The sequence below is a fragment of the Netta rufina genome, assembly GCF_964035555.1.
Source record: "Netta rufina genome assembly, chromosome: 5".
In the NCBI taxonomy this organism is placed as follows: domain Eukaryota; kingdom Metazoa; phylum Chordata; class Aves; order Anseriformes; family Anatidae; genus Netta; species Netta rufina.
The window spans coordinates 41,605,529-41,839,758 of NC_140128.1; the positions used below are offsets into that span (position 1 = coordinate 41,605,529).

At 40.2% G+C, this 234,230-nt stretch overlaps 4 protein-coding genes across 10 annotated transcripts; 2 read left to right on the forward strand and 2 right to left on the reverse strand.

Annotated features, from left to right (window-relative positions):
* Nucleotides 1-15,516: 15,516 nt before the first annotated feature.
* BRMS1L (BRMS1 like transcriptional repressor) lies at nt 15,517-36,011 on the reverse strand. Its single transcript, XM_084287320.1, has 10 exons — nt 35,819-36,011; nt 29,687-29,777; nt 27,273-27,400; nt 25,645-25,724; nt 23,002-23,098; nt 22,559-22,642; nt 21,261-21,325; nt 19,857-19,896; nt 18,919-19,045; nt 15,517-17,317 (listed from the first exon to the last, which is right to left on the reverse strand). Exons 1-10 carry the CDS (start codon nt 35,952-35,954, stop codon nt 17,194-17,196), a joined length of 972 nt encoding a protein of 323 aa, XP_084143446.1. The 5' UTR covers nt 35,955-36,011; the 3' UTR covers nt 15,517-17,193.
* Nucleotides 36,012-42,460: 6,449 nt separating this feature from the next.
* RALGAPA1 (Ral GTPase activating protein catalytic subunit alpha 1) lies at nt 42,461-171,562 on the forward strand. Of its 7 annotated transcripts, XM_084287523.1 has the most exons (43): nt 42,461-42,791; nt 53,685-53,795; nt 54,276-54,325; nt 55,798-55,855; nt 56,400-56,443; nt 57,369-57,546; nt 59,132-59,247; nt 62,041-62,179; nt 67,049-67,257; nt 67,590-67,829; nt 69,863-70,054; nt 70,542-70,679; nt 73,607-73,755; nt 75,002-75,131; nt 75,560-75,797; nt 77,802-77,963; nt 82,319-82,459; nt 86,471-88,039; nt 89,954-90,078; nt 92,453-92,673; nt 93,530-93,726; nt 93,799-93,975; nt 97,162-97,314; nt 98,838-99,031; nt 99,157-99,255; nt 99,359-99,514; nt 101,090-101,218; nt 102,264-102,389; nt 103,119-103,177; nt 106,739-106,847; nt 115,106-115,216; nt 116,178-116,246; nt 117,991-118,125; nt 118,596-118,779; nt 125,615-126,479; nt 128,021-128,092; nt 129,392-129,515; nt 130,193-130,348; nt 138,756-138,914; nt 140,146-140,273; nt 161,231-161,355; nt 168,450-168,564; nt 170,150-171,562. In XM_084287523.1, the coding sequence occupies exons 1-43, from the start codon at nt 42,686-42,688 to the stop codon at nt 170,244-170,246; spliced, it is 8,055 nt and encodes a 2,684-aa protein (XP_084143649.1). In that variant the 5' UTR covers nt 42,461-42,685; the 3' UTR covers nt 170,247-171,562. The 7 variants fall into 7 exon arrangements, with proteins under 7 accessions (XP_084143649.1, XP_084143643.1, XP_084143647.1 ...); XM_084287517.1 differs by lacking the exons at nt 93,530-93,726; nt 168,450-168,564 and having other exon boundaries at nt 92,453-92,669; nt 170,116-171,562; XM_084287521.1 differs by lacking the exons at nt 93,530-93,726; nt 168,450-168,564 and having other exon boundaries at nt 86,471-86,638; nt 92,453-92,669; nt 170,116-171,562.
* A 1,621-nt stretch (nt 171,563-173,183) lies between these two features.
* On the reverse strand, nt 173,184-174,677 carry INSM2 (INSM transcriptional repressor 2; the record flags this gene model as incomplete). Its single annotated transcript, XM_084287721.1, has 1 exon — nt 173,184-174,677. The coding sequence occupies one exon, from the start codon at nt 174,675-174,677 to the stop codon at nt 173,184-173,186; it is 1,494 nt and encodes a 497-aa protein (XP_084143847.1).
* A 35,535-nt stretch (nt 174,678-210,212) lies between these two features.
* NFKBIA (NFKB inhibitor alpha) lies at nt 210,213-214,065 on the forward strand. The gene is made up of 6 exons (XM_084287203.1): nt 210,213-210,665; nt 211,004-211,112; nt 211,595-211,805; nt 212,332-212,420; nt 212,541-212,801; nt 213,302-214,065. The coding sequence occupies exons 1-6, from the start codon at nt 210,427-210,429 to the stop codon at nt 213,347-213,349; spliced, it is 957 nt and encodes a 318-aa protein (XP_084143329.1). The 5' UTR covers nt 210,213-210,426; the 3' UTR covers nt 213,350-214,065.
* The last annotated feature ends 20,165 nt before the right edge of the window (nt 214,066-234,230 follow it).

Sequence of the window (234,230 nt, forward strand, 5' to 3'; positions counted from 1 at the left end):
CCCTTCTCGTTTCTTATAATCCACCAAGTGTTCGCATAAAACCAGAGAGTGTGAGAACCTCACGAGGATCAAAATTTGGAACAGCATCCGATAGCAGAGATCCTCAGCTATACTTGCAGAGGAGCCCTCCCTACCTCCTCTCTCCCGCTCCCATGCAGGGACTATAAAAATATCCATCACAGGGCAGGCAGAAAGAGAGATAGTATAGGAAAGGGAACACTGTGGCTGTGACCTCTGCTTTTTGAAGTATGATTCTCTTTCTTCTTGTCCCCCTTTATCCCAGTGCATTTTGCAACTTCTGTGCTACCTTCTGCCCCCCGCAGTGTGTAAGATTTCCTTAATCATCTCTTCCTGCCGTGCTCAGGAGGGCTGAGAGAGCTGTGAGGACCTCCTTTTCTGTCTTCCACCCACCCCACGCACAAACACACTCCCACCTTCTCCTCATGGAGTGCAGCAGCAGCCTGTGCTTTTAAAAAGCAAGAACTTGAACCAACCCCCCCCCCCCCCCCCCCCTTTTTTTCTTTTTATTTTTGCCCTAATCACTTAACAACACAGAGCAGAGAAAGGAAGAACAGGAGCTTGAATATGTGCCAAAATACTGAGATATTGCTGTGAAATCATAAAAATGCAGGGCTGAAATAGACTTCAAGAGGTCATCTAACGCAGCAGGGTGCATTAAAGGAGAAACCTCTCTGCTCACAATACTAATGTTAATACTACCAGTCCACCTCAGCGACTTCTTATCAGAGTATTTGGCTGCTACTCGCTCTTTTTTTTTTGAATCATGCATAATTTCTCTCTGTCATTCAGCCAAGTATCGCACCAGCTTACATCTCAGGATACAGCACTAGCGCCAGATAACCCTCTCCTCCTGGGTTGTGTTCTGACATGGCTTGCAGACACTGTTGTTCAAGGAACTTCTTTCTGTAAGTTCCTTTCAGAAAAGGACAGACACATTAAAGAGTAGTTACTCTTACTAAACCCATTGAAATTGCATTTGTGACATCAAAATGGATTTTTTTTTTTCAGGCCATGAACTGGATTGGTAGGAAAACAGTTTTTCAACAACAAACGAGAGTGAAAATTAATTGGAGACTAAGGCAAAAGAAAGACCACTGGTTTTGTTCACCCAGCTCACACTGCTTGGATTTGGAAGAGCATACTTTGATCTCCCCCAGACCATTACTGCTTTCTGTTTGACTGCTTAGGACATTAGTCATCCTCATAGAAATACAAAGGGAAAAAAACAAAGTTCTGCAGAGAAAAAAAGTGTATGTGTTTTGCACCTGTTATAGCTGAAGGATTATGTGATATTTATGTGATATTTATGTGATACTATGTGATAATCCTGTCCTATGAATATATGAAATTGCCACAGACTGCTGTGCTAAGCTATAAACTACCAATGTAATTACCAATACACAAACATGAATTTGCACAATGATTCATTAGCCCACTGCACCTAGCACTGGGAAGGGCAGTTAGCAGAACATGTGGCCCTCTCTGTAACAGATGATGTACAAATTTCAGGCATGCAATAGTAAGGCAGCAAAGAGAAGGAAAGAAATGGGATGAGAACAGGTGCGGTAAGGGATAAAGCTATGAATTCAGACAGAGGCAAATGTGGCAGGACGATCTAAGGTCAAAGGCTCTACTGAGTCTGTTTCCAATTCACTCAGACTCTCTTTGGGATGTTGGATAAAAATACTTCCTTGAAATTCTGCAGCTGGTCCTGTGCAAAGCTGGGGTAGGTGTGTGAAGAGGAGTGTGTGTCTTCATTTTCTCCCTCAGGGATCTCAGTGGGACCAGTTCTAGAGCACCTCAAGACTTAAATCAATTTTTGCTTCACCTGCCTAGGATACAGGGAGAATAATATTTCCCTTTCACCACCTTTCTTCCTTTAATCTAGGAATGTATGCGCACTTCCAAATTCTAGTAAGACGTAGTATACACGCATTGAACAGTGCATACTAACTGCTTATGGCCTTCTGTTCTCTGCATCAAATAATGAAATAAAGCAGATTGCAAAAAGGCTCTCCAAAGCCGTGCATTGACTTCAGTGTCAAGACAGCAACAGCTGGGATGGGTCATCTGTGCCTATGTTTGCTCCACCTCTCCAGTCTCAGAATCCATCAACATTAACACTTTCAAGATTCTAAAATATCCAAAGAGTAATTAGAAGATCAGTTAAAAGATGTGTTGTTCAATCCTAAATGCTGTGTGTCAACATAGGGATTTTGTACTTCTCCGAGTAATTTCTCTCCTCTATCAGAGTCTCCACTTTGCTGATATACAAAACCAAACCAGATTACTACTAGCAAGATAAAAAGTTCCTCCAAACAAGCTGTTTTTCATTAAGATAATGTCTTTTTTATTTTTTATTTTTTGTGGAGGGAGAGGCCAATAGGATGGAAATAGCAATATAAAGTCAAACAAGACAGAGTATTTTGCAAGTTATATGGCATTCCTGCATTTTTATAGCCCTGTAAAAAGGAATACAGATTTTTTACATCAAAGGTATATATTGAGCTTGTATAGGAAGGAAAATCAAGGGAGGGAGTATTGGCCATGTTAAACTGCCTTGACATAAGGTGAATAAAAAAAGAAATAAGGTCAACACGATACACCTAAACATCTCTTACTAAGTTATCTTGAAGCGTATTGTTTCATATGTGTTAGAAACGGGCCCATTCATAGCATGAGCCTTTGCCTGTAGTTCTGGAGCTAGCTAAGGATTGCTACAACTGTGTTTGCCTTGAGTTACCAGTTTCACCCAGATCCAGGATTTATAAGCAAGGTGTTTACTGTATTATGAGCAGCCCACCACGACAGCACGTTTAGCAGGGATGTCGCTGAGCACCATGTGCTAGCAGCAGGTTCCTGTATGTTTACCACTGGCACCAGCCAGGCACTGCATTGTTCCACATCCATCCCAACGTGCCGAGGTGATCAGAAACACCCCACTGCCAGGGTAACGTGCTCAGGTAATACACTCACACAGCCAGCAAAACAGTCTGAGGGACAATGTGCCAACTTCTGCTACAGGGTAACCACGAAACATCCAAACTTACCTTCCTACAGATGAACACATCCTGCACTAAGTAACTCGGCTTACAAAATAGGTTTGATAATAGTATATTAAGCTATTGGGTAATTCCTGACAAAGTACTTCATTTCTTGAAATAAGACGTAGTTTAGGGCTTCAGCATATTGTATATTACTTAGATGCACTGGATGTATCACAGTAGGTCTGCAGCCTCCCTTTGCAGAGACTGGTGTGTATTTCTATATACATACATGTTTTTGTATGTAAACATACACAAATATATATGCAGAAGTGAACTGTAAGCTTAGTGTAAACTATGCTGGCGTGTTAGACTTATGTTTCCCTTAATATATCCTTGCCATCACATTATTTTTGGCCACTCTTCAGCAGGAAAACATGAATCTGAGTTTAGGAAGTATTTGGAAGCAGAAAATGCCTGCTTAACTAAAATCACTTGAGGCATTTTATTTTTGTAGTAGTTAGGTATAGCAGATTATCCTTATTCTACATTAGGCCCACAGCTTTCCTGACAAACACAAAGAACTCCCTCTGTCCTGCAAAGAGTCATACTGCAGTATTTTTATTTTTTATTTTTGCCAGCTTGAGTGCAAAACTCAAACTTTCCACAGTCTGAGTGGAAAAGAATCTTTGGAAACAGAACCTGGGTTTTCATGTAGTGATTGAAGCTGTTTCCCATAAAACTGTCTTAACAACCATGTAAAATATTTCCAAATTCTTTTATGTGGTATATAGCCCATTACATAAACTAGAAGATTTTGGCTAAGTCTAAATGGTTAATGCCCACACTTGTACAATTTAATCCTTATTATATCAGTGAGACTTGTTTTATATTGCAAATCTAATTAGAAGGAAGCCATTCATAAATAACAGTGTACATAAAACAGAATGGAATAATAAGGATGCTCAATACTTGTGTACTTTTTCTATAAGGTTTCTGGAACCTTTTCTTCTCACAATAATAGAAAACCTTGAATTTAATAGTTAACATAATTGGCATATATTCATTTTCTGTGCAAATTGGATGAAAAAACTAGAAGCAAACATGACCCTGAAAACACAGAAATAAATTCTCTGAGTATGTCTTATAAAGGGACTTATGCTATAACAGGTTCTTCATTTTATCTCACCTTTCTAGCAACTCAAAAATTTAAAAACAAAACCACCAAAAAACAAAACAAACTAAAAAACTCTTTCTAGTCAGATCCCTTGTTCCATTCTCAGAGGAAAAAAGACACACCCATAAACAGAAGAAACCACAATTTTAGGTCTTTCCAGAAATCTCATAAAAAGGAACACAGTATGTTCTACCTGTTTAAAAATACCACATTTTTATCCTCTGAAGACTTGTTTTGGACATGTGTTTTAATTAAACATCACAAGGCTATCACACGACTATTAAAGGTACAAATAATCATTGCTGAACGTGCCCAGTACTTGTGATTACAGAGCAAACCCATCCATTTCCATACTTTTAGATGTTCAGAAGATTTCAGCAGAGAATAAGTGATGACATTACTAGTACAACGATGACATTAAAGTACAACGATGCACTAATAGAAAATAGAAACAGAGCTGGGTTTTAAATGGATATCTTCTGTGTGATTCCCTCCAAGAAATTAATGAGTAACAGAGCAAGCACTTTGTCCTTAGTATGCACCAGTAGTTCTATGAAAACGAGAATCTGTTTCCTGCTGTCCTTTGAAGCAAATAGTGTATTAAGCAATTCAGTTATTTACTGGCAAAACCCTCCCTTCTTACAAGAAAATAAAAAAAAAAAAAAAAGAAGTTATGAAAGTGCAATGGTAACAAAAATAAAATAAAATAAAATAAAATAAAATAAAATAAAATAAAATAAAATAAAATAAAATAAAATAAAATAAAATAAAATAAAATAAAATAAAATAAAATAAAATAAAATAAAATAAAGTAAAATAAAATACTACAACAAAAAAGCCAATTCACAATATGGGAATCCCACCTTTAGGATTTCTGGTGTTTAAATTTTTCTGGTCTGAAAAAGACCAAGTTGCTAATTGGTGTTTGTATGCTCTGACCTTGCAACGATGTAGCGCAGGAATAACTGAGTTCCATGAGCATTATTATGAAAAACAGGCGGAATATTTTATCCAAACCACCCTGGGATCACAACGTGCTCAGTGCATTTCTAACAGAAAAAAAACTGAAACAGACTTAAATTTACATTCCTGAGATGGGTTTCTGGGTTTTGTGCAAATCAGGTAAGAATTGTTGTGATGATCCATCCAATTAGTTTTTTCACCTAAACAATACCATTTTTACATTTTCATTCTTTGTATATCTAAGACTATATTTTCTTAGCCAAGTAACCAAGTGCTCATATGCCCTCAAAATTTGATAAGTTTTTACACACTTTTATTCCAAAACTCACAGATTGTTTTTTCTGGATTACAGGATATCAGTGTTCGCAATTAAATGGCAGATAAATGCTTCTAAATGTGAGTAGTCACCACACATAAAGGTTGAAAAATAATGTAAGCTGTTTTAAAAGGAAAATAATACAAGTGCTAGTGCAACAACTGCACTCATATTTTCTCTTTTAATTCAATAATTTTGTTTATTTTAGAGAAGTTGCCGTGAAGCCTCCAGCATTCAGCAAAATGAAGGACCTTGCAGAGAAATTCAACTCCATTTACTAAACAACTCTTAAAAGAAAGTCCTTGTTATTTCCTCCAAAATCTTTACCCAAGATCTGCCAGACTCGAATGCCTCAGGTTATCACCCAAAGTGCATTTCAGCAAGCACCAAGCACTGATGAGTACATTTCTCATTTCTCCCAGACATTTATCTGCCAGCGCCAGTGCTTGCAAGACCCAGCAGCAAGCTGTGAAGAGGATTTGATTGAGGTGAATAACCATGGAAGGAAACATCTGAGGAACCCTGCCAACCCCCGGATGCTGTGTACCTGACCCTGAACCCACAGAGAAGCCAACTTTGCCCACACTTCACAACAAGGGACAGGGTTCCCATTTTCTGTTTCTGTGTGTAAAAAATACTTGTGGCTTAAATCACAGACCACTACGAAAAATATTTCTACAGGTTTCTTAAAGTGATCTTATGCAGAACATTAACAGACAAATTCTATATTATGCAATGTCAACAGCAATTTCTACTGCGGCTGGCGCTCACATCTGTACCTACCAGCTTGGAAGGAACATCATCAGTAGCACAGACAGTGACATGGTAGCCTTAGGAGTACAGAAGTTTTAAACATAGAAGCTGATAGAAGGTAGGTAATTCTCCCTTCTCACTGAAAGCCAAAAGCCTGATCCTTCAATAGTTGCGCACCTTCACAAGCAGATATGATACCTCTGCAACCCTCCTTCAGGTCAGTAAGGCCCTCCAGGAATGCAAATGTTTATCCAGGTTTCTCAGGTACAGGAGTGGCCTGCCTGTTCTGACAGCACCTGTTATGCACAGAGCTAAACCAACATTAACAGGCATCTAAACTACACAAAACAAAAGGCAAACAACTGGAATTGAATAGCAGGTCCTCAGAGTGGCTGGAATAGCACTCATCTTTTCTTTGTACACCTACAGTCGTTTAGGTCTTTCAAGCTCTTATGGAATTTTCTCTAAAGAAAGCAATTATGCTCATTTCTACTGTCAGCCACAAAGGATGTTCACAGGAGAAGGTGCTGCGTTTTGGACAAGGACAAGGCCCTGCAGCTTGCTGATATGGTGATGGCGATGGCCAGCTCCTCAGCACCCTGGCTGGAATCGCTGCTGCCATGAGCATGCTGCTGGTGCTCCTGGTGCACGTGGCAATCCCCTGTTAGTTGAACAAGCTGCAAAGCCCTAGATCCTCTTTATTTTTCTGTTTTCCTCAAGGATTCCTCAAGGATTCCTCACAGCATTTAAAAAGGAAAATCCATTACACATATTTAAACTTGATGTGCCAACTATAAAAATTAAATTCCCAAACATGATAATATACATAGAAAACTCTGAAATGTCCGTAATACTCTTCTCATGATTGTTTCTGATAACTTCCTAGCAGTTTAGAAAAGAAACTGTGTTCTGTGATAACTTTCAGGCTACAAATTACCAAGAACAAAAAAATATGGACAGCAGGCAACAGTATGAACATTTGGGATTTCATTTACAATTAAGACATAAAGCACTATAAAACAAAGATATAAAGGAAATAAAACCCTATTCCTTATTGTGTTTTGCTTGCTCACTGCTTTGATATGAAATACACATAGGATGGGCAGAGCTGCTTCCCCTGGTGACAGCAAGGGCCAGCTGAGAGCTGTTTGTGCAGCACCCAGAGGTGTGAACGTGTCTGCCTACCCACGCTGTAATTGCTCCTGCCAAGGGAAGGATGCCAAATTCCCCAAAGCTGGCAAAGCTGAAGGCATCTCTAAATGGATATCACTGAACACAGGTGCTAACAACAGTCTGGCTAGGTATGTTTCTAAAGTCAAAACCAGGGATAATGTCATTAGTCTGGCCTAAGGTATCAGGGATAACCACTATGGCAATGGACTCCTTCACAAAATAAAATATGAACGTGTTAGGGTGAGTCTTCTGGAAGAGAAAAAGAAAAAAAAAAATAGAAAAAAGAAAAAAAAAATTCTTTTATAAAATACAATAATAAAGCAAACCACATCGTGAGTCCTACATAGCCAGGAAAAACATTTTTATGCTATGCTATTCCAAACAATACCAGGCTATTTATATCCCATAAAAGCAGAAAAAGAAAAAAAGAAAACAAAACAGAGTGAGCATTACTTAAAATGAGAAACAGCTTTTTGTGAGTTGAGCATGAAATTTTTATGATAGAGCCCAATTCACATGAAGCCTGATTAAAAATGCTTCATTTGCAGGCATGTTGGAATTGGCTCACTACTGCCTAATCATCAGGAATATTTATATGCATCTCAAACTATTTAAAAGGGAAACAATGGAAGAAAGACTTCAAAAATAAATAAATAAAAAACAATGTAAGCTTTTCCTTACTTTCTATTTAGTGATTTAAGGAATACTGCAGTTACACAAGTAGCAAGACCACGCAATAAGAGAATGAAGGAAAAGAACCTGAACAAACATGAGAATTCAGCAGCTGTGTTTTGTAATTAATACATTTTATCACAGTATCTCATAAGTTTTTCCACAGGTGCCAAGTTTCAGGCTGTTCAGCACAGTACTGCGCTATTGCCGTCTGCAGCACCTGCAAGCAGACTCAGCTGTGTACCCGTTCCTCTGGATCTTGCCCACAAGAGACTTAGAATAATTGGTGGTAGAATGGTACCTTGAACGCTTCCTCAGAAGTTTGGGGAATGTATTCTGGCACTTTATCAACTCTCACATTTACCCATCATTTCACTTTGGTTAATGCTTCGTGTCATATTTCACGATATAACTCCTCTGTGCACCGTGATGGAGCCAGAGAGAGGATTCTAGCTTATTTCACTTAAAGAAGTGTGAAGCACTAAAACATTCTATGGTCTTCCTTAGTATTTAAGAATATATGTAAGATACTATATATCTCCCTGTAAAAGATTAAGTTGATCTGATACTTTTATAATTTTGTCACATCTACTTTTTTGATGAAATCTGAAAACACAACTTTTCAGCCCCCACTCTTCTTAAAGAGCATCCATTATTTTTTTCTCCAAATGGTGATTAAGAAAAGATTTTCTTCTTTTTATAACAAATGCATTTGAAGGTTGCATTTGAATGTGTTTGAAAGCCCTACCAGTTGTAATGCAGCTTCATATCCACCATAGTAGTGCGCCAACTGCTTTGGCATCATATGTTTGCTGCTGAATAAATACCCTGGACTGAAATACTTTAGCTGTCTCCTCACACCAAGGCAATCAAGAGCTGAGTGGCAAACACTGAAGGAGAACAATTTTTACAAGCATCTTGCCAAGATAAGAAAGCTTAAAAATTATTTGTTTGGTAAAAAAAAAAAAAAAAGTGAAAAATCGTCACAGCCTTTAGAAAGGTGCAGATGGCTTAAGGGTCAAGTAGTGTCTGGTGTAGTGCTAACCACAGAAAATCAGGAATTTGGTATTTTACAGATGCTAAACACACTCAGAGCATAACACGGGGCATGTTGTTAATCATTTAATAGGATAAGTAAATGGTGACAATTTTGCATTGTAGTGAGGTAAAACAAGATTTCCAGCACAATAACATTGGATACAACACTTGTGGTGATTTCCCCTTACCTGTGAGGTGTATTATAAGGCTCTGTGGTCTCATAGAAGAGAGAGAAGCCAGCAGCCACCAGATGATTCAGCACATGCAGCTGAAACAACTTGGGTGAAAGGGGGGGATACTGCCAACAAGTCTGGATGCCAGTGCATCCAGACAAGAAGGCAGAGCAACCAACCCATAACTAGCGAGAACATAGCAGCTCTGAGGACTCAAACATCCAATAAGATATTTTTTTTCCTTGGTGTTTTAGTGCAATTCACAATTATTCTAGCTCTTTCTAAACTCTTTTATTTACTTTGCTTGTTTGAAATAACACTGCAGATAGCACCTACTGCTTCCATTTGACATGAGAGACATTAGGGCAATTTTTCATTAGGATCAAATGCCTCCATTAGGGAAGGCTTAGGAGATGGGAGGGAAAAAAAAAAAAAAAAAAAAAGAGTCCCTAAGCAATTTTTTTCACAAAGCTAAGACACAATTCTCTTGTGAAAAAATTTGGAAAAAAAAGTAATAATCAGAGAAATTCAAGCTCAAAATGCAAATCAACATGTCAAGAACAAACAAAACCACTTATCAATAAGAGACGTTAACAGCCAATTACTAGACATCCAAAAGCAGTTATTCTCTGGACAGATTGTACCCAAATGTTTTCTTCAATTAAATTTTGAAAGTTTGGGGATAATATTCAGTGTGGGTAGTGTTTATATCTCTTAGTTCTAGAGAAGTATCACTGATCTACTCCTTTTGTTTTGCTGTTAGATACAGTTGTGCATAACAAAATATAATCCAAAGCGTTGGAATTTTTACAAACAGGCAGATATTTCATACCAGCACAGACAGGACTTAAGTACCAGATTCACATGTTAAAATGTTTTTTTTGACAGGATTGAAAAAATAGCATCTGATCCATTACAGCATTTTGTATCGCAAAAGATTTTTTAAACTATTGATAAAAGTGAAGAATCACAGTGAAGAATTTTAAATGGAAACAATTTAGTAGCTTAAGGCAAGACTCTAGACAAACGTTTATTAACTTTAAACACATACAAGTAAATAATATCAGTGAATTGAGTCTCACTTCAGTGTCTTCAAAAAAGTATAAAGACGAAGACACTTTCATAATATTCCAAAATAAACCTGTTCCTTAATAATTAAGCAGTGGTTTACTAAAACACAATTATACCTTCCCACATGGGTTTTTGAGGGTCAACTCTAACACATCTTTGGCATTGCCCTCCCCTCATTTTTAAACATTTTTTGCAATTTTTGTTTTGGGGTGGCAGTGATGTTACATTCTAAATTGCAGCATTTTGCTTGTAGAATATGTTTATTTATTTATTTATCCTATAAACACTCCAAAAACATTTAAAACCAACACATTTTCCCCACCATACACAACCAATTTCTTTGTTAGATTAGTCTACTTTGTAACTATGAAGAACTCCAGGTAACTTTGCCTGATTTTAAAAAAAAAAAAAGGCAAAAAAAGCAAGTCTTTGCCTTCTGAAATCTTAGCAGTGGCAGGTAGGCTAAAGCATGGAGGATGAATAGGTTTCAGCACACAACCCAAAAGAAGAAAAACAAAGGGAAAAAGTCAAAATATTTTTCTATTTTTGCTTGTTTACTTGAAGATGTGTGTATGATAGCATTGGTTGCCTGGACTAATGGATGAGATGCTTTAGAAATCAGTTTAAATATAGGGCATCACAACAGGGCACACGTACCTGAGGATGAAACAACTGGTTGTTGAAGGAATAAAAGGTAGGCAGGCAGGCAGACCTGAAATGAATTCCTGTCTCAGATAATTCCAGGATTTTCTTTTGTCCTCTTTTTTCCCCCTCTATTTCCCTTTTGGTCTCGAGTGAGCGGGTAGAGACGGGACAAACTTTGCTCTTGTAGCAGTGCTTGCTGTCTGTGTCCCCTTCTGAAATGTCCTACGATTTGTTGAGACCTGGAGGTGCCAAGGACTACAACTAGGTATTGTAAAATAAAGGAAGGATCATAAGAAGTGATAAAATAATTTCATGTAGAAGCCTTGCAAGCAGGTGGAGGCATACCGCATGAAGTGCTTCCAAGGTAAACAGTGCCTGAATTGGGTAGATTCTGTCATTTTAGCCACATTTTGTAGTAAGTACCTGAACATGAAAACAAACATTGATCTGAATACAGGGTTTCTTTAAATCTTCCTTCATTTGCTTCACCCTGACAAATCGTATATTGGCACATTCTACGTCTCTCCTTTTTCTTTTCTGTAGAACTGAAAGGCAACCAATTTTAGTGCTCCTCCTATGGCCACACTTTGAACCATGTGCTAAATAAAAGATCTTTCCACAGAAGCGTGCATCCTTAATTTACTGTTAGCAAATGTGGTCAACTTCAGAATTAAGCTAACAAAGAGCAGTAACAGTCACTTCTACCTTTCTGAAATTTAAACCATTAAATTTTATGATTAAAAAAAAAAAAAAAGGTGCAACTTTCAAAGTATTTCATAAGAGACCTCAAAGCGCCCTCTTCTGGCAGCTGGTACTAACTGCTCGCTGACTCGAAATGCATGCTAACCTCACAGTACTTGCTGATTTGATGGAAGATCTTTTGACATATTATCTGATACAAAATCATACTTAAAGTTTGCATCATTTCACAGTATCATCAGTATCACATAATATCAATGTTACTAATTTGCAGCAGTACTGATGAGAGGCATCAACGTAGTGCTTACTGATTAACACTCCCTTTTATAACTTCACCCTAGGAAACAAAATATTTTTGCTTTGGGTTAGCTGAGTGCCAAATATGCAGTAGACAAAAATCGTATTAGAAAAATAATCCCAAATCCTGTTTATTTCTTGATGTTGCAATATAAAATACTCATTGTCCAACCTTTCCTGAGTACTTTTCATCAGTGTAAGAGTTGAAATATATTTCGTTTTGTTTAATTACATATTTTGTTTCTATAGCAACTAGAAAACATCTAATCCGTTTCTATTGCTTCCTAAGCCTTTACAAAGCAATTTTCCTTCACGATACAGTAGCAAAAGATAATCCTTCTTTAGAGCTCTGTGTACTATCTGTTCTTTTTAAATATCCCTTAATTAGTATGCATTAGGATTAAAACCAATTGTAATAGTGCTACAACTAAGAGAAACAGAGTAGAAAAAAAAAAATTGACAGGATCTTGACAGAAAATTCAAAACCTACCAGTAACTTGGGCATAAATTTACTGCCACCTGCAGGCTTTCAGCAAGAGCACAGGAGCAAGGATACCCCCACATCCCAGATCATAATGAAATTTCTGCCAACTGTTTCAGACTTATTTTGCTCACAGGAAAAAGAGGGTCTACTCGTGCCCCCCATTCAAGGGAATAATGCAGATTATTTTTCCTTTGCATTGCCCTATTCCAGTTTGTTTCTATTCATGGAGATTGGTGCTTTCTATAGTTCAAATAAATTATTATTTTCAAAAATATAACCCAGATTTTAAAAATATCTAGCAAATCAGATCTTATAATACAAAAATTGTCAGTAATAAAAACACCTGAAAACAGTTTCTAGCAGAATTTGGAGATTACAGCCTTAAGGTCTGGAGTCCTTTATGTTTCTATTTCTTCCTACACATAAGCCATTCTCAAAAAACATTCGCACTTCCAAAGGTCAGAAATGCCAAATACAGCTTGCCTGCTAAGCCATGTTTGAACTCATTGCCTTGTGGGACACTTCTTAATTAAAAAAGCTTTTCTTCCTATCAGGAGTTGTCTGTCTGTGACCAGGATAACTAGGACTAAGTTACTCATTGCACCATTTTTTCAAGCAGCAATTTTTGTCACACACTTCATTTTTTCCATTTATCCATTCAATCTTTATTCTGCAATTGAAATTTCTTCCTTTCAACGTTTCCTTCAGCACCACAACTTTGGGTCCTCTGCCAGCTGGTCAGTCTCTCAGCTCACTTCCAGCATTAAAAGATTACAGACAAATATTACAGACTTTGTACAAGTACAAATATTACAGACTTTGTACAAGTCTGTAATATTTGTGGTAGGTGGACAGTTGGACTGGATGATTTTAGAGGTATTTTCCAACCTTAATAACTATGAACATGCCTGGGAAAGTCAAATTTCTAGAAATGAGGTCTCTGAGAGTCAGTACACTGAAACAGCCTCCAGCTCATCACCTTCTCGAACTGCCTGACTGCAAAGGTGAACTGTCTGGACGCCTACCTGGGCAGCCTGCTCTGAGGAACCTGCTTTGGCAGGGGGGTTGGATCCTATGATCTTTCAAGGTCCCTTCAAACCCCTACAGTTCTGTGATTCTGCGAACCCAGAAAGAAATCTTAAAGGTTCAAAGTCACGTTTCACCAAGACCACGCAGAGAAATAAAAGCATACACAAGTGTCATAAGGCTGACATTTCCAGGAAATATCAGGCTTAAGGAATACATGCTGTGTTTTTGATTAAATCGTAGACTGTAAATCCCACGCTGATTTCCTGCAGCTGTGTCACGCAGCTGAGCTACACGCATGCTACAGAACCACCAAAGGATTTCCAGGCATCAGGCAGTTACCAGCAGTACCACCAGGAAGTACACAGCACCCAGAGCATCCTGGCTGCAAGTCCCCGAGGTAAAACATTGGCTACTTGGTCTTAATGCCAATGGCTGCTGTGCCCCTGACCTAGAAGGGCCTTGTTTCTGAAGAACTTCCTTAGGAAGAATTAAGTACCCTAAAAAAATAGCTCAATCAACCATTTTAAAGGGGTTTTTGGACAGAATTGTTATAGGTTAAATGTAGAAAACAGGCCTCGTTTAGCTAACACTGACAGTGAGAAGTGCAAACCCACCTGATACAGGTAAAAGCACAGAAGATTTTGGCTACTTAAATGCGCTATGTACTGACCACATTTTCTCTGTATCACTTCTCCTTGCCCTCAAAAAACAGACAGAAAACACACCTCTTCCCACATTATTAGTTGAAAGGGAAGGAAAAAAAAAAAAAAAAGGAAAGTAAAACAAAAATCGTAATGAATTGAACCTGTCAGTGGAAGACAGCATAGATTTTGAAACAGTGAAAATTTTAGTACTTCCTCATCCCTTACCACTTGATGGGGTTGGTGAGCTGGCTACGCAGGCCTTGGCTTAGAAATTTCTAACAAAATGTTCCATGAACTACATGTATAAATAGCTGATTTTTAGTCTTAAAACACACACAGTGAGATGTGCCAACAACTGAGTGTTTTTAGAAAGTTTAAGAGCTTGTTGTTACAAGATACCTAAGCTAAGTTCCACAATATTCATGCATTAAATGTTTTCAGATTGCATCAATTGCATTTCAACTGAATATACTGGATATTTTGTTATGAGAAAGATGAACAGATCATCTTGCTCCATGTGATCGTCAAAAACAAACAGCATCTCCTCTGAAGCACAGCCTCATATATATGTGTGTGTGTGTGTGTGTGTGTGTGTGTGTATATATATCTTTGTCTATACATATACAGAAAGATATTTTTGTCACAAAATGATCTATTTCCCTTTCACATAGTGTATGTAAAGAAATAGTATGCCCAACATCTTTTTCCTTTTGGTGGTCTACTGATTTTAATCCTATTTGTAGTTTAAAACAATGCTACTGAGGCTTGAAATGTTTTTCTGTAGCAGTGCAAAAGATAGAAAAGATGAACAAGAAGTTGACAATGTCTGTACTTGAGAAGATTTTAGTCTTTTGAAGCCCCCTTATACTTCATGACAGAGTGAGCAAACCATTACCTGTCAAAATATAACAAAGATATATAGCATGTATCAAATATGGTTTGCATAAAAATAGAACAGTAAGTCATGTTATAAAGAACAAAAGCAATTATAAAATCCCTTCTCACTCCTCTCCTATCACATGCACAGAAGTGACCACATGTAAGAAGGAAAGCCATAGCTTGGAATTGTAGTAATGAAATAGAGAGATTCCAGCTGTTTGATCACTAAGACATACTGCTATTCTTATTACCTGCCATGTTAATACAAATAACGTTTATTCTAAATAAAGAAACCACACTCACCATGTGTCAATCCAAGCTGCAAAGTTTGTACAAATCAAAGCTCTGCACCACAAGAGATCAGATTAGAAACAGCTTTAGAAATAATTGATTGCAACTAGTGTGGTGCATAATACAGGGGAGAAAAGAGGAAAGAAGTGAACCACAGCCCCAGTACACCCTAAATGCAAATGGATTTAAGCTCTTTGGGAACCAAAACATTTTTGACAGTGTTTAATTTTGATTTTATAAACAGTGCAGATTATTGCTTGCATAAAATATTACAGAAAAAAAGTTTAGATACACATCTATACATAGTCTCAAATTTTGAGAGAAAATGCGAGTCAAAAGCCTTTAAAAAGATTTACACTTTCTGAAAACAACTTTTGATTTAGGATTTGTTACATGAGCAACTCCAACAGGACTAGAAAACCAAAAAGCAAAACAAAATACAAGATGTCCACTACCACCAATGATTTATTTATATACTAAGTTAAAAAATACGAATATTTTATTACAAAAAGTTTATCAAACAACTGTATACATACAGTTCATATTGTTAAAAGCCAACGTCAATTAATACTTTATATACATTTGATTACTAATGTCATACACTTGTAGAAAAGCATCACTCAGCAGAAACCGATTTGGCATTTGGAAAGTAGTTACTACCCTGCAGTAAAAGAGACAACTAATATAGGAATAAACCATTTTTATGTTACAATAAAAATACTTATTTGCTGTGATCCTTTAAACCAAATGGATGCTTTCTTTCTCCAAAGAGAGTCATCATAAGTGGAGATTAAAGTGCATATAACCAACATATTAAAAATTCTTCAACAATCCCATCTAACATTTTAGATGTTCCAAGCACATCACAGTAACATTAAGGATTTAGGACCTTTCTCCGTGGCTTAAACAATAAGATTCAAGGGAAATTCAGCTTTAAAAACTGCATTAAATAATTCTGGTGTACGATAAGACAAAATAGGTTACAGAAATTTGGAAAATTGTGTTTGGTGAAAAAGTTGGTGTAAATTTGCCCACTTAAATGATTTCTGGGGAGATGTTTTCCTTTTGAAAAAAAGAATTCATAGTATTCCATACAACATGGACCAAATAAGCAGAGCATGCAATAATATTTACATAATTGTCACAGCAGCCATCCTCTGTAGGCTGCATATAACAGGTTGGAGCAACACTGTCTACTTTATGCATAAATTTTGCTGGTAATCTGGGGGAGAAGAAAAAATCACCAATAATTTGTTTACTACAGACTAGGGTCCTAAGCTAGAAAAATGCTCCTGAAAAACTGTAACTCAAAATATTGGCTTTGTCTCATTATAAGCAAGATAGTAAACCTTACAAAATACAACACAGTTAGAACTAGCAGAGCTGTTGAGGGCAGATTTTAATAAATCAATCCACTTTGGATAAAAGAATGCTTATGCATGTTACAATCTATTCAAAAGCAACAGCTGAACAGGCTAAATTTACATCCACAAGAGAAGCATGACAATGTTCACTGAAAACAAAGTGAGTTGCTGGTAACTGTGGTTATCATTTTTATCACACAAACTGGTCAACAATGAATTTTTTTTTTTAATTTCATTTTTACAAATATGACTATTAATGAGAAGTTCTGAGCCATTACATTTGAAGAGCGTACTTCATACCTTAGGCACTGGACCCAATTTAGAGGTAAAACTGTCAACATGATTTAACATCCTCAGGTTTCTGAAGGCCATCCATATGAAGTTTACATACAGCACTACAAATACACATCAGATACTGCTGTAAATTTATAAGGAATACAAAACACTATTAAATACAACTTTCATCCCATGGCACATCAAGCATGGCAATACCACTTGTTTCATTTCTGGTTAGCAATAGTCAGTTGTGGTTATGCTTTATTGAATATTTTCCTTTCTGTAGCTGAGAAATATATAGCTTGGACTTGCTTCCATCCGGTCTTTTGAACCAAACTTCATCATGGTTAATTGTTGTAATTATGGCACTACAGAAAATGAGGAAAGAAGGGTCAGGGAGAGAAAAATAGGAAATATTTAGACATCTTAGAAGTAATTAAATAACCTCAAAACTGCAGCTGTATTTCTGTACTGTAAATGAAAGTATGCAGTAGGTATAAACGCAAGCAGAATTCTTTAGTAACTGCATGTCTTCAGTAAAGGCAGTTGATTTTCCAGCTGTTTTCTTCTCCTGCTATAACAAAACCCTCACAGTATCTACAAATATTTTAACTGTTTAAATGAATAGTCACCCACAGTAAACAGATTACCCATAATAAAAAACAGATCTGCTGGAAAACATATCCAGAAAAAAGTTAAACAGTCTGAAACTCAAGACAGACAGGAGGAAAAGAAAAAAAAGCCCAACTGAATTTAATTGAATCATTCTTACATGAACTTTGCTTTTATCTTTTTTTGTGGTAAACCTTAAGACAAATACTGAAAAAAATAACTTTTCCAAATATAATTGATGACAAAAATGGCTCAAAAACAGAGAGTAAAACAGTTAATGGAAGAAATATCCATCACATACAGCGTGTAACAAAACTCCCTGCGGGAAACTCTTTGGCATTAACAGTTGCTGAAATCTTGAAAGGCTGGGGAAATTCCACTGTATGCTAAATGACAGAGCTTTTAGCCACTGTCAGACACGGGGCACTAGGAAGATTTTTTTTTGATTTAGTACAACTGTTATGCTGTGCATAACAGCACAACTTCGGAATTCTTTAAATTTCAGAAATAATATATAATTTACTAAAACACCTTTGTTTCAGCACTGAAAAAAAAAATAAATAAATCTGCTCTCCCTCACCAGGGAATGAAAGGAACTGACTGTTTTACAGTAAACTACTGCTATATAAAATTAAAGTTTCCCAATTCATGCTTATTTTCCTTAAGGAACAATATCTGTCTTACCTGGGTAGCAATGCTTATTTAATCAACACTCTGCTCTTAGACTGATTTATCCCATTCAGTAGAATTTAACATATACTTTTAACTATTTTTTTAAAATATACTTACACTACGGAATTGACAAATATGATCCATATAGAAAAAATACATTTAGATATCGTAAACATTCAACCAAATTTGCATAATCATATTTAGACCAGGGAGAAACTTAATTATGAGAAGGAACACTGTTTAAAAAAAAAAGTTCTATTTGGTTTATTTCAGAGCATCAATCAATCACCAGAAAAACAAAGCTTATCTTTAATAGCAGAAAATATTTTCCATAATTAAGTATTTTTCAGCTGGCCAACAGACCAAATCCTCAAAGGAACAAAATCCCCTCTAAAAAAAAAAAAAAAAAAAAAAACAATCCCAGGGTATTCAGAAATGAGCAAGAACTGAAGTCTTCTAGTGAGATACCACCCTGACAAAACATCACATCGGTGAAATTCAACCTTCACTCCTATCTCAGAAGCCAAGGGCTCAAACTTCTTTGATAATGGCTGCCTTCCAATGTAAACTAGTAAATGTTAGTAAGCTGGCACTACCTCCAAACAAGCTTTATTCTTCAATGCCATCATGCTATCTTTTGCTTTAACAGGACTGTACAGAGCTGTATAAAATTAATAAACTTTACCTTGTAGGACATTCATCTTTCTTATCGATGCATATCGTCTGTCCACGTCCATACCACTCTCCATCGTAATAGAGCCTTCCTTCTTCAGATCTAGCACTATGTAGATGTTTCTCTAATTTGACAGGTGCTGAAATGATCAATAAAAAGGGATTTAACATCAACTGGCAGAAGTCAGTAAAATTTATAAACACACTCAGTAAGTTATTTACACACAACACAGTTTTTCCATTGCCAAAAGTAGCCATTTTCTAGATAATTAACTCCAAATGGATGAAAATTAGAAGATAACTTTTTATTTCCAGTCAGATAGAAGTTACATTTCCATTTTTAGATAGAAGTTTTCTTCTCTCCGTGTATGAATTTTCACAAATGGGGTAATGCAATGTAGACAAGACTGCAAATGGAAGACTCTGAAGCCTCTTTATCGATGCATTATCATAAAACGCCGGTAAGTAATGCATCGCTGAAGAAATACACCACCTGCTTGTTTTCTCTCCCTTTTCCTCATTACTAACCACCTCCACATACTTGATTTTACCTAGGCTTAATGTGCTTCTCACCTCAGGCCAAATTATCCTTTACCACTCCTTTATCAGACCTCTATTTTTTCCAGAATTGTAGCTTGCAGTGAACGTGAGCTGCTTTTAAAAAGCTTCCATAAGGTTTCTCAGTTTTCTGCTTCATGTTTTGTAAACATTAGCATAGCTTACCAATATTTACTGGTATAACCCACTTTTAGAACTCTAAATTTTTTAGTAGTCAAGCCACAATTATCAGCACTTGAGAGCAGGGAAAGGCAAAAAGCCACATCTGCCAGTTACCTCACCCCACCCTCCATCAGTATACCATGGCTAAGATAAATATGACCTGCCTAGATGCAGCTTGCATCACTGCACACAGCAAGTTCTGTCTTGTGAAACCAGACAATGTTTACTTACGTTCCGGCTTTACTCTGTGTGGCCCCAGCGTAGCCATTGCCTTGAAACACACACACAAAAAAAGTTCGTCAGCAAACAGTCTTTTTTCTTAGCTGTCAGCTTTAATTGGGTTGTGCGGTGTAGCTCAAGATACTTGCTTTTGCATGCAAAAGACAATCAGAACAAATCTGAAAAGTGTGTTCAACAGTGACTCAGTAACTGAAACAGGGCTTGGGAGGGAGTGGAGAACCATTTTTTTTTAAATCAATCTTGATTTTATGTAACTTAAGTTTTCTAAATTAAATCTTCAGAACTAGCGTTACGTAATTCTATCAAAAATGCAATATTGAATTAACTCTGATTCTGAAAAAAGTGCCATCTGAAGAAGTTACTCTTTAGATTCATATGCTATACTCACAAGCATTCTTCCATGTGAATTGCAGATCTCACACAGTAGTAACGTAGGTGTAAAAAACAACTTTTTTTTTTTTTAATGATTTCAATAAAAGGCAAAATCCCCATCAGATTCTAGCTTTAAATCATGTTACGCTATAACAAAGAAACTGAGGGAAAGCTATCTCGTGTCTATGCCTCTGGTTGATAGGTAGAGAAAACACTCAGACAGGCTTTCACATAGGAACCACATTTTGGTTCTTTAGGAAATATTTACAAGTATGGATGGAAATAGACTCAAAGTCATCTCCCAGCAAGCTTTGAATTCTCAAAGTTGTTTCCTACCCCATAAACCGGAAAGCACCGATTTTTGCTGGATTACTATGGGATATTTTCCAACTGCAGATGCAAGGCAAGGATAGCATTTGGTTACAGCAAGTTATATTAACAATATGGTAAAGATCCTACATGATACTCTGTACCCAAAAGTTGGATTTATTTTTTTTCCAAATATATTAACTTGTCAAAGAAATTTATCTTCCTGTAAACCCTGGTCCTCTTATAATCTGGGAAAAAAATAGTTATAGTTTATAAAAAAAAAGTTGTAATCAAAGGCTGAAGAAGTCTTCATAAAATAAACAATTTACTATCAGAAAACATACTAAATGGCATGTATTCTTTTTTTTTTTTTTAATTAAAACAAAATCCTATCAAATTATCATAGTCTGACATAGTTGAGTAGAAATTTTGAGAAATCTCATCTCTATCACAGAAATTGTGGTCTACACATTTTACAGATAAGCTCTTCCTCTTCCTTACCAGATTCCTCTGCATGATTTGGGTAGAATCAAAAAAAGCAGCAATAACATAGCTTGAACAGAAAGCATTAGCTGACCAACGAAGAAATGAAAATCTGCTTTAAGTCTCGATTGTATTTAAAACACATTTAAGTATTTTTAAGAGGCAAAAGGAACAGTCAAGAATCAACACAAAACCCAAAGGAAGCTACTAGCATTCAACTTTTCATCTTACCTTCCTTATTGTCGTCCAATCTTCAAGAATATCAAGGTCTTGTAACATATAAACTATATAAGGGCGTGGAAAAGTTAAGGAAAACTCAGAGATAATACAGTGATAATAAGAACACTCTAAAGATTGTAGAAAGATATTAACACTTGTTCTGCCAATCTCTCACACAAAATACCTACGTGAAAGTAATAATAAATGCATCTTTGAATTATGCAACCCAGAACCATAGAATAGCTTGGGTTGTAGGAAACCCTAAAAGCCATGCCTGAAATTGCTGGGCTTTTAGACCTATTACTATGTTAATATTTTCTGTTAAATGGCAAGGTATTTCACGGTCCACAGAAGCAAATGCTGTTTGTCTTGACCTTCTAAAGACAACGATGACTGAGAGCTAAAGGAATGCACTTTCACACAACCTGGCACTGAAATTTCCAAAAGCAGTTAAGAAACTAAAGAAGGCATTTGTAATCTGTATTGATTAACAGCATTCAGCTTTTAAGCACTAGTTAAAAAACATCCCCACTAAACTGGATATATGATGCAATCTAAAGGAAGATCAGTTGTTATTAGTACAAGTCATCCATTTGGGACTGTTCTGATAAATCAATTAGGACAGGTACAGAAAAAGAGAAAAGATAATACAAATAATATAAATACAGAAACAAAATAAACATTTTAAAATAGAAAATGACCATTCTGTCAAAAACTTCTTTCCTCACACTTTATCCTCCCAGTTTGTCAGAAAACCTTGTAAAAGTAACAGGATTTTTTTCAGCACCTTAGCAATAAAAATTGCATGTATGCCACACAAGAAAAAAGTCCTTTCCTAACTTGTAATAACTATTTAAGCCTTTCTGCTCTAAGCCCCTTCTCCCAACTTCCTTGCTTTCCAGAAGAACAGCTGGACCAAGCATGCTTCAAGATACATTCTTCATTATGTACAGGGCATTCCTTAATATGCACAGTGCCTAATTCAGAACTCTGACGTCCTTCCTTTCCAACCAACCACATTGGAAAAATGATGGCAAATACTCACCAAATACCCAAAACATGAGACAAATTACTTCTATTTTCTTAAGTCAAAATATGTCAAAAAGTCAAATATGAAACTAGTAGTTAAGAGATTCTTCATTTCAATTTTCAACTATGTTTCTGTAATCTGAATTAGAACATTTGTCATTCCAAAATCAAATTTGAGAATGCATCACCACTTCAACTTGTCAACAATGACATATGTAGTAAAAGCACCTATAAAGCAGTGAATGCTATCAAGAAGAACAGCAACTTCAGTAAAAGGATATCTGATACAACAACAGGTTTCTTTTTATCTGGACTAAACGGATCCTTCCTTTTCTTCCGGGACTGTAGCTCATCATTCCATAATTCTGAAAATACATAGTAAGAATATGTTATGAATCAGAAATATGCACATCTAGCTCTTCTTACAGTAAGAAACACTGTCCAGAAGTGAGAAATACCGGATTTTCTGGCGAGATGCTGTGTCTGAACAGAATGAATGATTATACGGTCACAGATTAATATTCTCAAAACACACAATGGATGCTGACAATTACTCGACTGAAGTTTGATTAAAACTTAAATTCAAACCCACCTCCCAAAGCCTACACTGTAGTTCTGAACAGAATACTACTGGATAACCTGAAATATTATGAGTACTGTCAACTGACTAATCAGTAGGTACAACAATATTAAAACAAAACAAAAACTTCTAATTTCCATTCACCTGAGGTAATATCAATGCTATGCCTGTCTTCTTCAAGTCTTCTAATCTTCTCTTCTAATTCACTTTGTACAGTATCATACAACAGAAGCTTTTCACTCTAAAAGAAAAAAAATTAGGCATTTATACATGACTAAGTTCTATCATCTAAACATACATAAGAACTATTCAAAGGCTCAGCGGAAGGAAAGAACTGATTTGAGATTAAAAAAAAAATAATAATTCAGAAGCAGTAAAGCATACAACATATCCCCATATCCATTTCCTTAGCACAAGATCCTGGTTTCTCAAAGACAGCACATTCATTGGCATAAGCATAAATACAGTCATCAAATATCAGAACCAAGAATAACTTAGTATATAAAGCACACAACTAGATCTCCAGAATAGCCACTTGTATTTTGACACAAATACAGTATTTTCCTTTTGGGTAGCAAAGATTTATTCATGATGAGTTACTGTAAAGTGTTAAGCTCTCCTCCACCTTTCTTTAAAGATCAAATAAGCTGATGCTTTCATGGAAAGTCCTTTATTAACTTACCTCCAATATTAACAAGACTGTAGTCATTGATAGAGAAGTGTCATCTACTACTACAGAATTTATAATTGCCTATTTTCAGAGAACTGAAAAATACCTACTCACAACAGAAATAATTATGCACACAAACTAAAGGTCTAGAAAATTGTGAAAGCAAAACTGTGTATGTTAAAGCTGAGAGAAACATTTTAAAACTGCTTTAGAAAAGTATGCTAGTTCATCCTTTCAAAATATAATTTCTGATCCAAATAGATTAACACAAACCTTCATTCTTTTTATATACAAAGTGCTAAAAACACACCTAAGATAAATGGTAACACTTCGGTGTGAACTTTGTACGGAACATGTTAGTCTACCCTCTCTTCCGTCTCTAAGCATTTGTCAATGAGAAAATCAACTTTGTAGTACAACTGCTCTCAATTATAATTCACCATATAGGACTGGTGCCAAAGTTACACAGTACCTATATAGATGAGTTACCCTTTTAACAGCAGCTTCTGAACACACTAAATACAATAAAACAGTAACTTCAATTTAAGCTAAGTTCCAAGCTTCAAGACAATAAATTTACTGCATAAAATTTGCACACTTCCTAAAACACAAGTAGGAAACACAGCCAACTGTTAACTATTATTATTACTTTAAAGTTCATTTTCACTGAGCAGCATCTCCAACTACTCTGGAAAACAGAGACTTGGACTTACGGGGGGGGGGGGGGGGGGGGGGGGAAAGAGGCCGCTTAAGCAGCCCACGTATCTAGCTATTAGGTACCACATTGCAACCAAAGATTGCAGTCCCTAGAGCCAAGTCAGTGTATGTCTGCACCTCAACTGCTCCTGCCCACAGAACAGCATACCAAAAGAACCTTACTTTTACCAGCGTTCAAGTTGAACTAGTGTGAAGCAAAAAGAGGTATAAAGAAAACAAGGACTCCTATTGCAATAGATGGCTGTCATGTTTAACATTCCCTTCAAGTCACAAAGTACTTACACTCCAGAGACCTCCTTTCATATATTTTTCAACCTCCTGTTACTAAAAATAAAAATATTCCCCAATGAAATTGAAAAGACAAAAGCTTTCTTATATATACCTGAAAGGTCAGATGAGTGTTATTTGTTCTGAGACGGTTTTAACATTAAATTATGTTTGTGTTTAGACCCCTGTTTTGCTGCAAGCACTTGGCGACAAATACAGTGTGAAAAGCTGTGATAGGCAACAGAGGCTGAATGGCTGTGCTCTAGTGTAACAATGATTTTACAGGCAGTTCTACTGACTTTGAAGCGCTTTCCCCCTGAGAGACCCTTATTGGATGGTGCATGTTTGAATTCTGAAGGTTTCACAGAAGCATAGCAGCAAAAGAAGCAAGAAGAACCACCTGAAAGAGGAATACATAGCCAAAGCAAATCATTCATTTGTGGATGGGAAACCCTGCCAGTCTTATAGCATTCTGTCCAGCCACAGGAGAATTCACAGGAATGAAGAAAGTCAGTAGTGAGTAGTCCTACATTAGACCTTGAAGTAAACAAGAAAACAAGCAAAGAAGAAAACGCTGTAATGGGGGAGCTGAGAAGGACTATGATGCAAACCTCAGCATCTAAGTAGCTAGGATAGAGGATCAGACATACATGTACTTTAATTTTTGCACAACAGTATGCAGTATTTAGATACTTAAACAGAAATAGAAACGTTTATGCTCAAGGAGAGAAATGTATTTTTCTCGTAACTGCTTTTGAAATGACAACTCTTACCACCAGCGGACCAAGATACTTTAAAAAGACTTTGTAAGACTATTATTATTACAAAAGTGTAGGGTACCTTTTGCTAAAATTATGGTAGATAATTTAGCTCCTGTTCTTGGTAATCATTTCTTTAAAAAGCATAAAAAAAATAATTAAGAACCTGCTAATGAAAAATAAGAACTTAATTTATATTCAAATCTAAATCTATAAAGGCAATTTTGATATGCTTTGAACAAGCTTCAACGTGGGCTTAAATATCACAAAACAAATGCATTAAATTAACAACTGCAGTAGGAAAAGTATGCACTGAACATGACACACAGTAAAGACAGATGAAATTAGCTATCAATATAGAATAGCTAGCACAACCTCACAGTGCTGCCGAGAGGCTTGAATTTCACATTCATATTTGTTCTTCACAGATTCCAGACAAAGCTCTCTATAGATACCTGTAATCAAGCAAATAACAACAGTATTAATTTATTTAGCTGACATCTGATTTCAAAATTCTCTTTTAGAACTTCCTGCACATCCCAAAATAAGTACAAAAGGGAAAACACAGATATCTTAATTTAGGCAATTACAGTGGCTAGCTCCTTTACAAAGTAAAAACAAGTAATCTCTTAAATCTAAAGATCTGATGGAAAAAAAAAAAAAAAATGCTATTTTCACTTTTTCCCCTATCAGTCAACAGATTATACCAGTTGTCATGCTAGCCTTACAAAACAGGTCTACTTCCTATTTCTGATCAAATTATCCTGGATATCCTTACTTTTCAAATATGAGAAGTACTTGATGGCCTCTTCTATTTTCTAATTAGTATTTTAAATAACAGGGGGAAGGGTGTTAAACAGGTAGAAAACAGATTTTACAGATATTTGGAATGAGAGTTGCTTTACACAGCACACTAACAAATCACATCAATTAACAAGACGGTTCCATTCTTAGAACCAGCCTTCTTGCAATGCAAGGAGCACTGCTTCTGAGCATTAGGAGTATTTCTTACACCTACCAATTCATAATCAATGCTTATTTGCCTGAAATCAGCAGTATGAGCATAAATGCTTCTAGAAGAAAGAGATGTTTTATTGACTTACTGAAATAATCAAGATTCATGTTTTGTGTGAAGTGCTCACTGCCTTAGAGAGCAGAGTAAAACAAGTTTCTTTTCTATTACATCCATAGTTTAACTTTTTTTTTTTCCCCTTCTTCCCCTCTGTAAGGAACAAGTGGGTCCCTTGGACCTGCTGGAGCTCAAGTTCTGCTACAACCACTTCTGTCAAGGCTGTGAAACAGCAAGGGCAAATAGACCCGTTCTGCAGTTTCCGGTGTCCTCTGGAACAACTCTGTGAATCTCAAGTTGAGGACAGAAGGAAAAAAAGAAATCTGATTTCTAGTCTCAACTTCAAGGAAACTTGTAGACTTCTCCCTCGGCTTTTTACATTGGAACATGCATCTTCAGTGCTGCTGAAGACTCGAATCAGGAAAATCTTTAATATTCTCCCTATCCACACCCACCTACATGGTTTAACAGAAAGTCACATTTAAAACCGAAAACCAACAGCTTGGATTAAGGTTGTTTTCATGTCAAACCTTCGGGGAAGTTCATTTGGGAATCTACATGTAACACAAGAGGGCTGCTTAGTACTACTCAAGTAAATTTGCAGTAAAAATCTTAAAACCCAGAAATTCCAGGTCACCATCTGAGGGAAAGCATTATGGAGATGACCAGGAGGAAGGAAAAATGAGCCATATTTTTAATGCAATGTTATCAGGCAATTTGTGGAAAGTAGTAAGAAACTCGAAACTTTGACTTGAAAATTACTTTAAGTTTAAAACTATGCATGCCATGGTGTTTCTAGCTTTAAAACGCATCACTTTAATAATTCTAAAGTTAAAAAAAAAAAAAAAAAAAAAAAAAAAAAAAAAAAGATTTCCCTTAAAATTCATAGCAACATGATACTGTTGAAGCAGAAATATTTACTTTTTATGCCTACCTGCCACTTTGGTTCGGATTTGCATATTTTCTTGCAATGCTGCCAATGGTTCTAAATATTCAGGTGCTTTTCCAGCTATGACCTCTTGTAGTTTTGCGTCCACTTGGCTTAATCTTTCTTTGTAAAGTCTTTAAAAAAATAAATAAATAAATAAATAAATAAATTGAAGCAAACAAATCAGAAGAATTTTTTCTAAAAGACCTAATCTACCTCTCTTTGTTAACATTATGGCACATCCACTGAAGCAAATTTAAGACTTGTTACCATTTGAATTTTCCGTGCTTATATCATGGAAGAGAGGGAAGGAGAGACCTTTTGTGGACAGAAAATCCCATCCACTTTGTTGTTCACTTATCTGCTCTCACCCTACCACAGACCAAGGCAAAAGATAAGTAGGCTCTTACTGAAGCATCCCCTGTGAAAATCCACATTTAAAATACTATCAAAATGTCATGGGATATTTTGTAACTGACATCTTCCATTCCCACCAAAAGGAAATATTACAATATTTTTACTTCACCTGAAATTCCTTCTAAAAACTGGTATTTACTAGCAGCCTGAAGAAATCCACTTCCATTTTAAAGAATTTAGTGTAGTATCTATTACAAGCCTTTCAATCACATAACCAGTAAATACAATGTTAAAAGACAGAATCATCAATATAAACAGCTCCTCCTGTTCTTATGCTTTTTTTACTTTGCACTCCACAATCAAAAGTGGTAACATTGAGGCAAACGCATACAAACTTCCTTGTAAGTGCTGAGAACACATCAAACATTATCTTTTTACACAGTCTCCTCTTCAGGACAGCAATGCTACCTTTTTATTTGTTTACAGTATATTGCTTAAGTAATGAATTAAACAGAAAACAGTTCACACATACCAAAAAATCAAGACCTGCTTGAGAACTACTTCCTGTTCACTTGAAGCAACACCAGCCTGATTTTCACTTTACCTTGATGACAACTTAATAGTTCAAGCATATGTACCTAGCCCAGCTATAGTTAAACAGTGACCACTTCTCTTCTTACCTGCAAACTGTTAATAGACAGACTCAATCTGACCTGCAGCTAAGTGACATAGCCTGCAGTTGATTAAAGACCAGTTTGGCATGCAGTTGTTAACATCTAGCTACAGCAGTTTTATCCAACAACAACATAAGCAGAGGTGCACAGTGCACATGCCTGGCTGCATCACTAACATCAGATTACACAGCACCAACTTCCAGCTAAATCAGGCCTGGGTGCTGCAAGCACTTGGTGTCACATAGCAGCTGATGAACTAAAACTGCTTATCCACTGATTTCCAACAGTGATCTGCCTAAAACGGGTACCTGCTGTCTACCAGCGTAAACCCCATTTGTATGATCAAAATTTAGTTTCCCTACAAAACAATCACTTTATCATCTCTGCTGCTGGCTGAGATTAAACACCCTGTTGTTCAAGCATCTTTCTCTTCTTTCCCTATTTTATAAAGTTTGCTAGTACCTATCTCAGTTCACCAGTAGAAAGAGCTATCACACAATATGAACACTTATCTGGAATGCAATGACAACTGACTCATTTTCAATTACAATACGTATGCCTAAGAATAGACAAGGTTTCCTGCATGTTTCTTTTGCAGGTACCTGATTAAGTTAATTGCCAAATTCCCATCAATTTAAATCAGAACAGATACATCTAGCTTACCTGGGCACATCTGAAAATAAATTTTAAATACATACAGAAGACTGGGCCTAACTCAAACAAGATTCACTTTTGAATAACTGTGGCTATTCAGTTCTTCTATTTATTCTGAGTGATTTAGATATTATGGTAAACTACTAACAGAGCTAACACTGGTTTCATTTCCAGTGTTGGTTTCTGGTTTGCAGTAACCACAGGAAATTTTCATTAGTACTGGCTATAAAAACTGCTACTATACATTAAAAAATAATAATAACAATAATAATTTCTAGCGTAACAAAGACAGTGCTTGGATCTGTTTATGCAATTCACACATATATAAAATGAGGACAAGGATCTTGATACATGTCTCCAAAGATCACAATTCCTTGGTTTTGCTAAGCATCTAGATGCAATAGACCCACATCAGCCCTATGTAGCAACACTTTAAAACCATTCTTACAGCAAAGAAGAAATAAAATAAGTATTTGTATATACACACACACATACAATAAATATTCTGTATATGTATATATAGAATATATGAAAACAAATATATTCTCTCATATAAGAGCTTGCAGAAAATAAAATAATCTGGAACAACAGTTTGCAAATCATTTCAGAACTTCCAATACTTATTCTTCTCAAAAATAGTATCTGCTTATTTGAAAAACAAGAAACGCCAGCTGCACACAGCATTCTCATAGAACAAAGCCTCAAATGACACACTTAAAATATTAAAATACTTACTGATCTTTGAGGTCTGTAAATTGCTTTTCAAGATTGGACATTTCATCTAAACACTCCATTCTTCTTCTTTCACAGTCCTCATCATCCATTTCTAAGAATAAGAAAAAGGTAACATATTTTGAACAACATAAACAAATAAACTGGATCTTTTTTCTAGCCAATTTTAAACACATCTGAATTTTAGCCAAAAACAGATCAGCCTCTATTATTTTACAGCAGGTTATAAGAAATCATTTGTCACATAAACCGCAAAGTTAATAAACTTAGGTCTAATTCTAGAAGAAACCCCATGAATTGCAGTTTTTCTTCCCCAAACAAGACAACACCATTGTAAGTCTTCAAAAGGTCAAATTTTGTAACTGATAATGCGAAGTACACCTGAACAAAGTAAGAAACAGAACAATTAAACATTGTATAGCACATCAGATGGAAGGCAGCATTACCCATGAAGATTTATTTACCATAACTGAAACTTGAAATTTTATGTTTAAGTTTAAACTTCAAGTACAAACATAACTTCAAGTGCATCCTTGTGTTAGTACGAGCAAAAGCAATCCACAGAAAGCATGCACAGTCCAAATATTACATTTGTCATACATAATTCACAGTTTAGTTTTAATAATATCAGTTAAAAAGAAAAATGTAACACTTTGTTTTGAAAACAGGTTTCAACCTTTACAGTTTGGACAGTTGTTTGGGTCTCAATTACTCATGTAGAAATATCTGCAGCTCATCATAATGACCATTTAAAAACCCTGTATATGTAATGAAACAGTTCTAGATTTTGCAGGTTTTGCTGTTAAGAATTTTGAAGAAATTTGATTTCAGATGCTTTTATGGAGTAAGAGTTATTAACATGGAATTCTTTCCAGAGCTTTTGAAGTGCTTTGAAAAGTGGAACTAAAAGTTTTACTTTAGTTTCCTTTTGTTGAAGAAAGCATTATCTATCTTTTTCCTTGTTTTTATGATGAATTAAATAAACTAAAAGTTGAGAAGGCTTTCCTCAAAACAGTATTTTTTGCTTCATTTCTCTTCACACAGGATCTTACCCTCCACTCTTTCAGATTTACCAATGCACTACTCAAGAGGATAAAAGGTATGGTATCTCAAAAGACGTATGTAACAAGTAGTAAAGCACACAATGGAAAACTGCTGAATTTTAGTGACATGCAACCTTCTGCTGTACTTCAGCAAATATAAGGTAGAAAAAGGCAAGTTCCAAATCCTAATTCTGTCAAAGAGGCACATTTCCAAGGCATTAATGAAAGCGGTGCTTCATTAACCATAGTTCTCCATAATAAAAAAATAAATATTTAGGCTCAAAGCTACAAAATTCTTCACTGCTTCCTGCCCTTCCTCCACCAGCCCTGTCCATCTGAGTGTTTTAAAAAGAAGAGTGAAAAAAGGGTTCTGCTAAGCCACATTCAGAAGACAAAGATGTGCTGAAGCAGCTTTACAGCAGCAGCATCTCAAGGAAATAGCTCTCCAGTTCCCGTACAAGTGACTGATGATGAATGAGCGCAGGAAGAATGGAGAGCCACAGCATTAGGAGCTGGGGCTGGACTGGTGCAAGCATGCCACAGTGTGAGAGCTGTCCTGAGGGGGCTATGCCCAGCTGAGCAGTTACTCAAGAAAACTCCCAGTTGCTGATAGAGAAGCGAAGCAGGATCAGGAGCCGAGTGGAGATGCTCAGCATCCATTCTTTTAGAGCCCTTGATTTGCTTTATGCTGCCTCCTACACCAGCTTAAAAAAAAAAAAAAAAAAAAAAAAAAAGCAGCATTCCTCCTTATTGTTTTGCAAAAGAGCATGGCAAATTGCAAAGGTGATGGGATGAAAGGAGTACCTTCGGGCATGCACATCACCTCCCTGACTCAGAGGAGTCAGTAGCTCAGATCTTCCACTTAAACCTCTTGAAGTACGAAGTTCAGTCCACGTACCTTTATACTGATACCATCACAAGCTTTTCAGACTGAAAACCACACTAGCCCTTTCTGCCTGGATATGAAAACCAATAGGCAGTGGAGCAGTACATGAGTCCAAATCAAAGCCTTACTGCAGTTCCTCACACCGCAGCAAGTACGAGCAATAGAAGGCAACCTTTACAAAATTATAAAACGTGGGGTAGCCTGAAGAGAGACAAAATCTGAAGTCAGATCTTCAGAAATTGCTTGGCACATTGAGAAGGGCGTGGGAAGAGAATGAGGCTGCTAAAAGACACTTTCATTTTAAACTATCATTCTCATAAAAAAGACAGATCCCAGAACTCAGAATAAGATCGAAAGTCAGATTGAAGAGCAAAGTTTTCGTTGGCTGTCCAACATAGCACTTAAGCCAAAATTGACTGAGCAACTTTCATCTTGGCCAGATTTAAGGAATGTGCCAGTCACATTACTTGAAGTCTTGTCTGAAGTATTTATGTGCTATAAAAATAAATTTGCATTAAAAATTGACGGAACCTCCCTGTGAATCCAGGCAGGAACAAGCCCTGGGAACCAGATGGCTTCCCACTTGCTTCTCAAGTTCACATACACGTTTCAGACGTTTCCAGGTATGGTTTTGTTTCCAAGTATGTTTTGGTAAATAATTCATTCAGAAGTTTTCCTTACATTAACTTGGATTTTATTGCTTGTGCACGCTTAAGGACTGCAAATAAAAAAATAATACTAGAACTGTGGCTGTTTCTGAGGATCAATGCAGCCTGAAAGCAACTGCATCTTACATTTTTATCTTCTGCTGCAAGAAAAGAGGAATGCATTGGGATGTGAGGGCACAGCTGACTCTCCTGCAGATGCTGAAATAAAACACAGCACTCTCCTCAGCCAGGTCCACACTCAAAAATGTGGGAATTCCTGCCACAGGAACTACGTTCTCCCTATAATACTGAATGGCAACTGACATGCTAATTCGCTCTTCTGTCGTTTCTTTATTCTGCCAATTAAACTTTTTCAGGCTTTCAGAGTCTTGAAATATCTTAATTTCCCCAATTACAGAACTTCTTCCCCATGGCCTTAAACAATGTACAGATTGGGAAACATTCGTTACTGAAAAAGTAAGTTTTGAGATTAAATCCCATGGCTTTTCTGTCGAAAATTTGTATTGCTTGAGACAGAATATTTCTCATTTTATATTAAAATACTTGCTACCAGGCCAAAATTGTCTCAACACTTCAGATTTCCCATAAAGTTCCCCCATAAAGTTCTGTATTGCACAAAGCATTTGGGGCATTTTTTAACACTGTCGAAATCACAGTCATTTGTTTCCTATTGCATTGGAGTAGTCCAACTCCCTAACTAGCGCAGCCCAGTTTTAAGACACACACACACACAAAAAAAGTACTTAAAATGTAACAGCACCTAAAATAGTCCTTTTTAATAAGCTATGGCCTACTTAAAGTGCTCCATAAAAATGTTCAAATTCTCATCTGGGATGGCAAGCATAACTTGTGGCTTTTTTATTCATCCCTGATATGCTATTCTATACCATGGTCAATAATTAAAAAAAAAAATTCAATATGTATCATCAAAAGGAAAAGGATTGAAACAGTGCCAGCTCTCAAGGGCATGTTATGCTGTTTCTAACCACACCTCCTGTATTCTCAGTCATATAGTGGGGGGGGGGAAACACCAATGAATGCAACTAAAGTAAAGGACAAATTTAACAAAAACAATCTCTTCCTTCTAAACCTTCGTTTTTTCCCCCTACTAATTTTAATTAAGACTTATTTCTTGCAGTGCTAATCATCTTGTATCTGTAGAAGCAATATGCTTCCATGGAGTACATCCATATTTGTCAAGACACCGAGACAAGCATGTAATTTCCTGTAATCATCACTTTTTAAGTGCTCTCTTAAAAGCATTTCTCTGTGGAATGCTACAGAAATTATCTGGAGGGTTTCTTGTAAAGAAACACTTTCACACTACATTCACTTAAAACATAGCTCCTCCTTCTTCCTCCCAATCCCCAAAGAATCCAAGACCGGGAAAAGATAATAGAATTATTTGCCCTTGACAAAATAAAATTAAGTTTTAAAAAATAAAATAAAAATTAAAGAAATCGACCAAAGTATCTTTGTGGACATGTAACCACCAGTTTGGTTTTAAATTGTCAGCTGGTAAAAACTTCATACAGGAGTACGAGCAGGTTTTGAAAGAGAGCAAACTTCAAAGTCAGTGGCTGGAACTAAGAGAGCCATTTTTCCTTTCACCAGAGCCAGGGAACTGGGGGAAAGAAAGAGATAAGTTTACATCTGTTATACCAAGCTCCTTTCTCACACAGAAAATTAGATTATTTTTTTTCGACATACAGATTGGCTAGAATAATAGATGAAGAAAAGGCACCCCCAGATATAATTGTAATCTAATTGTAATCTACATAAACTACATAATCTATTGCAACACAAACTGGAAGACAGAGACTTCCAGTAGGCTAAGTAGGGGTTATTGTTGCAGTGATGCTCCTGGGCCTCAACAAGGAGTCCTTCACAGCCCTGTGTCTCACTCTCATAATGCCCAATAAAATCGTGTGTTCCTCCTCTACACTATTTTATATTTTCCCCTGAAAGATTGTTAAACTTCATTCAGCTGTGTATGTGAGAACTTTTTTGAAAAATAGTCACGTTTAGGAGGGAATAGCCATGCACCTGAATTTTTTTTCCAAAATACAGAATTCACTTTCTAGTCCGTGTACAATAGTGATAATGAAAGAATTGAAACACACCTTCCTAAATCACGTCTGAAAGGAGCAGAGCAGGCTGCTGTGCAAACAGGGACATAACTAGACACCTTTCCAACTTAAAACTTGATTACCTCCAACTGCTTGTCCTTATATCCGCACTCAAGTTTGCCCTTCTTCCAGCATAATCACCAGCGCATAGGGATGCTGCACAGCTTCGGTTTCATCAAACCAACCCATGACAATTAAAGCACATTTTTCTGGCCCTGTTTTTCAATTCAGCCACTTAATGTGGTTAAGGAAAGACCAATCAGTCTTCTTCAGCAGCAGATCTGTAGCTGGATCAATAAACTCTCCACCTGTATCTGGAGCCCAACTGTTTATAAAAGTTGTGTGCACGTTCATGTGTAAGTACAGGAGAGCTTTCAAGTGAGTCCTATGACTGTGTGAGCTAACCACCCACTGGGTCAATTTGCAGCCATTTTAGAGAACACAAGCCAGATTATGTTCCTATCAATTTAAACCCAAAGCTTCATTCCAGGTTCTTGTCAAATGTGCTCCAATGTCTACAGAGAACACAAGGGCTTGAAGCAATGACTTGTTCTTCAAGCAGCTTCCAACCAAATGTGTTCAGTTGAGGATACATGATGTGAAACAAACCTCTAACTGCTTTAGAGATGTATGAGCCTCAGCACCATCTACTCTGGACCACCTATCTCTACTCTTGGTTTGCCAGATCAGTTGTTAATGTAGGCACAAATAAAATCGCTGTGTTTATGATCATTTTGCTGGCAGGGCAGTGGCAGCCAACAGTTTGATCCAAGCAGGCAGCCACAGACCAGCAGGCTAGAGCTGTAAAATGGGCTTCTGTCAGCGATACCTGCCATCTCAGAGGCACAGGGGAGTAAGGGAGGAGGAAGGGGAAAAAAAAAGACACGCGGGAAGCTCTACATAAACCCTGGGCAGATTACCTGGACTTGGGGATTAGCCAAGGCCTCTACTGGGGGATCACCTCTGGTGATCACTGGTCCAGTGAGTATTAACTCAGATCAAGGGCCAAGGGCACGACTCTGCTGTCTCCCAGCACAGCGGCCACACTTTCCCAGCCCTGGCAGAGCCTTTGCTCTACTTCTGGGGAGCCAGCGTGGCCGACCCTGTCCCCACCGTGCCCCTGCGGGCTCCAGCAGCTTGGCAGCCTACACACAGCCCAGCAACGCGCTGAGGGGGCTCAGTTACAGCGCAGCGCCCCTCCCCAGCTGCCTGACAGCAGCCCCCGGGCAGCCCCAGCGCTGCCCGCCCCCACCCCCTTCGCCGGGCCGGGGCGTGGCGGAAAGGCCGCGGGGCGGGGTCCCGGCGGGGCGGGCACCGGCGGCGCTGTGGGGCCGGGGGGGGGCCGCGGGCCGGCCCCGGGGCGAGGGGCGCAGGGGGGGGAGGTTTGTGAGGGGAGGCGGTGTCGGTACCTGAGCTGTCGCCCTCCTCGGACACGGAGGAGCTCTCGGTCTCCTCCTCCTCCGAGCTGCTCCCCTCGTTCTCCCCGTAGTCCACCTCCATCTCATCGTGGTTGTTCTCCTTCTTCTCCCGGGAGTGCACCGGCATCGCTACGGCACCGCCACCGCCGGGCCCCGGCACGGCCCCGGCCCCCGGCCCCCGGCACGGCCCCTTCCCGCCGCCGCCGCTACCGCCGGCCCCGCCCCGCCCCGCCGCCGCAGCCTACCCCGCCCGGCGCCCGCCGCGCCCTCCCATTGGCTGAGCCCCGCCAGCGGCCGGGCCAGCAGGGTAGGTGAGCCCGCGCGCGGGGCGTGCTGGGAGTTGTAGTCCTCCACGAGCGGCGCGGCGGGGGTGGGACTCCGGGACGGGGCCTCCCCGCCGCTGCCTCCCCGCCCGGCCTCTCCCCCGGGGCCGTTGCAGCCTCCTCACGGGGCGGTGTCACGGCCTCTGCTCGTTTGCCCACTGCCTTTAATAACGCTGTGCTGGCTGAGCTGCCCTCTTGACGAGGGAGGTGCTCAGCCTCACCTCACAGCACGCATCAACAGCCCCGAATCCCTGCTGGGTCGTGGCCCACAGGCAAGCGGGGAGAAGCTGGGTTGTGGCCATGGGTAGGTGGCCCAGCTTAGCTTTGTTACGGGTCTGGTTATTTGAAATAAAACAGGAGCAACAAGTGGTGGTGTCCCCGGGTTCTCCTTGTTTAAAAGCAGCTGCTGAGACCCCCAAACGTGGCCAAGTGCTGGTTCATAAAGTTCAAAAACTTAAAGGAAATTACCAAAGGAATTGTAAATTGGTGTTCCTTCAAGCTAACGTGCCAGAAGTGCTTCAGTAGTAGTGTGAGATATCCAGAGAGCTGGAACGAATTAGGAAAAGACCTGAAGTGAGCTGGAGATGTCCCCAAATGAAAATGGATTTATTCCACAAACTGGGATCCATAGGGATCTGCCAAAAAAAAGAAGGGGAAAAAAAAAAAGGGAAAAAAAAAAATCTAAGAATTGCAGATTTGCAGATTCAAGGTTTGCATTTTAGTCTACTAAAATACAGCTAGAAATTAAAAGTTACAGACAAAAAGAAAAGAAAAAAAATAAAAATAAAACCAGCGGCAGGGAAAGGAAAGGCAGGAAATCTGAAAACCTTTGGCCTCCTGATTGTAATTTCCTATCCAAACAGTTGAAACTAGGTCCAAGGGAGCTAAAAATAAGTCCCAGAAGGAAAACAAAGTTCCCATGCTACAGTGGAAATCAACAACTAGGATGGGGAATTGGGCCAGTTTTTTTTTTTCTTTTTTTTAAGCTCATTATATGTTTTTACATGCTTCTTCTATTCATTTTTTATCCTTTGAAGGCAGGGAGGAGCTACCCAGCTAAAGCAATACAACGTTTACAATACTATATTTAGTGTCTAGAGGAAGAAAAAATGTACCAGTTGAAGTCAACCTCGCTGCCCAAATGGAATGCTAGAAAAGCTAAGAGAACAGGCTAATTCCACAAGCTATGTATGGTGGCACAGCAGTGTTGGCACATTATAACTTGTTTCCAGAAATATAGGTTTGTCTGGATAATGAACTTTATAAGCCCATAACATATAAAATGGCAACACCTGTCTGAATCAGCTATCTAAGGCCCAGATTTGTGCTAGGTGGACGAGGAATGATGCAATTCTGGCTGGCTTAATAGAGGACATTCAAAGATTTGTATTCTTGCCATGTGAAGATACCATCTAGGAATCCACATACAGCTACCAGAAGACCAGTCTATAGATTGGCCATCTTATCAAGGTAAATGAAGGGAAGCATTAGATGTCTGCAAAGCTATGTTTCTGGATTCAGTTATACCTACAACCAGTAGAAAAATAAAATAAAATAAAATAAAATAAAATAAAATAAAATAAAATAAAATAAAATAAAATAAAATAAAATAAAATAAAATAAAATAATAACAGCCATTAAGAAGAAAATGATCCTCATCATCTTCAATAGCACAGCTCTGCATTTAATGGGGAAGTGGCATTTAACATCTGGTATGTGGTATTTTTGAACAACTAGAAAAATGGTCCATTAGCAGGCATAGTTGGCAATAACATAAGTTTCAAAACTGGCAATTCTGTTAAAAGCTGTTAGTGAAAAAATTTGGACACAAGAATAGTTGTAAATGAAACATTGGCCTGCACAGCCCTTGACAGATGGTGAAATTTCTTCCCAGTATGGGAAATAGGGGGATGATCAGGAATCATCATAGATGATCAGGATGATCATAGATGATCAGGAATCATCATCATAGGGGGATGATCAGAAATAGGGGGAGGATCAGGAATGTGCTCTCTGTCTGTCTCTCTCTCCCTCTCTCACACACACACATGCACACACACAAAAAGCTTGAAAATGCAGGCATCAGCTTCATAGGACTTAATCTGCGCCAATTTTAAACCATTGATAGGAACTGGCTATTGAATAACCTCTGAAACACACAGAAAAGTGGAATCTCACACAGACATGGTGGCTGTTAGACCTGGTATTTTCAGAAAAAGGCTGGGAAGCTGAGCTGTAATTTTGCACCTCATTTGTTGAGTGGAGACAGTGACTGGAAATGTGTGTCACTTTAGAATCTGATAGCAGTTACTGATCATAGCTTTCTGATCGTCAAACTGATTGCCAAATTTCATTGCAAAGTAAATGGATTATAATCCTACACATTTCTACATGCATTACAAATCCTCTTTAGAGAAGTGGCTTGTTGAATGCAAAAAGAAAAACGGTTGTATGTGTCAGTTTTGCCTTCTCTCTGCCCCCTAGAGACTGTAACCACAATAGCTATACCTCAGAAGAAAGGCCAGAGTGTTTGAAACCTGCTTGAGACTAGCTTTTCAAGTATTTTTTGCATCTGAAACTGGTAAAAATCCCAGTTAGTTCACTGAACGTTTCTGACAAGAAGATTGTAAAGAGAGAAGCCAAAGATGTACAGTTAGTAGTGATGCAAGTATAGATGAAATACTCAAGGAGAAGCAGGGACAGAAAAGTTCTTTTGTGTGCGATCCAATACATCACATCTAAATGAGTTTGAAATACCTTGGTAGGAGTTGTTCACCCAGTTCAGAGATGTAATTTGTCTTGTACTGACCATAAGATAGATTGGGGGGCACAAGAACACAGAAAAAACTATTTTCCATGCACGACAAGGTCAGCAGCAAGTCAAAGTAGCAGTCTTCACAGTGCTACTATCTGCATTGGAAAGCTATTGGAGCATGTTCCTCCCTCAGCTCATGTGTTATCTAGGCAAGATATTCTGGTATATGCTGCGAATGGTCTAAAGTAAACTTGAAACTACTAATGAAAATAAACCCAAGGAGATAAGATTTATTTCTAAAAGACCTTGCTTACTCCTACAGGTGAGATATGAGGAGAGATTAGGGACAAAATATTTTATTTGATAAAAAGGGAACAATCGGTGCAAAACTGGCTCTCCCCTAGAGGCTGGAAGACATGCAGAGCTTCTGCAGGGCTTTTCTCTTCTAGAAGTACTTTCTGTGGGTTTGTCAGTATTGCAATACTATTTCATAAGTTGGGAAAGGAAAAGAGAACATCTTAGTTGTTGAGAGGGAGAGTTTGAGCTTTTGCAGTTTAAAAAAGGTTTCATAACTGTTGCTATCAGTATATTCATATTTCAAAACCTCTGTCATATCAGATATGGGTGCCGGTGCTTACATAAGAACTCAAACACTGTAAGCTGGAGGTGACTTACTGCAGCAAAATCTAAACTCTCTGGAACCATTGGAGGGGAATTAGTAATGGTTACACTTGTTAAAAATAACTTTCATGTGTATGAGTTTCTGGTCATGACAGGCCATGTATCCTTTCTGTTCTTTAAGCATGGCTGATGTCTTTATTTAAGCTTTGTTTTTGTAATTTGTTAGGACTTTATTTTTTTTCCTCAGTTGGACATAATCTTTGCTACTCTTTAAAGTGTTGTCTAATTTAGATTGAATTTTACATGAAAGCAGAAGCATTGAAAACACAGTTTCTGAGTGTTTTGCAAAACCGTATCTGAAACAAAAAGCCCCCATTAATGTCTCACAGAGGACACTGTGAGATTTCATTTTTACCTTTCCAAGAGTCAGCAGTGAGCTCACCAACCTGTATACACGTAGTTAAGTCTTACCTGCAGTTGGGCCTCTTGCCTGTCTCAAATAGGTGGGGAAGGACTAAGCAAAGGAACATTTATGGCTGTAGATGGAGGTGACTCATGGCATTCAGTGGCTAGGGTAGAAATTCAGATGAAATCTGGCTTCATTAATCCTGTAGCTCATGGAAAAAACATTCAAGCTTGGGCTTTTTAGTGGATGAAAAGACTACAGTGTACAGACTTCGTACCAGATGCCCACACAAAAGTGTTAATGCTGATATAGTACTTAGCAAGTAAAGTAATAAAGCAATAATTGGTTGCTCGGAACATATGCTCACAAAGAGCTCTTTTACTCAATTACAGAAGAATATAGCTTCCAGATTTTTATCTGTGAGATAAGGGGTTGTGTGAATGGGAAGCTGTGCTTTTTTTTTGCAGACGGACAGGATTTTGTTGTTGGCATAGCTAGCTGTACCATTATTCTCATGCTAGAAATATCTTACAGGATCTTGATATTTGACTGCCTCAGTCAAAGTGGCCAACACCTCCAGTATCAGTATGTTACACTAGAGTAAAGAATTGTACAGAGGCCTGGTTTTGACTAGTCAAACCTGTGTTATTTAGATTTGGGGGTCTTTTTCTCAAATTAAAGTTGCCAGTCAAGTTAACTAAAAATTTGTTACGCAGGATGGTTATGCAGGATGGTTCACACAGGCAAAAGCCATATACTCTGAGGATTACAACACACCACCCTAAAGCACAGTGTGCAACTTCAGTTAAACTTAATCATGGAGGCGCCCTCATGGCTGGATGAAAATATTTGAAAAGTTCTTTCTTTAGAGTAGAAATGCAAAGGATTGGGTACAGTACTAACAACCTAGAATGTAGTACAACCTAACCCCTCCCTAAATAATCCTGGTCTTTTCTAACTTTGTCCTCTATGCATTATCAAAGTCATTGAAGTCACACGCTTCAAAGTCAGGCTTTTGCAAGACCATGGCCTTCTGTAGAACATGCCCTTCCTGCCTGGTGTGCTTTCAATGAGGACGTCCTCTACAGAAGCCATCATTAACTTGGTTAACACCACTCCCTCCCTCCTTTCATTTACTATTTTGTTGATGTCTTACTCTGTTCGTTTATTATTTTTTAACCTCTGTCTTGAGTTGAAGTCCCAAAAATAATCAGAAAAGCAAGTAAGTTCTTCAAAGTGTTTTTTAAAGGTTGTCAAAATACAAAAATATGCTTAGAATTTGTAAGATTTAGAAAACAAAGCACTTTATAGCGGTCAAGTCTTACAGAGGTAAAATGTACTGTTATGGAAAAATAAATAGTTGTAATAATAGTTACTACATAACATTACTGACCCTCAGATCTTATTTAGAAAAGTGATAGAACCGTGAAATGATTTGTGGCAGACCACATGGGCAGATGACACCGACTCCCTAAAGCTAACTAAACCCACTGCCCCACTGCTCATAATATTAACTACGATTGGCCATGCATTTAAAGATTTGGGTTATGTTATTTATTTATCATGGATATTGTTCAAACTCTTTGCAACTCCTATGATTTTATAACGTCTGAAGTAGTGAGGTATTCCCTATAGTAAAAACGCTGGCTGTTGTAATCACTTACGGCTGAGGGAACTGGATTTCCTTGATAGAAATCCAGGTACCAAGGACTATTAAAAATAATAATAATTCAAGCAGAGCCACTAGAAATCGCAAGTCTTAATCATTAGCAGAATTTTATCAAAAAGTCCAAGAATTCTCAATACATTTCATGATTGTAAAATACCATCAGGATTTTAGGAGAAACTCGGGGTTTTTTTGGCAGTACTAACAGAGGCCTCAGCAGCAAAGTTCCTGTAGCAGACAGCACGTGTTTTTGACTGCTGCCACAGACCTCACTGGTGACTTGGACAAATTTGGCTTCTTGAGCCTGTTCCTTGCGTTTCTCCCATTCTTGAGGAGCCATTTCGCCATTTATTGAGGACCGGCAAGGGCGTGAGTGGCCTAAGTAGCGCAGCACAGAGGCAAGGCCAGCACCGCAGAGTGTCATGCTGCTTCGACCACCCGTGCCACTTCACTCTCGATGTCACCAGAGGCGAGGTGACGGCGGGCAGGAGCTGCCGTGAGGAGCTGCAGCAACTCGAGGGCTGGCATGGCAAGAGGGGCTGTGAGGCAGATCCTGCTACTGCTCAGCTGGGGCTTGACTGAAAGAAGGCTTGGAGCCACTGCCTTGGCAACTGCATTCTTGGCCTGCATTTTCTGTCCATGTTCCCTACGAGAATTCACAGAACCACACAGAACTGTAGGGGTCGGAAGGGACAGGGACACGACGAGACCCGGCGGGGCGCAGCTCCCCCCACACACACCCCTCCCCGCCCAGCCACCGGCCTCCGCCCGCCGCGCCTCCGGGACGGTGACGTCACGGCGCGGTTGCCATAGGGACGGCCGGGGTCGCACCTGACGGCTGTCGTGAAGCAGCGGGAGGAGAGCGAGGGAAGGAGGAAGGAAGGGGGAGCCCAGGCCCGGCCCGGCCCCCGCCGGGCCCCTCCAGCCCCGCCGCCCCGGAGGAGGAGGAGGAGGAGGCGGCCGGAGGAAGAGGAGGCGGCGCTGCTGCTGCTGTCGCTGCCGGCGGCTATGTAGGGGCCCCGGTGCGGGCGGATCCGGAGGCCGCTGCCCGCCTCTGGAGCGCGGCGCCGGGGCCGGGCCCGGCGGGATGTTCTCCAAGAAGCCGCACGGGGACGTGCGGAAATCCACGCAGAAGGTGCTGGACACCCGCAAGGACCCGCTCACCCGCCTCAAGCACCTGCGCGTCCTCATCGGTGGGTGAGGCGGGGGGGGAGGTGGCGAGCGGGGTCCGGCCCTCGGCGCTGTGCGGCCGCCGCCCCCCGGCCCCGGTGCAGGAGGGAGCCGGAGGCCGGGGGCACCGGCGGCAGGGGGGCGGGGGGCCCGCAGGGACACCCCGACCCTAAGCCTCGGGGCCGGGCCGGGGAGCCCCAGGAGCTCAGCTCCCCGCTGCTGTGCCCAGGCAGCAGCAACCCCACTTTGTCTGGGGGAGGAATTCATGGGGCAGCGGGGGACAGAAGCGAAAAACCGATGGATTTCCCCACCGAAACGCTGTTGTGAAGTCAGTTAGTTTGAATAGAAGTGGTGAGCAAGCAGTAGTGGTGCCCCTGGCTCCCTAATCCATTTTCCTAAAGTAACAACTGTGTGCTCTCGAGTTGGAGCTGCCAGGGTGAGTGCTCACCGGGACCCCAGTAGGTGAGCATCCATACGGCTATCCTAAAGACACCTCTGCCTTGCAAATTGGTTAGGAGGGAGCATAAGCACTTAAATGGCACCGTAGTGCAGTGCGGACAGCTGTTTAACCTGACCAGCAAATTATAATGTGTGATTATATGCAGTAACATGCCTAATGGAAAAGGCAGAGTTAACCATTTCAAAATATCTGCTAGCTGGAGGTGTTTGTAGAGATCTAGGTCCTTGTCATCAAGCTGTCCTTGGAAAATGCAGCTTCCTCTAGAGCATGTTTTGGGTCCTGGAGTTCAGTAACCGTATGGGTTGTTTCTGACAGTTTATTAACGTGTGAGCGGAGCGGGGTCAAGGGCAACTGCGTTCTGTATTTAGAACAGAGTGTTGAATGGATTATTTTGGTTTCTGCCCACAGTCTGGGGGTATTTAAGTACATTGTCCTCAGCCCGCAAAGCTGAATTCTTTCCTTTCAAAGGAAAACGGTTCTTGCTCCCTTTTTTCTTTTGTATTAGTGTTTGAAGGAACAGCTGTTCCCACATGGCAGCAACTGCTGCTGCATGACTTATTTCTGCAATGTAATTATGTCTTTTGAAATGGAGAACAGTTTTGTAGCGAGCTATCCCAGACACTTCAGTAGTCAGATATAGCCTCTTGCCTCACTCAGAATCTTAGAACTCGTCCTAGCTAGCTGCACCAAGCCAGTTGTGGCTTGTTTTATGTTGATTTATGTTTATTTTTAGCTCCTTAATCAGTTGAAGAAATTTAAGAGGAAAGATCATTATAAAGAAACTAAATACAGCTCTGAATTTAGTTTTCGTGGCTGTTGTGGGTTAACCCCAGTAGGCAGTACACTGGGTAAAGTATGCTGAGCATTTCCAGTTTGCTGTAGTCTTCAAAACATCGTATTTGTCCAATTCTGATCTGTTCTATTTTGGATTTGGCATTTCTGTAACTTGTCTTTTATTTACAAGATTTTTTCCTTCAGGTTTGTTAACAGTCAGCAGTCAGGTACATTTAGTAAGATGCAAGCTGCGAGCTCTGTGTCAAGCAAACATTCTTATCTAATCTAGGGTTTCTGCTTACTGGCTTTAGGACAGAATAAATCTGCTGGGACATGTTTTCGTGTGATGGCCATTCCCCTTTCTCCACCCCAAATGCGTATTTCTTGGCTGTTGAAGCACAGTTCCTACATGCTTTGTCCAAGTTTTGGAGAATACAGTTCAGTGTATGACTGTATGTAGGGAAAGGTGTGACACTGCTCTTCAGTTTGTCTGTCTTGTATCCATCTACAAACTTTTATTGTTATTCAGGTGTATCCTAGATCCAGGAGGTACAAAACCAAGTTTTTTTATGGGGGGGCAGAGGGATACTTCTCTTATTCATACATGAGTGCAAGAGAAGTACGGTACAGATTATTTGAAATCCATTTTCTTCTGTGATCACATCTTTGCTTTATTCCTGAAAATTCTCTCCTCCCTAAACAGGCCTTCAAAGCATAAACTCTATGCCCTTTCTTCCCCATTTGTTTCTTTGACTAGTCAGCAGGACCAGATTAAAGAAGAGAAATGTGCCCACATGGGACAGACTGCTGCCCAAGATGGCTTTGGATTCAGACACCAGCCTGTAGCTTGAACAGTGTAGTGCTGCATTTTCCTGTTTATCATTTTTCTTCAGTGACAACTTCCCCCCCGCCACGCACACACCCCAGCATAATAATCAGCATGCTTCCATGTGCTTCAGGGGAGCCAAGGAGCTAGTGCCAGCAGGCTGTCTGGGGGAGAGGCACTCGTGGAATCTCTGTTCAGTATATTCATTAATGAAAAATGGTTTGTCTTGTTCATTGCTCTTAGCCTCTGTGTATTGGAGACTAAAAGACCATCAAGAAGAGAATTATCTGACGTTTCACATGCAGAGAATGGGGAGAAGTGTTTCTTGTTCATAAATGGCAAAGTGCATTGGACCAGAATTATTTTTTTGCCATGTGTTTTAGCATTTGGTTCAGCGGCAATAAACTGAAACATGGCCTTAAATTCATGGAGAAGACTTGCAAGGAAGAAAGGAGTGCTACTTCATCTTCCTTGTATTTTAGCAAGGCATCAAAAGCACTCATTTTCCATTAAGACATTACTAAGATAATGAAATAGTTATGAAAAGAGGCAGAGTGGTCAGTAATTCTAGACTGATTGTTATCTGTTAGCCAAAGAAGATACATACAAACCATTTTGTTAAGGTGAAAGATGAACAGTTGAATCCCACAAAGCAGTGGTACAAGTCAGACATCATCTAAAAATATTTAAGCTAGGATCATATGGTTGTTAGGCAAGACCAGAAGAGAATGAACAGTTTCAGAGAACATAATATGAAGTAAAGTGACCGGATAGCACAAAGGCAGGCAATGTTTATTTTTAATAAATTAAAAATAGTGCACACTAGATGGAATTACATAAATGCCTTTTACAAGACAACTTAGAATCCCATGAGTTGTATCATTTTGAGAAAAAAATCCTGTTGTTGACAGCTAAGTGCAAATTAGTCTGCCTGAAGTATACAGAAAACTTTGTCTTCATAAAACAGTAGTGTACCGTTATCTGAAAATATCACTGCAACATTACTAGTCTTGTTGCTGTAGCCAGTATAGAGAGGATTTAGAGATGGGAATGACCCATATAAGAATAAAAGTTTAATGTAAAAAGAAATCTTTGGAATCCCTTTTTGGAGGGGCAGAGAGTGAAAAATGTGGAAACATACATGAAAAAGACAAGGAAATAAAACCTGTTAAGAGCTACCAAATTTGAAGTTACAGTAGAAGATTTTTGGCTTGAGGAAGCTCCTGAGCACTACCAGCGTGTCTACCACGTACGGGTAAAGTGGGGGTAAATGTATTTGTTCCCCCCTCAACTCTTATCTAGGATCTGCTCTTTGCCACTTCAGACCAGTATCCTGGTTCTCTGCTCTAGCTCAGTATGTTTTTTTTCATGGGATATCTATTCACTCTGTTTTATAATTAAGTATCCAAAGAAAATTCAGAAATTTAGGCGACCAATTCATAATTGATTAGTTGTTAAAGTAAATATGTTAAATGACCAATTTACGCATGTCACAGACATTAGGTTTCCTTATAGAGGTCAAAGCCTGGAGGAAACCTCAAAGTAGTAGTAAATGCTGTTAATGCTAAGAACTGCCATGAAAAATTGGAAAGAGATTGAAGTCATCCTGGGACTTATCAGTCTGTGAGCAAAAGTAATCTGCCTTTGTGTGTTGCCGCTGCAGTATCTTTCTTGAAACAGCTGGAACTATCTTTTGAGAGACCTGATGCTTTTAAGTTGGGTTAGTTTCTTCCTGTAGAGAACTGATCATCCTCTTTAATTAGTTCTGGGATGTGCCTTTGAAGACTACGGGCTGCTAGCACTATCTCTGTCAGCATGTGACTTTTTTTTTTTTTTTTAATCAAACTCTTTTCTCCGGTTCATGTACACCGGGAAGGCTGTGGCAGTTGTGCTTACCCAGAGCTGCTTTGGTGGTAAGAGCACAGGAACCCGAGAAGGAGCGTGGCGTGGGATTCTGCTGCCAACAGCATGGAAGTGCCTTGTCAGCTAATGGCCATTTGGGGGATTGTTAAGAGGAAATAGCATGGAAATAATACTGCCTTTTTCTTATCATCAGTGTTGCACTGCTTAATTGGACCTCAGCATCAAAGAGGTCCTTTTGCTGTGCATATGCACATAAACAGTAGTAACAACGTAATTAAGATTCTCTGGTTTTAAAGTGATAGCTCTTAGAAGTTCATTCTAGTAATCCTTCAAGCAGCAAATCATGCTTGATTTGTCATGTTGTTAAGGCTGTGCTTTGGGAACTCCGTAAATAATTAAGGCAGCTAGGTATGTGACCCTTTCATAACGTCATACCTTAATAATACTGACTTCTTGTTTTTTCTCTGGCTTTGGTACGAAACATGTTGCTGCTATGGCTGAATATGTGGTTTCAGTCAGAATTTTAAATACATGTATATAAAGAAAGCTAAAACCCCGATATCTTTAATGATTTCTGCATAGTCTTACTATGTGAAAGCAAGACAAATGAATGTACTCAGTTTAGAATTTACTTTTACATCTGAATTCTTAAGGGAAATCCTTTGTTTTTCTGCTTTTTGTTAGGGGAGGAGTTACAGGCCTGTAATCTGTCAATCCAGGGTATAAAGCAAAAAAGGAGTATTTTGTTTCTTAAATAATTTTATTTGCATCTGATACCTTTAAAATACACTGTATCTCTGGAGCCCTGGAGAGCATACTTGTTAACATTTAATGCAAAGAGAACAGGGTGCTTGAAGTGTGGATCTTAGTTATTATTTTGTTTGGGTGTTCCCGGTGGTTGGTTAGTGCTCAACATCTCCTGTGAGTGATCTCCGAAAGGGAGAAGTCTCAAGCTGTGCAGGACAGAATGAGACAGTCTATATTGGACATTGATATATTTCTCAATATTAAACAATATACTTAGACAAAGATTGCATTTGTCTAAAGGGATTTTAATTTAAGAAATGTATCTCGCTGGCAGCCAGCCCTAATGCTTCAGCTGGATGACATTCATTGGTGTTGCACATGGTCAACATCGTTCATTAGAGTATCGCTGATGTACTGTAAGAAACAAAAAATGTTTTACGGCTGTTCAGCTGAAAGGCGGGTGGGGAGCTGCAGCAAACTGGCTGCCTGGAATTTCCTCTGGAGATAACTGTTCCAGAAGTTTCTGTGGATATGCAGTGCTGTATTATTTTTGGCATGACTTGTGTGTATTTTTTTATTTCCCTCTCGTGGTAATTTGAACTGCGGAGGACATGTCACCGGCGGTATTCATGGGTTTAGCTGCAGGCTAAGTACAGTTTAAGACATCAGAGTTGGTGTTCTGTCAGTGTTAAGCCTGAACCCTTTCTGATCTGTTTTTGCCAGGGGGAAGAAGTGTTTTGCTTTAGGATTTTGGCTAATGTTCCGCTTGACTTGCAGGCAGCAGCACTGGCCAGTGCTGCTGGCTTGCAAGGACAAGGGCTGGAATTGGATCAAAGTCCCAGAGCAGACAAAGGGACGGCTCTGACCGCTTGGATGCGAGGGAAAGGTCTGCGTGGGTTCAGCTTGTGGCAGTTCACAATGGAAATGACTACACTGCTGTGGAAGTGTTTGAAGTTGCTCACGCAAAACCTACCTTCTGGAACACACCTGAGTTGTCATGGAAGTATTTTTGTAAAGCTCACCGGTGTTGAAACTCCTCCGGAGTCCGCAGGCAACCTGAAACAATTAGGTTGGAGAGCTGTCAGCCATGCTGCTCATTCCTATAGAGCACTGGTGTTGAAATTTGACAATGCTCTGTATGTAGAGCTTGTTCATTAGTGCTGTTAATGTGCTTATTCATTCATGGGTTTTGCCTTGTACGTTTGTCTCTAAAAGATGCTTGTGATCTGGAGTTCAGACTTGTCCAATACAAAACTGAAGCCCATTAAAAGATTTCTTCTAGTAGGTTCTTTTTTCAGTACCAAAACCCTCAAGAATATTTTCTTTGACAAAATTACTTCCAAAAAAAAATGGAATTGTCTGGTCAAGTAGTTGTTATTGTTACAATAACGCTAAGGTGCAGCCCTTTTTTAATAGAAGTGCATTTGTAGCGCACTGTTAGAGCAAACCATGTTGTTTCCATCAGCTCTTCTTCGCTTTTTCAGTCTGTTAACTATGTCAGAGCCATCAGTTAGTACCAGATGTTTTCTACTTAACCTTTTAAAATGACATGTTTTGGTATTCCAGAGACTGCTTGTATATAACTGAATCTCTGCACTGCTTTGCTATGAACAGCAGTTAAATTTTGCACCATGGGGAGTTAGGAATAAGCTCTACTGGATATTTTGCTTGTATATTAACTGAAATTTAGGACACTTAGAAACTTCTTGCTTACTAAAGCCAACAATTTATTATGGAAATTGATACTGAAAACTTCAGGCTGTAGCAGGTCTCTGCTTTACAGAAATAGAATTAGAGATCTGGCCATCTTCCAGGTCATTGTTTGTTGCAGTTGTCACTGGTATTGTGTTTTTGGCTGAGGATGAGGGAAAGTGACTTAAAAGCCACCAAGTCTCTGAATGAGACAAGATAATCCTTCTGTTATCTATCAAACTACAGCAGCATGTAATATAAACACACTATTAAATTCCCTAACACTTAAAAATCAAATGCAAAATGAACCACAATTTGGAATACTGGTAGACTGTTCTGTTAGCTGCTACAGTAAATTTCTGTGATGCTTTGTGTAAGCTGGTGAATGTTAATGTTTTCTTTTGGAAAAGTTAAGGCATTTCTAAGATCTGTGCGTGGTTTTTTGTTGTGGTTGTTATAAGGTCAGTAGGTTGATTGTTTACCACTGAAGTTCTGTCCTGTGCAAAAAAATCAGGTTTACCTGCTTTATCTTTGTAAGATTTTAATTTCATACAGAGGTGCAATCATCTGCATAGTATTCCTTTGCTTACTTAACTCATTCATAAATATGCAACAGATATTGCAGATTAGTTTATAATCATCTATAATATAATATGTAGGAAACAAAATAGGGAAGGAGAGTTGTATTAAAGCTCACTGAGGTTGTCCTCCTGCAGAGGATTGGGGTGTTACACATGTAAACAGTTTTCCAGAATCTTGCTCAGGTGAGCCTGTACAAGTTTAAATATACAATAAAAATCTCTGCTTTTTGTGTTTTACATCTGACAAAATGGTGGTTTGTGTTTGTTGTTTTTTTTTTTTTTTTTTTTTTTTTTTTTTTACTTAAGCTCTCTGAGATGGTACTTGGACTTAGAATGCCGAAGTATTGAATTCTACATATACCATCCAGATCATATCCTTATTCAAATGTTTGATGTAAAGGATTTTTTATTAAAATCCTGAATTACTTTCATGGATAAAAATTATTCCTTCTTAAAAAGGGAGATACTGATAATTGAAACATAATTAAAACCTTTGAGCAAAAACACATTTACTCCTCAGCAGAGTTGTGCGGCAGAATTAAGCCTAGAACTGCTCTTCCTAAAATGGTCAGCCTCTCCAGGCACAGAGATCTGCATAGTTTACTGAGGTACTTGAAAAGAATGTAACCTTTTGGAAAGCTTGAACGATTAACCTTCAAAACAGTTGGCCATTTGAAAATACCTAAAACCAAGTTCCTGAAAGAGCAGTTGGCCACTTGAAAATAAATGAAAGTAAATTCCTGAAAGTATAGTCGCATATAAGCACAGAAGTTGATAGAGGTGGAGTTTTTTTTGTTATTTGGTTCTGAAATTTTGTTTTCATTTAGTCCAGTGCTACAGCTCTTGTCTATAAGATGGGAAATAGTACAACTTCCAAGATTCTATGGATTTACTGGAAACCCGAATTCTGGTTGATCTGGTACTCAGTTGCTCTTGTGGTGAGGTTTGTACAGCTACCTTAGAGGTTGTCTTCCATTTTTAGTTTGTTTCTCTGTATCATGCAACAAAATAGAACTGAATTTGTAAACAGAATAGTTTCTACAGCTTCCATAGCAAATGCTAATTTACTTGCTTTATGCTGGACCTAGAAAAAGCAAATGCTGCTTTCATAAAAGCTTTGAGGGAGGAGGGAAGGACAGAGAAGTTTTATGGTGTCCCTTTGTGCTTAAACATAACTTTCTCCCTTTATTAAAAAAAATAAAGAAAAAGAATACATAGTTAATGTAGAGATCAAATTTGTACCAATTTTTAGGTCACAGAGAAGTAGTAAGGAAGATTCACAAATCAAAACTCCATGCTTATTGCTATTGGGAAACGTGAAGAAAAGCACGTTTTCTTGGCAAAACTTCTGTAAATAATGCTGGAAATTTGGATTTTAGTGTATTGGAACTATTTTTGTACAGTTCAATGTTTGTTTTTTATGTTCTTGGAGTACAGTAAAATATATTGCCCCATTTTTCCCTCTTCTGTTCTGGGAAACTTTTTAAACTATTCTAAGTGGTGCCAGATCTATTTTTGAGTCCTTTTTCTTTTCCATCTGGGCAGGAGTACCAAGAACACAAGGAACACATTAGTTTGTGTCAGTTGCATGAAGCTGTGGTAAGAGGATACAAAGTTCTTTTGTTTAAAAATAAATAAATTGTAAGCTAAGGAGGCAAGTCTGTTTCTGTGTAATCGTACTTCATGCAAAAAGGCTACGTCTCTCCTAGGAAGGCAGGAAAATTAAAGGAGCCAAAGCAGACAAGCAACTTCCTGCAAATTCCCAGTTCAGGGCTGTGTGAAAGGGGCATGCACGTGCTTCTTGTAGAGGAAATGATTTTTACCTCTTTGCATAGGATTCGTGATACTTCAGGGGAGCATAGAGAAGAGACAAATAAATGGCTTTGGGTTGAAGAAAATGGTTTAAGGTGAGAGGATTGAAAAGCTGTATCTTTTGGTTGATCACAAGGATAAAGGTGAACTGAAAGTTTTTGAAATACTTTCATTGGCAAAAATGATCAGATTCTTAATGGAAAAAAGCACAACAGTGTATAGCTGGAAGTCAGGTAAATCCAAATGGTGAGCAAGGGATGCGTTTTTGGTAAAGTCATCAAGGAGAGCTGTAATCTCATTGTGCCTGTTGCAGCTGTGGGTTGTGCTGAGCACAGGGGCAGCAGTGAAATGGAACCATCTGCTCAGGTGGCCATGCTAGGTGACTTCCAGACCAAAATCTTCCAGGATCTGTGTCACTATTTCTGTGCTGTATCTGCTTGTTTGTTTTTTTTTTGTTTTTTTTTTCTTCCTACTCCTCCTTCTTGCAGAGGTTCTCAGTCCAGCTGTGCTTCAGTCCCAAGTTTCTGGATCAGTAACTTAGTAGTTCTTTAAGTGTGTTGGTTGATGGTAAGCAGAAGCTGTCCTTTACTTTAGGTGGCAAACAGTGCCCTTTCAGACCAAGAAGCGTGTTTTCCCTTCTTTAAAAGGAAAGCCAATTTTCTGCATTAACAGAAAGTGTGTTATTTTCAGGTAATGACAGGAGAAAATTCCCATTCAAAATGTTCTATTTTTATTTCCTTGCATTCTGAAGCAATAGAACTTATTGCAAACACTCCATGGTTAACTGAATTCCAAAAACTTCCTTTTGTTTATATTATTGTTTGGGATTTTAGGAAGAAAAGAGTGAATTTCATTTGCTAGAAAAGCTGCAAAGTTAAGGACCTTTTGACTTGCACCCTACTCTTCTGAGCTGTGGCTGTTCTGGAGGTGTGCTTTCAGTGCTAATCAGCTGTCAGTGGTAATACTGTAGGTCTAGGTCTAGCAGTGCTCCTTTATCTCTTTTTTGAGGTAACTGACACCACGTGGTATTAAATAGATAATTACAAACTAAAATGGAGTGTCCTCTGAAATTCCTGTAGAGCAGAGCTCTGTAAAGACATGGGGCTTTTTCATAGCACCAGTTATACATGTGAAAGTGTCACTGCAGTGATGGTGATACAGATAATGAAGATTCACTGTTGAGCTGGTTATCTAGGCAAGCCTTTAGTTTGTTTCCTAAAGAGTTTAGGAATCTCCAGAAATTAAGAACTGTTGTGATTAAAAGTTCCTTGCCCTGACCTCCTGCAAATCATGGGCCGTTTTGTTTAAAGAGGGAATGTTTTTTGTTGTCCTGTAGTACTGCAGACTCTAAACTATTAGCAGTTCAGCTGCTGATCTGTGAACGGTCTGCAAGAGATCTGCAACACTGGGGGTCTGGTAATCCTGTAGATGGTTGGGAACACACTTACCTACCTTGACTGCAGTTTAGTGCTAGCTAAGCCACCTTGCTTGAAGAGTTGATCTTAGTTTTTAATATAGCACTATCTTCTCCAAGAGCACGCCGGGTCCACCACGCTGACTGTGAAAGACAGTGCAAGAATGCCGGGATACTGCAGAAATTGAATGTGTATTAGAAAATGTTGTGGCAAGATTTGTGATAGAATTGAATTGGCAGCACTGTAAATACTGTTTAAAATATTTAAACTGCCTCCCTGTTCCCATGTGTTTCCCTGCAGTTCTTCTACCACCTGGTTTTTCTAGTTTTTCACAGTTAAATATCAGAGCAAGGAGTGTGGTTCAGTGAGTGTATTGGTATGAAAGAATTAGTTGGAATGTGGGTTTTAAATTAATCTAGATAAATGACTGTATTTCTTTGAGGATTTCCACATGAGTGTTCATAAGTACAGTGCTAGTCTTGATGGAATTCTGGTTCATCACAGGGGTTTGCAGGTGTTACAGTCATGCAAGATGCTGTTCCCCGTTTTGAAGTTTGCAAGGCACTTATGGCATGCCATATTTTTCATTTCATTTGGCTTCTGTTTAAAAGAATGAAAACTTCAAGGACTTCTTTAGCAATATTAATTACTTTTTGTTTTAAATATCTCCTATTATTACTATTGGATAAAAGTATATTGTGGGTGACTGAAGAAAAATGAAAATGATCTTCTGTTCTATTTTTCAGACAATGCGGAATCAATTGATCTCAAACAGTTTTTCGACGTACATTTCTCACATATATATTATGTGTTCTTTGAAAACTTTGTGACTATTGAAGTAGGTCTTAAACAAAAAGGTGGGTATTTCAACTAGAACGCTTTTTTATGTCTTTGCACTTCTGTGATCACAAATTGCATTAGGTATGCAGAAATATGTTTAAACACTAACATGGCAAATAAAGGCAGAGCAACTAAAGATGCACACTGGATTGAGGAAGGAGAGTTCATTCTCTGGCTGTTTTCAGTTTTGCAAAAGGAAGATTATTAAGATATTAGGCTTCTGGTGGTCTGCAGAATTACAGAAACACACTATCTTGCAAAGCAAAGCTAACTTAATCTCTGCTAGCTGCTGATGCTATAATAAAAAGTTATATAAACTGTACATGTTTTAAATCATAACAAATCAAAATATACTTATGCTTTGTATTTGCAGAATGAATACAAAGTAATTCTTACATTGTAGAAATGAATGTCTTTGTTTTATATATTTAACGATCTCTTTCAGTGTTCCTTAAATCTTGTTTTGGTATCTTCTATTTATTTTTAATTGCATCTAGGTCACAAGTCTCAGAGAGAAGAATTAGATTCTATTCTTTTTATTTTTGAGGTAAGATAATTTGAATATTCCTGACTTTTTTTGACTTAGAATTTAGTCCTGTTGAATGTAACAGTATAGCTATACTGCAGTCACATAGAAATATGCTTTATGCTTAACTGCATTCCCTTTTGCTTAGTGTTGAATCTATGTGGTTAATGTAAAAAGAAAAAGAATTTGACTTGCGCTGTTTCAGGAAGGTGTCTTAAAGGAAGAAACATGTTTTCTACATTTGTGGATAGTTCCCAAGTTTGTTTTTGTGGTGGTGTTCCTCTCCCACTCTCCATATATCGTACACTTTGAAATTCTTATAAAAGTGATCTCTAATTACTCTTGATCTTTGTTTTTTGATTGCTTGTTGTCCCTGAGCTTGTTCTCATAATTAGATCGCTGTTGCAGAGGAAGTTTTTATAGGTTCCTTTTATTCTTGGAATGTTTTATGATTTGAAAATAACACTTCACAATATCCTTACCAAAAGCATAGCCTGACTTAATTAAGATGGTTTAGATTCTAACTCAATAAAGTCAGACCATTTCAGATCAGAGATCATAATTTAGAAATAACTTAGTCATTTTTTGATTGAGGTTTCTGATCATGAATTTGATTATGATCACTGAAAGCTGCTGAATGCTCATTGCAGTGTTGAACACAGATTCAAGAGGCTTTTTTTTTTTTTTTTTTTTTTTTGAGTAATGTACATTGGTGCTTAAAACTGTGGGGTTAGCTATTAAAAGGAGAGCGAACCTGAAGAGAGCTAGTTTATTTGTTCCCTGGATCCTGCATAAAAGCGTATTAGGTGACCTGTGCTTTGGGAGCAATTGCACAGGCTTTAGAGGGACAGGGCTACTAATCCCTTCGGGAAATCAGTTTGTTTACAAACTGTTCATGCTTCGGACGTAAATATTTAAGTGCTGTGTAATAGATTTTTGAACTGCCTTTGTCTCTGTTCTATTTCTTACTATTTGAAAGATGGTATTCCACTAATCTGGCTGCAGAGGTGTTAAGATTATTATTGCCCCACCTCTGTCCATCGTTATTTTGCTGAAGCTCTTTACCTTGCTGTTGACAAGAGTGAAGCAAATGTTTGCCAGTGCCACAGAGACAAGTTCGCAGCTGAACATCCTTGCTTAAGCCACAGTGAAGGTGAAATTAGCCTAATAGAGCCTGTTGTGAATGGGGAATTTCTGCTCCCTGTGCTGCAAGAAGTAATATCCAGCAGAGGCAGTGAAGCCAGATAAACTGCAGTAACATCTGAAGTCTACAGGACTTGCTAAATAGTCTATCAGAGCCTTTGGGCTTCTTAACTTTAGGAAGGGAATTATCTTGAAAGGACAGTAATGCTTCTAAAGACAGCAGTGCGGAAACTTTCTAAAATAACCCTTCAGCTTCTGATCTGTGGCCTTTGTAAGAGTGCTTCTTGGCCTATGATATCTGTAACGTAGGTCTGCAGGTTCCATTTTGTTGTGTTGTGGTTTTTTTGTAGAAAATTTTGCAACTCCTTCCAGAAAGGATTCATCAGAGATGGCAATTTCACAGTATTGGTAAGTTAATTTTCTTTTTTCCTTTTTTTAATTTTGCTTTTTATTAGTAGCTGTTTCACACTACTCTTTTCTTAGTTTGCACTACTTTTCTAATAAACCTTTAAGTGCCCTAACAAGGATTTAAGTCTTGAAAGAGTAGCAAGATAAGGGGGGAGGAAAAAAAGAGGCAGGGTGTGTATGTGTGGAATGAAACAACAACAAAAATCAACAGTGTAGTAAGATGCTCTTCTAGGTACAAAGAAAGTTGGGCTGTTGAGAAAGAACATTGAGTATAATATTAGTTACCCATTCATGTTTAATGTATACCTCCCAAAAAATCTTTTGGGAAAGATGTTATGGGTTATAAGGAAAGTATGAAAGGTGATCTTTTTTTTTTTTCTTCTGGCATTGAGAGAATTGCCTGAAGATAAAAAGTTCACCAAGATTAAACTGGAGATTGCCAAGGACTTGTTTAAAAGATACTATCAAGTCTGACCGAGAACTCTGACATCTTGCTTGACAAAGAACAACAACAAAATTTTGTTGTTTTTTTTTTTTTTTTCAGGATTGATTTTAAAGAAGCTCCTTCATACTGGAAATTCGTTAAAGGTATTTGAAAAAGTTATATACTGATTAATTTTGTCTAAAATGTTTAAAAATACAAGTAAGAATATAAGGGTGAATTTTATGGTAAAATCATAGGAGTGAGGTCATGACTTGTGTGTCATGAAGTAATGACTTTTAATCATTATCCTTACTTCAGTAGAACTACTCACAGTAGTAATGTGCTTGTATAGAGTAGCCAATTTAAGAATTTGTGCAAGTGGTTGAAAGATTTTGTACTACAGCAGAAGTAAGCCTTTATCATTCGTTGCTGGGGCAAAGAAACTGGTTTTTGGAGCTGAGATTGTCTTAAAAGTGGAAGATTATCTAGGTGAAAGAGACTAATGGGTAGTGTAACAACAGTTGACCATGAGACAAAAGTTGCCCATGTAGTTTTCGTATAGCAACAAACTACTGTGCCACTTCTCTGTAAACCATCTGCAGGCTTGGTTGGTGCTGAAATTTTCCAGTGTGAGAATCAGGAGTAGACTGCTTCAGGACTCCATCACCTTCCTTGAAGAAGGAATGAAAAAGGGTAGAAGGAGTCCTGCTGGGGGAAAAAAAAGCTCATTTTGCTGTTTTAATTCACAAACATATTTAAAAATCTTATGAGGGATTTGGATTTTCTGAAAAATTCAGATGGCGTCTTGCACTACTGTATTCAAGCAAATGTCTAGATGCATGTTGGTTTTCTTCCTCTTCTTTCAGGGAAAGCCCTATGAAAGATTCTGTGGGACAAACAGCAGTGCCAAGATGCCAGGGTTGTCCTTGCATTTTTATCAAGGACTTGCAAATGTGCTAGCTTGACTCTGCTGGTGGCCATACTGTCTGTCTACGCTCAAATTTTCTACCCTTCCCTTTCTTCTTCTGCTTCCAGGACATGTCAAAGTGCTTTGGGCCAAGCTAACTTGTTCCATTTTCTTTTTTTAAGATACGTCGAGAGGGCGTACGTCTCTTTCTACTGTGGCTGCAAGCACTTCAAAATAACTGTAGTAGAGAACAATTATGGATGTTTTCTTGCTTAATTCCTGGATTTTCATCACCACAATCTGAATATGGTCCCCGAACACTAGATAATCTTATTAACCCTCCTCTTAATGTTCAAGAAAGTAAGTAATTTGATAACATTACTCAGTTCTTCATATAATTGAATTCTCAGCACAGAGCAGGAAAGTTGAAGCAGTGTTTGTAGCCAGGAAGATTATGGATCTATTAATCTGTTTCTTGATAGTTTGAGGTCTTATTGAATATTAACACTGTCCTTTTTTGTTGTTGCTGGCTTTTCTTTAAACATGTGGCAGTGGTAGCTCAGCACATGGTGGGTGAAAATAAATTGACCGATTTCATTTATTTTTTAAGAATTACAAGCAGATGTTGCATCTACTGAAAACTTTCATAGGCATGTTCTGCTTATGCTGAACCGTTACACTTGCTTTGGCTTTATTCTACGGGGTTAGAAAAAAACAGTTTCTGCTATGGCTTTCAAGACAATAAGCAGTTGTTAGGGCAACGTGTGAAACCAAACAGTTGATCTTCCCACTGTGTCTGTGTATGACCAGGCGATTAAATCTGCGATATTCTTACGGCTCTGAAGGAGTTTTCCCCCAAAATGTCACCTTTTTAAATTGCAAAACATGAGGTCAGAAAGGCCTACGTCATTGGAAAGGTGTCAGCATTCTGAGATAAGCTTGTTACACTTTTTTTAATGCCAATATAATTGAGTGATCAATATTGAGTAATCAGAGTATTTTTCTTTTTTTTTTTTTTTTATGACAATTTTTCCTTTGTTCACTCTAGCAGTGTCAGACACTTGTAGCTTTGGGGAACCTTGCTTCCGAACTCGATACATGTACCTGTTATTAGGATTTCAGGCTTATTGATGAATTGGAATTCGGTTATCAAGTGCAAACTGTGCATTCACACAAATGCAAATAAGAAGCTAACAACTCTTTCTTCTGAGTAGAAAACGCTGTTGCATTTTTCCATTGGTTCCACCCAGTGCATTAGAGCTGATGCAAGCTTTGCTTATAGAAGCAAACAGTGTCTCCTTCATTGCTAATTAAGTTTATTGAAAGAAAGCTGATGCTAGCTGCTGAATTTCAGCTCTACAGATTTTTGTAAAAATTTGCTGGATTAAGCCCTGTTTTGGAGTTATCATGTGTATGTCTCCACAGTGGGAAAGGAGGAACAAATTTAAACAGGATGTAGGCAGCATAGAATTGCAGAGTACAAAGGGTGTAATGCAAATATGGAACTGCAGGATCAAGAGTAAAATACTTATCTAGCTTCACTTCAGACACAAAGGAAGTATTAAGCTAAAACTTTATGCAAATTAACTGATGAATTGCTGAATAAAGAAAATAATGAAAGATAAAAAGGTTTAGCTTTTGTAAAATACAAACATTACTCTCTCTTCTGGCATTTATGCAAATAATAAATTGATAACGCCTTTTGGAAAAATTTGGTTTTAGCAGGTAGATTCCTGCATAGGGAGAATTTATCTTCTGTATTTTTAGATATAAACCAGTACAGAACTAGGTTCTTACTTTAGCTCAAACTTATTAAATTTCATTAATGTGTGAGTGGTTTGTTTTGCCTGTAGGTGTGTCTGTACATTTGTACTTTGGTTACTTGGTAGATATTTATGTATGGAAAGAAATGGCATAAATGTAGACCTGATCTTTTTTTTAATAGCTCAAGTGACTATAGAGGAGATCACTCCACTTGTTCCTCCACAATCAGGCGATAAAGGACAAGAAGATTTAACAAGCTATTTCTTAGAAGCGCTTTTGAAATACATTGTAATTCAGGTATGTTCTATGTTTTCAAACAAATAAATATGAAATAACTAATATCTGTTTGTTCATTACAAGGCAAAAATTTGCTGCTAGCACTCCATATACGGCAAGTATATATAAAAACGGTTTAAACATCCCACCCCACAGGACCAAGTCCTTCATAAAAAATCCAAGTCTCTTAGAAAATCCTTAGTTGGCTTGTGAACTGGCCTTTCACCACAGGGTCCTGCATCAGATTGCCGCAGGGAGGGAAAAAGAACATGCTTGTCAGTCATTGCAAGAAATGCAGATTCCAGCTCTTTGCATTTCTGTCTTCTCACCATGTTGTCTTCAAGCAGTGAAAGGATCAACTAGGCCCTTCCTTATTGCGTAGGCTTCTTAATGGTCAGGGATTTTGCTTTTCAAATTGGAGAAAAAAAAAGGGGAAACTTCTAACTGAAAGTACTGGATTTGTGTGATAAGGGTGTTTTAACAAGTCCGAGCAAACTTTTGCTGGCCTCTTTCCTAGGCTTATACTCAGGCTAGCTGGCAAAACCAAATGGAAATAGGTTGTCAGACACAGTGATCTGTAAAACTGGGACAGACAGTGTGTCTGTGCTCAGCATCATATTTTTCCTCTATCTCTTTCCAGAACTGATGCTGTTACATGAGATTTTATGTACAGCTTCTCCATTCTCTAATGGAAACTCTTAGCTACTGGAAAGTTCTAGTTATTAGAAATACTCTAGGGTGTGTTGAGAGTATGATACGGAGGTTATGGCTTTCCGGAAAGCGATTGTGTCTTTTGCTGACCAACAAGGTATTTACTGCCCAGATCTTGTGATAATCGATCAGTAACTTGTAGCTATCTTAACAGTACTTTCTGGGGCTTTAGTTCTAGGAGATTTATAAACCTAGGTGTACAGGTTTATAATACAGTACACTACACAGAGGTTGGGATTACTGGTACAGCTGAGCAAGTGAACCTTTTACAGACAGAAGTAGTGGGAAGCAATAAATATTTGGAATGCTTCAGATCTGACAAAGTTTATGACTTAAGCTCTGCTTGAAAGTAACTGCACTGATGAGATTATACTCATTGAGTGGCATTGCTTTGTGAAAACTAGGTAATAAGATCTTACATGTCCCAAGCTACCTAGAAGGTAGAACTAAACTGTGGACAGAAAATGAAGACTTGAATAAGTACCTAGTCCACAGCAAGAAACTCGAGTGTCTCTTATTACCTCGCACTGTGTCTTTCCCTTTGTACTTTAACACTCCCATGATCTCCGTCAGTATTTCAGATGCCTAAGACAGGGCATGTCAGGAGCTTCTAACGAAAGCTGTTTGGCTAAGCTATTAGTATATAATTAATTTTCTGGCCAGTTAGCACACCGCTTCAAAGCCTGCTCTGCTGTTATGCTCAGCAAACAGCTTGGCTGTATGACAGTCTGTAGGTGTACCAGGGCACTGACCCTTTGGGTCAGACTTGTACAGCAGAACCCAATGGGAGAGGTATCTATAAGTTCTTCTTCATGCTTTTATAGGTTATGCTAAAGTGGCTGGATAGTGGCACAGATGCTGTCAAAATAGAATATAACATTTCATGACTTCTGTTTATCTGTCTTCCTCTGTGAACTTGCAGTGCTGGAATAATTAGCAGCCTCATTTAGTTGCTTCCAGCATCTCCCAGTTTGAATAGAGGCCATCATACTTGTGGTCTGTAGCTTAACGATGACTGTTAACTTTGACTAAAATTACCCTCTTACATTCTTGAAGACAACTGTCCTCTCTCTAGTAAATTGATAGCAATTTATCTAAATTTAGATGTTGTTCGGACAAGTGTCACAGAACTTATTTGCTGTGTGAATGCTAGCATCTTTTGCTAATTTTTTTTAGAAGCACTGAAAATTTCAAGGTTAATAGTTACCTTTTTGGTGTTAATGCTGCTAAAAGGACTTCGGGTTACTAGTTTTTACGTGTTAGTCTGTTGACTTCTTTGGGGTGTGTGTATGTATGTGTGTTCCAGGCTTATTGTCATGAAAATATATCATTAATAAAACTGTGGACTTGGAGGAGGGAATAGGGTGTGTTTGGGGAAGGTGCTTTTCTGAAAGCTTCCTTTAATTTATTTGTAGTAGACTTTACACAACTCTGCAGGCAGATGCATTCTCCAGGACAAAAACAGAAACTGGATATTGAGTTTATTATTGAGAACTTATGCTTTTCAATAGGAAAACATTTTGTAATGACGAGGGCTTAGCACTCATAACCCAAAAGCAGATCTATATAATTCAACTTTAAAGTTGAATCTTCTGATTGCAATTGACAAATAGGGTTGTTTCATGTTGAACAGAGATGAATACAAATACCTATTGTAACGAATACAAGGACAATTGTTAAGTCAAAATGTGTTAAAACAAATTGTCAAAACAAATGTTCAGAGTAGCATGGGTAATTGTCCTTTTCTTATGAATACTTTGAAATATTGTTTGGTTTTATTAAAACTGTTTTTATTAGTTTGACTTTACTTCCTGACTTACCTAATATGACCATAAAAGCAGATGCATTTGTTCGTTTCAATATTTGTTGTGTTACAGTTCCTTTTCAATGGAAACAGTCTTTGTTTCATTGAAATTTACCAGCTAATTTCTGCTCTACCCTTTTTAAAAGTGTTTATTAAAATATATATGATATTGTTCCATAAAAATAAATAAGAAATTGTTCCATAAGAAATAAATCAGAACCAATTTCATCAGTCATCTTTCTCTTCTACTTCTAGATGTTTACTTTATCCAACAGTTGTTTTCTTCTTTTGCTTTCAAGGTTAAGAGTTTAGAATGGAAGAACAAGGAAAACCAGGAAAAGGGATTTTCATTTTTGTTCTCAAATTTTAAGAAATACTACTTGCCTTCTATTTTCCCAAACATCTGTAAGGAGACCAGCTTATATAACCCTATACTTGGTAAGTGTTAACATAACTGATAAAATCATTACATTTCCTCTAACACAGGGTATGGCAAAGCAGTTTTTTGATTGTGACATTGCCTGTAAAGAATATTCTCCGAAAGTGTTCCGTATGAAAGAACATGTTATGGTTTCAGTTTTGTGGTTCTCAATTCTCTATTTGTGGAGGCACCTGAACACTTCATTAGTTTGAGTCAATCTTACTGTATTAACCTGAATCAAGTAAATTAAATGTTGTAAAATGGTTCTTTAATGTGGTCTCTGTTGTTGATGCAAGTTATGCTCAGAAGAGAATTTTGTTGAGATAAGAAGTTTAGTGTGTTGTTCTTTGGGAGATGTTGGCTTTATCTGTACAGAATCACAGTGTTTGGATCATACGATGCTTGCTCCAATCTTCAGTCAGGACAGAGTTGGTTACATTTTTGTATCAACTGTCTTTTGTCAAGAGCTTGCAGTAGAAGGAAGAAGTGAGGTTTTAACACCATCTTTAAGCTGATCATGCTAAAATGCGTCTTTCCATATCAAGACGCAATTCTAGGTGTTTGCTAAGCAAACCTAACTAGTTTTGTTTAGAGGATTTTAGCCCATTTTAAACTAGGATGTTGTTTGTATATCCTGATTTTGCTGTCTCACATTTGTGTGCACCCATGCACAAATTCTTGTAAGCCAACAGAATTGAAGACTTTTGTTTGTGAAACAATATCATCAGCTCAGGCTTTCAGCTGCCTGAATAATCTGGATACCTCACTGTTCTTCTTGCATATTGATGCAGTGTCTCGTAAGGATTAATAGCAATCTCTTCAGCCACAATTCCAACTTCTAAAATCAAGCTGTTAGAAGCATGTTGAAAAGGTCTGTCTTTCTGCCAGTCCATGTACATGTATTTGGATTATGGCCTTCTGCAGAGATGAGCATTTCAGAAACCTGGGCTGGGTGTTCTCCTGGGAAAGCCACACAGTGGACCTTCTCATCTAAGGGAGAAGAAACAATATAAATGCAGTTATGTATAACTGTAGAAGAAAAGTTGTGTGAAGATACTGAAGAGTTTGTGTTGAAATGGATACAAGTAGAATGATAGCAATGCTGGGAAAGCAAACCTACTTCTACTTGAGGTCGTGGAACAACATATGTGGAAACAATTTCTTTCCGTGGAGGTCTTGATGGAATCTTCCACAGAAGTGCTACTGTAGTCCTTTCTTTCTGTGAACCATAAACAAGAAGCTTCTACTGTTTTGGACAATGGGGAAGAAGAAGAAATGGGCTCAGATCTCCAAAACTACTGTCAGTACCTTAAACTGTGCAAAGTCAGAGGCAATTCTGAGGATCTGGGGGAAAAGAACAGTAATGAAGGCAACAGAAACATTGGTAAGTGGGATAGGATTTTCTCCTTTCTGAAATTCTTCTTTGGCATGCCTCTCCCCCACCCTATTTGAAAACAGTCCTGTATCTGCCTGTTATGAACAAAATTGATAGCTCTTTCAGGCAGAAGGCAGTGCAAATCTTGACACAGAGCATGCTTTTGAAAACCAAATTTTTTCATGCTACTCACCTAATACTTAATTTAGGAAAAGTCACGAGACGTATTAGAACAGTAGTTTTACTAAGCAAGCATTAATACAGGGGCTTTGCTGGAGATGGCATATTGGATGCAGATTTTTTGTTGTTGTTAAGGCAGCTTTACAGATACACATATCAGTTACAGTAATGGACATTCCAGTTACAGGAAGCTAACAGTATGCCTCCTTCATGAATCTCACAGGCTTAGAAGAGCAGTACAGTACAGGAGTATGGATTTGTTTTGTTTTGATTGTCTTTTAGCATATATTTAGACTCAGTAATATGTTCTTTGGAAACTTTAATAAGAGCTATGGTTACAATAGTTAGACTTCAGGGGAATTCTAACTTCCATCATTGTAATGTACATATTTGTTCCATTTCTAAGTTATTTAGAAGAGCTCCTTCATTTACAGGTAAACAAAAAAAGTAGGCTGCCATCTGGCTCTGTTAAGCTTGTTATTGACTTGCAGTTTTGACCATGCTTACTTTGTAAGTGTCCACTGTTACAACTCTGTTTTTTTCCTAGCTTTTTCATTCTCTGCCCTGAGTATGTCTTCCAAAGTTCCCTGGCAGGGCAGGGCAGAATGGAAAAATGGAAAATTGGGGGAAGAAAATATTTTTCTCTTGTGTTATTTGAGTCAATCTAGTAAACTTCTGTTTTACTTTGTTTTTAGGTCAATGTCCTCACCTAGAGCCTTCACAGAAATGTGCAAATACAAGAAACAATTGAAGGAAGATAGATTTGAGAAGCAGCTGCAGCACATAATACAGTTGATAGAAAATGTGTATAGAGAGGATGTTCTGAGAAGGTACGATGAAACTACAGAAGGAGACAGTGTACTGCAAGGACATGTTTACTGCAGGTCTCCTGGTTGTCCTTTTGAAAATACTGTCCAGGTGCTGTTACTGCAAAGCCAGTATTGCAGCCTTCACACCCTACTGAATGCTAATAGACACCAGAGAGAACTGGTTTTTGCATCTTTTTTACTGCACTACCAGGCACTTCATTTTTATTTACTGTGCTGTTATTTATGCTGCTGTGTAAGATGTTAATTTTTTTAAATATTTTTCCTAAGCTGCTGTCTTCCACAGAATGAAAACAATGTACTGTTTTTTTTGTTGTTTGTAATAAATAAAACTTTTGTAAACCGTTTAAAAGTATTCTGTGAGTTTGTAACTTAATTTTACGTGGTTGGTATGCAAGAGTCACATAGTTTTTCTGCTTTTTTTCTCTTAAAATAATGTTTCCATTAGAAGCAATTGATGTTATTTTAAAGTGTGTTCTGGAAACAGTCATCTGTTAGCAGCACCAGAATGAGACTGTCACTCCTTTCGTATGTGTGTGTTGAAATGACACTGAGATATACCAGCCTGGATATCCTCTACAATGGTGCTAGCTGTTGTGATGTGTGTGTGTGATGTTAACAGGGAAACCTTTACAGCACGGTGGCGAGTAGGCTGTGTTCACTTCAGATACCTTGAACTGTATATGCCTGTCATAAAACAATCAGCTACTGTCTAGGCAATTATTTCTTTGCTGCTGTCCAGATTTGCTCCTTTTGAATTGTAACACCATAACCCAGCAGAAATTGTGCTGGATCCCCCTCAAACAACACAAAAAACTCAACTGTTGACCTGGCATTAGGAAGATATAGTCGGGAAACAACTTTATATTATACAGTGTGACTACTTTGCGTCTTCTTTGATTTCAAGCATAATTATTTTTGAACTGCCTTCTGGCCTACTCAAAGATTGTAAAACCATGGAACATACCTCACTACTTAGCTGCATACAGTAGAAAAGTTGAGACAGTGGTGAAATACTGCTCTGCACAATCGGTCTCTCTCCATATCTGAACAGGACCATTATGCCTTCTGTTTTGTGTTTTTGTTGTTTGCTTTTGTGAGGGAGGGGGAGGTTGCATGGTATCCCCAGATAAAAGCTGTGATACTGAAATGCCAGCAGTAGGGTACGTTCTGACTGCACATGGCATCTTCAGTCCTCGGACAGACTTTCATCAGATCCTTGTATTGGAGCAGATCTCATACTTGCCCTTCTACACTGAAGAACCAGGAATAAAGTTGGCACATACTTGCCCTTCTACACTGAAGAACCAGGAATAAAGTTGGCACATACTTGCCCTTCTACACTGAAGAACCAGGAATAAAGTTGGCACACTGATGATAATCACAGCAATGTTCTATACTCTGTATCGGGCTGCAAAATCCAGAAATGGCTTTTGCAGTATTGAGGTAGCTGATACATGCCAGGAGTTTCACTGGGATGTTGATGCATGTCCTTACAGAAATGTAGGTTATGCACCATTTAAAAAAAAAAAAAAAAATCAAACAACTATTCTCCTTTCCCCACTCTGTGTTTTTGTAACACTTTTACTGCAGATGTCTTCCAAGTTGGGTTTTCAAGAACTGCCACTCTGTGTTTTTTTCTGTATTAGATGCAGGAATATCACTGGTACCGTCAGTATCTTTGTCACTTCTAGAGTAGAAAACCAGAAGGTGTACGCTGTTCAGAACCATTGTGTAGAATATGGGATGGAGAAAAGTAAATTGTAGGTTATAAACCCCAAATAACTCCAGTTCCTTCAGAACTGGATTGTCATCCTACTGGGCATTGTTCATTGTGTTTCTTGAAATCTAGGATAGGAATTAGTACTGTTAGAATTGTGTTTTAGCTGAATCACGTGAAGTTGTATGTGCTCTTGCTCTGGCTGCAAAATCCACCAAAATTGCCTGGTGCAAGTGTGGCATTAGATGAAGCTGTGAGACTTAAGTGGCCTTGGAGAAGAATTTTTCACTGTCCTATTACTCATCTTTCACCTATTTCAGAGCCAAAAGAGTCTTTTCTTATTGCAGCTGCTTTTAAAATACAGTTGGAATTAAAGCTATCGCCTTATAGGCACGATTAGATGTTAGCATCCATGTCAGTAAACAACTGATGACCCTTATCTCTATGTGGCTTAACTATGGGTTGCTGCAGACAGAGATTCCTAGGGCTGCATTAGAAAATGTAATGCATTGCTTCTGAACTGCATCTGTTTTCCCGCTAGGTTTGGTATTAGGATGTGATTTACAAGGGTTCTTCAATGTCTGTAAAATGAGTCGCAGATAAATTGTTGCTTTGGGATTATCTGTATCATAGCCATTTAGGCAAATTTTGGGATAATGCGTACAACAGCAAATATTAAAAAACAGAATCTCTGAACGTTCACCATGTATTGGTTATGGTTTTCAGATTTCTTACACGCAGTTTTCTCTCTGCATGTATTTTAAAATGTTGCACTTCCTTACAGATATACCACAGATGAGACCAAAGCCACACTACGTAATGGTTAAGAAAGATGCTGAAACCAATGAGGCAATATATTGCACAAAGGAACCTTTTATTAAGGCTCGTGTTATTGTCATTCGGTGGTTGGTGTCTTTCTGGCTTGAGCCAAAACCTCATGCAGGACCTCATATTCCTGGGATGGAAGGTGAAAATGTGCCAAAGAATATACAGGTAAAATCAAATACGCAAGGTTTTCTTTTTTCATGTGTTTGTCTTGATTGTATTCTCAGCAGCGTGTAGCCCTCTGATAATTATAGCTGATGAAGAATTGGAAAAAGGAATTTCTAAACAATTTTTCTGCATATGAATTCAGTTTAGAAGGATTTGCTGTACTTTAAAAAAATAAATTTTCTAAACATTTGGGTTTTAATCAAGTAGAGGTAAAAATCTTTGAAATGCGGTGAATCTTGTCTTCTTTGTAATTCTTCTATGTAATTTAAATTTTATGTTCAAATTGTATTGCTAAAATGTGTTATGGAAATTCTCTTTAATTTTTGTTTCAGAGAGCAGCTGCTAGCATGGCTTCAAGGGAAGACAGCAAAAATGACAGCACTGATAAGCAGGACAGAAATGCAGAGCCAGAACAATCTCATTCTAATACAAGCACTCTAACAGAGAGAGAACCAAGTTCTTCCAGCCTCTGCAGTATTGATGAAGAACATTTAACTGATATTGAAATTGTCCGCAAAGTCTTTTCTTCTAAAAGAAGTAATGTTAATTTTCTAACTGAGATTTTTCGACAGGTAAAGAACCTGCTTTAGAACGCAAGAATATTGACTATTTTACTATATACCATGTCAGAGTTTTTTCAAGTGTATTTGCTAACCAGAACATTATATGAGAGTTCATTTTTTGTAATCTTGCCTTTAAAATTAAAGCATTAGAAAATATTCCCTTTTAATCAGAATATCTCCAATTCCTGATTTTTCTAATTCTATTTCTTTACTAACCAGCTTTAGAGCATTTAACTTGGACTTTACAATTCCCTATAGACAATAACGTTTGATCTTTTCATGCATCAACCCCATAGCTATTAGAGCTCATAACCAAAAGTAAAAATAAACCTGCTGTAGGAGTCTGCAGCTGTTCAAGAGCTGTTTTAGGAGCAGTCAAATGCCCTTACCTTGACAGCATTCATCAGGAGAGTGAGACAGATGGCTACAGAAGGTAGCATTCTTCTTTTGACTTTACTGCAACCACAAGTGTTAGCTAAATGTACTCAAAATAGTGTTTTTCAGATGTAAACTTTACTAAACAAATTTAAACTAAGAACATATGCCAGAATACTGAGTCTTTCCTATAATACAAAGATACTTAGCTTTGAGCTCAAAGCAGAAAAATGGAACCAAGTAGATTTTCTGTATGCCCTCGAGAATAGGACAAAAGGTGAAGAGGTTTTTCTGAATAAAATTAAAGAAAAATATGCTAACTTTCAGTTGAAGTGCAAGATGCTAATTGCTTTAAACAACATAAAACTAAACATGCAAAACCTCCAATATTTCTGGATGAAAGGGTTATTTTTGAATGCGGTGAATGTCAGAAACATACCCACTGAAACTTATCCATCAGAAGCTTAACCACATCCTGTGTGTTGAAGAACTTGGACGCATTACTGAAGGAGATAGCAGAGTTACCAAATTTAGACTGCCACTCGGGTTGACAGAGCCTGAGGCATTGAATGTAGATTCGAAATTATTGATACATCTATTTACAGCCCTTTCAGTTTTTTTTCTTCACACTTCATTTTAATGGGTTTCTTCTTTTTCTTCGCACTTTTTAGTTTGATACTCAGATGACACATCCATTTCTGGAGAGAGAGCATATTGTTTGTGTCAAGTGGGCACTACTTACAGGAGTCAGTGAGTTTTCAACATTCACACCATGGGCTCCATAAAACTATGTGTTAATGTAGTTTATCTGTTCTTTTTCTTCTTTTTTCTTTTTTTTTTTTTTTTAATACAGTTAGGTCATCGTGGTCTTTGGTAAATGCATTTATAGTTCATTGAAACCTGACTAATGTTAAAAGTTCCTGATCTCTGACTACTTGTTACCAGTACAGCAGGTACATAAAACCTGCTGAAGAGGGCAGGAATTGGCCGTCACACTGACTCAAATGCATTATTTTTAAAAATAATAATTTTGAAATCTTTTCAGGGAGTCAAGCTACTGTTTAAGGCTACTGTTTTGAATCTCATCTAGATAAAAATAAGATATATGCCTACCAGTAACGTATGACACTTGAAATTTTGTCATTTAGAACTCTTCCAAGTCCTCTGAATCAAAGGTGCTGTAGTAGAAACTTCTCCTCACTTCTTTTGCATGCTTTTGATGAGTGTTTGCGCTTTAATTTCAGCAGTTCTGGGCACTGCCTGTACAGATTCTCATATCTGTCTCTTTGGCAGTGAACTTTTCAATTTACTTTGTTGACAAGTTTTTTTGTTAAAACTTTTTCTCCATTGCCTGTGTACACACTTTCACATTTCAGATAAAGAAAGTGAGCTAACATTTAGGTTCAGGAATAATTTACTTGTTCAGAACCTACAGTGGTTGTAAGTTTGTATGTTTGTTTGTTTGTTTGTTTTTTCTCTTATGCCTTAGAACCTGGCCATTACGGAGCACTAGTTTAGTACTTATCTTGCTGCTTCTTGACTTTATAAGTACAATTTGTACTTAAAACTGTTCAATTCTAATTATAGCTTGAAGCCACATAGTTTAGTTCCAACTTGATTTCAAGTAATGTAACTGAGCTTTTGTTTGTTTCTGTTTCTACTCCCAGGCATTTCTGTTGCCAATATGTGAAGCCGCTGCCATGAGGAAAGTGGTAAAGGTTTATCAGGAATGGATTCAGCAAGAAGATAAGCCCTTATTTATGAAAGAACCTGAAGAAATAATGCAGTGTACAGCTGTAGATTGTGATGAAAATGTTGTAGACCATAATTCATCTGAGAAGGCAAAAGAAAGAGAAGAGGTAAAATATTGTTGGTTACTATTTGTGCATCTTTTGCATAGTAGACTTGAGGCCAAGACCAATTGGCCTTCTCAACAGACTATAAGTGGCTAAGTTGGATTTTACAGCATGTTGAGGGGAATGAAACAAAGGTAATTAAAAATTGCATGTATATGCTACCGATTTGTTCCATTATCAGTAGATACTTATGTGGCTATTTAAATTTAAAGAAATCATATAGATTTATAAAGTACTTCCAAGATATGGTTTATAAAGTATTCCAACTTTCAGCTGTGTAAAAATTATATACAAATAAATGGGTAAGAAAAAATCGTAATTATTTTGTCCAGATACTTTAAAATAATTGCTACAAACGCCTTTAATCATGATGTTGTCTTTAAGATGCAACTGTGATATGTATTATCTATTACATACTTTGTCCTTTAACGTAAAACAAAAACAACCTGTCAACAAATCAATGGGATTTTAAGAGCAAAATATTTTTCAGGAAAAAAGTGTGAACTCCAGTCATGTTAGAAATTCAAACTGGGCAAGAAATGGCTGTTACCAAGACACTTTGCATAAACTGTCTGAAATTGATACTGAAGAGCAAAATGTACGAGCTGGAGTGCAGTCAGTATTGCAGGTATGGAATGAACTTGCTATCTAATTTTCAGCTTAATAGTAAAGAGTATGATATTAGTACGTAAAAGAGTAGAATATAGCATAATGCTCTTATAAAGGCATTCCCATACCCCTTCAAAACATCTCCAAATTCTGTACATTATTTTAGATATAATCAAAAGTATATAATTTGAGGTTCTTTGAAATGCATTTATGGTCATAGAAAATATGTGCATTTTATGTATAATATGTACAGACACAAACTTACGTTATGGTGTGTATATGACTGTAGCCTTCTATCCAGAAGAAAATTTATTCTAAGCCAAACAGGTGGATATTTACTACTATTTACTACTCCATTGTGTGCACTTGAATTATGGGTTACCATCCCAATTAGAATTCAAAGTTTTTACTGTAGCTTGAATGATTTCCTGTAATGCTGTACACTGCTATATAAAAATAAACTTTGTAACTGAAATGACTATTTAGTTCAAACTTTATAACAATTTAACCTTCATAATCTTTGCATACCATGACTACAGAATATGCATGAAGTGCTTCTAGGAAAGGAATGAAAAGTCTTTGTCCATTTGCAGTGTATTTTTAAAGTTCACACATCTGTAAATGTCTGAGAGATTCTTCATATTGAAGTTTTTCTAGACAGAGGTTCATTTGACCACTAAGTATCTTTAGCTGGAAACAGAATCAAGACGTTCTATCCTCGTACAGTGTCTGAATTTGAGAGGTTTCTGGACCACATTTGCCATTTTCTGTGAATGAAGAATCCAAGACTTCTATCTTAAGTTTTCTTCCCATTTAATTCTTGCATAGGCTTATTTCTAGGCCCTTCAAGGAGGGGTTCATTAGCTGAAGCAAGTAACTTGCAACTGCATAGTAATAGTTTTTAATCATTAAACTCCAAAGCTCTCAGTACAGGGAGATTACAAGTGTAGAACCAATGATTTCATGAACATGTGGATTAAGAAAGGCAAATGAATTGGAGATCTAGAGCTGCCTGTGATATAAATATTTCCTAATAAATTCCTAAAATGTAACAGCACTTTAGTAATAGGTCCTGTAACTTCTGAGGTGTCCATGTCTGCTTTGATTTCATTGTTTTCATTCTGAAAGCCCTAATTTTCTGTCTACTGAAGTCAGTGGAAAACTTGCTAATATTTAATAACATTGAAATCGTTCAACCTTAAGAAGGCTTGTTCACCAGATAGAGTCCAAAACCAGACTGTCATAATACTCTTTGCTAGATCTTTTTTTTTAAATATACAGTGTGTTACCCTTTTTCATGCCAAGAATGTTGTCACATTAAATGGTATTACATTAAAGAGCACTCCAGAGGACATAATTATTTTCTGTCCTCGCAATAGATGGACTCGCCATTAATTATTGTCTTCTGTGAAAAATACATTTCCCAACCTCCATAATGTTTTAACCCAGATTAAAAACAAAAACTGAGAATAACTTATGTTAAGAACACAGTTATTTAAAGTCTAATAGTGTATACATCTGTTTGGTTTGTTGTTGTTGTTGTTTTATGTTTGCTTTTATTTTTTTTCTTGTTGCTGCATAATGCTGACATAATACAATATCATTGCACTGCACAAGGAGCAAAGAAAGGATGGTCAATGGCATGAAGAATTGCTTTGACTATATTTTTCATTCATTTCTGCATATTGTGAAAACAGTGTCTTTCTGAATAGAGGCTTATATGCTTGAATTCCCTTAACTCCATCATGTACTCTGGCAGGCTTCCTAACATAAATATCTAGGAAGTAATACTTGTGAACATTCAAACTTGACAGCACAGTTAATCCTAGTAGCTTTTATATGCCTGATACATTGCACCTTGGAAGAGGACAGCTAAGTAGCATCCATAAGATTTTCTGCAGCTTACAGGAACTTTTAAAACCCATTAAAAAATTCTGCTGCTTTCTTTCCATATAGAAGAATAACTTACATAAATTATGTAAATATACCTATGAGAAAAGTGAATTTGGTGGCTGTAGCTTTGGTTGTGAGCTACAAATAGCTTACAAGAACTCTTATTTGTCTTGTTTAATGAGAGTGTATTACATGTGGTGGTGGTAGATCTGTAGCAGTGGTGGGTATGGGCTTCCAATGAACACAGTTTTGCACTGTAAAAGGAACCAAAAAGCCAAGAGTTCCTGAAGCCAGTGCCACTACACATTACTTGGCTGCTATAGTTTTTCCTGGAAATCTTGTCCTTTTTTCTCCCTTTGAACCATCCTGGGATTCATCCTCACATCAGCTTGCTGGGTATTTGACATTTGTCAATTGTATGAAGATTTTGGTATGTGATTTCATAGAACCAAGGAGGTAGTCCGTATCTGATTTGCAGCATCACATGAGCTATTATAAAGTACATGCATATTTGAATCGTGCTGCTGGGTATGACGGCAACCACTTTGGAGAGGGTATCCTGTTTCCTATTTCTGGTAAGCCACACTGACTGTGATGGGATGAATACTGTAGATTCCCAGAGTGTACTACACTCTTCGTCATGCTGATGCACAAAGAGTATACAAGGACTCTTTCAAATAGTTTAGTGTGTGTTATACTAGTCAGTTGTTCATCTACAGTGGAACTTCTGTGCTTAAAGAAGCAGTGGACTTCTTTAGTGGAATATTTTTGTCCATCATACTAAATAATTATGTAATTTTTTGTAGCATATATCCAGGAGAACAAAGATATACAAATAGGTTTTATAGATATTTTTTTTTAATTTATTGGTTTTACTGTAGTGTTATCATCAAATTAAGCTAACTTGTGTTTAAGTACATACTTCTGAGTATATATGCAGCCCGTTCTGTTAATCATGGGTGTTGTCTTTCCTTGTAACTATCAGCTAAACTGTTGAAAACATCAAAGTGCTTCGACCTCATTACATCTACTTTTTTTTTTTTTTACTTACAGGTTTTTATTATAAATTCTTCAAACATATTCTTTCTTGAACCAGCAAATGAAATTAAAACTCTGCTGGATGAACACACTGATATGTGTAAACGCATTCTTAATATCTACCGCCACATGGTAGTCCAAGTGACTATGGACAAGAAAACTTGGTAAAATGCTAATGTTTTTATCTTAGATTATTAGTTCACAAGATAAATGTGAGATGGTTCTTGGTAGTAAACACAGTAGAATAGTATTGACTATGTGAATCTGTTCCTCTAAATCAGTAAATGCATGGGCTTTAAAATCGCAAATGACTTACCACAGGGGAAGTGGTGAGCTCCTCTGTTAATGCCAATAATAAGCACTATCTAGTTTGAGTCAGCGTAGCCCTCAATGAAAAAAGAAGTAAGCTAGAGTATACAGACTATCAAGGATCAACTGATGACATTTTTCCGGGACATTTTGCTCATGTGTCAAAGTGCTAAGTATGAAGTCACATAGGAAGCTTCACAGACTTATTTAAAAATAAACACAAATCCTCAGATAAGCCTGGATAATTATTATAACGAGATGTGAGTTGTTCTTGATCTATAATTAACTCCAGCTTTAGACACTTCTTTACAAGAGTCCATTTACTGTTTTAACTGTTTTGTCCTTTCCAGTGTTTAAGATTCATAGCAGGGACAAGAGACCCTCCTTCAAAGTCATCTGCATTATTTCCCCCTCTTCTTTAAATAGCTGTCTCTAATGAGGTAGTATATTGCCACCATTCTCCATTGTAAGGAATCAGTAGCAAGGGGATTTCAAATGGCTGATTTATTCCATTTTAACTTGACATGCATTCAGTCTCTCACTTGGTAAATAGAGCTGGCATTACATGCCATTTAAAATTTGTTTACTCATGTTAGGAAATAAGGAATCAGTTCAAGACTAGCCACTGGGAAATTTGGGAGTGATAAAAGAAAACAGATCACACTAAATTAGTATTTTCTTCTCCAGTTTCTTGTCACTAAAGAAGTGGCTGTAGACTGTGATGACAAAGTTTCTTTGCCACCCAAAAGAATTAATGAAGTATGTTTATGATCATGTAATATTGCCAAAATTTGTCATCCATGCAAAAAAAGTATAAACTCAGATCAGAAATATGACTAAACCTTTGTCCTGCAATTTCAGGCCATTGTAAGTGATGACCCTTGAACAACCTTGCACATGATGTTACACGGCAGTAGGGGTTCCTCACTGTGAAAGTCAAGTGTGGAAGGAAGGGATGGGAGTAATTTCTTTTACAAGAAAAAAGTTAGGCTGTTTACAGTGTGTTTAGGCAAATCAAGCGCAGTCATTATCTTTAAAAGTATCTTGGTATATACAGAATTATAGTAAAATAGTAACTCTAAGTTTAATATTGTTTTGCAGGGAACAGATGCTACTCGTGCTGCTCAGGGTTACTGAATCTGTGCTGAAAATACCACCCCAAACTTTCTTGCAGTATCAAGGAAGAAAAAACTCCACCTTAGCAGGAAGGCTTGCAGGACCTCTTTTCCAGGCAATTAAAAATAAATTCACTTTAATTAATTCAGTTTAATTTTGACCAAGAAACTAGAAACAACAGCTGCTGTTGACTGGTTTGTCCTAGGATCTGTAAAGTCTTCAGATTCTTTAGTAGGGAAAAAAAAGATAGAAAATATATAAATGTGATGAGAACTAGTCAAGGACAGTGCTACAGAACTCTTTAACAAAATTTGTAACGTATGGAAACATCTTACACAAGCCAATCCAGTTGTTCCTCTAAGTCAGAAGCACGTGTTAACATAATACTTCATTATTCATGGAACGTCTGTGTACGGGCAAGGAAGTGAATATTAGGACTACACAAAAATGTTTGTGGCAGTTAGAAACTTCTTTTTAAGCAGTAATATTTGAATGTTGTTATCTTTTGTTGGTAAGCCAACATTTCTCCTTTTATTATTTTAGACACTTATAGTAGCTTGGATCAAAGCGAATCTAAATGTGTACATCTCTCGAGAACTTTGGGATGACTTGCTGTCTGTAATGTCATCACTGACATACTGGGAAGAGCTGGCCACTGAGTGGTCATTGACAATGGAGACACTAACTAAAGTATTAGCTAGAAACCTCTATAGCTTGGACCTCAGTGACCTGCCATTGGATAAATTAAGTGAGCAGAAGCAGAAAAAACACAAAGGCAAAGGTAAGACAACATTGTATACAATTTTAAGAGTTTGAGCGGTGCTAATGAGATGTTGGGTACAACGGAGTTTTTGTCCAGTCTTTTCAGAGTAGCTAATTAGACATAACTGTCACCTGAAATAGCCCAGTTTCTTCACAATAAGGCTGGTTTTTAGAACCACTGTGAAATCCTACCATAAAGGTTCAGTCCTGCAAATAGTCACATATGGAATTTAATTCCTAAAGGTATGTAGAATTAAACCTAAATTTTTACACTACAATGTGTTAAGCCTTTCCATTTTTATCAAATACAAATTGATTCCCAGCCAAACATTTTTAAATTAATGAGGATTACATGTGTGGTAAAAATTAGTTAAGTAGCAAGTGCCTATTGCAAGCATAATTGGAATATGGATTCTGGAATCCCATGAATGTTGATTAAAGGTGAAATGTTAGATGAACATAGTTTTGTTTGAGCAGTAACTCACTGCTAAACCATGGTGAAGACTGGTTTTGTTAAAGTGACTTACTTTGACTAAGTGAAATGATACTAGTACCATGTGAATGGTACCAGTTTTTAAACTGATGTCAATATGATGCAGGAAATACTCTGTAGGACAAAACTTAGGAAGAGAGGGTGGCTACTTGTATTGTTACAGTTCTGATGTTGTTGAGACAGGAAATCTGTCCTCCTGTGTAGAGTGCTGAATTGAGACTGGCAAAGGCTGGATTCTATTCCCATATTAGAAACTGACTTCCTGCATGTCACCACGAGCAATCACTTCTGTCTTGGTTTAGTCTTCTGTATTATATGGGTGATAATATTATTCTTTAAAAAGGGCTTTGAGAGGCCGAACTGTATTTAAGATGGAAATCAAGATGGAAAAAAGTATAGTTTTTAGTCTACTTTTTAATCTCTCTGTTTTCTGATGGATGTTGTTCATCACGTATTGCTGAGGGAGAACCAAACCTAAGGGAAGGTACTTACTACTTCCCTAGGGTTTGTCAGTGAGAAATAATCAATGTGCAATGTGCATGTGCTTTAAAAATATTTTGATTCATCTGTATCACCCATGCAGAGCACAAGAGAAGAGTTTATGTTAGCTTTCAGCAGTAGAATTCCAGAGCCTCCATTATTAAATGTGAGTTGAAGAGTTAACTCTAGTGGGTTTTGGAAGTAATAAATCCCATACAGATTATGCCCAAATTCTTTGGCATAAATTCTTTGGCATAAATTCTTTAATAATAATGAACATGCTCTATTAAGGCTTCCTTTCCAAGAAGATGCCCTTTTAATGATTGTAACTGTTATAAAGTGTAATTTGTGATCATAAGTCAGTTCAGTGTGGGTAAGGAAATACACTGCAAATATTCTTTAGTTCACTGGACTTTTTTACGTACAGTTTCTTGAAAATTCCTCATGTGAGCTTTATTGACTTTGATATAAATGGCAATTCTGAACTTGTTACATCTTTTCTTATAGTATTTTTAGGGTGAATTTCCAAAAAGCCTTGTTCTTTGAGCCTAAATTCCCTTTTACTTGCTTTTGCATTTGATGGTAAAATATTTTATCATTTTCACTTCATGTTCCTCAAGTGTCACAAAGTTATTTGGCAAACAACTGCAGCATTAATGGTATGTAATGTATGATTTTGTGTGTTTTGTCTAACAGGAACAGCAAAGGTTGAGATAGAGGTAAAATGTATATAGTTACACATTTTATTTGTCTACAGTCTTTGTAAAACCAGTTTTCTTGTGTTTTTCAACTTAATTGGTCAGAAAAGAAAATCACGATAGCTTAATAGCACCAGTGCTTCTGACAAAAAATTCAGTATCCCTCAGTTAATGCTAGCTGAGTGGATTTATAGAGACACTTAAATATAGTAATATGCTGTTTAGCTTTTAAAATCATGCTAGCTTTGGTAATTTATTCTATCCAACTTTAAATCTCTCTGAAAGAATACAACTGTCACTGTTTGGTGATACCAGCATAGTAGTGAATAGATTTGCAATTTTATTTTTGCAGGAGTTGGGCATGAATTCCCCAAATCTTCTGTTGATAAGTCCTTTTCTAGAGGCTGGAGCCGTGATCAGCCTGGACAGGCACCAATGAGACAACGCAGTGCTACAACCACTGGATCTCCAGGAACAGAAAAGGCAAGAAGCATAGTACGGCAGAAAACAGTTGGTACGTATCTGTAAAAGCTAATAAAAGTGAGAGAGCTAATAATTTGAGAAAGGGGAAGGAATTCATAACTGACATTGTAGCTACATGGTTAACTTTATTTTTTTCTACAGAAGTATACTCTCTGCAGTAATTAGTTGAATATAAGTATAAATGATGTAGTCTTACGTGTTTTGAGGGTAGTTGAATAGCTTGTTCTTACTACAGTTACAGTTACTGCAAATGAGAGTAATGTAGTTAAGTATTGTGTAATTTTTAATGTTTGATCACATGCTTAAGATGTATTAGACAAATAATACTGTTGTGTGTCTATGGAAAAGAAAAAAATTGATTTGATCAATGGTATGGATAGGTGGCTTTTAAAGTCTGTTTTCATAAATTATGCACGCAATAGGTTGAATATTTTCCAACTGTAGAAAGAAAAGTGTGAGAATTATGTACATGTCTGCATAGTTCATAAAATGTGCTGTCTTTTACTATACCCTGAATTTTGTGTTAATGAGAGATTGGCACAGCCGTGCAGTTCTCCATTTCTGAAGTGACCTATTTCTCAATTTCATTACTTGCAGATACTCTTTCCTGTGTTAGAAATGACTGATGGTAGTCAATGGTTTAGATGGATTGCTCAAAAGAAGACTCATTTACATTTTTATGATTTGCTTACCATATCTTAACATGAACTGGACTGCAAATTTCTTTACTTTGTTTTCTCATCTTGATGATCTTGGTGCTATCCATTATGTGAACGAAGTTTAAGCTGATTTTACTTTTTCATTTAAAAGAAGAACCTATTAAGGAGTATCTTGTGCTTTTTCACTATCTCTGTAGTAGTAGTGGCTTCAGTCATGAACTGTTTTTGCACTGGTACTTCTTGGAAGCAGGTACAATCTGATGCAGTTCTAGAACTCAGGAATGGTAATCAAATATGTAGTAGTGTTAGCTTTTCAGAGATTAACATCTCTGTTAACATTCCAAAAATCTTCACATTTATTTTTTGAAGTCACAGAGGTTATTTAGCAAAGAAAATTATTTGAATATTCTTCAAAATTTTTAATAAATTTTTAAGTTCTGTTTACGAGTAGCATCTGAAGCCTTCTGTTGGAGTGGGAGAGTTGTTTGTTCTGTAAGCACTACTACAAAAATGCTAGCAAAACTACCCAAATATGTATCCAAATGCTACACAGCATTTCCTTTATCTCATGCTGACAGCTAGTTTGACTCAAAAGTTTTCCTTATGGATTGCAGATACTTTAAATGTAACTTCTGCTTCTCTTCAGATAGGCTGTGATTAACTGTTGCAGTATTTTTGCTTTAAGTCTTAATTGTCTTAACCAGGTAAAGCTCATGTTAAAATTTATCCCTCTCAAATTATTATTTCAGATGTCAGAAGATTATACTGCATGATCAATTTTTAATGTTTTTGTTTTGCTGTTTTTTGAAAGATGGCTATTTATATGATGTTAGCCTTAAAATCACTGTTTATACAAATCAAGCTATATATTGACTTGGTTAGCAGCAAAATAATCTGATTTTAGTTTCACTCCACTTCAGCTTCCTTCATTTGGTTCTTTTTTGCCTTATATTTGATATTAATTAGCGAGGTTTATATTACTGTAACCAGTTAAAATTCATCTCTATTCATTTTATAGAACACCATCCATAGACAAGCATTAGCATTAGTAGGATAATTTTAAAAGATGAAAAGCCCTCAGAAAGTTGCCAGAGCCAGAATCCCAAACTCTTCAGTTCTTCATCAACATCTTTTAAGAAGATGTTGATGAAGCATCACATCTTGTTAGAAAAGCATACATCTTAACTGTCAGCAAAGAGTTGCTTGTTATTGTCTCCGGTCTTCTCAGAATGCTGCTCAGGTGCTTCTTAACCTGTGCCAGTTAAAATGGGGTCACATAACCAAAAATGGTTTATAGTCATAATAAGTAAAATTTTCTGTATAACATTTTGCTAGTTTGTCTGCTTCAGTTAATTAATGCCGCAAGCAAAGCCTAGAATTAAGTCACACCTCAGATGTGTTGCATGATATCTGATATGTAGTATATTTCCTTTGATTGTGAGTAATATACTCTTTATATCTGAGTAGGTAGGATGTGCATGTTGAATATGTTATGGTAAGAAAAAGCTGGGGTTTCTTTTTCATTTGTTTTATGTTGTACACATTTTGTGTACATCTGCACACCTTTGTTTTTTGAGCCATCCTCATGCCAGCGCACGTCTATTGCTGCACCAAGTTTCTGTGTATGTGTTTTACTCAAATAAAAATCACAGCTTTCCTGATATGCAGTGTGTACATTTTTAGCCTGAACTTATGTAAAGTAATTTTTGGAAAAGGGTCTTTAAATGCATATGGGTTGAAAAATCTTTTGTAGGGCTAGATATAGAATTTGTAGACAGCAGATTCTCGTCCTATAAAAATACCAGGTCTGAAGGAATTTAGGAGTCTACTGTTCCATGTGTGTTGTTTTTTTTCTATAGAGAACAGCAGATGGTTTTGAACTGACATATCTAGTCCACATCTTGTGTTAAGTCTGACTCTATTTGACTACTTAATTGAACGTGACATATCTTATTTAAAATAATTATGCAGTGAGGTCACATTTTCATTTTACAGCATCACAATGTTAATCTTGCTTTCAGTAATAATATCTTACATTTTTCATTTGAAAGTTTTCTATAAAATTTCCGTCTTCCAAATAGTAAAAGTGATTTTCTATTCCCTCTTTCTAGAATCAAATAAGATGGTGGAAGAAAATCAGTCAAATTACAAGGGACACTTATTTTTAATGATTTGCATTCAACATAGTATCCAATCTCAAAAGTTTGGTTTATTTACTCTGTAGCTTGATATTTTCTCTCAAGCGTGCATTCATTTTAAAATGCATAATGATGAATGCAATGCATTTATCCGTGACTGTATTCTGAAATTTAATATTGCATCTCTTAAAAATAAGTTAAAGCCTTGCATATAGTTGTCTTTTTTTTTTTTTTTTTTTTGAAGTTGGTTTCTGTCTTTTAAACTAAATTTAATTTAAAATAGAGGATGGCTTCAGTCTTAAAACATCTGTCTTTCTGAATTGTTTTTTCAAACTGTTGTTAAGATTCCACCTAAGTTGTGCTGCATTCGTCAAATGTGTTTTCTGCTCTATGTACATAGACCTACCCAAGTTATCTTCATGTTGCTGTGTTAGAGACCATTCTTTAACAAGATCACATAAGTGTGATGTGCTCAACTTTTTCTGTACTTCATTCTTTTCTTCTGATTCCCATATAGATTAGGAGCACTGAGATTCTAAGGGTACATTTCATGTTTTGAAAATATGCTTATAGAAGTTCAAAGACTGCTTAAATATTGTGCAAACAATATGTAGGATGAATTGAAGTTTCCTTATGAGAAGTTTATCAGCAACTATTTTAGCATAAATTCTCAAATTTGCAACAATTTGAAAAGGAAACTGCTTGAAACCATGAATAGAAAAGTAATAGTACTTTGAAATTGAATGCGATATCAGTTCTTGCTATGTCTTACTTTGACAATTGAAAACAAATGTCATAAAGGTTCACTTTAAATCTATGGGAAAAGCTGCAGTTATAACCTTGATCCTGTTGCCACAATTCTTTTGTAAATTTTCTTTCTGTAGGACTGTTGGCAGGACATGAGAAACAAAAAGGTGAATTAGGATCAGTTTAGAAAGATTTATCCAATATCCATTAAAGTCCTGTTGATAAGAATGTAACCCTTTTAGTTGACAAACCATTTCACTTCAGTCATTTCATTTTTAATGCAGAACTATACAATGTTGTATTGCATTTTTTTCCACAAAGAATTGCTTGTTTCCTTCTTACAATTTTGAATCTCTTTTGAAGAATCTTAAATTCAAGACTATAGGTCAAAATTCAGATGTACTTGTTTAGGAGCAAACCAAAGTAAACTAGAAAAATGGAAATGTAGTGTAAGTTGTGTTTTTTTCTGTTAAAAAATACAAATTTCAGAGTGCTTGTGGAGTGCTTTAACTTGGATTTTTCAACCCCTGATGCAATGGGAGGAAAAAAAAAAGTGTTAATTAGTTTATTGGTTTTGAATGCAAAATCTCTGTAATAGCCATAGTAAAAGCATTGTTGCTGCTTTACATAAAAGTTGAAAACTCAAAATGTCTTATCAGTGTCCACTGATTTTTTCTTTCTTACAGCTCTGCCAATATCTGCCGTGCTGAAATGTTTTAATTTTTAAATTTTCTTCCTTTTTATCTTTGTTTTCTCTGTTGCTGCTTTTTCTGTGACACGAGCCTTTCATTATAGTCACTCTTCTTTTTTCCTTCCCCACTTCTTTCTTTTCCTTTTTAAAGCCATGAGAAGCCGATCCATTGGTGAATGTGCTCTGCCATCGGCCTATATACGCAGTGCTAAAAGTGCTCCTGTTCTGATCCATACTTCCAAACCCTTCTTGCCTGATATTGTTCTCACTCCCCTTTCTGATGAGCTTTCAGGTAGTGCCACCTCTGCTAATTTCTGCACCCCCTTTATCACCTTTTTAAACCTTCTGCTTTCAAATTCTGCAAAATCATTAAATTTTGCAAAGTAAAAATACTTTGGGGGATGGGATGGGGGGAGAGGGGAAGAGATTAAGAATGAATATTTTGAATTATGTAATATCATGCTATTTCGCAATTCATTCTGGAACTGTTAGAAGTTAGTGCTGTGCCAATGTTTACTACCATAAAAATGAAAATGAGAGGAATCTCTTGCTTTTTCAATTTATTGGTAAGCAGTAATACAATATCCGTCAGAGAGTACAACTAATGTAAAGATTTTGTTCGTGCTGAATGAGGGAGGGAAAGGAAGAAATTTTAGTTTTATTTGCCAGTTACATCTTTCTACTTAATTTTTTGAATTCAGTGTCATAGGTGTTGTGTGGCCAACCATGATAATGATATAATTTAGCTCCCATGAAAAAAGAATTCCTTAAGTATATGGTATCATATAATATGCTTTACAGAATCCCGGTTTTTCATTGGTATATAAAACCTTAAAATCTTAAATACAGTTTTGGATTCTGAAGTGCTATGGTTTGGTTTGGTTTGGTTTTCCAAATTATCTATCTTTACAGAGTTCTAGTTTTATATAATGTTATGTTTGACCCTGCAAACTCCTTGGCTAGGAGTTTTGGTAGTAGCTTTCTTTGAAGGAGAGCCTTTGAGCAAGTAGATTAAACAATTAGGGTTTTCACAGGTTTTTAAAAGGCGCATATGAAATTTTATAGATAATGTTTTTTCTTGTACTCCAGCTGCTACTTAGGTAGAAATTAGTGAAGGCTGACAATATTATTATGCCTTTGTCTCAATGAGTACAAAAGTGAAAGCACCGTAGGATATATATGCACACACTCAAAACTTTGTACGAATAGAAGGACTTACAGGCAGTACATTTTTATATGGAAGATATGTTCTGTGCTTTCCCACTTTCTTCTTGCCTGCCTCTTGTTACCCAAGAAGTATCAAGAAATGTGTTTTGAAAGTTGTATTCCATGCCAGAATGTGTTTGTATTTTAGCATATCTGTCTCCCAGCTGGTACTGAAAAGCTGTCTTTTCTTTCTGCCTTCAAGCAGAAAAAGGGAGGTAAGGTTGGTTTAAGGAAAGTTGTGATTGGATGAGAATACCCAGAACTACCAATTTCAGTGTCTTCCTTACTGTAACATCCTAGGAACCAGGCCAGCATTTCTTCCAAGTATGTGCGCCGTCAGAGATGCAGCCCTCTGTGGCACACTCATGATGTAGTCAGTAAAACCTCCTTAGGATAGTGTCCTATTTTGACTGTATACCAGTGTGCAGGGGTGAGACCTGGTTGCCAAGGAGGCTGTTCATTTGGATTTTAAAACATCGTATTTTCGGTGCTGATAATACAATAGCAGTTTTTCATTACTTTAATTTCTTCTATTCTACAAAAAGGAAATTTCTGTTGGCACAAGCACTACACGATTGTATGAAAATGTTTGTATACTTGTATGTGCTAGTCCTGCATACATGAGCACCTAATAAATAATACTGGATCAACATTGAAATAAATATAGCTGAGTTTATTTCAATGTGTGGAGCTGCTTGGCGTGCATTTGGAGTTCTCCATCCAGTAATTTTTAGCATCCTAGAAATCATAATCACTGCATGCATGCAATCCTCAGGCTGGTACTTTATATAAAATGAAGTTTATAAAACATATGAAAGATGCATATTGAGGGCTCAGGATGAGATCAATTTATCATAAATATATATGTATAAATCTCATCTATAACCTTGTCATGCATATTTTAGCTGCATCCGATGGTCCTCAGTTGCTGCTTTCATTAAGACCAATTTCTTACAGCTGCAAAAAGAAATTCTTGAGGCTCTATAGGCACGGTCCATGTTAATATTTGCCTAAGTCAATGAAGACTGAAATAGCAGTTGTATCTAGAGAGCAACATCCATTTTATTGAATGTTAGTCTGTAAAGTCAAATAACAAGTTGAACAGGAATGTTGTAGAGAAATTTGTTGCTGGTGAAAGCAGAAGAGAAAGGAAATGGTTAATAAATATTGCGGTATACAACAGTTTTCAGTTTATGTTTATTTTCTGGAAGAGCTTATATGTATACTCTCTTTCTCAGTATAGACTTCTCCATTTCCTGTCCAATAGCTTCTTTACAGTTCAGTAAACTTTGAATTGGGTCAAACTCCAATTTTCAAATTATAACTTCCCTGAAAAATTGAGCGTGGAAATGACCACTTTTCATCATATTCCAACACATACACTTAGTTAGCACTGATATATCTGATTCCTCCAGGTTATATGCTTTGCTCAGAAGGAAAATATGACAAAATCCCTTTCCAGCTCTTTCTCAGAAAAGTGAGCACTTCAAAACGGGTGACATTTTTAAGGTGACTTCTGATTACCATAATTAAATATTATTGAAATAGGTGTAAAGACCATGAAATAATAATTTGAAATATTTTAAAATGAATTCAACGTAATTTCTTTGTTTTGGCAATAACACATTGGGAGGGGATTTTAGGATGTACTGAGTTCAAGTAAATCCAGTTACTGCAGACCTGAAGATAAACTCTCTAGATAGAACAAGGTAAGTCTATTTATTGTGGCAACTGTTACTCTTCATTGTTATTCTTGATTTTAAAAGCATATCTACAACTTTTTGAGCCGTATGTTTAAAAAATAAATCAGGGAAATAAATGATTCTATGAGAAAAGGAACTAACAGAAAACTGACAAAGTTGTTTTACCTTAATGTTCAAGTGCCTGTCCCTTAAAAAGACAGTAAGGGATAGCTTGAATTTGTGCAATTAGTTGAAGAGATACTTAGCCTTGGCTGTATCAGTGATTTTGTAGTATGTAGTATTCCTGTGACATATCAAGAAATGTGATGAGGTATGTGAAGGTTCTTTATTTTGGTGGATGATATGAAGTGGGTTGAAGATATTTCTGTACGTTTCCTAGGTGATCTCTGTTGGAACTGCAGCTTTCATTACAGTTAACTATGATGTGTGCTGATGGTAGAGTATTATCTGTCTCAACAGAGACCAGGAATCACTAATTTAAATGGTCATAACAAATATTCTTGTCTTTACATAAGTAAAAGTGATTTTACTCTAATGTTAGCTGTTGTGTGGCTGCAGGATTTTTTCAGTAGCGGGGTTCTTAATTTGGTAATTCTTAGGACTCATGTTGAGTAAAACCGGAAGAAGATGGGGAGGTTAGCTTCCATTTAACATTTAGTTTTGCATTTTGAAGATGAGAGATGTTTCAAAAAACATTGTTTTAGAGGAAAAAAAAATATATTGTTAAATAATCTGTTATTCATAGTAATCTTTTCCCTACAGGGGCCGTTCTTCCATAAAGCTTAAAAAAAATAATTAAGTCTTCAGGTATACACTATATTACATATGCCATAATACTCGTACCTGTATACTATTGTTTCTGTTATTTCAGTAACGTATGTACATGCACACAAGTTATGAAAAAGTAATAGTTAGTCACTTCAGGAGGCAATTCTAATCTTCCAGAAAACTTGTATGTTCTCTTTGGAGTTGTGTATTTTTCTGAAGATGTAAATTCTATGAAGGGTACTATTGTTAAGCTAATTTATATTCAAGTTAACCATTTCTTCAAGCTAGTTGGTATAATATTGGTTGAATTATTGAACTTATTGGCACAGCCCTAGCTTTAACTGTACTTCCAAACGTTCCATGGTCTCACTGTTTGTTCTCATGCATGTTAACATTTAAAACTGTGTTCTGATGGTCTAACTCATTTATATTACATTCTGTACTGGATATTATGTGTGTTTGTTTTTAACACTCTAGTACTGGAAAAAGTATATTCATTGTACTTAAGTAAACAAGGCTCTGGACTTTCCTGGCTTTTTAAATCTCATAATTAGGATGTAGTGGTAAATAAATATGGTCTCTGTATGTAAAAGCTTGTGTGTATTACATATACCTTTTTCCTACAGACATTGATGATGCTCAAATTCTTCCACGTCCACCTCGAGTCAGACATTTTTCACAGAGTGAGGATGCTCCAAGTGAAGTTTTTGGTGCATTAAATGAGGAACAGCCGCTGCCACGAAGTAGCAGCACCTCTGACATCCTGGAACCATTCGCAGTTGAACGAGCCAAAGGTGCAGTTCCTGTCATTGACAGTTCATCCCATCACGCTCCAAGCTTACAGAGTTCCACTGAGACCTCTTCAATGCATAGATCCACTGAAAGCCATATTACTGATACAAATAGCAGAGAGTCCTCCTTGGAAGTTGGGGATAGTATTTATGACCATCTTTGTCATTTAATAGGGCCGGTAGAATTTGCAAACACAACCTTTGAACAAAGCCAATATGTTGACCTTGAAGGTGAAGATGATCTTCTTTCCTCTCTGAGAGAATATCTTAAAGAAAAAGAAGAACTTTGCGGTAACTTTGAGATAGATAAATGTGAGGCTTCTGCTCACGAAGGTGATACATCAGTAAATAGGAATGATAGATTACCACTGGATGGATTAGAAAATAGTGATCAGACTGCTCAATGCACGAATAGCATCACTGTTACAGAAAGAGCTGATAACACAGAGCTGCACCTAGAACAAAACCAAAGTGGCTTTATAAGTAATATTGCACCTACTCAAGTAGACATTTTTGCAAGAAATGAAGTGCTCGATAAAGCCAGACAGTTGAATATTGATAAACAATATGAAAACCTGTTTGATCATGGGTCAAGTAGTCCTAGCAGCAAAGAAGGGAAGAGATATCTGTACAGGCAAGCAGCCACTGAAGCTGATGTAGATTCAGCTGTGGAAGCAGCATTAGCTGAAAAGCATAGAAGTACCCAATTTAATGAAAAAATAACCAACTCACGTGTTATGCATGCAAAGAAAATTCTTCCTAAAGCACAAGTTAACCCTCAAATGCCTCACATCACAGGTACAAGCAAACTGTCACCAACTAAACGGAGTATATCTGAAACAGTAACTCATAGGGCCAAAATCATGAAAATAACAACTAAAAAAAGAAATAGTGTTCATGTAACTTTTAGACCATCTACAGAATCAGTTCAATTTTACAACCCTCTTGAGAACAAAGAGGCTGCTTGGAAAGCACGACTTCGTAAACTCAGTGGCTTCAGTAGTGGTGGTAGTGGTAGCAGCAACAGCGGTACCAGTACAAGCACCAGCTCATCAGCTGTCATGGAGCTGGTTAGACCCGGAATATATAGACCTCTAGATGCAATCAATGCTGCTTCAGTTGGTAGCAAGCAAATTAAGGAAACTTCAGAAACTCAAGCAGCCGTGCTGCAAAAAGAAGGTATTGCAGTTAACCAGTTCCATAGCCGTAGTGCATTTAGGTCGTCAGGTCAGGAGTCAGCGCAACAGCAGGGTTCCCTGGGTGGTGTTTATAAAACTGTTGTACATGCTCTTTCGAAGCCGAAGGCAAATGTTTCCCCACAGAGGCAGAACAGAGTGCCAGCAGAGGCTCCACTGAGGGATCTGTACAGTCATGTAATGGGCTATTTTGGAAGGAAAGCTGCAGGTGAGCACTAACAGTGTGCAGAGCGCAAAAGGAGAAAGGCAGCACCAGTTTGGCTTAATGCAACTGAAGCAAGCTCTGATAAGCAATCAAAAGGCTTTGGGATGATCACTGCTTTCCCTGTTTGGTTATGCATGCGCCTATAGCCAGCTGATTTTCTCCCAGCATAAGTTACTTTTACATACTTTAAATTACTAATTTCCCTTTTTAAAGATATTTAGTTGAACCTCTTTGCTGCTGAAGACCATCACATTAGGGAAGAGGAAGAGACAATAAATGACCTAATAAAGGACAAAACCTGGAGAGTTCTGAATTTTCATCTACCATGCAGAGCCTCAAAATTCAGCCTACCAAATGATTGGCATGTGAACATGATATCAGAGTGTACTACTCCCCTGTAACTGTACTTTGTTTGTCAGAAGGACCTGGCTATCAACCAGCTACGTTCAACTGACTACATTTCTGGTTCATTTAGTGTGTTTTCTTCCTCCTCCTCTTCCTCGCCCCCTCCTTTTCCTCCTCCAAAACAAAAAAGCCCCTCAAATTTACATTTGGAGGTCAGTTTGGATAACATTTTTAAAAATTGTGGACAGAAATCTGTTACTGGAATCATTTTGTTGTGACAGTTCTCTGTGAATAGTCATAAGGTTTTGTCTGAATCTTTTCAAAACATTCTGTAGGCCTTTCTGTATGCATTCCTCAAAATGGATACAGTTACATCTTGGCAACATCTTTCATTGCTTCTTTTTTCCTTGAAATCATTCATGGATGTTCATGAAGGTCTCAGGATAGTCCTGCTAACTATGAGACCTCTCTGGACTGAGCAAAAAAGAAGGCTGTCGCTCTAATATCCATTGGCTTAGTTCACATCCTAAATAACCTTAAATGAACAATAAATTAACTTTCAGCAGTAATGTAGGTTTTCCTTTTTTCCCATTATTATGCTAGCATGATTAACAGAGGTTCTGTAACGCATCCTGCATTGAGATGTTAATGCCACCTGAGGGCAGTCTGTGAAAGCATAGCACCATGACAAATGGGAAGTAGTGTGATTGTCGCATTTATCTAAAAAAAAAAAAAAAATTGTTCTCAGTGATTTCTGTTTCTCTGTAGGATCTTTTCTGACAGAGATATCTAGAAAACATTTTATTTAAAATCTGTAATGTCAAGCAGAGCCTCAACATGGAGCCATGAGAGAGGACACTGAGGGGAAAATTCGTATAGAGAAAAAAAGAACTGAAAAAAATTGAAAACTTTAAAGGCTAAGATCATGGAGTTAGGTCTAACAGCCACTGCTAAAAATTAAAAGGATAATTATATCAAAAATATAGAACTGATACTTGAGTGAACTTAATTAATTGTTCATCACCATTTGACCATCCAGAGATTGAAGTTTCATTCCATATAGTAGCATGCTGTTTTATTACATAAGACTTTTATTTGCACATTTATACTAAGTGTATACAGTGCCACATTGACACTTGTCATTATTTTATATTGCAATCTAGTTTTTCCACTACATTGCTTTTCATTAAAAATGCAATGAAGAAGGGGTGCCTGTAGGAATCGTATACAATTGTTAGGATTTATTCCTTAATTTTTTGTGATATGGAGGAAGAATATGTGCTGTATCCTTAAAACAAGCATTAACAACTTTAAGTAGTGCTTTCCTATAAGCTTTCTTGCTCTTAAAGGTTTTACTGGAAATTGACTAACACCTGCTTAGTGGGAAGAAGTTGTTTTACTAATTCCTACAGTAGAATCTGCTTAAAAAGAGGGAATTCTTAAAATGCATGTTTGGCAATTTTGATTTTTTTTTTTTTTTATTTATTAGCAGGGCTTCTTTATTTGTTGCCTTTTGTTTTGAAAATGTGTTGGTTTGTTCTTTACTATATACAGTTATTCATTTGCTTTTAGCTAATAGAGAGGACATGAGTCAAAAGCTGCACCCTATTGATAGTGATATTGGCAGCAGCAATACAAATGTTCCTGACCTCATGGATGAATTTATAGCTGAGAGACTCCGCAGTGGTAGTGCACTGGTAAGCCTTTAAATTTCCTATATTTCAATATGTAATCTGCACATTTGTGTGAACTAATAAATGACATTATTAAATCACTTTACTACATAGTAAGATGTTTATCTTGCTCTGTTTTTTATGAATCAGAATTCAGAATATCACTAAATTATTCCTTGGCTTTAAATCATTTTGAAATAGACTTCTGGTATTTTATGCATTCGTGTTTACATTTTTATTAAATTTTTATTGTTCAAACAAGGTAGAAATGTCAGATGAATAGTCTCATTGAATTAAATGACTTTAATTGCACCTGCAAAGATCTTTGTACACAGGCAGCTCCAGGATAATAGTTTATATGTAAATTTGCAGACTGCAGTGTAATTCTGTATTTATGCAAATACTGGAGTACTGTAGTATGGTACTATTCCCTACCGTTTCAGCCAGTGCAAGACTACAAAACTACATTAACATATGTTTTTCCTTTTTTTTCCTACTTAAAAGTGTTGAAAAATTTCTTGTACTTTTCTGTTAACAGAACCAACTTTTCATATGCTTTATTCCTATGCTTTTCCAGTAATGTCATGTTGTTTTGATTATCATTCATAATCAAAAATTTCAATCAATTTTAAGTCAAGAATTTCAGGTTACACTTGAATGCTTACCAAATAAGACAAGTGATTTGAAGAGATGAGTGTTTTATTAAGTAGCAAAGAAGGGGAAAATATTCAGAGAAATGCTGCAAATGAAGAACAGCATGGGTGATAATTGAAATGTATTGTTTCAAAGTTGTTCTGTTCTTTTTTCTACTTTTTTTATTTTTTTTAAAGGAAAAGGTCATTGTAAGACAAGCTACTGTAGAAAGTTGGCAACAAGTATCTTAGTTGTTGCTATTGAGGGACAGATTCTTCAAGGTGATTGGAGAAATTAATTTATCAGCATCTTTAATTATGGAAAGGGAGGACCTATAGAGTTTGTTCAAATGTATGCTTTTTTCCTTTTTTTTTTTAATTGAGATTATGTTTATGAATTTTTTTTTCATCTTGCATTACAAGATAAAAATGCTAACTTGCAGTTAATGATTTTTTACATATTTCAAGTCGGTAAAACAGAAGTCATCAGAGCTGGCCACAGAAAAAGAGAGAAAGAGAAGGGGGTGTTGTTCATTTTCTCACATAGTTGGTCAAGAACTTTGATTATTAATAGTTCAGGTGAGAGGATTGATACTTTCCTCAGGTAGCAAAAAACAGCCAAGGTAAGTTTGAGTAAGTGTTATGAAACTTGCCTGTCACTGATCTTGCAATCTAGCACACAAGAATGGATATTCTATTTTAAAACAAAGTACCAAGTTATTAAGATTACTGTTAGGTTATGGATCTATTGAACACTAAATCCTTGTATTTTGTCAGACTTGTCATTCTGAGTAAATCTCGAATTAGTAGTAAGATGGTGACGGGAAAAGAAGTGACTAGAACTAATGTAAGTCACCTTCATTCTCTTAGTTTACAATGCATAAAGATTTCAAGCCATTTCATAAAAGATCATAAATTTCTACATTTATCTTTTTTCTCCTTCTCAAACAAACAGTCCCACTTTCCACAGTCCTTTCCACTCCATGAAGAGTGACTTAAAGAAAAGGCTTGAGTAGAACAGCTTACTTTTACATGAGCAAATCTGTATGCGTTATTTCTTGTATATACTTTTTTTGCCTTAAGTCAATACTAAGTTTTGGCTTAATCGTAAGAAAATTAGATGTGTATTAGAAAATTAATTTGCTTGTGGTGTACATGAAATTTTTGATTATAGCATCATAGTCTATAAGCCAGAAAACACCATACTTCTTGAAATCTTTTTTCTGCTTGTGCCTGAAACAAAGGTTAACAAGTCTTGTTTAGTAATTTAGAATAATTTGGAGACGATGCACTTCTTTACTATTCTTTTCTAAAGTCTTATATAAGTGCAGCTCATTTTAGTCTGAATCCTTGTCTTTTAAAATATGTACCCTAACATCTGTTGTGCAAATACAATTTATATGTATGAAATTGTGTGACTACATAGGTTCTTCATTTTCTGCTGTCTGGGGTTTTAGGAAGTCTTGGCTATGTAGGATGATGAAAATTTTTGGTTTAGGTATTTGTCAACTGTTTGTTATATATACATTTATATGTATGTATATATATACACGTGATTATATATATATACACATACGTGTATATATATATATAAAAGTGTATATATATACATATATATATATACGTGTACATATATACATTTTTACACATTATTATATACATATATATACATTATATATATACATTTGCAAATGACATTTGCTTTTTCCATTGTATGTAAATAAGCCATCCAAGGTTGTAAACTACTTTGTCTCTTCAATGTTTAGAATGTGACAAGACGAGGAAGCAGTCCTGGCAGCCTGGAAGTTCCAAAAGACCTTCCTGATGTATTGAACAAACAGAACCAAATGCGTCCTATAGACGACCCAGGCGTGCCATCCGAATGGACATCGCCTGCTAGTGCAGGCAGCAGTGACCTCATCAGTTCAGATAGCCACTCTGACTCATTCAGTGCTTTTCAGTATGATGGCCGCAAATTTGAAAGCAAGTATACTTTTTCAAAGTAGGAGCATTTTTGGTTGACTGCTCGTGAATTTCCTTTTCCGAGTTTTCTTTTTTAAGTTATATGCCAGCAGTCTTCTGTAAAAAGAGCTTATTTTGATTCCCCACAGAAATTACTAGTAAGTTAATGGAGCAAGCAGGATTCTTGAGAGAATCGTTTTTATAGTATATGAATAAAACAGCACTGAAACATTGCTGTACAAAAGCTGAACAACAGTGCACAGAAGTTAGAAAGCAATATTTATTGTCTTTTCTCTGAAGTGTATCTGTGTTTTACACACAAAATGTAAAAATGAAAGACTGCTTACTTCAGAATTTATTTCAATTCTTTTGAAAAATTTAGGTAAAAGGTAAAGAAGGCCATCTGATATTTTTACAGTGGTCTTTTTATAACTGTAGATTAATCGAGATACTAAACATAATATCATAAAATTAGTATGCTATTCTAATAACTTAGTATGCTTTTTATTCATTTCATGCATCTGTTCCCACTCTTACTCATATGAAGGGATTATTGTAGTTGCTTGGAATTATGTTTTCATGTATTACAAAAGGGAGAAATAATGTTTGTATGGCAGAAGTATTTATTGATGAAATTGCAATTTTTATATATATATATAGATGTTTTGTAACTAAGTTATGTTATTTGACTACATTTGAGCATGATACTTTGTCTTAAGTGTTGAAAGAAACACTAGCCAGAATGTCATTTGCTGTAATATTTGTAGTTTGAAGTTAGTACTTTAATGAAAAACTTGGCTATTTCTTTCATTTTACAGATTTTGCATATAAACTTCTTAATGTATGTTTCCATTATTTTTACTTTATTCTCATTTAGGTACGCTTACAGCGACTAAGCAGAATACAGGACATGCAATAGGAATGTCTTCTCCAGAAGTTCAGTCACAGTTTTGTGACAGAAATGAGAATGTCCATAATAGCCAATTACTTTCTGCTTTTACATCTTATGTAAATTGTGCAACAGTGTGTTGGAAGCATAGGAGATGTACATACAAGTTTTACATGGAAGATTTTGGAGGTGCTAGGCTTTTGTATTTTATATTAGTGGTATTTTTAAATTGTCAGTTAATACAACACTTCCCTCATACAGATTTCAGCTTTGGCACCGAGGCAGGGACGCCAGCTTCCACTGATGTTGATGCAATTTCAGGACAACAACAGAGTGCTGAGGAGCAAGAAGTAGCCAGTCTAACTACACTCCACATAGATTCGGAAACAAGTAGTCTCAATCAGCAACCATTGTCTGCTGAAGCTGCAACTATTACTGGTAAAGTAGTTTAAAAAAATAATAATTTGTTTCAGAATTTTTCCACCCATCCTGAAGAATACCAGGTTCAGGTTCTGTGATGAATCTATATTCTGTATAAAACAATTCTTGGAATTCAGTTACTGTTTGATTGCAATAGAACACTAATGTGTGAAATAACAATTGGAAATATTTTGTTTGACTTAGCTACATACATAATCCATTTCTTGGTGTTAAATGTGTTTTAAACACTTCATGACATAATCTATGTAATTATCAGAGAGAAAATGTACCACAAAGTGTAAGCTAGATTTTACCAGTGTCCTTATATTACTGGTTGCCAAATAGCTAGTTTTGAGTAAGTTATTTTTCCTTGAAAGGCTTTGCAAGTGCTTTCAAACCAGTGCACAGAAGTCTTATGCGATTCTTTTGTGTACACCCATCTTAACCTCTCTCCATATTGTCTATTGTTAAACTTGGAACTTTCAATATGCAGAATGTTATTGTAACATGTAAGATCAGCTTCCATTTGTGTAACTTAATTCTTTTTCTTTTAGGATTTTCCCTTTTTTTTCATAAAAGTAAGCCTGTAATGAACCAAACTAGTGTTTCACAACCTCAGTCAAACTTATTTTGCAACTATTTCTTGAGAAACAGAGAGGATTAACAATTAGATTAACAACCATCAAGTGATACAGTTAACCCAAATTGAATGGGCTGCTTTCTGAAAGAGAGAATCTCCCTCTCTCAGAAGTATTTGGAAGAAAGGTCTCTCAACATATTTCATGAATGAGACTTTAAGACATCCATAGTCATTTTTATACTCCTTGTTCCATAACCGTTAAATGCCACCATGCCTACCACAATCCTCGAAACAAGTACTGATTTGTCTGTGAAAGCTTACACCTACCTACAGTGTCCTGTTCTCTGACAAATCAAACTGCATTTTCAGAGATACTGAAAAGACCATCATTCCTTGCAACTATTTTCATATACTGAAATTGCCTTTCTGCTGAAAAAGCATGAAATTAGCTTTTTCAGAGTTGTTGTTTAGCTTGTTCAGCAGTGATCAGCTTGACTTTCATTCTCTTCACTTTTCTCTTTGCTGTGTGTTTGTTGAGAGTCCTTGCAGACAATGTTTTCTGTTTGTTTCTGTGTTAATAATGTCATTACTGTTTGATGTTTTTGTCTAAGTTTGCACTATAATTGTTAAGATTGCAATTAATGACAGAGTAGTCCAGTGAGGAAGTTCTGTGGCTGTCTTTTCTTGTTGTTTGGACCACTGTTTTAGAGAGGCAGCTTTTGTGTGTCATTTGTATCAGTTAAATGCAAGGTTTCCTGAGAGACTTGTGCACTTTTACTGTCTGTCTCTGTCTGACTGTTCCATGCCCCCAACAGTGTTGGAACCCATTGTCTAATTTCTGCTAAATTGACATATTAAAAGAAAACAGAAGGGTTTTTTTTGTTTGTTTTTGTTTTTTTTTATTATTATTATTATTTTTGTGAAAGATAGGCTGCTGTATAGTGAAAAACACATGTATGAAGAAGGGTCCTATAACAGGAAGACTGCAATGTGAATTCTCTTTATTAGATACCAGAAAATCTATGCAGAAACTGAACGTCAAAGCACATTCATAGGAAGCCAGTTTTCAATAGCTCTGCTGCTCAGAAACCTACTTGTTTCTAAACACATTTGGGAGTTTGGGGAAATAAAATTTCTTCTTGGCATATAGGCATTATTTCATATTCTTAGCAAATGACTGAGTTTACTATAGACTGCTGTTTACTAGTCTTGGAACAAGTTAAACCCATAGTATTCGCTGTCAAATTTGAATCCATATATGCTGAGGTATCTTCTAGTGCTTCTTAGATGACTCCAGTAGTTCAGTAATTTTTCCATAGTTGTCTGTCCATTATTTTCCATTATATGAAAGTCTGTTTCCCTCTTTCCCTCTCTTCTTCTCTCCCCACCCCATTGCTTTTTCTCTGCACCCATCTCAGTCCCTCTTAGTGAGCAGAATGGAGAAGTAGGAAAAGATTTCTTTGAACATCTTTAAATGTATATTTTATATTATCTTTATGTGTATGTGGAAAACGAGGGACCGGTAATGAGTGGAGAATATAATTTAACTGTTGAGTTAAACAGTCGTCTGTGTGTGGAGGAGTAGTTGTAAAGGAAAGGCACTACCACAGTTTGTCATTTACAGAAATTAATGACATTTATATGTATGTCCATCTCTCCTGCATAGAGGTGTTGATTTAAACATGGTAAAAGTTGCATTACCTTTGTCATTTAAAACAGATAGAAACCTTTGCAATTTAACAATTTAAGTTCATTTACCACAATTTCTGTTCTGATAACACTTCACATTTTGTGTCAAGTTCTTTAAACAATGTAATTTTCTTCAGAAGAAAGTACATTGACAGCCCAATAATTTGGGGAAAATACTCTTAAGAGCCTCATTTTTGATTTGCTATCCCTAAAGTCCAATTAAACTTGTTTAGCAGAAGATAGTGCAGAAGAAAAACACAGCTCCCTCCCCCTCTGTAGATATATAAGTAGAGATCAAGTAGTTGCCTAGAGAGGTTGCCAAGTGGTGATCATGGCAAGATGCCTTTGCAACACTGCCAAACTTGTGTTATTATGTCTTAGAGGAAATAACATTCCTCGCACTACATAGAATATTCCCTCCATATGGATTTTCTAATCAGCAGATAAACATCAAAGAATATCAGTTCCTGGTATGAACTTTTATTTATAAATTAACATGTATGCATCCATAAACCTGGAAAAAAATAGTTGTTCCAGCAAAATTTCTGCTTAAATAATTTGCTGGAGAGAAATTTAGATGAAGGAATGTGCAAAGAAATTTGTCTGATTCAGAGCACTGAAAGTGCTCCAGAATAAATGCAGCTAAAATATTTCTGACTTAAAATGGAGCTCTGTTAATCCATTTGACTGTCTGATTTTGATGTTCATCTCTCAGCTTTCCTGCATGTAATTTGTTGTCTTTTGGAGCACCATTCACAGGGAGATCTGCTTAGAGTTTTTATAACTTTTCTTTCTCTCTCTCTTTTTTTTTTTTTTTTTAACAGATTTGGTATATTAAAGTAGTTCAGTTTATTTTAATGCTATGCTTAGTCAACATTTCAGCTCAAGAAAATAGAAAAGGCTTTTAAGGTAACTGTTAAAAATTGCATTTGCAGGCTCTGAAAGTGCTTCTCCAATCCAATCTGCTCTTGGATCCCGATCACAGACACCCTCTCCTGCCACTCTTCATGCAGATCATATTGAGCAGAAGGATCTGCAGCTGGATGAGAAGCTCCACCACTCTGTTTTACAGACGCCAGATGACCTAGGCAGTATCTGGAATAGAAACTATAAACCTGTTCTTTTTTTTCCTTTCCAGTACAATGTAGTAAAATAGCTAGTACCCCATTAGCTGTAGACAATCCTGTACAAGTCTATTTCATTTACACTTTTAAAAATACTTAATTGCAGTTATTTTCTTTAAAAGCAAACAAAACCCTTTTTGCATTTTGTCTTGCATTTCATTGGAACTATTTGCAGTAGATTACTGGTCCACACGTTAATAATTGTTCTTTTTGATACGTAGAGTTGTGCCAACTTAACTTGCTACGTCGTCCTCCCATGGACAGTTCTATCATTAACATACAAGTAATAAGACACGATTTTTAAGTAGTGTTTTAATTTCTTCTTGGAATATCTGTTGTTTTCCCTTTACTGTTTATAAAATATATAATTACTTTAGTTATCAAATTCTAGAATATGTTTTGTAATGTATAAAGTTCCCACTTCTCCTATATTTCATCTCATGGAAACAGAAGGTCTGATGCATGTATCAGACCTTTTTCTTTTAAGTAGCCTACTGATGGACAAAAATGCCATAATTTTGCTTTATACTTTGAAATCTACAACCCAGAAACCATTAGTGTCTCTACCACAGTGGTCCAGATCTTCAAAAGAAGAAGCTATGTGATCAGGCAGAATTCAGGTGTCATTTTCATTTTGTATGCCTGTGGGAGCTGCAAGATTTTCAGAAGATCTCAACAGGTTCTGGTGCTGAGGTGTTTTGAAAATAAGTGTGAGAGGAACTGGAGTTAAAATCTGGATACGTGCAGCTTTAAAACTATGGCTCTTCAGCTGGTTTGGTGTGTTTGTGTAGCCACATCAAGAGCGAGCCATTGTAATCTATCATTTTTCTTTGTACGGATCAACTGAAATGAACAGACCTTCCACCTAAAAAGACTGTTCGTTCATATAATGTGTAGAGATAATGTGTACCGATGTGTAGGGAGAACTGGTTGAGAGTAAGACTGCATGATGCTAGGTTACTGAATGTTGCCTCTCAGTCATACAAATTTACCACTTAAAGAACATTAGCCAGAGACAACTGTTTACTCCAATCTTACTCTTCAATTTGCAAGTAAAATACATGGATAGTAGATTCTAAGGAAAATCATCTTTCTGTTTTATTGGAAAAAAAATATAAAGTTGATATGTAGCTATTCTTGGAGGAAGGCAAATGGAGTTCTGGAGATTCATTGACTCCAAAATAAGAAATTAAGAAACTTACAAATGTATTGGCCCAGTGAGGTCCATCAGATTAGTATTAGGGCTGCAGCAGTGACCTAGATTATTACTTACGGAATGAATATAAGAAACAGAACTATTCTTTTAGAGAGTTTGAAAGTAAATTTATACATGTAGTTAAACATTTTTGAGATGGCTTAATGGGTAAGAAATATCTTGCTCTAAAAGCCTTTTTCCCTTTGGTTTTAAGAAAACTGTATGTAATAGTTATAGCAGAACTTTTCTTTCTCTGAAGTAGGTCTCACTGTACTTTTTTCTTCCATTACAGAAACTAGTGAATTTCCCTCAGAATGTTGCAGTGTGATGGCTGGGGGAACACTTACAGGATGGCATGCAGATGTTGCTACTGTGATGTGGAGGCGAATGCTAGGAATTTTGGGGGATGTCAACAGCATCATGGATCCAGAAATTCATGCCCAGGTTTTTGATTACCTTTGTGAACTGTGGCAGAATCTGGCCAAGGTAAAAGAACGGAACATCTTCTCCAAGCTGACCTGATTGGTCAGGATTTTCAGAGGGAAAAACCATCACTGTATATATTTCCCTTAAATGTTTTTATCTTTTTGTTTTGTTTTTGATGATTGCAGATAAGAGACAATCTTGGTATTTCAACAGATAATCTAACTTCACCATCTCCACCAGTTTTAATTCCACCACTAAGAATTCTAACACCTTGGCTGTTCAAGGTAAATTTGAGCACTGAGCAGTGAAACAGAAGTAAAAAATTGTGTAATGTGTGTAACTTACTTTTGTCTTCTATGAATAATAAACACTTTTCTAAAACTGTAGGCAACAATGCTGACTGATAAATACAAACAAGGCAAGCTACATGCTTATAAGCTCATTTGTAAGACAATGAAGCGAAGACAAGATGTATCTCCAAACAAGGATTTTTTAACTCATTTCTACAATATAATGCACTGTGGACTTCTTCATGTTGATCAGGTAAGTTTAATTATGATATTGAAGTTAAAATAAATAGAGCTAACAATTAAGTTGTTTTGCTGGGAATACTGAATGGATTTTAGCTGAGTAATTTAACTTTGTCTTTAAAAATAGTTACATGACTGATCCTTTTTACAAGCTTTGATAACTGGCCCACATGTTCTTGGTTGTAATCAGGAATGCTTTTTTTTGTAGTCCATTTCAAGCAAATAAGAGGGTAGAAAGGGTACTCTTTCTTTTTTTACTGATTGTATGGTACAGATTGAAGCATACAAGAATGAAGGAAGTAGATCTCTCTAATGTCTGCTCTTCTTCTTACTTGCTCCCTGATGTAACAGTTCAGCTAGTGGAAGAGTAAATTGTGCTCACTATATGTCTGGAATAGTTTATTTCTACAGCAAGTATAGGAACCAGCAAAATGAGACATACTAAGTATATTTAATTGTGGGAGTAGATCTTTATAAGATTTAATATGAAAAAGTCTGAAAATACTGTACGGCTTACACATTCTTTTTAGAGGTGTACATCAGAGGTGGGAAAAAGTTGTTTTTGTGACCTTTTTAGATGAGCACTTGAAGGTATGGGGAGAACAAAGGTTCAGACAGCCCTGTTTTTTTAGCTGGGCTAACCAAAACTACTTTAAAATTATTCCACAGACAGCTATAGATAGGACAGATCTCCTATCTCTGTCCTCTAACAACTACTTTACTCTACTTTTCTTACTGGATTGAAAATCTTCATATAACATATTGCCATCTGGTTGGATACCATTGTTATTGGAAAATTATGTGGAGGGGGAAAAGGGTTTCCTTTTTGCCTAATCTTGGGATGCTTTTTAATACTGATTATATTTTACACTTCTTTTAATACTTTGGAAGGGAATGCATCATGTACGTTATTTTAAAAACTGCTTCACTAAGTCTACAATCACGTAATATACTGTGTTGAATAACTATATACCAGGTATGTTATAAAACACTTTATTATAATTCTTCTATGGTTCCATAAAGGATATAGGTAAGAGCTTAATACCTTTCTAAAAGTTATAGTCAGGTGACACTTGTTGGAGGGGATTTAAACATGTTGTTAAGAATGTATGAGCAACTTGATGTAGTGAGTAGTATCCTTGCCCATGGCAGTGGGGTTGGAACTAGATGATCTCCAAGGTCCCTTCCTATCCAGCCATTCTATGATTCTATATAAGAAGTGGTTATCTCACTATCTCTCCTCTGTAGATATTTAAATGAATTGTTAGTCATCTATTAAACTGTTTAAATGTAAGTGGATATAAGATGGGATGTGATGCAAAGCTGGTGCAATAGTGTCCAAAGTTAAATCTAGCAAGTTAATCCATAAAGTATACCACAGCTTACTTGTATTAATATGAATATTCATGAGGAATATATCTTTTTAGTGCTACACCTTCCTCAGTAATGAGAATTTAGAGTGTCATAATTGCTCCAATGAATTTGCATGCTTTTTTATTCTCAAGCTTCAGTAAATACCTGCCTTTTTCGTTCAATGTTCATCTTCTTGACATTCTTCTTGTCCTTTTTTCCTTCTTCCTCTTGCAAGGATATTGTCAATACAATCATCAAGCACTGCTCTCCTCAGTTCTTTTCACTTGGTTTGCCTGGTGCCACCATGCTTATTATGGATTTCATTGTGGCAGCAGGAAGAGTGGCAGCTTCTTCTTTTCTCAATGTAAGTGCTCATCAGATCATTCTCATTTATGGGCAAATAGGAAGGATATGAGAGAAAACTGATGAATATTTTTCCTCGGCTAGGGGGTTCATTAATCTCCATACATCAGTGTAACAGTTAGAAAATACAGGTACTGTCAGTGCTTCGCTCTAGAACACTACACATGCAAGTCCTCTACAGAAAATGTAATGCAAAGAATACAAAAATTACTGTAGAAACAGTAATTTGGGAGTCCTAGAATTTATGACTGCTTTAAAATGTTTTAAAATAAATGTCCATTTAGACTGTAACTTCATTTTAGAAGTATGTATATATGTGTATATAGATATATTTGTATACTGGGTGTGTATGCATGTATAGATATATTTCTATATCTAGTATACACATATATATATCTATATACACACTGCAATGACTTTCATACTCTGGCTCAAGAACTCGTGTATCTGATATTGCTGGCCTTTTCAGATGTCTCTGATATTGTTCCCTAGGCATCTTCAGCCTTGTATGGTGATACTGATATGATTACCTACGTTTTGTTGACCTTGCATGACTGTACTCTCTCAAAGGTCCACAGTACTCCCCTCCAGTTGTCAGCAACTTTTGGCTGTTTCTCAAATCATTCTCCCTTTAAATCACCTATGAAATTTAGCTTCCCTTAAGACACTATCAAAGCTGACCTTTGTCATCTTCTTACACCGTTATCTATCACATCCAGCAGTCTCATGTCACATCCAGTGATTTTCCACATCCAGTTCAGTTAGCTTAACCGAAGACCCGAACCTAGTTAGCCGCTCAGTCATTTGTCTGTAGTCCTAACAATTCCCCCGCTTCCCTTCAACCGGCTTGGAAAATGGGAACAAGAAGTGTGCATGAGTAGCAATCCATGGAGCTATGGTCTCAGTTTACTCAGCTTTGCAGAATTTGGAGAAGGAGAAAGGAGATAGCTGTGCAGAGTTTCAGTTATTGTTCTTTATTAAGGCAGCTAGAAATGTCACCTTCCTGATTGCAGTAAGAATACTCCTCATATTTTTTTTTCTTTTAGGCACCAAGAGTTGAAGCACAAGTTCTTTTAGGATCTCTTGTCTGTTTTCCCAATTTATATCACGAACTACCAGCTCTTCACCCAAACATTCCGGACATTGCTGTGTCTCAGTTTACAGATGTTAAGGTAGGAAATTAAGTATATGTGGATAGTATTCAACCACCAAGTATATTTTTAATATGATGATGTTCCATGAAATATTAACTACAATTTTAAGATTCTAATTTTTTTCACAAGTCATTTCAAACAGATTATAAGGCTTAAGACTACAAAAAATCTTGTAAAACTATATGCTTCTAAATGTACAGACTGTTTACTTGAGCTTCATTGAGAGGGACAGTTGAGTCCGAATTCTTCCTGACATTGTTCTTAAGGCACTCTTAATCATTTCTTCTGCAGATATTTCCAAAGACTTCTTTAATTAATATAATTTTGATTGGGAAGAATATGAATGTTTAATACCTACCTCAAAGAGACCAGTAGATACTTTGTGTAATATCCTTCACGGCTATTCACAGAAGCTAGCTTTAAGGGAGATAATTTTTTTGTTTGTCTGTTTTTTTTGATTTTTTTTTCCCCCAATGATACATTGTGAAAATATGTTGGATGAACAGTTAATTAGCAGAAATTAGGACAGTAACCTGTGGAATATTCTTGGGGTAGCACAATAATGAGCATTTGGGACAGATGAGAAGCTTGGAGTAGAAGCAAGCAAACAGTTTGTCTGACCATAACTCTAGAGACTCATCTAAGCTATGTGCCTGTGTGTGCTGTAATAAAATTCTAATTTCCTAAGATTTCATGTGACAGAGATTTCATGTGGCAAATCAGTGAGTATTTTCATCTTTGTTTTAGGAGCTCATAATTAAAACTGTGTTAAGCTCAGCAAGAGAGGAACCATCTGGTCCTGCACGGTAAGTCATACAAAAAAGAGCTTCTACATTAATAGCTATATACATGTATATGTGTATATATACAGAGAGACAGTAAAGTAAAACTTTGTATGTATTTTATTCATGTTTTTCTTCATCACTATCAAAACTGTCGTCCACCATGTTAATTCAAACTTGTTTGTAGAGATAATAAAAGACATTATGTGTCAGACCAGAGGTTGATAGTCCTTTCTCTGACAGTGGATGATAGAAGAAGGTATAAATATGAGTAAGAGCAGAAGCCTTATGCTCTCCCATGCTAACCTGTTGTTCAGCTCAGGAATTTTCTGCACTAGAGGGACACTTTTGAGTTTGATTAAGGCCAAGATTATTTATGAAGGAGGTATGGTTATCTTTTATTAGACCACATTATTTGGAAAAACAGAAATAATCCAAGGAACTTGAGCTTTTCTTTACAGTATGGAAGTGAAGTAGAGAACATAGAGCTAAGTATTAAACTGGGAACAACTGCTGTGACGCTTAAAGCCTAAGCACATTCATCAAATAGAGAACTTCAAAGAAGATAATTACCATTCTTCTTTATTGTTTCTTAAATTATTTAGTGTTTTGTTCCTCCTTCCCAGTCCCCAGAGTTACAGGGTCCTGCATATGAGATTGGAATGGGAACCTGTAATCTGAAGAGCACATCTTAGTGCTTTGTGTATTTGGATAGTGTCTATATATGTGCTCAATTAATAGATTTTTACTGAAAGAAAAAAAAAGTAAAATACGGGAAACACATGCCTGAGGAATGTTACAGAAAAAATAAATTCATTGCACCTTAAAATGTTTTGCTGGAAAACCAAGAGCAGTTTTCATTGGCCCATTTATCTGTTCTTCACTTGAGCTGGTAATATCTCCCAACGCACGCAAGAAAGCGAAGGGAAAGGATGTCCTGAGATAATTTTAATTTTCATGTTTTTTGTTTGTTTTTTGTTTGTTTTTTTAAAAAAGAAAAAGAGCTCAAAAAGCATAACACTCTCCATTCTGCTTTTGAAAAAGGTGTTTTAAATTCAGATGTTTCAGAACATTACTGCTTATTCTGTGGCAACTTCAGTTCTGGCAGTGTAACTGGGAGGAGAAAAGGAACATTCTGCATGTCATAATACCCTGTCTGATGGTGAGGGTTTGTATATAGGAACAGGAGGCACGTGTGCATGCCTGACCTTTCAGAATGCTGAGTGATTCTGCCCCCAAACTGCAGAGTTGAAGTACTGTATGTAATGGCATTAAACAAAGATTAAAAAGGAATAGATTTCCAGTGTCTCTTTGGGATATCTGTGTCCTTTTCCTTCTTCTGGGAGAAGGATGGGTATGTCTTCATTGTGGGGAGAATGATGTTTCCACAGCTTTTGAACAAGCCTCTCTCTTCAGAGGCAGTTTATCCACTGGTTTCTTTGGGGAATCATCTCTCTGATACCATCTGCTTCACAGCAGTACAGAGTTCACCTGTGTTATGGTTTAGGTTACATTCAGGATATGCATTACCGTTCTGCCGTATCATCTCGGTGACTAGTCGAGACATAATTGTCTTTATAGTTTCCTAGCAGATAAGTTTCATGGAGCTTAGGTTCATAGCTTTGTATATCTCTAGCAAATCTGAGTGCTGTTATTGTTACCCAAGCTATGAGTCTATTCCTTATCTCTTCCACAGAGGCTCAGTGCCCTGTGTTACGTTGCATACTTGCCCCAACTGAGCTTCAGGGGAGTCAGTTATCTGAAAATGCATTCTACTCTTAGATCTCCATCTGTAAAGATTAATAACTGTGTTAGTCAAATTCTTCTCCTACTGCTGACAGTCTGAAAAAGAAGCCTTAGGTTCATCATATAAGTGTTCATCTCTTCATCTTCTTATGCTGTTAAGGCTGCGACTCTGCAGTCACAACATTGTAGGCACACAACTACGCAGCTTTTCAGAGGCTACTCAAAATAACAATAGCTACCGTGGTGTCCTTAGTAGAAACCTCACAGACTCCTGGATATTTTGCAAATCAGTGTATGATCAGATGTAGAATGATTCTCAGTAGTCTGAAGAAAACTTTGAATTAGTAACATGGACTTAGAACTGCCTGCTCTTCTATATACTAAAGGTTTGTTTTCTGATTCAGCTTACACAAACTATGATTATTGTTCTGTCTGTGCTTTGCTCTTATTTTCTTTTGTTCAAAAAGTATTGAAACACGTCTTGTGGAAACAGCAGAAACGTAGATTAGGAAGGGACTATGAGCATTTCCATAAGCTCCTCCTTTTCTGAGGCAGAAGTGTATATAAAACATTTCTGGTAGTAGTTTGCATAAAACTTTCTGAAAATATTCAGAAAATTACAAAGAGGAAAATTACAAAAATCTTAGACTTCCAATATTTAACTTCTATGGTTAGATAGTTTTTATTACTGGTATATAAGAGAATTGTTTACTGGAAATCAAACTCTTCAGTGCCTAACTATGTCAGAAGATTTCTTATTGTTTCCTTCCTTAATTGTGATTTAGAGTCAGTGAGCTCTTCAACTTTTCTTCCTTAAGTAATATTTGCCCAAAACCTTTCTCATTTTTGTCACTTTTCTTCTGGACTCCCTCATTCTTGTCTTTATTCTTAAATTGTATTATTCAAAATGGAGGCAGTATTGCAATTGTGCTTTCAGCAACAGTGTACAAAGCAAGCATCTACACCCTCATTGTTGCACAGAATTCATTCCAAGATGTATTTTTGCAGCGTATTAGCAATTTAGCGATTCTTTGTAGATTTGAACTTTTTTTTGTACTATACATCTTCACAGACACTTCTGTTTCTTTTTCTATTCCAGCATATGATTTTCCCTTCCCAGATCTAATGTTTAGCTGTTCCCATGACTAGCTTTCTTCTTGTTGATTCTTGGATTGCTCTCCAGTTTTATACAGATGATTTTGGATTCTGAAGCTGTTTCCAGAATATTTGCTGTCTGTTTCAACTTGTTCACATCTTTAGTTTTATTTCTGTCGTCTATATTTTATAACTCAAATTATTAGTAAAAGTACTGACAACGCTTGGGCCCACAATAAGTTCCTTTATGGTTGGCTTTTGAAATGACCCACCAGTTTGGTTTTATATCATTGGTAATTGGTAAAGAAATATGTACAAACTCTCACACTGGGGAGGAAGGATCTCCAACCATAGTTTTTCCTTTGTCTTAAGAAAATACTTCTTAAAAATAAAATATTAATATTAATTCAAAATATTAATTTAATAAATTAAAATGTTTAAAAGAAATAAGAAAGTATTTTGAATCCATAAAGCATATAGAGATTCAGTGGTACTTAATTGCTTTTAGATTTTCCAGTTTGTCCTTTTTCCTTTCTTGTGTTTTGACAGGGGTAGGTGGGATTTCTAACTCATTTTTTTACAGTTAGAAGCTACAGAATTTTAATTACAGAATTTGTTTAGTTCTTTTAGTAATTAAAACAAAATATTTATTAGGTTTTAGCAGGGCATGTCATGAATCATAAAAATTATGCATATTTTTGAAGCATGTTTTTCAACTCTTTATCCTCCACCGCTGTTTTGCAGATGTGTTGCTCTTTGCAGTCTTGGTATTTGGATCTGTGAGGAACTAGTTCATGAATCCCATCATCCTCAGATTAAGGAAGCATTGAATGTGATTTGTGTTTCTTTAAAGGTGAGAGACTAACAATTTTACAATGTACATTATCTTACAGATATATTGCCTGTTCAAAATCATGATGGCATTTTAGCATCCTTACTTCACAGTCTCATTTTCAGTTCTTACAAAAGCATGAATTCAGTTTAATCGTTGGATTTCTAAACTCTTAATATTACCTGTATTATAATTTACTCTTACTTAAGTTTGGAGGAAATGGTGTGCTGCAACATGAGATAGTGGATTCTGTTTAATGTATATCATTAGCCACTTCACTGTGACCTCTACCCATTGGAATATAATAGTCCATCACTCCATCTTCTCATAAATAATCCTTGCAATTCAAGTTTCAACAAAAGCACTGCTGGTTTTGTCTGACTTTGTCCAGCTATACCCCTTCCCACATCCTGTACCCAAGGTTCCATCAGGGCTCTCTGTATCTCTTTGTAACTAGCTGACTTCTTGCAAAACATCGAGGACTCTGTGGTGGGCTAAACTTTCCTAAGGGTCAAACTCCCAGCTGCTCACACATTTCCCCCTCCTCTATAGGACAGGGGAAGAAAATAGGATGAAGAAGCTTGTGGGTTGAGATTAAGACAGGGAGATTGCTTACCAATTACTGCCATGCTCAAAACAGACTCAACATGGGGTAAATTTGTTTAATTTATTGCCAGTTAAAATAACTTGTGTAGTGAGAAACAAAGATAAAAAAAATTAAAACAACACCTTCCACTGCCTCCCCCTTTCCCCAGGTTCAACTCCTTCATTCCCAGCTCCTTCACCTCCACCTATTCCCCCCACACAGAGATGGGGGATTGCAGTCAGTCCATAACAGTTCCATAATGCGGGTCCTTCCCCTGGTTGCAGTCCTTCAGGATAAATCTGCTCCAGCATGGGCTCTCTATGGTCTGCAGTTCCTTCAGGAAATATCCAATGGTCCTGTGTGGTGTCCTCCACAAGCTGCAGTGCGGATATCTACTCTGGTGTGGTCTTTCCCACAGGCTGCACTGGTGCCTCAAACATCATCTCCCTTCCTTCTTTTCTGACCTTGCTGTTTGCTTTTTTATTTTTATTTTTATTTTTTCCTCTTCCTTTCCCTCTGCCAGGGTGGCATTTTTGCCCTTTCTTAAGTACGTTTCCACAGAGGTGCCACACACTTGGCTGGTGGGCTCCACCATACCCAGGGGTGGGTCTGTTTTGGGCCTGTCTGGGACCTGCTGTGTCTGTGCAGTCCCTAGCCTATTCTCACAGAGGCCCCCCTATAGCACCTCCACTACCAAAATATTGCCACTCAGTATGGATCCCTACAAAGACACTGGAATGCAGAAGTGTCGGAGTCTTTCCTGCTCCAACATTTAGACATCATCTGTCTAGACTAGACATGGGTGCCCAAGGAAATCACATTCTCTACTAATTGGCATCCTGTGTTCCCCAACTCTGATGAACAGTACTGTTGAACCCTCCATGGTACATTCTCCTGACCCATTACAAAACAGAAAAGCCAAAGCAGAGATGAAACAGAGGAAACTGGAAGGGATCCCAGTTTTGTGAGCCATCTGCCATCATATGCAAAAGACCTGTCCTAAGCCAAGTGAATGCCTCGTGCTCTTTGGTTGACAGAGCAGAGCATCCAGTGTAAGAAGGGGACAAGGAAGAAAGTGGAAAGGTGACAAAAGCTGAGGGCAAGCAGAATTTTCTCAAAGGTTCTCATGATTCTTGCTTACCTGTCCTCGTCTTGCCCCCACCAACGAAATCCCATTAGTATCACTTCTTGGGCCTCACCAGATGTTTAGAGGAAGGTAGAGTACTTAAGCTGTATGTGTGGAAGCACTGGAAGATGTTTGATTTCCTGTGGTAAAATACTTTTCTGTGCTCATTACCAGACAGAATCATGTAGGACCTGTTAAAAAATCTGAATCCAAAGAGAGGTCAAGAGTTTGCATCAAGTTTCTGTGGTTATACCACCTATTGAAAGGGAATAATGAGAACTCTAATTTGGTGAAACATAGAGCTGTTTTTATGGTTATTATAAAAATGAATTTCCAGGTTTTAACAAAGCATGTCAAAGGAGATCACTTATCAATTGCTGTTGCAGGCAAAACAGGGAACTTCCAAGTTGGGGAAATGAATTTACTGCCAATTAAAATAAATATTTGATTACCAATTTGGTTAGAAAAAAAAAAAAAAAGCCAAAAGCATTAAAATACATAGGTAAAATGCCTTTCCTACTCTGTTTCCCAATCTCAACTTCACTCCAAGTTCTTCTCCTCCTCTTCCAAGTTATCACTGCAGGTTACAGTCAGTCCCATGAGCAAGGCACCATACATCACAAGTTGAAGGGGTGTCTCTTTTCCTTCTCTCTCACCCTTTTCCTCTGCTCTAGTGCGTGCTCTCCAAAGGCTGCAGGGAATATCAGCCCTGGGACCAGCTGTGTATGACAAGGAGTAGCTCCTCACCTCCTACTACCAACACCTTACCACCTAAACCCAATGCAGTGGATCTGAAAATAATTTGCAAGATAAAATTTTACAGTTTCTGGTAGTCATTGTGCCATTCTGCACAAACACCTTCACATTACATTATTGAAATCTGAATAATTTACTGGCTTGATATTAGCTGTTTTGTTTGAATTTGTTGGACATGGCTAGCATGCAGTGATTCTCACTTAGAAATGCAGCTTACTCACATATAGCTTGTTCATTGTGGTGCAATGCCTATAAAATGTTTCTGAATAGATTTGCTGTTATTTGTCTTTTGCAACTGACAAATCTTCGCTATTCTGAAACTAGTGTCACTGGATTTCAAGTCTAGTCTTGAGATTGTGTATTGATGGTAGTACATCAACAGCTTTCTTTCATCATCTATGTTAAGAGGTTGGAGTTTTGGGGCTTTTCTGTTTGTCTTTTTTCTTAAACGAGTGCTTCTGCTCTTCCATTGTTTTGAATACCATTCCCTGCTAGTTAATGTTTTATGAAATAATTAGAATATTAATAAAAACATTTTATAGCATTTTACAGACTTGCATTCATGTTCATCAACAGTAACTTCAAATTAAAGAGTCGTGGTGAATGGAGCCAAGTCCAGTTGGAGGCCAGTCACTAGTGGCGTCCCCCAGGGCTCGGTGCTGGGGCCAGTCCTCTTTAATATCTTCATCAATGATCTGGACGAGGGCATCGAGTGCACCCTCAGTAAGTTCGCAGATGACACCAAGTTAGGTGCGTGTGTCAATCTGCTTGGGGGTAGGAAAGCTCTGCAGGAGGATCTGGATAGGCTGCACCAATGGGCTGAGGTCAACTGCATGAAGTTCAACAAGGCCAAGTGCCAGGTCCTGCACCTGGGGCGCAGTAACCCCAAGCAGAGCTACAGGCTGGGAGAGGAATGGTTGGAGAGCTGCCAGGCAGAGAAGGACCTGGGAGTGATGGTGGATAGTCGGCTGAATATGAGCCAGCAGTGTGCTCAGGTGGCCAAGAAGGCCAACGGCATCCTGGCTTGTATCAGGAACAGTGTGACCAGCAGGGCTAGGGAGGTGATCGTCCCCCTGTACTCAACTCTGGTGAGGCCGCACCTCGAGTACTGTGTTCAGTTTTGGGCCCCTCACTACAAGAAGGACATGGAGGTGCTTGAGCGGGTGCAGAGAAGGGCGACGAAGCTGGTGAGGGGCCTGGAGAACAAGTCCTACGAGGAGCAGCTGAGGGAGCTGGGCTTGTTCAGCCTGGAGAAGAGGAGGCTCAGGGGCAACCTTATCGCTCTCTATGGGTACCTCAAGGGAGGCTGTAGCGAGGTGGGGGTTGGACTATTCTCCCACGTGCCTGGTGACAGGATGAGGGGGAATGGGCTTAAGTTGAGCCAGGGGAGTTTTAGGTTAGATGTTAGGAAGAACTTCTTCACTGAAAGGGTTGTGAGGCATTGGAACAGGCTGCCCAGGGAAGTGGTGGAGTCACCATCCCTGGAAGTCTTCAAAAGACGTTTAGGTGTAGAGCTTAGGGAAATGGTTTAGTGGGGACTGATAGCGTTAGGTCAGAGGTTGGACTCGATGATCTTGAGGTCTCTTCCAACCTCGAAATTCTGTGATTCTGTGATTCTGTAAATATTTCCAAGTTTATTTTCAGGAGCTTTCTACACACTTCTTGTTTACACTAAAACTCAATATAGTCTTTCTGTATATGTGTGTTGATAAAAATTGGGTGTACACCTGTTATACATAGTTTGTGCCAGATGTTGCTGACTAACTATTCTTTTCAGCAAAGAGAATCTGAAAAATATCTTAGAAAATCAGCTGATGACATCCCATGAAGCAGGATTTGAGTCTGCTTCTAAAATGGATTGCTTCAGGGCTTTTAGTATTAGTCTCTAAATTGCAATTTCCTGTTTTGCAAAATCACATTCATGCTTTGCAGCTTTACTAATTTTCTCTTCCAGGGTTTTCCCCTCGCTTTTTAATATCCCTTAACTAATTCATTTTATCAGGTTCCTGTGCAAATTTGGTATTAAGCCAATGACACTGTTATCATCTTACTTCTACAATTTATCAAATTTTTGAAATATATTTAATCCTGACATTCACAGTGTTTTCTCCTATTTTTCTTTGATGTGTTTATTAAACCAATTATTCGTATCTCATCTGTATTAAATATAAATTACTTCTTGAATGAGAAGACAAAGGTGTTTGTATTTCTACTTTTATCCAGGGCATGCTGGCTTTTCTCCCATTTTGAGCAGTGGTATAAACTCACAACAGAACTTAATCATGAAATTATTAAATATATATCATGGGAAAACAAATTAATTTGTTACCTAAGCAATCTCTTGGTTTTGAAGTACTCAGCTATCTGAACTCCAAGAATTTTCTCAGTTTCAGGATAAATGAATGGATAGAGAGCTATAGTCCTAGTCCAACCTACTGATAATTACAATTGAGCAAATAATATTAAATATAAATGTTAGCAATGATTATATGCTTATTTCTGAAATACAGAAGTTATTGTCAGAATTACAATTGAGCAGCTCATTCCAAATCTCACCACGCTTCCCTCAGCGGTGTGGAGATAACTGCTGTAGCTGTGTTAACCTCTGCTGAAGTCTGAGTTCAAAGGATCCTAACCAGCCATCCAGACCTGTGCATCTCATGATTAAATTATAGTCCTCTCAAAAGTGTTGCAGATACACCACAAAAATATGTTGTACAGGCTTAGTTGAATGAGCACTAAAATAGTTTATTTGCAAGTTTAGACAATGTTAAACTACTTATGTGGCATCCAGAAACTAATGAGTCCTTGCAAAGATTAAAAGTATGTTAAGACTTACCCTTCTGAGAAAAACTCTGTGAGTTTTTCACTTATCAAGCTAAGTGCCATTGGAAGCTTCTCTTACTCCCATTGAGTAACTTAAAAAAATACATCCACAATTACACTACTAAATATAAAATAATATAAAAGTAGTGAATTCTTATGCTTTATAAAACATCTTTCTGAGATGGAGAATGGCTGGTGGATTGTTCGTTGAATTGCACAGCAACTTTTAGGCAGCTCTGAAGGCTCTTGGAAAGAATTCAGAACAGAGTAGTGTGAATTCAAGGGGTTGAATTGTCCTGCTATGGAACATAAACTTGGTGCTGCTGCTTGGATTCAGGAAAAGTGTCCTAGCAGGACACACAGGTGTTTGTCTGTTCAGAAGTTTCCTTGTATTCTTTTGAAACATGGTTGGTAGACTGTGCTGGGACAGATTTCTGAAGTAGATGAAGGATTTGAACAGTTTGGGACAATCTCTGTATAGGTAAAAGCTTCATACCTGGTGCTCTTTGCATGCATAAATCTTGAAAAATTCAATGCACAAGATTTTAGTTTTATTCACGTTCATTATTTTATACCTTTCAGCCTTAAAAAAGGAGTCTCCAATACTCCAATACCTTGTTCTCTTTTTCTTTAAAGAAAAAAATATTTTCTCTCCAACCAGAGAACAGAAAGAGATTAAATAATTTGCATGAAACACCACTTGAAATCATTCACTTAATTCATTTTAGAGCCTGATGACCCCCTTTTTTATTAAAAAAAAAAAAAAAAAAAAAAAGCTCAGTTTTTATATAGTCAACAGCTAACTGTACAAAGTCTCTAAAAAGTCTCTGGGTCTCTCAGGCAATTTTTCTTAAATTCACTAATCTGGACATTCTGCATTAAGATACTCTGGTTTGACCACCCATTCTGTCTTCTTCAGTGACTCTGGGGTTTTCTTGCAAGCTTGTAAGGATATTTCCAGCAACCTGGATTTGATCTCAAGTTCTATAATCAAATTGTTGCACTTTCAATTTTATTTAATTTTTTTGTTGCCTGTTGAGCTTGAACATTAGAATCTGCACTCTGCTTACTGCACTTGCATGATGTACCTTCACGGAATGGAGAGAGGCTGTTTTGTGAGGAATAAAAAGTAATGGTGTTCTTATCGCAAGCTCTGGGAAGGCTTGCGGATGTAAGATGTCTGCATTGTTTTGGTTCAATAACAGCAGTAGTAGGGAACTGTGACCACTGAGAAAAGGAAAACAAGAAGACTGAGAACAAGAATTAACTAGCCTGTCTACTTTCTGACTCTGTGGCTGTCTTATAAGAGCAAATCACAGTCTTTATTTATGCTTCCATGCATATTAAATAAAAAGTGTTAAAGCATGGTACTCCATACTTTTGCTTATTTTTGTACCTTTTTGTCTTCTTTTCAAGACCTTAGATATAAAATATGATAGCTCTGCTTTGTAAGAAGCTTGCTCAGGGTAGAGCTTTCTTCCAGTGTATTTTTCACCCTCACACTTTTGCCATTCAAAAATTTTATTCTGCAATCCTTAATGTTCAATTCAGGCTTTGTTGCCCAGGTGTTTCAGCTTTCCTAAAGCTTTTTTTTTTTTTTTTTTCTCCCTGTAGGTTTGTAAAATATACCCATCTCTGAAAGTTAATAGCACTGGACTGATTAAGAACACATTCTAAGAAGCCAAGAAAGTAGATCTAACTATTTTTATAACATAATTCTGACTTAGGAGGTAGGCACTTAGCCACGCTGTAGCACGCATCTGTGATAGTTTCACTGCTAAGTGAGATAAAAACAAGTAATCTACATTATTAATCTTTTAAGAAAGGAGGAATTCTAAAGTTACTCATCACAGAAATAGAATAGGATCTTTCCTAATTAAAGCATGGATTGCCTAAGTATTTTCTGTGTGATTTGCAATTCATCGGAAGTATGGTTTGGAATACTGGTTTGGAATATGGTTTGGAATATGGTTTTCAGCAAAGATACAGCATTTTTTTAAATTAAGAATGTATTTGAAATTCTTCCATTCCCCATATGCTTGGGGCTATTACATGTAATTTATTCTATGAATTTTATGCCGTCTTCTAAAATCTGTAGTTTTGCTGTGCTAAAATAACCATTTTGAGTGTATCTTTAGCTTAGATTTGTAGGATTTTCACGTCCTAGATGAATGAGATTCACTTGTAAAACTGACTTCGTTATTTGATGCACAGCTTAGTGTTTGAAGGCAACTATAACACAGGAAGAAGCCTCAGTTACATGTCCTGTGTATTAACAATTCAGAGAAATATAACCCTGTCTCTTCTTTTTCTTTGTTTTCCCTCTTAGGAGTCTATTGCAGTGTATACATCCACTCGCAAGACTAGAGATTGTAGGCTAGATTGTATAAATCCATTCACGTCAGCCTCAACCCGCACAGTTAATTTAAGCAGTTTAGGAACTGTTTAAACCAGGCTCCAGTGCAGCAACATTGTGCTACCTTTAAAAGACAACACAGAAAACAGGAGTTAAGTGTAGAAGTCAGGGTGCATGCAGTTTCACTCAGACTAGTACTGTACGCAGCAGTCATTAAGACTTGGCTGTTGACATACCTTGGTTCTCAATAAAGGCCTCTGAAAGCAAAATCAGATCCTTGTTTTTTTCAGTGATGTGTTAACATTAATAATCATGTAGGTACTATGAAATTAATTCGTTTGTTCTGGCTTCTTGGTCCTATACTAACCAGTCTGACATTGAACTTGGAAGACCTTTCCCTCGTTGTGTGCAGCTCACTAATTGTCTGTTCCAAAACTTTGATGTTAGCTGATAACATTATTTTATTCCCTTTATATTTTGTAAAATGTGTTGTGTTTTTTTTTCCTGTAATAAGGTACATAAGGAGCTAAATGTATAAAACTGTCATCAGAATTCCTGACCAGCTTACCAACTAGCATGCTATTACATGAAATCACATAATGTCATTACCGTGCTGTGTTCTTTTCTAGTTTCCCAATAAAACAGTAGCCCAAGTTGCCTGCAGTATGCTGAACATGCTGATACATTATGTGCATAGACTTCAAGTGTATCAAGCTGATTCACCTTTAAGAATTATTCAAGTAAGTAATTTTTATTTTTTTTATTATTATTCTTTTAAATTTAACAGTAAAATGCATTTTACTAAAATTAAAATACCAGAATATTGGCAAGTATGTTTCACAAAATTAATATAAATATAATCTTACCAAACATTAACAGTATGGGTTCACATAACACTTGCTAACTTCAGTATTAACATGGAAAATGGCTATATAATGCTTTTTTTCCTCCAGTACAATTTTGTCATTATTTACATGAGCCATATTGTCAATTAAGTCTTTTATTTATATTAAATATGGGTGAATATGTATGTTTAAGTTTAGTGAGAAAGTGATTACTTAAAATATGGATCTGCAATTCTATTCTACATATCCATTGAAATTTGTCAGTATTAAGCAAATATATATATTTTTTTTGAATACGCTTTAAATAACAAGGAGTTAGGCTATGGCCTCTGAGAGACTTAACAACAGAAAAAAAGATAGAGGCCACCCAGGTAACCAGAAAGGGAATTGTGTGGGTGCTTCTTAAGAGGTATAAGAAGTATTTCTCTGCCCCTGTGCAGTCATGTTATTGAGTGAAGGTGAAGGGAGAGTGTTTACAAATTCTAGTATTTCTAAGAAATAATGGCATTCAAATAGTCCCATACACAAACCTTCATCAGGCTCTTTACTGCACCCTACAAGTGTGTTGAATTAAGTTATCTTCCTGCCTAAATACTTGGAGTAGCTATGTAATTTCTTTGTCCCTAATGCACCTATGTCAGCCATGAATAACATTTTCCTTTAGTGTCTTCTTTGAAATTCAATTAAAAGGGTTTTATTTACAAAAAAAGTGGCCCTATGCTTTGTCTCAAAGTAACTTAAATAGAATTTAACCATGAATCTACCATTGTATCACATTTACCTGCTTAAAAATTCATTATATAAACTGAAATATTTTAATTATATTTGTAACAAAACTATGCTATATTTTCCCCAGATTCTGATAGCAACTATTACTCATCTGTTACCCAGTACAGAAGCTTCCTCATATGAACAGGACAAGAGGGTAAATACTTTCCATTCCTTTTTAATGTGTTAATATTATTGCAAAGGTGTGACAGAGTTTTGTTACAAAATTTAAGATGTGCCTTAAAGTGGGTATTCAGCTTTTTAAGTATAATGCAGTATAGTCTTCCCAGACTTTCAGCAGTATTCTCTATGGAGTGAATTTCTGAAGTTTTTGTAGGAAAATATGCATTTAACATTAATTGAAATAGATTGCTTTCAGTAATTAAAAAATTGTATGTCTTTTCCTTATGCTAAGTGAACTTAGAAGTAATGTAGATGCTTCAAAATTATTTTATAGTGAAAATATATTTTTCAACTTGTAGAAAGTACATTTCAGAATACTTACGAGGTTATGATTTTTTACTTTTTCCATTGTAATTACATTTTTGAACAAGATAGTTTGTAATATTCAGATGAATTTGATTGTTGTCATCCTTCAAAACAGTTGCTATTTTTTTATATTTTCAGGGCATCTGAGTCCCCTAATTAAGACAAGCTCTTTCTTCAACCCTCTGATACTCACAGTAGTATTTGCTGTCTCCTGAAAGCTGTATCTTTTCTGAATTATTTGGCTTTCCTCTTAGACTAGGAGAACAAGAGCTGTGGGACACAGTAGTCATTTAAATTTGGACATTTCAGTGTGATTTTACACTGGCAGCTCTGCTGTTCTGGAGCACCCATTCCAATGGGAGCTATGATTCACCCATTTCACCTCTTGTCTTTGCTTGTGACAAGCCAGTGGCTGACGATGCTTCCCATAAATGAAAAAGTTTTCCTATGACCTCTAGCTGATCATTTTATGTCAAATGCTGCATCAGAAATGGGTTTGCTTAGTTTGACAAACTTAGTCCTAATGCCTTTTCAAAAATAAGAGTCCTTCATTGTTAGGTTTATTTTATGGTGCTTCTCTGAGACAAAGTTGTAGTGTATTACGTGAAATGAGCAAGATGTTTTTATGTCTTTTATTAGTAAATTACTTAAGTGGATTTTCTTTGAAAGACTTTCATTTAACTTGGAAAATATTTTAGAGAATCTTAAGCTATTTATCTGAATTGTTTCATCTTCCACAGCTAAGTTTTTAAAATTAAAAATAATCATTTGAAGCTGGTAAGTTATTAATAATTTGGCGTGTGTGTGTCTTAATCTAATTATCTTCTACAGTCTTTACAAATATCCCCTAGAGGGAGTTGGTTCTTCTGCTGACTGAGGAGCCTACAATAGAGAAAGCAGTTGGATTTCTGTCAGATGATACCTGATGTTGCATAGCAATATTGACATGTTGTGAAGGAAATTCTGTATTAGTTATAAAGCAGAAATGCAGCTGTGTTAGTTCGGTTTTGTGTAATCCTTCATTCACTTTACAGTGATTTATATTCCGAATGGTATGTCAGCCTTAATTTGTATGTTTGTAATCTGTCATTTTGTAAACAGCACCCTACAGACCAGTTTTGAAAAATCACGGGTGTTTTCTTAAGCACAGTAGCTACTCAGATTTACCATGATGATAAACTCTTGTATGAATGGTCTTTGTTAAATATCTCAGTAGCTAAAATTTTTGCTCATGCTATAGCATTTTGAACATACAGCAGCTTCCAAACAAGTATGACCTGCCATTTCTGTCTAAGGTTGACAGGTTCTCTAAATTGAGAGAAGAAAACAAAATAGAGAAATGAAATACAGTGGTAACTGTGAAGTAACAAGTGCTGGTTTAACTGATTCGTAATTGAAAGTGTTTGTTGCAGTTGGTGGTTTCTTTACTTCTGTGCCTGTTGGACTGGATAATGGCCTTGCCATTAAAGACCTTGCTGCAGCCACTTCACTCTACAGGAGCGGAAAATGATAAGACTGAGAGATCTGTTCTTAATTGTATCTATAAGGTACATGTTTCTTTACTTGGTAAATGAGAATACCATTAGCAATAAGCAAAGTAAAAACTGTTAAGTTATGATTACTGTCTTCATGTATACAGAACGAAGATTTGTTCTGTTTCGGTATTTTTTAAGTGAATGGGATTAAAACCTCCAACAGCATAGACCTAGTGTATGTAGTTAGGGGGGACAGGAGATCTACAAATAAAAGTGGCTTAATGATTTGTTGGAAAATGTGTTTCATGTTTCTGTACTGTTAAATTCCACTTCAATGTAGACACAATTTTAGTGGTTTTCTTTGCAGACCTGTGTTTGTTTCTGTAAATATTGAGCATCTAAAATTTTCCATCATTTTATCCTACCTACATGCTTCTAACAACTTCATTTGAAAATGTAAATAAAAATAAACTTAATTTCTTATAAAACTATCAGATAGACATTTCAGTAATTAATGTGATGAAGTCCTGGTTTTGTTCTAGGTTCTTCATGGATGTGTCTATGGTTCTCAGTGTTTTAGCAACCCCAAATATTTTCCTCTAAGTCTTTCTGATTTGGCATGTGTGGACTACGATCCTTTTATGCATTTAGAAAGCTTGAAGGAACCAGAACCACTGCATTCTCCAGACTCTGAGCGTTCTTCTAAACTTCAGCCAGTCACTGAAGGTTTGTGAAATTGCCTAAATACATTTTCTTTCAAAAAGATTTTTATCTTGGTTTCCACTATTGAAGTGTTTGTCTAAAGCATAAGTTTTAAATTATAACTAGACACTACGTAAGGACCATTAGTATGGAATTAGCTAACATAATTTTGAGCAATTACTGTTCAATTAACTGAAATATATATCTTCTGAACAATGTGAAGATCAATTTGATACAGATTCTTCTGTGCTCTGTTTCAACAAAAAGCGTTACGGATTGCAGCATGGATAAATGTTGCTTTTGAGTCTACTTTCAGTAAATTATTTTTTTCTTAGCTTTACTCCTTTTTCTAAAAATATTTCAGATTTTGTTCTTATCTGAGATTGCAATATTATAAGCTTTTTTTTTTTTTAACTTGTCATAATTTGTTGTTGTTCTATTTACACTTTTAGAAGAGAAATTTTCTCTCATCTGTTTGGAACCATAAGATACCTGAGAATTAGCATTTTCTTCAGAACTCAAAAATAAAAATAAGAAACTAAGATACACTGTATAATATATACTACTCCTCTGTATCTAGTAAATATCAGATGGCTACTTTGGGAAGAAAATTGAAAAAGATGAAATTAATACTGATACCAGAAATTCTGTGTAGTGCTATTCTCCTTCCATATTAAGTTGTTCCATTTAGGCTTCCTTAAAGGTATTAAGAACCAGATAAATGCAGAAGCTCTTTGTAGCAGCTGTGTGCTAACAGCAGGTGATTTTGTGGTCTGTAGTGACTACGTGCTGTTTTTTATGTAGAGAAAATGGCTAATCATTGTGCCCTTGTCTAAGACATGCTTCATCATCCTCAAGTACTTTTTTGGCCAAAGAATTCTAAACATAGAGCTGTCCCCTAATAAGCTCAGTATTGGATTGAACAAGTCTGATTTGAGAACTATTGGCAGGAGGAGCTGTAATTATTAAATTTACTGAAGAATGAAGCAAGGTACTATAGTTGGCTTTTTGTCAAATGGCTGTGGTCTTATTAGTAAAAAGTAATCATCTGCTGGGTCAGAATGAAAGAGGCTTCGAAGGATTCATTCTGTCCTAATTACAGTCTCACCTATACATATTATGTAAAGCTAATATTTAAAGCATTTGCCAAAATTAACTTCCACCGCATGTTCTATTACAGTGTAGTGAATTGTAGTAGCTTTTTATGCCTGGCATCTTTTGTATTCTGTAATAATCTGTAATTATGGGTTTGCAGCAAATGCTGTGTGGCTTGTTTAATCTGACAATCTGAAAAGACAACCCTGAATAGATTTCTCTTTAAATGAATGCAGTTGCACAAAGCCTTAGCATTGATATCTTCATTTTGCATTTCCGTACGTGATCCGTTCTTTTATGATTTCTTGTTAAATTTCTAAATAAAAGTAAGGTGTGCCTTTTCTGTCTCTCCAGATAAGTTAGGGAAGACCCGTATGTTTTTAAAGTTTTAGAACTCAGGAATTGTAAGTCAGATTGTGAAATTTAATTGGCAAATGACAGCATTATAACACAACCATGGTCTTGCAACCTTGGCACTTCTAGCCTACATTGCCAGGAAGAGAATAAAATTGGCAGTTTTTAACTGATCACACAGCATCTCTGACACTGTTGAAGGAATTGGACAAGTAAATTTAGTGGATAATGACCAGTCTAGGACTCAATCAAGACAAGGGGGTCAGTTAGTGCAAGATAGTAGCAGAGCAGTTTGTCAGCATCTCGTTTAGTAGAGTAGAAGTGCTATCATATCTTTTTGAAGATTATGGAAACAGGTAGGACAGCAGTAGTAGGGAAATCAGGCAAGTTACACAAAGATAGGGTGGGGATTGCTAGACTCTTTCCTTAGGTAACAAGCAAAAGTGAAAGTACTGAAACAGTAGTATTCTAAACAGGATGCTTGTTACCACTTTAAGGGTTGTGATTCTTGTACCCCATTATGCCCTCCCATTGCTCAAGGTCAGATTCATCACAAGTTTTATGGACGCTTACCCACAGTACAAATTGGTATGGACTTTCAGTGGTACAGCTATATAATGGGGACAGGACCTATTCAGAGGTTGGAGCAAGCCCTCCAATAAACAGCTGTGCAAAGATTTCTTAAATCCTCTGGAAACAGGCACTGGGGGGAGAGAAGAGGTATATTCCCATCTTTCTTTCGTTAACTTGCCAAATGCTGTCTCTTGTAAGGAAGGCATTAGGTAGAATTAGTGAAACTGCTTTTTCCTCCTTTTTTTTATTTTTCCAATAAAGTGGTAAATTGCAGCATAAGATGCACAAAGTATGATTTTGAAATTGTGTTAAGTATATTAAAGTGTTATATTTAGACCAGAAAGAACTTCCAGCAGCTAACATTAGACTTCAATAAGCAGCTTTTCTTGCATCATCAGAATTTGCAGACAGCAAGTCTGTGGTGCATTCATACATCTAAGGAATCACAGAGCATGTCTACTAGATGACCATATCCTCCAGCTTGTAGCAACAACAGCTTCCTCTAGCTACAGTACAGTCATTAAGTGCTGCCTGTGCTGATTAACCGCGCCTAACTAGCCTGGAGTCAGTATCACACTGATACAGGTATACTTTCACCAAGAAGTACAGCATTATAGCGTACAGGTTAGTTATATTGTGCCATGATCTGCTCACCTACTTCTGATCTTTTACCTGTCATTAAAGAACCATGAACATATATGAGGGAGAATTAAAACGGAGCCTCTCATTTATTTTTTTTTTTTTAATGTTTATATTAAATGATGTGAACATTTACGAAAAAAGTACAATTATTTTCGTAACACGTGTATAAACAAGGAAGGTGGTTACATGAAAATATGTAGAGTTAAGCAAGTGCTATATATCTTCTAATATTAATAGATAGCAAAATCAGACCATTGAATAGAGTCTAGTTGGAAGGAAATAATATATTACAGGAATCTCTTTGCAACTGTAGGCAAAACACTTTAAATCCTGTCCTTCATAAATCAATCTGTTAGAGGTAGATGTGATTGGAAAGGCAGTAGTTGCATTGCATAGACATAGTGGTGCATCAGTTATTGACATCATGTATTTTACCCTATTTATGTCATTTCTTCAAACATTTTTAAACTGTTTTGTGTAGACTGATCATTTTTCCTAACATGTTCGAATTTCCGAAGAAAAGTTCTCCATGTGATGTAAATTTAGTCTTTGTTTTTCTTCAAAAATTAGAAAAATAAGGTACTTTCACATTTTTAAGGCTTTGCTGCTGTTTGCTTTTTTACTGAAAGGAGACAAAAAGTACACATTTTAAAAAATAGCCTATACATGGTGCATCCAGGTTTGTGTTTTGTGATGGATATTCTAGAGAGGGTTTCTCTCTGTACCTGTAGCTTAAAATTGGAAAGGAGTAGGACTTCCATAAACTAATGTAAAATTTAGATAACTAAACTAAGATGAATTCTCTTAGGCTCCATCTAAAAGTAATGGAGGAAAAGAAGAGTTTCCAGAGAATGATTCATCACATTTCTCCAGTTTGTGCTTTTAACTGAGATGAGTCACTCTGTACTGGTGCATCATTCTTTTGGATAGCTAAAAGGATGAGGAGAGTTTAATTCTACCCTCAGTCATTACTTTTTCCTTCTACTACATAACTGTAGTTGTTTAGGAGCAGTTCAGCCAAAGTTGAAGTAAAGTGTTAACAACACATCCTAAGGAAATTCAGGAATCCTCCATTCATGCCACTGATACAAATTAGTGGCGATGGACTTTCATTCTTCCCACAAAAGTGGTAATTTCAGGAACTGAGAAAAATGTAACATGCTTCTAGCAAATTACCAAGTGATCACGTACACATGCAAATTGCATTGCCCAAGTGAAAGACTCTACTGCTGTAAAGAGAGCAGAGATGTGTTCCCTTAGGATTACCTGTTGGCAAAGCAGCCAGTTATACTTCTTTAATGTGCAATAGCATGGCTTAGTTGGTAGAATTTGTAGTAAAGCTGTGATGGCTTGCATTATTGCATATTTTGAGCTGTCCTTTCGAAACACAGTGCATGGTTTAGATATTCATTTTAAGAGTTGTAATATATTGAATATGCAGTTGTTCTTGGTTGAGGAGATGTGCTTCTAGGAACAAATTCCTAAATGTATCCTACATGTTACAAATTTAATTTAAAACTCTCATATTTTCCAAATGCATTATTGTTTGGTTTTTGATTTGTTTGTTTGGTTTCCTTTTTTAATAAGGGAAACCATCACCAAAATCTAATTTGCTATGTGGCAAAAATGTTTATAGAGACTGCTTTATTTTATTTCAACATAACAGGCTATGTCTTAGAGTTTATTTTTCTGTATGCTTCTCTTAATAGTTCTGATTTAAGTTTTCTGTGACGTTTTTGGATCAAGTGATCAACATTAACATACTGTGAAGAGATGCAGTGAGAAGTACTGTTCTCATGTTCTAGTGGAGGCACTTAGAGATTTATATTATTGAATTAAAATGTTTAAAAAAAAAAAAGAACTGCAATAATATTTTCGTAGAATGACTGTGGTAGGGCTGGGAAACGGACCTTCCAAATTTTAGCTTGATGTTCCATTCTTTGTCTCATTGCATGTCTTTCTGTATGTCTTCCAGCTCCTAAAGTAGTATCTTTATGCATGTAGGCACAATACGTCTGTGATATGGTTTGAGATCTTTAGGGTTTGCCACAAAATAGCAATAGTAATAGCTTACATGCTATTAAATCCCTCGTGCTTCAGTTGTTTCAGCAGAAACACACTGAAGACAGTCTATTCAGTGTGAGACTTCACATAGCTGGGAAGCTCACATCTGTTCCTAGGAACCTGGCAAAAGCATTATCGTGCTTATCTGTGCAGTAACAAGTTGTAAACATTTGGCGTAAATGTGCTGACAGAGGTGGCCAGCATCTGCACTGTCCAGGTGCTGCTTAGTACCACAGATAAATTATTCTTCAAGCATCCAACTTGTTTTCTTTGTCTTGTATACACTTGCTTACAGTTCCTTCTTACGTTTCAGCAGATGGCACTATAACTTAATTTCCTCATATGCTATCAGTATCTGGGCATTTAATTCAGCTTCACTGAATGTTTTTATGTTTGTTAATTTTTAAGCTTCAAGAAGGCTGTTGATAATAAAATACTATATCTAATTTGTTTTTATCTGTTTTCAAGGACTTAATCGAAATATGTGAAATTTTTCTGAGTTTTAGGATAGTATAGAAATTAAGCTGCTTTATTAACAGGATAAGATGTTTTCCTTTTGGCAGTTCAGATACAATGCTCCCTAAAGGTATGGAAGAGCCAGATTCCTAAATGTCCCTTACATGCTTTACCCAAACCTTGGGAGAGAAAAAAAGAAAAAAGACAAAAAAAAAAAGGAAATATATACTATTTGTTTATTTTTGCAGATGCAGAAAAGATTCAGTGCTTTAGAAACTAATTAACTGTCACAACAGTCATTATGCATTACAAATTGGCCTTTATTTTTTCAAGTTAAACCAATTGCAGTTTTTCTAGGTAAACAAATTTGGACCTTGAACTGCAAAAAGACATTAGTTTATTAAGCATTAGTTTTTATTGTGTATTAATATCCAGTATAAAGGGAGATGGGCTAATTATTCTTACTTATCCAAGAGGTTACATTTTCTGAGTAAATACTGAGTGAATGAAAAATTAAAAATACTGAAAGAACGAAAAAGAAAGGTGTTTCAGGGTATTTTAGTTTGATGGATTTTAGGTAACAGAAAAATGGGAGGGGACAGAGCCAGGACAGCTGACACAGACTGACAACAGGGATATCCCCTACCTTACGGCCTCATGCTGAGCAATAAAACTGGGGGAGTTGGCCAGGGGTGCTGCTGCTCTTAGGGGATTGGCTGGGCATCTCTAGGCAAGTGGTGAGCAACTGCATTGTGCATTGCTTGCTTTGTATATTCTTTTATCATTATCATTATTATTATTACTATCATTTCCTTTTCTGTCTTATCAAACTGTCTTGATCTCAACCCCTGAGTTTTTACCCTCTTTTTCGGATTCTCCCCTCCATCCCACTGTGGGGTGAGGAAGGGAGTGAATGGTTGTGGGGTACTTTACTGCCTGCTGGGTTAAACCACAACACAAAGCTATATTGAAATATTGTTAGGTTTCACAGCATGAATTTCGTATAAGATGGGTACAATTTGCTTCTCTTTCTCTCTCCAAGTTTTTCCAGCTTGAAACTTTTTTAAATGTAGTTAGGCTTGTGCGTGCAATATATTTATTTATTATTTTGCTAATGTTAGCTTTTGTTCAGTATAGACAGCCTGGTCTTTGATTGAGTACTTTAAAATCATCCAGTGTTATTCTCAACCTAACCCGCAGCTATATGCTCCCCTGGGAAATTAAGATGGATTAGAGGTTTTGTGCATCTATGTTCCTTTGTTTTTCACAATGTAATGATGTGTATAAATACAAAAATCCATTGCAGTTGGGAATGGTCTTCTTACAACATAATTATGATCTTTAGCTCATCAGCAATTTAAGATCTATTTTCACTAGAATAAGAATTGCTATTGTGTGTTTTAGAGAAACCACGCTGATTATCAAGGTATGGTAAGGAACCTGTAAAATAATTAAGATGCTTCTTTTGCTATATTGAGATTTTTCATGCTGTTTATGTATGAAACCAGTGTTTGTCAAAATGTGTATTTTCTGTTACTGCATTGGCTGTATGCTAAGCTCATGGTGCTTATCCTCTGTTTAAATCTCCTGAGGAAGAAGAGGCCAAAAGAAATAAGTAAATCTCAGTGTTGTTTTCTGAAGTCTTGCTTTAAAACCTGCGTTCTTCCTTTCACAGTGAAAACCCACATGCAACAAGGATTAATTTCTGTTGCTGCTCGTACTGTGATAACACATCTGGTGAACCACTTAGGCCACTATCCTATGAGTGGAGGTCCTGCTATGCTAACTAGCCAAGTGTGTGAAAACAATGACAATCCATACAGTGAAAGTCCTGAACTTTCTCCCGAACTTTTTGAGAACCCAAACCTTCAGTTCTTTGTGTTAAACAACACTTCCTTGGTGTCTTGCATACAAATCCAAGCAGAAGACGACATGCCTGGCGGAGGACTATCTGCTGGACTTGCATCTGCAAATTCAAATGTCAGAATTATAGTGCGTGACTTGTCTGGCAAATACTCGTGGGATTCGGCCATTTTGTATGGACCATCATCTTTATGTGCATCATCACAACAGACGTCTTTTGCACTTTCACTGTCTCAACAAGACAAAACAGAAGATGCTCTTTCATCTTTTGAACACGTGGAGGATATATCTTCAAGGGATGGAATTGCACTCCAAGTAAAAAGGAAATTTAGAGACACTGTACCGACATGGGATACAATTAGGGATGAAGAAGATGCCCTTGATGAGCTCTTGCAGTATTTAGGTGTTACAAGCCCTGAGTGCTTACAGAGAACTGGTGTCTCACTCAACATTCCTGCTCCTCAGCCAGTCTGCATCTCAGAGAAGCAGGAGAATGATGTCATCAATGCAATTCTGAAACAGCACACAGAAGAGAAAGAGTTTGTTGAAAAACATTTCAATGATTTAAATATGAGGGCTATGGAGCAGGACGAGCCAACCTCACAAAAGCCCCAGTCAGCATTTTACTACTGCAGGCTACTTCTCAGTATATTGGGAATGAATTCTTGGGATAAAAGGTAAAATGAAAAGACAGGACTTGGTATTTAAGAACTTTTTTTTTTTTTTAAAGGTATTGTGGTACTCTTACTATGTAATAATGGTTGTTCATAGAATGGGTCAAGCCAAAAATACTCCTGGGCAGCCAACAAAAGCAGAGAGGGGTTGTGCAACTAAGGAGAAAATGGCAGTTTTCTTCTGCATTTCAGCCTGTCATTTATAGAGACAGAAGAGAGAAGGCTGTTGCCTTTATTGCTATTTATGTTCATAGTGTTGGAAGGAGAATTGAAGGAGTGATATTTTTTCTAATAATCCTTTCACCAGCTGTACCAAGGGGTACTAGCATAGGTAGACAAGACATCTTTTTGCTTCCGTTGCTTCCCTTGTACATTTGTGCAAAAATCATTACATTTCTATGCCAGAATGAGTCTCTGAAAGTGTCATATTCTCAGCTATTGTGTTGCTGGACTGTTTCCTGCTGCTTTGCCTGCTAAGAGCATGCTTACATGCAGCCTCAAAGCATTGCCTCCTTGTTAGCTAACTAAAAAGACGTGTCCCCTACTATTTATTTTGACATTGGCAATGTTTGCGTATTGTTTAGAACAACAGGAGACAAGCCATGTTCAGTTATGAAAGTAAATATCTCTGTTTACATTATTGTTATTACTTGTGTTTAGGTGTATTTAGATGTATGTACACGTTCATGTGGATGTGTACAAATATTAGCATTCTAGAATTTAAGGGTCATTCTGAAAATTTATTTTGCCATATCTGTCAAATTTTATATTAGAGATCATGAAAAATGTTCTTACTATGAAGGAAAATGGGTATTTTTAGAAGAATAGCCCGTGTCACTGAGATACCACTGGAATCAAATTTTTTTTTACTTCAAAAATGTTGGTGTTTTGGGCCTTCAGTTCCTCAAGGCAGTCTGTTTTTGAATAGCTCTACTGCTCTTAAATTAATTCCACTGTGTTTTATGGGAAACATCTTAAGTGCAATTTCGTTAAAAATGAGAAGTGCCTTTCTGGCTGTAACATATTGTTTTGTGTTTTTTTCCTTTAAATAGCTACAGCTGGCTGGGCGACTACTGAGCTGTGCTCTGTTTTCTTCAGCAATTCAGAAGAGCAGCAGCTCAGTGTTTAGTGCACTAACTCCCTAGAACAGTAGATTACAGGAGCATCTTTTGTCACTAAACATGTAATATTTTGGCCTAGTAAAGTTTACAGTTTATATATGCATCAAAGACAACTCTGTCCCTTCTTCCATAGAGAGGAGTTTGCAGCTTGATCCGGTAGGTGGACAGAAGCAAGTGGAAAGAAATAAAAGTTGTTTTCAGGGTTATAATGGATATAGAAGATTTCCTGGAGTTAAAAATGGCTTGTACATATTTTTTTAAAAAGATACTTTAATCATTTTATGTAAGAAAGGACTGTTGAAAAAGCAAAAGCATTTGTTGGCTATTCTTGCTTGGACCTGGAAATGTTTTGTACAGTTCTTGTACTGTTCTGGTGTTCCAGGTGAACAGGTAATAAAAAAAATTACAAATTTCTCTATTTAGAAGGAGCTTTCATCTCTTGAAGAAAAATGAGAAGTTACTTCGAGAACTCAGAAATTTGGATTCAAGACAATGGTAAATTCTTATAATGGCTACCCTACCTTATTTGTTTTATGTTTTATACTTAATTGCATAGATGAGAGAATTGAACTGATTAAAAAAAAAATGTAAATTATTCATTTATACTGTAGTTATCGTTGTTACATTGAAGTTGCATTATTGTTACTTGTAGAGTGAAATTCTGCAGGTAGAATGTCATGAAATAGAGCAAAGTAACTTAAAATTATGAAAATCTGTATATGTAACATGGGATTATTTTAATTTTAAAATAACTTTAAAAAATATTTAAAACATAGATAAGTAAGTCTCCATCTTTTTAGCTTCAGTTACTTGTTTAGCTGTTTTCCAATGCTCTTAGTATTTGAAGATGTGGAATTATAAGTGGAGATGTAGCACTGAATTAACAAGTTTGAATTATTTCTGTATATGTTTAAATAACATCCAGTGGAGGCTTTAGACTATATCCAGGAAAATCCAGTCTCTCAAGCCAAATGATGGTAGTTTAGTATATAAAACAGACTTTTAGTTTGATGAGTTCTTTGCAAATGAGCACCAAACTAGCCTCTGAGGGCTTTCTCAATACACTGATGAGGGCATTCAGGGATGGATATTAGAAGGAAATGTTATCTTTCTGCCCTTGTGGCACTGCAATTAATTTCAGCAGTTAGGCAAGATGGGAACTCACTTAACATGGACTGTGAAAATTTTACAGGTAGAAGGGTTGTGGGAATTGCTTTGCTTCAGGGACAGTACTGAATGCATTCAAAGCATACCCTGGGAAAGTGGTAGTTACTGCTTGGACTGATTTTGGATAATCTATCACAGTTGAGTAATCAATGAGCAAAGTGTGTGAAACTACCTTCATTTGCTCCAATGTCTAACTGCAAGCTGTGAACAAGAGACGTTGTAGTACTTAAAAATAATTCATCTGCTTAAGATGCATTTGCAACAGCATTCACAAAGCCTTGTTGTTAATGGGCAGTGCGATGTAAATGCCTGCATTACAGGTTTTGTTCATCTCAAAACCCCAGCTATTCTGTTAGCAATTGGTAGTGCCAGCACCATCACATCTTAAAAGTGATGAAGGGGGGAAATGCTGTACACGTATTGCCAAACTTTAGGCTTTAGAGATCAGACTAGAAATGACAGAATGGGTATATGGAAATAGAGAAGATGTTCAAAGAAGTTGTACGTTGCTTCTGCTGTCTTTTTCGAAGTTATACAAGTCATGTTCTGTGTGTACTGTTTGCATATTTTGGTTTCGTATTAGCAAAGGCACTATCATGCAGTGACTGACCATCCTGTGTTTTGCAGCCGAGAGACCCACAAGATTGCAGTGTTTTATGTTGCTGAGGGACAAGAAGATAAACACTCCATTCTTACTAATACTGGGGGAAGTCAAGCCTATGAGGATTTTGTAGCTGGTCTTGGCTGGGAGGTATTTATTCAAAAGTTTTATCTTAAGTTTGTTTATAGAGAAAATTATAGATCTTACAATTTGTTGTTTCTTTAACATTACTTACAAGTACTAAAATAGACTGTTTTGCTAGCAGCGTAAAGAAAATGATTCTGGTTTTAATTTTATTACAATACTAGCTATATATTTCTAAGCTCTTTCAATTTAGGAAAGTTAAAGCAGGCAGAGATTATTCAGTAATATGCAGTCCTGTACTTGTCTTTCATGAACTGATTAGCAGGCATCTTGATTGCCCTGTGGGTCTGTGATGCCTCTCATGCAGGGTTTCTTCAGAGCTCAGGTGAGAGCTGATGTATCACAGAATTTTTATAAAGTCAAAAAGCATGTGTGATTCACTACTGCCAATAGGTCAGGGAGTAATGAAATAGATACTCATATACACATCCCTTACCTTTTTCCAACGTCATCTTCCCAGCAACATCTGTGGTGATCATGGAATATAGAATGCCACTGCACCGCAGTTGATTTCCAGTCTAGTCAGTGAGTCTGAACACTGCTAGATAAACATAATTGTACTGACAGTTATGAAAAGTGACCTTCAATTTTTAAAATTCCATTGAAAAAAAAATTTAAAGTGTGTAAAGAATGTATTTATCACTTGATTTTTTTCCCTAATGTCTCCTGGACTTTACTTGTAGGTGAATCTCACAAACCATTGTGGCTTTATGGGAGGACTGCAAAAAAACAAAAGCACTGGATTGACCACTCCATATTTTGCTACCTCGACAGTAGAAGTAATGTTTCATGTGTCAACAAGAATGCCTTCTGATTCAGATGACTCTCTAACAAAAAAGGTAGGTTTTTATGATTAACAGGTTTTCTTTGAGGAAATAACCCCATAAGAGTCATTCTAAAAAGAAAATCCAGTAACTTTCTCTAAAAAAAATCATAAAACATAATACCTTTACTTGCTACTAGGTGGCGTTTTACTGAAGGAGGTTAAGCCGTATAAATTATTCTCTGTCAATCCTTAATTTTGCCATAGGGGTGTATTTTGTCATCATTGCAAACGTTGGTGGGATCACATGAATAGTGTGAAAAATTAAGGGAGGTAATTGTGTAGGAGAAAAAGCAGTACATCTGAATGATATTTTAGATTTGAGACTATGCCAATTAATAAATATATGATGAGTACTTTCTAAGGTGACTTTTTATTCACTGAAGAGTCACATGCTGTCTATTAACCTAATTTTTCCTCTTAAAAAGTTTAAAATATTAATAATTGGACAGTGTTTATATAAGGTGTTTTGTTTTAGAACGGGCACAAGTGTTCAACGGTGATAAGATCTCTTATAGCCACATTAAGAAAAGAATGGTTTTCTGTATTGGTATTTTTTCTTTAGAATTTAATAAATTCCACATTAGTGATAATAAGTTACGGCCTCCAACATGTGTCCTATTATAAATGAACAATTGGCTGTCATTAGACTGTCCCCTGTTCTAGGTACATACATCTTCAGATGTGCTAATCCATTCAGTAGACACGTTAATGAGCACTGGTTGAAGTGTAATATTGGAGGAACTGAAGCTGGTTGACCTCAGCATGGAGTTTAATACTTGTAATTAAATTAGACAGTAGACAGTTAGTAAAGAGAGAAATAGCCATGCCTCTGGCAAACTTCAATTATTAATGACTTTTTTGTTCTTTGTGTTCAACTTGAAGAAAAAATATTATTGTTGTTATTGTTATTATTATAGACTGACTATGAATTCTAACATCTTGCTGTCGCATCTCAGATTATTATTTTTTTAATTAAAAATATTTTTTCTTGTATGCCTATGGTGCTGGGCCCTTCCTGTTCTTTATTCTATGAAGTATAGCCAGAGTAATACTCAGGTTATTAAATGATTTATAAAATTGGTTTATTAGAAAATATAATTAATTTTTGAACAAGATTGTTGCTATTGTTCTAGTGTAGAATATGATATATATACATTGCTACAATATATACTGCTAAGTTGACTGGCTTCTGAATTTTTTAAACAGAAAATTGATTTTATAATTATGCTTTTTATAATTTATAAGCTTGTAATTAAGCTTACAGTCCTTGCATTTAATGTTTGAATTAGAGCATTAAAAAGTGTTGACAGGGGGAAAGATAGGTCATAATGAAAATTAATTATTTTTTCTTAAATAATTTGCATATGCTGTAGGCTTCAGCAGAACACGCAGGAAAGATCTCATGTCTGTTTCCAGGAGCACTCAGAATCTAAATAGAGCTGTTCTGCCAGAAAAGGTTCAGTGCTGCTCCATGCCTCCTGTGATTTCACTTGTGAAAGTGGTGTCAGCTGGACTTTTTTAACAACTCCAATTTGCCCCAGGCCTGTTTCTCTCCTCTTTCACCCACAATCTCACTTTTCAGTAATTAAGAATATTTGAGGTCTGTATGGATATGTCATGAGGGTACATATCAAAAGATTGGGATTGTATTTGTAGCCCACTGCTGATGGGTCATTTAACTTTAATCAAGCTACTTTATTCTGCATTGCTTTCTTGCCCGTTCTTCCTCTGCATGTGTTTTTTGTTCATTTATAGCCCAATTTCCTAATGAAAAAAGGCTTGTGAGTCTGCCTTTATGTCCTCCCCTAATTTATTTTTTTTAACCATTTCAATCAAATTTAGTAGAGACATATTGGAAATTTCTTGTACGTTCAATGAAGATGGGCTAAATAAAGGAGTAGGAGAGACTCCTTCCTACTCATCGGGTAAAGACTGTATGGGAAAACATTAGACATCAAGGATCCAGCACAAGAGAGAGATACTATGAGTGTCATCCCAAATTAGAGAAAATGATCATGTTTGCACCTTGGGTAAAAAAACAGCAAGTCAGGGCCATAGGAAAACAGGTTTAATTCTTTTACTGTTCGTAGAACTGCTTGTGCTGCTTAGTCTGTGAACAGATCAGAAAAAGACCTGTTTTTATGAGATGCACCATTTTATGAGGTGCTATCCAGCAGAAGCTCACACCCAGTAGTATGGACCTCAAAGTCATCTGAGTGCCATGTGTGTGCTAACACGTGTAATTGTTCTGAGTGCATGTACTGTTCATGACCTTCAGAGAAACTTGAGTTTTGAGTTTCTCTGTTTTTTCGTGTGCTTTCTTTCATTCAAAGAGAAAAACAAGCAAACTTGCAGTTGTTGGCTTAGTAATGCTGCTGTTTTTTATATTGTAGAAGTGCCTAGAGGTGCATGATAGGTTCATCTTATAAATGGAAATTAAATTAAATTAAAGCAAAACTTCTTCCTGCCGGTCCAGCCACTGCAAAATCAAGATTCTGCTGTTTCAGAGGCCAACCCAATTTTAAACTTATTTTCCATCAGTCTTAAAGAGCAGTAAATAAAACTTCTAAGTGTCTTGGATGCCTCTGAAGCATTTGTTACTGAAGACATGAACAAGAGCAAGAAAGGACATGATTACAGGAAGAACAAATAAAAAACTTCTGGATGTATAGAGGAACTTAACACTGAAAGTTAAGCATAACCAAAGAATGTATTTAATTTGTAAATACTATATTAAAGATTTAAGGTCGATAATATAACCCAGTTTCTTTTTCTCTAGAATTAAAAGTTAGAGTAAAAAGCATTAACAGTAGCCTGACAAGAATAACTTGCAAAGAAAATGTCAGAATTAAATGAAACTGTGAAAACTCAGTTCACAGAGTGAAAAAGCTCCTATCTGTCTCTACAGCTTATCACCAGTCTATCTGCTCCTTCCTTACACAGATAACTGAGTGGAGGTGTTGTACATGAGCTTATACACAAGACATGTAAATAAATAATAGTAATGTTATTAACAATTGGAGTACTAACTCATCTTGGACCTTGGGTGTATTACATCATTCTAGGTTATCTGTGAGGTTGTCCTAACCACCTAAAAGAATGATAACTCTCAGTATTAACAGCTAGCTTTTTCATTCTGGTATTAACATGTATTGGGAAATTGAAGATTTATAAATGTAAATTATTAGTACAATACTTCTTGAGTTATCAATAAGTGCACATATTGCTAAAAAAAAAAAAAAAAAAAAAAAAAAAAGTCATCAACACACCATAGGTACTGAATTAAAGTTTTGTGAAAAATTCAACCAGAGGGTACATATGCTGTAGACAGCAGTGCTGCCTACATTTAATGGGCAAAACTATCTGCAGTGAGCTAATACCTCAGATGTTTCTGCTACTTTTATTCTCTTTATCATGAACACTTTCATTTTTGAAGAAGAAACAAAGTTTGGGCTAGCTGTTATAAGAAAAAATAATAGCCTTTTTTCTCCCTCCTTTAGGTAAGCGAGTATTAGAAATTACAGTAATTTTGGCAAGAGTTCAAGGGTTAATGCAACAGATAAATAAAAGGAATTTTCTGTAAATTGAGCCCTGCATTATTTCACTTGTCTTGCCTTTCCAAACCTAACTCATTTAATTTTAAAAAGTAAATACTTAAATTCTTCCTGACAGTGTGCTTTGCTTTTACTATCGTTTATTACTTCAATTATGCTTGGTATCACTTAGAACAATCTGCCATTTGGAAATTTCAGTATAGCCTGCAGCTTAGTATTAAGTCTGGCTGCTATTGTAACATGTACAGCATATGACACTAATGTATCAAAATTAGATTTGATCATCCCTCCTGGTTATATTTATTTCACGTTTCTTTTGTATTCAGTTAACATAAATGTATTAGGAGAGCTGACACATGATGATGGCTATAGAGTAAGAATATTTTAAAGTATTTTGAGTTAAATTTGAAATTTCAGGTAACCTCACAGTCGGTCATTTTTATATATTTATTTTAATGGAGTAGAGTTTCAAAGCAAGCCTAAAAAAATCTGTTCATCTCTGACATCTCCTCAGGCCGTCTTCCCGTCAGCTCAGATTTAAAATTGGTAAAACAGGGCTCTTAATCTCTTTCTCATTGCCACCTTTCTGGATCACCATGGATAACGTGACCATTGTGCCTGTCACTTGTGCCCATAACTGGAAATCATCTTTAATTTGGTCCACTTTTCTGGATTCTTACATGCAGTCTCTGCTTAAGACTCTGTTCTTTTTTCTGCAACATTTCTTGCAATACAGCCTTTCCTTCTCCATACATGAAGCTAAAATTTATCCACTATATCCTAAACTGTTGTATTGTTTGTTGAACCTTCCTTTCTCTGGGCTTGACTCTTCGATCCTTTAAGAACACTTGTCTTTTTACAGACTTTTTATATTTTTCCATCTCTATTCTGTGTATTACCTTATATTTTGATAACAAACTCTTGAGAACAGCTAGACCTGCATTTATACAATATTTAGTATTTTATATATATTTTATATAAAGGTGTTTCAGCTATAGTGTATTACCAGTTACTTGAAGCATAACATTACTTCAGTGATTTTTATTATTTATATTATTGCTGTGCCTTAAGTCTCTAGTAAATACTTGCACTCTATTTTGCTTACTGTAATTTATACACGTACAAAGGTGTAAATTTAGGGAGACAAGGTCAGGAGATGAGTTTGAAGATAATAATGCTTTACAGAATTAGTGGTGAGCTTTGAATAACCAGTGGCATAGATTTCACTCTTGGTACCTGTATATGCTGTACACAGTACATCTGATTCTGTCAGGTAACACCGGGACCACAACTCCTTGGGAAACCATGTTGCTGTGTGTTCTTAGGACTCAATGCACAGAGATGGTTGTAACTCAGTATCTTTGTACCACTTGTGTCCAGGACACTGAGTTCTGGGATGCTTCCAATTCAGTGCAAAGACATAAAGAATCCAGATTAAAGTTGAAAGAGGTCAGACTCTCACTCTTCTGTGGTGTAATAATTACAGTGAATGATGGATTCTCCTAATGTTTGCTGTGCTTGCAGGAGAGCTTTGTAGTGGAACACTGCTCAATTTCAGAGTCCTTCAAAAGGGAACTGAAAAATGAAGAAGAAAAACTGAAATTCTTCTTTCTAAAAAGTTGATTCAAAAATCTAGCAGGCCTTGGAAAGCTTTTTGAAACAATTCCAGATATTGGATCTCTTCCATGAATCAAGTGTTTTGATCAGTCGAGTTACCAGCATTCAAACTTCCTTATAAGCGTTGCTTGCTGACCACGGTGAGGACATGAAAGAAGCAACAAGGAGCACTATGTTAGGATCAGAGCTTGTTCTGATCTACTCTAGAAAAACAAACAGAATGACTTCTCCAACATTTATTTCTTCTTCAAACATAAAGATAAAATCAGCAACTTGTACCAGATCTTGTATACTTGTCTATTCTCTTGTCAACCTTTTGTCTCCTATGATGGAAACAAGCCATTGATCATAGTTTCAATTTTGGGTACAATGCATCTTGTTACAAACCACCATATACAGTTTATACCATCAGCCACCTGCTTGCACCATCTGACTTTGACTCTCAGTACATTGCCAAATGTCACGGAGATGCCATTCAACACTTTACTCAAACTGAGTCTTTGCCAAATCACTCTTGGTACTAACTATGAGGTGAAGCACACCTGACAGGACTTGGAACTCAGTGGAATAATCCAATTCATTTTCCTTTTCTTCAAAAGAAGTTTGTGAGTTTAGCCTGGACTGTATCCTCACACCTCCATGGGCTATAAAGCAGATTTTGAAATGGAGAAAAAAAATCACTGATGGGGCTTCAGTATACTTGGCATCCAATAATACATGCCCCTTGTCAGTAGTTCCTGTAAAATAACTGTACAATGCACTTTTATCACACTCCAAAATCTGTGCCAATCTGAGTTGAAAGTATACACCAGTAGTGATGCTCCATCTTAGAATCACGAAGGTTGGAAAAGACCTCCAAGATCATCTGATCTAACCATCACCCTACTACCAATGTCACCCACTAAACCAGGTCCCTAAGCTGCTGGTTAGCTGCAGATATCAGTAAGAGGTACACAGGGGCAACCTTTGATAAATGAAACTCAGAGATGCCAAGAAGGTGTACTATGTAAATTCTCTATACGTTTTGGATTTTAAGGCCATTTATTTGGCATGTAGACTGTCTCTGTCCCTTGTTTCAAATCTAATGGTGTGAGTTATGTTGTCTTTGAGTCCAAAGATGGTAAGTAAAGGAGAGCTAATTCTAGTAAATAGTTCAATATTGCTGTACTAGGAGCGGTACAGTGCAGTGATGGGTGTTCTGCTTTTTGGCGGCCAGTTCAATAGAGGTGCACCAGACAACCATGTCTCAATATAGGATCCTATATTGTACAATCTTTTCACATTCCACAAGATTTCATTCCTGAGCCTCTTACTTTCCCCTTTGATAAGGCGGTCTAATCCTTCCTGAGCTTTTCACTTGCTTCTAAATGTGGACCCATCAGTTCCACATGCCTTTCTGTCATTGTTAGATTTCAACAAATAGTTTGGCTGTCACTTCACCTGGGAAGGTAGAAGAAGCTTAGGCCCTCATAACAGTTCCACAGTTAGTTGTCTTTTCACAACATACGTCACTGTTGACTGTCATCCAGAGTTTCTGCAGCTGCTGTTTGTGTTTCACATCAGTCATTCAGGTTGCTGCCTGGTTTTGTTCTAGTGTAGTCAAATAAAACTCAATATAGTGAATGTTGTTATAACCAGTTCTTCTCTGGGTCTGGGTTTACAGTTGGCACAAGAGCATCCCTAAGTGTTGTTCAAAATAACTCAGCCATCTACAAAAGAGGCAAGAATAGCTCACTTCAAAGGAACTGCAATCATTGTACATTAGATGTATGTACGGTCTGGTCCAAGCGACACAAATGACTTGTTGAGCATCACACAAGATGCAGGGCACTGATGCCATCTGTCCTTTGCCCAGTCCAACGCTGAAGAAAAACCTTTTCTTGCAGAAATGCTATGCAGGTTTTCAGGCTGATACAATTCAAAGTCAGCAGAGAAGAGCAGAGGCGGCTTTTTTTTTTCTTTTTTTTTCCCTTCTTTGTTTTGTTTTTGTAAAGGCTGCTGCTGACAACCAATATAAGCCTTCAGATAAGACGAAAGCAACATTCCAGGAGGTTTCATAATATAAACAAGCAGATACTTGCAATGAAATTTCTCTGATGACTGTGTATATGTTTTGCTTTTATTTAAAGTGCAGTTGTATTTTGAAAATGAATACAGAAAATTGTTGCCTTTTTATACAAAATAACTTCTTGTAAGTGCTCAGATTAGAATCTGCATGTTACCTGTTAACAGCAGTTCACAGTGCTGTCCTTTGAATAACATCAATGCAATTGTTTGACAAACTTGAGTTGGCTAAAGCTGTGCAAACAAACTGAAAACTGTGGGTGAGGAAAATTGTCAGCTCTATCTGGTGATGCACAAGGAGGAAAAAATGAGATTCCAGCTTGAATTTTCACAAATGGCCTTTAGTGGAAGGAAACTTAATCTTTAATAATCTGAATGTATTTGATCAGCATACATAAAGTCTCTCTCCATGATGTTAACAGTGTTTTTTTTTTCTTGGATGGCAATGTTTTACCTGAAAGAGCATTTGGGGGCTTTAGTGTGGATAATTCCAAAGCATTCAGTATGTTCTTCAGTCAGGTTATGTGACTACAGCTGAGGCTGCAGCACTGATTTTCAGTATCCCATTCAGCCATTCTGAGCAAGTTTTTTTTATTAATTTTTCAAGACCTGTTTTTGTTTACAGGTGGCTGGTTAGTTTTCCAAAGGTGTTACAGGTTTCTGTTTCATCTAGGGATGTGCCAAATGCAGTATCTCGTCTCCTTTAGAAGGCTTTTTGTTTGTGGTGGACAGTTTGGAATTTGGCTAGAATGATGAAGTTAAAAGACTCCTTAGATAGGTATCTTTTATGCATATGCTCATCCACATGCTTATAAAATTCATATAGAAATTAGTAGTTCACTGCCTGTGAATGAAGGCAATCTTGAAAGCATTTTAGCAAATCAGATTGAGTCATTCAGCATTCTTGAGATAATATCAACAAAATTTTAGCTTTTAGTAGTCTGTATTGACGTATCTGTTAAATAGTCATTGGCACTGATGTATAAAAATCTGTAGCAAAAACCAGTACTGCAAACTAATCCTGTGACCGAACATGTAAGAGAACTATAGTGTAATATGTTTACTTTATTCATCCTTCTTTATTTCTTTTTAGTGGGTTTGTCCTATTGAAATATGAGCATTTAGTATAGCAGTATGGCTACAAGATATATTTAAACTGACAGGCTTTTATCTCTGATTTTTCAGCTAAGACATTTAGGAAACGATGAAGTACACATTGTCTGGTCAGAGCATACTCGGGATTATAGAAGAGGAATAATTCCAACAGAATTTGGTGATGTTCTTATAGTTATCTATCCCATGAAAAACCATATGTTCAGTATCCAGATCATGAAAAAGCCTGAGGTAAGAGTGGGGAGGTTTGTGTGTATTTCCTTCATATGTTTATAATGAACTGAATTCTGTTTTGAATGGGAGCGTTTGGTGTAATAAACTGATTTAAGGTGATCTGTCTTTAACATTGACAATTGCAGTGGAGTGGTAGGAGGAAAGGGAAGAAATCAGTGAGAACAGTGCATGGTAAAACAAGCAACTTGAAACTGCAAAGATCTGATCCTATCAAGTAAATCTGCTAACACTGTAAAATGCAAACAAAGCTGGAATATTCTACATAATTATTTAAATTCTAAGATAAACTTTGAAATCTTCTTTGTCAAATTTGATATGTGACCGTGGGCATTGAATCATAGCCTGCTCCAGCTTTCTCCATCTATGACATATTCCCGTTTCTTCTTAAAGCCAGTTTTCACCTTCTCCTGGACTCCATGCAGGAATTTGGAGATTAATTCAGCAAAGCAGGGATCATTCAACTCTAAAGAATGTGAACACAGTCTTTCTAATGACTTTCATTAAATGTCTGTGCTAGCTCTGTTCTTAAAATAGTGGTTTAGGGTAGTGAACACTCACTGAGTAAAAATAGTCCTAAATGTTTGTACTACATAATTTCTGTTTCTGATGTCACTTGCCATGAATTTCTGTATTTCAAATTTTAAAATTCTTTCCAGAAGTACTAAAATTAATAAAAGAGATATAACAAATAGAGGTTCGCCTATCTCTCTCTGATGATAGGAATGAAATGATGCCCAGTACATGGTCCTGTTACTGCTGGATTACTTACATATTAATTAATAAGTATATTATTTTCCGTACTATGTAGGTACAATGAGTTGTATTATGGAAGGGCTTGCAGGTTAAAGAGGAAAAAGGAAGCTGCTCTTGCTTACTACTACCTACAATATTGTCATCTAGTCTTTAAACCTCATAAACATCATGGGCATGACTGTTCTTAGGATTTTGGCAGCAAGTGTTGAAAATAATCTTTGATGAGACATAGTATTAAAATGGTTGCTTAATTTTCTTCAAATACTATGTTATCTATTACCAAAGATATCAAGCTGTTATATGGCTGTATATTTCCCCAAGAGAAAAGGTCTGTCATAGAGCACAATAACTGGTCTGATTGTCTAGCAATGAGGAGAAAAAAATTATATGTTTGAGTGCTCTATTGTTAATGTTGATTGCTAATTGTTATAGCTTAGATCTTGCTTTATGCTGGATTTCTTAATTTTTTATTCAGGTTCCATTTTTTGGTCCACTCTTTGATGGTGCTATTGTGAATGGAAAAATTCTTCCTATTATGGTTCGCGCAACAGCTATAAATGCAAGCCGTGCATTGAAATCATTAATCCCATTATACCAAAACTTGTATCCTTTCACTCATGTGGTTCCCAAGGCGTATACATTCCCTTGCAGCTCTACAAATATGATTGTCGTGTTTTCTGTCATATTTTATTTTTGTCAGATTAATTTAGTGAAAATAGTTTCAATGTATTATGGTGTCATTGCCTTTAGGAAACTTAAACCCATAGGACACCATTCAGATAAAGACCATTTTTAATTAAGCAAAGAATAGATTCAGCACTAAGAAGTTGTTCTTCTAGTATTTTATAACATGGAATAAATTCTTACCACATTGTCTTAAGTAATTATTTTAATGACCATTTTGTGGGTAGACTTTCTAAAACATCCATGTCATGGAGTTACTAATCTTTCTTTTCTTAAATATAAAGTATTTTTCCAGTATTAGTATGTCTTAGTTTTATTTTCCAGAAGACAACCTAGCATCCTAGAAGGATGCCAATGCTGTTTTCCTTCAAATTAGTTACTTTTTTTTGTCCTATAAATGTTGTTGTTCAGCTCAGAATGCATTTTTTTTTTTGTCAAAAAGAAGTTAGTGCCTTTGTAAACATGTCAGAAAACTATCTAATTTTTTTGTTGGAACTGAATTGTGGTATTTTGAAAGGGCTGCTCTCGAGAGAATACGAACCAGAAATTAAGAAACATAAGGTAAGTCAATCGCTTAGGTGTCTCCTTCTTAAGATCAAGTTCTATTCTGTTATGTACATGTTATTTAAATCAACAAGAACATACTGTTTCTTGGTTTCATAAATTCGAAGGTAAGTTTAAATTTTGATCCAAAAGAAATTCTGTACTTAATTTCCACCCAAGCTGTAGGTATTTGTATTTGTTGTGTGATAGATTGCTACTAGAATACTCCATTCTTTTAAGGCTGACTGTTAATACTCATGTTTGTTCTCACTTTAAATATGATGAAGTGGATTTACAGATGAGTGATGGATGGTATTTGATGTGGTCACATTAAATGACGTTGGTGCCATTTCTGTACATGACGTTGATTCATTGTATTTTTATGTTCAGAAAGGTCCGATCTTTTTGTCATTACTCAAGTGGCTTAATCAAAGTATTTAAAATGTATTATCATCATTATACCATGAAAAGTGATGGCTTATTGCATTATATTGATGTATAGTGATGAGCAATTGGAAAACAATTTACTTTGAAATAGCAAACTTTTAGTAGGAAAAAAAACACAAACTTGTGATTTGCTTCTTTATAGAATATGGAAGTTGTAATAAGTTCCTCAGTTAGAGCTTGCCAGTTCAGTCTCTTGGAATTGGGCAGGTCCTAAGAGCTGTTTATTGTATATTCACTTAAAGTTCAGTTCTCTAAACTGTACTTTCTCTATGCATCAATTCCCTCCACGTCATTGATGAAATAATGTTGCTTACATTAAAATGTTGATATGTCTCCATCATAATAACTACAAAAAGCATTACGTATATTTAATATCTGATAGTATTGGTTGGTAGGTTTTATGTCATCACTTGGTAAGCTTATGAAACATCAGTTGATTGAGCATTGATTTTAAAGGCTCTATTAAGTAGCCAGTGGAATTCTTTTTCCACCTGACTTAGAGTATCTTATGCTCATTGCTTTGTATAGTACTTCAGAAACTAAAATGGGGGCATGAGGACTTCTTTAAAAGCTGTTTGCTTGGAGAGAGAGTAGTAAAAACATCTAATTTCCCTGGCCTGAGTTAGGCTATGGTGGGGTCAATTGCGTCAGTAGGGAAAAGAAAAATAAAATAAAATACATTCCAAAGCTTGGCCAAGTTCTCTGTGTTTAAAAAAAAAACAACAAAAACTCTCAATTAAAAAGTCATGTCCTTGCTCTTGGTGTTCAACCCATCATCAGATTTGAGGTTGAGAAAGAATGTCCCTTAGATAAGAACAGCAAAGACTGGTAGGAGTTTGTTGTAACATGGACATAGTCTAAAAATATTTGAAGAATATTTGAAAATTGAATCCAGTTAATTTTGCTGCAGTAGAAAGAAATTGAAGATGTTGAGGATTGTCTTTAGTGTCTCCCACTCTTTTCCTCTGGCATATTTTAGCTGTGACAAAAGCCTTTCTCTACTAGCTTTTAAGTTTGTTGTGGAATGAAGGAGGCAGGGACAGAAGTATTTTATGGTCTGTGGTTAAATAGCATTTCTGGAGACCTCTCTAGACTTAATGTGTATTGTGGAAGACAGGACTTTTTGAGCAAATAAGGAGAGGGCACAGAGTAATGAAAACAATACCTCTGAAGACAAGAAACAGAAAAAAAGGAACAGAAAAGCTGTTTTTCAGAAGGTGCACCAAAAGCAGCAATTCTTCAGAAAACTGAAGCTGATAATCAAGGCCTCCCACATGTCCAGGACCATAACTGAGGAAGACTTCTCAACTGATCTGCTTGAAATTAGTTTTTATTTATCTATTGAGTATATTTTAATACATTTGAGCAGTGATCATTTTTTAGGAACTTTGATGATGGTTAAGTGGAAATATAGTTTAATGTGGATCTTGAGGAAATAGGAGAAAACAGGAATACTGAAGACTTCTGTTGAATACATAAAGAACAAATTTCAAGCCATACTCTTCTGTATTTGCTCTCCTTTTACTAATGTAGTAGACCAACAAAATAGGTAATTAGAAAGCCAGTATCAGATGGCTCTGTGCCTGCAAGGCACAGCATTTCACGGTGCTGTGGAATACTTGGTGGACATTTTTTCAGTCTGCATGGGAGTTGATGATATGCAGGTCTGTGCTTTTGTATATTTGAGGAATATTTACAGTGTTGTGTTGCAGGTCTTTGTGGTTAAAATGGGTCATGGTAAACTCTTGATTAAACTAGGTGTGTGCTGATTTGAAAGCATATGGCAAAATGAAGAAAGTGGCACTGAGTTTGGCCCTCTTCTTTCCAAGGAGAGGGTTTATCCATCCTGAGTTAGTGCTTTTTCTAAATGCAGACCTGACTGAAAAAAATCAGCTGTCATTTGTAATCAGCAGGGATATTCAGTCCTCTTCATGTAACCTGATTGCAACTTTTTCCTTATTGAGCTAGCCTGTTAATCATGATGTGGCAATGAGTAGTACATGTGAATAGTATAATAATGGTTGCATGGATACAGGAAATTCTGCTCATCTCCCTTTTATAATCTGCTTCGACTTTGAGAATGTATTGTATGGTCTGAAGTATCTTTCTGAGATTGAAATACTCTGTCATTCACCTCCCTCTTTCTGATGTTATTTTGACACTCCTGATAGCAAACTTGGATAGCAAAACACTGAAGATTTGATTTTGTTAATGATTGTTAAAACTTTCATCTGCTTTGTTTGCATTCTTTGCTTGGAATACTAAAATAATGTTTCAGTATTGTAGTATTTTAAGATTAAAAATGTACCATATTTATCAGCAGACATCAGGTATCAGCAGGTATCATGCTTTTATTTGATGCTTGCCGTTTTCATTGCTGTAGCTTCTTGAAGAGAAAATAGCCATTTTAGATGGCATTACTATGTTGACTTGTGGAATTTGCTTTAGTTTCCCCTTGAAGGATTCTGGAGCTCCTCACTGTCAGTTGTCTTGCTTTCATGTAACAGTACCCCTTCACCAATAGGCGGCATATATGCATGCAGTAGCAGATGACACTCAAAATACTATTGTTGTCTCACTACCAAAGCAGCAGTACCCCCTTCTCTACCTCATATATGTGTTGCTTGTCATTCCATTTGCCTTTGTACACGTGTATCTCCTGAACACAGTTCAGCTGCATGTATGCTAGGAAAGCTAGTGAGACTCGCAGCAGAGTCTAGCAAGACTGCAGGTGTAATAATGGTACTGAATGGTGAGAACAATTGTTTTCACTATGATGTAGAATAAGCAGGCTGCTATTTAGAGGGTCATTGAATATTTTTTATTTACTGAATTGTATGGAAAGTCCTGGTAGGAATGGCTTTACTAATGGCTTCAATACCTGAGCAAGCGCTTTGTTACATTCTGAATTCAGAAACTACTGTGTCTAGGAGATCGATCAAAATGAAGTATTTTGAGCAATAGAAAGAATGGTTTCATACAGAAGTTTACTTGAACTTCCTGAATAAACGACAGGTGTTAGTCAGATGCCAAAAGGTACACAAAGATAACACTCCTTACTTGGCATAGTAGGCTTGTCCAATGATCCAAGTTGTTAAAATTATTTATAGTATGCAACAAGCCAAGAAAAAAAAAACTAAAACCTTGTGAGAGTATATTGTGAAACACTACTGTATTACTTTCTAGATATTTGCACAATTTTTGGAGCATTATCAATTATTGCAAATTCTTTGCACTTCAAATTGTCCGCGCTTCAGACACCATAATACTTTATTTCTTATCTAATATTCCCCCCCCAAAAAAAAGGATGCTACCTGATAGGTAGCTGCACACAGAGCAAGGAATCCTACTTAGCATCCTACTTAGCATCACTTGAATGAGCATGTGTAAGAAAAAAATGAATGCAATCTTACTGCACCAGTGATAAATGTGTTTAAAATGGGAAAGGCATAAGAGGTGCTTAAGGAGCATTCCTTCTCTTTCCTAAATATATATCAATTCATTTTTCAGAATACCACTTAATCAATTTTGGTATTGGTGAAAGAAATAACACACGCTGTTATAATTGCTCTCCTAATATGTTCATTCTTACAATTATTTTGAAATGCCACGTGCCAAGACTCTCAGCAAACTTCACTGTATTTCTGGCAATACAGTTTTGATATATGACATTTAATAAGCTTTTAAAATACCTGTTATTGCTTCTTCTGTCATCATAGGTGAAAAGAAATAGATAATAAATATAATGCTTGATATACTTTTTAGATATTACTCTATATGCTTTACAACAAATAATTGAAAATTTCAAGATTTCAGTGAATATTTATCCCATCCTGAGTCATACCATTTTAGCCTTACCTGTTGTGAGCTCAAGTAAGAGTCACAGATGAATTCATCATATGACCCCTGCTGTTCCTTCCATGCGGAAATAGAGTTATTTCTAAAATCTACTTTACTGTTTAGTGATGGAAATTATTTTCCAAATTCAAGCAGGAATCACAAGGTAGAGAATATGATGTTCAGTCTTTCCTAATCCTAGTTCTGCTGACAACTCTTTTAATAATTCATAATGTAGTTACTTATATGCCTGCTTACAATAGTAAAAAAAAAAAAAAAAAAAAAAAAGTGAAGATTTCCCTGGCATTTATAAGTATCAGATTGTTTTAATAGACTGTTCATCTGTTTCAATTTCAAGGAATAGTGTAACAGTTTCTCTCACTATTGTTAAGACCTAAATATAAGAGAAAGGTTCTGCCTCTATATAGATGCATACATACATGTGTGTGTGTGACTAGTTATAGATATGTAATGACAGTAATAGCTTTTTATATCACCTTTATGGATTTTTCTTCCTTGAACTAATACATCTAGTTAATGTATTTTTTCCTTTGATGTCACAAGCATATTTGGACAATAAGGGACTGTTGTAAGAAAAATTCCAGAGGAAATACCAGGAGGATTTGGTTTCTTGTAAACCATGGATAGCTAAAGTACTCAGAATGGCAAACCACTAATGAAAAAAGCAAAATGAACAGTACTTAAATAACTGCTGCATTTATGAATATTCATAATCAAGATTAGCACTTCAATATGTTATATTGAAAATTGCTGCACTTCAAAATATCTTACATAAAGGAATTGTATACATGATGGCAATGGAACGTAATGGAACCATATCAAGTAACTTCTGTATGGATAATAAAATCACACTGAAATTTGCCCCATTAAAATAAAAGGCCAAATGAAAAAGCAGTGAAGATTCCAAAGCATAAATTGTGCTATTTATGTTCGTTAAGTATAGTTTGAATCCTGTCTTAGGGACATCTCACCTAACTATATATCTAATGTTGCTCAGTAAATGAGGCAAGTATTGATTGGCATATGCTGCTTAAATCGATCACCTTGACAGCCAGAATTACAGTAATCTGTCAGTATTAATGACTGTCTTTCAAGCTTTGATACCTCTCCTTTGCTTGTCTCGTCTTGCCTCACTTCTGTTTGAAGTGCATTTTCTTGCAACCTCTGGTTTTGTCAGGGTAGGTACTTTTGTAGTGTTTTTTTGTCCCCTGAGTCCAATTTATTGGCTTGATCATGCAATTAGAGTTAAAATGCAACACCAGGGAGCAAAAGTAGGCAGTGTTCTGAGTAACAATTGGACCTCAGGGGTAGTGCAAGCCTGTTCTCAGCCATCATTTATTAGTTACCTGTTGAAAGAACAGGATTGTTTTGCAATGAATAATTCCAAAGCATCACTTTAAATGCCTTTGATTTTAGCCACTAGAGACAAATGATTGAACCAACATTTGTGATAGGTTTTTAAACTCTCACCTTAGTGTTTGTCATATAGACACTTCAAATAACTGCTTGGAGAAATACTTGCAGATGTGTGTTATACAAAGCTGCTGCTTTTCCTGCATTTTCATGTAGACATATACATCATTTGAGTTGCTTTTCTTTGTTGTTGTTTTTCTTTTGTTTTGAATAATGTGTTTTTAATACTAGGAGGAACTCGAAATGGAAAGCTTGAGAGCACTGCTTCTGTGTTATAGTGTTATATATTTTCATGTATATAGTCCATGAGGTTTTTTGGCGAAACATACACGCAATGCTTTTCTTTAACAGCAGTTCTGGATTTGTATCTCTTCAGGTAAACATATTTTTTTCAGTAATTTCCCTGCTTCTAATCCCACAGAACCTGCCTTCTCTACCCCAATAGCTCTTCTGTCTCTCGCTCTTTGTATGGTCTGTCTGCAGATCTTAGCTAGGATGTTAGGAGCACCTCTTAAAGAGGTATAGTGTAAACACTTGGATTTAAGGGTAATAATGTTGTCATTACCAGATATGATAATTTGGTTTTGAATTACAGTACAGTTTTATTTATTAGTTATTCTTCCCTAATGAAATGCATGAGACTCTCTTGAAAGTGGTAAAAAAGCAAAACATCAAATCAGGCAAAACTGTTTCACCCTAGTAATAAAATTTTCTTCTAATAATTACACTTATAAAGGCCTTAGTGTGCTGTGCATAGAATCATACAGTGGCTTGGGTTGGAAGGGACCTTAAAGTACATTTAGTTCCAACCCCCCTGCCATAGACAGGGATGCCACATGTGTTGGTGTAGATGGTTTGGGATGGGGCTCAAATCTTTTTGTATTGTTCAGAAAAAAAATAGTCGTTCTTCTACATCTACGTTCTTTCATTTATTGACTTTACCCTTCTGAAGGGGAGTCTACTGATTTCTGTATAAAATCTGGGTAGGCTTATTCAGGTGGCATTATGATTTAGAATAAAAGAATGTCAGTGGGCTACTGTGAAAAGCAGTGAAGTGCTTTATCAGCCTACTAGAACTTCTGAATTGGGATCTGTCAGCACAGATTGCTTGAGGGAGGGAAGTTCCTCTTTGTTACCGCATCTTTTGAAGGTAGGAAATTTTTGGTATGTTGTAAGTTGAACATTAGTAGAGCAATCACTCTTTCATCAAAAAAATGTTCTTTAAAGGTCTGTATATGCCTCTTCTAAACAAAAATGTGCAGAGGAAAGAAGGCTGAGAGTCCTTAAACTGGAATGAAAACTATAAACCAGTTCAATCATATGCAGAGTGATTGCTCTGTACATAACACAAAATGACAGGTTTTTTGCTAATACCTACTTAACCTTATTAATTAATTAAACATTTTGGATGACAAAAGCCCATTGTTAAAATGTTAAGACTCTTGCCCCTGCAAGGTGTTAAAATTCATACATACAGATTTCTTTGATAATTCTCAGAAGTCTGTAAATAAAGGGGAAGATTAAACAATTTTTCCTGTCATTTCTAGGATTTAGAGTAAGGTGTTTTTTGTTGTTGTTGTTGCTTTAATTATTTAAGCCCTGTTTTTATGCTGCAAAAGAGAGCGTTGTTTGGTGATTTAATTGTTTTCTGGTCATAAACTCCTAATAACAGATAAATGACTTGCAAATAACTTGGAAGTTTTGTATGCTAAACACTAAAAGCTGTATTTATAAGAAGAGTTAAGTATATAACATTGATATGTATTGATTGTGTTACATAAATTGGTGGGAAATGTGGGATATTATTTGCAACAAGCAAAACTGACAAACACTAGTGTTTGTGAGATGAGAGAGATGCTTTCAGATGATAATGACAAACTGTTTCTGCATCATTCTACATATGGTAATCAAGACTGCTTTCCAGTACCAACAGAAGAATTAAAAATGATACAAACAAAAAAAAAAAAAAAAGAGAGAGAGAGAATAGAAACAAGCCTATTGGTTGTCTTTGTTCTCCTACAAGTCTCCTACAAATCTGTATTTCAGTTATTGAACAAAGGGGTTTTATATAATACCTGTGAATATGCAAATATATCTAGCTGGAATATGTAACAATATTCAGTTAAAAATTATAGCCAAAAAAGAGAGTATGCATATAATTAATTTTGTATGTGCCACATATTTAGTAGAAAAACTAAATAACATGAAGCAAGGATTAAAAGTTAGTATTACAGTAATTGAAATTACCATATGGTGGTCTGAGAAACATGAGTCCTAATCATAGCCTGGCCAATCAAATTAATCACGAATACTTTCTGGACAAGACATTAGAAAAAAAAATAGTTTAATTGCTGATTAACTGCACCTGAATAGATCTGTGGGTCATAGATATATCTGTTTCCTTCTGAATGCTTCTCTTCCCAAACATAGAAGAATGCAGGCTATTAGAAAATCTTTTAATTTCTGCTTGCCAAACCATAGTTACCATCCATCTGTTCTTGCCAATTGTGGAAAAAGGTCAGTTTTCAGCAAAGCCATGCATTTCACAGAAGGTATGTGAAGTGAAATTTCACAGGGGACACGATGGATCCTGATTCTTAGTGATAAACCTTTGGGGCCAGCCGGGTTGGCATATGGTTCAGCATGATATGAAGGCTTGGGTTCCCTGGCTTCACTTCTTTGGCGTGGAACTGATAAAACCTGGCTCTTAAGTATTGTTTCAGTGGACACCAATCATGGGCAGCAGGAACTGCCCATTTAACTCTCTGTGGGAAGGAAGCCCAGACCCTGTTCACAATAGTACCATTGTAGTGCTGCAAACTGCTCTCAACAGCTTGACAGCACTAGGGAGGAGGGAGAAAAGGGGCTGCTTTACTAATTGCTCTTCAAAATAAAGGAAGAGGGGAGCAACTGGAAATATTTGTTTTCATCATTTGAATAAAAGATGCCTGTCTTCTAGTTCTGAAAATTATGGAAGACTTTGGTGCCATCCAAAGAGACTTATAATTAGCTTATCTTGTATCTGTACTCTAGCAACCCAGGGTAAAGATTAAAAATAATAATAATTAAAAAAATCTCTTCAAGTATAAAAGGAAAGGTAGTTTAAAGTTCATTTAAATGCAGATTGGAATTAACAACAAAATTTCTCATCTGAGAAGTTATCTTTGTTACTATGTAGTGTGGGACTGCAAATTGATTTGTCTATGTATGTATTCTTTACTGGATTATATTTAATATTAATATAATTTTATATCTGTAATTTTGCAGTTTCTGGTGAAGTCTTTATGAAGGGCATTTTCTTAACTGTTTCTCTCCTCAGTAAGTACATCTATATCATCAGAGATAGTATTTAAGATAGAAATTTAAACTTCTGCAGCATTCAAGACAATACTAGAAGCAAAGAGCCAGTTTTGCTTCCCTATTTTTACACACATCAACCTTCATTTCTTGATTTTAAACTGATACAATGCTGAGTATCAGAGTGGGGATAAGCCCCTCTCCCCAAACCTGGCATTTTTGTGAGGCAGCACTTCCCTCTGCCCTATACTGTTCTACATTATTTGTGGGCTGAAGTGATGATTGAAATGGCTGAACACCTGTCATTGGCACGTTTGGTGCAGCATCCTTAATAAACTTCAGCCCTTCGGCTGGTTGTATCTTTGCCTCTCCTGCTGCTTGCCTGCAATACCACTGCCACGTTGGAGGTTTGGGAGCTGCTCTGGCTGCCTCAGGGAACCCAGTTCCAAGGAAGTCATGAGGCAGGGGTAGCTGTAATGGTCTGCAAAATAATTAACACAACACACCTTAGAGTTTCATTGATTCCTGTCTGGGCGACATTAGTAAGACAAATCCTCCCTGGAAGGTGGAGTGGAAATACTGCCTGCGTAAGGGCTGCAGCGCTGTTCTGTTGCTGTTTTGCTTTCACCTCTCTAGCCTGTTACTAAAACATAGGCGAGTGGGATATTTGTAAATGCTGTCATTAGTCTTCTGGCAGCACCACCAGTAAATTTAATGAGTAATCTGTTACGGTCTTGAGGTATTCTTCCTTCCTTTACTGTTAGTCATTTGACCTTACTGTCTTTCACGTTAAATGTGGTTCAGGCTTCGTAAAATAAGTGCACAACAAATGGTAGAGAGCCTGAGACTTTCTTCTATATGTTTGTGTTAATCTGCTCCTGCTATATTTCAAACAGATAATTCATTGAATGCCCATTCTTCCTCTTACCGCAGAGTAGATTATATTTAAGTCAAGATTAATGGATAGATTCTGATGTTAAAACCCAGTCTCTGAGCCTGTCATTCCCTAGAGGCATATAGTGCATTAGTTTAAGCCAATATGCTGCTTATCATAGATACTATGACACTGTCTTGAATGAGTTTACTGTACTTTGTTACTGCTTACTCTGGTAATAAAATCACTATATTGTGTTCTTGATAATTACAATATTAAATAGAAACTTAATTTGATTACTGCACATTTAGATACAGATAGGTCTTAAGTAATTGCCCACTGTAAAATTTCTGATACTCATTTTTTCTCTCATGAGGTGTGTTCTGTCAGTGTCTAAGCTTACTACTTAGTTCAGTCACGTTAGCTGAAAAAGTGATGAAAGAAAGATCCACAACGAGACTTTTTGGGTATTAGGCAATATCTTTTACTTTTAGTTTTTTCACTTGAACATTGTTGTTTACTAAATGCTTCTGTAGGATGCTTTCATTTGCCTAAGGCCTTAAAATAAAATAAATTCCAGGTTATACAGAGTAGAAGAATTCAGTAAATACTGTTAATTCAGAATTTTTCCCCTTAGCTTTAAAATGGCTAGAAATCTGAACATCAGTGGTGTCATTTTTGTTGCATAAGCAAATGATGAGAATTAGAATCCATTCCATTTATTAAGTGTAATCTCATAATATTTTGCTATGGTAGTCTTAAAATTATAACTTTTTTTTTTCTATAGCTGTTTTTTATATGCTTCAGGAGAACATTTATCCTAAAGATTTCTGTTAAGCCCATTGCACTTGCACTTTAATTCTACATATCTTTGTAAGTGCCTTTTCTAAAGACGCTTGGTGCAAAGTGGTTACATTTTTCGTTTCATAATTGAGTGTTTTAAGTGGTTAAGCATAGTCCAAATTTTATCCAATTCCAGCTTGTGTTAATGGTGCTACGCTCACACTGCCTTAGCACCTGTTATGGATTTTGAGTCATCTGGCAGCCCGTGGGACTTAGATAAAGAAGTACCAGGTGTCCTGCCTGTCTCTTAATTGAGACGCAATGTAAACAATATAGACTTGGCAATATGGTTATAGGAATGGATTAAAGCCCAGCTTTGTCTGCTCTGATGAATCACAGCTTTTTCTTCACAGAAGATGTTATAAACCACTAAAGAATTTAGTTAGCTGTAAGGTCTGATGGAACAACATAAAAATAAATGATATACCAAGGACGTTCCTAGAAGGACAGTACTGGGCTTTCCAATGAAAATTTAAGCATCAATTATCATTTCTTGCAATAATTTACCAATTTTGAAAGTGTTTACACTGTAAAAATGCAGGTTCTCATATAAATTCAGATAAAGTCAATGCTTTTCAATGTGCAATGTGGCAGTAAACTAGACAGAAGGCAGTATTATTGACTCAGAAGCACTTAGTGGCTGCAACTTTATCTAGCCTATACTTGCCTTGCAAAATTTTTAGTCATTTAACTATAGGGTAGATACACTAGAATTAATCTCCTTTAGCTGTAAGATTAGTACTCATTAAGAAAAAAAAGCCTCTAAATGGCAAAAATGTGTTATTATAATTTCCTCAAAACTTTAATTTATTAAAAACATATTGAACTTTTTAATAGTGTAAAAAATAACTACTACTTTTTGTTATGTTCATTTAAGGAATTATGCAACTATATGCATTGAAAACAAATTTCAAAATCTGGAATGATGGGATTAATTTGTATGGATATATCTATTGCGTATTTCCTTATTTTTCATCACGAAGAAATTATACCTTAGAAATTGCCTCAGAAAGCCCTTTGGCAGTTACATTTTTTTCTGAAAGAGTTTCATTACGGGTGCTAGATATTGTACTCTGCTTAAATTCTATAGTCTGTTACTTGCTTTTAATAGTAATTTTGATTTTTGTAATGAGACACCTATGCTACCTAGTAGATTGTTGTATATAATTCACCTTCACCTGTGTGAAGCAGGTGTCAATTGCAATTTTTTTCCTGCTTTAACCTAAATAACTTGCATCAGATATGGGAATCATAAACTGAATTCTACTTTATGAATCATCAGTGTTGAGGATAAACTCGTATATGTAGAAGCTGCTGTAATTTACAGCATATCTGTGTAAACAGTTGCACAGAGCAAAATACTTACATGTAATTTTCAATATTGGCAGTATTTAAGGAGCAGAAAAGAGTCCATGCCGACTTTGAGAGTTCTAGTTGACTTGAGTTAACAGAAGTTGTAGCTGGAAAAAAGAATCTCTTTATTTGTATACTGTGCAAACTAGATGTGGAAATCACTGAAATGCAATAAGTAGGGAACACCATGATGCCACTTCTACAGAGTCAATTTTCAGAATAAAACAGAACTTTAACTATTCCTCTCAGTGTTGCCGGTTGATACTGATCACCCACCTACATCCAAAACACAGCTAGTTGCAGGGCTTCCAACACTGGATCAATAGCAGCCCAACTTACATCCTTAATTCTAAGAGCAAACAAAGAGTACAAATAGCTGTGACTCAGTATGAGTTCAGCTGGTTTGAGAACGACTGCACAATCTCTTCTTTCAAAGTGAGATTTCCCAGAAAAAAAATTCAATTTCTATGATGTCTGGGTTTTGTCCTGTCTTCCTTTAAAAGTCAAATTTTGCTATGGCTAAGTTGTTTCTTTCATCTCTAAAACCTTGGTCCTAGCCTGTACTTGCTGTCTTTTTCTGAAGGCAATCCTCTTTTCACATTTTGGTGTCAGGAATTGTAATTTACTAGGAAGAATGTGCCCAATAAAATAGACATTTTCTTCATTCTAAGTACCTCAAAATTGTAGCAATTTCAAATTGTAGCAATTAATTCTGTGGGTTTTGCACACCTTTTCAGGCCAGGGAGCAAGAAACTTAAAAATTCTACCAACATCTGCCATTTATTGTGCCTTGCTATTTCTATTTTTCCTTTGGTCTTTAATACCCTGGGAGCATTTTTTGACTGTTGACAATACTACAGATTTTTTCCTTGCAAAGAAGAAGTGAGCTTCCAAATCTGATGAGGGGGCAAATGTAAACAAAAGGGTGCCATCTTATGTAGCTTTTGTTAAAATATTGTTGATCTCTTTCATATAAATAGTGTACATGCAATCGAAAAGAAAAAAAAAAAAAAAAGAAAAAAAAAAAACAGGTGTCCATTGACCCTACAAGCAAGTAACTCTGGGTGGAGAGTTTTCATTTTCCAGTTAAGGATGGAAGCAGTACTTTGGCTTCTGCTTGTCTAAATTATTTTCCAAATGCCTGGCTGACAAAGTCATACTCTCCGCAATCATATCAATATATATTGACTTCTTAGATGATTTTGCTAACAGTTGGAACTGCCAGAGATGCTGCTGTACATGTATTTCTGACAATAGTTTGTAATTTAACCTGAAAAGGTCCGTCTTCCTATTTAGAAATGCATTCTCTGGCTTTTTTCAAAGAGCTATTTCTAAGCAATCATCAAAAAAAATCTCTTTTTCCTAGCATTGGAATCAAAGACTCTCAGATGCTACATACCATCAGTATTGTGATCACATATGCCAGTATGCAGTTACATTGTGAACCTACACAGGTGTGCACATACATATAAGCAGCACAAGTGATTTATGACAAAAACTTTCATGAAGGTATTTGATATTTTGATTTTTGTTCAGTTTGTGTAAATGATACAGACAGTGATGTAAAAAGAAAAAAAAAAAGCCAACATTTTTACTCCATTTCATGGGTCTTTGGAAATGACAGTCAACATTTATGTTAAAATTCAGAATTATTAAAAAAAAAAAAAAAAAAAACACCACTTGTGCTTTCAGTCTACTTTATCAGCCCATCAGTGAGAGTCTAGAAGTGGCTGTAGCACCTTTGGGCCTGCGGTTTGGAACTTCATAGTTGTAGGGTATTTCCTGAACTATAGTGACCTTGATGCATTTTAAATCATCCAGAAATGATCTTGTAGTCATCTATTAAACTGGAAGCTGTGGCATGACTTTTTATTGTTTTATCTGAAATGGTAAATACTTTCTTCAGACTGCTGGGAAATTACAGATTTTCTGCCATTGGTGACTTTAGGTACTTCACAAATGCAGTTGTTTCAAATTCTTTGGAACAACTGACGTACTCACCTTTTAAAGAGATTTTTCAAGCATTATAAATCCTTCCATAACTATTTAAACATATTAATAAACTGTGCCTTCAGCCCTTTTTAATTTTTCTGTCTTTGAATATGTTCCCCAGCATAATCTTTCCCCCCAGATACAGCTTAGGAAATCCATTGTGATAAAACATTTTCTGTATTTTTTTTCACAGTCTCGAGAGTATTTCAGCATATAACTACTGACCAAGTCAGTCTAACCCAAGTTCCTACTGAATGCCCTTTGAGGTGCCTGAGCCTAAAATGTAGGTGCTAAGAATCTCCACACAGCGAATGCCCGGTGTTGGATGCCTCTGATGTCCACAGGTATCTGCAGCTTCTGTTGCTACGCTGCCCTGGAAACCTATCCACATCAGCACACGCTAGAGCTGCCTAAGTCCATTCTGTCTCCTGAATAGCCACACACCCAGTTCATACCTCTCTTTATCCCTTAAGTAGGAAGGCATTTCTTTACTCTTCTTGTCTGTAAGGCAGCAGTGCTAGGAGTTTTGGAAGTGTGCTCGCTGGATTAGAGCCCACACGAAAACAACAGGAGGCAACTCAGTTGCATCAATCATCCAGGAAATGAGAATGGTTTCCAATGCTGAGGCCACATCTACTGCCTCTTGCAAGGGTGTTGCTCTGGCCATTGGGACTGAGGACTTTTTGTAATATGGCATGCTCAGTTCATAGCTGAAATTGTTCTTCGTTCCATAAAATATACTCTGCATCACAGGGAAAGTCCATGCTCATCTGTAGAGACCAGTGGTTATGGTACTTCCCTGGGAGAGGAGAGTCCCTGGATTCCAGTCACTGCTCAGGAAGCCTTTGTTATCAGATGGTCTTGGGAGCAGACACTAGAATTTCTTCTCCAGCCCTTTAATGAGTCTATCACGTAGGTTACAGAATTGTGAAGTGCCACATTCTTGATTAAAGTCATGGAAATATTAATCCATGTTGAAACTGCTTTTTTTTTTTTTTTCTTCATTTTTTTTTCAGAGTCAGGTTAATGAAATTTTGAGATTGTTATTCCCTGGATGATGATAACATACCAGTCAGTTTTCTTTAACTGATGAATACTGAATAGGTTATTTGCAAAACATATTATTTAATTCTAAAGCTTACAGGCAGAGTTTTTCCTGATGTTAGACAGGTGTAAATAAGAATGGGAAGAAAACCAATATTTAGAATGAGACAGTAACTCTACAGAAATGATTATGAGGAGATGGACAACGTAAGGACTTTAAAGATGAAGACAGTAGAAGAGGCTGGGCAATACAGGATCTTATGGAGCTTGCATGGTTCAAATTGCAAGAAAGAAAAATTGAAGACAAATTGAGAGATGTGGGTAATTAGCAAATAGATTTCCTCATCAAATGGAAAGATGACAAATTCATGGATAAAAACAAGTGGATCTTTGAAGGAATTGTTTTGGATATGAAGGAAAAAGATGATGAATGAAAAAGCACAGAGAAATATTTCACTTGTTTTATTGTGGCACATACCTGTGCGGTGCCAGAAGTTGGACTTGATGATCCTTATGGGTCCCTTCCAACTTAGAATATTCTATGATTCTATGATATATTTCCTTCCTATAGACCAGAGTCTCTTTATGGTATATAGACAAGATAAATGTTTGTTGTTTGAAGTCAAAAAGCTAAATATAAAAATGAAGACAATAAATGAAGGCAGATACAAAATACAGGGAAATATGAAATAGCAGTGATCAGCATGAGTAGTTGCATGATCTACACACCAACAGATGATATAAATCTTCCAAGATGTTTTCTTTGTTTCTTTTTAGATAAATGTAATAGCAAAGGGAGGACGATTAAAGGGTGGTTGTTTTGTGGACATTTATGGAGACCTGGTGCTAGGCAAAGGAAGAAAGTACAGAAGTGCCTGTCTGAAAATGCCATGTGAGTGAGAATGGTTGTGTTAACAGCAGGTAAGAGTAGTTTTGATCAAATGGACCAAATAGGTATCAACTGTAAAGTTAAAATAAGTAACTTGTGTTTGCAGTAGGGAATGGCAGATTCATGGTGGTATTTGAAGAGACTGCCTCATCTAAGTGGGATGTTCAGAACATGGGCCGTAAGCTGTTCTGGGTAGATAAAAATTCATTTATTGAGGGGAAAAAAAGCATAGGGCAGCAACTGAGATGTGAGGTAGGACCCTAGACAAATTGTTCACGTAGGTGGCTAGAAAAAGTTCTAGATTAGGTTATGCAGGAAGAATCTGAAGATTTAGTTGTATGCTGCCATAGGAATTTAATGAGACCTTAAGTTTTTGTTGTTGTTGTTGTTTTTGTTTTGTTTTGTTTTGTTTAAAAAAGTAATACACTCAATGCTGATGAAGAGCTATTACGTGAACTATTGTTTATCAGGCAGATTAAGCGCAAGTAGGTGGGTGATCTGACAGCCAGAATTTTGGTGCTTGCTCCCAAATGTGAATCAACAGGTCTAAAAAAGATCTCATGTCTGTAGTAATGGAAAGTACAGTATTTTCAGTATCATTAGAAATAAATCTGCAAATAATTGCAGATTTGGAGAATAAGTAAAATGGATTGTAATGCAAATGAAATTTTAATTGCGGTGACTACATCCTGAATGACCTGTAAAGGTACAATTTCTGATTTTTCTACTGTATTGATCATATTTTTCATAACAGTAACTTCTGGAAAAGTATAACGAAGTCATTTCTTCAAATCTTTGGATTTTTATTTTGTTGTTTTGCTTTTTGTGGATTATACATCAGCAAGTTTTTAGCCAACAGATTTGGGTGGGTGCCTGTACAAATAATGGGTATCTTACCTTTTTATCTGTTCTCTTTTGTTCTGGTTAGCATTTTCTTTGGAAGCAGAAAGCTCACAGCATTGTTAGTTTATGCATTTAGTCACTCTCTGTGCCAGATTCTTTCCCCATTGGTTTGTCTGTACATCCTTCCCATTCCATCTTAATTGCTGATGCCAGTGGCAACATCCACTCACAGTAAGAATACTGCTTGCATTGCCCTATTATTACTAGCCATTGAGTTTGTGTGTGCCACTCAATTTATAGGTGCTAATAACTCTTCCCTAGAGAGCAGCATTTTAAAGAAATAAATGTCCAGCCTATTAGAAGTAATGTAGAAATTAACTACCATGGGATTATGGTCACTCTTGCAGATAGTTGCATTCAAGTGCAGTGTGGAACTAGATTATCTCAGCCACAAAAGCATGACAATTTGGAGTTTAAAATACTAGAATGTTCCTAAAGTCTGAGTGAATAGAAGATATAAGTAGCCAAATCTCAGCTACTCAGTTTCTAACAGAAGAGCTGTTCTTCTGAGGAGACTGTGTCCTTTCTTAGTGCAGAATGCTGCAAGCCTTGGACTTGGCTTTCGCCTCAGATTTGTGTTCCTTTTTAAGCGGGGTTCTGTTATTAACCCGGTGCAGATGGTTTTGTGGATTGCTAAAACGCGAAGTAACCTGGCTAGCTGAATTACTTTTCTCCAGGTGTGCTAAGCGTGCATTTGAATTCGTCTTGTAGAACTGATATAAGCATGTCCTCTCCATTGTGTAACAAAAACATCATTATCCTCCTCAGTCAGCATCTGTGTCAAGACTTCTCTATTTGGTTAGGAGATAGGCACACAGATTGGAGAATGGGAAAGTCCTTGTCACATTCAAAGTGGTAACTTTCCTTCATTTCTGCCTTATTTGTGTATAAGCTTTGGATGTAATAGGATAAACTAAAAGGTTTCCTTTAGAGACCTCTGAAAGTAGAACATTTTAAAAGCAGGTAGGTGTCTCCACCCTACTTTTTCAAGAAACATTTTACCCATTCAAGCAGACTTTTAAAAACAGCTTGTTTTGATAGCAGCCTGTTCTCCTGTGGGCCTTCAGCCTTTGCTTCCTGGCAGCACCTTTGGTGCGAAAAGAGAGTGATCAATTGGGAGACTATCAGTGCCAGCATGCATAGAGTGATAAGTTAACACACCACTGGGAATTTCTAGGGCCCACCAAGATACTTCACTTCTAATGTGCTAACAAGCTCATTTTTCTACCTCTTGCCTCTTCAGTTATTTTTTTTTCTCAGAAGAGCTTAGAAGTTGAGTGCATCAGGCATAATGAAAAGCTCTGTAGGAGGGAGAAGCAATAACCCCATTTTTCCCTTTTCAGCCAAATAGAAAATTAGTTTCTGGTAATACACAAAGGCCAGTATTTTTTGTGCAAGGGGCACTGCTGTGAATCAAAGGACTCTATTAACTGCAGAAAATTCAGCAGCTGTGAATCTCCCCCAATGAAAAAAGTGCTTTTCAACAAGTTGTGAGATACGTAGTATTATTTAGACTTCAACCATCAGTTTCATCCTCTACCACTTATACATAGCCTCTTAAAAACTGTGCTATATTACTCTCCTCTCTTAAGGCTCAATACTGTGTTTATCCCCCAACCTAAGAACCTCTACAATGGGAGATTTTTTTATATTTTCTCTTGTCCCCGTGCTTCTGTTATAGCTTCTCCAGATTGAGAATTCTGCTGGGTTTCAGGTCTCTGAGGATCCGGAAGGAATTTGCAACACAAATTTTGGAGGGACAATTGTTTCACAGTTTCACTATGTAAGCAAGTCATGGTCTCAGGAAATACAACAAAGATGATGTTATTCGCTATAAAGGTTTTTTTCAGATAATATGTTCTCTTTACATTCCTTCATATTTAGATGTACTGAAATATCTATTGTAAATATTGTACAGAAAACAAGGACAGGAAGGTTTCATAGGTAAAGTTCTGTAACAGTTGAGGTATAGTTTTAATAGCTAAGATGGAGGCTGTTGTTTCCAGCTGTAATTTAAGGCTGAGAATTGTACTGATCATCATAACTGAAAACAGTACAGTTAGTTATTTAAAATGTTAGCACTTGGTATTAAAAAAATAAATAAAAAAAAAAATTGTCACTTATGCAGTTCTCATGTTTCAATTGCTAAAAAGATGTGTGCAGGACGCAAGATACTGATTCCCCTCCCACACCCCAAAAAAGAGCAGCAAACCTGAAGTGAGAACTTCCAGCCTTCCTGAACTGATCCTGAATGCATTTCTCCACAGCATGCTGGTTTGGTTTGGTTTGTTTTTTTTCTGTTTTGGGGGTTTTGTTTTGTTTTGTGTTTTTGTTTTTCTAGGAAAAAAAAAATAGGAAATTGATCTTACTGTCTACAAATAAAATATGAAAACAAAATGTGCACAAGCACAAATGCCAGGAAAAAATCCTGATCATTTTATGGTTACGTAAGAAAAGTTGAGAAGGTCTCCCTCATTCAAAGTATTGAGTCCTGCCAGAGGACCTGGAAAGTTGTGAGAGAAAAGGTTAACTGATTTCTCAGTTCAGGAACTATACGACATGAAGTCAGCATGGGAGTTTTTCTTGATAATTGTATGTTGCTGCCTGCTGCTCTACATTTTGACAGCCATTTCCATAGTTGCTTTCATGAACAGCAGAAATATTCTCTCTTTTTCTCGCTCACTTTGTGCTAACAGCACAATCAGGCCTGCTGGAACAAGCAGCCTGGAGAGGGTTCTTCAAAAGCAGCAACACTTCAAGATACTGGTCTCTTGTCAATAATATCAGAGAAGGAGAATGCAGTGAAAAGGAAGAAGTACAGTATTTTGCTGTCAGTGCCCTGCCGACAACCTGTTAGCCAGTATTTAAGGGTCCTGCAGGTTCTTTACAAATATTCTTGCTTGTTTTAATGGCATAATGGATGAGGTGTTTTTCCCAATACTCAAATTTAGCTATGTACTTATCTTAACTGCGTGTGTGTTTAGGGATTATGGAAGGAGTTTGTTATTGAAAAGTGCAAAATAAATGATTTTGTTAATGTTCATCTGTTACTTTTCATGCTATTCTCTTAAGAATTGTGAGATTTTTGTATTTAATTGTAACCAAACTGCAGCCAAATCGGTTACTTTAAAGAGAATATTTACATTGCTGTTGGAAAAGATTTTCAGAAGGTATTGTATGAGACTTGAAAAAGAGATGGTTTAACCATAATGGTTCACATTGACCTTGTGTGCTGTACAGTTCATAGCACTACAGTGCATCAGATAATCTCAGAATTATGTAGAGTTAAATTAAGTGTGTACTGTCACTGAAATACACAATATGTGTTTAACAAAAATAGGAACTCTGAATTACTTGGCATTGGTATTTAGCAGTTACAGTACATGATGTAAATTGTTCCTTAATTCTCGGCTAAACCAGTTATGAGGAGAGAGCACGCTACCTGCAAACAATTGTTCAGCATCACCTAGAACCTACAACTTTTGAGGATTTTGCTGCGCAGGTTTTCTGTCCAGCACCTTACCACCATTTGCCCTCGGACACAGGTAAGCAGTACAGTCAAAAACTGTTTTTATACAGTCTTACTTGAAATGCAGTATCCTTACTTATAAAGAATAAAAATTCAAATGTTTACATATCATTAAGAGTTACCATTAATCTGAAAGACTGTATGCACCTATTTTGAGAACTTGGGCAAAGTTGCCTTTAATTCCTTATTCTGTTGTCTGGCATCATGGGCCAATGTCTGGCATTAAGATTTGGCAAGCTACCGGAACATAGCAAGCAGATTCTATATTTTTACAATGAATTTTATTGCATTCTCCTGTATAAAATCTGAAAGTGCTGGTACTTCTTTATGTTGGGTAGTCCAAACAGATAAATTCTTTAATGTAAGCACGCTTTTCGTATAAGAAAGTTTTAAGCTCTCATTTTTAGAATGTAAAGTTTGAAACTAAAAGCCTGAGAGCCTTGCAATCACCACTTTCGTTTCCAGGTTGTTAGTTGCAAAGTTGTTTTTAAGGTGATTTTTACTTTCCGCTAAAATACGTGGTTTATAAGAGGATACTGCATTTTCAGTTACTAATAAGAAAATCGATAAGAAAATGAGTAACTCAAGGCCTTCCTGTTCTGAAATTCCTTGAACTCCTTATGATTATTTCATTTATTTTATTTCCCCTCTTTTTAGATCATTAAATATCAGTTCTGTTTATCTGAAGGTAAGACAAAGTGTCCAAAAAAACCCTTTGTTCCTATTACTTTTACTAGAGCACTAAGCTTGTAACCAAATTGTATGCAAACTTTCCTTGTTGCTCTTGTTCACACTAAAAAGAATTTCACACTGATTGAGAAATGACCACTACATCTTCTTAAAGTTTTAGTCTTTTACTAACCTCAGGTCTGCATGAAGCACTAACACTGGTTCTGGGATTAAGGTAACTAATGGTAGAGACAGTTGTTGAATGAGTAACACTTTATTGTTTTGACCTTTGTTTCTCAGCATGAACAAGTAGTACTGGATGGCAGTGGTGTGTTTTGTACCCTGTACTGTCTTTCATTGATGTTGTAAGACATTCTGAAGTGATAACGTAGGAGAGAAGGAGAAGAAGAATGTGTAACACTTGAAATTCTTTGTTCAGAAAACTTTATTTAATGTCAAATAAATCAAAGTGCTACTGTGAAAAAGCTGTAAATCTAAATAAAATAAATTTTGTAAGAATTAATTCGGTAAGTCATTATCTCAAAATTTGTTTCTTAATTGCAAGAATATGCAGAAATAAATTTTAAAATTATGAAAGCATTCTGATTAGGACTGCAGGAAGAGTGACTGGGAGATATTAAAACACTGAGATTGCTTTGTGTGAAGGTATAAACTGTAAGTGGAAATGAGGCGCAGTTTTAAAGTGTAAGTGTATAGCTGTGCCAGTTCTAATCATCAAAACCAAAGGGAAACCAAATTAAAAGGCAGTGATTTAAAACTAATTAAATCAGTACAAAAATAGTAATTTAATTTAATGTATGAAAACGTTTGAATAGGAGAAATCTGTAACTAAAAACATTGGAAGCAATAAGCAGGGATACCAGTCCTTACCACTTTTCCTCCCTAAACTGCTCAGCAAGCATTCAGCATCAGACACTTCCGTATCACTAGTATAGATCGTATATTCTAGTGCACTCTTATCAGTTCTGCCTGATCACTTTTGGAAATCTCATTTCAGGCTAAATCATTCTCTGTTCACCTAGCTCCTTCTTTTGGGGTGAAGCACAGCTGCTTTTCTCCCTTGCACCAAGCTAGTACAGAACAGGGGCAATTCCTATATTCCCTTAAAAGTTGTCCAAGTCGTACTTGCTTTCTCTAACTTGATCTAGAAAAAAAAAATCTTACTGAAAAGCTTGATTTTAGTCTTAAGCTTTCTCTCACAGGTACTAATTTTCTGCAGGAATCTCATTAATAGGAACTTGTGATGTATTTCACATTTGAGTGTATGCACATGTGTTTACATAGCAGAGAACATCACCTCCTACCCTAAGGGACATCTTCTTCTGAACTTTGTGGAGAGTGGTGGAGCTGCCCAACACATCCATGCCAGGAGCAGCCAGGATCTCCGTAGGACATAGATGCAGCACACTGTGACCCAGCATCCAAGAGCCTGTCCCCAGAGCTCTCTGACTGGGTTGTAGTTGCAGCACAGGGATACCAGGAACACTGGGTGTCCTGGTTGCAGCCTGGCCCCTTGGGGCTGACCTGTGCTGGGTCCAGGGCTTCAGGTGCTCTGGTGCTCAGCTCCAGGACAGTGCCTGGAGTAGCACTGCACCTTCTGCCTCCAAGCTGACTCAGGAGAGCACAGACTCTAAAGCCTGAAGCAGGTGTAGTTTAGTACTGTGGTCATCTGCCAAATCAGCTTCCCCAGGGCTTGGTTAGTGGGCAAACCACTGGTGTCCGGTTCTTGTGAAGGCAGACCTGTGAGCAGGGTGCCTGCAGATGGCCCTGAACTTTGAAGGACCGTGATCCCAGAAAAGAATCCACCTGATGTACTGCTAAAATACTTATTACCCCTATGTTACCAGACATGCATCAGACAGCTGTATTGAAAGATAGGTACGGAGGTCTTGCTGGTGCCAGGATTACACATAGGATTGGCACTGGAATCCTGCCTGGGCATCTACACGCATTCATCACCCCTAAGATGACTCAAAACCTTGCAGGCTACCTGCCAGACATCTCTGTGTCATCTGAAAATTTCTGACCAGCTTCTAAAAATATGTTGCAATTACTTTTTTATATAGTATTTTATTTATACCTGCTTTTTATGAAAAAAAAAGACCACAAGCAACTAGAAAATACTTCCTTATTTTAGATTTGATTGTTTAGTTGGATCACAATCTTGAAGCTGATAGTTGTCAAGTATGTTTAATTTTTCTAAAATACTATATACAATTTCTTCTTCTAAGATATATACAGAAACTGCGAAGCTACTAAAGCCCATCAACAAGCACTGTATTTTATTTTTTTGTTGTGACTCCATGGGCTGCTTTCAGCATGCCAGATTCTTCACTTGAACTATGACAGTCAGCAAATAGAGACTATGCCATCCAGTTACCAACTGTATTTTCTCAGACTGGTGTATTTTATGAAAGCCTCAGTCCTCAGCAAAAGCTGTTTCCTTCTTTAGAATGGCTGCTGCTTGATACAAAGTAATTGTGGCTGCTGCTGTTTTATCTGGATATCTAGGTTGCCCTGTTAAAATACCTGAAAAGTCCATCTTCTCAGGTTTAGGAACTTGACTAATGTAGTGAATGTATGCTTTTTTTTTTTTCTTCTTCTTATTTTCTATTTAAAAAAGAGATTTATCCCCGCTTAATCACAGAATGTAATTCTGTTGCTGCTCCTAATTTTACTTTGTGCTGACTCTGGTAAGTAGAGTTAACCGCAAAATAATATTTCCTGCTATACAGCTATTGAGTAAATCAGACTTCTGTGACACCAGAGTAGGCTGAGGAAACCGTCAATGACAAACTCAATGATATTGAAGGGCTTATTGACCCCTCGATGCTAAGATTCTGAGTTTTAAATTGTACTGATGATTTGGTTTTGTTTTTTCTGTCATCTTTTTTTTTCCTCTCTTGTTACTAAAAATAGGACCTCAGTATAGTAAACCTTGTTAAAAAGGGTCATAGTGTTTTCCTTGTGATGCCAGCAGACTGTTTGATCCCTACAGTCGTCCTACATTTTCAAGCCTGCGTTCAGACCAGTCCTGCTGCCCCACTCCCAAAGTCAGTGAGGATGCCAGCTTACAGGCAGAGAAGTGGAGGAATGTAGATGTAGTGGTGCTTCAGCCTCACACAAGAAAATCTCAAGTTCCATGGCCTGCGTCTTAACTCCATCTGCTGCTTGTTTGCTGTGTAACTTGGAACAGAGAATCTGTTCATCTTTTTGGCCCTGTTATCCCTTTGCATATTAGATTGATGGTGCTAAGCACCACTGGTGATAAGCAACGCTCCTGGTGGCGATGGTTGAACTTTGTGACCAGAAATGCAGTTAAAAACAGAAATGTTGTTTGAAGGCTGTGTGTCTGGCAGGGCTGGGAAGAGTTTCTCATTATTCCTTCTCCAGTCCAAACATAGGAAGAAATGCTTTCGTTCCAGATCAGAGGAAACCCACAAAACTTAACGAAATTTTCCAAAAATTCCACATTGGATGACTGAAGCTGAAATGTTATGCATTTCTGAACTGTTGCCCATGCATTGACCACTTGGGTTGTAGTAAGCTGCGGATCCTCAGCACTTCAAAATGATAAATCCAGTGAGGACTGATGGACACCCAAACAGATCAACTTTATTCATTTCCACTGAAAAGCAAGGAATATGACTGTCCAATTTAAAAAAAAATAAAATAAATTCCATTCATATGTACAAGGTGATGAAATTAAAGCAGCATGTGCAGTTTTAATCCTGACATTTCCTAGTTTTCAAATGTTTGACCTTACAGATTTATTGTCTTGTAACAACATTTTCTTGTGTAAGTCCTTCCATTTTTGTTTTGTTTACTGCATAGGGCAGAAGAGAAATTCCTTAATACCGATTAACCACCGTATGATCGTAAGCAAAGCTGTAGCCTTTAGATCCACCACCAAGTTTTGTAAACTGAAGTAGTGCAATAATGAGCTGTCTTACCTCTGCCTGAAGGTTTCCTAGTGTAAAGACTGGAAATTTGCCAGTGGGTTTCACAGCTATTTGATGACACAGAGGAATAGGTTTATCTAGTAGGTTAAAGCCAGGTTCTAAAGAGCATTCTTTATTTAGGACAAGGAGTAATGGTTTTATACTAGAAGAGGGTAGATCTAGATTAGATATTCAGAAGAAATTCTTCACTCAGCAGGTGGTGAGGCACTGGACCAGGTTGCCCAGAGTGGCTGTGGATGCCCCATCCCTGGAAATGTTCAAGGGCAGGCTGGATGGGGCTTTGGGCAGCCTGGTCTGGTGGGAGGTGTCCTGGGCCACGGCAGGTGGCTGGACCCAGGTGATCTTTACAGTCCCTTCCAACCCAAACCATTCTGTGATTTGTCGGACACTGGCTTTTCTGCTCATTCTCCATAAACCACTTCTTGCTGTACATCTTCCTCATGTCTGGCTCTTAGTTCTTTCTCTCCTACCCAGTTCCAGCCTTTCAGGTCTTTAGGCCACTCGCCACCCTCCTCAGCTTCTTGTCTTGCTTGGCAGCTGCTTCTGCAGTCTTCTTCTCTGCATCTGCTTCTTGCTTCCTCTCATCTTTTCCCAAAATTATTGACTTAATGCCTTGACTCAAGCAAGGTTCTGCTGAGCATAACTGATAGCTTGGCCAGCTTTGGACCGGTATTTGTTTGAGTGGCAAAGGGTAGAAGCTGTACAAAAATGATTGCCCTCTTCCCCGGAGGCCACATGGGAGGCTGAAGTATATTAAAAAACCATCAAAATGCATTAACATAGACAAGTGAAATTTTCCTGTGCCATCATTCTCAGAAATGGCACTCAGGATAACGTTGTTCCAGACAACTGGTGTGATAAAGCCAGAAGTCTTAACAGGTAGCAGCATATCAGCACCCTATCAGACATCTAGTCGGTGACATTTTTACTTCTTTGAAAGTCAGAATTGTTGAGCGAGGTGAGTCATGCAAACAGGTGTGCTATGGTACGCCTGGGTCCCTCCACCTCAGTTCACTTCTAACACAGTCTTTGTAGTTAGGGTGCCATTTTACATTTAAATAACTCATTTCTGAGGCAAATAACCAACATACTATCTTTAGAAGTTCCTAAAACCTTCAAACAGAGTAAGAAAGTGTCCCATTTCAACTTTGCTGAACAACTTTGTTGTTCACAAACAACAGAAACAGCTTTGTGTTATGGTCCTAAACTATCATAGCTGATCAAATTGCTTCATGCTAGCCTCGTCAGTTGTCAAGCCTAAGAGAAGGAAAAAAATGGATCACTTTCTGACATTTTTCAAATTCTTGAAAATGCTAACATGTTTATTTGAATTGAACTTTCTTGTTCTAGGTCAACTGACAATAAGGCTTCCTTATTTAACCCTATTTTTTTAGTTTGGATAACTAAACATTTAACTGCGTAAAGATATAAAGATACAGCATTCTACACTGAAGATTTTAAACTGAAGGGGAAACAAAACCTGCAAAATTTATATAATCACATATAATATCCACGTGTGTATGTGCGTATGTATGTATATATAGATACATATATCTAAAATCTAAAGAAATTGAGTTATTAATCAGCCTGTTGATTGCTGCCAGACTAAATATATTTTAAGTGCCATTATTCTTCACTCTTCTGGTGTGATATGTTCAGATGTGAAAATCACTTCATATGACTTCTGTTCTTCAATAGCTCTACATCAGTTTTTTAAAATGGGATTAGATGTGAATCTGTGCTTCCTGATGTCTGTCTGCAGAAATTATAAGCAAAATTTAAAGTATGACTGGAATAGTGCCTTAATTAAAATAGTTGGGGTTTTAAGGTTTTCTTTATCCAGCACTTGATAAAATTTCACAGTATGGCTTTAGTCTTTGACTCAGACTAACAAGTTTAAATGCAATGTTTTTTTATTTACGTGATTTCAGCAGTCTTGTGTTAAGACTGGCTATAATTGCTGCATACATAAAAATGTGAAACAGCTGGGGAGCAGAAGCCATATATCAAATTGCCATTTGTTTTTCCTTCTTGATTGTGTGTATGTGTGTGACTATTGAATTGTTTTCACAGACTTTAGGAAAGCGTTTCAGGCAATGTTTAGGATGTATTTTGGTTGCTAGAAATAAGGTTGCTGGATCTGGATAATGTCATAGAATTCTTTTCTTTCTCTCTCTCCTTTTTTTCTTGTAATGCATAGTTGGTAAGTATGACGCTGGATTTCAGAGCTGTTGCTTCATTGCACATAACTAACTCATCATTCTCTTTAACCTGTAGCATGAGCAGCAATTACATAATGAAATTCAAAATTCTGTTTTCTGTGCTCATCTGTTAATACCCTTCAATCTTTGCGGTTCGTGTCTCATGTCTCACACCTGTTATCTTTTATCTTCTCTCCTCCCCCTTCCTCACTTCTTTCCACTTCTCCTTCCTCATCACTTCTTCATTCTCAACAAAGAAAGAAATGCTGTGATATTTCTTCTCCTTCCAAAACCTCCACTAGAAAGCATTGGCCACATCAAGGTAAAGGGCAAAGGCTTGAAACGGAAGGTCTTTCACGCTAGCTGTGAATGGTATGCTGTGCAAAACAACAACGGTTATTTTCTATTCTCTATCTTCCACCATTTGAAATGCTTTAATTCCTTGTAAAATTAGAACAAGATAGAATTTCAGAAAATGAGACTGCATGTTTCCCTGCTTGCCTTTTTTTATAAGGCACAGTGAGTCAGGCATTATCATGCTTTTCCAGATTGTTTGGCAATGAAGTACCTAGTTCATGAACAGAATTACTGTCACCAGCTGGGGAACAAATAACAGCCCTTTTTCCTCCCTGTCACTTCAATGGCTCATGTCGGTTTGAAAAAGACAGAAAGTATTGGGCCGTCCCTCTGGAGCAGGCAGATGACGGACCGGGCAAGGAGGACATCCAGGTCACTAAATCCTTTAGGTTTATGACAGTGCTTTAGATGTACTCTTAGACTCCTTACCTGATGACCTGGGATTTTATTTTAGAGGAGTCTTTCAAATGAAATATGCTCGGTTTTGAATGTTTTTTGTGCCCATTATATATGAAATGTTAACTGAGGGAGAGAGATCTCCAGTTCTGATTATTGCACTATTATTTTAAATTATTACCAGTAATAGTGTGATGTGGAAGAAATAGCAAGTGATATTCTGGCTTACTGAAGTCAGCAGGGGTTTTCCCATTGACTTCTGCGGGACTAAGCTTCTGCCCGTAATTCATACAGCTCAAAAGTGATTAGTGGCAACTGAGGTAATTGGGTTCAATCAGCCTGTCGGTCTCTGCAAACGGCCAATTAAAATGCAGTTTGGTATTGTGCGTGCGAGTGCATAGTGTTAAAGTTCTGCACCCAGGAAGGAGAACGTAATTTAGATTGCACGTTGCCTCCTTTCCCTTCTGTACCTCCGTGGAGGCTGGCCGGAGGCAGTGTCCTGCTGGGCTGTCTGTAAGGGAAGGGCTCTCGTGGTGAGGACTCAGGGCCCACCACAGAGTAGCTTTGGGTGCTGGGTGACAAACGCCATGCCGTTATCTCAAATTCATCTTGTTCCTTTTACAAAGAAATTGGGATGTGTAGTGCATCCGCTTAGTACGATCTGTTCAAGCTTCTGCCTTGTGGGCCCTGTAGGAATTGGCCTTCTGAAGCACTGACTAACGTTTAGATGGGAGGAGATGTGTTGCTCTCCCAGTTCACCCCAATTCACTCCACCTTTTCAGCTGCATTCCCAGAACTCCCTTCATGCGCAGTGAGCCGTTACCCTTCATGTTCTCATTATAGACAGGATTCTTCTGGGTGATGGCATGAATAATCACTCCCCATCCCTACCAGGGAACTGGAGGGGTCGGTTCTCCTGGCTAGCAGGATGACACTGCCCACCTCAGTGCTGTTTCAGTCGCCGAGGGTTCTCTGCAGTCTTGCAGCTCGGTGGTTTCTGGCATCATCTTTTCTCTAGAGACGATTTTGTGGCAGTCACTAGCTCCGTGTGCGGTGCAATCACCCACAGCTGGTAAAGGGCTAGTATATGCTGTGGGCTTGACAACAGCACTGAAATTCCTACCTGCCCCTTGTGTGTATAGATTCACACGCTGCACGTGTGGAAGGCAGCACTGATGGGTTTGGTTCTTGCTGTCCTCTGCAGGCTTCTGCCCAGAGACTCAGCCGGGAGAAATTCCAGCAGCAGCAACAGCACAGGTGGATGGAACAGACTTAGCCTCTCCAATGTCTCCTCGGACTAGCAAGAGCCGAATGTCCATGAAACTGCGCCGCTCCTCTGGCTCGGCCAACAAGTCCTAAGTGTTGAGATGCCTGCAGCTTTCTAGTAACCAGCCGTCAGCAACCCTTCCTATGACTCGCAGCTTTCAGCTGAAGGATAACATCTCTAGTGTGTGTGTGCCCCATTCCCTGCATACCCTTTTTCTGTATGTTTATTTTAAACAGTGACACTGGAATTTTACTTTAATATTTTAGCTTTCAGTTGTTTTTGTTTTTGTTTTGTTTTTTAATCAAACTCCAGGCTGCCTTTTTTTTTTTCTCCCCCTCCTTTTTTTTTTTTTTTTTTCAGTGCAGTTTGTCCTCTGCACCTTTTTACCTTCCTGGATGATTACGATATCTTACCAGTAGTCATTTTTAACTCTGGTTGATCTTGAGTGACATACGGAATTGGAGACTGCAGTTTGATTACACTATATTTATTGTGCCCCACTGCAATTTTCTCTGTAACAAAGAAATATGTACAATTTGAAAATGAATGTACAATTTTAAATTGAAGTTGCATTTGTAAAGTCTTTGTCAGATGTCACAATGTTAATGCAGAGGCTGTGTACAGACTATTTATGTTAAGAATAAAATACTTAAACAGCCTTTCAAGCATTACAGTGTCCAAACAAAATAACTTGCCAGTAGCACCAATTCTTTCTTCACAAAGCAATGTATCATTTCTTAACTGTGCAGGTGGTGCCATAATCTATGCCAGAAAAAAAAAAGGAAGAAAAAAAAGAAAAAAAAAAAAGAAGAAAAAAAATCACTGTGCTGAAATTCTACTTATGCTTGGCTTCCAAATATTTTTATAATGTTTGCTTTTGGAAGTGTTATCAATAGTAAATGCCATTGAGTCTCATGTTTTTTAGCCTTTATCACCGGGCTGCTGGGTCTAGATGTATATTATTGTTTCTTACATTTAAAAAAAAAAAAAAAGCACTTTCCTGATACAAATTCATTGCTCTGATGCTGTGTACTAAGGAAGAAAAGGGAACATGCTCCAGGAGGCTGACCTGCAATGCTGATGATTCCAACCCTGTAAGTGCAGGTTAGTACACGCATTCCAACCATCCAGAGATATTTTCCTACAGCAGATGAAATGCTCACATTTTGAGTCTGGCAAACAACAAGATGCTGTTAACAAAATGTAGCATGACATCCGTACTAACTGCATGTGTAAATATATCATATGATATGGGCAACAATAAAAATATAAATTATGTATTGTCATTCATGTAGTATCTACAAATTTGTAATGGTTGAAGAGAAAACATGCTATTTAATAATACAATAAAATTATTCTTACCACCTTTTGTATATTGGTCATTCACCTCAGTGATTAGATTCCTACTGCAATTTGTAAAAGGAAAGCAAATTACACGTGGAGCAGTTAAGTGCGATACAGGGCTTGGTTTTCATTCGTATTAAAAGCTTGGTGTGTCAACTAGTTCTTGGGAGCTCTCCCTGTCTGCTGCAAGGACGCCGTATCAGAAACTTGTCCCCAGCTCTGCTAAATGCCATCTGTAGCCCTGTTTCTTTGACCATGTGAGCAGAGACAGGAGGGTGATGTTTTTAAAAAGCACAGTGACCTTCTCCATGGGAGAACTCAGTGAATGGCATAAACGGGCACTGCTATCTGCACCTCAGTTACCGGCAAATGATTGAAAAACACCCTACTTAAAATGAGATGCTTTATTTCTGGTGGGGGAGAATAGCGAGCTGCAAGTTTAGCCTCCGCCAGGCAGCAAACATCGGCAGCTGCAGGTTACACCGCACTAATTTGTATTTTCCAGGTCCTGCAACCAACACTGGAAAGTCAGTGGAGCACATTTGAAATAAAACGCTTGCTTTTGGCCTTCGGGCAAGATGTACGCGAGCCTTTTGTTGGGTGTAACGAAATCTAAACCTAGAGAAATAGCTGCATTAGAGGATGCTAATGAAAAGATGGTAATATTCTGCGTGCTCTAACAAAGGCTGAGGCTGGGATCAGTTTGTTTCTTCAGGAACCACCAAGCGACCCGCTTTTCCCCTGCTGAATTCAAGAAAGGCATTAGCTTCGTTTTAAATCATTTATTGAATTCGCTCGTCCTTTTTGGCCTCACCCGCTATCGCATTCGGAAACGAGCACTCCCGCGTGAAAATAAATAAACAGACGACCAAATAAATAAAGCCTGAAAGGTCCGTAGCTGGCAAGGTGCACAGAATTGCAAAGCGTTGGGCCGGGATGCTGCTGAAGCCGGGGGGAAAACGCAGAGGGTGGCTTGGCCGGGCCGGGGAGCGGCGCCCAGGGGTCCCCCCGGCTGCGGGGCACCCCCCGAGGGGCTGGAGCCGCCCGCAGGGCCCCCAAAAACACGCGTGGGAAGCGGGGGCGTGCACCGAGCTGGGGCAGGGCGCCTCGCCTTCGGTACGCGGACAGCACGACCGGGTTCCCGCACGTTTCGCTAGCTATTACAGGGCTGACACCGACTTAGCATGAACATTTACCTTCGCGACTATTTTAGCACAGAGTACGGCAAACGAAACACTGCACGAGAACTTAAAAGTTCGAGCTTGGGGTGTGGGGGGGGGGAAGGCTATGAAAACAAGGTAACTAGGTCAGGCTCCTTTTCTCACGAAAAATAATAATAATAATAATAATTCCTCTCTTTAAATATCCTATGTACAGCTGGACTCCTGCCGGCCCGGGCCCCAGGGGCGGCGCGTTCAGCGGGCACCCGCCGCCCCCCAGCGCCCCGGGGCAGCCCGGAGGGGCCGGGGCGGAGGGCAGAGGTTGGGGGTCCGCAGGCGGCTTCGCCTCGGTGGCCGTGTGCGCACCCAGCGCGACTTTCCATAGGAATTACAGCGTGGACGGGACTCGCTCGGCGCTCGCCCGGGCCGTCGGGCGACGGGGTCCCATCGGGGGCGGCCGCGGGGGGCTAGCAGCCCGGCCGGACGGGCACCTGGAGCAGCAGGACCTGCCTGCCCTCGGGCGGGTGGCACCTGGTGGCGTGCCGCGCCAGCCCCGGCGCGCTGAAGAAGGTGGCGGGGCAGTGCTTGCAGGGGAAGCCCTGCCGCTCGCCGCCCCCCGCCGCCGCCGCCCCGCCGCCCTCGGGCTGCCCGGCGGCCGGAGGCGGCGGCGGCGGCGGCAGCAGCAGCTCCTCCCGCACGGCGTGCCACAGCCGGTGCTTGTCCCTGATGTCCGCCGAGGGGAAGCGGGCGCCGCAGAGGTGGCAGGCGAAGGCGAGCTGCCCGCGCTCCGGCGGCCCGAAGGCGGCTGGCCGCGCCGCGCCGTGGGTGCCCAGGTGCTTGCGGAGGTAGGCCTGCCGTCGGAAGCGCTTCTGGCAGCAGGGGCAGGCGAACGCCTCCCCGACGGGGCCGGGGCCGGGGCCGGGGCCGCCGGGGGCCGGGGCCGGGGCTCCGCCGGCGCTGTCCGCGCCGCCGCGGTGCTGACGGGGAAGCGGCGGCGGCGGCGGCGGGGGGGCGGCGGCGGGGCCGCGGGGCCGCCGCTCGGGGCTGTTCTCCTTGCCCGGCGGGGCGGCGGCGGCGGCGGCGGAGGAGCCGTCGGCGCTGGGGCCGGGCCGCGGCTTGTGCCAGCGGCGGTGCGAGGCCAGGTTGGCGGGGCAGCTGAAGATCTTGTGGCACTCGGGGCAGCGGTACTCGACGCGCACGATGCGGGAGCAGCGGTGCTGGGCCAGCGCTAGCGGGTCGGCGTAGTGCTCCTTGCACAGCTGGCAAATGAACTCGCCCAGCGGCGTGCGCCCCCCCGACGGCGGCGGCCCCGGCCCCGGCCGCCCCTCGGGGCCCTCCTCCTTGATGCGCAGCCCCAGCACGGGCGAGGTGGTCACCTCGTCGGCGAAGCTCAGCTTCCGCGTGGCCTTCGCCTTCTTGCCGGGCGCCTTGGCCCTCGACGGCCGCTTCAGCGCCGGGCCCGGCGGCGGCGGCGGCTGCGGCAGCGGCGGGGGCTGCGGGGCGGGCGGCGGCGGCGGCGGGGCGGGCAGCGGCGTGCGGGGCTGCAGCAGCAGCTTCTCGGCCGGCGGGAAGGAGGCGGCCAGCGGGAAGGACTCCGCGGACGCCGGGGAGCTGAGGCACCGCTCGAAGAACGCCGCCCGCGGCCCCGCCGCGCTGCACGGCCCCGCCGCCCCCCAGGCGCCCGCTCCCTCCGCCGGGGCTCGGAGCGGGCCCCCGCCGCCGGGGCTCCAGGTCGCCGCGGCGGGTGCGGGTGCGGGCGCGGGGCAGGCGGCGGCGGCGCCCTCCTCCTCCTCGCCCTCCTCCTCCTCCTCCGCCCCTTGCCGGGCGGCGGGGCTGCCCCCGGCGGCTGCGGCGGGCGGTGGCGGCGGGTCCCGGTCCCGCTCCCGGTCCCGCTCCCGAGGGCGCGCCCGGTAGGAGCCGCCGGGGCGCCGGCTGCGCTTGACGAGGAAGCCGCGCGGCATGGCGGGGCCGGCAGGGCTGCGGGAGCGCGGCGCGCAGGGCCCGCCCGGCCTTTATACCCCCGGCGCCCGCTCCCGCCCGGCCGACCTCCTCCCTCCGGCGCCGGCGGCCAATGAGGGGCTGGGGCCGGCGCTGGCGGCCGCGGGGGAGGAGGAGGCGGCAGGGCCCGGCCGGGCCCCCCCCCCGCCGGCATCGCCCCGTCGAGGCTGGTGCGGGGCCGGGGGGCAGCGGGGCCGCCCGCGCCGCTCGGAGCTGAGCTGCGCGGCCGAGCCCCGAGCCCCGACGGAGCGGGCTGCGGGGGAGCGGGGCGCTGGGAGCCGCCTGAACGCCCCGCTGAGCCCCGCAGCAGATCCCTGAGCGTGCTTGGCCCCGCGCTGCTCTCCCGCTTCCCTCCGCTTTCACCGCTGCGCTGAATTTTGGATGAGGTTACAGCCGGCGAGCCAGAGATCGCCCCTCGTTACTACAGAGCACTGTGACTGGGGGCGATGAGCCGTGCTGCGGCGCAGCTAGGTCGCTCCCCAGTCCATGAATTTTTCCTAATGCCCGGTTGACCTTTGTAACTGGGACTTCCCAACTCTGTTTCTCACTGAATTACTGTATCCCTGCTTACAGAGCCACTGTGTTATGCTGTTCCTCCAAGCAAAACGTAAATAAGTCTTTCAATTTGCAAAGCCGCACTCCTTCCTTTCAGTGTTCAGTTCGCCTTGGTCGCACTGCAGAAGGCTGTGGTGGGAATGCCCAGCTCAGCCCCTGCCCTAAGGGGTGAGGAACCTCGCAGCGCCTTTTCCCACCTGGGAGCACCACGTGCTGGCTGGGCAGCAGGTGCACGGAGAGCATTTGCCGGGACCTTGGCCATTTTCCAGCACTTCAAGCTGCAGGCTGGAGCTGAGCCAGGGAGCTCCCCCAGGCCCTCAGCAGCCAGGCCAGACGCGGCCTAGGGGCTGTGAGAAGGCTGCGGGGCACTTCAGAGCCTCCCCTCCTGAACCACTGCTCCAGCCCCAGCCCCTCACCACCCGCTGCTCCTTCCCCCAGCGTGGAAGGCGTCCGAACCCCACATGCTCTTGTCTGAGTCTGACTCTGTTGCACTATTGGTTTGTGAGGTGGGGCCAGAAGTGAAGAACCCAGCATCCCATTGATGGCCTCACTGCAACATGTGCCACTTCCTGGGGGTCTTGAACAGACATTGGTAAAACTGCTTTGGGATTCATGCCTGGGTTTACCTCAATAAACCTATTGCCCCTACCCTGCCCCTTCTCCAGTGCTGGCTTCCAGTTCATTGGCTCCCGTTTAATATTTTTCTTCAGAGTATTTTGCACCACCCAACCACAAGTGAATTTGGTCCTGCTGACCCTGGTTACTCAGGGCTCTGTGAGCTTCTAGGCTTTCTGAATTGTCACATGGCTTTATACTCCTGGCCTCAGCTTTTTTTCCTTCCAAAATTTTCAGAGTTAAGACATTCAGATGATTTATAAGGATATTTAACAATTTTGCACATGCGAGTACACACAAATCCTGGGGGGATTTGCAGGATTTTTTTCCCCCTAACATTAAATTCCACTGGTCCCATCACACTGCTGAGAGAGTGACACCCAGTCCACCTGAATATCATACATGAGAGAAATTCATGTGAGGTGAAGGCTTTCTTAAGCAAGCAGCTGAATGCTGTCGGGAGAAGTGGCAGGTCTCCTGGCCATACACCGTGTTCTCTGGAGTCTGATAGAACTAGGTTAGACCTCATCGAATGTATTGGCTGCTTACATAAGAGTCATCCTCAGATGACCTTGGATTAGCCAAAGGGTTAATCCCACAGTTAATAGGAAATCAAACTTCTAGCAGAAAGATGCGATGGCTAATGAGCAGAAAGGGCACAGGCGCTCCTGGGGAGCCAGCGGGGCTGAGAGCACAAGGAGGCCATTTTCTCTCTTAAATCTTCACCTCCTCAGACCCCAGCCCTCCTTTCTGACCTGTGTAAATAAGTGCAGGTGTGTCTAGGAAGCAGAAGGGAGCTGGATGCTGCTGCTCTTCCTCCCCTTGGCAGGGGCTTCCCCTTCAGTGTGGCTGCGCTTTCACCCCTGCTCACAACTTCCCTGACCAAACTGGGCCGTATTCAGGCCTTACTGGGATTCAGAAGCCAGGTTCAGCGATGGCCAAAGCAACCTCCTGAGGAAGGAAAGCAGCAAACCACAAACAGCCAAATTATGGCAGCGAGTTCCAGCGCACGGTGCCGGCGCCTCGTGCCTGAGGCAGCTGAGGCGACACCACCTGAGGTGCCAGCACCCACAGGTGGCCCAGCAGCCCGGCCGTGAGGTGGGCACCGCTCTGCCGCCTGCCCAAACCCAAACCCGCCGGGCTCTGGCACCTCGGCTCACGTCCTGTGGTGGGCTGGGGACAAGCAAATCATCACTGAGCGAGAGGGCAGCTGCGTTTGGTGTTTCCTCAGGCATAAACAGAGAGAGGAATGTATGGCAGCCCTGCGGGCTGGGAGGGAGAAAGAAGGTCCCGGGTGAGAGCTGGTTCTCGGAGAAAAGGCTAAAAACTCTTCTGGGGGCAGAAAGAGGGAGAAGTGCCTTTAGCCACTTAATAAGAGAAAAAAATAACCACAGCTTTAAAAAATAAGAGTTAAAAATAAAATAGAAAAGGACTATAAGCAAAGGATTAAAGGACATTTTTCTCCTTTATGTGTCCCCTGCCCACCACAAAAAAAAAAAGTCATTGTGGTCAAGTTTTTTATATTTCAAAATTCAAATAAAGTTGACTTTTGAGTCTCGACATCTGGTTTGTAATTGAGGGAGCAATAAATAGAAGGGAGCCAAGAGCCGCCTCAGAAGACTGCCCTTGATAGAGGCTGCCATGATGGCCCTGCCTGAGGAGTGGGGCCAGCCCTGGGCTCGAGCACCCCACAAACAAAATGCAGGCTGCTGCTGGGGGACAGCCACCAAACCTCCCCCTGCAAGGAGGCTGCCGCTTACCCTGCTGCAGTCAGGGTTCGGTGCTGGTGACAGACGTGGAAGGAGATCTCTGCATTGCGAGGGTCCGTGTTGTCTAATATACCTGGCCTCGCTGGTACATTAGTTGGGATTTGTTTTACCTGAGGACAATTGGCCTCAGGGGGGGAATTATGCTTACAGCTGCTGTTTTCTTTATTGCTCAAACATTAACGAAGAGGTTTCCATAATAGAAGGTATGAAACAATTTGTTCTGTGAAGATACTTGGACTGGAGGCATTTTAAGGGGTTTTAGGACACTATGAAAGCATTCGCCCGTCCTTCTTTTTTGTAAATAACGTCACACCATCGATGCCGCCACACTGCCGTCACTGAGCTGATGCGGGAGGATGGTGATGCTCTCCATCCATGAGCCTCGATGGGACCATTATGACTTTTGTTATTTCATTACTGATTTCAGCTGGTGTCCCACAGGCTGAAGCCATCTGCCATTACAATTGTGCTTGTAATGGAGTTATTTATTGATCTCACAAAGTAATAAATAGGAAGCTCGGGCTTCCTTCAGCATGAGATACTCAGCAGTCTTTTTCCTACAAACATCATTATATGTTGTAATTCACTGAAAAAAGATACTCCTTTTCATGGAAAGGCCACGGTTATTAATTATATGAATAGCAGTAGCGGCTTTCAGTGAGCCCGAGTCCCAGCTGCGCTACGTGCAGATGTACGTGCAGATAGGTAGGCGGCTCTGCATGTGAAGAGCACAACAGCTCAAGAGACAGAGAGAGCAGGAGCACAGGAGGGATGAGGCTCGTGAGTTGTGCCTGTTCTGCACATACCTCCTGGTAAGAAACACGGCCAGGCACAGGCAGTGCACCCATGGAGACTTCCGCAGGGACTCAGTGCAGGGAGCCGAGCCCTCAGGAAAATATTTACCTGGTTGTTTTGTTTTGTTTTTACCCCCTCTCCCCCCCCCCAAATATTTTTCATGGTCATGCTCCAACACCAACTTTCTCCATAAAATTTTGCTGGCTTGGAGAGGGTACAAACAATTCCCCATTTCCCATGGCTGGTGCCAAAGACTCATCTTGCCGTGTCCTGTCTACTTCTCCTTCTGTTTTATCAGGTTCCACCAAACACCCAGATCCCTCTCTTGCCTGAGCAGCAAGTAACTCCTGTTGGAAAAATATTATTGAATCTTTGCTTTCCTATGTGGAGAAGCTGCAGGAACTGTTGAGGAATAAGGTGTGCGTCCCTCCTGACCACTTCAACGCAGATGGCAACATAGCAGCCATGAGCCCGAGCAACAGCAGTTACAAAGGGGCAGGTGGGGCACCTAAGGGAGAGATAAGGAAAAGCAGTGGCAGGGGATGGAGAAGAGAGAAAACCAACACAGAAAGCTGACCAGAAAAACATCATAAAGAAACAAGTAGCAAAACTGCATTACGTGGAAATAAAACACATCTGCGTTGGGTGCCTGCATTTCACAAAAGCAGCAAGGAGGGCAACAGCTCGCACAAGGAAATGACTCACACAATTCATCTCAGTGCATGAAAACTTAAGAAAAATGGGAAGAAAGATGGAGTGCTGCTTCAGAAACCTGGCTGCTCCTGTAGGAAGCTCATCTCCAACCTCTGAGGTCAGCCAACTTGCTGGTCCCAAAAGCCAGAGCTGGAAAACTGTGGAAAAGCCCCTGGGGGCGAGGACAAAATGAGCTTCCAGATGGGGAGTCAGAAAAGGGGAAACGTGACCATGTGTAGGGATGCAGACGGCAAGGGTGGCCGGCACCGGGTACTTATAGTGTCTCCAGCAGGGAGCGTGGAGGAGAGCAGCAAAAATCAGAAACCATTGCCTTTCTCAAATCATTATATTGTTTTGAAAATATTTTTGCAGTTAGGAATTTGCCATGTTTACTCCAAAGTCAGACAAAACACAGGGGATTTGAAAACAGCGTTGGGGCTAAGGACTGCAAACATCGGCGATGACTAGCAGTTGCCATATGAGATTCTCCAAATGCATCTGTTTTGCTTCTTCCATGACATTTGATTAAAGTCTCACTATCCTGACTATTAATTAAAGTGTTTGGAGGCGAGGCCCAAATTTCAGTTCCCCTCCCAAGTTCACCAGCTCCATACTCCTCCTCCTCCAAATATGTTTTGCTATAAATTACTGGCACTGTTTCTGTTGATAGTCAACATAATCAAACATTTGTAAGCATGCTGTCTCTTCAATCTGTTCAGTTGATGCACTTTACCTGATCTTTCATTAAAGTAATCAAAACACTTGCTGTGCCGCATCTAATGAATGTTGCATGTATGATTAAGTACTTTCATTCATATTGCAAGTTTGATTTAATGTAATCTGCCTTTCAGACAGCCATTAGCCTAGCTCCTGCGTGAATTCGATTAATTGGCTGAATTCTTCCAGATGTCCATTAAGTATTACAGGAATTTCTATGTAAAAACAGCAGGGACTGTCTAGCAGAGAACCAAACAATGATATGTTATATTGCTGCCATGACTTACAAAAAGCTGGATTCATTTTCATTAATAAAACATCTGTACTCCTGCACAGCTATGCATCAAGATGCATTTATTTTATATGTTTATTTCTCTTATGACTATAAATAGACAGTTAAACAGAAGCACAGTATGTTCAGTTGGAAGATACACAAACAGAAATGTATTAGAAATGAAAATATGAATAAGGAATAGCTGAATTAATCCTTCAAATAAGCATTAGGTGTTGTAACAAACAAGGCAGCGACTCCTATAGCTGCGTGCTATTTCTTCCCACAAAGGCATTTTTCTTTAGACAGCTACAAACCCACCAAACAGCCAGCTCTTGAGTTGAAAAGTCCTGTGCCTGCTCTATGTTACAAGGCACACCATCACACCTTTATGCGGGAGCAAAACCACAGTTGAGCATTTTTCAATGGCATGGGGTAAAGAGAAAAGCTGCCATTGAAATAAACAATTCTGATAAAGTTTTTCTTCTTAAAACGGGAATTTTCTTCTTTTGTTTTTAACACAGTTGCAGTCTGGAAAGGAATCGGTTTTTCGTAAAAAGCAAAGTCAGTTTGGATTTCGGTGTGCCATACCGAGCTCGTGTGGGGAATGATGGTGTTTCAGGGGGTGAGGAGGATGCCTCCACATGCAGATGGAGTTCGCAACTTTCTGCTGAACATCCTAGCTCCAGGAGCACCTTTCAAAGCACCGTGTGGGACTTGTGGACCTCCTTGCCCCTTTCATTCCTTCTCCCTCTCACCAAATACCCTTCTCTCCCTCACGCAAGGGCAGGAACACCAGCAAGCAGCCTGGGGAAGCCTTGCAGGACCTTGCACTGCCCTTCTGAGGTGCTGACCCCAGAACAGCTCCATTTTCCAAATATGCCATCGAACATCTCCTCATAGGCAGGGAGCTACCAGGACACCACGGTGCTTTATTTCTCCCTGCTGTCCCAGTCAGCAGAAGCTGGTACAAGCCTGTTCCTTAAAGATGCTCAACTTACAGGAGACAGCTGAAGTAATATCCCTTAGTAAAATTCAGACCATACAGCAAGAGGAATCTGGATTTGCTGAATACAACTCTTGTTTTCTTTCAATCGCTCACACAGTCGTGATGCTAGCTGATAGCTTTCTTGCTTATTTACACATTGTGTCCTCGTTCCACTTCTTTCTCCATTTCTTGCTTTTGTTGCTGTGTTCTCTGCTACTCCTCTATAGCAAACATACAAAAAAATCTCTTGACAGCCATGCACATTTTTACAATTCAATGCTATTTCTGTTCTGCTATGAAAAATACTTTAAGACAAATTTTCTACAATAGTTGTGCTGTAAGAACTTGGTCCAGGACCCAGGCAACTTAATCAAGTATGGCCCTATAAGCTTCAGCGACCACACCAAAATCTCTTCAATAACCCACTGCAACAGAAGAGGGGACGCTCTCCACTGTGAGCCGGAGCAGTGCTGGGTGAAGCAGTTCCCCACTCTGAAACGCATCAGAAATCTGGCTCCTAGCACAACCAGAAGCTGCCCTTAGATTGCTGCACATAGCAAAATCCTGTAAATATCATTTATAGGTGACCAATTTCAAAATGTAATGTAGCAAAGCAAACTGAGCCTTGGCTAATTTACAGAGCCGTATGTTTTCCAAGACGAATGCGGACAAGTCACATCTTCTTTTGAAGCCCGAGAGACTGAAAAATTAAATCAGTAGGCTTTGTTATTGATGTTTTTCTAATACAAATGTTTTGAAATCCCTGCCTTTCATGTGTCTCTTACAAATAAGCAGAAATGTGTGATGAATCATCTCAGCTTTTAATTCCTTTAATAGATTCTTATCTCACCCACTAACGTCTAAACAATTTTTGTTTCTGTAACAATCCCTTCCTCAGTGGTAAATATTGCTCTCAGACAACATCTTGTTGTTTGGAGGTTCATTATGTTCATTCTGTGGCTGAGACTCATTATACTCAGTTATTTATTTAAAAGAACAAAATGACAGCAAATGCCTGCATTTATCATGTTTCCCTTTACACATTTATAAAATATATTTCAGCAGGAAGGCCCAGCCACTCTCACAGTTTTGAGCAAGCAGCTGGCCTTCCTTCATAACCATCACTCCCCGATAAAGAAATACTTAAATGCTATGGTGCAGCCTCACCTCGCTCGCTAAGTGAAACTCCGCTGATGCTAATGGGAGATTTGGCAAAGGCAGGAAAATAATTTGTGAACTATTTCATTTTTTTTTCAATTACAAAATAAAAACTTTGGGAGTCGTTGCCGAGGAAGAATCAAATGAAAATGCCACTGTAAGACACCGTGAAATGGTGTATGTGGAACCAGTCCAAGAAATGGTTTGGATACCTGAGGGTAGGTTTGGAACTCCCTGCACGAACAAAGTGTCACGCACCTACCACTGAAGAGCTTGCACTCTGTCACACTAAAAAAAGTTCATTTTATTTTCCACAGAAAAGTCACCAGCCTTTAAACTAGTTTCTCACCAATAAAACATCTGTAGAGTGGCTTCTGCTCATGTTATTCTTATACAGTTCTACAACCCCATCTCCTAAACCAAACCCCTAGTCCCAAAGTGGCACCCGCTTCTGTTCCCACCTAACTATCTCTCGTCCCCAAAAGAGAAGGGCCAACTGGTTCAGTCATAGCAAAAAGTAATCAAGATGCGTATGTAGATTTTAATCAACCTAATTAGAAAAAGAGAGAGCAGCTTGGCCACAGTGAGCTGTAAAATACATTTTTAAATAGGCCACTGATACAATGGAGGCAAGATGAAAAACAAGAGAGGAGGGCAAAGGTTTGGCTGCGTGGCCATTCTGGGAACTGCCTGAAAAACAAGAACAAGGCTATTCAGAGCAGAAATGTTAAGGGGAAAAAAAAATCTAAACTGAGTCTAAAAGATAGGAAATAGAAATATGAAAAAGTATCATACAAAGCAGAGGTCAAAAAGACATCAGTAATTAATGGTGAAAAGATAAAGAAGCAAGCACTTCATTTAAAAGAAGTAGTAGAAGAAGGCATAATGGTTCTGCAATCGGGAAAAAAAGGATTTTGCAGAAGTAAATGAAAATGAGTACGATTGCAATAGGGGAAAAATGGATAATTGAAGAAGTAGAAGAACTGTAAATTGCTGCAGAAATTCACCTGGAACATAAATCAGTTGTTTAGGACTGAAGGCGAAAAACATTTCTGAATGGATCAATTTTTTCTAAGGGACCTTTAGGCACACACCACCAATTTTGCTCTGATATTGTTCCACATCCAGTTTTTGTGCATGGAAAATACAGGTGAAAATGTCTACTGTGTTTGGAAGTTTAAAGATTACTGTCTGAAATGCAGACCAATGTATTTTACTTCTATCTAATCGTAGGATGCCTGCTGGAAGGGAATGGGTTGGAAGCACAAACCCAGAAAAAATGGAAAGTACCAGACATTTAAAACCAGAAGATGCAACACTATTAGCATCTTCCCAAATTTTCTGCTTGTTTCGTTTACTGAGCTTCAGTGTCAGATAGGAAAAAGTAGATAACGCTGAGGGTAAAGCAGCAAGGGACAGCCTCAATTACTGTCCTGAGCTGGAACAAAAGAAGCAAATCTTAAGGGAAAATAAAATAAAATAAAATAAAATTAAAATAAAATAAAATAAAATAAAATAAAATAAAATAAAATAAAATAAAATAAAATAAAATAAAATAAAATAAAAAGACTCGGGAAGGTATGGCTTCCCCGCAGCCTCTGGTGCAGGAGACTGTCACACCACCTCCATCAGAAAAGGACGTGGAAGAGCAAATGATTTACTTTACAGTTGCTCCTTGAATTGTTTCTGTTTATTTCCCAGATAAGCCCCTCCAGGAGCTGAATAAGAAGACTCGTTTGCCAAAATAAATAAACAAATAAGTAAACAATTTGAGTGTGTTAAACAGGTCAGACTTTCAGAGCAATCACACTTAACCTGACGCTCTCTTGGTTGAGCCCCCTGATGCTGGCTGGGTGGCTGGAGGAGGATGCTCGGGTCCTGCGGGCTGGCAGAGCCCTGCGCAGCAGCTCACAGAGCAGCGGAAAATTTATCTGCTCTTCAGAAGAAGCTGCTGCACCGGAGGTTTGATGTATTATGCAGTAATGCACAAGCCCTTACACCAGACAGTGACCGTTCCAGTCTTATCAGAAGGATTAATAACCACATCAGCCCAGTATTGCAGAGCTAGCTCAGAGACTGTAATTCCCAGGGGCTGGACCGCAAGCTGAACTTTTACGTGGAAATGTAACGTGCAGTGCTGCGGGCTGTAAAGTACAGTGTGAGCCTCTTCTGGGAGGAGGCTGGCAACAGATTCACCTGGTACAGCTGTGGGGTTCGGGCAGCAAAGGAAGATATACATGGTATGTGCTCTGTGTGAAGGGAACCTGTTTTAGCTGAAAAGATGCAGTGCTTTCCCTCAAATACTGTTTTTCGGTAGCACACCAGTGTGTGGATCCAGGAAAAGGCAGTCCGTGATATTCTGTGCATCCACAAAACTTGGCAAAACTAAGACATTTATTCCCTGCCATCTTCAGAAAACAAGCAAAAGAAATCTTAACAGCTGTAAGGGTTGAGTGAGGCGTAAAGCCCTTAAACACCGTAAGTCACACCCAGAAGCATCCCCCTCTGGACGCTGATCCTTAATCCCCAAGCGTCCTGAGCTCTCGGAGGCTTAATCCCTTTCAACAATGGGATGAGCTGGGGGCCATGTCCTTCCAGGATTTGCCCAACACCCCAGCACATGTCTTTCAGGAGGACAAGACCAATTAATGTGACCTGAATTCACATTTTTACAGCCATTCATTTTACACCCATGTCTCTTTCACTGGTGGGAAAAACTGAATTACAGAAGTCGCCCTCAGCCCACGAGCACCACGGGGTGGGAGCTTCCCAGCCAGCTCAGCTCCACGGGAAGCACTCCTGCACCCATGTCCTGGATCCTGACCCCTTGCCCCGACACACGGTATGCCTTCTTGTGGCAACCTCCCTGCCAACCTGCCAAGTGCGTGTTTTATATCCTCTCAAAACTTGAGTGGGAACCCATGAGAGGCTTCTTTAGTTGGAAGCTGTTGCTTGAGGAAGAGTAACAGAAGACTGACATCTCTTGGGAGAAGAGAGCCAAGGGATACCAGCACATGCCAGGGGTGCATTCCTATTTAACCTTTCATTGTGCTGGCAAATGGTTAAAATCTGTCCTTTAATGGCCTCTTAATGTGCCATTCATCTGTTGCAGATCACTTGAGAGTGATCTCCACCATGGAGCTCCACGGTTGTCCTCCATCTCTGCAGGGCTGCAATAAGTCATATGTAATTGTGTCAGTATGAATACTGCATCCAGAAAAATGAAGTTTGCTTTGAAGCAAAACTGTTTTCCGGTGAAGTTCTTGGTTCCTCCAAAAGGGAGAAGCAAGCCTGACAACAGCTTTCCTCACTTTAATTGCTGTAAGTGTTTTCTTCGTGCCAGCAATCTCCCATGGATGCAACAATCAATTCTCAGGACAAGGACAGATGAACAGCTAACACATCTGAACTGAAAGGAGAGGAGAAAAGAGATATGAAATTGAGAAAAAAAAAAGCTTACAATGAAAATGAGCCCAACCTTTGGTTGTCAGTTGATACCCTTGCCTCTTCCTTTTCCCATCAGCTCTGTTTTGTCTTTCTTCTCTTATGTGCCCAAGTAGCTGCTTCATCTGAAAACTGGCAGATTCACAGAGCTCCCTTGGCTCTGCTTCAGCAGCACTTGTCTCTAGCTGCAAAGCCCTTCTTTTATTTTGCTGGGGAAACATTCCAGCATTATTAACTACGTGATTTTCTATGTAAGCTTTAAGCTCGCAAGACTTTTCAGTCAACAGCAGCAATGTTGGCACATGAGGACCATCCCTTCAGTTCTTATTTGGAAAGGCAGGGCTATTAAAAAAAAGGTGAGGAAGAAACCTAGAAATGTAACAACACACAAAAGAGACTGGGAATTATTAAATTCTGTCCCTAACAGCTAGAACTGGACACTTACTGATATCCTTCAAGTGGACCCTGGAGTGGACTTTGGACCTTGGCAGCTCTAAAGAAATGCCTAGCTCTTCATTCAAGGATTTCAGTGCACTTAAAATTGAGGGAAATTCAATACTTGGGTATTTTGGCTATCCACAAAATCAAATATGGATATTTTTGTAGAGAAAAATGGAGCAGAGAATCAGCTTGCTCAAGATAACCAGAGAGACAGACGTGGAGCCAGAACAGAGGCTTATTCAGTACCAGACCTGCACAGCACCTGCAGGGGCACGGGTGCCCAAGGCAGGCAATGCGGCCCCCAACTCAGCCCCATCTCCTCAGAACAATTCATGGAGCCACTCATGGGGCAGAGAGGGAGATTAAAAGGGAAGAATTGGCCCCCATCTCAGCTACAGAGAGCTGGGAGTGCACTTAGATCTTGCAAAAACACAGTGTTTGGCTTAAAAGATGTACAGAGTAGATATGCACTAGGGCACAGCCAACAGGACAGGGACAGAGTTATACAGAGGTCAGGGCAGAATCACATCCAGAAAATTAAAACAAAGATGAACACACACTGGGTCTCTTTACAATTTCAAAATGTTGTTGAAGAAACACAATAGAAAATAGATATTATTTGTGCCACACACATCCCCCACCAAAAAAAAAAGGGGGGGGGAGCATAGGCTGTCAATCAGTATTTTTCAGATTTAGATTTTTTTCGGGGGTACAGCAAGCCAAAACGCAAACAGACACAAATTTCCATTTGGCTAGCAATCCAGTTTTATGTCCCATAATACTTTCCATCAGCCTTAAAGTCAAAAAATTGCCAATAAAATAAGAGCTGCCGGGATTGCTAGGAAGAATTTTGTGACAGGCAACTTCCTGTTAATAGCCCCTTATACACAATGTTGTGGAAGAGAAAGATGTGAAAAAACACTGCTATAAGCAATATGGCCATTTAATCCGTAACATGGGAATGTATTTCTGCTCTTTTTCCCTCCCTAGATTCATTTTATGTTCCCATCAGAAGGTTAATTGTGTTAACAGGAGTTACGGCCACAGGGGAAAGATGTGATTGAATGCTGAGTGCAGTTTTAGCTGATAACCTCCGAGTGAGTGAAAGGGCACAAAAAGGGGCTGATCTCCTCTAAAGGGGTTGTCAGTCATTCAGGAAAAATGCAGCTGTGGGAGAAACAGCCTTATCTCCCCGGACACGAAGAAGAGAAGCTATCAAAATAATCTCAAACCTGCACTCATCCCAGGCTGTATGGCTGTGCCTCTGGATCTGACAGCCGAGTTAAATACGAATGACTGGCTTTTTTTGTGTGCGTGAACAAACAGACCCTGACTTCATGCACATTCTTGAAGACTGATTGCATTGCATGAAAATGTTTAATTAACAACAATGGGCCCAAAATAATTATATTTCTAAAAAGCTGGCATGAAATCTTGACATCTATAACGTGACAGCACAACTCCTGTTTGCTGAACTAAGGACATCATTGCACGCTGAGATTTTAGTTAATAAGCACTGAAGTCTTTTCCATATATTTAAACTTAATCAGAAATGCATGAAAAACAAGGACTGCCCTCTCCACTGAGCATTTAGGCCCACATCTGAATTCACTGTGTAAAATTACATAGGATTTTTGGTAAGTAGCTTGGAGAAGAAGGGTTTATTTATTAAGAAAAAAAAAAAAAAAAAGTATTTCCATAAGCTGTAGTTGATGAGAGTGAGTATTTGTGGAACTAACTGCAGCCACAGAGACAGGACAAAGGACCTGAACATACATCTGTGCTAGAATATGGGAAGTGAAGTTTGCAGCTGGTTTGTCTTACAGGTGCACTGCAGGCTCCAGAAACATTAAGGCCTTCTCCTCCATGCATGCCCAGAGAACCTCAGAAATGCCTGCTGTTACCAGCTGCATCACGGCTAGCCTTCCCTACCTTGAAAGTGGGCGGGATGCTAACCCTCCGAAACCTGGCAGCCCCTTCCTGTTCAGTGAAGATCCTTTTCTCACAGAGATAAAAATATGAGACCAGTTAGACCCAGAATATACCCCTTCAGTTTTTGGGGAAAGAAAGAAGGAAAGGGAAAAAAAAAAAAAAAAAAAAAAAAAAAAGCAGTTGCTAAAGAAACGTTTAGACTTTTCTTTAAAAATGCCCCCATATAAATAAACCTATGTGCCTTTTTTCCCCCAAAGCTTCCAAGTGCAAAAAGTTCTGTAATATTAACATCAACAGTGCAACTTGAACAAAACAACTAAAATGCTTATTGACTTGGAAGCAGGGAAAGCCAGTTTGAAATATTTGATCCTAACACCAGCTAAGCAAGTATGTGTAAAGTGTAAAGCCTGCACTTGTTGATTTCTGAGATAAAAATCAATAAAACTGTCCATAACCTATAACTCTTTGGTTTACCTCTCCATAGAGATCAAAAGAGAGTAATTAGATTTCTGCCTGACTAGCAGGGGTAGAAAACTGTTTCATTTTGGATCAAAACCTTCCCAGTGGATTACACCTTCTAGCCACTGCCTATCAACACTTAACAATTGCTTCTGTATTTGACTTTGACAGAACTACCAGAATGTTACTATCTAATTTTCAGTATAGTTGATACAGGGTTTTGAAGCTGTATTCTAGTGTCAGATTTTAAAATTAATTCTTCCCACTTCATATTTTACATTTTTACTCTGCTTGGTGTTTTGTAACATCCAGTCTTTCTAATGCTATAAATAATTAAAAAACAAAACGACAACACCCATCCAACCTCTACTTTACAACAGGCAAAAAACCTTAATCTATTATTGATGATCCAGCCTCTGGATTCAGATATAATTCTAAACAAGCAGTTGTCTGCCTTGGATTGTCTCTACATTTCATATTCAAATGAGGTTGATGCTGTTGCATATATTTTCATCTGATGACATTTTAATATCACCAGATGCTATTGCCTGCATAGGAGATAACTGCTTCATATACAGCCTCCTTCCCCTTCTAAGCATAGCAATATTGAGGGGCAGGCATAAAACAGGTCATGTTTTAAAATAACAGCTCTATAACATTTGCTACTATCACTGTTTTCTCACATTTCAACAGTCCTGGAGTCTTTCTGCAATAATGGCTTTTTAAAGAGAAATGTCACTCTGCATTTTGATCTTCCTTAACTCAGCACCTTTTTGAACAGTCTGAGAGCATGAAATAGCAAATAACAAAAAGCACTCGCAACAACTTCACATGCTAGATAGAGATTAATCTATTGGAAAATATGTGACAGCCTAAGTTCAAGTTCCATGTAATGAGCTGTGTTGATGGACAGATGCAATAAATTCTTGTCCTGATACGGAGGACTTCGTCAGATGAAGTCCAGATCACAGACAGACACAACCAGCCTCCAGCGCCTCCTGCTATACCCAGAGTAAGCGTGTGGGGGCATTTTGCGCTTACTTGCTCACAGGATTTAGCAAATATTTCCATTCTCACAGCTCTGAGCATTAAAAACAAACAAACCAAAACAAAAAACTAGCCTCATTTTTAAAAAGAACTAAAACCTGCAGTATTTGAACCTGGACACACTGTATATCTGTGCAAATGTTTGAATTAGGTAAGATTTAAGCTTACTCTAAGTGTATGCTTTTTGATTGAAACTCCTTGTGAGCTGGATCATCTTTCACTGTCTGTTGGACAGGTTAAAGCACTCTAATCTCTAAAAAATAATGTATTGCTACCAGTTACTGTTTTGGCTGCTGATGGGGAAACCGTCCCAGGACACCTCTCTCCTCTGCAAAGGGAATTGAGAAGGATAGTGAAGGCAACAAACTAGGCCAGGATAACCTGCAGCCTTCCAAGGCTGCCAAACCCTGGGCCTGGGTATGTCCCAAGGCCTTCCTGTTTTGGATGGTGAAATCCTCCCTTGCCTGATCACAGCAGTCCACAAAAGCAAGTGCCCCACTAGAGTTTTGTCACTGCACTCCACAGTGTGGGATTAGTACCTCCAGGACATCTCCAGCATCTCCACTTAGGGGGCTGTTTCCACTGGGAAACTTTTGGGTGCTTTCTCCATGCCATGCATGAAATGGAGACAAATGTCAGCACTCACTTTGAGACAGAAGCAGGGCTACATTCTGTGGTTGCTGATACTTATGCTCAGCATGTCCAGAAGTAATGTCACCAAGCAGCACTGAAATGCTCCACTTTTGTAAACTCATATACAGGACGGTACAATTTGCCCTACTTCCCCACTTTCTTTGTGCTGGCACATCTGCTTTCCAAATCCAGGCAGCATTTTCATTGCAGAGTCCAAGCACCACAGTGGCTGCTGTACGTGCGGAAGCCCTCGTTTATATACCTGAGCAGTGGATCTGAGCAACTTCATACAGGGATGTGATTGCTTGTGAAATGTGGCCGTAAATATTGTAAGCCTAAATACACATTATTGAGAGCCATTTTTCTAACCTCAGGACCATCAAATCATTTCTTTACGCTATGCTACGTTTTAAATCAGATTCAATTCTGTTTGTGGTTTTATTCTGCCCCTAGTGAAACATCTCTTTATCCAATCTTTATCTTTTATCAGTTTCCATTAAATCCTGCCCAGATGCATTAGCATTAAAGCAGAGACAGTAAAGATTTTCTGTGTTATAACCACTGAAGAGTTACATTGGTAGAAACAACCTAACGTGCAGTTCCACAGCACAATTTCCAAGTGGCAAAGCTGGTTCAAGATAGCCCCACCCTTCTTTGGTGAAATTTACTGGTTCTACCTATGGGGTTGATAAAGCTACTTAGAGAAATATGCCCTAAATTGCACCAGTAAAAAATTACAGAGGTTTTCAAAAATACATATTTTTATAGAGTTACTGCATTAACTTTAGTAGTAGTTGTATTGTCATAACTGCTCAGGTGGTTAAACTAAATCAGGAATTCTTTAGCTTTGTTCAGCACTCTCGATATCATAATATGAAACAAATCTGCATTTTGCTGTGGCACATGTGCCAGAGGGGTCCATTCCCGAACTGCACCCAAAAAAGTCTTGATTCTGACCTTTCAGGGGACATCAAAGAGACAGCAGAAGTGGGGAAAAGGCATCTGAGGGAACACAACTTAGCAAAGTGCTTGCCCTCATGCCTAATTTGAAGCTGCAGTTTACACACTTTGCTGAATCGGGACTAGTGACTTAATTGTGAAGTTATCTGTATTTTGTCCTATGTTAGGTACAATAATTTTATTGGGTAACCTTAGCAACTAGGGAGGACAGTTAAATTATAAGTGACACCCTGTTAGCATGAAGCCATTGTTCACCTGACATCTCAAGAAAGGTGTTTGGGCACTTCATGTTCCCTCCCCTGATTCTGATTTTTCTGGTGAGAAGTGTTCCATCTCCATCACTGCCCCCATTCCTCCCCTGCCTTGTTCTTTCTGTTCTGAGAAGGAGGAAGCTTTCTGTCTTTATTAAAGTCACACCAGTCAAGAAGTACTCCCTTGACATGTAACAGGCTGAAACACAACAGATTTTGAAGAGCTGGCAATTGCACATTGTTCTATGGTGCTCCGTTCTCTCGGTTCTCCTTTTGGAGAGCAGGTGATTGTGTGAAAGATACATACAGTTCCTTTCCAGCGTGCACATGTGGCAGTACGACCGTCTGTGTGCCTCAGCCTCACGGGCATAGGAATTGCACACAACCTATTTCCAGGCAGGCAGTGTTCTTAGACCTTTCTCTATAGATGCCAATTAGAAGATTAGCGTCTTTTCTCTTCCCCTCTTTGCTATTAAATAGTCACACAAAAGCTGAGCTGACAAATTGCTCTCTCTATGGTGTGGGACAAAGACAGACAATAGATCAACATCATTTACTATACTCAAATCCTATTAATCACAGATTAATGAGAACATGTCTAGGGGGGGAGAAATTACCAGAATGTAGGCATATTGGCTTGTTACTCATGTAACATCTGCTGTAGCTTTACCTTCAGAGTCATGTCATCTTTTATCACATTGAAATAATCTTTGCTCCATAAACATAATTAAGATAATGGGTCCTTCCTTTAACAATCACTGAGGTACAGTAGGATTATATTTCTTAGCCATTTGTTTTTTTTAAATCTCTCTTAACTACTTCCTGAATATTTCTATCAGTCTTTATGTGATTAATGAAAATGTATTTATAAGCATTAATAGAAACTTATTATCTTTATTCTTATTAATCATAGTTTAATTCGTTATCTCTCTCCTCTAACAAATTACACAAAGTAAAACTACATTTTAGCTTTTAGTTTTCAAGCTCTTTCTCTTTTAGGAGTAACTATTACTAATTTTTCATCAATTCAAATTACAACAGTGTTCAACGTTACATTCGTTTTGAGAAACGTGCACGTTTCTAATCTTCTCCTTAAAGTACTTGCAGAGTTGAATTGCTTGTCAGTCTGTCCCCCCATTTTCTTTTCAGCTGCTGCCATTGCCAGGGAATATTGTTCAGATCGACATCCCAGTAGGTGCATTGTCTCAGTGTGTTTAACCACCTACCCTGGCTCGAATAGTCTTTTTCCATTAATTCCTCCATTTGCCTTTTAGACCTGAAATTCGAAGTCCTGGGTTTAAGTAACCAGTGTTCTTCGTGACGCCTCCTAACACCATTATCCTCAACACAGGGGAAGCTCTGCCAAGGCTAAATAGCAAAGCAATTACGGCTGTAATCAGCCGGCCATAACGCAGGGCTGCTGCCCACACCCATGACCGTGTCTCCCAGAAATTAATTGCCCCTTGCCCTAACGACCCAGGCCCTCAGGGCCCCGCTCCAACACCGTAGGCCCAGAGAGCTCTGCGGGCCTTGGGGCTGCTGAGGGAGGGCCCTCAGCTCCCACCGCCCTCTGACGGGCCCAACCCGGCTGAGGCCACCAGAGAATTCCCCCCACACGTTGTAGCCCCGTCTGGAAGGGCCTTGGTGCCTTGTAGATCTGCACCCAGGGATTGATCCTGCCACTTGTTTCCCTAGAGGGAAGTGTTTGGACTTGGGATTTGCAGACTTGCACTCTCCTCTCAGGGTAGCAATGTCAGCCGCCAGTCTGGAAAACCAAGGAAGGGATCGTGCCTTCCTGTAAAATACAATCATGTTTCACATCCTCATACAACCACTGAGCTTAGTCACCCATGCCACAGGAAAACCAGGCTCAATGCTTGTATCTATACAAGGGGAGGCCACCCCTTCTCCTTCCAAAAGTGTCCCTCTCCATCTGACAGCACTTAGCTGTACCGGGGCTCTCTCCACTCACCCTGCAGAAATGAGGTCGCTGTGCTTCAACTACTCAGACATTCACAGAGAAAGGGGGAAGAGGGCAATCAACTCTCTTGCTTGGTGGCTAAGACAACCAGAGGAAAATCTAGCCATCTGTTCCAATCCCCTCTCCAAGAATGGCTCATACTTCTTTATCCAAGGGTTGTTGCATTTAGTACATAATAGCAGGGCTGCCCACAACACAATTTTGCCCAGACCACAGTGAGTCTCGCATGAAATCTCGTATTTCTTAGCTATCTCTGAGGAAGTTCAGCACAGTGGCCTGGTTCCCCACCCTCGGGTGACACACGGAGCTGGTGCACTGCATCTTTTTCACCAGGCCTCAGCGAGATTACCTTGTGGATCACAGTGAACTGGGAAGTCCTTCTTTTTAGCCCTTGACTTGGGCAGTTCACTGGAGATATACACATAGATCTGAACCCTCACAATCAGAAGGCCTACTGCTATCTCGCGTGTGACTGATCTAATCAACTACTGGATATAAAACCAGTGATAGGACTGCCAGAGCTCTTTGTATCTGGGAAAAACAACAACAACAACCCTCAAAAAAAAAACAACATTGATTCCACTGGTGTTAGCTGTGAAAGCTGGCCCAAGGATTTCAGCATACTCAGAGCATGTGGTGGCAAATTCACCTTCCAGAAGGGAATGAGGAAAGACCTGCTGAGGCCACAGGCTCGGACAGGGAAAAGGTTAGACATACCAGCTGCTGTGCCCTGAGAAAACTGACATCCTTCAAGGTAGGGACAGAAGGAAATCCTCAGGTATGGGGGATCTCAGGTATGTCCAAAACAGAGGCACTTTCAAAATGGGGAGGTTTTGGGTAGCATCTGCAAAAAGTGGTCTTGAGAATTAGATCTGGATGTAGGACCCTCATTTCTGCCTAAATTCTGCATCCTTTTGTGGCTTTGGTCTGTAAAATGGGGGTATGCAGCCTTTCCAAGTGACCGTGAGGATAAAAGTATTCATGGTTTTGAGGTAATGGTGCTAAAATTCTGGTAAATGGGGAGCCAGAGATAGATGAGGGCTGCTTACTCACACCGTGCTTCCTTTCTCAATAACTAATAGCATGTCTAGGCTTTGATGTTGATGGGTAGGCAGAAGAGTGGTCTTGATTAAAAGCATTAATTTACCTCTCTGAGATAACAGATTCATATACACAGGTCTAAATCAGGAGTAACTCCATCAAAATAAACAGCCCTCAGGTAAAACGGGTGTAAAAGAGAAGAGAGCCAGGCAGCATCTAGCAGATATATGACAAGGTAAATGGGTGAACACAAGGAAAGTGAATTATTGTTATTATATGTGCACGTTACATTCAGTGCCATTAAAAACTAATACTACAAAGAAAATACCTTTCAAGCTTTCAAAGTATAGGCAATAGCGGCTGCCAAGAACTCATCAGAATCTGTGAATGTTTCCTTTGTATATGTTGCCTTCATTGCAGCATTGATGTAAATCGGGAGCACCTTCATTGGCATAAATCTGACAGGAGAAAAAAATCAGGTCTGCTAGCTCTAAGAAAATTAACTGAGACCCATTGACTCAAGAAAACCTTTAGAAAATTTGAATTGCATCTTAAATGAACATTTAATTTCATAATTTGTCACCTTAGATAATAATGTTAAGAGATCTATGCCAGTACAAACCACTGCGTTAATTACAGTAAAAGCCATCAAATTAAATTAAATTTCTGGAATCAATAGCATTTCTGCAAGTACCATCCCTAATGACAGCCATACCTTTCATTAGGAGTTTTATTAATGCATGTGTTATATCTGTCACCTTCAGTTGTGAGCAAATTCGCTATATGTTAATTCACACCAGATAACAATCGTTTTCCTTGTACTTACCTTCTAAACCTGCTGATAAGATATGTCAACACCTATACTTCTTTTTTTTGTTTGTTTGTTTGTTTTATTTGGGGATTTTGTTTGAGTTTTGTTCTTTTTTATTTTAAATTTACTGCTAAATGACAGTTTCCAGGGATTTTAATTGTAATAATGGACAATAATAGTGAAGAGTAAAAACTCTACTCTCTTTGCTGCAGTCTCCACAAATGTGGAGTAATAACCCAGTAATGAAATCTAAGCACATAAAGTTTTATAAGTTTTTCTTCTCACTTCAAGGGGAAAGTATTCTCATGCTTCCACACAGACAAACCATGGCAATATTCATACAGTTGTTTACACACACTCTCCAAATAATCTGCTTACATTAAGTTTAGATCTAATACTCTAGAAAATTCAGCATCACACCAGCCTTCCTGTTTATCAAGTGTTTTCACGCTGTGTATCACAGTCAAAGCATCACCTCCTTCAATAGACACTCTCATGACAAACTGCCAGGACACTATGAAAATTGCTGTGAGTGCATAACACCTTATGCTAATTTCCAGCATGTTTAATCTCTGCAGTCTTACCTCCTTCTACCAACCATATCATCAGCAAACTTTTCCAAAGCAACATAACCTTAATTACATTTTAACTTCATCACAGAGAGAAGTGATATATTCATTTACTGTTGGGAGGCAATTTTCAGGTTGAGCTGTGGGTGGTTTTCTTTTTTCAGGCACAACTATTTTTTTTCAGGCACAACTATTTTTTTCAGGCACAACTATAACAAAGTATTAGAAAAATACGTGCTTTTCCTTAGCTCTTAGTCATTCTTTAGTAGACTATAAAACTGATTTTAAAAAAACAAACAAACAACAACAACAAAAAGCCACCACCAGCAACAAAAAAACACTTTTCATGTAACAACAACTGACTGTATGAACATAAGGTTAAGGTGTCCCTCCTTATGTTAACAAATTTTAGCCACTTGAAATACAGCTGTCTGATTTAAATCAGTTGGTTAAACACCTTCCACACATGAACAGCCTTTTTGGTCCCTCTGTGGCACAGCTGAGGCACAGGCAACTCGATCTAGGTGTGATGAACCCACCCATAGCCTCCACATCATGGGTGTCACAGAGGAATCTCCACTTAGTTTTACTGCCAGTAGGCAGTAAGGTAAGTAAGTAAGCCAGTAGGGGCATACAGCATTTAGCATTCGTAACCCATACCTGAACTGATAAATAATGAAAAAAAAATGTTATATTTGAGGCAGGAATTATTAAGAAAAAATGGAAGTTTTGCCCGACTCAAACAAGGAACTGAAAATATCATGAAAGATGACAAGTACAAAGAATCTTGTTGACCTGTGAAAATTTTGAATTTAAGGGATCAGAATTCACTTTCAGGTGCCAGAAGCTCCCAGGACATCCACCCAACAGGCCGGGGAGACCCAGGGCATATGGACTACCTATCTTCACTTAACTTCACAGCATTGCACACCACAAATAATGCTTGTCTGTGAGAGGACTGATTGTATCACCTGCTGTCTGCTCAGCTGCACCCTGTCCAGATTCACCAGGAGGTCAACATGACATGTATAAACACATTCACAATGAAAGAATGATTACAACAAAGCATTCAATTTTGCAAGGAAGCCCTTTAGATAGCAAGTGGATCTGTCAGCCACCTGCAACTTCAGCTGATGTGAGGTGTTGTGGGGAGGAGACCTCAGGTCACCTCAGTTAGCACCCAGAAACAAGGAGCAGTCCATGCCCTCTTTCAAAGAAGGTAGTTTCACCCAAGACATCCGGTGTGGCACTGAAATGCCCTCAGGGCAGGCTCTCATGGCACTTAGCAGCCTTCCCTGGTGCTCACCAGCAGTTCCTCTTCTTGCCTATGTGCTCCAGCCCCACTGCAGGCAGGAGGAGGTAGAACTCTACAGGCTACCCTCTCCTTCACCCTGTGCTCCTCATTCAACTCGAGTGACCCCTGCTTTGTGATCTGAAGGAAGGAAGGACCTTATGGAAAAAACAGTGTTATTGTGTAGAACAAGTCTATCTCCTGGTGCACACAGGAGGGCACCAGGTAGGATTGTAACCTGTTGAAGATTCTCAAAGATCATTACAAGACACTTATTTTGACATTTTCTTCCTTCTGCGTGCTTAACATTGCAACCTTAATGGTGTTGTTCTAATTCTTATTATTTTATTATCTGATTAATTTTTAGTTTTCTGATACAGCTAGACTCATTGCCAAAGACTTGTTCACAAAAGCCTTGGGATTTGGTGACACACTCCCAGCAAGGCAGCACAAAAAGGCCTGTTCAGCTTTATCTGTCCTAAAAATACCCAGTTGGCTCACTTGAGGCCCATCTGGCCTAGTAATTCCTACACTGGCCAAAAGCAGATGCTTGGGAAAATGTAGAAACAGGAAAACATAAAGTGATACTTCCTTTTAACGTATTCCCAACAGCCAGCAATGTTTGGCTCAGGCAATTCCTGAGTGATGTCTTTAGATTTAATAGGTTTAATAGATAGGCTTCTTCATCCATTCACTTCAGACCAAGAGACAGAGAATGTCTCTTGAGACTACAGGAGATGTATAAGGAAGGGGAGCTGGGAAGAGGGGCATCCAGGGCTTTGGACAATATCTAGGACTTTGGCCAAATCCCCTGGCCTAGGACACCTGCAGAAAGCTCAAAGGCCCTGTAATAGGTTGTGGAGAAGGAACTTATTAGGCTTTGGTTGTTATTTGTGAAGAGTTTCTTGTCTGCACAGGGTATTTTACCTCAGTCCTGATATGTTAAATCTTTCTTCCTTGGAGGTTTAAAATATATTTGTTTTCAGCCTTTCTCCTCAGTCTCTGTCTGTTGCTTGCAATACTAGAATAACACAGAGGCTAAAACAGCCTGACGTGGACTTCCCCTAGAGATGTGTCAGGTGGTCAGGAGCAACCTCGATGTTTCAGCATCCTAACTCAGCAAAATACAGATTCCTGGAAACAGGTTTTTCAGCCGTGCCAAGAATGTTGCACCAAGCAATGCTGTTATCGATCCAGACCACGCAATGAATAACTTCATGTATACAAGGACAGATCAAGTGTACTTCATAAAGAATTCCTTGAGAGTCTAATGAAGCACAGGGTTACACTTTTGCCGTAAACCCACCGCTGTTCGCCTGGAGGCACGCTGCCACCTCCTTGGATCGCTCACTGAAGCAAAGATCAGTTTTGTGAGATTTGAAGGTCACCCCCCCAGCCTCTCCTGCAGAGCAAGGCCAGCTTGCAGGCTCGCTGCGCTTTTCTGCAGGGCTCAGGCACCACTAGAGGGAAACACAGCACCACCCTCGGCAGCTGCCGCGGAGGCCGAGGGCCGGGAGAAGGCTGAGGAGAAGCCGGGCACTTCCCCAGGGGCTGTCCTGCCCTGGGACACCCTTCTGCAGGGCACTGCAAGGGAATTGGGGCCGCGGGGGGGTAAATCCCACAACGGGTGGCAAGGGAGGAACCCAGTCCCAGTGAACTGGAGGAACTGCCAGTGAGAAGTTGGAGGGCTCATGGGGTTGAGGGCCTCCTGATGGGAGGCACGCGGATATTTCTGTATGGATAACATGAAGGGCGTCGGGGGAATCTGCCCCTGGTCCATAATTAAATTGACATGAAGAGCTGCCCCCTGGTCTGAGAGAGAGAGACAGGAGGTTTGTTCTCTCTTTGTCACACTGTCTCTGAAGGAACCACCTGGAGGCTGAGAGGCCCCAGGCATGGCACTCACAGGGGCAGAAGTCCTCCACAGCATCTTCCCAGAGGCTGCAGCTCCAACCAGCCCGGTGCAGGCAGCGAGTGAGGGCTCATCACCAGCCTGCCTGGGCAAGTGACCCTTCTCTGCTTCAAAGGTGCTGGATTCACTACTTTCCAGCATGGAAGAAAGGTGTTCAGCAGTTTTCCTGGAAGTCTCATGTTTCAAGCTTTCCTTTGGCTTAGCAGGGAGAGGTGAATGCATTCAGCTTATAAAAAGACACTGCTGTTCCAAACAGCTCCTGGATCGGTTTGTTGCTAACAAGAATACTATCAAAGGACGGATCAATGACACAAAGGTTGACAAGAATGATCATTATCGTCGTCATTGTTCTAACATATGCTTACCTTATATAATAGACATTTCCTCCCCAGACTTGGCCTTTAATGAAAATTATGTCCAATTCTCACCATGTTGTTTTACATATCCTTGAATGATCTAGAAAAGGGAGTAAGGAGCCAAGTAGCAAAGACCACAGCTGATACAGAATTAGCCATAACAGGTAAAACTGTGACTGAGAAGAATAGCAGTAATGTATTCTCTGCTACGTCATATTATGAAACCCTATGTATGCATGAACAGTCATGGGCTTTAAATGGGCTGTTTCTACTGTAGGAAATAAAACTATTAGAGAATGTCCAGAGGAGGGCTACAAAGATAGTGAAGGGCCTAGACGGCAAGATGTATGAGAAGCAGCTGAGGCCCCTTGGTTGTTCAGCCCCAAGAGAGCAGGCTGAGGGGAGGCCTCATGGCGGCCTGCAGCTCCCTCACGAGGGGAGCGGAGGGGCAGGTGCTGAGCTCTGCTCTCTGGGGACAGCGACAGGATCTGAGGGAATGGCATGGAGCTGGGACAGGGGAGGGTCAGGCTGGGGGTTAGGGAAAGGTTCTTCAACAAGAGGGTGGTTGGGCACCAGAACAGGCTCCCCAGGGCAGTGGTCACAGGACCAAGTCTGTCAGGAAGCATTTGAACAACGCTCTCAGACATAAAGTCAGATTCTTGGGTGGTCCTGTGAGGAGCCTGTGAGAAGCTCCCATATGAGAAGAAACTCAGCAGGTTAGAAGTAGACTAGCTGAGGTTTGGAAAGTAGACAGCAGAGGGTGGTGACAGCTCAGTCTCATCACTGGTGGCCTTAAGAAGATGTAGAAGGAATCTCATTCCCTGTTTCACATAACAGAAGTACTCCTTTCTCTCTATTAAAACAAACACCAGGAAGTCGTGGTGGAGTTTTGTTTTCAGTGTATGTTTAATTAAATCTCATTGTCACAGGATATTGTGGAGACCAAAGATGTGGAGAAGCCCACCAAGGGATTAGATACATTCACTGCAGCTAAATCCACAAGTAGCTACTAAAAATATGTGCACAGGAAGCTCCTAAAGCTCTGAAAGCTGGATGCACAGTCCAGGAGGTGAACCATTACATACATATCTGCTTCTTCTTTTTCTTCTGTAGGTATCTTCAGATGGATAGTGTCAGAGATAGGGTGCTGGACCATGTGGATTGGTATGCTATAGCCAAGTTGGAAAGCTGGATCACCACAAGGCTATGATTTTTCTGAAGTTCATATGGAATTTAGGATGTAGTTGGGAACTGACTTTCCACCTACAAAGCATTATACCTGGGATACAGCATTGAATAACTCAGGAGCAGCTTCCCTGCACAACTGCAAACCAGAGTTTCACTTGCTGGTCTGGAAGCAGGCGGTAAAAGTGATTAGCAGTGGAAAGACACTAGACAGCTGTAATCATCTAAATGCCTTCCTATTAACCATGTGAGAAACTAAATCCTCACAATCACATTCGTTAGTAAATGCTAATGACAAACTGACTACATGAAGTTTCATTTGATTAGGTATAAGAATCCTACCCCAATATAATTACATTACACAGAATGACCTAAAAAAAATAAAACCAGCCTGCCTTGGAGAGCAAATAACTGTTAATAGTAAGAAACAAGCAGAGAAGCCCTGTCCTTGCAGTACAAGGACTGCTCCTGCTGCCAAGCAGCTTGACTGCACCCACATGCAACCAACAGCCCGTGGCGAATGGCGCAGTGTGGCCAGGTTCCCTCGGCCGATGGTAAAATGCCACCAAGGTGCCTGGGGCAGCTCTAGCCTCACTGCAGGACCTGCTGCTGTGACCCATCCTGGCACAGCCCTGAGGATGCAGCGGATGTTGAATGCGAGCAGGACTGAGCCAGTCTGGCTGCAGCACATCGTGATGATTCACGGTGTATTAGCCTCATTCAGAAAACTCTGAAATGTCATAGTGAGAGCAGATAGCGGGCAGCAGGAGAAATTTGCTTTGTTGATGGCTGTGCTGTTTCTCACCCCAGGGGAACAACGTGGTTCGACGGATGGGGCATTGGTACGAAACATGTGAGCACAATCTGGCTGCCGCTGACTTCAGAGGTGCTGGGTTTTTGCCATCCCTGGCACCCCACATTGTGAAAGTACGTCACCGGTCTCTGTGCTAGATGTGCTCACTCTTTCCTGCATTTGCAAAGCAGCGTGAGAGCTAAACATAAGAATTCATAGAGAAATGTGAAAATAACACAGCAGACATCAGTCTTCTGAGCAGGCTGCCTTCTTCATAACTTGGCTGATCCTATTCTTGAAATATTGCTGAAAAATATGTTTTCCTGAAATCATCTCCACAGAGCACGCACTGTTGTTAACTAAGAAATAGCTCTGCTCATGGCCTCATGCATTCATATTCAATAGCCACAGCATCTTCCTTCCCTGCTCACAAAGGAAAAGTGGCACAGACTCAGCACCCCAAGTGGTACAGATTTGGGCTCCTCATGCTGGTGAGCAAGAAGAGGTAAGGCTGCTTGCCCCACACACCAGCTGAACATAGTGGAGAAGGAGCTCACAGCGCCCTTGAAGGAAGGCTGAGAGTAATCCTAGCTCCAAGCTGAAGCCCACTGAATCTGCAGCGTCCATCATTTCTAGATACCCAGGTCTGGAGGTGACAAGCGCTATGGCAGTGTCTCTGAACAACAAAATAATCACATGCATCGTGGTCCATTCATAGCATGAAGTACTTCAGAAAAAGAAAAAGGAAAAAAAAAAAAAAAAAAGCAGCATGAATCCTGATCCTAGGTATGGCAGTGATGAGAGCATGAGGAGAGTGAAAGCCTGAGCCAGAGGTTTTGGGAGGGGGTCAGACCACAGGAAATCCTTCAGACAGGGAGGCAGAAAAGAAAACATAGCCTCTCCAGAGAGGCTATGTCACATTTCTCCGAGGGCACAAGTCCCTCAGCTGATGAAAGCTGCAACCAAAGAGCCCCTGGGGATCGTGTCACCGCTCCCTTTCTGCTCCCCAGCCTGACTGGTGGCCGCTGTGCACTGCCAGCTGGGGGACATCGTGTGCACGGAGGCCTCCCAGGCAGCTGGCAGCCCCTCCCGCACCGACCCTGCAGATGAATTCTTTATATGTAATCAAATAAAAGGGAAGGTTATTAGATTTGAATTAGCAGTCACTAACACAATTGATTGTGTGGATTTTGTCATCTAAATGGTCAATGGTAGGACATTTGGATAATTATTACTGTTTAGTGATATTTCTTCAGCTAATTGTTTTTATTGAATGACTCACTTCGATGATGCAGCTGAAATTAGTGAGCAGCTGGGCTCCAGAGGACAGACTTTTATATGCCCAATCCACCTCCCAGAGGCTTCATCCTTCCTGTGAGACAGCACGTGTGGTCCCTCTGGATGTTCCTTAGGCAAGGAGCCGTTTGGGAACTATTTCTGCCAACACATGCCATGGGATGATCCCTCACAGTGGCTCACCCCATCAGGGTTAAATAAACATGAGCTGAACTTAGCTAACAAACTCAGCCAAGGTGGGGTTTTTCCAGACTCCACTCGAGTGGGTGCCACCTGTGAGGGTAGCAGTGCAACAGCCCCAGGAGCCAAGATGTTCCCTCTTCCACCCTGTTAAACACAACCCACCCTCACCCCTGGGAGCAAAGCCCTGTTGGAGCTGCCCTCCTGCCCGCTTCTCCACAGAGGGGTAAGAGCTGGGTTTGCCCACCTGTAGTGTCTGGAAAAGCCTGGATGAGCAGCATGCTGCTCCAGCAGGATGAGCACACCCGTGCCTGTAACCAACAGCTTCTTCTGTGTATGAGGTCTCCCCAGACCACTTCTGTGCCCCACAGAGTGGTGGCATCACAGCAGTGTTTACCAGAGTCCTCTGTACGGGGCAGCTGAGGAGAGCTGGTAAGGTATGGAGGAGTGGGAGTAGGTCTCAAGGTCACACTGTGCTGGAAACTGTGTTTTTGGGTCATCTGGCTTGTTTGTAATTCTGCTGTACGTTGTCATTTGAGATTGACTGATGGGACTGTGCAGGCTGGATCCACCCACCCTTAACCAGGGAGGAGACGGAGAGCAACCCAGTGCCTCTTCCCAGGTGTGTGCATTACCCCGTGCTGCTCCTGCACAGCCAGCAGAGCAGGGCAGCTGGGGGAGCACCCCTGGCCCAGAGAGCGGGGAGCTTGGGCTCGAGCTTCTCCCTGGTCCCACAGCACTGCTGGCTGTGAGGTGACAGCAACACGACGGGCACACTGCTGTCCTGCAGGGGGTCAGACTCCTGGAAGCCCTGGTAGATGTGGATATTTTGTGGTGTCTTCTCCCTCCCAGGAGCGCGGGGTGAAGCGCTGCCAGCTGGGGAGGGTGCAGAGGGGGCTGCAATGAGCGCGGTGGGATGCAGACTGTGGGAGGGGTTTGTGACTGTGCATGCAGGTAGGAGCAGCATTAAATTATGTGACTGTCAATTGCTTGTTTCACAGAGGGACTAATAAAACTTTGCACAGCTCGGGGGGAAAAACACACCCTTCCCTCCCACTTCCCTCACTGGCTTTCCCACAAACATATTTCGGAGCCTCCACGAATCTCCCCATCTGAAGCATAAAACCAAAGCAGTGGCCCTAAGACCGTGTTGCCAGAGGTCAGGGTTTTCCTAAACACATTATCTGTGTTTCCTGCTCAGAAATGTTGTCCCGGAAGAATTCAAGGACTACTTTTTCCCCACTTGTTCCTGGACATTGAGGGAAGGCAGGCACCGTGTGTCATCGGGGCTACGCTGCGCGCCTCCAGACGTCACCACACCGCCCATGCACAAACCGTCTGGCCAAGAAGGAGCTTATCCCTGAGACATTTCTGCCTGAGGAACACCACAGCCCTTATTCTGTAAGCATCGCCCACTAAATCTGAAGAAATAGAGCCCTGCAGGACGTAACACTGAGTGAGAAGTCATCCCAGGAACGGGTGCAACCTTGGAGGGAGAGAGAGAGACACTTAACTCCATCCAGACTGAAAAATCTGCATGGTGCCTCCATCTGCTCCCGCTTCCTCTGCAGCCCCAGTTATGACTGCCCAGCCCAGCACTGTGGCAATCTGTTTCCCTTTCCTGCATCACCCAGTGCAGCTGGGGGACCCCAGCACCAGCAGGCACGGGCACCCTCTGACGTGGACGTGCAGCGGATCTCTCTGCTGTCCCTTGGAGCTCTTCTCATTTGCCCTCCTTAGCTCAGCTACTGTGGGTGCTGCAGCCCTGCTCTCGTCAGCAGCCTTTTGTGAACACAGAGGAAGGATGGGCTGGGGCAGGACATCGTGCCAGAAACACAGCTAGCCCTTGGCAGCACTGCCTGTGCTCCCTGCGGTCACAGCCAGAGCTCCAGGTCTGAGCACAGCCTGGAACTCATCCAGAACAAAACGAGGTTCAAACCTGAGAGCTTTCCCAAGAGCAGCACCGTCAGGAGCACGTCACACTGGGATGTTCGAGGCAAAGCCCCCATGGTGCGGGTTTGGCAGCTGCTGGCACTGACGGGAGTTTCAGACTCAGGTGCTTTATGTGGGGCAGGGGCAGGGGCTGGGGCTGCCCAAGGGCTGCCTGCCTTCGGAGATGGTGTGCGCAAGAGGAACCAACCTCAGGACCTCTGCTCGCAGTCCCAGGGCTTTTTGAGGAAGTACCCAGCCCAAAGTTCATTTTCTGTGGTTCTTTTTTTTTTCTTTTTTTTTCTTTTTTTTTTCCCCCCTCAAGGTTATGCTCTTAGTATTCTGTCTAGTATTTCCTGCTTCCTTCCCCCTCGGCTCCTCAGCTATCTCACAGACACAGTTACAGCACTCAGTGCATTAGCCCCTGCGTTTGCCACATCCGTCCCCAGGGAAATCCCTGGGCCCACACACAGTTCAGCTGCTAATTCAGGCTTGCCGTGTGCCTGTGTTCTGCGGAGGGCTCCAGCTGCTTCAGCTACTTCCATATAAGCAGCATGTTGGCTTTTTAAACTCACCCAGGCTGAAGAGCACCCTTTGCACCCACCAGCTTTAGGCATCAGTGCTGCACAGAGCAACCCAGACCCGCTATGGCTTGGCTCAGAGGCTGCCCAAGTGCAGCCTCTCTTCGGACAGCCCAGCTTTGTCCAGTTCAGTTCTCTAGTTTGTTCAAAATATCATCTCGTACCACATGAAAATTTGCATCTAGAGCCAGCCTCAACCTTCTGGATCCCTAATCCGAAGAGAAAGGAGGTGAGCTCCTTCCTCAGCACATCCCTGCTTGCTGCCTCAACTCCCCCTGTGCCTGGCAGAGGTCTTGGTCTTGAAATCCCTTGGGGCCACTTGTCTGCATGGTCCCATGGTGCTTCTTTCCCCACCTTTGCAGGATTCCTACTTGCTGGGAAAAAGCAGAGAACGTCACGTTATCAAATGTCACAGCTGCCTGCAGGGGAAAGTCCCTTCGTAATTGTCAGTATGCTCCCAGTTCATATTTTCCCTGTCAGGTGCTTCCACTCTGTTTGCAGCCGAAGAAGGGGCTGTACTGATGGGCAGCAATGGTATTCGTGTAGCTGAAGGGGAAGTTGTACAACAAGCCCAAGAGACCTGCCTCTGCTTCCCTGCTTTTCCCCCACCCCACATCTCTCCTGTTCTACATGACAGCAAGCTTTGCTGCAGCGGGCAGCAAGCATCAGCTCAAAGCAGAAGCACTGCAAGCAGCACGCTTCAACAAAACTTCACGGGAGAAATGAAAGGAAAGCACCAAGGAAAGCTTGCCCGCCAAGTGGTAACAGATCTCAAACAAAGTGACCTATATTTACCTTTAAGGCATAACAATAAAAGCAGTTTAAATTTATATGGTACATCTCATCCCTGAGGATCTCCAGATATACAAGCAACTGATACATAAACAGCCCCACAGTTCACACAGAGAAATGCAGATCTTCCCAGGGATGCAATGCGTCGATTTAAGAGAGGCCAGAAATAAGCCACAGTCTAAAAATAAAACCAGAGACTAGCGTGGCCAGTTGGAAATCTGTGTAACAGAATGTCCCTGCTAGGCTCTGGCCCGGACACCCTGCTGAGCTCCCTTTCTGTACCACAGAACAGGCACAGGATGTTATATGCCTAGTCTGGACCTTGGCTTTACACACGGAAAAAAAGTACCTCCCGTGTTGTTGCCTTGGGTATTATATAACCTGAATAAGCCAGGGAAATGTTTCCTACTGCACCCACTGCTGGACTTTTCAGAGCACCTGGCAGTGCCTTGATAGCCTCCGATCGAATGTGTGAGGAGGATGGTAAACAGCCCGCAGGGCACGGGCAGCACTGTGAGACTCATCCAGCCTGACAAAAATAACCTTTGTTTAACTTTGCCCTGTGTCCTTTCAAATTAGTAACAGTCAAATTATTATTAGAAAGTGGGAGGGAAATGTGTTCCCCTCATTTAGCGCTGGACTAGGCGTCTGGACCCGAAAGCAGCCTGGTCCTTATCTCGGCAGCAGCTGTAGATGGGCGGCCGAGATATGCTGGTTTGAACTGCAAAACATGGTCAGAATGACAGTGTTTTCTAGCAAGTGCTTCCTAGCTTCCAGTGCAAAGCAAAAGCCTTAATCCTCTAGGGAAATAAAAGGGAGTCCCATTCCAAAGAGCACACAGATTAGACAGGAGATATCTGCACGTGCACTGGCACATGCAGGCTTACTGCTCTGCTTTGCTTTGCTTTTGGCTCTAGCAGCCTGGGCCAAGATCCTGCTGAATGTTGTGCACTGCCCTTCCTGTCATGTTTACTGCGAGACAGGCACAGCCCCTGAGATTCAATGGGAGGAAACAGTTAATAGATATCTGCAGCAGCAATCACAAAAGGACGAAGTTGAGGGACAAACTCTGGTAAATCAACAGCACCACAGCGACAGCACTAGACAGGTCTCATGATTAGTGTGGCAATCAGGAAATTACAGTTTAATGTGTTTGCTTGAGGAAGCAGCACGAGAATCTTTCATGTCCTTTAAGAACTGATTAAAACCCTACTGCCCCTTTTCAGTATTCAGGCACGCAAGGCTGCTTCTCAGAGCCCCGCCAGCTGCTTGCTGCAAGCTAGAGTAAAACCAAACATACCATTCCTGCAGCCCCGCAGCCCTGCAAATTGGGTGTTCACAGTACCTAGAGCAGCAGGCACTTTTGCAAAATCCAGTCCTTGGGTATCTGGTGCAAAACCACCTCCCATGGTCCCAGCCCTTTGCATCGGTACAGTGCCATTTAGGTAGCCCCATTTTTTGGGAATGACCTCAGTACTGTGCTGTCTGTGTAACAAGGAGCCAGACCCATTTGCAGAGCATCTCCCACGGATTTTACTAAGCTCCTTCAGGCAGCAGGGACTCCTAACATAGTCCTAGAGGACAAAAAGGCATTCAGGTTGGCACAAACTACAGCAGCATTCATGAAGTTTGCTCCTGCTTCAGCGTGGGTAGATGTGATCCTTGTGCTGGCCCCGTCCCTGGGTTGGGATGGCTGCTCCGTCCCCAGGGGCACACCACACATGGGCGAAGGGCTGCCCAGCAAATCTGAGCAACCACACAACTGAAAGGGGAAAACCAAACACTGAAAAGTTGAGTTTGTTTCTTTCTGTTATATTTGTTCATGCTTGTGGACTGTATGGAAAATTGTACAGAGTAACTGCTAGAATGAGTTAACTTTCAGGAAAAGGACGGTACCTCAGTGGCATAAAAGCAGCACCGGTGACCTTCACCACAGCTAAGAAACCTTTGTTTTATATTATCTCCTGCACGCTTAAGCTATCCCTCTAAGCAAATATTGTAAAACACTGTTGTTAGCTGAGAGGAGTTCCCGAGAAGATAGCAGCTTTATTTGTTTTAATAGGAGTCCTGCTTGCCCATGCATCCGCTGGCTGTCTGCTACTGTACAGAGATGGATTAGGCTTAGGGCAGAGCCGGTTCTTGAGCTGTGCTTTTGGCTGCCTCTTAGCCTCAGCACTGCCTCACGTCTGGGGCCCTTCATCACTGAGACTGTCAAAGCTACTATTACCACTGGGGACGTCATTTTTCTTTGTACAAAGAAAAACAGCAGAGACGTCAGTAAATGTGCAGCACTGATGTGCACCCACTCCCACCCAAAGCTCAGCTCCTGCTGCCAGGGCACAGCCAAGCACCTGGGCACCGCGGCCCCGTGCAGCAGAGGCTGGTGCTGCCTCTGCCGGGGCAGGAAGTGGGCTGATCTTTCCATCCAGAAATCATTTTCCATCTTCTTTCCGCCACCTACAACTGGCTGAAGCACCACAGCGTTCAGATGTACACAAAATGAGAGCATCTCAGCTCGCGTGCCTCCAAAATGAGGTTTCTGCTGGCAAACATTTTCCAAAAATAGCCCCGAGGTTGCCTGTGACAGCAGCTGGAAGTCACTTGCAGAGGCAAAAAACTTGTTTTGCTGAACTCGGTTTCCAGCCATCGCAGCGAGGACGGGAAGTTTGCAAGCTTAATTTCTGCATAGCTCTGGTGAGGCAGCTCGGTGCTTGCTGGGCTCGGTGCCCCTGCTAGTTGGATCAGGAGCTTGCTTTCCATCTCCCCTCCTTGCTTTTGCACAGAGGCAGGTGGGAGGAGAATCATTTGTTAATTAAATTTCCCCTGCCAATTTACATTAAAAAGGGGAAACTCTTTCAAGAAGCTCGCAAAACTTTCATAACCCTTAACCTATAAAAGAAAGAGCTTCACGGCTTTTCTAAACCTGCCCAAAAGCACCACCGGGTTGTCCCAGGCCCAGAGATGAATAATGAAAAAAAGCCCAGGAATGGTACGGCTGGGCTGAAAATCAGAAACATCTGTTTACGGAAAGCCAGGCGTCTTCCCTCTCCTCTGGCTCCCCCTTTCATCTTTGGATTTTCTCACAAGCCCTTTTTTTCAAAGGGACACCATCCCATGGGAAAATGGCAAAAGCAAAAAAAAAACTCTCCGACACTGTTAGTCAGCGAGGCCAGCAAGAGTTGCAAGAGGAGAAAAATTCTTAATGGGAATCCCCCCCACATCTGAGAAGCGGCAGCAAAATTCACCAGGGAAAAATTCAGCATCGTCAACCTCCCCGGCGCCTTTTATCCATGTGGGAGCCCGCGTCTGTCCCGTTCTCACTGTGCACGGATGGTAATGAGGAGCAGGGAATAACTGAAATGGATGCAGAGAGTGAGGGTGCTGGGAGAAGGTATCAGTGCTTGGGAAACGAATGAAGCTCCTGTGTCTGTATGGAGGGCCTGAAGCGTCCTGCTTAGCCTTTGACAGGGTCTGGACGTACAGAGTGGAGCAGGATCCTCCTGCCTGCTCCTGATCCCGTGGGCTCCTCCACCATAGGTGCGAGATCCTTCAGGTGCTGTGTGGCACCCTCACACCTGCAGGCTCTGCACTGTTTCACACCAGCCGTCTGCAGCATCCGAGTCTCTCCAAAGCCTGCTACCCCCTCAATTTATGCCAAAATTATTAGCATCACGGTGACCCGACCCAGCCTTTGGCACACGGGGCGCAGGAGCAGCCCCACAGCACACCCCAAGCTCCCCTCCTGCACCCCCAAAGCCCCGCTCGGCCTCCGGGGGAGAGCCCAGGAGCCGGGGGAGCTGCAGCGGGCAGGGGGCCCCGCGGGGAAGCCCCCGGGGGGGGCCGGGCGGCGGCGTCCCCCCGCGGGGCTCCGAGTACTTCCCCGCCGCGGGCAGGGCAGGGCCAGGCAGGGAGGGCGCAGGGAATTCCGCCCAGCCGAGCCGTGCGGTGCTGTGCAGAGCCGGGCCGGCCCCCATCCCTGCCTCCCTCCCCACCCTGTCGCCGCCCCTGGCGCCGAGCAGGACCGGACTCGCCCGGCGAGGCCTTGAGAGGCTGGAAATTCCCTTGGCGGCGGCTCCTCCCCCGCAGAAATCCCCTCCGCCGCCGTCTATATGCGGAGCGCCGCCGCCGCCGCCGCTCACTCGCGGATGCCCGCCCGGCCGCCAGCACCGGCCCCGCTCCCAGCCCCGCTGCCGGCCCCGCTCCCGGCCCCGCTCCCGCCAGCCGCCCTCCTCAGCGCCCTCCTCAGCGCCCTCAGCGCCCCGCCGCCATGCTGAGCGCCCGCCTGGCCGCCGAGCCGCCCGCCGCGGAGGGCTGCGAGCAGCCCCGCAAGGAGCGGCCGGCCGGGCTGCTGCCGCCCGACGACCGGCACGACAGCGGGCTGGACTCCATGAAGGAGGAGGAGTACCGGCAGCTGGTGCGGGAGCTGGAGGACATCCGCCTGCAGCCCCGCGAGCAGCCCGCCCGCCCGCACGGCTGGGCGCAGCAGCTGACCGAGGACGGGGACACGTAAGTCGGGGACGGGGACGGGGACGGGGACGGGGACGGGGACGGGACGGGGATGGGAACGGGAACGGGAACGGGGTCGGGGCCGCCGTCGGGGAGGCGCCGGGCGGGGAGCGGAGCGCGGAAAGTCCCTGGAGCGGCGCCAGGGAGAGGCGGCTCCCGCTGCCGTCGGAAAGCCCCGGCCGCCGAAAGCCCCGGCTTTCGAAACCCGCACATGACTGGGGCCGTGCCCCGGGCACCTCGTCACCCGCGTTCCCGCCGGGGGGGGACTGGGGCTTTTGCGTAGGTTGGCTTAATTTTTTATTTATTTTTTAATAATATATATATTTTTTTGGATGCAGTTTTCTCCACTTGGCGATTATCCACGAAGAAAAAGCCCTCAGCCTGGAGGTGATCCAGCAGACCAGCGGGGACCGTGCCTTCCTGAATTTCCAGAACAACCTCAGCCAGGTACTTTCACCTCGGCACCCCGGGGCACGGATCAACCCCCCCACCGCCCCCACAAAAGCCCTGCGGGGAGTTCCCAAGGAAAAATCGCTTTTTTAATTCAGTGGATATTAAATCAAAGCCTACGTTCAGGAAAGCACCCGAATGACTCTAACCGGTGTTGATGCAACACTGTCTCCCCAGCAGTGGCCTCTTACCGCCCCCATTTTTCAAATATGATGCAATGGGTCTCATCCCTCCTCGCTGGGATGTTAATGATACCCTTCTTACGGATTGCATGTCTGGTATCTGGAGAGCCCCGAGTTCATTGCTTCCAGACTAACGAGCAGCTCTGCACTATGTCAGGAAGCGTAACGAACTGACTTTGTGGGGTGTGTTTTCAGTTGGGCAGAAATCCACAAGCAACTGCAGGGTTTGTGTGTTCAGACACTGCTGCAACATCTGCCATGTAACTCACAGGTTTCTCTTTTCTGTTTTGCCTGCAGACTCCCCTTCACCTGGCAGTGATCACTGGTCAGCCCGAAATCGCTGAGCACCTCCTGAAAGCTGGATGCGACCTGGACATCAGGGACTTCCGAGGAAACACCCCGCTCCATATTGCCTGCCAGCAGGGCTCCCTCAGAAGCGTCAGCGTCCTCACGCAGTACTGCCAGCCCCACCACCTCCTTGCCGTCCTGCAGGCGACCAACTACAACGGTACGCACACGCCGCCATACGCACACCTCAATACACGGCGCTGCAGACGGGGCTGCTGACTTCTGGAGAGCTGGAGAAGCAGCGTTGTTCCCATTTTAATGCTGAGGAGGCCCCAGAACAACGCAGTGTCTGACTTCCTTAAAATGTCACAGGCTGCATCTCCTAGGCCTCCTCGCTGTTGATCATTGGCTCTCGTGGCTTTGAATTTTGCATTTTTAATGAGTGCTTTTGCAGCACTCAATACAGTTATATTTTATATTTTTGCATGTTCCTCTTTTTTTTTTGTTGTTACAATAAGCCACAGTTAAATACTGGAATAAAGCCTCTTAAGAAATCTTTCCAAATCCAGCCCTATTATCCACACTTGATTGAAGTTGGAAAGCTCTTCTGGAAAATACCCCTTTGTTCTGGATGAATTGCAAACTTAAATATCATCCTATCCTATCATCTTGACTGAATTATTAACTGAATTATAGGGCGTTATATTAGACTTAACTCAAATTTTACCTTCATTTATGTCTTACAGGACATACGTGTCTCCATTTGGCATCTATTCAAGGATATCTGGCAGTTGTCGAATACCTGCTGTCCTTGGGAGCAGATGTAAATGCTCAGGTATGTAACTTACACCATGAATTTAACTGAACAGGGCTGTGTAGTCACAAGAATCAACAGGTCTGACGCCAGCAAGCCCAGCTCTCCTAACATGCAATACCTTGTGTTATTTCCAAACAGGAGCCATGCAATGGCAGAACAGCGTTGCACTTGGCCGTGGACCTGCAGAATTCAGAGCTGGTGTCACTTCTGGTGAAGCACGGGGCAGACGTGAACAAAGTGACCTACCAGGGCTACTCCCCTTACCAGCTCACGTGGGGAAGAGACAACTCCAGCATACAGGAACAGCTGAAGCAGCTGACCACAGCTGATCTGCAGATGTTGCCCGAAAGCGAGGATGAGGAGAGCAGTGAATCTGAGCCCGAGTTCACAGAGGATGAAGTAAGTGGCCATTTGCACCTTTTCAAGAGATGGGTCAAATCCTGCCCTTTGTGGTTTGGCTGGTGCTGCTCTGATGACCTCTTACCTACATAACTTGTGGGGATAAATAGCTCCTAAAGCAGGGTTACACTGCCAACTGTCAGAAAGGTGGCAAGTTGGGGCAGAGATATAAATAGAAGAAGCTTAAGAATAAAATATAAACAATACACTGGGGAATGGAGGTTAACTTCACACGATGCACGCTTCTGAGCGTTGTTTTGTTCCTGACACCTACAGAACCTTATGAGATGAAATTTAAGCTAATTGGTGTTAAGTTAATTGGTGTTTTTTGCCTCCCCAGCATTTGTTTTTCTGACGTTAGAGCAAACGTAACCATTTCAGTGTAGAAATTGTAGACACCACTGAAGTCAGGGCACACAGCATTTGGCTGTTTTCCCAGAGTAGATAGGATACTCCCAGTAGGAGTTTTGCATTAACAGCATTCTCTGTTTTTCTTTCAGCTTATGTACGACGACTGCTGTATTGGAGGACGACAGCTGGCATTTTAAAGCAGAGGTTTCTGTGAAAAGTGACTGTGTACATATGTATAGAAAAAGGACTGACTTCCTTCATTTAAAAAGAAAGTCTAAATGCAGAGGAGAAGACAGTACCAAAATACTACACTGCCCAGCCAGGAGCACGAAATGGTAATAAGAACAGTTGGTTCCACGTTCTCACCTGTATTTAAGTAACAGGAGTGGGATGTGTAACATCGTTAGAGATCTGTGATTACGCACACCACCTGATAAAGAGCTGTATATCTCATCGTCTCAGCCAGCTGAAGATAACAGACTACTACTACACATCCAGCGTGCTGCTGACAGAAATGCATTCAAGAGCTACCTTGCAACGCGGAGTACCACGAGGGATGTTGTTCCCTAGAGGCCAGATGGGCTCATACAAACGCCCCATGTGCTGGAGGCTGTGTGTTGGGCTGGTGTAAGGCTGTTGGCACTCCTTTGCCTCGCTGACAGACCCCAGGTGCTCTTGGGGCGCAGGGCAGCAGGCAGAGGAGTTAGAGAGGAGATGTGGCCTCCTGGCTGTTACGAGAAAGGTAGCAATGATGTTAACTGTGGGCATTGGAAACAATGCGTTTCACACCGTGTGTGTCATAATTGCTACACTTTTTAGCAAATGTATAGAATGTAAATACTGTACATTTTTGTTTATAATTATTTTGGTACATGTGAGATATGTATTTATTAAAAAAAGTCAGATTACTGTACCTGGCCTGTGAAGCAATTTGTTGTACCTCAACTGTCCTGAGCTGCGTGGGACCCACACGGTTAGCTTTCTCAGAAGTACTTGACACTTACTAGACCTACAAGGTCAGAGGCCCGGGGGTTTTAGGGGGTTTACTGCAGTAGGAGTAAGACATCTAAGCAGCTTTCAGCTCTCAGCCCTTCTGCAGCTAATTTTAGCAGTACACGTAGGTGTAGCTTCCTGTGCCCGTTGTCGTGGGCGGGTAGGGGGCTGGGATTCCCCCTCTGTCACACAAGTGCCAGACCGCCCAGGCCATGCGGAGACTTCCAGACCATCTCTGGTGGTAACTGCCCGCCCTGGTGGCACCTTTTGTTCCATCTCCGGTGGCTGCGGGCACAGCCAGGATGCAGAACGTGGCTTGAAACTTGGCTGCTCTTGTGTTGACTTGCTGAGGGAGGTTTGCAGAGCAGCACCGTGCCTGCCTTCCCTCTCATTTATCACAGCCCAGCTCCGGTTTGAACTCGGACACCTTCAGACTTTCCAGCGGGGATTTCCACAGGAAGAGGGAGCGCATGCCCGGGAAGGAGCGCTGCTGCTTCCCCCCCTGAAATTCAGGCAGGGGCCTCCCCCTCCTCCCCACTGCAGAAGCTGCAGCCATCCCCACACAGTCTGCAGCAGTGCAGTCAGGGGCCTTAAAGCCTTCCAGTTTTTCCTCCGTGTTTTCTCCAGGAACTAACACAGAATCATGTAGTTTAAATTCCCATCTGCATCTGATCGCCTGTTGCAGAGCAGGGCTGATTTTAGCTGCAGACACCAGACCATTACGCGATCACATAGAGTCCATTGAGAGAAATGGGGCCATGCCCAGTTCCTGTGCCACACTCCTCCCACATCACGACCCCGAGATTGGGATGGGGTGCGGCAGAGCTGCTGACGCAGGACCAAGCTCTGCCAGCTCCGCTGGCCAGGGGACTCCTGTGCTGCTGGCAGCCGGCCACCCTCAAGAGGTTGTGAGGGCTCCAGGTTGCACAGGACACCCATCACCTTTCCCACCTCCCTCTTTTTGGGGGGTTTCTGACACACAACCTGCACAAAGGGCTGTTTGGTATGAGGAAGAGCACTGCATCTGGCTGGGTACTTCCTAATTTGCATGGGAGCCAAAGGCCATTGTGGAAGTGACTACATAGAAATTGCCATCCTGAGTCATTTGTATTTCCCTTCCACTCTCATTTCATTAGAATTGGCCAGGTGTACACTGAAACTTCCTTCTTGCAGAAAGGGCCATGCCCAAATTTCAAGCCTGCAATGTTTTCCAGGATTGGGGCTGCGTTAAAATCTGCCAAACCTTCTTGGGCTTTGGGCCTCACCCTGCACTCCTGCAGATTTAGCAGCCACTAAATCTGAGCTGGGGGTGGAGGGGATGGGGGGTTTACCTACCTGCTGCAGGGTTTTTCACCAGCAAAGAATCCCAGTTGGCTTCAAGCCTTTCTTGACTAAATACCATGTTGCAATGGCTGAAAATGAAAAAGACAATGGTTCCTTCAAGTAGCTGCACTTCTTGTTTCCCACTGACAAAACATGGGCTTGAAATGCTGTCAGGGCCCTTTGGAGGCATTCACCACCTGTAGATATCAGCGTTCTGGAAGTGCTCATGTACGTGGCTGGACCTGGTATACAAATATTTAAATAGATACCATCTGAATACAAATATTTTTTACTGAAAAGCCGGAGGGAGGGAGGGAAGTGTAGTTATCAGGAGTACCAGACTGGCTGAGTACTTTTGGAGGCAGTGGTACATTCCCTGCTGCCCATTGCAACATTTAGGCAAACAATATATTAGGTAGGTGCTGTTATAATGTTGTAAGAATTCTGTAATGACTTAATAAATTAAGCAAATGCTTTACTGTACAAGGAAGTTTTGCAGCTAAACAAATCATTGCCAAGGTACTGCATGTTGGTTATGCTGCTGTTTGCCTTCATCAGTCATGCAAAATTAACAAAGTACCAAAAATGCAGGAACCACAGTTAAAGCAAGTAGGACAGAGATTAATGAGAGAATTTGCGTTTATTCACAAAATAGGTTTGGGCATGTTGTGTATTTGTGGCCACTCCACAGTGTACATTGCTAGCATGGATTTATTCAGTGCAGCATTTTGCCTTTTCACTTGATGCAACTTGATCATGCTGTAACACAAAAGTGAGGCCTGTCCACTATATGTCACTCACACACCCACCCCCAAAAAAGCAAGTTCTGACACATGTCCTAAACCAATGCATATCTGCACTGCTTCCGCCTTTTCCACACCTATGCCTTTAGAAAGATCTTCTGAGACTGGTTTTGGTGATAACCTTCTGCCTTTATGCCTCCTCCCTGGCATGCTGGTAGATGTCTCATTAGTAGAACTGGGAGAAAAAGCTCCTTGGGTATTCATTCTGCCAGCATCACTTTTTTTCTTATTCTGCCACCACAGCTGCTATTAACAGAGCAACTCAACCTGTTCTTGCTTGTCTGCTTCCTCCTGCTAATGCTTCTCCATGTTGGCCCAGGGTTCAAAATTCTCTTCCAGCACCTGTCCTGGGTGGCTCAGCAAGCTTTAAAGACTTCCAGAACAGCTTTGCTGCCACAGATCAGGGTCTTACAGAAAATCATAAAAAGATGGCCACTATCTAGCAATAGTGAGCATTCTCTCCCAACTTCAACAACCTGTGGTTTAATGACTGCCGGAGATCAAGGTGGCCTCCTTCATAAGAAATGGTTCTTGATGGGGGTTTTATTCCACAGACTTTGTTAACTGCTTCTGAGGTGACTGCACACCTCTGACATTGGCAGCATTTTGTAGGAAGGACTGCCTCAGTCCACTGATAAATGGTGTGAGGAAGCACATCTCTTCGTTTGGTCTGGCCACCAGATAACTTCCCTTGAAATGCCCCTGTAGGGCTTCCCACTGCAGGATTCTTCATCCCTGCTGTCCCTCAGAGCAAGGACAGGCACAAAGCAGCACATTTCTCTGTTTCCTTATAAATTCTCCCAGTATATATATTTTTTCTAATGTAGTCACATCTACTGCTATTAGCAGACTCAGTTCTTTCCATCAGCCTCCCTTCTCAGCACCTTGGTTCTCTCTTCCGCCCACAGCAGCAGGATCCACCTTTTTCTGTTCTTTTCTCCCTTTCAGGCTGAGCATTTCCCTCAGGTCCCTCCACTTCTCTTCCTGCACCAGCGTCCCCATGAACTTATTCACTCATCCACCTTTATGACATTGCCCTGCATGAGCTTGCATTTTTGTTTCCAGCCTTTCCCCTCACCCATCCTTGTAAAGCAATTCGATAATCCCTCAGGGATATTCCCATACTTCCTCATATTGCACATGCAGAGCTGAACTATCTATTTCCTCCCACACCTTCTTCTTCCTCCTCATACTCTCTCTCTCACCCCCCCCAAGTACATTGGGACCCTTCTCCTTAGTTCATTGCAGAATGTGTAAAGGTGAGGGTGCCTCGCCTCAGCAGGGCGAGGTGGCCATGAGCTTGGGCAGCTCTCTGCATGAGGGGCCTACACTTGGCCAACACGGGGGCTGTAACTCTTGCTCTCCTCCTCCTTCAGCCCACTGGCATTCGGAATTGGTTCCCTGACACTTTGGCGTTTTACACAGGGGACACAGCACAGAAGCACTATCGGACAGACAGGGCCGAGGCCCAGTGTTTAGCAACCACTCGCCCACATGCAGCCCGTGGGCGCGGCCGCCCACCTGCCCCAGCAGGACTCCATGCACCAAAGGGCAGCGAGGCCTCCAGCACCTCTAATCTGTTTTAAAAGCTGCTGCTGGCTTTGTCCCAGTTCAGTTTTGGGGGCAGTGGCTGTGTGGGCTCTCCCCATCTCCAGCAAGAGCCGGTCACAGCTGTGGCACCTTTGGGCAGCTCTCTGAAGCCTGCACATCAGAGCCAAAAGGCTCTGTTTAAACACTGACACATTTATCAGGCCACAGTGTACGAAACCAAAGTCCAGAGTGCCTGAAACAGAAACACCCCCCGCCCTGGAGATCCGGCTTCCTTTCCTCCCCCTCACTCTGGCACTCAGCTCTTCCCAAGGCCATCTCCTTGTCCGGTTTTCCAAACAGGACTTTCTAGCCTGGATCAGAATAAAGCTGGGGATTTCCCTGCACAATCCCTTCCGCAATGTGACTACTTTAGGGCCATCACAAGCAGCTGCAATGGGCTCTGTCACCTTTCCCAGCAGTGGCCATGCAGCCTTGGACCTACCCAACACTGGCCACGGCTTGGTGGAGGCTTCACCAACTGGCTGGGCAGACTGGGTCCTCACACCAACCCCACCTCCTGTCCCCCAAGCCTCCAGCAGACCCAATCCTCCAGGTAGAAGTCCCAGGGGCACAGATGCCAGCAAGATTTGTGGGTGCTCCTGGAGAGGCAAGGGGAACCCTTCTAGGGCCTGGATGTTGGAGGACAGCATCCAGATTTGGATGGCTTAACCCCCTTGCTAACATTCAAGTGTAGAGGGCTTCCTGCGCTGCTCCTCAGCCTGCCTCTTCCTGGCCCTTGCCAATGCCTGGGTGCTCTAGAGAGTTTATGCAAACTAACTGAAATTGTCCATTTGATGTGCTTAGTTCAGTTTTTGATGTGTGTCTTGCTTGGAAGGTGCAGGCCTCTTTTAATTTAAATCCTTTTTAAAATCCCAGTTTTAGCTAGCTGAGATTAATTTCCTGCATGTCTTTCAAGGGACACCCTACAGAGAAGCTTGTCATCCCTCCAACCAGAAGCAAAATGCAAAGTCTAACATGAAGCTAAATGAGCGAATACGTGCAGAGTGCTGCAAGACCGTCGCACAGAAAGAGCCTTAAAATGCAAACATTTTTAACACAAATGCACCCAGCAAAGTGCACATGGCTGCAATTACAGTGCAAGCCTTAACTCAGTTAATTATTACCCCAGGATTTCAGTAGCTCGGAGGAGGGTGTTTCACAAAGAGGTAGGGAAGAGTTCTGTGAGTGCTGCTGCTGCACTTCACAACCCTGTTTGTCTGCACCTGGGACTGCCCAGGTGTTGAGCAACAGGCAGCCCATGCCAAGAAGCACCGAGCAGCTTTCAACAAGGGGCTGTACTAGAGGAGCTGAGCTGCCCTTTCCCACCTGCATGGGGAAAGGACACACGATTTCCAAGCCAGAGCTCTAAGTACATGCTGAACCGAGAAGGACTGAAAGTCAGTAATGATAGCTGCCTGGCCTGTGTGATATACAGAGTGAAACCGCCCTCTTATTTCAGTTTTTCTAAGTGGATGGGTTTCCACTCCAGCCTGCGTCAGGGCTGTTGCTTCTGGGTTCGATATAAAATGCTGATTTGACTACTCATCACGGCCTCTCTGAGAAGCTTTGCCCCAGCAAACAAGCAAACAAATAAATAAAACCTCCCTTAAACTGCATGAAGACTACTTACTCTGGGCTGTGCTGAGATGGGTTTGGGGAAAACCCTTCAGAAGAGGGAGATTCACACCACCCACTCGCCCCCAAATAGACTTGACCTCCACCTCCTGTCTCATAGCCTATGAAATTTCCCGAGCTGTAGCAGAACATCCCACAACCTCCATATGCCTGCCTGCCTGAGCCCTGTCCATGCTCCCATCCTTGCAGGCCTGACCCACAGCAGCAGCAAGCTGAAACACCTGGCACCGATATGCTGGGATATCCCACTGTAAAGAAGTCCCACTCACACCCTGGTTCACTTGCTGAGGTGATTGTTTTTCATATGAAAATGTCTTAAAGATTTACCACTGTATCATCTCTGGATATGCTCCTGCTTAAGAGATGTGGACAGCAACATGAATGGCCAGGACTTCTGGCCAGCGTCACCTTCAGCCACTGGGTGCCTGGCCGCAAAGCCCGTTTCCCTTCTCTGGGAAAGGAGGCTGACCTGCAACACACACAGAGTATCCACTTCCCTTCGCAAACCATTCCTGTTTCTGAAGGACTTGTGAAGCCAGGAACTGATAAATCTTCATTTCCCTTTTCAGAAAAGTCTTGACAAAGTGGGATGAGGAAACCGCTGGGGTTATTTTGCAGTCGGCTTCTTTTGGTGCTTCCTTCCTTCCAAGCAGAGTCCAAGGAGGTCTTCCAAGATGAGTTGCTCTGGGAAGCCCATTCCTAAAAATAGCTGTGTTGAGGGGCAGGAGAAAAGAGGGAAGAGCTGCAACCACACACTGCACAAAAACAGAGAAGAGCACATCAGTCAGTGTGCAGCAGCAGTGTGGCATAAGTAGCACTGAACACATTTTTCACAAACATTAAGGCATGTGTAGCCCCACCTGTATCTCAGCATCCTGTGAATGAATGCCAATTTCACCAAATGTTCTGCTTAATTTAATAACAAGTTTGAATAATTCAAAATTTCCATTTTTTTCCCCCAAAGGGAATATTTTGTTTTGTTTTAGTTAGAAAAAAAATATATTGTTTAAAACTTTTGTATGATTAAAATAATATTGAGAACTTCCAAGCTGAAACAGAGTACTCAGTAGACTCAGAAAACAAGCCTTTATTTCATTTTTTCTTAGTCTTTGGAAACTTCAGATGTTTCTTTTGTCACTCATCCAAAACAATTTTTCTCCCAAGCTTTCGAGACTGTGATAAGACATAATTTCCTCTCCCCCTCTTCTCTTGACTCATGTGAACTGGGCATACCTCTCTGACCTGGGGCGTGCTGTGTCATCCGTGAAGAGTCAACCCCAAAATTTGCATCCAATAGTAGTCTATACAATAGCTATTAAACACCTCAGGCTTGTTTAGGGACAAGTTTTCAGGCAGCCTTGCAATCGGTGGCCTTCAGTCAGGTCTCCTCTGCTGCCTCTTGCAGTCACAGGCGCTCACCCACCTCACCCACGTAGATCCCATTTCCTGTATCCACTGACTGTATCTTTCAGCTGCTCCGGATACACCAAACATTAGGAGAAAGCTGAGCTCACAGGAGGAGATATTTTCCAAAATAGATCCTGAGGGCTTTTTTTTTTTTTTTTTTTTTTTGTGGTGAAACTCTTGAGGTGGTAAAGCAATCATGAGCATGCAGCTTCTCACAGGTTAACGGGTGCTGATTCGGGCATCTCATGACAAGTGTCCTGATGTGGAAGATTTTACCCGTGACTTACACCATGTATGTCTCCGCACTGATTCAACTGAAGGCATGAAGCCAATGCACATGACCCAGGGAGTGTTAGGTATTTCCCATGCAGATGCTCTCATTTAGCAGCAAAGCTGAATGAAAGGAGCTCAGTGTATCCTCTTCCTGCAGGCAAGTCCCCTGCATTGCAGACAAGTTTGTCATGGAACACCACCACACAAGGCTTCTTAGCATCACCTTAAGAAAAAAAAAATATTTCTACAGCTTCACTAACCTTACATCTGAACCCTTGGCTGCTGTCAGCAGAAACTGCATATTCCTCATAACCAGAATACAAAGAAAAATGGGTATAGCTTTATTAGCCATTTTGCTTAATGTCATATGAAATATCACATTCATTGCCAATCCCCAAAGCACCTGAGGTCCATCTCTGAGGACAGCCAAAACTAGCAAGGAAACCCTTTGGGAGCAGCCTCCCCCTAGGCAGAGATGACCATGGCCCAGTGCGGATGGGAAGAATGATGCAGCACTGCTGGGTCCCGCCAGAAAGAGGACTTTCAAGAGTGAGCTAAAAATCAAGCACGCCCAAACGACAGGGCAGACTTTTCCATCCCGTTTCCTCACCACCCAGCCGAAGCGCAGTGCTGTGATGCATGCAGAGCACTTGCTGTTTGGTCCTGGTGGCTGCTTGCTCTGTGGCGTGGGGTCCATGACGTGGTGCTCCCCACTTCATGCCCATAGTGGAAGCAGGAGGCCAACCCACCCCTGCAGCATGCCGTGTGCCCCAAGCCCTGTCCCATGAGCTGTGGGGGACATGCTTCACGAAACCACGGAAGGAAATCAAAGATGAGATAGGTGAGATGGGTGAAGTGTGCAGAGCACGGTCCCGCTCAGCCCAATCACTCCGTCACCGGCATGCACGAATCCAGAGCTTGGGGGCAGAACTCACCAAAAGCACATATATAAACAGGCACGACAACCAGAAGAAATAAAGCTTCAAAATGAGGGCAAGTACTGCACTTGTCATTGTTGGAAGGGCTGAAGCAGAGGCACCACGGGCCCACAAGCCCCACTGAAGAGAGTGGGAGCTCAGTGCCTCTTGCACAGAGCCTTTGGGAGCTCTTCAGACAGGAAAGTGCGAGCTGGCTCCAAGTGAGGTTGCTGCTTTGCATGGGATTTCACTTTACCTTGTTTTACAAAGCAGTGGTAAGAAAAAGAGGCAGTGATGGTAAATGCAAATATCTGCAGCACATCAAGGCCTCAGCACGGAAAACATTTTGAAGCTTCTCAGCTCTGCAGTACCGGAGCATACAGATAAAGGAGCTGCATGGCTGTGACCTGATTGACTTGGGCCTTGACTGCTCTTCTGGCTGGGAAGGGTGCTGAAAAGTCCCTTTATCCTGTCAACATTAATAGGGATTTTTTTGGCTCCTACTCAAACATGATTGAAATGGGTACCGAAGATCTGCTCTTAAAAGTGAGAGCTTGACACGCACAGCTGCCTTTGGCATTACAAGAAATGAAGAAGAAAGAGGAAATGATTTGAGCTGCGTGCACACAGCATGAGCTGCATCAAACAGCAGATAGGAAGATTCTTCCAAGATGCAGTGCTGCAGCTACATTGGCACCTTCTCCCTCTTACTGGTGGCAGCTAATTATTTCTTGCATAGCTGTAGTCCTGCACCTAATGCACTTGCTCCTGCACAAATCCAGAGCATCTCCCCTTTGCTAACGGGCAACCTGTTCAGCTCTGTGTGCCTGCACAACACTGCAGAGATCTCGAGTGCAATACCAGATGTGCTGCTGGCACGGTGTTGAAGTCCCCAGGAGGGGCCCCCTGCTCCCACCACCCTCCGCGAGCTGTGTGCTCCCAGCATCTGCCAACTGGGGCTGCAGATGTCCCAGGAGAAAACCCCTCTGCAAGCAGCCAGCATGGAGCAGACTGATTAATACCAAAGGAATGAGGGAGAGGGAAAGAATTGTTTTTGCTAGCAAACAGCCAGCAATTTAAATTAAGAATTGCAGTAATACCAGCGAGCCTGACTGAGTGTGGTGTTCTCTTCTCAAAATACTTGCAGCACAACAAATACTACAGGTCTGCAGTGGGGAAAAACTGAGGCACGGGTAGTTGATGGCTTATCTTAGCCGTTCTGCAGCACGGGAGGGCTCAGCCTGCTCCCTGATGGCACCTAGGGCAGGAGGAAAGTGAAACATCACTCCTTCAAAGCACCTTCCAGTAGCGGCACAGGCTGGCAAGCGCTCAGAGAGCAAAGCCCCTGCCACCTGCGTGGCTCTGCTGCTCCTCACCTGGCAGGCTGCATGCCCCTCAGGGCACCCAGAGCCAGCTGGGCACGAATTCCTGCCACAGGGAATGAAGTCAGAGCCCACAGCAAGCCCGTGGCCTGCAGGATCACCATCCCAGCTTCGGGCTGCAAGCTCCCCAGGGCACAGGCTGCTTTTAAATACATGTTTGTGGAGGTGCCTGGAGTCTGTGTGCTACTGGTCTGCTCCGGCGCAAAGCCATGAGGATACAAACTGGTAAAACCAGCACCGACAGAGTTAAATCCGTCGGTGCTTTCAGCTGCACCCACTTTGATTCAGGCTGTCTCCTCTGCACAGGGCCTCCCTCAGGTGCTTTAGGTACAACCAAATGAGCAGATTTCCATCGGTGATGTGCAACGAGGTGAAGTGAGATGCTGCAGGGTCCAGGGACCAGCACAAGGTGGAAATTCAGCAGGATTTCTGGCTGGGCTGGGACCGTGCGTTCCAGCAGGTTTCACCTTTGCTCAGCCTGCCTTGCAGAGGCAGTCTATGCAAATGCAGTTCTTGAAGCTTTAACACGCATAACTTTCAAAAGTTTCATGCGATTCAGAAAAAAATTTATAGGATCAGATTTTCCTATGGCCCCTCAAGTCATTTTATTAATCACTGGGACCATTCTCAAACGTCTTTCAACATTGAGAAATTCCACTTAATCACAACCTGCCCTGCTACCACCCTTCTCAGCATCAGATGGAGAAAGAAATGATGCAGCGAGGACCTTAGTCACACTAACAGTGCTTCAAGGCTGAGCTGGGGAATGGGACGTGAATCATCTTTGCCTTTTGTTTCTTTTAAGGGAAATAGAGAAGACTGCTGCTGTGAGAATTAAGAGCATAAAGCAGTGACGGGGGCTTCCTGCTTCCTTCCCAGCTTGGGTCCCTGCTCCTTCCCTGCACACAGCTCTGAAATACCCAGCTCTACTTATAAAGCTATTCCTGGGGGATTTGTTCACCACATCTCAGCGAGCCCAGCACGGTGCAGAGCTGTTTTCCAGGACAGGCTGGTGGAGTGAACCAAAGGACTCCTTCCAAACAAGCCCCTTCCTCTTACCTGCTCCAGTCTCACTCAGCCCAGAGATTCTTCTGTTCATACGGAGGTACCAGGCCATTAGGATGTGGTGTGAGGAGAAAACAAACCTGCCTGTCAGAGAGGTGTGAGCGTGGCAATGATAGGCATTGAAGCCGCTCACTTTTAAAAGCTTGCTGAAATCCTCTGGGCACTTTTGGAGCCCAGAATGCAGAGCAAGGAGCTGCCTGAGCAAGCAAAGGGAAAATACCAAGGCCAGAGCTGCCCCTTCAGCCTCACCCTGACCAACATGGAGGGGAGCAGAGGGCAATCGTGATCCCCCTTGGAACAGCCCTGCAGGAACAGCTACCCTGCTGCAAAGAAAAATCCAGCAGTTGTTATCTAGACGCGCTTTCAGCAAGGACTCTGCTAAAGAGCTGGGAGTTCAGCTCTGCTACTGCTCCCTCCTCCTCTTCGACCTGCTCCTGCCCTACTACTACACGTGAAGATCTTTCGGGGCACTGAGGCCACGGTGTCTGCAGTGGCTTCCTGCCAGAGCAACAGGAAGCTGCAGACATCGCATCTGCACCCGGCAGCTGGGCATGCCGCAGCGCCTGCCTCCGCGAGCTCCCCAAAAGAGCCAGGGCCAGGCAGTAAGGCCGGGCTGCTTTGCGGCAGGGCAGAGCCATGCGACTCGCTGCAAGCAAGCCAGGACACTGCTTGCTGCAAGCCAACAGCTCGTCGCATCTCTTCCCTAGGGAGAAACCCCAGCAGGCTGCCTGGGCAGGCAGGGGTTGCCGTGTTTCTATTTGGGATTTCCTGGCCCGAAATATACGTGCCCACACCGCGGAGCCGTGCACGCAGTGAGCTCGACGGGTTGTGCGCGCGTCAGGTTTCCTGCACGCCGGGTGGCCATCTGCGCAGCGTGGCCAGATTTCGGCAGCCCTTGCGCAACTGGGAGCCCAGGATTTCCAAACACTCGGCTGCCGACAAGTCACAGCTGCAGCTTTGTCGGGGCTGCCTGGAGTCAGCCAGCCCAACTCCTTGGCTTCGGCACCGACAAAATTTCCAAGGGTGGAAATTGCTCGGCCAGGGAGGGCCCAGGCACGTGGTACCTGCCGTGTGCCCTCCTCCGGGGCTCAGGCCAGGGGACCCAGCCCCTGCTGGCCCCTTCCACATGCTGGCAAGCTGCTGGCCTGCCTGGCTGACCCCAGCACTGCTTTAGACAGAAAGCTGCCATTACTTTAACAGCCAGGTCTGCACACGGAGTAGCTTGTTATTAATTTAGGTATGGCTCGCTTTTTTGTTGTCTCTAGTTCACAGCCGTCCGGACTCAAATGACATGTAAAGCTGGGGATCTCCCCACGCCCCAACCTCCCTATCACTGAAAGAAGCCACCTCCCTAAACTGCAGGCCTTCAACCTAATTACAGAGCCTGGCAGCACGCCTTTATGGACACACTCCTGCCATCACACACTCCAGGGATCACAGATCCAGGCTGCAGAGTTGTCTGCAGGAGACAGCTTCAAGGGTTTTCTCATTTTGACCCTAATGCTCACCCTCTGTCTCCCAGCTACTCATCCTACCACCACTGAGGAGCTATCTGGCAGCCCTGCTCTGGTCACAGAACAAGCTTAGGAGCTCACTTAGCTCTCTTAACTTAAATCTCTTGTTTTGAGATTTATCAGCCTAAAGGGGATAAACAAGTCAGTTCCTAGAAGCTTTGCTGCTGGAGCTGGCAACCTCCACTGGCCATCAGAGACAACTATGCAGGAAGGTGGTGCCAGAGGTTACACCAGCAGGGAAGCCCCCAGCAGGCGATTTTGCAACAACATCCTGAGCATCCAGGATGGGGATGGCAGCTTCCAAGGTTGCTCCTCTCCATCAGCCTGAGCACGTCTCCCTGGCAGGCTCCGTAGAAGCTGCACGCTCTTGCCGTGTTTGTGCAATGCTGGAATCAAAGCTGTGCTTAAGGCAATCTGAGCTCATGTTTGCTGATACTTATACGGGGGCCTCGTCCTCGGAGTTGAGCAAACCCATAATTTATGCTGGGGATGATTGGCTTTGGGAGCATGCTGAGCCACGGGGGGAGCCGGTCACGTTGCTCACTGCTCTGCAATTTATTTGCTACCCGGACTATTTCAGGCTGTGTCAGGGTTACGTGAAGAAAACAGCTCGTTGAGCAACAGGCTGAGTTTAACACTTAATAAGGATACTGCAGTCACTGTCCCAGAGGTCCTTCCAACCTGGTGCCGTCCTCAGCCGTGACCAATGCTGGAAACATCAGGGTATAACCTCACCGTCACTTGGGCTCCTGGCCAAGTAATAGCACAGACCTATGCAAGGAGATGTTTCTGCCCACATGGGAGACGATCTGAGCCCCACAGCAGCAGCAGAACTATTAACAGCCCTGTAACGTGATCCCAGCTGGAGCTGTGCTTCCGAAAGGCCACAGAAATACAGGAGCTATTCAGTCCCGGCCTCAGGAAAGACTGCTTGTTCTCCAGTAGCATAGCGGAAGTCAGCACTTGGGCACAGATCCCAGAAGAGATTTCAAATCCTAAATCAGGATGCTGGTAGGCTGTAAAAGCCTGTATCCGAGCCTGGAAAGCTGGCACTCAGCAACTCCCTGCATCCTGAAGCACGTTATATGCACTAGCTGGCTTCTCAACTCGGCTGACAGGTGGCTCCGCTTGGCACAGGGCTGGTTGGCTGTTTTCTGGACCTTTTGGAGGAGGACAGGACTTGCTGCACACCCAGCTTTGCTGGTGGAAGATGCAAGGGCCCCAATCCGTCTACCCACCTTTTGCCCCCCTGAGGGCTGGCAGAGAGCACTGCACAAGCTTTCCCCCGGCTCAGTTCAGACAGAACCAGCCTGGGTTGCTTAGGCCAGTCGAACTGCTCAGTGTAATCTGTATAATTTTGCCTGAAACTCACACTGGGAACTGCACTCTAATCGCTCCACCAGCCACCTGCGGGGAGCAGTCTCCACTGGGAAGGGTGGGTGAGAGTCGGGAGGCTGGAAACCTCCAGCACCAGAGCTGGGACCGGAGGAAGGAAGGTCCCCATGGCCCAATGCACACAGAAAAACCCTCCCAAGGACCCATCAAACCACCAGGGTAGGCAGCAGCAACATCCCTTCCCAGAAGGGATGGAGGGGTGAAGTTTCTGCAGGTTCTTTAGTAAAAGATGGGGCAAGCCCTAAAGGTTTATCAGGAGACTGAGCAGGAAAAGCCAGTAGGACTGTCTGTGAGCGTGTGGGAGCACCAAGCAGCTCGCAGGTAGGAGGGGGCCCCTCCACGGAGCAGCCAAGGCTGGGAGGGCAGCCAGGGGAATGAAAAGCTGGAAGGCTGAAGAGAAACCAGCAGGCCCCACAGCTTGCCAGGCAAAACTTGCATGGCCGAGCATATGCTGTATTGAAATAGAGGAAATTTGCAAAGGGAGAGGAGTCCCAGGGCTCTCAGTGTAGCACCACACCAGCCAGCAGCGTCAAACTCCAGCCCCCACAGCCCCCCAGGCCACCACGCTTCAGGGAGGGGAGGAGAAGAGCAGCACCCGTGTCCTGTACACAGGCACTTGTTCCCTCTGCTCACGTAGGACGGCTCACCTCGAAAACCAGCCTGGCACCAGGTGAAGAGGCGCCAAGCCCAAACAACACAAGCCAGGCAGGCGGATGCCTTTCCCAGCCCGGCACGAGGCTGGCTAGGCTGAGACAGGACCACGGAGGGGCAGCCAGCTGCTCCACGGCAGCACAATCGGCTAATCTCACACAGGGAAATTCCAGGTTTCTTCCAGAAACAAAATGTTCCTTTTGCAGCCTGGTTTTGGTGGGGCTCCTGTCAACGCCCAGTCTGTATAAACAACACCAGGGCTGGAAGTAAAGGTATCAGCTCAGTGGTATGCACGGGGCTCCTGAGGGAATGTTACAGAGCTCCTCGTGTTAATTGTGGTGTGACAGCCATCCTCCGTTGCCCCAGTGATGTTCTCAGGTAAACCTGATGCACATCTGTGATGTGAGCAGCACGTGCCATCGCATGTGCTGGTGCTCTGCGGGACGGCATTGCCCAAAGCACCTGCTGACAGATAGGTGTCCTGGTGACTCAGCTCTCATGACGTGCTGCCACTCATCGAGGAGGGGTTTGTGACTTCCAGCCTAACTAGCGAGGCCAGCAGTGCATGTACTTGAGGTGACCTTTCTTCTCTGCTTCATCGATGCATTGTGTTTAGGCTGAATTGGCAATGCCCTTCCTGCTTCCCTTGCCCTAGGAGGCAGGTAACTACTGAGCATATCCACCTTGGAGCAAGCCTTGCTGTAGTGGATGAAGCGCTGCACTGAGCACTTCCACTGCAGAAGGGAACCAGGAGAGGAAAGGTCCAAAGTCTGACATGGGAGATGTACCTCTGGAGGAGCAAAAAGCAGATGCCAGTGCAGAACTGGCTTGGGGCCGACAAACCCCAGTTTGGCTAGTAGCTGTCTGACATTAAGCACAGCATCCGTGAGAACCCAGGGAAACTTCTTAGCGAGGGACAGGCTGGGGGCAGGACTGGAGAAGCTCACAGAAGCCTTTGGCAACATGCAATGGCAGCTGGAGCAGATCTGGGCAGAGATATAGGGATGAAAACATTGCCTGCAATTGCTATTCTCAAAACAAAATTACCCCTGGATCAAACCGATGTAATTTCTAGCTGGATGTGCTGGATTTCAGAGCAAATGGGCGTGTCATGCAGATGCTCTCCTTTTGGTGTTTTTGCTCAGAAACCGGAGGGTTTCCTGTGGTAACTTGCTGAAACAAACTCCTCAGCTTTGGAAGGAAGACATTTTTCCATGCCCCCCAGGGCAGCTTCCTGATGGGACACGCTGGGAAGAAGGAAGGGCTTCCTGGGGGGCTCTGGAGCAGTGGGGGTTGGCTTCCTGTCCTTACCCTTTATTCTTTCACCCTGTCTGACTGCTGCCGAGGCGGAGGAGAGGCTGCTGCAGCGGTTCCCATGGAAGGCTGTGGCTGGTGGAGCTGTGCCAGCGCCGGCGACTAGCCACCGGTTTGGCCTTGACTGTGGTTTTCTGGGGAATCACCCCAATGAAAGCAAACAAAGCACACACCTGACGACTCCTATTAAATATATCTCACTTCCTTAAGGTAGCAGGCAGCCAGCGTCCTCCACCGCTCTGGAGTTGGCTGCTTGGTGTGGCTGGATCCAGGACCAAGCCACCCAGCTGCAGCAGGGCTGCTTCGTGCCTGCAAAGGACTACTGAGACCGGAGAGCTTCCAGGGGGATTTGCAATGCTGGTTTATGCATATGCTGATCATGCAATGCTGCTTTCCGTCTCACCAGGCCAACCTCCTTTACTGTCACACTAATCAGCTGATTGCATTTCACTATTAATAGTAAAAAAAAAAAAAAAAAAAAAGTTCCTTGTGCCATTTTCTGGTTAATACCCATCTCCCTAGGATTCTTCTCCTACTTTTCACAGTGATTCAAGTGGAAAACGCTGCTATGGCACGATTTCCACTGAACATACAGATTCACAGGGTCACACGCTGATCAGAAGTTCGGTGGCAATCAGTTTGTACTTTCTGTCCTTATTTTAACAGCGAGAAGAAAAGCACTGCCAGCCCCAGGTGGTGGGCCAGGAGAAGGCTGCTACATGCAAGCACAACCTCAGCACCAAGTGTTGTAGATGCAACACACTGGCAAAAAGTGGTGGTACTTTGTACTGACTGCCCACTTACACGCAGGGCAACAGAGCATTCTTCTTTCTCAAAAATATATTCCCCATCGTAGCCCTATTTATGCTCCCCCAAACCCCCCCTGCAGTGCTCTCTGCTGCCCCAAAGCACTGTAGAGCAGGATTTTTGGTCCCTGAGTTGAGACAACGACCCTCAAGCCACCTGTGTCACTCACAGTGTGTCTCCTACTCTCCTGCTGATCACTGGACCTGAGGAGAAAAATTCTTGAGGACATTTCCAGCAAGCCTGCAGAACTGGGGTGGAAACCAAACTCATCTAAAAGTCAAATTTTTTAGATGGAAAAAATAAAAAGGATGGAAACCAAGACCACAGTAACTGCGGGATGGACATGCCAAAATGCTTACATGAAAAACAAGGCACATCCCTCCCATTTTTCAGCCAGTTTTGCCCTGCAGCTAAACACAGCAGGAGAGCTACACAGGGGCAGAATGACTTCCCAGGACTTCTTTTTCCTCTCTCTCTTTTTTTTTTTTTTCCTCCCATGCCTTTTTGTTTGTCCTCTTTTTTATCTTTTTTTCCCCTCCCCTCTGTTTGGTCTTACATGACAACATCTGCTTTTGCAAGGAACGCGTTGCTCCGGCCTCAGCACTGCCTGTTTTAGCTTACTCAGCTTCTCCTCTGGGGGATTTCTAGCGGAAGGCCACTGGCACCGCAGCTAACACAGCTCCTTCAGCAGCCAGCAAATAACTCCTGCCCTCCAGAAGAGGAGCATGCACCTCACCAGTGTGAGCTATTTCACACCGTCCGTGTTCCTACCTTGTCCTCTTGTCCCACTGATGGCACTGGGAGGAGAAGCCCGACTTGTGGTCGGACCTGTTCATAGCCCTTAATCCTCCAGGCCCTGGAGGTGACTAATCGGGCTTTTAGGATTTGAAGGGATTTTCACAAGATTACTCTCTGTGAAAAACATATTGCTATCAAGGTTAAAAAGTCCATTAGAGCCAGCTCTACAGTGCCTGCTCTTCTCTGCACACTTACGTGAGTCTGTTTCCCCTTGCTCCTTATCTGCTTAAAACCAGGAACATATTGGCCAAAAATACGATTAAATTAAAAAAAAAAAAAAAAAAGAAAAGAAGTTTGTGGTTTATAAGAGCTATCTACTCCTGGAGGCGCTGTCAATTCTCTTGACGTGATGGTTGAGGGGAAAAAAGGAGGGTCCCTCGCTCCTTGCCATACCGAAAATGTCTCCCGTGCATGTGAGTCTGCAGAAATTGTCATGAATGGCGCAGCAGCCACCACGCGATCTCACGGGGATCCTGGCATGGTCTCAGTGTTTTTGAGACAGACGCAGAGGACGCTGGTTGTGTAATGACAAAACCGCTGCATTTTAGGAAGAAGAAAAGAAGAAGGAAACCGTGCAAGACAGGAATTTCCCAGACTGTTACGCTATCTTCATACAAGGTACTTTTGAATGGAGGAGAAGTCTGGGAACCGGGAAACCAGGAGGGGGTTTTGGTACCTTCACTTCTTATCGAGCCCACAACTCAGATTCCAGCTGAGGCCATGACAGAGTTTCCCCACCTCGGGCCGTGCACAGCAAGAACCTGGCAGGCTCGTGCAAAAGGCACCAGATACTGGAAGCTGAGAGAGGTGCACACAGTGCATGGGTGCCTGCCTCATTTGCCTGGGGACCTGCTGGCACCTGAAAATGCTGCCGGCAGGCCCAGAGCAGCAAGCATCACCCTCGGCCACCCTTCGCAGCACCTCTCTGCCCCCTGCTCTGCAGGGCAGCTGGGGCTGGATCCAGCCACTGCCGCAGGGGGAGCACCCCACAACCTGGCAGGTTTTTTTGTTTGTTTTGAACAAAGCTTTTTGAAGAGTCAGTAGTTGGACTTGATGACCTTTGGAGTCTTTTCCAACCTAAACGATTCTGTGAATCTGCGACCAATTTACCTGTTTAAGCACTCGTCTCAGATGCAGCACGTAACTCAGCAGGGGATTTTGCTGTGAAGCTGGTATCTGCCCTGCAGCGTTTGTAACACAATTTGGTGTGACCTGCAGCTTCCAGCTGGGAAGATGTCACTGCCCATCTGGCCAGGAGGGATAAAAGCAGAGACCAACCACCCTACTCTTATCAGAGGAAAACCATTACTCGCTGCTTGCCAAAACCAGAAACAAAGCAAACATCACACTCCCCTAGCTTCCATGGCCACGTGCCCTCTGCACCAAGCAGATAGAGCTTGGCTTCCCTGGGGGATCTTCAAAGGCACTGGCGTAGAAAATCCTCTGCAGGGGGGACTCAGGAAAGGCCGTGCACATTCCCATATCGCCTTCCTTTACAGGACCTGCAGCCAAGGTCCCTGCTGTGCTGGTTTCGTGTTGGCCGCAGTGTTTGCTGTGGTGCTGCTGCGCAGTCACCTCGTGTGGGAATTCCCTGCGGGGTGCGGCCCTGCCGGCGGGTGCGGTGCGGGCACCGCTGAGCCCAGGGGTTGCTGCTGCTGTTGGGGTGGGCCTGTGGGGCCTTTCAGGGCAGGGAGCCGCCTCGGAAATTTTCTGCTGTTTATGGTTTAGCAGAGGAGCAATTAGCTGCTGAGCGTGTCGAATGTGGAGGGGACGGGACTGAGACATGCACTGAGTTGACGAGTTTCTAACAGCCTCTGTCCTGGTGTTTTATAGCTTACTTTCTGCAGAGCTGCTTGCCATTTTTGCATCAAAAAGAGCAAACACTGATCTGTTCTCCCAGACTGAAAAACATGCCCATGACCTTGGCCATAAGAGGTTTTAAAGACACCTGAAAACAAGACCAGCTTATAGAAGTCTGCCCACTTGCAAGACAGCTCTCTGTGCTACAAAATGGTTGGAATAATCCAAATTACAGTCAACAACAGGAGGGCAAGAGGAAGCGTGATGCTGTTCCTTGCAGCTCAGGACTCCTGCAAGGCTGCCAGCAGCTCGGTGCCACCGCAGGCCACGAGCCAGCCCCAGTGCCCAGCCGAGCTGCCTGCGGCAGGGCGGTGACAGCCCTCCATGCCTGCTGCCATTGCCACCAAAACCGCACGGGCAGGAACCACGCCAGGATATTTTTTGATCAACGTTTTTAAAGCACAGGCCCAGCTGAAACGAGCCGGGCAGGTTCTCCTGCAGCTATATTTAATCTGTTCCAAATCCTGCACAAGGCTCGCGAGAGCAGCGGCGGCGCTCAGCTGGCTTCCTTTCAGCCCGGTATCCCCACATGACCTCGGTTACTGCGGGCAGCACGCTCTTCTTTCCCACCTCTAAAATCAACGGATGTGCAAAACTGACTGCCAAGCCTTGTTCATAGATACTGCGAATGCTCAGTTGTGGTAAACGCATATCTTTTCACATAGATGCATCTAAAACAACAACAAACCAGACCTTCACTCAGCAAATCCGAGGCAGAACAGGATGGGGGAGCGGGCAACAGCACAGCAGCCAGCACGGCCAACCTGTCCCAGCAGCTCCACAGTATTTGCTAAGAGCTCAGGGAGGGAGCTCGAGCCTTCCAGCAGCCGGAAAGAACCTGGGGAGTAACCACAGATCCTAAATCCTACCCTCACAACCATCTGTTTTGGGGAAAACAGAAACAAGCACGTGCATCAGGAGTTTCACACACTGTGCTGATTCAGCCCGCTTTGCAGGTACCTCACCTCAGTCACAGCAGCGCGGGCTGGAGGGCCGTGCTTTTACTCCTGGAGTGTGCCACAAGCCAGTGACGCGGGTGAAGTTGGCAGAGAGCAATCGTTTATTATTCTCCTAGGGAACTACAAAAAAATACCCACACAGCATAGCCATGGCTACCTGCAGCATGCTGCATGCCCGTCTAACAAGAGACGTGTGGGCTTTTCACACTGACAGGGTGACGGCACAGCAGCCTATGCTATATGGGCTCCCACCTGCCCTGCTTCCACAAGACCTTGCCCCCTTCCCTGATCACACAGATGCCATTGCTGCACGAGGGACGGTGTGGGACCTGCAGCCACCAAATGCTGGTATTTCTGACTTGCATGTGGTAAAGACGCTGTGAACCCAAACC

Coding starts and splice junctions, on each gene's coding strand:
- BRMS1L (XM_084287320.1), bottom strand. CDS start 35,954: ATGCCGGTGCACTCCCGGGAGAAGAAGGAGAACAACCACGATGAGATG. Junction 23,099..25,644: donor CCTCTCGGCAGCACTGTGAG/GTTGTGCTAGCT, acceptor TTTTTCTTTTAG/AGTGAAAAGCTTCTGTTGTA. Junction 22,643..23,001: donor TAGCATTGATATTACCTCAG/GTGAATGGAAAT, acceptor ATGTATTTTCAG/AATTATGGAATGATGAGCTA.
- RALGAPA1 (XM_084287523.1), top strand. CDS start 42,686: ATGTTCTCCAAGAAGCCGCACGGGGACGTGCGGAAATCCACGCAGAAG. Junction 42,792..53,684: donor GCACCTGCGCGTCCTCATCG/GTGGGTGAGGCG, acceptor TCTATTTTTCAG/ACAATGCGGAATCAATTGAT. Junction 56,444..57,368: donor ATACTGGAAATTCGTTAAAG/GTATTTGAAAAA, acceptor TCTTTTTTTAAG/ATACGTCGAGAGGGCGTACG.
- NFKBIA (XM_084287203.1), top strand. CDS start 210,427: ATGCTGAGCGCCCGCCTGGCCGCCGAGCCGCCCGCCGCGGAGGGCTGC. Junction 211,806..212,331: donor GCAGGCGACCAACTACAACG/GTACGCACACGC, acceptor TATGTCTTACAG/GACATACGTGTCTCCATTTG. Junction 212,802..213,301: donor CCGAGTTCACAGAGGATGAA/GTAAGTGGCCAT, acceptor TTTTTCTTTCAG/CTTATGTACGACGACTGCTG.